At 38.4% G+C, this 243,793-nt stretch overlaps 1 protein-coding gene across 1 annotated transcript; it reads left to right on the forward strand.

Moving 5' to 3' along the window:
• The first annotated feature begins 14,728 nt into the window (after positions 1-14,728).
• Positions 14,729-242,340, forward strand: LOC134741734 (protein O-mannosyl-transferase TMTC1-like). The gene is made up of 15 exons (XM_063674626.1): positions 14,729-14,924; positions 102,617-102,794; positions 214,227-214,300; positions 233,029-233,160; positions 233,851-234,024; positions 234,629-234,818; positions 235,388-235,509; positions 236,808-236,966; positions 237,388-237,501; positions 238,367-238,510; positions 238,849-239,048; positions 239,514-239,664; positions 239,884-240,042; positions 240,535-240,664; positions 241,886-242,340. The coding sequence occupies exons 1-15, from the start codon at positions 14,869-14,871 to the stop codon at positions 242,168-242,170; spliced, it is 2,268 nt and encodes a 755-aa protein (XP_063530696.1). The 5' UTR covers positions 14,729-14,868; the 3' UTR covers positions 242,171-242,340.
• Positions 242,341-243,793: the final 1,453 nt, after the last annotated feature.

The following is a 243,793-nucleotide window of genomic DNA, read 5'->3' on the forward strand; positions in this document are numbered from 1 at the left end:
ATCAAAAGATACAACCGTTTATGCAGAAAATATCCGCAAATTTTCGACACACAAGGGAATCAAAACCTACAAGGTACTTCCCGTGAACTCAGAATCTTGAAATTTGGTACGAAGCAACGTCTTATAGCAGAGATAGAGGAAAAATTGCGAAAACCGTAAAATTTCTGTTACATCATATAATAAAAATTATTGTTATGGATTTCATTTTGCAATAAAAATACCATAACTATGACTCGATTGTCGTGATGGGTCAACTTTTACTTATAAACCTACAGGTTTGTACGGAACCCTCGGTGCGCGAGTCCGACTCGCACTTGGCCGGTTTTTTGACTGCAGTTGGCAGTGACGCTGGGTGCAGTTTGAATCCGAAGGGTACCTTTAGTCACGGTCTCACAGTATACATACATATTATATCGATTGGAGTCTTGCGGACAGCTGCTAATATAGGGCCGCAATCAATGTAAGTTCATTACCCAGGGTTGTCACAATTATCTAAATAACAATGTCGGAATATTTTATTCGGTCATCGCGATAGTGACTAGTATAACTAATTAGTAAAACAGCCTTATATTGACCGGGATATAGACCGTGATTACCTTTTGTATTATTTGTATATATCCCGGTCAATATAAGTCTAGTGAAACTAACCGTGAATCATTCAAAACTCTAATAGTAAAACAGCCACTGAGAAAACCTTCGTTTTTAACATACTTATTGAATTATCATTTAAGCTGAACTTATTTTTATTTTTTTATTTTTTATGAATGCATATTGTTGGTCACTCATACGACTGCCTACTAGGGAATGCAAACCGGTTATTTTTTGTATGAAAGTCCGATGAATAACCGGTTATTCACCGGTTTTTCCATACGATTTGCATTCCCCTTTTTCCTCCCGATTTGAAAAAACCGGTTTGCATGCCCTAATGCCTACACAATGACATGTCCTTGTGTAATTGTAATAGTTGAGTCTGTGAACACATATAAGTACCTTGGTATTAATATTCTTAATATAGATAGGTAGCCGATTTAACTGGCAAACTCATGTAGGCGAAGTTTAATAACATAAAACTACTGATAAGACGATCCTGTATTCTTTGTATCATGCATTCGCCGATTCAGTTCTTAGCTATGGGCTCGTAGTCTACGGTGGGACATTCAAAACACAAATAAGTAGAATACTCAATCTCCAACTTAATTAATTAATTAAAACCTTAGAAATATGTTTTTATTGAGTAAAAAAAACCGGCCACGGGCGAGACGGACTCGCGCACGAAGGGTTCCGTACCATTACGCAAAAAACGGCCAATAGATCACGTTTGTTGTATAGGAGCCCCACTTAAATATTTATTTTAAGTATTCTGTTTTTAGTATTGGTTGTTATAGCGGCAACAGAAATACATCATCTGTGAAAATTTCAACTGTCTAGCTATCACAGTTCATGAGATACAGCCTGGTGACAGACGGACGGATGGATGGACAAACGTACGGACGGACGGACAGCGAAGTCTTAGTAGTAGTGTCCCGTTTTTACCCTTTGAGTACGGAATCCTAAAAATCAATCGAACATTTCTGTGCTGACCTGAGAATCTGAATACATGACAAATTAAAACATACTACCATTTGACAACCCTAATATGTACACGTGGATGCCAACCCTTCATAATTGAAGGGGATAATTAACTATATGAACTATTAAGTACTATAATAGTACAGTCAGCTGAACAAGTTTTTTTATTTATTTATTAAATGCAATTTGATTTGACCTCTAGGGATGAAAGTCATGTGACGAGAAAGGTATTAAGAATGAATGTGGAGGGAAGTACGAGGAGAGGAAAACCGAGGAAAAGGTGGATGGACTGTGTGAAAGATGATATGAAACTAACGCAAGTGAATGATGAGATAACGGGTGACAGAGATGTATGGAAGAAAAAGACATGCTGCGCCGACCCCAAGTGAATGGGACAAGGGCAAGCGAATGATGATTTGACCTCTATTCTAATTATGACGAGACGACGTTTTTTATTCGAAATGAAGTGTCAAATGCAAACAATTTTGACAAATCTCGCATTTTACTTAATATCGAACGATGTGGCGGTCAGACCCCGACTCTAGTTTGTCACCTTAAGAAAAACTAAGTACGGATGCGTGACATGCGAGAACTTAGCAACTTTTAACTTAACTAACTTAGCGGTTTCACTCACGTATTTTTAGTCACTCACGCCCACCCGTCGTGACCGCTACTCACTCAGGCACTGTTAGTGCTTGAAAATGGAGACCTAGGCTCTCCGAAACATGTCGCGCGAGTGACTAAAAATACGTGAGTGGAACCGCTAAGTTAGTTAAGTTAATATGTCTCACGATAGTTTAAATTCGATTAGCACTTTTGCTACTGACAGTACTGACTGTGTAAAAGGGTGGGGGTAGTACCCTGAGAAATGATTGCTGTTGTATCAATATTTTTTCTATTATAGGTAGGAAGCGGGGAAAATTGCGGGGCCAAATTAATGGGAATAATTGGAGTAGGCAGTAAGACGGATTATTTGCAGACGAAGATAATAATAACAGTAATTTACTAGTAATAATATAGTAAAATGACGTTAGACGATAAAAAAAAGTAAGATAAGGTGGGGTAACGGGGTCCCTTTGTTTGACATAATTATTGAAGGTTATAAGTAATGTAATGATTGTCATATTATCATTAGGCATAATTCTGAAAGCGTTAACTTTTCAGGATATTCCTCAGGTTATCCTATATACAGGTTAGGTTAGGTTTGTTTTATGGCAATCCTGAAAAGTTACGCGTTTCTGAGAAAAACCAAATTATGACTAACGAAAATGTGGACAAACAATACATTATGACTTAAAACTATATGGGAAATAATAGAGACCCCGGGTTAACTCTATCACCGGGGCAATACAAACACTTGTATGGAATCCTCATACTGTTTGTCTTGCCCCGAGCAAAATAAACTATGTTCGTCTTACCCCACCGTAAGGTATACCTTACGGTCAATGAATTTGATTTGAGTGGTACTTCGTTATCTTCGTACCGCTAGGGATCTTATAGGCAATGGTTGGCTGGTGGAGAATGCCTTCTGGCATTAAGTCCGCCATTTGTAATCTTAATGTACGCAAAGAAGTTTAAATAAAATATAAATAAATAAAAGTTTCATCATCATCATGTCAGCCGATGTACGTCTACTGCTGGACATAGGCCTCCCCCAAGGCTCGCCACTCCGACTGATCCTGTGCCGCTCGCATCCACCGAATTCCCGCGACCTTCACCAGGTCGTCGCTCCATCTCGTTGGAGGCCTACTGGCAGTTCGTCTTCCGGTACGCGGACGCCACTCCAGAACCTTCCGGCCCCACCGGCCATCAGTTCTGCGAGCAATGTGCCCCGCCCGCAATAAAAGTTTAACACAAAACAAATTACAAGGGCGTTTTCAGAAATCATTGTCACTTTACAAGTTCTTCGTATTATTTAATACTAATTAATATCCCAGATAATAAAATGACAGTGCGTTTGTCTCAATTTGTTGATCCTGTAACTTTGTCGTCTTTTGTAACGGGGTTCGTACTCGTTCGGTACTATCATAAACTACATATTAAATCACATTTAGAAACGGGTCTATCGCGAATTTATTTTGTTACCTTTATTTACCGACGTTAAAACAAAAAAAAAAAAAAAAAAGGTAACAAAATAAATTCGCGATAGACCCATTTCTAAATGTGATTTAATATGTGTTCAAACCGCGAAAGTTTTAAATGTTATATCATAAACTAGTCCTTTAGGGGTTATAATCGCCCAAATCTAAAAAAAACTAAATTTTCGCAGTTTTTTTCGGTTTTTCGACAAAGTTGCGTCCGGCGCTCGAGTTTACAAACTTGGATTATTCATTGGGCCAACATCATAAACAAATCTGCAAAGAATCAGAACTACCGCATTTGACGCAAACGCTAAATGTATAAAGTTACTGTATTATTAATACTAATAAAAATATGTATTTATAACTTAATAATTAACATAATATGTATTTTTAACTTATCTCTGTCTCTGTCTTTTGTATGTTATATTATATATTAATTTTGTAGTTTTTCTTGTTACCTGTCGTAATTGTTTCACCGGATGGTCTCACCGGAAGATCAGCGCTGGAAGTCGCCAGCAACATGCTGAGGTGAGACCATTTCGTGGCACTTTTTCTTTTTATTTATGTTTCTCTGTTTTGTATAATTTTCTATTTGTGTGTGCTAACGAATAAATTATTTCTATTTCTATTCTATTTCTAAAAATGTTCGAGATAAACACGGAATTTAAGGTGAAAAAATGAAAGTAAATCGCGATAGACCCGTTCGTATAATTAAATATGCAACCCATAATTAGCGATAGTTACTCTTGAAAACTTTGTAAAGGGTTCGAAACGTCGGGATGTATTTTTTATTTTATTATACTTGATATAATCCATTTATCTACTTTTATTTCTCAATTCACTTGTAAGAACCCCCCGCACGCGCTCCTCTAAATTATTCGCTGTCCCTTTCCATCGAACCACTTACGCAAAGAACAGATTTATCGTAAGAGCGTGTAAAAATTACAATGTCAAATATTCTCATGTTGACTTGTTTTTCATTCCGTCAGTGCAAATAATATAATTGATTTTGATAGTTTACTATTGTAAAATTAAGTTAAATTAATGCATGTCACGTTTGTGGTTTTAAATTCGCATTGTTTAGTTCTTTAGCACTAGATCTAGAGATAGTTTAATTGAATTGTATAAACAAGTCTTGTCTGAGCAACCATAATTATCTAATTTCAGTAGTGGAAACTGTTTTGGCTTATGTATGTATTTAAGTGTAATTATCTATATGTGTCATCTTTCGCTGTTTGTTTCCCATTATCAATAAATAAAAAAAAAAATAAAGCTATTTTAAGTCGTGGTATTATTTTGTCTTAAAAAAATACATATATATATATATATATATAGGTATATGCATAGTTTGGGATCCACTGTATCCATGTGTCTGCAAATTGTTTTCTATTGTCAATAAAAAATATTCTTATTCTAAATAAGTAACTAGTTCACAGTCTATTCCATCCAGAATTAAGGATTATTTTTAATATATGCCAGCAAAGTGAATCGTATGCCTTCGGAATAAGGTTTAAGTCATTTAACTGTGTGCACTTTGGTGTTTTCAGTAAAAAATACACTAGACTTTCCTTATAAGCGTTCAGGTTTTACATTAATTAAAGTTCCTTTGTTCCAGGTCGGGTGACTTCGGTGTGTGAATAAAATAAAGGTACACCCTAGAACAGAGAAAACGGGACACTTGTTATGGAAATTTATTTTAAATGATCTGTTTTGAGTGTGCTGTACGTGAAAATAGCTCGGTTATCAGTCGATGTGAATACATTAGAATAGGGAAATTAATTTGACGTTAGATGTCAGCACATATACCTGCAGTTCGTAAATCTGTAGGTAGATTACTTTCAGGTTATTCCATTGATATTTGTGTAGATATTTATGACTTGATGTTCTTACATTATAAACTAGCCTTGGAAGTAATACGAGTAAGCTAATTACTCAATATAATAGTTATGTACGAGTAAAAGTAGATGATCGAAGATTCTATAGGTGTTTAAATAATAGGTTGTGTCCGGAATTTTTAACCGGCTTATATTTTTTATCCGGGTCATATTACGTGTTAATGTTGTTTAATAAAAATGTCTTGATTGGTAGATAAAGTGCTATAGTTTTTAATTGCATAACGATATCTTTTTTTTGTTAGAAAGATATCATACGTATATTTTCGTCAGGTGACAACCAAAACTCACTAATTACTACTAAAAATTCAGAGCCGTTGTGAACCGCACTGTAAAATAAGGTTGATTTTTGTGTAATATTTTTTTTAATGTATTTATTTAAGAAACAAACAGTCTTTTATAGTTATACATAACACTGGAAATTTTCTCCAAGCTAGACTTACAGTTTCCTTAATGAAAATATTTTAACATCATGTTTAATAAAGTTTCTACAGAATAAAACAGAGCTATTTGTGCAAACAAGAACAAAAACAATAATAACAATAATGAAAATAAAATGCAAGAGTATCAGTAGCAATTAATTTGTATATAAACTGAATAATAAAAAGGTATTTTATTTGCTATTAGTCAGTTTTAACTCTACCCTGACGATTTTATGTAGATTTTATTTATATATCTACAGCATATTAGCAGAAACTAAAAAGCATCCGCTTCTGAAAAGCCCGACTCCTCGTCTAATCGTTTTTGAGTCTGCGACAGGCATAATACATTATTAATCACCGCAAGGGCTCTTTAAAAAAAACATAAAAAAAAGATAAAGATAAAGATTTTTGTGTAATTTTTTTTTGCTATTAGTCAGTTTTAGTTGTACCCTGCCGATTTTATGTAGATTGTATAGGTATTTATACAGCATATTAGCAGAAACAAAAAAGCATCCGCTTCTGAAAAGCCCGACTCCTCGTCTAATCGTTTTTGAGTCTGCGACAGACAGAATACGTTATTAATCACCGCAAGGGCTCTTTACGATCCACAAAAAAGACGATAATATATCGTCCAATTGAATTGAAAAAGAAAAGGCCTTTTACTTTACAAATTGATGGCATTTTAATATTGACGTCAGTCGCAGTGACTAAGTTCAGTAAAAATTACGTATCAAAATGAAAATGTGAAACGAGTGATGTCAAAATAACCATTAAAAAAAATTAAGAAAGGCTGGAAATTAACCGCTTCGGGTAATTAATTTAGGGAGTCGAACTTGCGGCTTTGTAATCGCTCTTAACCAACTGTAATATCGAAGCTTGCCAGAAGCGTGCAAACTTAACGGCACCGAAGTCTCAAGTTACATTGAGAATTCACCAGTAACCCATATTACCATATTAATTAAACTATTTTTGGCAAGCAAAATACGTCTGCATTTAAATAATATTAATACTAAAGACATCACTCTGCATATTTGACCTGCTGGTAATTGCAGTAACTTGCTTAGTAAAGTTAAAATAGGCCTGCAGTTGATCACTATAATAACCCAGAGAAGGCTTACCAAATCACTTCACAGCGTTAACGTCAACGTATTTTGAGCGCCGGTGTAACCGAACCTTAAATCATACGGTCACCGCTGATGTTCAATTCATGAGCCGGATATCCGGCCCGGGTAAAGTGCTTAGTATTTTGTATCGGTGGGTAGAGTAGATTGTGAATACTCCTGAATACCTTAAAAAACGGTTTAGTTTTCTTTTGTCTGTTAGGTGTGCTCAGAATCGCCTTCTTGCTGCCCCTCGGTCATCTAGTAAGTTCTACAACAAATCCTTCACTTTCCAGTCTGTAAGATTGTGGAATGCTTTGCCCATTGATATAAGACGTGCTCAATCCCTACCCATTTTTAAAAAACTTCTAAAAGAACACTATTTAAAATCTCTTTCTTAGTCTTGGTCCTTTCACTTACACATATATATTTTTCTTTTTGTTCACGCTACCTGGTCGTTATTCTTCTCTTGCTTGAATTCTCATTATGTATTTATGTATTTTGTGTAGGTTTATGTAGTGTATTATTGTTGCTTAAATAATATATGTAGTTTATGTAGTTTATTTTTCATTGTTTGTTATTTATACTTAGGTATTTGATTTGTAAACTTTACACCTTTGTTATTTTGCACTGCCCATTAACTTATTTCTAGCCACTGAATCGCTATCTGAAGGTTGTCTGGAAGAGATCGCTTTTTAGCGATAAGTCCGCCTGTTGTTACCTACTCACTTATGTCCTGTCATTGTTTGTAACATGTATTTTTCTTTGTAGTGCACAATAAAGTATTTTATTATTATTATTATTATTGTGCAAAATGGACCAAATAAATGGCTGGGCTATTTTATTTGACCAAGAAGAGAGTACCAACGTAATAAACTGAAATAGATGCCATATACGCATATACCACAGAAAAAGTGGCCAAGCCCTCTGGTGGCTTATGAATCTTATGATATTGTGTGATTAAAATACATCTACTCGTATACTCCATTTCAGGTCATATGAATTAAATAGCAGGAATAATAAAAACCGGCCAAGTGCAAGTCGGACTCGCCCACCGAGGGTTACGTACTTTTTAGTATTTGTTGTAATAGCGGCAACATAAATACATCATCTGTGAAAATTTCAACTGTCTAGCTATCACGGTTCATGAGATACAGCCTGCTGATAGACGGACAGACAGACAGACAGCGGAGTCTTAGTAATAGGGTCCCGTTTTTACCCGTTGCGTACGGAACCCTAAAACAAAACACTTAAATGTAGCCAGTGTCCAAAGTTTTTGTGAGTGCACCAAACAGTAAAAATATAAGTGAAATAAATTCTGATCATTCAACTTTTAAACGTAGGGTCGGGTGTTCATCAGTGAGCCACTAGTACACAAATAGCCAAAACGTTTCCACTTGGTGCAACCAAGGGCATTAGAAACCCTAAGCACTTGCCTGCCCTACTTCTCAGTTAACAGCTCGTTCGCTCCATTTACGGACGAGTGAGAAGAATCTCAATATTTCATTAAAACTTTTTGGGAAATAAACGTAAGAATTTTTCGCTTCATGCCTTTTTGTTAAGTTTTAGAAGAATCTTAATATTTTAACTGCTTAGATATGTTCTTCAAATCTCTTTTGACGTAGGTACTATGTATCTTAAGCTGATAGTTTAAAAGTCAGATGAACAGAACCGCGTCGGGAGGGGGGTGTCAAAATCTGATGTCGAATATTTAGCCATGGCTAGTCATATTAAAACGTAATATATATGTTATTTTTAATTTATGAATGCAGATTGCCTTGTTATTAAAATCGATGACACGGTTCCTAAGAACAGATCATCGTATGTCTTATAGTTTCAGACTTTCCCATACTGACCGATCTAAATGATAATTACATAGTAATTCGACTTATCATATGTTAGAAACTTTCAATTTTTACGGTTAATCACCATGTTACAGAATGTTGTTTTTTTTTTGTATTAATGAAAACTGCGTGCTTAAATTAGTGGAGATCATTATTTTTAAATAATTAAAAACATTTAAATTAGTGATTAAATGTGTACAACTTGGTTAACTCAAGAACACCCCCTTGGTTATTATTATAGGGTGGACACTATTAGCCAATTTTTTTTCTAAAAGCACAATAATGTCAAATCAATAAGCAATTAATGTCTATCGATTAATGTTCACAATAATTTATTTTAATTGAAAATTTGGGAGATATGACCGCTCGAAAAAAGGGTGGTTAACTGACGAACAACTCACCCTACAGTTTCGTAACAATTGTAAACGCAAAGCTCAATAGCACTTAGCGCTCCAGCTATATTTCTAGACTAGCTTTTGTTTTGCTCGTTTTCCTGTTCGCGAGTTTCCGTAAAATATCGCCTTAATTGCGAGTGCAATTTTTGCTGGTTTCTATTCTTGTTTTGTGAATTAGGTCAGCGAATGTACGATGTGTGCGTAACACGGCCACATTTTATTCCCATACCAGCGAGCCGCGCTGGCTTCACACGAGTATTTAAAGCGTAATAAAACATTACACCAAGATTACACCTTAAGAAATGATTCGCCTCCTTATGCGTGTTCTACCGCTTGTACAATGGGCTGTGCTCTGAAGAATTGTTTGACATGATGCCAACGGCCGCTTTCTATCACCGCACCGCTCGCCATCGGCAGGGTGTTCATCCTCACACCCTAGCACCTAATTGGTGGCGTACTGTGCGGTTTAAGAGGAATTTCCTCCCGCGTACGCTTCGGCTGTGGAATGAGCTCCCGGCCGAGGTTTTCCCGAGGGGCTATAGTATGGGGTTCTTCAAAAAAGGAGTGTACAGGTTTTTAAAGGGTCGGCAACGCGCGTGTAATATCTCCGGTGTTGCAAGCGTCCATAGGCTACGGTAACTGCTTACCATCAGGCGAGCCGTATGCTTGATTGCCACCGACGTGGTATAAAAAAAAAGAACACAATACTCAAAAAGACAGCGTGATTTTTTGCCTATATCAATAGCAAACATCGTCATATTTCAACCAATTTATACAAAACCTTCTTCTTCTTCTTCTTCTTTTTCTAGGGGCTATGTAAGGCTCCAGAGCCTATGTATCACTGCGACCATCTCTGATCTATTGTGATCGCCACCTACTACAACTCTCGATCCAAACCTGCAACTTCAAACAGCTGCAGGATCTTTTTGGTTTCGAGAGACTTTAACTCCTCCGGGCGCAATATATGTCCACCCAGGATCAAGTCACGAGTGCGCATTAGGCAGGGGCACTCTGTGAGGATGTGTAGGGGCGTCTCCTCTGCCTCCATACAGAGTCTGCACCGCCCCATGTCACGTTTCCCCATAGTGTGCATGTGCTTATTAAGCCGCAGTGCCCGGTAAGCACCCTGACCAAGTTGCGCAGTTGGTTCCTAGGCAGCGCCAAGGCGCTCGAAAGCTTTGGAATGGTTCAACCCTGGTTTTTCCCTCCAGAGTTGAATGGTTTTGTAGTGACAGTAGGTCTTTAGGGTGAGCCGCGTTAGGCTTCTGGGAATCCCACAAAACGGCTCAGGACTGTAGTTCTTCCCCTTAGCCCCTGCTCGCGCGAGTTCGTCGGCCTTTTCGTTTCCAACGATACCCGCATGCCCCGGGACCCAACGTAGAACAACCTTGTTCCTGGCTCCAAGGTTGTTCAATAATTGCCTGCAGTTCTCAACCAGCCTCGATGTGGTGACATCAGAGGTTAGGGCTAAGAGTGCCGCCTGGCTATCCGAATGGATATAGATAGTATGGTTGCCGTAGTTGCTTTGCAGATTTGTTGACGCACATTCAATAATGGCGTATACCTCTGCCAGGAATATAGAGCAAAAACGCCCTAGGTTTAAGCTGATGCTTTTTCTGGGCGCTTCACCATATACTCCGCAGCCTACTTCAGATCCGGATTTGGAGCCATCAGTGTACCACCTCAGGCTTCCTTCTTTCCACTTAATTTGACTGTTTGACCAGTCCTCCCTTTTGGGGAGTTCCACTGAGTAGAGTTTGAGTGGACAAAATTTGGGTGCCATAGTGTCGGACGGCATCCCAAGAACAGGAATATCGTACACTGATTCCTTAAACAGTCTCAGAGTTTGCGATAACCAATTACCTCTCCTCGCGCCCGCTATTCTAAGCATACTAGATCTCGCCTCCAATTCCAGATGCAGGTGAAGGGGCGGTAGATTTAGTATGGCCTCTAGGGCTGCCGTCGGGGAGGATGACATGGCTCCAGTGACGATGACACAACCAGTTCTTTGCAGGCTGCCAAGCCTCGTCACTGTTGCCTTCTGCGTCGTTTTCCTGTACCATGCTACGGAGGCGTAAGACACTGTCGGCCTCACTATAGCTGTGTATACAAAACCTTAACAAACACCTAAATCTTCCTCAAGAATCACACTATTGATATGTAAAAACCGCATAAAAATCCGTTCAGTAGTTTTTAGGGTTCCGTACCCAAAGGGTAAAAACGGGACCCTATTACTAAGACTCCGCTGTCCGTCTGTTCGTCTGTCCGTCTATCTGTCCGTCTGTCTGTCCGTCTGTCCGTCTGTCACCAGGCTGTATCACATGAACCGTGATAGCTAGACAGTTGAAATTTTCACAGATGGTGTATTTCTGTTGCCGCTATAACAACAAATACTAAAAACAGGATAAAATGAATATTTAAGGGGGGCTCCCATACAACAAACGTGATTTTTTTGCCGTTTTTTGCGTAATGGTACGGAACTCTTCGTGCGCGAGTCCGACTCGCACTTGTCCGGTTTTTTGAGTTTATCGCGAACATAATTTGTAGTGATATAGTGATTACTTTTCAACAGACGAGTTTATAAAGGCTCCCTTTATTCTTTTAAAAACTGATGAGAAAGTTATATTATGATATTTACACAAGAGTGGCTAAGTAAGCTGATACAAATTTTGAGTTGTATTTTGAGTGGAAATGACTTAGTCAAAATTTTAAATGATAAATATTCAATAGACATGAATTTGATATTTATTGTTTTACAGTTGGTATTTGCTCGCGTTGGTGTGGTGAAAATATTGTCTCAAGCGGTAACAAAATTTATTTAACCCTGCCTTGAAACGCTCAAGATTCCACTTTTTGATAAGTAGTTTATAGATAAGTATTATTGTCAAATCAAGTTGATATGTTTAAAGCCCGACTATGACTTTCACATTATTGGAAGGGCATGCAGATCGGTCACCGCAAATGACATATTCATGAGCCGGGTAAATCGGATGAACGGGATCAAAGAGCCGGATAATTTGTGCCTGCACCTGACGGTTAAAATAGTGTGCCATTGAGCTCTCGGGTTATTTTTAAACCTTAACCTTTTAACAGTAATTGTGCCAATTTAAAATGTATTACTTACGCAGCGTACTGCGTAGGCAAACAATACGCGAACGCGAAGCGGCGCGGCGCGGCGCGGAGCGCGGTAAATCAATCCTTTGATACCTATAGAAGTGTCCTACGTGGGTGATCTTGTTGCGAACGCGAACGCCTTGGGCCCGCCGCGCCGCGCCGCTTCGCGTTTGTGCGTGTTCGCTTACGTAAGACGCAGCGTTATTGTTACAGTCATGCTAAGCTAACTCTGCAGCGTTTTTGAGAGTACATGCAGTGTTATTTTAAACGTCACCATTTCATAGAAGTTTGACGTTTAACCTAACACTTGCACACTCTATGCTATCAAAAACGCTGCAGTTATCTTAGCCTGACTATGAAATATGTATGCTTCCTTAAGTAGCTTTATTTACCTCACTCGAGATGATCTCACGTACACTTGGTTTCATCTCAACTATTTTTGGCCCAATATAAACTTAGTCTTATATTAATCAGTAAATTAAATGTACTGATTAATATTAGACTAAGTTTACATAAATGTACTACATTTATGTTGTAGTTTTGTCCCTTGTTCGTATGTTACGAGTATGTGAGCTCGTCATCTTGTCAGCACTGTAATTGTTGAGTTAAGTATCTATTAATCTATGATCACGGCTGGATGACAATCCTACTAAAATACACGCTTTCCGTATACTTTAATTAAAATAACAAAATGATCCAAATCCCTCAAAATCTCACGTACACGGAATTCACGGTTCTATATTATTCCGTTAAGGTTCTCGAATGCTCAATTACTTGCTGTTAGTACGATACGTCTATTTGATGGATGACATCACCCGGGTATACGTGACCCGGACAGGCCGGGTAAGCGTCCGGTTGAACCGGGAGTTTGGTCCCGCAATGCTGTTAAGGTGAAAGTACATTGCAATTGAGATGACATTATGCTTATGCTAACTGTTGTGCTTATGACCCGGATAAAAAATTAAAAAGTAATTAGTGTTTAACATTATGTCAGTTCTTTTTTAACATGAACTGTGTAAAAATAACAGAGATGAAATTATTTACATAATTATTTAAAATATGTACATACAATATATAATTGTATATAGAGTTAGACCAAGCTAAGTTGGCATCGATTTTGATAGCACAGACTGTGGAAGTGTTATTTTAAACGTCAAACTTTTATGAAATTATAATTATGACGTGTAAAATAACACTTGCACAGTCTGCACTATCAAAATCGCTATCAACTATAGTTTGTGAAAGGACTGTCTCATTTCAAACATAGACAGAGTCATACTATCTTTGTCTTACACATATACTAGCACCCAAAAGAAAAGTATGAATTTCGTTTTTTTCGTTCTTATTTACTGACAATTTGGTTTGACCAACTATAGCTGAGTCTAGCTCTGTATTTTGAATAATCATAATAAAGAACTTTATAACTCGAAAATAAGTAATACCTAGTTTTAAAGCATTTTTATTTTATAAACATAATCGATTTCATTATAAAAGTACAGTCGCCATCAGATATATCGGATCGGCCGAGATGTTCACAATATCTGAACACGCACTCTAACGCCTTGACAATAGAGGTGTGTTCAGATATTTGTGAGCACCTTGGCCGCTCCGATATATCTGATGGCGACTGTACATACATAGGTATAGTTTCCAGCCTCGTTGAAATCATTTTCATCAATGTTATTTTAATGTATGTGTCTGGGTATTGTATTATAATGGAATGTTTCAAAATTGAGTTTCAAGTGGTTGGTAACAAAAACGCAACTAAATTAATGTATCTATTTTTGACTAGCCTTTCATATAAATAAACAACAAATAACGTGTAAAAAATACAAGTGCAAGTGATAAACAAGAGTGAATAATCAAATAACAAATGCGTGCGAAAAAGTGACTAAAAACAAAATGCGTCGTCGGCAATTACCACCCGTTCGCGAAGAACCGAAAAAAATCATTTGTGATAACGATTGGTTAATATACACTTTAGTGGCATCCATAGCTGCTATAACATACTATAATAGTTTATACGGTGATTTCGTTCATGACGATATTCCGGCTATAGTGACGAACGGGGACGTGACGGGAACGAATACGGTAGTGACAGTGTTTAAGAATGACTTTTGGGGCACACCGATGAGTGATCCGGGGAGTCACAAGTCGTACAGGCCGCTGACTACGCTGACTTTCAGGTGAGTTTTAGTTTTACACTTTTTTTCACACACATCACTGGACAGAGATCTGTGAAGAAATTGGGGGGAGGCCTTTGCCCAGCAGTGGGACATGTAAGGCTACACATTAGTAGCTTCCATAGCTTCCATAGCTGCTATAACGTACTCTAATAGTTTAAACGGTGATTTCGTTCATGACGATATTCCGGCTATAGTGACGAACGGGGACGTGACGGGAACGAATACGGTAGTGACAGTGTTTAAGAATGACTTTTGGGGCACACCGATGAGTGATCCGGGGAGTCACAAGTCGTACAGGCCGCTGACTACGCTGACTTTCAGGTGAGTTTAGATTAGTTTTACACTTTTTTCTATTTTATTGCCTGATAGAAAACGAACAATATTAGCCTATGGACGCTTTCAGCTCGAGTGAGCACTTCGCCGATACAAAATATTTAATAATAAATACATTAAAAACCAAATCTTTATTAAACAAAAAAAATTGCATACCATCAGATCACCTTACACCTTAGGTTTCGTCAAGACAGAACGCCCATATCATAAGTCATCTGATGGTTACAAGGTGACCAAGGTGTTTACATGTATTTCGTTCATGACGATATTCCGGCTATAGTGGCGAACGGGGACGTGACGGGAACGAATACGGTAGTGACAGTGTTTAAGAATGACTTTTGGGGCACACCGATGAGTGATCCGGGGAGTCACAAGTCGTAAAGGCCGCTGACTACGCTGACTTTCAGGTGAGTTTAGATTAGTTTTACACTTTTTTCTATTTTATTGCCTGATAGAAAACGAAAAATATTAGCCTATGGACGCTTTCAGCTCGAGTGAGCACTTCGCTGATACAAAATATTTAATAATAAATACATTAAAAACCAAATCTTTATTAAACAAAAATAATTGCATAACATTAGATCACCTTACACCTTAGGTTTCGTCAAGACAGAACGCCCATTTACACATAAGTCATGATGGTTAAAAGTATCATTGACCCCATTGACTTAATATATAACATAGTAAAGACGGGCCTTACGCCTGCCTTACGGGCACTAAGTATTCCTTTATTTTATGATACTATGTTACTTAAGAAGAATTGTTATTTTTTATTCATTCTTTCGATTGGTATCATAAAAATACGAGTGATTTTATTTTTCACATTTAAATCGATTCGGTTTCCACACGAAGCAAGTAAATTTTAGAAAATCTTTGAATGCAGTATTACTAACTTTTAAAAATAACATCAAGTCTTCTTTCAGGAAAATATCCTATCTACGATATTTAAGGTACTTTCCATTCACGTCGAATAGTCTTGGGACGCCCTGTATATGGCGATATAAAGAAACAATGAAGTCACACTTCATTGGCCGTTTATTCACAACAATGGTCAAGCGGCATGCCCTCATATCAGGGGTCGGAAACCGGTATTTGCTCCATACAAAAATACAGGTATTATTACGTTCTTTTTCATTCTTTTGTTTATAATTTAATTTTTAATGGGACGTTTTAATAATGCAAAATTGTTTCCTAAATACATGATTCAGTCCTACGTAATGAGCATAAAATAATTCAAAATATTGGGCTATTTCGGGGTTTTTTAAAAATACCGGTTCCGTGCCCTGCCTCATATTAATATCTATAACTTTTTAGCTATAGCTACATACATGTAGTATTGTGATATACTGCACTCCTACGTAAAACATTATAACATTAAAACATTTAAAACCGGCCAAGTGCGAGTCGGACTCGCGCACGAAGGGTTCCGTACCATCACGGAAAAATCAGCAAAAAAATCACGTTTGTTGTATTATATTTAAATATTTATATTATTCTATTTTTAGTATTTGTTGTTATAGCGGCAACAGAAATACATCATCTGTGAAAATTTCAACTGTCTAGCTATCACGGTTCATGAGATACAGCCTGGTGACAGACGGACAGACGGACAGCGGAGTCTTAGTAATAGGGTCCCGTTTATTTCGTACCTTGTCACAGTGACAATAGTATGAGGTCTAGTGACTTTCATATTGATTAAATTATTTGACTGTACCATCAATTAATACCATATATTTAAAGTATAATTAATCTTCCTAACGGTATATAATTAATTTAATTTATCTATATCACGCTACTAATCTAAAGCAAGTAATTAATAAATAATAAAGTCTTAATTAAAGGCTATTGATAAATTAAAACAGGAACTCAGGAACTGTCTACTAATTATCTGTTCAAAGTGAAGCCTTTTTAGGGTTCCGTACCCAAAGGGTAAAAACGGGACCCTATTACTAAGACTCCGGCTGTCCGTCTGTCCGTCTGTCTGTCTGTCTGTCTGTCACCAGGCTGTATCTCATGAACCGTGATAGCTAGACAGTTGAAATTTTCACAGATGATGTATTTCTGTTGCCGCTATAACAACAAATACTAAAAAGTACGGAACCCTCGGTGGGCGAGTCCGACTCGCACTTGGCCGGTTTTTTTTTAAATGTGACGTTTTTAACTAAAAGGTACCACATTGTTGCTTGTTGATAAGGTTGATTTCTTATTGAAGCTACTGGTTAAGTGGAGTCCCTCCGGATGACACAGCCAAACAGCTCTTTATTCGCCTCAGAGTCTTAACAGTGCCTTCACTCTTTATTTTCGAGGTGGGTAAGTACGTGAGAAGGAACCCAGATGAGTTCTCCATAGCAAGGAGTAACTCCGCAAGGAGACCTGGTCTAGCCGTCCCCGCGCATAGACTACAGAAAACTGGCAAGTCACTCAAGATAATAGGCGCTAAAGTTTTTAATAAGATTCCCGAGGCAATTAGAAACGTGGACACGGAACGTCAATTTATAAACAAGCTTAAAATTTATTGCTTGATGAAGGCTTCTTACACGGTAAACGAGTTCTTTGATGAATAAAAATACCTAAAAAAAAAAGAAATACTTTGACATAATAGTATACATAGTTTTTTATTTATTATTATTGTTTTTAACTGTAATTTATTGTAATTTCTAATTGCATTGATTAATTATTCCTAACTTGATAATTGTAAATTTATATACCTATTGACTTTATTGTAATATTTGTAATTCATTTAGATCAAATGTTGACAGTGTATAATCAATACTAATAAATAAAAAATAATTAGATTATTTTAAACCGGGTCACTCACGTATTATTAAGTCGAATAGCTCGACATACAACGTAAACGTAATACGTGAGTGACCCGGTTTAAAATAATCTAATATGTTTGAGTCTCACGGGAGTTTTATAGTTAAAATAAAAAATAATTATTAATTATTATTACTGACAAGCGAAAATAAGTACCCTTTTGGTTGAAAATGGCACAAATGTGTTTCTTAACATAAGATTCGCGGTTTCGGCATTTTGTAGAAAACTCGTCAAACAAAAATGCTTTGGACTGAACTTTTAGAACTACTTTCTTTTATCTTTTAGATATATTTCCTTCTGTAGAAAGGCGAGTCGCAAAAACCCTAAATAAAAACTCTAAATTTGAGTAATTTGATTAATTTCAAGACCAAGAAATGGCACCGTCAAGTCAAGTCAAATTATTCTTTATTCAAATAGGCTAGCAAAAAGCACTTTTAAATTTTCAAGTTTTACATTACCTTAATCTAAATATCAGAGCAATTTATTGATGCAGTTATTATTGTTCTTAAAAACATTGAATTATTATAGATAATGTCAAACTTAATAAGAACACAAAAGGATCGTCAAACACCAAAATTGTATAAAAAAATATTAGTCTTGAAAATAACTAGTCTGTTCATTTTCTTACATTTTATTAAAAAATAAATTGTAACAACTATATTAAACATATTAATAACGGGTCACTCACGTATTTTAAGCCGAAAACGCTCGACATGTTAAATACGTGAGTGACCCGTTATTAATTTAATATGTTTAATATGTAAAAAAAACTGTTTATTTCAAAAAAAAAGAAATTACAAAATCTACTCTCAGACTGTCTGTATCTCACGGAAGTTTTGTTGTAAAGACGATATTATTAATTTATTATACATAAACGCAAAATTTCGCCGTCAAAATAGCAATTTAAAGCCTGACCAGTAATATAATAATATGATCATTGTCAAGAGGGCGCTGTTATTCTCATGTATAAGGTGATATTTCAGTATAGTATGAGAAAAATAGTTCCAGTGAAATTCCGCAACATGGCGCGTGATCATATTCCTGGTCAGGCTTTACTTGGTTTCTATATTTCAAGACGGCTTCGTGATCATACCGTACCTGGGTCAAAATTCTTTTAGTTCTTGTTTTCTGTCCCCAAAAAATGTGACGGAGTGGAGTTTTTTGCATGGGATGAAATTTAGTTTTTAATTTTTCTAAAATTATAATCTACAACAACGAAAATAATTTTGATCCACCTATCGTTTAGGGGCGTTTTGTGCGTTGTGTACGATTCTCGGACTTTGACTGTCGTTTTTAGGGTTCCGTACCCAAAACCTATCTACCTACCTACCTAGGTACCTAGGTACCTATTACTAAGACTCCGCTGTCCGTCTGTCCGTCTGTCTGTCTGTCACCAGGCTGTATCTCATGAACCGTGATAGCTAGAGAGTTGAAATTTTCACAGATGATGTATTTCTATTGCCGCAATAACAACAAATACTAAAAACAGAATAATATAAATATTTAAATGGGGCTCCCATACAACAAACGTGATTTTTTTGCTGTTTTTTTCCGTAATGGTACGGAACCCTTCTTGCGCGAGTCCGACTCGCACTTGGCCGGTTTTTTGAATCTTGTATTGCTTTAATGAAATGGCTTCTATCCAAACAGACATTCAATCCTCTAAACAAACCGGATCAACTGATACCATTAAAAAACGGGGTCCCTTTGTTTGACGTAATTATTGAAAGTCATAATGTAATGATTGTCATATTATCATTAGTCATAATTCTGAAACCGTTAACTTTCAGGATTTTCCTCGGGTTATTCTATAGATAGGTTAGTTTAGGTTTGTTTTATGGCAATCTTGAAAAGTTACGAGTTTCTGAGAAAAACCAAATTATGACTAATGATAATATGACAATCATTACATTATGACTTTCAATAATTATGTTCTTAAAATACCTATCGGACAGATGTACGAAAGCAGTTTCGCTCTCGCTCGGTCAATAAGACTCTAGTTTTCAAGTTTCCCAACAAGCCCCCTTTGTAAGTAGTTAGACCACAAACCATGAAACTAGTGGTAATTATCTCAAACCCATCAATTAAGGGACCCAATATCACCCGTCATCCACTTGTAGTGATGGGCGCAACGTTCCCGTTCCCGAACGTTCCCGAAATAAAGATGAAAATAATCAATATTTTCGAATATTTAAGGGTTCCTTGCTTCAAAAAGAAAAACCGGCCAAGTGCGAGTCGGACTCGCGCACCGAGGGTTCCGTACTTTTTAGTATTTGTTGTTATAGCGGCAATAGAAATACATCATCTGTGAAAATTTTAACTGTCTAGTTATCACGGATCTTGAGATACAGCCTAGTGACAGACAGACAGACGGACAGCGGAGTCGTAGTAATAGGATCTCGTTTTTACCCTTTGGGTACGGAACCCTAAAAATGGAACCCTTTTAGGATCACTCGTGCGTCTGTCTGTCGCAGCCTATTTGCTCCGAAACTACTGGACCAAACAAGTTAAAATTTGGTACATCTTATATTTTGTCTTTGCAAGTTTGCACCACCTATTGCATATTCTTATTTTATTGTCTCCGCTACCCAAAGGTTGTCTGGAAGAGATCACTCTTAAGTGATAAGACGCCTGTTGTTACCTCTATTCAATTGTCTTTATATGTATTGTAAACTGTGTGAGGTCCTGAGGTGAGCAATAAAGTGTACTGTATTGTGTTGTAGAAGTCCGTAACCTAAAATCAGGCGTAATTTTTTTAATTTTAAACTTACTTTGCCGGGGGGGGGGGGGATTAGTATAAAGAGGCCCACTGACTATCAGTCCGCCGGACGATATCGGCCGGTCAGTTGTTCGGAACTGTCAAATTTTTGTTCTAACTGACAGGCCGAAATCGTCCGGCGGACTGATAGTCAGTGGGCCCCTTAACAAAAAGATATTTATATAATTTTAAGAAACGTACATAGTTTATAAGAAAAATCTACAATAAGTCTGCGCAGTCAAGTGTGAGTCAGACCTAAGAGAGAAACATTGTTAAAAAATGTGCGAGGTGTGGATTCCTGGGATCGCGAGTTCGAGTCGCACTTGGCCGGTTTTTCTAGTTATGAAAACATGAAAAATGAAAATGAAAGTTTATTAATAACAATCGTTACAGGTCTGTTAAGTGCCAACCAATTGCTAAAGGAATATTCGAAAGAGCAAAGCTTTATATTTAGTCCTCAAGTCACATCCCTAACCCCAGTACGCTGTGTCACTACCATAATTACAAAAGGCCTCAATTGTTATCGAAGCTTCTCTCTCGCTCTTACCTAAACCCCCTTTAGAGAAAGGGGGATAGAAAGCGACAGGGGCCCATTCATCATGGCATCATTTACGCAGTTTAGTGGCATTTTGGAAATAACAAGAATGATACAAACTTGATTGATGTCAATTTGATCTCATTCTGACAACAATCACCCGTGCATCTCACTCGTTGTAAGATTTTTAGGGTTTCGTAGACAAAATGGCCAAAACGATACCCTATTATTTATTGTCATAATGTTCGTCTGTCTGTCCGTATGTCACAATCATGTATCTCAAAAACTATAGGGTCAGGCGGGGTAAATATGGGTTAAATAAGGGTGCTCCGTCTCCATAGTGTGCGGTCATAAGCCATATGGGTCACGCACTGCATGTTGCCGCCAACCACCCTCTTCACACCATCAGACCATCTCGTGGGTGCTTTTCCTCGCCCACGTTTGCCATCTATTTGACCCAAGATAATCTGCCTTTCCAGGTCATGCTTCTTAGACCGCATGATATGACCAAAAAAGCTGAGCGCGCGTTCTTGACATTATTGTAGAGAGCCGTGTGCTCATTTTCAGCTCCTCTAGGATGGACTTATTGGTTCTCATAGCCGTCCAGGGTATGCGTAAGAGTCTTCGCCAACACCACATCTCAAAAGCGTAGATTTTTGCCCTGTCGCGACTATAAATATGTCACGGGAAAAAATAAGACAATTTTTTTAACACTCCATTTAAAAATAAGTTTTCATTTTAAATGGAATAGGAATGAAACCGAATGAGTTTTTGAGTGTTAAAAACTTTCTTATTTTTACTCGTCTTATATTTACCACACCTGACCCTATGGTATATTTTTATGAAATATGAAACAAAGGTGTATTTTGTAAAGTTTCAAAGTTAAAATACGCAAAATAAGTATATGTTTTTAAGAAGGGCACTCTAAACGTTTTGCCTCCTCGTTTTTCGTACGGACGGCTAAGGAATGGAATGCGCTCCCGCCATCTATATTCCCTGATCAATATGACCTCGGTCTCTTTAAAACAAGAGTGGATAGGCTGTAACTGAACCGGTGAGCTCCATCTTAGGCCCTGTCTTCACTTTCCATCAGGTGTGACTAGGGCCAATCGCCGATCAGTTTATAATAAATAAATAAAAAACAATAAAAAAAGGTAGAAATCACCACTCGTGAATGATTTAAAGTATTGTATTGTGTATTGAGTATTGGGTACCGACCTACTATTTTGACAATAGAGTAAATACCCGGTTCTGGCGAACCTTTAATGGCGTTATTCAGAGACGTGTTAAATAATTCATAGAATCAGGCATTACTTTGCGGAAATCCATATTAATAAAACAAAAAACGTGCTAGTCAATCAGTGCTAACTCGTTATATTTAAATATATTAATAACGGGTCACTCACGTATTTTAAGGCGAAAAACGCTCGACATGTTCGTAGTAAGTGTTGTGTGCAACCCATCATGTGACAATAATGCCGTAAATGAGGGTAGTTTCTCGCCCCCCCTGCCGCCACCGGCGCCCGCGCCGAGTCATCGGGCGCGCGCGCTGCGGTGCGGTCCGTCACCGTCAACGCAAGCTCCTGATGACACTCCTCGGTACGAAGTGAAACATGTCGAGCGTTTTTCGACTTAAAATACGTGAGTGACCCGTTATTAATATATTTAATATGTCTGTGTCTCACGGAAGTTTTGTTATTAAAATCGTTATATTTACTTGCGTAGGTATTTTTACATGCAATTAATATTCCCATCCTCCCGCAAAAATAAATACGCAAATAAATATAACAAGCCACCACCAAAAGTACAAAACTCGACACGTGTTTCGCCTCTGGGACGAGGCATCCACAGATGCTGGAGATATTGACAGTCTGGTCTGGTTGGTTGATTCCATTGCCGAACATCAGACCGTCAACATCTCTAGCATCACCAACAAAAATACATAAATCGTGATCAATTTATTTTATTCCACCCCACCTGTCCTTATTTATTCTCCGTGGATCGTAGCAATAATGACATATTACATTGCTTTATTATGAGAATCCCGCCCAAAGGTTATTGTAAGAGTGTAAACACACTTACAAAAATATACGACATTCCATCATCTGTTATAATTCGGACAAGTGCGAGTCGGACACGCGTTGAGGGTTCATTGATCAAATGTTAACACTGCACGACGAACGAGACAAGTTCTTTGTCCCGTCATTAAGTCGATAATCACGTCACAAACTCTTTGTCTTATACCTCTAAACGAGCAATTTTTGTATATTTATTTATATATTTCGGGGATCTTGGGAACGGCTCTTACGATTTCGATAAAACTTGCTATATGGGGGTTTTCGGGAGCGAAAAATCGACCTTGCTAGGTCTTATCTCTGGGAAAACGCTCATTTTTGAGTTTTTATATTTTGTCCGAGCAAAGCTGGGTCTCCCGGATATTTACTCTTTATTTTTTATTTTATTTTTTTTAATTTATTTATTTACTTTAAATATTCATACAACTTTTGCCAGCATGCCACTATTGTAAACCTCTTTGGTTTTATTTACATGCATATGTTAAGATTTTATTATTTAAAAGGGGGCTACCACAAAATCTTAGTTCTCATATTTATTAATTTTATCAATTAATCAAGGATAAATTCCGTAAATAATTCACCCGAAATCTAGACTACAAGTATATTTATCAACGGCATAATTAAAACCTTAAAAGCTAGGTTATTTTGGTTTGATACAAAATATTACGAAAACATGTCTAATTATCATTCATTTTCGGTTGTATGTCCATACCTTGCATAAATACAAGTAACATAGTAATATAATTTTAGTATAAAACAGCTAGTGATAGTGACCTTGCTAAAGGAATTTAAAATGCAAAATTATTAACAGAAGTATCTTTTCTGAGTAATTAAGATAAGAGGTAAAAACACTAAAAACCCAAGCGACAAAGGCTCTATTTCTGTCGTTTTGTGCGGCGCGCCACATTTTTTGTCCCCTTCTAATTTCCTGGCTTTACGCCCCCTCTTAGCAAATAATCTATCGTCGTAAAATTTAGACAGGTTGCACCCTTGGGGAACCCCAGAGCATGATTGCCCCAGATAACGCCACCTAAAGCCACAACACAATATACATATCCGAAATACCAGTGAACCGTCACAAAATACCAGGATATGAGTTTCAATATGCCTTTTGCGGATTCAAGCTTTGAATTCATTCTGTATTCTTTTTTTACTCCGATATCAGCTGTTACATTTTCTGCCAAATTTGAAAATGTCATTCCAAAACCAACCTTATACCGCTACAGATTAAACTGCGTAGGTATTTTTCGATATGTAAATGTAATGTTGTAATAGTTTTAGCAATAAGAGGAACCGTGTGATATGTAGATGGAAGGGGGGTATGTTGTTCGTATTGTGTCTACAAATCGATTTATTGCCAGTTCGTTAGATCTCTTGAAGGGGAAATTGCTGAGTTTTTGTGATAGACTAAGGGAGAAAGAGATATGTTTGTTATAAAAATGTGTTCAAGGTGTTGAAAGTACCAATAGTCAAAGCGACTTTACTTGTTTCAGGCGAAAAAACATGAAGAATTGTTTAACCATCATCTAAATACTCGTAATATAAACAAGTCACTGAACAAGTACGGCCACTGCTGTGACGTTCATTCTGACTCATTGCCCAGGTTCTGAAAATTATTAAATATTAACATAAAAAAAATGTATTATACCAATCCTTCATTAGGTTGTTAGGTTAGGTTGTTATTTAGCCATTAACTTTTACTTTAAGTTTACTGTTTCCTTTTTTTGAATGCTGTGTTTACCTTTTTTTTTTATTATAAACTGATCGGCGATTGGCCCTAGTCACACCTGATGGAAAGTGAAGACAGGGCCTACGATGGAGCTCACCGGTATATACTCTAGAAAGTAAGAGTTTACGGCCAACAATAGCGACTATTAGCGCTAAGATGAGGTAAAATAAAAACCCACGCGACGAAGGCTCTATCTCTCTGTCGTCGCAAGTATTGTGCGGCGCTCCACATTTGTTGTCCCCTTCTAATTTCCTGGCTTTACGCCCCCTCTAATTACTTATGCATCACTGAATGTTTCTCATGGTTTAACGTAAATTAAATGTTGTAGATGTAATAACTATTGGTACACCTTAATAAATAAATAAATAAATTTCTCTAGGTAAGTAGTTATTACGGTAGCTGCTAAACGCGTCACGTTCCCAACAAACTAGACCTTTCTGAAATGTCCCTTTAGTTTACCTAGGAATGCCCGTATTGGGATCCAACTACAACTTAAGCACAATGTAAAATAAAAATCGCATTTCCACTAACCCATAGTAACCTTATTCATATCACTATCGTCATCTACCTTCCCACAAATTTCTACTATCAGTTTCATGTCACAACCGTGTACCTTCCAACAAATTCCTCCTATCACAGTTTTATGTTACAACCGTGACCGAAGGATTCCGCGGAAATAGGTCAAGCGTAGACAATGGTTGATAATGTGAGAGATAGGGTTACCAGTACGCCATTTTTTTTATACTTAAACTCAAACATATTATTTATCAAACAGGCCCGAAAGGCACTTTTACACAAGTAGATGGTTTGAGTAAAAATGAATCAGCAATTGTAAATATAATTAGAATTGTTGATGTGATTTTATTTTATCGAAGGAGATACAAATAAGCTTTGAGATGTACCTATAAAACTTTGAGTTGTATAAACTTTAGTTTTTTTTGTATAGTTTTTTAATTTATAAATCGTGATTTCGTGATAGCATTGTGTGAAATTGCGCGCAAAGTTTGATATATTGTTTATTTAATTTCTATCTGTGAGTACCTGTAATCGGCTTTGTATTGTTACCTAAATAAGCATAATGTTTTTGTACCTGTTGGTACTCCTTAAATAATAAAATAAATAAATAATAATAAAATACTGAATATTTATTTAAAGAAAGAAAGAAAGAAAACACATTTATTTTAACATCATAAACATTGGACAAAACTATGAAGAACACATAAAACACAAATTAGATTAGATTAGAATAGATGAGATTAGATTAGATAGATTAGATTAGATTTTTACTGAATGTTTATCAACTTATGTAATACTATGTTCTTGCAATAAATTATTGATTTTTGCTTAAAAAACAAAATATAGAAATGGCGAGTGGCGACCTTAATGTCACATGGCTTTCTTTAGCAATCAAACATAGGGCCAAACAGAAAAGCGTAGTAATAATGTAAAGAGAAAAGTAAAAAAGAAAAAAAAAAACTATTATTTTTATTTTAAACAATTATTGTGCTGGACAAAATAGTTTAACTTTATTTTAACCGACATGCTATGCGATGGTATGTCAGTTTTTTTTGTTTGAAACATTAAAAATTTTGTCAGCATCCTTGAAATTTGTAACTGGTAACCCTGCACGGAGATGACTGAGATGAGTGGATGAAAAATGCGGGAAATTAAAAGGCCGCGATGATAGATGACAAGGTAATGATATTAGGGGTTTAAAGTGTTTTGGGATTTGGAATAGTATTAATCATGGTGCCATGGTAATGACATTTGTGGGTTTAAAGTGTTTGGGGATTTAAAAGAGTATTTGCAGTAAGTGTTAATGCTATTTGCATTATAGGAAATCAATCATTTTTGCTAATGGATTTAGTTGTATGAGGTTTAAATCCCGTTTTCGTATTACCGTAAAATGTGCCTAATATTTACTTTGCTCCAAAATTTGCTCAAAAATTCGGATTAACATTAAATCATTTTACGGTTTAGACACTTGTTTTAGTCACTCGCGCGACATGTTTCGGAGAGCCTAGGTCTCCTTTCTCAAGCACTAATAATTAGCGATTAAATTCGAATTCGGATTAAATTTAAAATTATTATATTGTGGTAGGTATGTTAAATCAAATTTTCAAATCATTATAGTATAAGATTCTTTGTAGCCATGACAAAACATTAACATATTAACCTTAATATTAAAAAAAAAAAACCGCTTTAATACTGCTTATGTAGTAAAATTTTTTTTTTATAATTTTATAACATTTTAAATTGATTCAGGTACTTAAGTACTCGAAATTAGCTTTAGGCAGTCGATCTACTCTGTGAAGAGTCTATTACAGTCCCAAGTCGATAAGAAGGCAATTTTAATAGCTTAGCCGCGGATTTAGTCCCATATTGATTTTTTAAGCCCAGCTGCTTGGGATAAATCACGTCGGCCACAATTAATATTCTCATGGCTATGAAAAATGCCGATCAAATCGCTTGAGCGCTTGACGCTGACGTTAGTAGCGTCAATTATATTCCACTCTGTTTTATCATTAGCACAATTAGATTAAGTCTAACCTCGAAATCCTTCCAAAGTTATGAAAATTGGTATGTATGTTAATTAAAGGTCTCTTTTTCATGTCCACACTATTTGACATTTGGGGACCTCGAGGAATCGCAGCCACCTTGGAAAATGTGTACCATCCTGGAGAAATTTGCGTTTTACTCTAAATATACGTTCTCTATGAAAATATGGTGTAAGGCAACATTAAAGCTTATTAAATTCTACACAAAACAGTCCTAGATATCTTTGCGGAAAAAATACATCTTGTTATAGAAAATAATAGCTTAATCCAGATTCATCGTTCACATGAAGAATCATCGTTCAATAATATTGCTTGGAACGCGTTTTTCATGGCCCTCGAGATAGATTTCAAATTAAATTTGGGACAAAGGACAATCCTAATAGGGAGACATCAAGTCGGGCCTTAAAAGAAAATAATTTGGATCATTTTTATTTTCAACTAAAGTCAATTAATTATATTTGTTCTATCAATATAATATTTTTTGAGCTAAATTAACTCGAAATGTAATATTTTTTAACTTATTTTGTTGTAAGGGCCGTGATTAATGTGAACCTAAGAGGTGATTTATTTCAAACAACACGAACTTCTTGTGATAAGCTTTTGATTAAATCACAGAGTTTGTTGGTTGAGTTGAAGTCGCGTCTGGGAAAACTTCAGATTATATTACAGATAAATAATAATGTATAAAATCACATTCATCACTACATAGTATAAAACAAAGTTCTATAAAATGATTAAACGTTAAATATTATACATAAGCATAGTTCTATTCTATGTTATTATTATTATTAAGACTTTATTTCGGACATCAATGATCCATAAATGATTGGTTAGTTACAGTAGTACTTATCACTATGTTAGTATTGACAACACAATTTATATTGAAGTATATACATTATTTACATTAAAAAATTGCAGTCACTTATCCATCCGGTAGAATGGGACATGCATTGAGGCCCAATACTTAAGGCTGTTCCATCGGTTTGCCGCTGTCTTTGTCACATTTCGCAAGAAAGAACGGGAAAGAACATACGCGCTGTAAGTGTTAATTTTGATCGAATTTTGTCGGTTTTATTTATTTTAAAAACGTTACCTTACATTATCGAAATTCTAAAGCTATGAAATTACTATTTATGTTAAGATTGTATTTTCTTCGTTTTTTGTTTATAGTATCACATAATAAATAACCGAGTAAAGTAGGATTAAAAGTCCGAGTTAGAGGTTACTTTGGGAATTAATTGTATCGAGCGAAGTGTCATAATTCGTGTATCGGAAGCTATGTTGTTAAAGATAATATAGTCAAGAACTAAATATATTTTTCCCACGTCTACGAATATCAACGCCTCTTAGAAAAACATGATCTTTTAAGGAGATTTTTCGCCTTCTGGCTCAGGGAACCGTCTTAAAGAAGGGATTATCAAGCCTCTGAAGCCTCTCTCCAATTTCGGTTAGAAAACTATGTGTATTCTGAAAACTATGTGAAAACTGTTATACTATGTGTATTCTGCAAACGTATATATTTGTATTCTGTAGTAAAGTATAGGTAGATAAACAATATTTAGTTCGTATTTACCTATTTCTAGGCACAGGATATAATTAAAAGCATTATTTCGGATAAAGTATAAAAAAAATCATACCTATTTCTGTCAAGTTTATTTTTAATAGCTTTAAGTATTACCTATTTTTAACCGCCTTCATGAATGGTACGAAACAAAGAAAAAAAAATTTTCTACGAAAAACATACGGCACTTCGGAAGCCGCGTAAAAATACGTTTAAAAATAGCAAACCTTGAGCCCGTTTCAAATATCAACCTGTTATAGTTGTAATCTGGCTTTGATGCTACCTCGACTATCGTCACAGAATAATAGTATTATCATACAGAACGGCCACGCACCGCCCCGCCCCGATTCGAATTACCTCGCCCCGCGACACCAGATTAACGACCTTTTTGCCGACCGCTTAGTACTGTTTTTAAGCAACTTATACAATGACGCATGACGCGTGTACAGACCTGCCGTTTACACATAGAGACGCGTGATTTTTGATGTATAGCGTGTCCGCCCTATGTATCGTCTTGGTGATAGTTTCAATTGTATGCACAAATCAGCTTGCGATCTTCAAGGCCGTATCAAAATAAGATCAAAACCAGAACAAGTTGTTTAATCTGAATTTAGCTCCTTGTAAAACTTCTAATTATTGTTAGAACGTAATTTAGGTTTTAATAATGGGAACCATAAATATCTGAGCGCTTAATTGCTCCTCATTAAGGAAACTAGAGTCTAGTTATTTTCTGCTTACTGCCTTAGGGCGATAATGAACTGTGTTTTATGCGATAATTATGGGAAAGGTAATAGGAAATGGTTAGTGGTGCAAAATGTAAATATTCTCCACTAGAGATTAAATTTAAAGTAAATATTTTTTGAAAAGTATAACATCTGATTGATTATTGACACACATACATTATTTTGTGCTAATAAATATAAACATTAAAATGTTTGAACAAAAGGAAAATATAAATTCACTCACAATAAGTAGGAATTCTAGGAATGAGACATAATTTTGATGCTTCAAAAACATTCATCATCATCATCATCATGTCAGCCGATAGACGTCCACTGCTGGACATAGGCCTCCCCCAAGGCTCGCCACTCCGACCGATCCTGTGCCGCTCGCATCCACCGAATTCCCGCGACCTTCACCAGGTCGTCGCTCCACCTCGTTGGAGACCTACCGGCAGTTCGTCTTCCGGTACGCGGACGCCACTCCAGAACCTTCCGGCCCCACCGGCCATCAGTTCTGCGAGCAATGTGCCCCGCCCACTGCCACTTAAGGTTTGCAATTCTGCGAGATATGTCGGTGACCCTAGTTCTACTGCGGATATCATCATTTCTGATTCTATCACGCAGAGAAACCACGAGCATTTTATATATATATACCTATTTTGAGGTTATATTATGATTTCTTAATAAGGTTATATTATGATAAGCGCTGGTGACCTAGCGGTAAGAGCGTGCGACTTTCAATCTGGAGGTCGCGGGTTCAAACCCCGGCTCGTACCAGAGTTTTTCGGAACTTATGTACGAAATATCATTTGATATTTACCAGTCGCTTTTCGGTGAAGGAAAACATCGTGAGGAAACTGGACTAATCCCAATAAGGCCTAGTTTCCCCTCTGGGTTTGAAGGTCATATGGCAGTCACTTTCGTAAAAACTAGTGCCTACGTCAGTGTTGGGCATTCAAGAATAAAATCATTATTTGAATAAGAATTCGTAAGAATAAATCCGAGTTGATTTTATTCCCGTCAAAATTATTCAAATAATTTTGGTCGGGACCGAGACTAATTCGTTTGTGACAAAATTGAATGGGAATAACTTATTCTTATTCAAATAAATGTAATCATGATTTTATATTCCAAATAATATTCCTGGAATAAAAATGTAGTCTGGGTACCGTATAGGCGTTACGTATAGAGATAGAGGTAAATAATAGTAATTTCTTTCTTGTCTAATTTACGTAGGCCCTACGTCAATAGGGATCGTGCGCGTTGGAGGGTCTGACATCTTTCGGCTTGAATCGGAACCATAAACATGTACATTGACACTTCACGCCAAAGCAAGTGTTGCCATCTTGTGGGCTACTTTGGAAGCATAAACTACACATTTACGCCTCACGCCAAAAATCTGACGATAGATGGGTAAAGGATACAGGCATTAACCAAAATAAAATCGTAAATTGTTAATTTCTTCGTAACCGCTACACCGGTTGTTATGATACTTGGTATACTGATTCTAAATACCCTAATGCATATGTACGTTTCGGCTTTGTCCCATGGCTAAGGACAGCCTGTATATACGATGGACCCCGCTTAATCGATCACAATTCTCCGCTTCGCTCCGCCTCAGTAGTCGGGCAGCCTTATTGAGCTTACTGAGAGCTGAGCATAGTCAATTTGTGTAAAAATGTCCTATAATTATTATTTTATTCATTCATTTGCATTACTTGAAACGCAAAACAAAGCCAAAGAAAAGCCTCTAAAATTACAAGAAATAAACCAAACCCCGTAAAACACCGAAACAACAAAATAAACGAATAATTTATTTAAAGCGCGGTAATGACAGCGCGACATGGTAATAACCGTCGAGGCCACGGTAATGACCCGCCGCGTGAACACCGTAAAGTGCGTTGGGGTTAATGTGAACGGAATAAATCCGAATTGCGATTTTCCACTAAATCTGAGGACCGAGTTAGTGGCAATGTGTGTTGTATTTTGTTAATAATGTATTTGCTATGTATTTTCACTTCACTTTAAAATGCACGTAAATATTTTGCGATGAGTTCAATTAAGTAACTCAAAAATTAACTCGATCGTGTCTATCCTGTACATATGGCAAATTTAAGAGAATCTAAAGCAAATTTTATTGCTGCACAAGGGTGCAAAAGGACAGGCGGTGTAAATTTTTCCAGTACTTGAGACACAAATAAGAAAAAAAGGACGAAGGTATGAGAGTCCTTAACTTTTTTTGTATTGTCCACAGAATTGACCTTTTTCTAAAATGTGTTTGACCTGAATATTTTATGTCATCTGTACTTATTAATGATGTCATTGTAAATGTTTGAATCATTTGTCAAAGTATCCATAATGCCGAAATTGTTCGTTTAAAAAAAAAAATACCCCAATGCACCTTATCATAACTCAGCGATGGCTGTCATTTGGTACGGTTTGTTCTCATTTCTGTTGTGCACATTATGATGACAAAATACTAATTTAGCTATACTTTGCAACAGTTTTTGCTGGGACGTTGTCATGTTTATTTTTGTCATTATTTTGTCACAAGTTTATCAAATTTTATTTGTTTAAAATTTAAATCAGGCAACATATTACTATAAATATCTAACAGACTTACATTATGTATTTTATAAACTTAAAACTGAACACTGTTTAAAAAATGCCAGTAGTAACTTTTAGATATAACCCTTCAAAACATACTTGTTTCAGTTAGAAATAGGAATATTTATTATCAAGAACAAGTTTATGTACCTACATGATACATACCTATATACACCTACACGCCTAGGGTTCTGAGCTAGGATTTCCTGTTACAGAAAAAAATATCATCATCATCATATACTTAAGAGTAAGTCTCTTGTCGGTGGAGCAATTACCATGTTTCGCGGTCCTCTGCCTTCTCTTTGACAAAAAAATATATTTGTTTTTATTTTTTTATTAGTCAAACCCGTTCGTAATAGCTTCCAGTGCAAAAGTGCCCATAATGCTCACGGCATTACCCCGCTGGATGGTTATGGACAGCCTCTGCACCAGAAACGATTCGGAGCGGGGTCCTCTCCCTTTTACCTAAGTCGACGGCCTATGTCACGCACAAATTCATTTATATGTATGTATATTTATATTTATGTAAGTATGTCTACTTCTACTATCTTCTCTCTTATTTTTATTTTTTATTTTATTTATTTAAGGTTTACCAACAATTGTTGACATCGATACATTAATAATGTACTAAGCTAAAACATGTAAGGAGTGGTGTCACAATTACTTACAGGTAAACACCGCATGCATAACAAATACAGGGTGACTTTAAATTGTAAAATTGCTCGTATCTTCTTCTGTCAATCAAAAGAAAAATGTTGTATCTATGTATGAGATGCATACAGAGTTACTGCCTTTTAACTTTGAGTAGCAGTAGTAGCAGTAGGCTTGAAAGGCTTCATAACGTTATTGCAATACCTACTCTTATTATGCCCGATCCGATCCGAGTCATCTTAGGCGGTGGGGCCCGCCTCCTCATCGATTTCGATGACGACGACCTCAGCAATTACGGATTATGCCTGTTGTCTACCATAGTTTAAGTGCTTAATTTGTATGTCATGTTCCTTTTCATATTGGTGAGCAGTAAAGAATATTTGTATGACACTGATTTAAACTTTCACGTGTTTTACTCATTATTATTTACAACGACGGGACTTAATCGCGTCTAATTCGCGTCGCGATTAAGTCCCGTCGTTGTAAATAATAATATTAGTATTGTATTGTATTGTATTATTTATTTATTTATTTAATACAATTATGGTTAAACGGCATTACAGCAAAAACCAAAGCGCCGAGAAACTTAAGTTAACAGAATATTTCATTTCAAGAAAAATATAATACAAAAGTAGGTACAAGAGTAGTAGGTAGGTGCCTGTTATGGGTCCGAATGTGGCTAGCCAGGTCGAACTTGGTCTTAAAGACTTTTGCAGGCGTTACAAAAATTACAATAGAGTTGGCCAGACGGGTTGTACGTACACGTGTAAGAGGGCTTCGGTCTCTCTTTTAGTTGTTGGACTATTGTAATATCAAAGTAGAAAAAAACAATGGCTATATTTTGAAAGGTCAGTCAACTCCTATTATGTACAAATGTCGTAAGGTCAATTTTATTATTACGCGCCTAATTAAGTGAACGCTTTATTCACTAATTATTGTATTAGTTTATTGAACGCTTGAACTTTTGTCTAAATGTCAATTTGCACGACTAATGATAAACACTAATTGTGGTTGCCGATGGGCACCAGCAAAATCATCTAGAGGGGTTTTTAATGCTTTGCCGGCCTCTAAAATGAGAGTACGCTCTTTTCTTGAAGGTTTGAAGACTTTGAAGGTCGACAATTTCTATAAATAGTGTAACCTGTAAAACCTATTTTTTTATTTTAATATCTTCCGGTTCAACAAACTGTCAAATTAAAGGTAAAATGATTTATGAATCGAAGTGAATTGGAAGGTGGAAGTTTCAGTGTGTGAAAATTTGTGGATGTTCGAAAGTTCGAAACTTACCTAAATGTATGAGAATGTTTCCCCTTCTGACATACTTATAACTTTGAATACAATAACTATAAATCGGTATATCGATCTTTAATTTATGAGCATAGTTATAAAATCCTGTAAAATAAGAAAATGGTAAATTTTACAACTGCGGAATAAATACTGCAATCTGCAATCCGGATCATATTCGTATCATAACAAAATCAATTAAATTATAAAGTTAGAATAAGCTTCTTCATCTCGTTAATCTCGTTCCATCGACCTTATAATATAAGGTTATGGATGGTAATGACTCGAGGTATTTTATATATTATATAAAATACCTCGAGTCATTACCATCCATAACCTTCTCGATACTGCAAGTAATGTCACAGTCGTATCAATCAAATTATAAAGTCATGATGTCTAAACATCCACGTATGTATGGCCACGCCATGCGGCGACCACCTGACCACATGACACAGAAAGTGCTGCACATTTACTCACCGCCGTCGGCGAGGCGAGGAAGACCCCGACAAACATGGATGGCCACTATAAATAGAGACTTAAAGAAGGCAAAAATACCTGCGCAGACAACCCGGGACAGAGTCCTCGCGAAGAATTACTAGAAGAGCCGACCCCAAATGATGGGATTAAGGCTAGGAAAAGAAGAAGATGATGTCTAAACATAAGAGTAGTGAGGACATATTGTATCAAACTGTAAAGTCAGAATACGTTTTTATCTCGTTCCATTAGCCTTACATTAGACATAAGAGTCGTATATCAGAAAATACCTCGAATGTCATTACCATCAGCCATAATCTCGATACTGCAAGTCATGTCACAGTCACAGTCGTATCAATCACATTATACAGTCATGATGTGTAGACATAAGAGTTAGTATATTATAAGGACATATTGTATCAAACTGTAAAGTCGGAATACGTTTTTTTTTTCTCGTATCGCTGGCCTTACATTGGACATAAGAGTAGCGTATCAGAAAATACCCCGAAAGTCATTACCAGCCATAACCTTCTCGATACTACAAGTCATGTCACAGTCACAGTCGTATCAATTAAATTATAGTCATGATGTCTATAAGGACATATTGTATCAAACTGTAAAGTCGGAGTACATTTTTTTTTCTCGTATCGTTGGCCTCACATTGGACATAAGAGTAGCATATCAGAAAATATCTACCTCGAAAGTCATTACCATCCATAACCTTTTCGAGAGGTGGGGCTCACGTCGAGAATGATTTGTGAGGGTGGCCCTATCGCAGATCACCTATCACTGGATAGAACATGCAGTGTGACTTAAATGACGGTAGCTGAGAAATTCAGGCGTTCAATTTTCAATCCTAAGGTTTTTTTTATACTACGTCGGTGGCAAACAAGCATACGGCCCGCCTGATGTTAAGCAGTCTCCGTAGCCTATATATGCCTGCAACTCCAGAGGTGTTACATGCCCGTTGCCGACCCTAACACTCCTCTCCCTCGTTGAGCTCTGGCAACCTTACTGACCGGCAGGAACACAACACTATGAGTAGGGTTTAGTGTTATTTGGCTGCGGTTTTCTGTAAGGTGGAGGTACTTCCCCAGTTGGGTTCTGCTCTAGATCTGGAATGACATCCGCTGTCCTGTGCCCTACCACACATAGCGAGAGGTCATTCACAGTGCCCATACCTCTCTTTTGGACGTAGTTTAAGGACATACCCGGGTCCGGACGTAGTTTAAGGACATACCTGGGTATAAAGGTTCTTAAAATTCAATGATATTATATAACTATAGATAGGTTATACACTACATTAGGAGCATGTAAAATACTTCCCTATTTATTTCATTACCTACGAATGAATCTGTTTTCGTTGATTAATTTTCGCATCTTTGTCATGCTTGTTGTTAAACATAAGCTTGTCTCTTTTTTTTTCGGTGGGCGGGAGCTCGTTAGCACGTGTACATTTTTTCTCGCTTGGGCAAATTATAGGCAACTCGTACAATTTGTACGTGCTTGCTTTTATAATGTAATATCTAGTGAGCAGGAATCCATGAGCTATGTAAATCAAGGTTCGGATAAAATAAAAGTTGTTCGCGATTGAGTCGTTGATCGCTTTAGTGAGTTATTTCACTAACTTTCTGCCCTTATTGCGTTGCTATCAACATGCTTGGTGACCTTTAGGGAAAGGTGGACTTATCGCTTACTATTATTATATCAGGCACAATCGGTTGCGTGGCTCAAGGATAGGTTAAGGCGGTTCCCTGAGCCAGAAGGCGAAAAATCTCCTTAAGTATATGATCCTGTTTTTCTAAGAGGCGTTGATATTCGTAGACGTGGAAAAAATATATGTAGTTCTTGACTATATTATCTTTATTATCATAGCTTCCGATACACGAATTATGACACTTCGCTCGATACAATTAATTCCCAAAGTAACCTCTAACTCGGACTTTTAATCCAACTTTACTCGGTTATTTATTATGTGATACTATGAACAAAAAAGAAGAAAAAACAATCTTAACATAAAATAATAATTTCATAGCTTTAAAATTTCGATATTGTAGGGTAACGTTTTTAAAATAAATAAAAATCGACAAAATTCGATTAAAATTGACACTTGGCGCGCATGATCTTTCCCATTCTTTCTTGCGAAATGTGACAGAGACAGCGGTAAACCGATGGCCTTAAAGAAGAGATGGTTATGTGACTAATTCACGCACGTCTTTACGATGACGTGCCGCACACGAAGGCGTAGCGTTCAAGGGATTAAATACTTTGCTCAAAATCAAAAGGAAGTTCTAAGTATCAATTCAATTCGACTTTGAAAGTAAAAGGTCTACTGCAGAGCACTTAGATAATTAATATTTGGAAGATCTAAATTTAATTATAAGTCTCAAACTAATTGATGTCTCGTTGCTTCCTTAGCCCAGTCGTTGTACGGATACTTCTTCTTTTCGTGTCGTGGATTTTTATACTATGGTTGCCCAGTAGGCAGCGGTATTGACAGCCCTGGCTATCACGTCCCTCAGATCTAGCTCCGAGAAACAAATAGTTAAATAATAGTTTTTGGACCCGGGTATGTCCTTAAACAACGTCCAAAAGAGAGGTATGGGCACTGTGAATGACATCTCGCTTTGTGTGGTGGTAGACAGGACAGCGAATGTCATTCCAGATCTAGAGCAGAGCCCAACTGGGGAGGTACCTCCACCTTACAGAAAACCACAGCCAAATAACACTAGACCCTACTAATAGTGTTGTTTTCCTGCCGGTGAGTAAGGTTGCCAGAGCTCGAGGGAGAGGAGTGTTAGGGTCGGCAACGCGCATGTAACTCCTCTGGAGTTGCAGGCGTACATAGGCTATGGACTGCTTAACATCAGGCGGGCCGTATGCTTGTTTGCCACCGACGTAGTATAAAAAAATAAGAAAAAGGTACACAGCAAGAAGATACATAACGATTAAATTAAAATTAATTATATGAAACAAGCATCGCACTTATAACATAACACTCTGTCACTGTATCGGTCCGGTCCAACTGTACCTTGGCTGAACATAACAGCTACATATGCAACCGCCAACGGTAGCTACACGAACTAAAAAATAGACAATGATGTCTGTCAAACCAAACCGATATCGAGCGTTCATGAAATCAATTTTATATTATTTATTTATTAACAAGACAGCATCAGAGGAATACGAATACTATAGTAGTTTATGTGACTGCTACATAATGAAAGGAATTAAAACTCGAGTGTGGGTTTATGAAACGAACGGAGTGAGTTTCATAATAGAATCACACGAGTCTTTTAATGCCTAATTATGTAGAGTCACATACACTGCTTTATCTACACATATATTATAAACTTTCTATGATATATCACTAACCTCATATGTATTACAGCCGACATTGGGCCATAGTTGCTGTAAAAAGGGCCCAAAAATGAAGCACTTGTGGTTTTACAATAATGTATTTTATTCCACTGGTTTAAAAGCTTGACAATATTTAGTACCGGCCAGACGTCATGTTTCTCGGAAAAATCTTAACACCGCGAACTAGGATTTTCAACACATGGTACAACGACATCTAGCGGGAAATTTGACAAATAAATTAACTTCTTGCAAATAAAACTAAGAAATACATACAGAGGTTGGACATTCCGCCCACCAAGGACAATAATAACACAAGTGTCCTTATTTCCGCCCACCATGAGACAACTAACTGTGACAAAATACAATTCATATCATGGCACGGTGTAAGGGAAATTGTAACATGTGATATTCAAAACGTGAACAAACAAACTCAGCATACTGCAATAACATTGCATTTAAATTGAACTAATGATACCAAATTAAAAACCTCAACTTATATTTGGTAAGAAACAGAAAACAAAACAAATTTAACGATCTAAGTTTCTATTGGCAGAAAACATAGTTTGCCAACAGGTCGTTTGATAATATTTCCTTTGCAACGTAAACTAACTACTCGAGTGATTCCATCCAGACCTGGGTGTTTATTAGTGACTACACCATATAACCATCTTGCTGGAGGCAAATTATCTTCCTTTACTAACACCACACTACCTACCACTGGCTCGGGTGTTTGATGGGCCCACTTATAACGGTGGTAAAACTGTGTCAGATATTCACGCGACCATCGGCGCCAGAAATCTTGAACCATTTTCTGTGTTAGCTGCCATCTTCTTAAACTACTTACATTGGTACTTTCATAGTTAAAGTCCGGCACAAGTACTAGGGGCTCTCCAACTAAAAAATGTCCAGGAGTGAGTGGTATAGGATCATCACTGTTGCTACTATTAATTCTTGACATAGGCCTTGAGTTCAGGCAAGCTTCAATTTGAGCTAAAACCGTTGCCATTTCCTCAAATGTCAAGGTGGAATTTCCAATCACTCGTCTAAGGTGATGTTTCGTGGATTTGACTCCCGCCTCCCAGAGGCCTCCAAAGTTTGGAGAATGTGGAGGAATCCAATGCCAATTAGTGGAGTTTGTAGCAAGCTGATCGGCAATTTCCACAGCCACGCTTGATCGTTCTTCGGCGTATAACTGCTTTAGCTCACGAGCAGCTCCTACGAAGTTCGTTCCATTGTCGCTCCACAAATCAGCGCAATGACCACGACGTGCTGTAAAGCGCTTAAAGGCCGCAATAAATCCTTGAGCTGTCAAGTCACTGACTGCTTCAAGATGTATTGCTCGTGTAGCCATACAAATGAAAAGGCAGATGTAGCCTTTGTAAGAGCGGTGACCTCTTCCCTTTGAGGTGCGCATGTTTATTGGACCAGCATAGTCCACACCACTCTGGAAAAAAGGGCGATTGACAGTTCCTCGAACTGACGGCAACTGTCCCATCAGTGGATGTCGTAATGCAGCGGCATAGCGAGCACATGTCACACATTTGCGAACGAACAACTTAACGGAATTGGTTGCTCCGATGACAAAATATTTAGATCTCAAGTAATGGAGCATCAGTTGCGGATTACCATGCAGAGTCTTTTCGTGCGCATTGTCTAAGATTAAAGTTGTGAAGTGCGACTTATGTGGAAGTATCATTGGATGCTTCATCTGTTCACTAATTCCAGCGTGCTCTAATCTTCCACCAACTTTCAGGATACCATCTCCATCTACAATCGGGTTTAGTGAGGTAAGTTGACTCTTCTTATTAATCGTTTTATTTTCTTTCAGGTTCTTCAACTCCTCTTTGAAATGATTTGCCTGAACAATTTTTATACACATTTTCAAGGTCTCTTGGATTTCGCTGCTAGTTAACCACAAACTCACTTTTTCTTTTCTAGCACATTTCAAAAACCGTTTACAGAAAGCTAGAACGCGTAGCAGTTTCCACAATTTAGAAAACCTTGAAATAAGTGTTTCTTCAGCTTCTGCTGTGACATCATTATCATCGTAAGTATTCACGAAGCATGCTTTAGTGCTTCTTTCTTCTAAGTTAGTATCCTTTATGTTTGGTTTTTTATAGCTGATTTCTTTATTTTTCAGCCATGACGGACCTTCTATCCAGAGCTCTTCTTTATTCAGGTGCTGTGTGCCTCTAGACGCGCAGTCTGCAGGATTATCTTTCGACGAGACATGGGACCATTGGTGTGGCTCTACTGACGTTATTATTTCAGATACACGGTTGGCGACGAAAGTTTTCCATCGATTTGGACGACTATTTAGCCAAGAAATGACCACTGTGGAGTCAGTCCAAGCATGAATGTTCGCTCTGCTGATACTCATAACGTCGGCTACTTCAACCAGCAATTTGGTGAGTAACACAGCCCCACACAATTCCAGGCGTGGAATTGAGATTTGTTTAATTGGTGCCACTTTCGTTTTGGACGTGATCAGTGACACGTGCACATTTTCTTCTTCATCTATAGTCCGTAAGTATACAACAGCAGCAAACGCTTCATTAGAAGCGTCGCAGAATCCGTGAAGTTCAGCAGTCACATTGGAACTTGCGTGGTTCCATCTGGGCAGCTTGAATTCGGTAAGTTGATTTAGACTTTCTCTGTAGTTTAACCAATTCTTCAGTAATTGTGGCGGAACTTCATCATCCCAATCGATTCCGGAAAGCCACAATTTCTGGATGAAAATCTTGGCTACTATGATCACTGGGGCCAACCAACCGAGTGGATCAAACAGCTTTGATATGTCAGATATGACACTTCTCTTTGTTATAGGAACTTTGAGTGGAGGAAGTTGTACCGAATATTCAAATTCGTCATTTCGGCGATTCCAGACGAGTCCTAGAATTTTCATAACAGCGTCTATCTTCAGCTGGAGACTTCCTTCCTCTTTGACATCAGTTTCTTTCATGTAACTTATTAATTCTTCATTGTTACTGCTCCATTTCTGTAATTCGAATCCACCTTTTTTCAAAAGTTCATTCATCTCTTTGTATACTACTTTACCTTCTTCTACAGTTTCACAGCCTGTTAACAAATCATCCACATAAAAATGGTTGAGGACCCTATCAGCAGCGTTTGGATAATTTGCTCCTTCATCGTGGGCTACTTGCTGAAGCGCACGCACTGCAAGATGAGGTGCTGAGGCCGTACCAAAGGTGACTCGGAGCAGTCTCAAGTGCTTTATCTTCTCTCCCGAGTTTTCACGCCATAGAATGCGTTGAAAATCTACATCGTCTTGATGAACTTTCACCTGCCTGTACATTTTTACAATGTCTGCTACCAGGCATATGGGATGGCAACGCCAACGAAGAATAGTATGTCGTAAAACAGGTTGCAGAGTTGGACCTACCAACAGGTCTTGATTTAAGGAAACGCCATTAGAGCCAGGACAAGACGCGTCATACACAACCCGAAGCTTTGACGTGGATCTGTCATCTCGGATGACAGCATGATGTGGCAAGTAAACTGCATCTGGGTTGTTCTCCTGTTCTGGAGGAACTTCTTCCATGTGTTCTAGCTCAAGATATTCATTGATGACATCTGAGTAGCGTTTCTTCATTTCAGCATCTTTTGCGAACCTCTTCTCTAATTGGTTGAGACGCTTAGTCGCAATAGGCACAAAGTTGCCATGTTTGCAAGTGGGATCTTGATCACGAAATGGTAGTTTCACGATGTATCTACCGGTGCTATCACGTTCAGTGGTAGCTGCAAAAAATTCTTCACATTTCTTCTCGTCTTCAGTATAATGTTGCTTGGGATCTGTCGTATTGTGGTCAGCCTCGAGCTCCCAAAATTTCTTGAGCAGCTCATTTTCATCTAAATGAATGTGGTTAACGCTAACACTTTTACGAATTTCCGACTCACCTAAGTGAGTTGGCCCTGAAACGATCCAGCCTAAAGACGTTCGCTGAGCGATGAGTGCTCCCTGTGGAGCTTTGATCATTTCGTTTAAAAGTATTTGACCGTACACCTCTCCCCCTAGGAGCAAGTCGATTTTGCCGGGAATGTTGAATGTGGAATCTGCTAAATCTAATTCAGACAGTTCTGACCACGAATCAATGACAATACGTTTTCTCGGACGATTCGATGTTACCTTGCCCAAAACATGAGCATGCACGTTCACTTCTAAGTCAGGTTCTAGGAGTGATAAAATTGTAACATTTACCACCGACTTAGAGTTCACAGGTGAACTCTCTTCACCGCCTAGTCCCGTGACTGTGCTCTTGTAAGAAACCTTGTTCAGTCCCAGCAGTTGTGCTGCAGACTCCGTAATAAAAGAGGCTTCAGAGCATTGGTCGATTAAACATCTGAGGGTTATACCAGAACCTGTTTTCGACTGAGCTTGAACCAAAGCCGTTGGCAAGAAAACTTGTCCACGACTGGTCGAAAAACACGTTGTTACATTATTGGGCCCATCACACGATGATGATGGAGCTGTTGTTGCATGTGCAACAATATCACCTTCAACCGATTGAGTAGGTTTGACTTGTGAATCGGTTGCTTGAGTGCTAGTTTTTGGGTGTAGTAAAGAATGATGTTTGCGCTTGCAAATTCGGCATCTAGTAGATTGGCGACAGAAATATACGTTGTGACCTGAACCTAAGCAATTGAAGCAATAATTACCGGACTGGATGAAATCACGTCGAGCATCAACATCGATTTTTGCAAAACCTTTACAATTACATAATTTGTGATTTTCTGAACAATAGCCACAAGAAACCTCAGTTACATGATGCACTTTTAAGTTGCTACTACATTGTGCATTGGGTTTCTTAGGAACAAAACTTGTCTTCGATGATTTCCCATCCAAAAATTCTAATGCCCTAAATCGGGTTTCTAAAAATTCTTGAAGTTGGCTTAGTGTGGGCAAATCATCAGAAGACTCGCTAATCTTAAGTTCCCACTGTTTCCTAGACTCGTTGTCTAATTTAAGACAAATGATATGAATCACAATTATATCCCATGTATTTGTGTCGATGCCTAAGTTGTTCAATCCATTTAAACACTCATTCGTAGTGTCCAGCAATTCTTTGAGTGCATTCGCGGACTCGGTCGTAATATTCTTCTGACTCATGAAACGTTTGAGAATGCAGTTGGAAAGATACTTCTTATTATTATAGCGCTTTTCCAATTTCTCCCAACATGCGCTGTAATTATCTTGTGTGATCTGTACGTGACGCAGAAGCTGTTCAGCTTCACCGACTAAATAACCTTTCAGGTAGTGCAATTTTTGGACGTCGTCTAAATCTCTATTCTTGTGGATGAGCGACGTGAATAGATCTCTGAAGCTAGTCCATTCAGAATAATTCCCTGAAAACGTAGGAATCGTAATCTTTGGTAACTTTACCATCACCGACTTGCCTTGACCAACATCTGACCTATTCTCAATAGTGGTAGACTGAGTGCTCTTTCCAGGAACTGAAACGTTAAGTTTGTTTAAGGCAACTTTAAGATCTGACTTGTAATCCATGAATAACTCTTCCGCATTCGAATATATGTCTTCAGTTACATACTCGTTGAACTCATGTGTAGTAGAATCTTGAATGATTTGAGTATGAGTTGTCACAAACTGATTCCACAAAGATTCTAAGGTTTCTAATCTTGTGCTAAGATAATCTGCAGAGTTAAGTCGTTCCTTAGGCGATTTTTTAAAGTTAGTTTGAGCCTTATCAATTCTCAAATACAAGTCCTGTTGCACTTTTATAAGAGCCTCCATGATGAAACTTTCTAAGTGTTTGGAACTTAGCAAAATCTAGGCAAAATTGGGCGTGGATTCCCCGTCGTTCCACTTTCTTCGAAACTATTCTAAGTCCAAACTTGCTACGAATTTTCTAAGTCGAAACTTGATGAAAAGTTCAAATTTGTTGAAATTTCACTAAGTCTTTGACAGTTGCACTACGTAATAATTTTAATGTACTCACGGTTGTCTTGACACTTCACTACGGTCACACATATAATCCGCTTACTTCATACTGCTGCTTCTCACCGCTGACGTCACGATGCAATGCTTACGTTACACGTTGCTCCGGAACATAGGCTCTTCTCGCCTTAACACCGCTGGCAGCAATCCACTACCGTAGCTGGCGTCCGTTGGCCCGAAGTTTACCGAATCCACTAGCCGAACTCATCCGGCTCGAAGGACCATGTAAAAAGGGCCCAAAAATGAAGCACTTGTGGTTTTACATTAATGTATTTTATTCCACTGGTTTAAAAGCTTGACAATATTTAGTACCGGCCAGACGTCATGTTTCTCGGAAAAATCTTAACACCGCGAACTAGGATTTTCAACACATGGTACAACGACATCTAGCGGGAAATTTGACAAATAAATTAACTTCTTGCAAATAAAACTAAGAAATACATACAGAGGTTGGACAGTTGCTCTCTGGCGGATATGAGGTGGCGTCTCCGAAATATCTTTATCGCACATTTTACACAAAACTTTGAATAGTTACTTTAAAAACAACAAAATAAATTATTTTTTTACTTACAAACTAATTAAAAGATAAACTGCACGTCAAATGGCGGCCAAAAAACTTTTTTTACGCATGTCACGCATCCGTAGTTTTTTTTATATTCAGAGATAAACTAGAGTGGGGGTCGATTGCAATATCGTTCGATACCAACTAACAAGCGAGATTTGTCAAAATTTTATGCAATTGACATTTCATTTCGACTAAAACGTCATCTCGACTGATATTAGAATAGAGGTCAAATCAAATTTCTTTGTTTTTCAGATATGTTCGAAATTTGAACAAAATAATATTATCGAAATCGATGTTATTATTTAGCAATAATAACATTTTCACAGATAAAAAAATTTGCTGTAACAAAACAGTTTATCTTAATGTTGGCCATTATTTACGGCTTTTGAAGGCATCATAGAGGGTTTATGATATGTGTGTAGATAAACATAATAATACTGTAATAAGTATGGAATGTCAGCATATGTTGTTAATATATAAAAGCAATTATTATTTTCAACGGTGGCTATTATAAAAGGCGAAAACATTGCCAGTGCATGAATCACAATCTTTTTTTAAATTCTGGAACCACTCCGTTAACAGAATGTTTATTTCGCGAAATAAAATTCAAAATTTAACGTTCATTTTATGACAAACCAAAAGCTCATCACTATTTCTGCTCGATCGCTTAAACGCTCAACCGCTGAGCGATTACGCCGGATATTGGCCGCGTAATACGTCCGACGCACGCGATATCCCTATTATAGCAGCACTGACTGTAAATACGAGGGTTTAATTTTCAATTATTTCATTAATTTTAGCGTAAGCAAATTTTAATCCTGCCTCGCACAGGTAAACTATGGAATGAACTGCCCGTGGTTTCCGGGCTGATACGACCTTCAAACCTTTAAGAAAATAGCGTACTCCCATCTTAAAAGTCTGAAGATTTCGTGATGCTGGCAGCATTATGCTGACGCCCAAACCATTTGTCACAGCAAATGTTTAGTTATTAAGTTACAGATATTACTCGTAGTAAAATATTATAGATGTTTATAGGTTAAGTAACTTTTTTGATATTGTGTTTTCTGTATTCGCTGTTGTGGCAATAAATATATATTCATTCATTCATTCATTCAAAAGTTGGCAACGCATTTGCAATCCCCCTGGCGTTGCAGGTTGATGGGCGACGGTAATCGCTTACCATCAGGCGATTCGTCTGCTCGTTAGCCTCCTAAATCATAAAAAACCGGACAAGTGCGAGTCGGACTCGCCCACCGAGAGTTCTGTACTTTTTAGGTTTCCGTACCCAAAGGGTAAAAACGGGTAACCCTATTACGGTGGTAATAGGGTTATTACTCAGACCTCCGCTGTCCGTCTGTCTGTCTGTCTGTCTGTCACCAGGCTATATCTCATGAACCGTGATAGCTAGACAGTTGAAATGTTCACAGATGATGTATTTATGTTGCCGCTATAACAACAAGTACTAAAAGTACGGAACCCTCGGTGCGCGAGTCCGACTCGCACTTGGCCGGTTTTTTAGTATTTGTTGTTATAGCGGCAACAGAAATACATCATCTGTGAAAATTTAAACTGTCTAGCTATCACGGTTCATGAGATACAGCTTGGTGACAGACAGACGGACAGCGGAGTCTTGATAATAATAGGGTCCCGTTTTTCGTTCCCCTACAAAACACCAAATATAAGTAAAAAAGCCAACTTCATCCTAAAGATGAAGATTCATTCTTAACGAACTCATTGACAAACACTCAAATACTTCACCATAAGAGCTCACAATCATGTCAACGTCACTCGTCAATTGAAGTTTGACGCGCCCGTAATGACTTTGCTCACTGATAAGTGTCGGGCGTTTATGGACTTAGTTTCTGGGGTTGCTTTGTGTTGGAATAAGTGTTATTTGACGTGAATTTAACAAGCGTTGTAGGTAAAAAAGTTTTTTTTTGTAGTAAGGTATCGTGCGAAGTGGAGAGAAAGTACAATAAAAGCAGACCCCACAATCAGATGGGAAGAATTAAGTAGAGATATAGACAGGTCTAAGTATTTCGTATAGACATTCCATATTTAAAATTTGTAATAGAGACTTCGCTTCCTGACAACTGTCAGGTGTTTATGGACTAAGTTGTCTGCTTTGTTGGAATAAGTGTCATTACTACTACTACTCTGTGGACCACTAATGCCAAAAAAAAATTGCCACAAAGAAGTACCTACTTAAGGCGGCACGTGGAACCCTGTCTAAGAATCTGGAATTTCCTAGATTCAACGGGCATTAGTAGTGAACTTTAAAGGGCCGTCACAATAGATCACTGCTTGGTCGACGTGGCACTCAAAGCCCCACAACACCCCAATAATAATTAGGTAAGGACATGTCGTTAAGGAGCCCATTTTGCCCCGGATTCCACACAGAGCGTTGGACTCTCATAGCAACCGCAATGACTCCTCAAAGCACAGCATCCGTCACTGCCACCGCCGACAGCACAGATTTATTAAGACGCAAAATTGGTTTATACTTACAGAGACAAGTCTATTGCGGTGGGAAAAATATGGTGTTAAAACGATTTTACAGGATTTTTACACTTTATCTTGAGGAAAATTTAATGACGAAAGGGGACGATGTCACATGACTGCTTTTGTATACCATCGTAGTTCCTCTCTGAATATGAACATTAGATAATATGTGCCATTTTCAAACAAAAGGTTAGGTACTTATGGTCGCTTGTCAGTAAGGCGTTATTTCCATATAGCTTCAATTAGAAATCAACCTTATCAACAAGCGACAATGTGGTGCCTTTCGATTTTGTAATAATTATAAAAATAAGGGCCTTTTAAAATTTGTACCTATGGAATTTGTATTTGCTTCTAACTCTTATATAATAATAAAAAAAATCATTTTGATTTGAAGATTTTTTGTACAACTTTGGTGTTTGACGATCCTTTTGTGAAATTCTTAATATTAAGTTTGACATAATATGTCTATAATAATTCAATGTTTAAAAAACACTAATAACTGCATCAATAAATTGCTCTGATATTTAGATTAAGGTAAAAGTAGAACTTGACAATTTAAGTGCTTGTTGCTAGGCCTATTTGAATAAAGAATATTTTGACTCTTGATCAAAACCATGACACGTATTTAAATCTGAATCGGCCTCCTGGTTTCCGTAAAGGGGTTAGAGGTTCCGTAACGTTAGAACAAAAATTTGACAGTTCCGAACAACTGACAGGCCGATATTGTCCGGCGACATAGACATAGTATATACAAGTAGTTATAGACGCGCCACCGAGCGGCCGGGGGTAAGAGAAAGAATATTCATATAAATTTGGGCAGCATACATTTTTTCTCTTTCACTTATAAATTTCGGTATTTCGCCATCGCCTCCTACCTATGATGCCACCCGGTCGGTGATAAGGACAAAGCATGGCACTATTTTCTCTTTCCTATTATAGAAATCGCAATAAGACTTTCTCTATCAAAGAGTGTCAGGCCCGTGTCCGGCGGACTGGTAGTTAAGTCCCCTTAAAATGTTTTGTAAATTTATGAATAAAATCCTTGTATTCAAAGTGAGAGAAAAACTCAATGTTTTACTCTAAAAGGGTTAGTTTAAGTATGAAACATGGACCTCTTGAAAGAACGAGAATTTATAAAAAGCAGTTATTTATTATTTTAGTGAGATGAAATAAATGTAATCTACTTTCAAGATAACTGAAAGGCAGCTTAAATAAGAAGGTTGTTTTAATTTATTTGGAGAGCTTTATAAAAAGATGCTTTTAAATATTATGACTTGCGCTTCTCCCTTATAACGTTTGAAAATTCATTTTCTCAAGGCGCCGTGAGTTCAGGTTTTTCACACTCATGAGCGTGAGTGAGAGATCTTTGTTTTGAGTTATTTTCAGTTATAGATTTAACAAAAAAAAAAGTTTGAGTTTGATAAAAAATATAACATTTTTAGAAGCAATTTTCATATTGATACAAATTTTTAATGATGTTTTTTAGACCTATGTTCGTGATTTTTTAACCTATCGCAACTTCGAAAAACGTTTGTCCTATATTCATTTGAAAATTTTAAGAACTTTCGAAAAAAACATGCTATGGGTTATGGGTGGTCGAATTCGGTTTTTGAATAAAAAATGAATTATCAAACAAAAATCTTTCAAGTTTGCGATAGTCAACCCGTTTCATACAAACTTTACCATTTTCATATTTGTAGTATTAAGGGACCCACTGACTATCAGTCCCCCGGACGATATTGGCCTGTCAGTTGTTCGGAACTGTCAAATTTTTGTTCTGACAGGCCGATAATTATCGTTTGGCAGGATAATTACCTATTAGGCATACAGAGCTAAGGGGTAATGCATGCGTTCAACACCTCTTTTACGTAAAAGTGTGATGAAAAATACTTTACAAAATACCTTGTATTGTAACGAAGGTCGATCTTATTCTTTAGTTTGGTTTTACCCGAATTCGGGCGGATTGGAAATTTCTCCAAAACTCCCTACAGGTTAAATGGCTAGATAGATGGCGGGCCATTAAAAGCGATGCGAAAATATGTTATATTGGAAATATATTTCATTTCATTTCATTTATTTACAACTTCATTCATTTCATTTATTCATTTCATTTTCTTTTTTTTCATTTATTTTATTTCTTTTTTTTATATTTGTTGTCAACGGCTAAGTCTCGGTAGCTACGTTGGTAGAGCGGCGAGCTGGTATCCTTGTATCACGAGTTCGGGTCTCTTGTGATTTTTTCCACGTTTCCTTGTTCTAATTTCCTTAAGTATACGCTAAAAGTTAGAAGTGAATTTTCCGCTGATTTCGTGGCCCCGCCACTGAGGGCCCCAACGGCCTTTCCATGTTTTCTATCAGGCAACGCTCCGATTACCTGCCTAGGCCTCTAGGGGTCTCACCTAGGTTATCACACTGCGGATCTGCTCCGGTGTGTGAGCGAGATAGAGCAAGTCTGTCTCAGCTAACTTTGCATCAATTTTACGGGAACAACACACTGTCATATTTTCACTGTTATATCATATGTTCATAGAAATTTCACATATGATGACATTTCCACACTTTCTCATTGCTAATGCCATGTAGAATGAGCTTTGTCCGACTCTAAGCAAATTTTACTATGGAACCAGCCAACAAATTTCAAAAGCACGAATAGCGTCGTTCCGCTCGCACACCGTATATCCAATGTGAAGACCGCCATTTTTTTTTTTTTTTACTTTATTGCACAGTAAGAATATACAGTGACAAAAGGCGGACTTAATGCTACACGGCATTCTCTACCAGTCAACCTTTAGGCCAAACAGAGAAACATAGTTGGTGCGGGGTATGTAAAGAACACTAAAACTAAATGCTTTAATAGACACAAATATAAATGTAATATGTAGATAAAATAAATATATAGGTACAACAATAAATATATAAATATCAATAAATATCAATAAATATGTATATATATATATATATGTACCTTGCCATTTTTTGTTCGTTAACAATGACTTGCGGCCTTTAACGACCCTTTTCTTTTTTTCTTTTTTTCATGATTGCACCATGGTAATTACAAGATGTTAAAAACATGTAAAAAGTATCTCATGGACCCGGAATGGGTATGGCAGTTAAAACTTAAAACTAGGACTAGTGCTAATATAAATATTAAATTAATAAAAATTATAATTATAGGTATTTACATATTAGTAGTAGTTGGTACAAATATCGGAATCATTTAAAAAATCGTCAACTGCATAATAGTTTTTATTAATAAGGAATGCCTTCAACTTTTTTGCAAACGTTTCGTCCCTCTCCTCTGACCTAATGTAGTTTGGAAGATTGTTATAATATTTCGGAATAGTTCTAGTTTTGGTGCAGGTAATTGAAGTTTGTTTTTTAACCTTTCATTTTGCTGTTTTTGGAACAAGTGCATATTTTTCCTCACAAACATGGCTAGTTCAAAAATATAGATGCATGGTAATGTAAGTATACCATGCTCAGAAAAATAAGGCTGACAACTTTCTCTGTTATATTTTTTTAGCAATATACGTATACACCTTTTCTGCATTACAAACAAGTCGTGTGCATCAGTACTATCACCCCACATCACGATACCGTATCGCAACCAGGAATGGGCATAGGCATAATAGGCAGAGACCCACGGGAATAAAGCGTTGCTTGATGTTGCTCAATTTTATTCGCACAAAACCATTTGTATAAGATAAATAAGTGGTAAAATATGAGTTTTGATACAACCTTATAGACTATATAGACTACTTTTCTTTCAACAGGTACCTATAGTATTTTTCAAATTGGATGGGAACGCTAACAGGTGTCATTTCCATATAGATTATAACCTAAAAACGTCAAATCATACAAATTATATTGAATTGACTTTCACGTTACCCACCGAGTTTGAAAAATACTACATAGGTATTATAGAGTCTGTGTACCCCGAGGGCCTGACACTCTTTGATAGAGAAAGATAGTCTTATTGCGATTCCTATAAGAGGAAAGAGAAAATAGTGCCATGCTTTGTCTTTATCACCGACCGGGCATTTTTTCATGGTCGGGTTATGGCATCATGTGGGCATCATAGCAAGGAGGCTACGGCGAAATACCGAAATTTATAAGAGAAAAGACATTGGACATGCAAACCAGATAAATAGCGTAGCATACATTTTATATGAATAATCTTTCTCTTACCCCCGGTCGCTCGGTGGCGCGTCTATAACTACTTGTATATACTATGTCTATGGTGTACTCTAACTTTGCACCGACGTATTACCTTTTTTGTGACATTTTTGTAAGCATATTCCAGTTTGAAAACCTAAAATTTTGACTTATTTTTTTATTGCCCCAATGCATAATAGATTCCTTGCAGTATACGGTGGCAACTCTATGCCTAAATGCATTTTTAGGATGTAAATAATGAAAAACTAAATATTAGGGTTCCGTACCCGAAGGGTAAAAACGGGACCCTATTACTAAGACTCCGCTGTCCGTTCGTCTGTCTGTCACCAGGCTGTATCTCATGACCGTGATAGCTAGACAGTTGAAATTTTCAGAGATGATGCATTTCTGATGAATCCATACTAATATTATAAATGCGAAAGTCTGTCTGTCTGTCTTTCTGTCTGTGTGTTCCCTCTTCGCGATTAAACCGCTGAATCGATTTAGATGATATTTGGTATAGAGATAGGTTGAGTCCCTGAGAAGGACATAGGATAGTTTTTATCCCGAAAATCATCCCTTAAGAAATTAAAGCGGGGTGGAATTGATATAATTAATGAAGTGCCTGCTAATTTGTGTGCATAATATGCTCAAGTTGAATGATTGCTATAAAAAAAATTTCAGGCGCTATACTTACTTTAACTGCTGTTACTATACTCATCATTCGCTTGCCCTTGTCCCATTCACTTGGGGTCGGCGCAGCATGTCTTTTTCTTCCATACATCTCTGTCACCCGTCATCTCATCATTCACTTGCGTTAGTTTCATATCATCTTTCACACAGTCCGTCCACCTTTTCCTCGGTTTTCCTCTCCTCGTACTTCCCTCCACATTCATTCTTAATACCTTTCTCGTCACATGACTTTCATCCCTCCGCATCACATGCCCGTACCATGCTAGGCGATTTGCCCTTACTTTTTCTGTTATGGGTGCAACATTCAGGCTTCCTCTTATATACTCATTCCTTATCCTATCCATTCTCGTCACGCCACACATCCACCTTAACATTCTCATCTCCGCTACATGCAATATCTTTTCATCCGTCATCTTTAGGGCCCAACACTCTGATTCATACACACATGACGACAGGTCTTATGATCGTTTTATAAATTTTACCCTTCAACCGAAGGGGCATACGGGCGTCACAAATGGTTCCCGTAACCTGTCGCCATTTCATCCATCCTGTGCTAATCCGGTTTTTCACGTCACTCTGCTGTTACTATACTCTGATTTGTAATTAGATTCCATAAAACTAACCTCACTTTTTCTCTTTTCCGTATGTTTTAAGAAACTTAACAAAGCTAAAAGGATAAATCTATATTTATTTTAAATGCTAGAGTATGTAAAAGGGAAATTTGAGTTAACTTCTTTACATATTTTCCATTATTACGAAAGAAAAAGGATGTGAGTGAGGTTAGTTTTATGGAATCTAATTACAAATCAGAGTATAAGCACGCAGACGAAGTCGCGGGCAAAAGCTAGTCATTAAATATAACTGTGTAGTTGTACAGTTTACCTTATTTACTCGCCTAAACAAGGCCCTAAATATAGGTATATAAAAGCATATTTTGGGAGCACAATAAACCATTCATGTTTTATAAATATTTTTACGGGCGGCAAAGCGGGCCGTAAACCTGTTAGACTAAGAGCTGGCCCCGAAACCCAAACGCGTTCATGCTATTCGTACCGGAGCAAGATTTATAAAGAACCTCCAAATATTTGTGCCATTTTTAACCAAAATGGTACTTATTGTCGCTTGTCAGTAAGGCGCTATTTGCATATAGCTTCAATTAGAAATCAACCTTATCTACAAGCGACAATGTGCTTTTGGTTGAAAACATCACATTTATAGAAAATGCGCGCCAGCTTTCTTGAAGTGGCCTATAATTAGGGTGCGTTGGGGTAAGATTGAACGGGTTTATCATGCGGGGTTAAATGAAAAGTCGCCCGTAATGCTTAGGCATACGGTCGATTTTTTGTCTTACCCCTCATGAAAAACCCGTTCAATCTTACCCCAACGCAGTCTATAATATAGAGAATAATAATATGAAAATGAGAGCAACGTAATCATTCTAGTTAGTTTGCTTTACTATCCGTATCAAATGTCTTGTATTCGACACCCGTGGGTAAAAGGTTACATGTTACATGAGACATAACAATTCGGCAATTCGGCACTTTTCAGATACTATAGCATTTCATTTTTCCGACTGAAAGTTTTGAGGGCCTGTCACTGACCTCCGCTGATGAACAGCAGCCAGTTTGTACAGCAAACTGTCTAATTTCGATGCTCTCATAACTTATAATAATAATAATAAATATTATAGGACATTCTTACACAAATTGACTAAGTCCCACGGTAAGCCTAAGGAGGCTTGTGTTATGTGTACTTAGACAATGATATATATAATATATAAATACTTAAATACATACAAAACACCCATGACTCAGGAACAAATATCTGTGCTCTTCACACAAATAAAATGCCCTTACCGGGATTCGAACCCAGGACCATCGGCTTCACAGGCAGGGTCACTACCCACTAGGCCAGACCCGTCGTCAAACTTATGCACCATAATGTTATGCCAAATCTGTTATGCGAATTCATATTATGACAATGAATGTTAGGCGTATTAAGGGGCACCCCTTTTCGGGACTAGCTCTGCGTCTACGAACCGTGTTTTATTTTCCTTCCAACTTCTTGTTGACCTTTACGATTTTGGTATTTTTAGAGCATTTCGGAAATGGCTATGTTTTTGTAGAGACCGGAATATTTATGCAATTTGATTTGTTAAGTGTTATTGATATATGTAGGTAGGGTATAGGTATGAAATAAAACTATGAAATCGGATTATATCGCCGACCACGTACCTCGTAACCCACCCTCCCGTGCCCGTTGACTTAAATTCAATATGCGCGATATAATCCAATTTCATAGTTTTATTTCATGAGTAACTATCGCGGTAACCGAAGACAAACATTTTTGCGAATCATTATTATGTCAATATTTTCTCCACCACTCTATCAACTCGGCTAGCACTGCTCCTCCAAGTTCGTTTAAATATACCAAAGATAGATATAACTCCGTAATAGATGGATACAGTCTAAGGAAAAAACGTGCCTCGAAAAATCAAGAAAATTTGATTCTCGTTCAGATGGCGCCACTAGTTTTGGCCTACACTCGTATAGAGGGCGTTGACTGTTTCGTTTGTTATTTATAATTTTAACGCATACCAGTGAAAGAACATGGGTCAAAATCATATAAAAATAATTAATGCAAATAAAATAAAAATATCCATATTGAAATACATTTTAACGTATTTTTTTAAATCTTCATTTTTAGTTTTAAAGTATGTCGATAGATGGCAGTGAATTTGCAGTGGTTACAAAATTTACTATGACAGTCCGCTCTATCTTATTACCTATATATCCTCATTGAATATACCAAATGTTATTACAACTAAAGTTTTGAATACTTATATTGACCGGGATACTTATGGTCCGGGATTACCATTGTTAGTATTATGGAAATATCCAGCTCAAACACAATACAAAAGGTAATCACGGTCTATATCCCGGTCAATATAAGTAATAGTTATTACAACTTACGAGATTTTATATTGAATCTTAGGTACAACCGGTTCAATGATCTTTATTTCTCAAAAGGATTTTTACAATTCACTTGTATGAGAAACTTATATAACTTTTACAGTGTGCCAAAACAAAACATTAGGTACATTTACATTTTGTGCCGCTATACAATCCATACTAATATTATAAATGCGAAATCTGTCTGTCTGTCTGTGTGTTACTCCTTCACGCTTAAACCGCTGAACCGATTTAGTTGAAATTTGTTGTAGAGATAGTTTGAGTCCCGGGTAAGGACATAGGATAGTTTTTATCCCGAAAATCATCCCTCAAGAGGATGAAAAGCGGGGTGGAATCATGGCGGAATTGAGATAATAAATGAGTTGTCTAATATTTGTGTGCATATTATGCTCAAATTGAATGATTGCTATAGGACTTTCTCGAGGCGCTATTCTTACTCTAGCTGGGGTTACTAAGTCCACGCAGATGAAGTCGCGGGTAAAAGCTAGTTATACATAACGCGGGTAGATCTGCGCTCATTCCGCGAATTTGCCGTCGTCACCGCCCTTTTTATAGAATTTTCTACGCTATCATGACTGCTTTAAACGCATATTCTCGTACCTTATAAATATGTATCACGTATCGGCTCGGCAGATAGCTTTCGAGCACGCAAGTGATTTCCGATACGAAATAGATTTTCGCAAAAATCTTACACCTGTACGGCTACCATAAGTTTGGCATTGACATAAACGCCATCGAGAACGTAATTTGCTTTCTGTGCATCTCGCTCGTACTCGCATATTAGTGCGAGCGAGATGTATAGAAAGGTATCCGGTACGGAGCCCGATTTTGAAAAACTTGGTAAGGTTTAAAGTAGACCGGTTTTGATAAAACCTTAGCGATTGTCTTGGCGATTGGTGCACATCTTACGCACGATTTTCATATCATTTCGTGATCTTCAAATTAGACTGGTAGAAATCCTCTTCTTCTTTCTCTTTGCCCTATTCCCATTATTTGGGGTCGGCTCTCGTCGTTCTCATGCGCCAGGACCGTCTGTCCTGAGTTGTCCTTGGGGTAAGTTGGGCTCGTTCCAAGTCGCGGGTCACAAGCCACATGGCTTTAGGTCTTCCTTGTCTGTTTGCTTCCCTGTTCGGCAATGCCAGCAATCGTTCGTTCGGCAATGGCAACTAGTAGAAATCCTACTAATGTAATATATCTAATGAGCGAAATCGTAAACAAAAGCATATTTCTATAAAGAAAAGTACCTATTAAATATATTAATAACGGGTCACTTACGTATTTTAAGTCGAAAACGTTCCTCGGTACGGAGTGAAGCATGTCGAGCGTTTTCGACTTAAAATAAGTGACCCGTTATTAATATGTCTAATGTCTGTGTCTCACGGAAGTTTTGTTATTAAAAATACCTACTGTATGTAATTGCATGAATTCTATAGTATTTGAAATTGTATTTTTTAGGGTTCCGTACCCAAAGGGTAAAAACGGGACCCTATTACTAAGACTCCGCTGTCCGTCTGTCTGTCCGTCTGTCACCAGGCTGTATCTCATGAACCGTGATAGCTAGACAGTTGAAATTTTCACAGATGATGTATTTATGTTGCCGCTATAACAACAAATACTAAAAACAGAATAATATAAATATTTAAATGGGGCTCCCATACAACAAACGTGATTTTTCTTGCTGTTTTTTTCCGTAATGGTACGGAATCCTTCGTGCGCGAGTCCGACTCGCACTTGGCCGGTTTTTTTCTTATTTACTCGTTAATTATAAGATGTAATGTTTTGAAAAGATGTGTCCCGCCGAGTTTGTTGCCGATCCCATATTGGGATATCCTCCTCCAATTGAGGGAGGATTTAAATCTTCTCGGGGCAGAGGTGTAGGGTTAGAGCCGGCGTAGCTTTATTTGAAGTTTATAAGCGCATTGTAATATGCCTTCTTGAATAATAAACTATATTTATCATAGTTTTAGTTTTAGAGTAAGTACATAGGATTACTCTAAAACTAATTGAGATAAAACGTAAAAATCCGCGCGACACACATAATAATATTATTATATTCAGTTGTCCGCGCGGCGCGTAATATCTTTTGCTCCCTTCTAATTTCTTGGATTTTCGCCCCCTCTTAACTAGCAATTTATAAATCTTATAACAAATACATAACATTCATCACTGGTCAGTTAAGTGTTGCTGTTGGTACAGTCGCCGTCAGATACATCGGAGCGGTCAAGTTGCTCACAAATATCTGAACACGCCTCTATTGTCAGGTCGTTAGTGCATGTTCAGATATTTTTAAGTACCTCGGTCGCTCCGCTATATCTGATGGCGACTGTACATGAAAATCCAACCTTACTTAAAGAGTAACTATGTGAACTCGCTCGAGAATTCTCGTCAGAATTCGCGCGAAAATTATTTACCTGTTAGCATGGAACGGTGTGTGGTGAACACAGATAGCACGGACAGAGACATCACTTTTTCTTTGGCTATTGCATAAATTTAACGGATTTTTCTAGTGCACCAATAAATTTTCTATTTTCTCTTATATTTAATACCCGTAAAATTATATAGTCCACTTTTTACTAACCATGGGTAGATATCTTTATTGGGGGACAGATGTTACACACACGAATCGACCTACGATCAGAAATGAATGGGGTGGGCAACTGTCAAAGGTTTGCATAGATGGCGCCATCATAGCTTGAGCCTTTTTCTATGAGATTTGGCTTAAAGGGCTGGCATCCAGAGCATAAAATTCCATTGAAAAAAGCAATAACTTGACACAATTTTAGGGATTGACAGGGCAAGCTATGCTGGCGCCATCTGCTAATTACTTCGACCGGCCAGCCCCATTGATAAACTCACAAATAAACGTTACCAGGATTCGAACCTAGGACTTCCAGCTTCGTAAGCTACACTACCGACTAGACCAGGAGGCTGCTTCATATGCCAATCTTTGTATGATTAGATCACGCAAAAATGTATTGAATGGATGAACACACAAATAAAGGATATAAGAACGCTAAGCAATGGCGCATTTCGTTAATTGAAACCTTATTACTATCGCAAGTTCATAATGTGTTTGGCCGGTGGAAAGATTTTACAGATGGCGCCAGCATAGGTTTTCCTGACAATCCCTAGAATTGTCTCAAAATCATGTTTTTTTGGAGGTTTTAGGGCCTGGATGCGAGTCCTTTAAGCCAAATCGCATATGCTGGCGCCATCTAGGCAAACCTTTGACAGTTGCCAATTGATGCCGGTTGTCACTGCGAGCGGAATACTCAAGGCCTACCGCGAACCTCTTTCGGCGTGTTGCCTCCCTGTCACACTTACGTACGAATTTACAAGTGCCACAGAGAGGCAACACGCCGAACGTGGTTCGCGGTAGGCCCTTTTGGCATTGACCGCCGGCATCATCAGCGGGAAATTATGCTTCCAAGTGTTCCCAAATTAAATCCTGTTAAATCTTTTTTCCTTAATATATTCCAGTGGTTTAACTGTTTCGTGCTACGTCCCTACTATGATATTCATACGCGCTGATACAAAATAAAGGTACACTGCTGGACATAAAAATGTGACCTAAGGTCTAAAATGTCGAAACTGAGACAAAATAGTGGTTCCCTATTGTGTGGCAGAAAGTTTTTAGGGTTCTGTACCTCAAAAGGAAAAAACGGAACCCTTATAGGATCACTCGTGCGTCTGTCTGTCCGTCTGTCACAGCCTATTTTCTCCAAAACTTCTGGACCAATTAAGTTGAAATTTGGTACACATATGTAAGTTTGTGACCCAAAGATAGACATGTAACGTAAACAAATTAATTTTAAACACAAGGGCCACTTTTGGGGGGTAAATGAGAAAATTAAAAAATAAATTTTGTCAAACTATATCGTTTTACATATCAAATGAAAGAGCTCATTGTGGAAATCTCAAATATATTTTTTTGTAACTTTAAAATAAACAGTTTAGAAGTTATTAAAATAGACAAAAAATGACCATTCCCCCCTTTATCTCCGAAACTACTGGGTCAAAAATTTTGAAAAAAATACACAAAATAGATCTTTATCTATAGATCACCGGAAAACTTATTAGAAATGTGCAGTCAAGCGTGAGTCGGACTCAATTACTTAGTTTTTGATCCGACCCCTACGGGTTTTTTAAAGACATTTCCACAAAAAAATACATTGTTTAAATTGTTTAATGTACGGAACCCTTGGAACGCGAGTCCGACTCGCACTTGGCCGGTTTTTTTTTACATATTTTTGTATTGCGTAATGTTACTTGGTAGAAATATCGTTTGGCAGATATACTTTTGGCATACTGCTTTTCGCATAATATTATTTTGCAGAATTTCTTTTCGCATAATATTATTTGGCAGAAAACCCTAACGGGTTAGGTTAGGGTTTTCTTAGAAAATTATGCCAAATTAATATTATGCGAATTGACTATTATGGCAAGTATATATTTATGCGAAAGTATCATTCGACTAAAAGTTTTCTGCGATACGTGTTATGCGAAGTGTATTTCTGACAATATTCTGCCAGATGAGGGTAACCCTAAAATAGAATTAAGATATTTTTGACTATTTATTTGTATCAATATTTTTGCACTAGAAGGAGGGCTCCTTCAGATTTAACAACTTGTTACGGTTTTGATCTTATTTTGATACGACGTTGAAGATCGCTCACGCTGGTCGGTGCATGCGAAATGAAGTGCGTGCGTGAGATGCGCGCCAGTCACCAAGACGATCATTCAAGATCATAACTTCAACTACTTAATTTTTTTATTGTACCTAAGATATAATGTGAATTTTGAATTTTTGAATTTTAGAATACTTAATTTAATTTTGTTTTTATTATCTGATGTTTTTTTTTCATTTATTTTTTAAAGGCACACATATACGTGATCCAGGGGTCGGAAACCGGTATTTGCTCCATACAAAAATACCGGTATTATTACGTTCTTTGTCGTTCTTTTGTTTATAATTTCATTTTTAATGAGACGTTTTAATAATGCAAAATTGTTTCCTAAATACATGATTCAGTCCTACGTAATGAGCATAAAAAATTCAAAATATTGGGCTATTTCGGGGTTTTTAAAAAATACCGGTTCCGAGCCCTGACGTGATCAATTTTAAAGTTACTCGCCAAACTGCTTATGCAGTTTGTTGGCGAGAAAGCGCTCTTTTTTACAATTTGACTTAGTGTGTGTTGTTTTAATGAATTTGCGATTAATTTATCTATTTTTAATGATGTTTGTAATTAAGTTGTATATATAATATGGGAAAGAGGGGAGGCCTTTGCCCAGCAGTGGGTCACACGAACAGGCTAATAAAAAAAAAAATATATATATATATATATATATATAATATGGACTACTTATCTGTAATAAATGATACAATACAATACAATAACTTATTAAATCTGCATCGGGCTCCTGTGCTATGTACAAGTTTTCAATGGGTGTTGGGCAAGGATCTCTCACACCACTAATTGGAGGTTGAGGCGGACCCTCGTAAAACGTCATTAACAGACCCCTGCTGCCCTTAACCGTTTTACACCTGCCTGTCGTCAATACAGGCTGTTAATACTGTTAATGTACTGTCCGCGCGCGAATTCCGTGCACGGCTGAGGAATGTAAGGAATGTTGGGCGTCATTAGCAGGTTAGTGTCATCATACAACGTCTGAGAGGGTGACGCCGCAGGGGATGTTAGTGGGTATTTTCCTCCCTATCCTCTGGTTAGAGGATGTACGGGAGGAGCGAGTCCCACATACCACCCCCCCCCCCCCCCCCCCCGGCGTCCCCAGCCCGGGGGGTGAGATGCGTAAATGCATTTACCCCTGCGTAATAAAAAAAAAAAAAAAGGTAGTAGTGTCATTTTGTACGTACGGGCGCGGCGCACACCCTCCCACTTCCTCGACCTCCGAATGCACGGAACGCACTGGGGAAATATTTGATAGTAAGAACCACTACATTAATTTGGGAATTTTTTTTAAATGTTTTTATTGAACACATAAATACAAATAAGAATATAAAAACGGGCCAAGTGCGAGTCGCACTCGCGTTCCAAGGGTTCCGTGCATTACATAATTTTTAACAATGTATTTTTTATGTTAAATGTGAGTGAAATGTCTATAAAATCTTCGTAGGGGTCGGATCAAAAACTTAGTAATTAAGTCCGACTCACGCTTGACTGCACATTTCTAATAGGTTTTCTTGTCATCTATAGGTAAAAAACTATTTTGTGTACCTATTTTTTTCAAAACTGTAGACCCAGTACTTTCGGAGGGGGTAATCGTCTTTTTTTGCCTATTTTCTTGAATAACTGTTAACTGTCAAATAAGAACTGTTTATCCTAAAATTATAAAAAAATATATTTGAGATTCTCACAATGAGCTCTTTCATTTGATATGTAACACGATATAGTTTGAAAAACTTTATTTTTAAGTTTTCTCACCCCACAAGACTGGCCCCCATGTTTAAAATTCATTTGTTTACGTTACATGTCCGTATACCATACTTACGTATACCAAATTTTAACTTAATTCGTTCAGTAGTTTAGAAAAAAATTAGCTGTGAGAGACGGACAGACATACATACAGATAGACAGATAGATAGACAGACAGACGGACGGACAGCGAAGTCTTAGTAATAGGGTCCCGTTTTCACCCTTTGGGTACAGAACCCTAGAAACGAATAACGCTCTGTACTATTTTAATTTTAAATTGTCCGCCATTGCATACTCATAGTTGACCGTACATTTTACTTACGAAGCGAGGTGCAAACTAAATTTTTGCTGCGAGTGCTCCGACCCCATTTTTTTGCTTTTACTCTACGATGTTAATGAAACCTTTTAATTAATTACTTACTTTAAGTAACCAGGCGGAATCTTGTACTTATGATAATATTTTAATGGAGTTTATTAATGTGAATTTGCATTTAATATTGACACAAATTTAAATGAGATAACATATGTTGCAAGTGTTGCTTAAGCATAAAATATAACACCTGTCATTATTTGTGCATTCAATGATAAGTACAAACATAGAGGCATACCTAAGTAAGCTTAGGAGTGCTCACTCCATACATGAATTTAATTACTAAATAATAAGTCGTATGGCACGTCGCGTCGCGGAACTGATGGCCGGTGGGGCCGGAAGGTTCTGGAGTGGCGTCCGCGTACCGGATGACGAACTGCCGGTAGGCCTCCAACGAGATGGAGCGACGACCTGACCTGGTGAAGGTCGCGGGAATTCGGTGGATGCGAGCGGCACAGGATCGGTCGGAGTGGCGAGCCTTGGGGGAGGCCTATGTCCAGCAGTGGACGTCTATCGGCTGACATGATGATGATGATGATGATAATGAAAGTGAACAAGGTGTTTTTTAACATTGAACCGTAATAAATGTGTCATAATCGAATTTTTCACAAAACTAATCAAAATCGCTGATAAGTGAAAATGAATGAAACTAGTTTTTGCGTAATTTATGTGTATTTTTGGTCCCAATAACGTTTCACAGAACAATTTGAGCTTCTATATTAAACCAAAACACTCAATGGCGTTATAAAAATTAATAAAATTTTAAAATAGGGGTGTTTTGCATAATATGTACATACCTAAAGATAAGTTACGAAAAACTTATGAGTTCTTTAGCAAATAAAGTATGATATAAGGAACATTCACATCAAACATATGTACCTACATAAAATATGAGGCTTATCCAATATCCTTTAAGTTCGAGCCTTTAATGTACCTACATATCAATAATGTAACTATCGGATAATGGTATAGGATCACAGGATTCCATTTGCACAATGACTGATTTTAATTGATGTACTTTTTTGATTTATAAAGACGCAAAGACTTACCATTAAAGGGACCATTCCAGAATCGGGTGACTGATAAGATTTTCTATATTTATTAGATTTTTTCATAGATGTTCTTCTCAAATATATGTTCAGCTTAAAATTTCTTTTTAAGATGTCTTACTTAAATAAATGGCACACAAAATGCCTACAAACGAGTTGAATACTCTTTCAACCTACAAAAGGCAATAGCGTATAAAATAAAAGTTGAGCCCAAGCATTGAACCCTGTGGCACTCCTGAGCTTTGAGGCACTCGATGCCCAGATTCCAGACGTGGCTCGCTCGGGCACTCGCCGCAAAATAATTCGCATACCAGCGCCGGTATTCTCGTGTCACTGGACGTTGGTGTGTATGCTCGTTCCAAGCATCATTGTATATAAACGTATAACCGTATCAAACGCCTTTGATGATTTTATAACAACTTGTAAGCAGATTTTTGAAAGTTTTTGTATAATTGATTCTAAATTTAAATATTTAGAAGTGATTCCAAAATAATTAGGTTGGTAGGTCATTCAGTTATTCATTTTAAAGCAACTTTTAGCTTTTTGTACATATTCGTAGTTCCATAGCCCACATTTATTAAAGCTTGATGGGAACTAATATAATTATATAAGTAAGAAAACTTGATAATATTAAAGGAACTATTATTAAGACATTTGTAAGTGTAAATATATATAGATAGCCTAAGTTTCTAAAATAAGAAATAAATCCAATATAGGCTAGATAAGTAGAAGTGGAAGATTAAGGACAATTTAATTTAAATGCCATCTTCAAATGTATGTCACCTCATTACATAGCTTGAGCATTAACTCCGAGTGTCAGCTTCCAAAGCTTTGATCTGCAGAATCGAGTCATTTAATTATGTATTAAAAGCTAAAGTTGCAAATGAGGTGTGAGCGAAATATCACTGTGAAGCTGATTCTAATGTAACAATTTGTTAGTTTTGATCTTGTTGTATAAAATTTGGCATATATGTGGATTATAACCTTAAAATTTACATAGGATACTCTCAAAGAATTCATTCATTCATTCACCTATGTGACATCCAGGCGGCTGGATGGCGTCGGATCGCACAGGATAGGAACGAATGGCGAAACCTAGTATCGGAGGTCAAGATCCACTTCGGGTCGCTGAGCCAGCGAAGTAAGTAAGTAAAGGGGTAAAATGAAATTATGCGAACAATTGGTTGCGAAATAATTTTCGGCAATGATTTAGAGAACCCTCAAATACTATATGAACTAAATGGTTAATCAGTCGCTAAACCACATCATTACCCTATAATAACATCGCTGTATAAAGGGACCTGAAATAACAAACCCAAATCCGTTTAGACCCGTCAAATAGAGCATGAACATTCAGGAAAGGATTAATGCCGGCCTCATCATTATTTAGCCGCCAAGGATTGCTTTTTTATAGATTTAGCACTTTCAGAAAAAAATATTCGGTAGTCCGTCTAACGGCTTTGGACAGAGCAGCATGGCGGTCTTTGGTGTCGGAGGCCAAGATCCATTTCGGGTCGTCGCGCCACGGCAGTAAGTAAGTAGTCCGTCTAAGCTAACTTTGCGCCGATTTGAATAGAACAAAGTGAAAGAATCACTACGTAGTATAAAACAAAGTCACTTTCCGCTATCTGTCCGTCTGTCCCTATGTATGCTTAGATCTTTAAAACTACGCAACGGATTTTGATGCGGTTTTTTTAATAGAGTGATTCAAGAGAAAGGTTTATATGTATCATTTGTAAAGGTTTTGCGTGAATTGTTACACTAGTAACAATAAACGTCATATTTTCATATAAATTTGACACAAATGTTGACTTTGCCACACTTTGTCAATGCGAATGCCATGCAGTTGGGCTGGGCCGACTTAAACCTTTACTTTTATTCGGTTATTTAAAAAAAATCGAACCAGATGCTCAGAACGAGGGCTATAGTTTTTTTTTATTTACCAATATTTACTTACCAACAACTAGACTTTGAACCCGATTCAGATTTAAAAACTTGTTACGGTTTTGATCTTATTTTGCTACGACCTTGAATAATGCACACGCTGATTGGTGCATGCGAAATGAAGTAAACCTCGTACGTGTGGCATATTCTTTTTTAGGGTTCCGTGGCCAAAGGGTAAAAACGGGACCCTATTACTAAGACTCCGCTGTCCGTCTGTCTGTCTGTCACCAGGCTGTATCTCATGAACCGTGATACCTAGACAGTTTAAATTTATGTATTTCTGTTGCCGCTATAACAAAAAATACTAAAAAGTACGGAACCCTCGGTGCGCGAGCCCGACTCGCACTTTGCCGGTTTTTTTAATCTTTTTTTGTTAAAGTTAAATTATAGTTTTGAGCTATTCATTTTAGACTTAAAAGTGCGTCCATGACCGGTCAACGCAAGTTGTCTTATAATGCTCCATCTAGTGTGAATCACTGAAATGGACGGTCTGAATATGGGAGATATTAAAAATGAATGCCCTTTGTATATATGAGGGGTCGCAGTTATAAATAAATATATGTGTGTTTAGTACCTGTGTTGAAGCAGATATTTGTTTAACCTGGGTAATTTAACGATAATTATGCAATATTTACGTTAACCTGGTCTTTTGATAAGCCTTTTTCGTCCTTATCTATACTAAATATTTTTTTGTGAACGTATCCCAGTTTTTCGAGGGCACAAACGTATCAGGGCACAATAAATTTATTTTTGTACTACAGACAGTCGTAGTGGAAATATCTGGCACATCAAAGCATAAATACTGCGTTCGAGCGCCAAAATCCCCTCTGGTGTTGCGGGTGTCCATGGGCGGCGGTAATCGCTTACCATCAGGTGATCCGTCTGCTCGTTTGCCTCCTATATCATAAAAAAAACCTCGGCAGAAATGAGTGCCTTTCATCCCTTGGTTAACAATCTACTATTTTTGATGTTTTCCGATTTTAATAACAGTATAATTATGAATTTGCCCTGGACAAGGACAAGATCTCTCAGTGTCAAGTGTCGTTTCTGGTAGAAGATATGTCACTTTTGACAGCTGACAGATCATATCCATAACTAATCCAGATCAAATTCATAACCTGTTATTACAATCAGAATACGCCGCCGGCTGACCTACCGTTCTCCCCTACATTCTACAGTTCACATTTCTCAACTGATTTTCGTGAATTTTTTTAGCAGATTTGATAATTATGGTCGATCCAATCTTTGGAAATTTTCCAAAATAGTGTAGTCAAGTAGTCATGAGTGTACTCGTATTCCAGTAAGTAAAGGAAGTAGGTAGGTATTTGTGACATTTTCAACCAAAAGGTACCACATTGTCGCTTGTCAATAAGGTTGATTTCAAATTGAAGCTATATGGAAATAGCGCCTTATTGACAACCGACAATAAGTACCCTTTTGATTGAAAATGGCACATTTATATAAATTCATTATTTCCATTCATCATCATCTTCCTCGCGTTCTCGGAATTTTGCCACAGCTCATGGGAGCCTAGGGTCCGATTGGCAACTAATCCTAAGAATTGGCGTAACTAGCTTTTACGAAAGCGACTGCCATCTGACCTTCCAACTAAGAGGGTAAACTAGGCCTTATCAGGATTAGTCCGGTTTCCTCACGACGTTTCCTTTCACCGAAAAGCGACTGGTAAATATCAAATGATATTTCGTACAATCGCCATCAGATATATCGGTGTCAGCATGGTTGCATTTTTATCACCTGTCACTATGCCTGTCACTTTTGCACTTACATGTTAGAACGTGACAGGCAATTTGACAGGCGATAAAAATGCTACCGTGCTAAGCCCGCAGAACACGCCTCTATTGTCAAAGCGTTAGAGTTCGTGTTCAGATATTTTTGAGCACCTCGGCCGCTCCGGTATATCTGATGGCGACTGTACATAAAAAAAAACGGCCAAGTGCGAGTCGGACTCGCGCACGAAGGGTTCCGTACCATCACGGAAAAAAACAGCAAAAAAATCACGTTTGTTGTATGGGAGCCCCATTTAAATATTTATATTATTCTGTTTTTAGTATTTGTTGTTATAGCGGCAACAGAAATACATCATCTGTGAAAATTTCAACTGTCTAGCTATCACGGTTCATGAGATACAGCCTGGTGACAGACGGACAGACAGACGGGACGGACATCGGAGTCTTAGTAATAGGGTCCCGTTTTCACCCTTTGGGTACGGAACCCTAAAAACTCATTGGCACGAGTAATTATTTATTAAATTAAAAAGCGACAAAGTTTTTCTCCTCGGTACGCAAAGGTCAATGATTTTCCGAAAAGTGACCTTTTCTGTTGCGACGCTCGGAGCCCCTATCATTCAAGTTTAACGAAATGGAAGAATCACGGTCCTACCTTCTTATACACGTATTTTTGTGTAAAGGCAAAGATAGATATAACTCCGTAATAGATGGATACAGTCTAAGGAAAAAACGTGCCTCGAAAATCAAGAAAATTTGATTCTCGTTCAGAGGGCGCTACTAGTTTTGGCCTACAGTCGTATAGATGGCGTTGACGGTTTCGTTTGTTATTTAACAATTTTAACGCATATCAGTGAAAAACATGGGTCAAAATTATAAAAATAATTAATGCAAATAAAAAAAAACATTTATCTATATTTAAATACATTCTATCGTATTTTTATAAATCTTCATTTTTAGTTTTAAAGTGTGTCGACAGATGGCAGTGAATTTACTGGGGTTACAAAATTTACTATGACAGTACCGCTCTAGTATCAGTTACTCTATGGTAAAGGTAATGCGTACTTGTTGTGTCGATCGGAACCATAGAGTAACTTATACTAGAGCGGTACTGCCATAGTAAATTTTGTAACCACAGTAAATTCACTGCCATCTGTCGACACACTTTAAAACTAAACATGAAGATTTATAAAAATACGATAAAATGTATTTAAATATGGATAAATTAAAATTTTATTTGCATTAATTATTTTTATGATTTTGACCCATGTTCTTTTACTGATATGCGTTAAAATTGTTAAATAACAAACGAAACCGTCAACGCCATCTATACGACAGTAGGCCAAAGCTAGTAGCGCCCTCTGACCGAAAATCATATTTTCTTGATTTTCGAGGCACGTTTTTTCCTTAGCCTGTATCCATCTATTACGGAGTTATATCTATCTTTGATCGGAACTAAGGGCCTGACACTCTTTGATAGAGAAAGATAGTCTCATTCATTACGATTCCTATAAGAGGTAAGAGAAAATAGTGCCATGCTTTGTCTTTATCACCGGCCGGGCATTTTTCATGGTCGGGTTATGGCATCATAGCAAGGAGGCGATAGAGAAATACCGAGAAAGATAGCCTTATTGCGATTCCTATAAGAGGAAAGAGAAAATAGTGCCATGCTTTGTCTTTATCACCGACCGGGCATTTTTTCATGGTCGAGTTATGGCATCATAGCAAGGAGGCGATAGAGAAATACCGAGAAAGATAGTCTTATTGCGATTCCTATAAGAGGAAAGAGAAAATAGTGCTATGCTTTGTCTTTATCACCGACCGGGCATTTTTCATGGTCGGTTTATGGCATCATAGCAAGGAGGCGATAAAGAAATACCGAGAAAGATAGTCTTATTGCGACTCCTATAAGAGGAAAGAGAAAATAGTGCCATGCTTTGTCTTTATCACCGACCGGGCATTTTTTCATGGTCGAGTTATGGCATCATAGCAAGGAGGCGATAGAGAAATACCGAGAAAGATAGCCTTATTGCGATTCCTATAAGAGGAAAGAGAAAATAGTGCCATGCTTTGTCTTTATCACCGACCGGGCATTTTTTCATGGTCGAGTTATGGCATCATAGCAAGGAGGCGATAGAGAAATACCGAGAAAGATAGTCTTATTGCGATTCCTATAAGAGGTAAGAGAAAATAGTGCTATGCTTTGTCTTTATCACCGACCGGGCATTTTTCATGGTCGGGTTATGGCATCATAGCAAGGAGGCGATAGAGAAATACCGAGAAAGATAGTCTTATTGCGACTCCTATAAGAGGAAAGAGAAAATAGTGCCATGCTTTGTCTTTATCACCGATCGGGCATTTTTTCATGGTCGGGTTATGGCATCATAGCAAGGAGGCGATAGAGAAATACCGAGAAAGATAGTCTTATTGCGATTCCTATAAGAGGAAAGAGAAAATAGTGCCATGCTTTGTCTTTATCACCGACCGGGCATTTTTCATTGTCGGGTTATGGCATCATAGCAAGGAGGCGATGGAGAAATACCGAAATTTATGTGAAAGAGAAAAAGGATTATGCTGCCATACATGAGTTTCATGTAGTTATAGACCTGAAACCGAGCGACCAGGGTTAAGAGAAAGACATAATAATATTCATGTATTGACAGGTTAATGTATGGCAGCATAATCCTTTTTCTCTTTCACTCTTATAAATTTCGGTATTTCGCCATCGCCTCCTACCTATGCTGCTATAACCCGACCATGAAAAAAAAAATAGTATAGTCTGCATAGACATAGTATATACAACTAGTTATAGACGCGCCACCGAGCGACCGGGGGTAAGAAAGAATATTCATATAAAATTTAGGCAGCATAGGATTTTTCTCTTTCACTCTTATAAATTTCGGTATTTCTCCATCGCCTCCTACCTATGATGCCACCCGGTCGGTGATAAGGACAAAGCATGGCACTATTTTCTCTTTCCTCTTATAGGAATCGCAATAAGACTATCTTTCTCTATCAAAGAGTGTCAGGCCCTTGGAGTTAAATGAGGAGTAAAACATAGTGTGCGTTAACCCAGCGGGACTAATAAGTAGGCGGACTAACCAGACGATTTGGCTGACGCATTAATTTTAATGAGCTGTACTGGGGCAAAAAGGGACGGGACATATTTTTACCTAATGCTGACAATGGAGGTTACATTACATATTACATGTTAATATACGTGCACGGTTCTTCATTGAAGGGTTCAGGGATTTTCCTCTTTTTATGGTTAGGTTACGTTAGAAGTTTTGTATACGTAAAATTTGTACTCGCTCAAATTTATTTGTGACGGAATTAGATCCATGCATGATTTTTTTATTTTTGTAATCATAATTTAATATCGTTTGACCGGAAAAAATTAAAATAATTCTGTAAACCTTCAAATTATTTTATTAAAAAATATTTAAAATGTTGAAAATTTTTGAGCGGTTGAAACGTTCATAATTTTTGGCGCGAATTCGACAGCGTGATGACGTCACACGTTGGACGGTCCAAACTGACGTTTGCTACTAATGACACTCATGTGAACTAATCTGTCGAACGCGTGACGTCACGTGACGTTTCGCGCGTTTCGCCCACTAGCTTTTCGCGGGCAAATTTTTGTACTTTTTATTTATCATTTTAAGCAATTAAATGATAATTTAATAACGAAAATGTATTTTTCTACTCGTCGAGTATAATCTGTGTATTACGACTTCACATGCAACACTACAACCTTACTCTTTTCAACTCAAGTATAAGAATTTTATCGATACGGTTTAGTCAATTATAAAAATTTTGAAAATAGAACTTCATACATTTCAGTAAAATATTTCTTGTTTAAGGAGACTCGATTCAATGCAAATTAGTCTACTTAAACACGCTGCTGCGTCGTATCTGCTTTGTGATTGGTTGGCCAACAATTGCTTCATAAGTCATAAACGCGCATGTGACACCCTTCATATAGCAACATCCATATCCTACGAAAACCGCTTAGCGTTGCTTGTTAGTCTCCATAGGCTACGGTGGCCAAAATCGAGAAAAAAACTGTCTTAAAATTGAATTTAGCGGGGAGCAGGTACCAGGGTCTCATGAGTTACGAGGAGGTGTCGTTGACCAACCCGCCGGGGGCGCCGGGCCCGGCGGCCGGTGCGTGTACGAGTATGAAGGTATCGCGGGTCGCGGCAGCTCGCGTATTTTAACTATACTTTTGGTTTGTTTATTTAAGTATATGATTCTACTAGTTGAAAGTATTATTTTTTTGTCTCGTAGAAAAGTATTGTATACAATAGTGATATAATCAAGCTTTTCAATCTCGTACCTTAACTTAAGCAACTCAGCAAGCTTCGTTGCTTAAACACGGTACTCGACTGAAAAGCTCTCTATTATATCACGATTGTATAAAATACTATTTCAACATGATATAACGGTAACAAACATCCGAATAAAAAATATTTCGTTCAAATATAAATAAACTTCATGCATCAGGCTAAGTACTATTAGCAACGACGACCACAGTACCAGGCATAGATTGTTACTTGTTTTTTTTTTATATTAGGGGACATTTTACACAGATAAACCTAGCCTCAAACTAAGCAAAGCTTGTACTATGGATGCTAGGCGACGATATACATACTTATATATTATTTTTAGGGTTCCGTACCTCATAAGGAAAAAACGGAACCCTTATAGGATCACTCATGCGTCTGTGTCACACACACACACAGCCTATTATCTCCGTAATTACTGGACCAATTAAGTTGAAATTTGGTATACATATGTAAGTTTGTGACCCAAAGACGGACATGTAACGTAAACAAATGAATTTTAAACACGGGGGCCACTTTCGGAGGGTAAATGAGATAATAAAAAATAAAGTTTTTCAAACTATATCGTGTTACAAATCAAGAGAAGAGCTCATTGTGAGAATCTCAAATATATTTTTTTTATAATTTTAGGATAAACAGTTTAAAAGTTATTCAAGAAAATAGGCAAAAAATGAAAAATTTTTGACCCAGTAGTTTCGGAGATAAAGGGGGCTTTATCTCTGAAACTACTGGGTCAAAAATTTTGAAAAAAATACACAAAATAGATCTTTATCTATAGATTACAGGAAAACGTATTAGAAATGTCCAGTCAAGCGTGAGTCGGACTTAACTACTTAGTTTTTGATCCGACCCCTACGGGTTTTTTAAAGACATTTCACTCACGTTTCACATAAAAAATAAATTGTTTAAATTGTGTAATGTACGGAACCCTTGGAACGCGAGTCCGACTCGTACTTGGCCGGTTTTTTTATATTAATATTATAGGGACATTCTTACACAAAGAATTTATATTATGTTTATCATAAATATCATAATAAAAAATGTACAATAAAAAAATCATCTCTAACCGCCACTTGCACCATTCCACTAACCCGGGGTTAACCGGTTAAACCTGGAGTTACCATGGTTACCAGTACAATTTGACACTGGGTTAACAGTTTAACCGCTTAACCCCGGGTTAGTGGGATGGCGCAAGTGGCCCTAAGAAGCGTAGTGAACGTTAAAATAGTCTCATCTCGTAAGTGGCTGGAAAATGCTCCGTTTACGATCTCACATAAAACGTGGTCTAGAAGAATGAACGATCATTACCCGTCATTATTACCACTACCTTTTTGTTTTAATCAAAAGTTAAAAGCATTTAATATTATTTTCTACTACCGTACTTTTATTTGTCATGAACTAAATTTTGAACCAAAGCAATAAAGCATAAGTAGGTAGCAACCAACAAGATAAATGAGGCGTTGAACCGTTTGCGTGAAGTCAGCGGGGCCGGCATAATAAATACATTAACAGCTAACGAATAGTGTACCCACACTAACGCAATCAAGCCGAGTGGCGGGCGGAATAATGATGTGCTGCGTCATAACGTCACAATGTTTTGGCTGAAGAAAATATAAAATATAAAATAAGATTCATTTATTGCCAAAACTGTGTACAATTAGATGAATGAGATGTGTAATAATGGCTGTTTTCGGAGCAAAATGAATACACTAAATCGTGTTTTCAAATTTTTTTCATGATTCATGCCATTTTTATTTTAAAAAAAAAGTTTATTCCAGATTTTAAAATCCATATTGTGTTAGTCTACTTGAAAATATGAAAAATGAAAAATGAAAAATATATTTATTTTGCACACAAAAATGGGAATTTGCAGATTTAGTATACATGAGGTCCAGGTTGCGCGCATACAGCGGTACATTTAAAACAGTATGAACAGGGGTCCCCAAACTAGGCATAGCCTGTATCTTGGGCGACCAGTTAGTGAATTAAAAACTAGATTGAAAAAAAAAGAAAGTATGTCTAAAGATGAAGATAGGTGCTAGTGCTAATAACCTTAGCTACTAGGGATTTACGTTGGTCAGTCTGTCAGTCAAGTCTCTTACGGCTAAGTGTCTATACCTATAGGTTAAATGTCTAATTATGTAACATAGAGTACCACTACATATGGACAGAAATTGAGGCTTATGGCCGCGATATTTAAAGCATTATACAATTATACAATTTAGAGCATTATACAATGTTTCCTTTCTCCATACAAGTGCGCCGTAGCGTCACTGCACTATCTCCTCAGTCTTATTATAATCGATAGTTAGCAACCAGTCACAAATAACTCGCTTTGCCTGTGAAACAGGGAGGTCCTTGATGTAACAGTGTTTTAGTATTGAATTGTACACTGATGTTTTTCCATAGCTGCCAAATCTCTTTGCAAATTTAGTTTTAGTTGGGGGTTTTTTTAGTATGAAAGTGCGCTTTTTTAGCATTTCTCTGTGCAATTCCGAGCCGATCAAGTTTTTATGGGTAAGTATACATGTTCGGAGTATAAAGAGCTGTCGAATGTTCAAGACCCGGGCTTCTTTGTATAATTGAGACGTGGGGAAGAGAAAGGGTTTTCTAAGCATGACTTTTAGTACAGATCTTTGAGCCCGTTCTGCTACTATGAGCGCGGTTTTTGCTGCGTTGCCCCAGATACTAACGCAGTAGCTAGCCACAGATTGACAAATAGCTGTGTAGACCATTTTCAGGACTCTCCGGTCTGCTGCGTTTCTAACTCGTTTTATTATAGCGATTGTTTTTCTTAACCGTTTTGACAGGCCTTCAATATGTAGTTTAAAGTTTAGATTTTCATCCAGCATAATTCCAAGGTATTTTATCACGTCGCACCGCGCGATAGCATCACAGTTGCATACTCGTGATTCAGAGAGAGGGTACCCACATTTATGTATTTTAACTTGTAGATCCTCTGGGGGTTTAGATGCAGCAGTTTTATGAAAGCAGACGTGATTTGTTTTCTTATGGTTCAGAGTCAATAAGTTACTCTCCAGCCAGGTGTAAATCGACAGCATTCCCAGCTCAGCCGCACGGGACGTCTCCTTCCACGTGTCACCTGTGAACAGAACAGCAGTGTCGTCGGCGTAACATATCACCTGTGCGCCTTGGAGTCCCACATCATGTATGTCATTTATATAAATATTGAAAAGGGTCGGACCCAGCAAGCTGCCCTGAGGGACGCCGAAGCGCACCGGCAAGGGGTCACTTGTATTGGAATCAACCTTAACCAGCTGGCTACGATTTCTGAGGTAACTTCTGAACCAGTCCAAAGAAACGCCTCTTACGCCAAATTGTTCCAGCTTGCTCAGAAGTATTTTTGACGACACCGTATCGAACGCTTTGGCCAAATCCAAAAAAACTCCAATGCAATATCGATTCTTATCTAGATTGTCAGAGATCAGCTCCGTCAAAAGTGCAACTGCGTCTTCGGTGGATCGGTTGGACCTAAAGCCAAACTGTCTGGGCGATAACAAGTCATGCGCTTCGATAAATTTTGCCAGACGTACGTTAACTGTCTTCTCGAGAAGTTTCGAGAATGTGCTTAATAGCGAAATGGGCCTGTAGTTTGCAGGGACATCTTTGGGGCCATCCTTATAGATTGGCGTGACTGAGGCCACTTTCCAGAGTTTGGGAAAGCAGCCAGTGGTTAAACTAAGGTTAAAAATGTATGTTAACGGATCACATAATATGTGTTTGAAGCGCTGAATAAAGCTAGGACCCACCCCGTCCAGGCCAGGGGCACTGTCTGATTTCAGTTGCGTTATAAATTTAAGGATTTCAAGTCGGTCAGTAGGTTCCAGAAAGAGGGAGTGCGGTGGACTGTTCTTTAGTTTTACATTCAGCGCAAGACTTTCCTCTGACACATTCAGGCGATGCAGGATATTATTAGCATGATTTTGGCCTACCGTTGAGAAGTAGTTATTCGCTATGCTAAGGGAGTTTCTTGTGTTATCTGCTATAGTCAACAGTTCAGCGGCTGAGTTTCCTTTAGATTTGATATTACAAAATCTTTTAAGTGTTTTCCATAACTCTTTGGAGTTTTTACAGTGCGTCTGAATCTGATTGCTCTCATACTGAGTTTTTAATTTTCGTAAGAGGTTGTTATAGTAGTTCCGGTACCGGATGTAGATAAGTTTAGCAAGTTCATCATTCGGGTTTTGACTTGATTTAGCGTGTAGTCTGTCACGGTGGCGGGCACACCTCACCAGTCCCGGCGTCATCCACGGTTGTATCGTACGTTTTGATCTGCTTACTTTTAAGGTGCTCTCATTTGTCTTGATAGTTTTATCTATAACGCCCATAAACAGCTCTACCGCGTCATCTACGTCGGGCAGTGAAGTGACTTTATTCCAGTCATATGTGGTTAGGTCAGCCTCTATCCCTTCATAGTCGATGACTTTACGAGTTCTGCAAATAGGTCTACGTGGCTTTTCATTGATAGCAAGACCCATAATGGCAATTTTGTGGTCGGTGATGTCAGAGTCACAAACCATTGCGACAGCTGAAAGTTTTGATTTTACAAAAATATGGTCCAGGCAGACTTACATCGAAACACATAATTAAAACAAAAAACAAAAACCGGCCAAGTGCGAGTCGAACTCGCCCACCGAGGGTTCCGTACTTTTTAGTATTTGTTGTTATAGCGGCAAAAGAAATACATCATCTGTGAAAATTTCAAGTGTCTCGCTATCACGGTTCATGAGACAGCCTGGTGACAGACAGACGGACAGACGGACAGCGAAGTCTTATTAATAGGGTCCCGTTTTTACCCTTTGGGTACGGAACCCTAAATTACGTCGGAGGGGTACTGACGCAGCAAATGTGGTCACACTTACAACAAAATAAAAATCGGCCCTATAGCGAAAACAGAAATACCTTTCAACTAACAATTCAAGTTGAACCGCACTTTCAACTCCGATATTACTTTGTAAAACAGAAACTAGTATTTTCCTTGTACTCGTACTTTTGCAATGAAAACACTCAGCACTGGAAAAACTTGAGATTCCCACTTAATACTTCAGTTCAAAAAAACGAAACACCTCGCCCGACTCGGCCGGCAAATGGACTCATCTAAGTGCAACAACTTTAACTAGTTTTGAACTTTGACAAAGTTGAATTAATTCAGGTAAAGAAAAACAGAAGTTTCTGTCATTTTAATGGAACTGAGGTTACAGTTCTTTTATATACTAATTTATAGAGTTACTAAGCGTTTGCCCGCGACTTTGTCCGAGCAGAATTAGTACTGCCATAATGTTTTGTATTAAATAAATAATTCATTGCTTCGGGCAAGATTTAAACTTGCGACGTTTTGGAACACCGGCTTGGCTGTAAATAGAAACTATGTTGTAATGACACGCAATATCGACGCGAGAGACATATATGGAAAAAACGGCTATAGAATATCTTTTTATACTACACTACACGAACTCCCTGTTGAAGTTTCATTTAACATAATAACTCCACCGCACTTACAAAATTATATTTTTACATATTTTCCTATATAATTTTCCAATAATAATCCCTACTTAATATTATAAATGTGAAAGTCTGTCTGTCTGTGTGTTACCTCTTCACGCTTAAACCGCTGAACCGATTTAGTTGAAATTTGTTATACAGATAGTTCGAGTCCCGGGGAAGGACATAGGATACTTTTTATCCCAGAACTCACCCCTCAAGGGGGTGAAAAGGGGGGTGGAAATTTGTATGGGGAATCAATAACCGCTGAACCGATTTAGATGAAACTTGGTATGGGGATAGTTTGAGCTGTGGGAAAGGATATAGAATAACTTTTATCCCCGAAATAATCCCTTAAGGGTGTAAAAAATGGGGTGGAAATGTAAAGTGTGGACCAATTTGGGGGTGAAAAAAAGGGTGGATTAAAAAGCAGATTTGTTTAAAAATTAAGGTACCCAAATTACTAATTCCACGCAGACGAAGTCGCGGGCAAAAGCTAGTACATAATATTTGCCAGTACTGTTGACCCACTTCGACTGTGGCGAAGTCGAATCGTCTTCGACTAACATATAGAATAGCCGCCGCCGCCGCGAAATTAAGCCACAAACGTAGTATTTTACCTTTGACCCATAACATTCCAGTAACCAGCATGGAATACCCCCTCCGCGCTCACAAAATTTTATTACCAGAATTCGTGTACCGTAATTCCGCGTTTTCCCGCGTGAAATCCACACGATATGTTTTTATAGACTTTTTATGGCGAATAATGTATTAATAATGCCTTTTGGTGGGATTGCGTGGTTATTACTTTTGTTTAATTACTTTTCGTGAGGTTGAGTTTTTATAGTGTTGAAAATTCGATTTGACGCCTCTCGTAAAATGGTGACATTTGCTTGCATGTATTTAATGAATAGAAAATTTAATGAGTGTTCGGCGTATATACGTTCTATCGCCAAAATAGTGTTTAGTTTTTAAGTTTATGATATTTATATATATGTTAGTCTATAAAGTATATGTAATATGGGCCTTGTTGCCTGAATTAAATTTCAAAATAAATAAATTATCCCTCAAAGGGAAGTTCATCTTTGTACTTAGGGTTTCCTTTGTATAATAAAGACTTTATATTTCATATTTCATATTTATTTATTAATAATAATTCATATCTCAGCCGGTTGTATCGCGGTAGAAAGACCGTGTTACGCGTTTCGGTGGCTGCCATTCCTCAACCCACCAACGGAGCGGCAGCTGACGTTCACGAGGGATCATCATACATAGCCGTTAACCACTATACGAGTTTTCGCCCGGGAGGCGATTGGTCATGGAAATCTGTTCCTGGCCCGCGGTCTAACTAGTTTTTGGGCGTTTCGCAGTTCGTTCATGAATATCGGCGCCACTTGAGTATTCATCAAGGTGACATCGCACGTATGTAGCTACTTGGAATATTACAATGGAGGGCAGAGTAAAAAAAGTGAGACTTTTACTGCATTATTGAAAATAATGCTTGAGGTACCTGAGTACAGGTTAATGAATTAAATTTCAGTACCATTTCGTAGGTACCTTGTCACAGTGACTATTAATGTGACCCCACTGCCCCTGCCCCTGCTGCTGTGAAGTTTTACTTCGCTCCAAAGTTACGTTTTTAGGGTTCCGTACCCAAAGGGTAAAAACGGGACCCTATTACTAAGACTCCGCTGTCCGTCTGCCCGTCTGTCCGTCTGTCCGTTTGTCTGTCTGTCACCAGGCTGTATCTCATGATCCGTGATAGCTAGACAGTTGAAATTTTCACAGATGATGTATTTCTGTTGCCGCTATAACAACAAATACTAAAAAGTACGGAACTCTCGGTGCGCGAGTCCGACTCGCACTTGGCCGGTTTTTTTTTTGTTTATTTCTCAGTGCACCCACCTTGACGCTTTTCTGTTTAACCCTATGGTTGACTGGTAGAGAATGCCTATAATGGCCGCTTGTTGTACGCTTTTTATGCATTTTTTTATTCTTGTGTTTATGGGTTTAAGCCTGCTACACTGAGGAATAAAACTGAAAGTATAAGAAACAATGCTCAAGCATTTAGCGAAACAATCAATTAGTAGCGCCGCAATACTGCGACAATAATGCTTTTGCAGTATGAATCCGAACTTCACCTTTAACGTCGCTTTTACGTGTCAGCACATCGTTTATCGCGTAGTTTTACTAAAGTCCCATTACGCCCATTATAGCGTCCATTACGCGTCTATCTCGTCGTTGTAGTAATCCGGGCGTATCTTACGCCCCCAGCGTCAGATAATGTTACTACATTGGTGCCCGCACGCTTACCGTAAAAAAGATAGTAGGGTAAACCCGCATTATTTGGTGACACACCTAATTCGGTGATACAAGTTTTGAAGCATGACACCCAGGATAGCTAGAGAATTAGGGCTTTTTAAATGGGACCTCACGGCTTCACGGCTTCGGCGGCTTTGCCGAGAGGTATTCATAAGGCCTTAATTCGTTAGCTCTACTCGGTGTCATGCTTCAAAACTTGTATCACCGAATTAGGTGTGTCACGAAATAATGCGAATTTACGCTGTTAAAGATGACTCACGTTCGAATTGTCGGGGTCCGAGGGGCTCCCGGTAAAACCGAAATTAGCAAATTGTGGGGATCTTTCTCTTTTACTCCAATGAAGGCGTAATTAGAGTGACAGAGAAAAATGGCCGCAATTTGCGAACTTCGATTTTCGCGATTATAACCCAGGGCCGAGGCGTATGATACTTCGTTTTCTATGATCGGGTGATCGATAATCGCATGATGCTTTCTATATAGAAAATCAAGTGTCGAACGCCTCGGCCCGGATCCGGAACGTTTTACGTGAGTCATCCTTTACAGTAAGCACTACGTACCTACATAATTGTGACTTTTCACATTTGTCCCTCAATATATTTTTATACATACGTAGATGTATTCGCATTCTTATTTATGATGAGCTTGACGACCAGTCTGGCCTAGTGGGTAGTGACTCTGCCTGTGAAGCCGATGGTCCTGGGTTCGAATCCCGGTAAGGGCATTTTTTTGTGTGATAAACACAAATATTTGTTCCTGAGTCATGGATGTTTTCTATGTATTGAAGTATTTGTATATTATATATATCATTGTCTGAGTACCTACATCACAAGGCCTAGCGGAAAAAGCGTGCGACTTTGAATCCGGAGGTCGCGGGTTCAAACCCCGGCTCGTACCAATGAGTTTTTGGGAACTATGTACGAAATATCAATTTATATATTTACCAGTCGCTTTCGTGAAAACTAGTGCCTACGTCAATTCTTGGGATTAGTTGTCAAGCGGACCCCACGCTCCCATAAACCGTGGCAAAATGCCGGGATAACGCGAGGAAGAAGAGACGTGGTATAAAAAAAAAAGCTTGTAACACTTCTTTTCCGTCGGGTACTATGAAGTGAATGAACACACTTGAAATCCCACAGCGTCCAGAGTTGGCCAAATCTTATAAAGAGTAAGTTATAAAAGTCTGAAAGTTTTATTGAGTCACTATTGAAACTTGGCGGTTAGGATAGCCCCCTTGAGATGGGGGAATATTCTGACTTTCTTTTACTAGCTTTTATTATTATTTAACTTGCAAGTTTCGTGTGTCTGCATAAATAGTACGGATAGAAAAGTGCCTGCCCTCTAATAGTTTTACCAAATAGAAATATTACTCTAAAGTTTGCGTTTAAGTGTCTTAATATTATAGTTATATAAAATTCAGACGTATAACATATAATATGTCAATGTATGTGTAATTCCGACTACGACCGATTCGATGTTGATCGGATTCTGTTATAAAAAAAAATATTAAAAAATTATCCACAAAAAAAAACATTAAAACTAAACTAACATTAAAATAAAACTACTTAAAAATTAAAGTAATATAGAAAAATACCCACCTATGAAAGGTGCCCCAAGTCTGTCTTATGTGTCAATTAAATTAAGCAAGCAAGCAAGCTTTTTTTATAAAGCAAGGCTAAAAAACTGGCTAATCAAGCAAAGCTTTTATAGTTTTAAAGAATTTATAGATTATAAAGAATAGTTAATAGTGTAATATGTATAATGGATTTTAAAGAATAGTGTAATATTGAATTGTAAAAATGAAAAAAATAAAATGAAAGTTTATTAATAACAATCGTTACAGGTCTTAATCAGGTCAGGTCTTAGGTCAGGTTGTTTAATTTTAAAAAATATTTATTAAAGTGATATAAATCAAAAATAGGTGATGTGTAGAAATAAGTAAAAAAATTGTGATCTTATTACCAATATTAATTGTACTGCCTATTTCTGTGCCATATTTGTGTTCTATGTCTTTGTACAATAAAGAGTGTATACATACATACATACATTATGTCTATGTCTATGTCTAAATAAGTAAAGTTTAAACACAAATTAAAAACAAATTAATCAAAGGTTAATCGAGCAAGCCTTCTACGACCATAAAGAGTTCTTTAAATTAAGAACTTCGGTAGATGTAAGATATTAAATACAACCTACATTATGTAGCGAAAATTCATACTTAAATATAATCTTTATACACTGTTTAAAATGTGACGTAATTTATATTATTAATAAATATTATGATTATGATGATTAAAAAAGAGTTTGGTATATTGTTACACTTTTTATGCGCGATAGTCTTATAAAAGATGATTTATTTATATTATTAAAATTGAAATTGGAAATCTTTATTTCAGGCCTGTCGGCCCATATTTTGTTAGTTTACAGTTCTTAAAAATATATTAGTAAACACACATAAATTGTAAAATAAATAAATTAAAATTATAAATAAATAAATAAATTAGCTTCAATTCAATAAAATTTGATTAAAAATTACACATCCATTAAATTCCATTAATTTACATTTAAAATTTATAAGTCAATTAAATTAGATCTAATTACATTAAAAATATAAATACATTAAATTAATATTGTCTTCGGTTACCGCGATAGTTACTCATGAAATAAAACTATGAAAACGGATTATATCGCGTATATTGAATTTATAATACATCCCGACGTTTCGAACTCTTTACAGCGTTCGTGGTCAACGGGTGACTGACCACCCGTTGACCACGAACGCTGTAAAGAGTTCGAAACGTTGGGATGTATTATAAATTCAATATACGCGATATAATCCGTTTTCATAGTTTTATTTTACATTAAATTAAATTACATAACCCTACCTAATTACCTAATTATTTTCTTTAAAAAAATAATAAGTTACACTATGTTTCATTTCTAGTTCCATTTTATTTAATTTTTTTTGTGAATGTCACAGGTTTAAATCAACATTATACTCACTTCCCACTTCGCCTTTAAACTCGTAACATAATTCTGAACCTACTAAAGGCAGTATAAAATCCTAATTGGTATTAAACCTAATTTAACCACTAATTCCCCCACTACTTCTGGTTAACCTGACCGCAATTTATATGAGTTGGAAGTGATATTTCAAATGCTTATAGAAAATGCGCGAGGCGAGGACTCAGGCGAAATAAAATAATATTGGCTGGGTGCGCTGTGAGTTAACACTAGTGGCTGTGCTGGGGTCCAGACCTCGCGACCATAGCTTAAAACTCATTAAATGTATGACTCCGCACATTTTTTTTTAAACAATCAAAAAATAAAATAAAAAAAACATCGAACCAGCGGGCTGAACATGGAGACTGTATAAAGGAGCCAAATCTCTATGTATGAAAAGTGTCCATCAAAAAACAGTAATTAGGCGGCGCCACCATACACCGAAATACTACCAAAAACAACCTACGTAATTTGGTCGGGTTATTTGTTGCCTTATATGGTTCATGTTATACTCATGTCCCAGAGCCTAACTAGCGCCACCGGAGAGATTAGGAACTATTATTTAAAGCTTAACGCGGTCACTTTTACAACAATTCTGCCATAAGAGATTGCGATCCTTTTCTATACCATCCATAGGGCTGAGCACGGTAGCATTTTTATCGCATGTCACCATGCCTGTCACGGCTAAAAAGTGTGTAAGTACGAAAGTGACAGGCATAGTGACAGGTGATAAAAATGCAACCATGCTGACACCGCTGCTCACAAAATTTCACGACAATCAGTTGATAATGGTAACCTGTAGAGGACGAGAACATTCTGATATACGAAATCATTTTTAGGGTTCCGTACCCAAAGGGTAAAAACGGGATCCTATTACTAAGACTCCGCTGTCCGTCTGTCCGTCTGTCTGTCTGTCACCAGGCTGTATCTCACCGTGATAGCTAGACAGTTGAAATGTTCACAGACGATGTATTTCTGTAGCCGCTATAACAACAAATACTAAAAAAGTACGGAACCCTCGGTGCGCGAGTCCGACTCGCACTTGGCCGGGTTTTTTTCTTTACCCAAGCTAAAACGTAGACCTTAGCTAACGTTACATCACGTCACGCTCAGTTTGGCGGAATATAATTAGGTATGGGCTTTCGATTTCAAGCAGGCACCGAACGACTTATCCTTGTCCATTGTTAAGTAAAATGGTTGGATCGCTTTAACCGGTAAATGAATTACGGCTCTATGGTAATTGGAATAAGATTCAAAATGAACTAATGGAAAAATATAATGCGAGGCCGTGTGTGATATCTCTACGGTTATTGAGTGCCGGCGAGTCGAACGCTACAGAACCACTTTAAAATGTTTTTTTTTTATATCACGTCGGTGGCAATCAAGCATACGGCCCGCCTGATGGTAAGCAGTTACCGTAGCCTATGGACGCCCGCAACACCGGAGATATTACACGCGCGTTGCCGACCCTTTAAAAACCTGTACACTCCTTTTTTGAAGAACCCCATACTGTAGCCCCTCGGGAAAACCTCGGCAGGGAGCTCATTCCACAGCCGAAGCGTACGCGGGAGGAAATTCCTCTTAAACCGCACAGTACGCGACCATTTAGGTGCTAGGGTGTGAGGATGAACACCCTGCCGATGGCGAGCGGTGCGGTGATAGAAAGCGGCCGTTGGCATCACGTCAAACAGTTCTTCAGAGCACAACCCATTGTACAAGCGGTAGAACACCCATAAGGAGGCGAAGTCTCTCCTTACATTTAAAGGTTCAATACCGCTTGTGAGTTTGGGATCGTCGACGATTCGTACAGCGCGCCTTTGGACTGAGTCGAAGGGTCCAAGCTGGCATCCAGGTGCTCCTGCCCAAAGGTGACAGCAGTACTCCATATGGGGTCTGACTTGCGATTGATGATGTTATCGAGATGCGTAACAAAGGCGCGTTATCGGAGAGCACACCTACACTGGTTTTTTGAGCGTTGGACTAGCCCGCGCTCAGGTGCCAATTAGAATTACACGACTCTTTTTTGCAGGTAGTGGCACGTGCTTAACAATTAGACAAAGGATTAGCAGTTCGGGGCCCGCTTTAAATCGAAAGATTATAAATACCATTTAGGTTATAAAAAAATGTTTAACAGTTTGAAAGAACTTTGGAAAATTCTGTCATATTTGAATGAAAAACGAGGGAACGCTTTTCCTTAATCGAAACTTATTTTATGTCTTGTGAAATTATTAAAAATATTCAACGAATTCTTATTGTAACTATTTATATTTTTTTTTCAACTTACGCATCTAATAGTTTAATTATGTGACTGCTACATAATAACACATTAAAATACGAATGTGAATTTATGACACGAACGAAGTGAGTGGGAAGTGGGTTACACTCCGCCGTCTCAGTAGTAAGGCCTGTTAACGTGGGGAATAGTTTACTCTGACGCTATTCTTTCTCATTACGTGGTATGGAGCGGAGCGATACTTTAAATAATGGCGTCTTTTCCAGGGAATTATATTCCTCGGAGGCTTTCATAGCCTAGGTTTTGCGGAATATTATCTTATTTCAAGATATTATCGACCGAGTGTAGATCTTAGTATTACTCGGGTGGAGTTTTCATGTTTGTTAGTTCTATGATTGTTAGATATCTTCAGTTGAGTAGTTATATTTTGTTAATGTTCATGAAAGGCAACAAATATAATGCACTGATTTACCTATGAAGGTATTTCTTCGTTGGTTAATTTTCTATAAGTATCTTTAAAAACTCGTTGACATAAAATAAACAGAGACAGACATTTTAAATGTCAAATAACACATGTGGGATCGTGGTCAAACGCCTGCCTTCATTAAAAAAACATTATAGTACACCTAAAAATTAACAAAAAAATAACCTAATCTCAAATAAATATAATAGAATATTTAGATCAGTACGGTTTCACTCACTATTATTTTTATTCGCTTTTGGCGACATGATAGTTTAATTTTGAAATATAATATAATGTCGCACTTAAACTATCGTGAGACATATTTCAAAATATTTAGATCAGTACGGTTTTTACTCACTATTATTTTTAGTCGCTTTTGGCGACATGTTTCGGATTCTTTGGGAATCCTTCCTCAGGCACGAGTGTCCGCAGCAAAGAATCCGAAACATGTCGCCAAAAGCGACTAAAAATAATAGTCAGTAAAAACCGTACTGATCTAAATATTTCGATAATATAATGTTTTGCAAAAACGAAATATTTCTAGTGCAATAACCTTTTCTTCGCCCATTCAGTACTATAAATACGTTACAACTTGTATTCCTTTTGACCCAATTCCTTATTGCAAACTAGCTTTCTAAAATTTGTAAGCGCCGCAGCGATCCAATGAATTAAAGATGTTTTAAAACAAAGGACTGCTTATTTATTGTCTGCTTGTTCCTATAACTCTGTTCCACTCTGCCCACAGAGAGCATAAGCGTTTGCATAACCATAATATTGTAAGCTCGTGCTCAGTGTAAACTAGGCGTTGTCAGGGTTCAAAGGTATACTGGTTATTGAAGGCTTCGTATACAAACCACTCAAGTAGGGTCATAAATTAAGGATTGCATTTGAGCCGTGTAGGTCGGTACGGTTGTTTATGTGATTCTTACGAGGATGGTGGACGACCGGTTCCGAACACACGCAGTCTATCATATAAAAACTATATGTCCTGCACCGGAATTAAAACTATCTCTATGCCAAATTTCAACTAAATCGGTTTAGCGGTTTAAGTGTGAAGAAGGTAACACACAGACAGACAGACTTTCGCATTTATAATACTAGCTTTTGCCCTCGGCTTCGTCTGCGTGGAGTTAGTAATTTAGGTAGCTTAGTTTTTATCCAATCTGCTTTTTATCGATTTCCCATACAAACTTCCACCCTCTTTTTCACCCCCTTAAAGGTTTTATTGGGATAAAAACTACCATATGTCCTGCCCCGGGACTCAAACTATCTCTATGCCAAATTTCAACTAAATCGGCTCAGCGGTTTAAGCGTGAAGAGGTAACAGACAGATACTTTCGCATTTATAATATTAAGTATGGATTACTTAATTACTTACTCCGTTGGCTCAGCGACCCAAAATGAGACTTGGCCTCCGACACAAGACAGCGCCACTTTTCTCGATCCTGTGCGACCTCTTGCCAATATAAAAGTAATAAGTAGTAGTAAGGATTAAGTATGGATTAGTATGCATTTAATTTTGGAGCGTTGTTTCATCCACTACTACTAATGGTGACTGCATAATAATAATATACTCATATATGGTCTCGCATTTGGCAACTAAGAAGCGCCTGAAACTGCGGGCCACGCGCCGTTAGACTAAACGCTCGAATAAATTGCGACGAGCCACTGCGGCCTCCACACGATCACCTGTCACGATATCACGTAGATAGAGCATAATATGTGATATACGAGATACATACGAGATGGGATGACGTCGTCAGAACCGCTGGACCTTCGTGGCTACAGGTGGCCCAAGACAGAGAGAGATGGAACCATTTGGAGGAGGCCTATACCCAAACAGGGGTTCTTGCACAGAACAATAGTAATAAAAAATTTACTAATATATATATACACAAACAGAGTAATGAAGCATTATTTTTTATAAAGTCAAATTTTATATAGAAGTTAGAACAAAAAATAAGAAAAAAAATCTTAAATGCAAGCAAGAAAAGGCTTTTTTAGGGTTCCGTACCCAAAGAGTAAAAACGGGACCCTATTACTAAGACTCCGCTGTCCGTCTGTCTGTCTGTCACCAGGCTGTTTCTCATGAACCGTGATAGCTAGACAGTTGAAATTTTCACAGATGATGTATGTCTGTTGCCGCTATAACAACAAATACTAAAAAGTACGGAACCCTCGGTGCGCGAGTCCGACTCGCGCTTGGCCGGTTATTTTTAAATGTTATATGGGTGATGCAACTTTTTCTTGTCGCTCGTTACCTTTCGATCGCCTCGGTCACTATTTCCTGTTTTTTGGCATTTAAATAAACCATACATGAATTTTCTCCCAGTTATAAGCTTTTTCCACAGTAGGCCAACTACGAGTACCAATAACATAACGTGATATAAGATTACTTCTCACAAACTGTGTTGATTCAACCATATAGCTTTATATGGCGTTTCAAGACAACATCAGAAATCCCTTGTGCCGCACCTTGTGTAGTTAATAAGTTTTAACTTTAACTGAAGGTTGGGCTGCAGTAGGGTAAACATCAGACCAGACCTATATGTTTGGCACCGTCTTAGTAAAACATAATACCAAAGATAGATATAACTCCGTAATAGATGGATACAGTCTAAGGAAAAAACGTGCTTCGAAAATCAAGAAAATTTGATTCTCGTTCAGAGGGCGCTACTAGCTTTGGCCAACTGTCGTATAGATGGTGTTGACGGTTTCGTTTGTTATTTAACAATTTTTAAAATAATTAATGCAAATAAAAAAAAAAAATTTATCCATATCTAAATACATTTTATCGTATTTTTAAAAATATTTATTTTTAGTTTTAAAGTGTGTCGACAGATGGCAGTGAATTTACTGGGGTTACAAAATTTACTATGACAGTACCGCTCTAGTATAAGTTACTCTATGATAATACTATATGCTTATGCTTTGTGCTCTCCTACGGTCTATATAAAACGTATAATACATATAAATAATATGTTTGTATGGACTATTTTTTATGCACTATCTAGTGATATGCATTGATCTGTTTCTCCAAGCCGCTGCAGCTGCATTGTGTGCAACTCTGTGAATTACAGGTTTATTTTGGTTATTCTCCATTTTCGTTACTATTTTAGTCTTAAGTATTTTATACATTAAAGAAAAATGGAACAGTCTTCTTTCTAGTCTACCTTCGTTGAAATTCGAACTTGCGACCTTTCGAAATACCTGAGCTTTGTAATTTCGCTAGCAGACATCTTTTTTAGTACAAAAATCGTATTTATTGTATACCGTCTTATTGAGGCATTATAAGAAAATCCTTATGCCGAATAATAATTTTAGCTTACCTATTCTAGTCTTTATTCAAGTTTTTATTTTTAGATCTAGCACGTTTTCCATTTAAGCCGCAATGCCATTTGTTATCGGCATATGAATTTGCAATAACAATTTCTGTTCTCACTTGTGTACTTTATTTATTTATTTTAAAACTTTATTGCACGATATAACATTGTAGAAATGTCGGACTTAATGCCTAAAGGCATTCTCTACCAGTCAACCATAACATCATACTCACCAAACTCATAGTGTACTTTGTAACTAAATACTGCTTAAGTGTATAAACACTATAAACATATATTTGTTTTTTAACATTAAGTCTAATAGCTCGGACTTAATAATACGTGAGTGACCCGGTTTAAAATAATTTAATATATATATTTGTGTCTTCAATTTGTTGAATCATAATTATGTATATCGGCACTATCCGTTCAAAGTTGTAGTACTTAGTTTCCTGCTACCCAAAGGTTGTCTGAAAGACATCGCGTTTTAGCGATAAGACTGCCTGTTGTTACCTAGGTTTAAACTTGTACTTAGTTGCGCAAAAACAATTTGTATTTTATTTACTTTCCTAATTACTTAGTCCAGTGTTTATGTGCGGTTAAGGCGCGGTTTAACTGCGGTCACACGACGACTGCAGGCACCTTAATGAGACGCCAAGACAAATGTGTCTGAAGGCAAGGTACGAGCTACTTACGGGAGATGTATCGTGTTTACTGCTCTCCTGCTAAGTACTAATTTACTCGTATCTATTCTAGAGCCAATTTAAAGTTATTTTCTGGAACACAAAGACTGAAATATTTTCAAGTTTTTATCCCGTTATGGGTTAAGCCAATAAATTCAATACTTCGATCTAAAAAATACCCGCAAATGTAAAGAAAATCCCTTGCATATTCTGGTACTACCTTAATAGGTTTGTACTTTGATTATATTATCCTCTAAAATTATGTCAAACACTATAAGGTACATCAACAAGATAATCACCCACCGTTTAATGTATTCTATATAAACAATGCTGTGGGCAAAATCTAGTAAATTATAATCCTAATCAACGTCAACCGTCACCTGTCAGTACTGAAACCACTCATATATGTAAAGCATCTGTCATAGTGATTACGTGCGCATCAAAAACAACCCTCGTCTTAGTTGGGGTGACGTGCGGTGTGTGTGATGAGGTATAATATAAATTTAACTCGTTAGTAAAGTTCGCAGAAATAGGGCTTTAAATTTACAAATACAGTAAAAGTTGGGATTCACACTACTGCTTGCTGCCGCAAATATCAAAATCCTTGCAGCAACATCGATAATGAGATTTGCTGCAGCAATGCAGTCGGCAGGAATGTCGCGCTGAATACTGCTGCAGTAATGCTGCCGACTGGGTTGCTTCAAGAAACGATACGAAGGATTGCTTCGAGAAATAAATTAAATTTGACGTTCTATTAGTTCATTATTAATTACAACGACGGGACTTAATCGCGTAAAATAAGTATTAAACCCACCTCCGACGATGAAGATGATGATGTCAACTTTAGCCAGTCTTCTCCGAGGCCACGGGGACAACGCCGTCCTCGAAACGTCGGAGGTGGGTTTAATACTTATTTTACGCGATTAAGTCCCGTCGTTGTAAATAATAATGAGTAAAAATCGTGAAAGTTTAAATCAGTGTTCTATTAGTTCAGCGACATATCGCTCCGCCTAAAAGCCCGTCTAAATTTTTACACAGACAAGTGTCATATGTTCATACAAATTTTACTACTATCATGACACCCACACTTTGTCATTGCAAATTCCATGCTGAATTAGCTTGGCCCGACATTATGTACTTTGGAAACTTCCTTCATTCCGAAATTCGGTAAACAAAAACTTCGAGATTCCCTTTTCTGAAGTTAGTTATTTAAAACCACCCGCATTTGATTTGAAAAGCAATTAGGCTCCTCTAATCAAGTTACTAAACAAAACGTTAAACTAATTAAGTTCCATTATCATATTTCAACAACAGCGTCGTTTTGTGACTAGTAATTTGATCAATATTTAAAGTCAAAACGGGTTTTATGGTTTTCAAATAAAATCCGTTAATAAATATACCTACCGGCTAGAAATTCTTTAATGGACTTACCTTATCACTTCTTCATAGCCGTAGATATTTAATATCAAGAAAGTCGCAAAGAAGCATACGATCTGCCTAATGGTGAGTGATTACCGTAGCCTATGGACACCTCTGGAACATAAGAGGTATCACAAGTTCGTTGTAGACTAGTACAACGTATATGCTTTTATTATTTTTAAAAATTGTTTTCAAATTCGCGGCGCATTTTGCGTTCCACAAAATACTAGGGTGTATTTTCCCTAATGCAAAACAACTGTTAAGGGGCCCATTGACTATCAGTCCGCCGGACGATATAGGCCTGTCAGTTAGAACAAAAATTTGACAGTTCCGAACAACTGGCAGGCCGATATCGTCCGGCGGACGGATAGTCAGTGGGCCCCTTTAGTAACATTTGAAAACTCATTTATTTGTTTTCCGTATTGTGACTCAATAAGCTCCAAGTCCAAACTGTTATTCCAATGTTACGGTTATGCGTGTGGCTTATTGCAATTGAATTTCGATGTCAGCAGAGCGGGAATAGTCTTTTAGTCCGAGAAAATTGCAAAGGAAACAGTTGACTGCGACTTTTAAGAGTAAGTTTGGGACTTAAAACTAGCCGGGCCAGAAAGTAGTGTTTACGGCTTGGCATCGGCAATGGCTGTTAGTTCTAGACAATGAAGATACTTTTTTAAAGAATTTGGAACTTTTTACGGAAACAGAGTTTTGTATTTAGTGTCAGTGGCAAACAAATTAATTATAAAGCTCGCGTGCGCCTTAAAAGCATTTTCTACAAATAGACTGTCACTGTGAGACCTGTCAGATCAGATCATATTTCTCTTTGTATTACATACAAAAAAATAACCAACAGACAACATCTTCTTCTTCTAGCTAACTTTATCCCGGCCTTTGCCAGGTTCCGCTTTCCTACTTGCCTTTCTCCACTTTGCCCGATCCTAGGCGTCCTCTCGTATGAGCCAGTTTACTCTCATATAGGCTTTCACGACATCGAGCCATCGCTTTTTTGATCCAACAGACAACATATAATAGATAAATACTTAAATATATAAAATACAACAATACACATTACAACAATACATATCATAACAATATATATCATGTGTATATCGTATTTGTATATTTATTGCACGTGCGACATGTTCGAACATGTCCGAGCGAAATGCACGTGTTAAATGACAACAAAGTGACATCATTTTGATATCAAAATAAGTAATGTAAGTAAGCGAATGCACCCGTTCGTGGTCCACATTCCATTCGTTCGGACGAAACGTTTTGCCCCCTCCTTTTTGGTACGGGCGGCTAAGGAATGGAATGCGCTCCCGCCATCTGTATTCCCTGATCAATATGACCTCGGTCTCTTTAAAACAAGAGTGAATATGCTGTTACTGAACCGGTGAGCTCCATCTTAGGCCCTGTCTTCACTTTCCATCAGGTGTGACTAGGGCCAATCGCCGATCAGTTTATAATAAATAAATAAATAAAAAATATATAAGTTCGAATTCAGTCCCGATTCAGGTAAACAAATTATGAGTGAAAATCGTGTTAATTTAAATCAACCTGTTTGAAATTAAAACATATTTATAAACCTGAATCGGAGTGTTGGCCTCAGGAAGTCGTGAATATACAGCTTCATTGGCATCGACAATGGCCGTTAAGTCTAGCTAGACAATGAAGATACTTTTTTAAAGTTTGTATTTTAAATTCTTGTTGCGAACGAATTTTTTTTACTGCAACAAAACTTGGATTTTAAACTTTCACGATTTTTACTCATTATTATTTACAACGACGGGACCTAATCGCGTAAAAAAAAGTTTTAACTTTTACCTCCGACTAGGGTTTGCAATCCGGATCCGAAATATATGAAATTATCCGGATCTGGATCCGGATTCGCGGATCTTCCCATACATTTCAGATCCGTCGTGCAAACACTACCTCCGACGTTTCGAGGACGGCGTAAAAAAAAAAAACTAAAAAAAGGAAAAAAAAGAAAAAAAAAAGAAAGGAAAGGAGGTAAAAGTTAAAACTTTTTTTTGTACGCGATTAAGTCCCGTCGTTGTAAATAATAACTTGGAATTTATTGGACTAAAATACTTAGAGGATATAACCAAACGGAGTAGCCATTAACAGGCGTTCCCCTCTGTCGAAAATAGTCGGCCAATTGTCATACACAATGTATGGACTGACGTTTATCTGACATGGCTATTTTTACGTTACGTATACATTTGACGTTCCCCCCAAAATCGTCACTTTTTTGTACAGAAAATTACAGGCAAGGCGTCTCCGTTTGGTTATATCCTCTAAACTAAAATACATTAAACACCTGAATGAATTATAACTAAACTAGTGGTCTGTGAGCTGCGGACATCACAATTTCCTAAGGCGGAGTCTATTTTGAAACATAACCAAAAATATAAGCGTAGGAAAAAAAAATATTTTTTATTTTTATTTATTTATATTTTATAATTCACGCGACCCGGTTGTAAAATGGGACCTGTGTGGCACCAGTCCAGCTTGGCACTGACATAAACGCTAGCGTGAACGTAAATTACTTTCTATGCATCTCGCTCGTTCTGACATAATAGTGCGAGCGAGATGTATAGAAAGTAAATTACGTAAACGTTGGCATATGTCAGTGTTGACACTGTCAGTGAACTCAGGGACTCGTGGTAGAGAAGAATAGTCGGACAGCAGCCGGATGGATATACGAAAGCATTTTACTCCCAAGTTGAATCCGATACGCTTCTCTACGCTCGGTCAAAAAAGGGGTATTTACTATGTTTTGTTTTTTTAACACGACTGCCCAAAAAAGGAGTGTATTGTTTTTTACATAAGTTGTAGTTTTTTAATGGCTATAATAGTTGAATATGTTTGGGAACAAATCAAATTATTTGATTAAATATTTTGATTTGTGTTTTTTAAGTAGTCACACTACTATATATAAATTAAAAACTGTAATAGATGTCATATATTAAAGAAAAAGTGACGAAGCCCTCCAGTGGTGAAGGCCGGATTCGAACCGGCGTCTTTAGCTATCGCGGCTAACGCCACGAACCCCTAGGCCACGCCGCCACGGCGGTGCCCGTCCGAATTTCTCGACTATATGCCAACTTAGTAAGACTAGGCGTCTTTGACCAGCTCTAAGGGCAAGTAAGGGTTTTTTTTTTCTTTAATATATGACATCTATTACGGCTATAATAGTTGTTATGCGCTATGCTGTGGCTTTAATTTATTTATTTTTGCTTTTTCAAATTAAATAAAGCTGGTTCTCACCTCTTTGCAGAATTATTAAGCAACCCAACACAACACACACACACACAACACAATCATTATTGTTCAGAATAAAGAACAAAGAATTAATAAAATCTGTAAATAAGATAAATCACTAGATTTTGTGGTGAACTTTCAAAGGCAGACTGCCAAGATTAAGGATGTACTAGCACAGTTTAAACCAATGACAGTAAACTATCTCTGAATTTATAATTCAAGTTTTGCCTTCAATCTGTAACTGTAAGTAAATCTTAATGTAATATTTACCTAGCATAAATACCTACTCATAAATGTAGCACGCACTATTGTTAATATTCTCCAGATAAGGAAGGGCGGTACCTCCTGGCACAGGCTTTTAAAGCTTAAAAGGAGGTTCCACCACTAATTTTTAAGATGATGAGATTGTTAAAGAAAATAAACATTTTTGATTTTTGTTTTATTTTTTTTTGATAATCTCTACCGCATGCATCCGGAGAGGTGGGCTAGCTTAGTCACCAAGTGGACGCCGGTAGAGGGACGTGGACGGGGCAGGCCTAAACGGAGATGGCGGGATGACCTGGACAGCTTCCTAAACAACTGGTCGGAGGAAACACCAAATCGGGAGTCGTTGAAACCAAGGAGAGAGGCCTTTGCCCAGCAGTGGGACACTCAGATAGGCTAGAATTTTTTTTTGGGTAGTTGAATTTGTTGACCATGACCCAACTTAGTGGACGGACTAGGAGCCAGGACAACTTGATATGTTTTTGAACTGGTTTTGATCCGACCTGGATGATCATATTGGTTATTCGCGCACATCTCACACGTGACTTTTACTGCATTTTGCATGCTCTAATGCTCTTTCATAATTATAAAATAAACTAATAATAATATTTTGAACACTTTGCCCTCGCTACTTCCAGCCGGGCTAGCACATGATTGGCGCGAGAGTATCTCGCCGCGACATAGGCTACCCGTCTCCCTTTAATTCATACAGTTAGTAAAAGACGGGTAGTCTATCTCGCGGCGAGATACTGTTGCGTCAATCACGCCGGTGTTTACTGTCCAGAATTTTCCAAACTTGAATTCCTTGGTCGTATCATTGTAGTGTGGCTTGTTTTTTGCACTCGGCACGTCCATTGTACCCTTGTTTGAAGATAGACTACTCTATTTAAGTGTACTCTGGTAGATACCTGGCGTGATGCCATTAGGTTGACTAGAGTTTTAAATACAAGTTTACTGTTCAATTTAACTTCCCTTGAACAAGTTTGGGAACAAATCAAATTATTTTATTAAATATTTTGATTTGTGTTTTTTAAGTAGTCACACTACTATATATAAATTAAAAACTGTAATAGATGTCATATATTAAAGAAAAAGTGACGAACCTCCGGCCTTCACCACTGGAGGGCTTCGTCACTTAACTTCCCTTGTCTTATAAGATGAACTCAGTTAAAAATAACTACAGTAAAAAAATCCTCATCTAAATATATAAAACAGTCGCGTTACGCAGCGTACTACGCAGGCTAACAACACGCCAATGCGAAGCCGCGCGATGCGGCGCGGGGTGAATCAATCCTTTGAGACCTATAAGAGTGTTCTACGTGGGCGATCTCGTTGCGAACGCGAACGCCTTGGGCTCGCCGCGCCGCGCCGCGCCGCTTCGCTTCGCTTTCGCAAGTGTTCGCCTACATAAGATGCAGCGTTATATAGATGCTAACTAGGGCATAAATACCGGAATTACGGAATACCGAAATATCGGACTGTCTTTTACGATATTTCTATATACCACAATGATGTATTTTTGTTGCCGCTATAACAAATACTAAAAAAACCGGCCAAGTGCGAGTCGGACTCGCGCACCGAGGGTTCAGTAATTTTTAGTATTTGTTGTTATAGCGGCAACAGAAATACATCATCTGTGAAAATTTCAACTGTCTAGCTATCACGGTTCATGAGATACAGCCTGGTGACAGACAGACGGACAGACGTACAGCGGAGTCTTAGTAATAGGGTCCCGTTTTTACCCTTTGGGTACGGAACCCTAAAAACAGAATAAAATTAAAATTTAAGTGGGGCTCCCTTACAACAAACGTGATTTTGCCGTTTTTGCGTAATGGTACGGAACCCTTCGTGCGCGAGTCCGACTCACACTTGGCCGGTTTTTTCTTTACGTGTGTGGTTGTAAAAATGCAATTGCTGCTCGTAAATGCACTGCACGTCCCTTTCATCCGCTAACAAATTGGCAGAGACGGAAGACTGTTCTTAACGAAGCAATCTCTGGAATAAAGTCTTCGCGCGTCGTGATGTATGGTGCCAGAGTTCAAGTAAGGAAGTAGTGTATCTTCGCAAGACACGAAGCTAGCCAATGCCATACAATCGAAGTTACAGCCTTCTATTTCTATTTCTACATACAGTATATTGGCTTGCCTGTCAGTACATGTATCATATGGCAACATAGACATAGTATAGTAGTTATAAACATGAAACCGAGCGACCAGGGGTAAGAGAAAGACATATTCATGTATTGACAGGTTAATGTATGGCAGCATAATCCTTTTTCTCTTTCACTCTTACAAATTTCGGTATTTCGCCATCGCCTCCTACCTATGCTGCCATAACCCGACCTTGAAAAAAAAACCCGGTCGGTGATAAGGACAAAGCATGACACTATTTTCTCTTTTCCCTTATAGGAATCGCAATAAGACTATCTTTCTCTATCAAAGAGTGTCAGGCCCTTGTATGGCAATGATTTATGTACTGACAGTCAAACCTTGACGCAAATGGGCATATTCGTCCTAACAGACAACGCCCTCCGTTCTCGCTCAATATCAGCATCATCTTTCAACGTTACGTTTTGATTTTAAAACAACATTCCGAAATACAGTGTATTCGTTATAACGTCACTCGATATTACGATTCACTAGCTATAACGTCGATATTTGTTGGCTATGGTTGTTTTACTTTAATATTAATTTTTCACCTCAGCAGCTCGAATAAGCCTACTGTCGTCACTCCCTGGAGTGTGGAAAGTGCGACTTATGTTACTCCAGGGAGTGAAACAAAGTAGCTTTTTAATTTAGTGAAGGCCACGAACTGCCACTTCATACTTCGGGGTCTATTACAAATTCGAAATACATTTTAACCTTTAATATGTTCTCACCACTAATTTTATTTGTCACACGAGAGCAAAGTTATTTTACATCTCGTGTTTTTGAGTCCCTCGCTACGCTCAAGATTCTAACTTAGAATCTTATAGAATCTTTCGCTTACTCGGGACTCAAAATCAACACTCGCAAGAAAAACCAACTTTCTTGTTGCACAAATAACTATATCTCTATATTACGAAAACTCTATAGCGTCAAAAAACGTCCCATCCCTTGAGGGTAGCTGTATAATTTATACTGTAACATGAAATTTGACATGAAAATTCAAGTAACATAGGTATGTAATGTCGCGCCGCACTTCTGTTGCAGTAATTCTGGTGTAGTCTAAATCCAAACAGTACCTTAAATCATTACGTTCGTTCATAACTTGACGCAATTTGTTTGCGAAGACAAAAAAAACGGCCAAGTGCGAGTCGGACTCGCGCACCGAAGGTTCCGTATTAGGGTTCCGTACCCATAGGGTAAAAACGGGACCCTATTACTAAGACTCCGCTGTCCGTCTGTCCGTCTGTCTGTCTGTCTGTCACCAGGCTGTATCTCATGAACCGTGATAGTTAGACAGTTGAAATTTTCACTCTGTTGCCGCTATAACAACAAATACTAAAAACAGAATAATATAAATATTTAAATGGGGCTCCCATACAACAAACGTGATATTTTTGCTGTTTTTTTTCCGTAATGGTACGGAACCCTTCGTGCGCGAGTCCGACTCGCACTTGACCGGTGTTTTTAGTATTTGTTGTTATTGCGGCAACAGAAATACATCATCTGTGAAAATTTTCAGCTGTCTAGCTATCACGGTTCATGAGATACAGCCTACAGCCTGGTGACAGACAGACGGACAGCGGAGTCTTAGTAATAGGGTCCCGTTTTTACCCTTACGGGTACGGAACCCTAAAAATGTAATGCATAAATAATATTCGTTGCTAGAGAAGCAAGCAATCTTTAAAATAAAGCCATGGCGCGGCGCCGACATGATGTATGGCGGAACGTGAGCCAGAGTTAAAGTAAGGAAGTAATGTGTCTCCATCATTTTCTTTTCATAACGTTGTATAGGCTAGTTCACAATAGTAGATTGTTAACCAAGGGATGAAAGGCACTTATATCTGCCGAGGTTGTTTGGCGCTCGAACGCAGTGAGAGCGCCAATATTCCGAGGCTGAAATGATGCCTTTCACCCGACTTAAACACTACTTTTCATTTTGAATACGAGGAATGTAAAATGATGCATGTGTTATTTTAAAAACATGACTGAGTATACATTTTTAGAGTAGTTCTTGGGGGTACTTTTAATTAACAATTTAGGCAAAAGTATCGTTTTTTATGGAATGGGGAGTTAAATATCAGAATGGAGATTTTATAACAAATTTATTTAAACCCAAATTTCAATTGCTTATTGTAAAAAAATAGAAATAATCGTACCTGAAAATAAAATGCTCTAGTGCAGAGACGTATTATTTTCTGCACACCTTTTAGAACAACAATGACCCTCTTTCAGAGCATGAGAAATGAAAACATCTTTAAAACGTTCCAAAAACATATTTACACGCCTCTAAGGCACTGATAATAAGGTTTTGTAAATATGTTTTTTTAATGGCGTAGGCTTGTAAGGATGTTTGTAAACTCGACCATACATGAAAAACTTCGAAATTTATTACGGAAAACTTTCCTCGAAACCTCCTTTACCTGTAAACTTTTAATAAAATCTGGAAATTTACAAAAGAAGTTGATTGTAATATGGTACTGATTTAAACTTTCACGATTTTTACTCATTATTATTTACAACGACGGGACTTAAAAAGTATCGAAAGTTGAAAAATCGAATATTGTGAGTGTTGTGTGTCGCCCCGGTAACATCCCTAGTGCGCAAAACGTTCAAGTTAATAAACAAGACTAAGTGCAGGTAGTTCGAAAAACTCGCGCGCCTAGAAGATCAGTCTTCTCCGAGACCACGGGGACAACGCCGTCCTCGAAACGTCGGAGGTAAATTTAAAACTTATTTTACGCGATTAAGTCCCGTCGTTGTAAATAATAATGTGTAATATGGTACTTCGTAAGTCGTAACAGCCATTGCAAAACGAGTTTAAATTTGGAATTTAGATGCAATTTGGAATGTTTTCTTATAACTGTTACAGCGTAGTGGGCCAGAATATTAATATTAGTACTCATTTCATTTTATTTCCATGTTGCGGTTATAAACTACTCGTCGACGTGATATAATTATGAAACTCTAGGTCCATGGGGTCCCAGCGCGCACAAGTTGTTTGCAGAAATCGAGAAGCGTCTAGTTGACGTAACTGGTGACCGAAGAGCTGGCGGTTTCCTCGCACAACGTATCAGCATTGCGATACAGCGGGGAAATGCCGCCAGAATCCTTGGTACAATGCATCACGGGCCTATTTTAGATATAAGCTAGTTATTAATTTCGTTTACGTACTAAGTAGTACCACTGTATATATCTTGTATGTAAATAAAGAGTTTTAAAATACAAAAAAAAAATGTACTGTGAAGTGTTCGAGTAAACTACTCGTTTTACTGTGATATTCGTGTTATATAATGCCCTGTGAAGTGGACAGATGCCATAAATCCGTGCGTTATTAAAGTATGGCCAGGATTACACTTGTAAGTTTTTCTTACGAAAGTAGGGACAAAGCGATTTGCTAGAATGAGATAACGATATTCATATCTCATTCTGTAGTATAGCTGTGTCCCTACTTACGTATGTAAAACTTACAAGTGTAATCCTGGCCTATGAGTGTGCATGTGCATATTTTGCAGTTTAGTTGCATAGAGGCATCGATTTCAACGCCATAATGGAGTTGATATTACTATCATGGTTTATAGAGAGTGTATATTTCAGCAAAATATATTATTTTGCTTGAATTTTATTTCATTTCCAAACCATTTTATCGCTTAACGATTATTTGTCAAGCCAACCTTATTAAGCAATACAACAAACGTGATTTATTTGCCTTTTTTGCGTAATGGTACGGAACCCTTCGTGCGCGAGTCCGACTCGCGCTTGGCCAGTTTTTAGGCTTCCGTACCCAGAGTAAAAACGGGACCCTATTACTAAGACTCCACTGTCCGTCTTTCTGTCCGTCCGTCTGTCTGTCACCAGGCTGTATCTCATGAACGGTGATAGATAGACAGTTGAAATGTTCACAGATGATGTATTTATGTTGCCGCTATAAAAACAAATACTAAAAATATAATAAAACAAAATATTTAAGTGGGGCTGCCATACAACGTGATTTATTTGCCTTTTTTGCGTAATGGTACGAAACCCTTCGTGCGCGAGTCCGCCTCGCACTTGGCCGGTACGGCACGAAATTGCGAAAAAAAATTTTATACATTTTGGCTGGTCCATTTTCTATGGCAGGGCACATTTTTTGTCGCGATTTCGGGGTTGGTCCCATAGTAAAAGTTGCTCAGTATAATCCCAAAACCTCCCTGGCAACGGGAATGCACTTATTTATTTTTTTAGCCACCCTGTATATCTAATTAAATATCCTTTATTGCACCAAAATCATACATTTTACATACATGTAAAACTACAAATAAATTCTTAAAGAATAACAACATATATACCATGAAATAAAACTATGAAAACGGATTATATCGCGTATATTGAATTTATAATACATCCCGACGTTTCGAACTCTTTACAGCGTTCGTGGTCAACGGGTGACATCATATAATCCGTTTTCAGAGTTTTATTTCATGAGTAACTATCGCGGTAACCGAAGACAATATAACATATATACCTACAACACACTTTGTTAATGTAATATAAAAATATTAACCTTAGTAATCTTACTAAGGTTAAGTTAATCATTAAATTTAGATTAAGGTACTAACATTGAAAATGAGTGCACCATTTCGCCGTTAAACGCAAGTTTGGCGAAACTTGTATAAGTTTAAAATGTGTTATACTTTTTTGAAAAAAAAAAAACCAAAAAAAAAAAACAACTGTAGGCACACAAAATCACTCTCCTTAAATCTCTGAAAGCTTAAACGTAAAATACTTTGCCACGCTCCGTAACTACGAGCTACGCCGCACGCAGCGTGTGACGTATAAAGTTACGTTAGATGTGACGTTCAAGACTGGGGTGTGTAATTGTTACCGTGCAAAGTAACATCTCCCGCCCTAAATACCGCTACTGAAACGCTTATGGACGTGGCACAAAATGTGAGCGATAGCGGGAGCGGTATTTAATATTTTTGACATGATAACGTCTGCAATAACCGAAATTAAACTATAGTGAGACATATTTCAAAATATTTAGATCAGTACGGTTTCACTCACTAGTTTTTTAGACGCTTTTGGCGACATGTTTCGGATTTTAACTATAAAACTCCCGTGAGACTCAAACATATTAGATTTTTTTATTTTTTATTTATTTTAGAGCTATTCGACTTAATAATACGTGAGTGACCCGATTTTAAATAATCTAATATGTTTCGGATTCTTCGGGAATCCTTCCTCAGGCACGAGTGTCCGCGGCGGGTGTACGTCGTGCACTGCAAAATAATAGTCTTATAAATTCGATGAACACCGGTAGCATGCACTAAAGTGTCACGTTGTGGACAGATCTCCATGGTAACGTTGTGGACAGATCTCCATGGTAACGTTACGGCCTTTTCATCATTGTTTTCTTATGACGTTATCACGCAAAATTATCGTTTTAAACCGACTTTACAACCAGTTTTTTATTTGTTATAGTTTTCATCATAATATTGTTATGACGAGACTTTAATACGACTGGCAGTTCGTAATATTAAGTGTCAGCGAGATGCCTAATGACACGACTCGCAGGGCACATTACGCGCACCAATCAGAGCAAGTAATCGTATCATTTCAAAAATAATCATAATAGAATTTTATATCAGAAAACTGCTTCAAACCTCTATTTTTTTAAGTGCGAGCTACGCCTACTAGTGTAGCAAATAGCGGGTATTTTAAAGTACCTAAGTATACTTAACTCGTTCGCGTCATTTCCGTAGACATAGCCAATTTAAGATAATCTAAAACAATTTTTCACGCTAGGCCCTCGCAGGTAGGATACATCTTTTCAGTACTTTAGACTCAAATTATAAAAACTAGAGTCCAGAGAGTCAAGAGTCCAAAATATTCTTTATTCGAATAGGCCTAGCAACAAGCACTTAAATTGTCAAGTTTTACAAATATTACCTTAATCTAAATATCAGAGCAATTTATTGATGCAGTTATTATTGTTCTTAAAATATTGTCCTAAACATTATTGTCCACAGAAATAACCTTTTTCAGAAATGTTTGTGTTTGTTAGACGCTAACACTAGTTTGATAAGTAGAACTAGACGTTTAGAATCAACCGCAGGCAGTGATAATTCTTTGAGTTCTGGATTACTCGTCTTTTCTACAATAAATTCTCTGTCGTTAATGTAGTTAAATATGAACAAAAGATCAGTGCTATTGAACGGATTTGTGTTATTAAACATTGCATTACCAGTGCAATATATTTGTCCTACACCTGTCTCACTCTAAATACATGCACAAAGCGTATATAGCGTAAGGAGCGCGATGTAATCTTACCATATCTAAAAATCGACAAAATTCGATCAAAATTGACACTTGGCGCGCATGGTATTTCCCGTTCTTGCTTGCGAAATGTGACCTACTAAGTTCCAGACTTTCAATTCAGAAAACGAAACAAGCAATAATCCTATAACTTGTACCACGCCCAAAACGCTTAAAGAGAACGTTTGAAGGCTTCGAATTGTCTGCAAGATGCAAACGGCTCAGACAAGACACGCATAACGCTTATACACAAAACGTCATATCTCCATACGAATCTATACAAAGATAAGACTTTTTGTAAATAACGTTTAACAACAAAAGGTCGTATCTTCATACAAAGCTGTATAACGATATGACTTTAGGTTTAGGGTGAATAGATACCAGAATAAAGCCTGTCGTGTTTACAGTTCATTTACACGCATTCGGGCGTGAGATCGATCGTATATGGATTATGGAGGTTTTATTATCCTTAATAAAAATATAATGGAGATTAAAGGTTACATACCAATTACAACAGCATGGCAGTGCATTGGTATAAGAAATGTCATACACAACATTCATTGTACCTATTAAGATGAGACCTTTGATTTGTTTTTTAGGGTTCCGTACCTAAAGGGTAAAAACGGGACCCTATTACTAAGACTCCGCTGTCACCAGGCTGTATCTCATGAACCGTGATAGCTAGACAGTTGAAATTTTCACAGATGATGTATTTCTGTTGCCGCTGTAACAAAAAATACTAAAAACAAAATAAAATTAATATTTAAGTGGGGCTCCCATACAACAAACTTGATTTTTTTGCCGTTTTTTTGCGTAATGATACGGAACCCTTCGTGCGCGAGTCCGACTCACAGTTTTTTTAATAACCTACTTTTCTTTGTTCCAGACTAAACTACCTCTTCTCCGGCCTCTCTCCCTGGTACTGGCACCTTACCAACGCGTGCCTTCACTGCGTTAGTTGCACGCTAGTCGCGCGCGCGAGCGCGACAATCGCACGGCTGCGGCGACCATTTGCAGCGCTCGCTGGCCTATTGTTCGCTCTGCATCCTGTTCATAGTGAAGCGGTAAGTTTTGTACTAATAAATATGCTTAAAATAGTAAGTTTGATTATTCAACATGCCTAAAGGGGCCCACTGACTATCAGTCCGCCGGACGATATCGGCCTGTCAGTTGTTCGGAACTGTCAAATTTTTGTTCTAACTGACAGGCCTATATCGTCCGGCGGACTGATAGTCAGTAGGCCCCTTTAGTGTAAGGCCTGAGTGGACGCTCGAGTTGGGCGTGCAGCGGGGCGGGGCGTGCGGCGTGCATGTTAAACAAATGCAAACGTATAGGAGCGGCCTTAGTGCACGCTGCTCAAATCACTTGTGAGCCCGACGCGACGCTGCACGTCCCGCCGAACGCTCCGCTTCGAGCGTCCACTCAGGCCTTACACTAAAAGACCGCTATGTACCTACTACAATTATATGCGCGGCCCGCAGTCTGCGCCGGTCCGTCACCGTCAACGCATGCTCCTGGTGACACTCCTCGGTACGGAGTGAAACATGTCGAAGCGTTTTTCGACTTAAAATACGTGAGTGACCCGTTATTATATTTAATATATATGCGCGTAGCCTAAAAGGCCTACCTCATAACCTAAGTATGTTTTACCTACAATAGGGTTTTCCACTATTTTTTTATTAATGGTATCAGTCGATCAGGTTTGTTTTGAGGATCAAATGTCTGTATGGGACCCATTGTCTTAAAGCAATGCAAAAGTCACAAATGATGGTCAAAGTCTGGCACCCGCACTTTACTGACGTAACGCTTCTGACAAATTGACATTACCTATACATCGTGACGTAATATCGTCAGCATGTAACGTCGCTATTGCTTAGAAGCCGTGGAAAACAAGGAAATTGCGATTTTGTCGGTGAATATTGCGTTTATGTATATGATGACACTAGTCACTAGTCCTCTATTTATCGCACTTAACCATATTAATAACATTATTTTACATAATCCCACTCTTGACATATTCTCGCAATCAGAACCGAAATTCCTAGCCACATCAGCCCGCTACCTAGTATCAATATCCACGCCCACAACTATTAATATTAATTAATTTAGTGATAAGCATATTATTTTAGTTTTAAGTACATATATGTTTATAACCCATAACTTGCATGTTTGGTTTAACTGTAAATGTAAAGTTGGTTAATAAATAAAATAAAATAAAATAAATAAAATAAAATTAATGAGCACCTTGGCCGCTCCGTATGTGATGGCGGCTGTACCTATTTGAATGTGTTGAATAGCTTTTAATATAATAGGAGGCGTTTCAGCGAGCTGTATGGGTTATAATTCGGCGTTACTGACGGCATTGTGCTCGTAACAATGGACTTAAGTGGTGTTCATAATTTATTGGAATAAACGTATGTTGAATGAGATTACCGCGTCAGGTATAGAGCCAAATTCAGATTTACTTCTGGTTATGATACGACCTTGACGATCATCTTGACGGAGATAAAAAATAAAAATAAAATAAACTAATACACTAAAACTAACTCTAACACACTATTCTTCTTATTTATTTATTTTTCTTATTTTATGATTTCTTTTATATTATGTAATGTTTGTTTGTGCTTACGAATAAAATCTTATTCTATTGTATTGTATTCTATTCTAAAAGTAACTTATGCTTATAGAGCCCAATTCAGACTTACCTACCATAGTAACGGATTTGAACTGGTTTTGACACGACCTTTACAATAATCTTGACGTACACAACAAATAAACATAAAAAACTAAACTAACACACTAAAACTAACTTACTAAAACACTAAAGTAACTTTTTTACGTATCCAATGCTGCTGTAAATGTCTTAATCGATGTTGCGGCCCGGATTTTCGACAATTGTGGCAGCAATGCAGTCGGCAGCAATGTCGCACTGCAATACTGCGGCAGTAACGCTGGTGCAGCCTTAATCCGAACGGTACTTTTCGAGCTTTTGCAGTCTATATCTAAATAGGTATCCAATATCCAGCCCGGGTGTCCCAGATTGTGTCGCTCGATAACACTAGTTCGGGACAGGCCGGGATTGGAATAGTCTGCGACCTAGGTAATTGAGCCGATACTGTGTCCTAGGTACAGACTACACAGACACTGCATTTCGAAGCGTTTACGAAGAAAGCGACAACCACACATAGGTTTAAGGTTACTTGTAAACTGATTTCCAAGCAGCACTGCTCATCACAGTCCTTTGCGTCTATTGCAGACGATTTATGATTTGCTGTTCAGACAACGGGTTTGGTGACTGTGGAGGCCGTTGTGTGAGCGGCTCGACCTCCCACATTTTTGGCACCTGAGGTTCCAGTCCCGGTTTGCTTTCTGCAGCACCTTCTGCTATCTATCGCATTAAACTAGGCTTGGTTGTCTGGTTTTCTGTTTGTTAATTAGTTTAAAATTTAAATCTCTGACTAGTTTTCAGATAAGTCAAAGACGAACCCAAATATGTAGATTTCGTATATGTAAGATCCTTCTCAGCAATAGAATTACGGTTTTTTTTGACATTGTTAACAAAAAAAAAAGTATTCATTTCTTTCAAAATCCGGCAGACAAAAAATGGAGATAAAAGATTGAAGAACCGATAGCCTTTTGTATTAAAATTGTAACTGTAGTGCAAATGTAGGAGTATCGACTCAAAACTTGTCAAAAATCGATGAAAACCGCGGGTAGTCCCTTAAGGTACCATTCGGATTCAGACCACACTATCATTACTGCCGCAGTAATGCGGCGGTATATTCCTGTTGCAGTAATGCTACCGAATACAATACTGCAGGAAACGTTAAATTTTATGTAAATGTCTCTGCCACTGCCGTCACAAAACCGCACAAACGTAATACCGTTAGAATCTACGTATACACGTGCTTGCGGCGCTAGTTACTACATTGAACTACCTACGAGCCAACACCCCTAACCTCGTGGTCGCAGCCGGTGAAACCCCACACTTTGAGTACCTACAAGCAACCCTACAACACAAATATCAAGAACAAACAATTAAGACAAATACAAATCCCCATTGTACAGATAACAATGTTAGCTTTTACCGACATAGGTGTGTTGTTAAGTTTCAAAAATAAAAGCTTAGCCATTTACGAGCTAGGTATATCAAGACAAGACACTTTTTGACGACCGGTCTGGCCTAGTGGGTAGTGACCCTGCCTGTGAAGCCGATGGTCCTGGGTTCGAATCCCGGTAAGGGCATTTATTTGTGTGATGAGCACAGATATTTGTTCCTGAGTCATGGGTGTTTTCTATGTATTTAAGTATTTATATATTATATATATCGTTGTCTGAGTACCCATAACACAAGACACCTTGGGCTTACCGTGGGACTTAGTCAACTGTGTAAGAATATCCTATATATTTATTTATTTATAAAAAAAAAAAAAGATCGTAGTTGTCTATATTACTTAACACACTAAATTGTAATTAACAATCTAGTCTAGTGATAGTGATACATGTAGGTACCTACCATTTAAATAAAATCAAATATAAACATAATCATAATTATTATAACATACTCCAACATTGTAGAATAATGAATGTGTATGATAGAATGAAACTAGCGATAATATTAGAATATAGACATAAATTGGAAAGTCTGAATAGGTATGACAGACCAACTAACCTTAGAGTAAAAAATATTTCAATATATCAAGTAACAACAACTATTATGGGCAAAGAGTCTGGTCAAGTTATTTGCCACACATCTTAAATAGTCTTAATAATTAAGAAATAATAATAAGAGATAGATAATTTAGAAGAGGGTAAGCCCCATAAAATTAAAATAATGCTAAAAAAGCACTGCCTGAATATTTAAGTTAAACATCATATTATATAAAATAATAAATAAAATAAAATAAGCCTTTATTCCTGCTCTACATTGATAACAATATATTATTAGGTATTACTTTTCCGACGATTGGGTTTTGTAACAACAGCTTGTCTATCGACAAAGGTTTCCTCTAAAGATTGTCATTTCTCCCTATCTCTTGCAAGTCTAATCCATCCTGGGCCGGCCACTTTTTTGAGGTCATCTTCCCAGCGTTTCCATTGGCCGCCCTGGTTCCTTGCACAGCCTATTGGGTACCATTCTGTTATCTTCCTGGTCCATTTATCAGTTTTTTCTCTTATCATGTTATATATAGCATATTATACGTATTAAATAAATAGTAATAATATAAATGTAATAGAAATATTAGAAATAAGACCATACTTAGCGTACAATCTATTAGAGTGTAGATTAGGCTAAGTCTGAGAGTAGATTTTGTAATTTCTTTTTTTGAAATAAACAGTTTAAATAAAATAAAAACATCAAAACCTATATTGTGTGACATGTAGAATTATTTATAATTTTCTCTATCATAATCTCAATCTCAATTTTACCAACTTAGATAATTTAGCGGTTCACGTTATTTTAGTCACTCGCGCGACATGTTTCGGAGAGCCTAGATCTCCATTTTCATTTCTTAATAGTCACTTTCACCTGACAAACTATGTCTCAACACCCCAAACCCTTAACCTCGCGGTGCCAACCCCGTTAAACCCCACAATTAGGGAGTAAGTACAAACCCAAGCGACCCGACAAGAGCAGCAAGAACAAATACTTGTTAACACAAACAACACGTTGAGATGTGTTGAGGCGAGGGCGAACTTTGATTTTCGTAGTTAGAAGCAAATAGTGACGTCCAGAGTGGCCAAATATATCGTAAGACATCCTTATTGCTGTGATAAAAAACCGGCCAAGTGCGAGTCGGACTCGCGCACGAAGGGTTCCGTACCATTACGCAAAAAACGGCAAAAAAATCACGTTTGTTGTATGGGAGCCCCCCTTTAATATTCATCTTATTCTGTTTTTAGTATTTGTTGTTTTAGCGGCAACAGAAATACATCATCTGTGAAAATTTCCACTGTCTAGCTATCACGGTTCGTGAGATACAGCCTGGTGACAGACAGGCGGACAGCGGAGTCTTAGTAATAGGTTTCCGTTTTTACACTTTGGGTACGGAACCCTAAAAACCAATGTAGTAATATAGCCGGTTTTAACTCCTATTTTTAGAACATCAATAGAACCTTTGGAATAAACAAACGCTTATGTAGATATGTTTTAGGGGTCCCTTTGTTTGACATAATTATTGAAAGTCATAATGTAATGATTGTCATATTATCATTATCAAGCTTTAATGTCAAACTTAGGGTAAGCATAGTAAGATAGCAACTTAAGTAAGCATAAAATTGTAAAAAAGAGCGCTTTCTCGCCAACAAACTGCATACGCAGTTTGGCGAGTAATTTTGAAATTAGTTATGTATGTGCCTTTGAAAAATAAATGAAAAAAAAAAAATAATAATTAGTCATAATCCTGAAACCGTTAACTTTTCAGGATTTTCCTCAGGTTATGCTATAGATAGGTTAGGTTAGGTTTGTTTTATGGCAATCCTGAAAAGTTACGCGTTTCTGAGAAAAACCAAATTATGACTAACGAAAATGTGTATTAAAATTTAAATCACATTTACAAACGGGTCTATCGCGAATTTATTTTGTTACATTTAATTTAAATTTAAATTAAATTATTTAATTTTTTAATTCTAATTTTAATTTATTTTGTTTGTTAATGTGATTTAATATGTGTTCAACCCGCGAAAGTTTTAAATGTTATAACGAAAATGTGGACAAACAATACATTATGACTTAAAACTACATGGGAAACAATAGAGACCCTATTTTTAACCCTTATATTTATCGCCTAATGTTAGTTGGGAGGGTCCCGTTTTTACCCTATGGGAATGGTCTTGTCAGGTTGGTCTCTCTCTCTCTACCTTGTTCCCGCTTCGGAGAGTGGATCTACTGGATCTGGTCGCGCCCCACCGTGTATATATAGGGCGGTACATCGGGTGAATAGGCTAAATCGGTAATTATATCCCGGTTGTCATGTTTCTATATCGTTAGCGCGATCTATCTCGGAGGTGGCGCCACCTCTTGACAAGTTCGTGTACTAGATAAGTCTAAATATACCAGTCAGTACTAAGTTGATGTTTCTTATGAAAGCAAAACATGCTGTTATGAATGCACAGCTTGTACAAAATGCACTGAATTATTCAGAGCATAGTAGCTAGGTCATCTGTTAACGTCTAGCATTGGATTCAGGGCACTTTACTTGTCAAATATCTTGTTATACTTGTGTGTTGTGTCTTACAAACTAGAATTTCACTCAGCCGGTACCGTTCGAATTTCTGAATCCAGCATTTCTACAGTATTACTGCGGCATTACTGCATTTTAGTATTGCAGCATGACTGCTGACTGCATCGCTGTCGCAAATATTAAAAATTCCTCTTTGCGGCAGCAATTTGTATGAAAACATGATATATAATGGCACTGCCTTAATTTGTGCTACTCAAGTCGGTGCTAAGAGTATGGACTCTAAGTAACAAACTAACATTTTTGGTATAATAAGCGTCCATAGGCTTCGGTGCCCTCCATTGCGCAAACTGTACTCTTTTTTGCCACCCTCGTGCTAAAAATAACAGTTTCCAAGTACATCTCGGCATGTTTCCCGTAATTCCTTTGAGTGATCACAGCGTGGCTCAGCTTGGGACGTGATTCGAAGCTTTATTTTTATTGATTGATATTTGGATTTCTTTTTTGTTGTCTATTTTTTCCTTAGATTTGATCAAAATTCGGCTGGTTTGAAGAACTTCTCATTCTGGGCGGAATAAATGTGGAAACCCAATTTGAGACAAAAACTATATGTAATTTTTACAATAATACCATACGTTTTCGTAACTCAATGGAAGATTATTTAGGACATAACGTTGAAATTGCGCTTATGATGTACAGAATGGGAACTCTGTCTACCAAATTTTATCGAAATCTGACGGAAACACTCGACCACAAAATAAAAATCGACCCATTTCGGACCAATCAGACAATAAGAATAATAAAAAGAGTATTTTCGTTAAGCTGTATGTTACAAGTTTTCATAAATTCACAAAGTTCAAAGTGCTTCTATTTGTGAGTATATGTTTGTACACATAATGTTTAGTTACGTAAATGTAGGTAACACACAGTTTATAATAATAATTATAGTACGAGTATACAGAAAACCTACCTCTTTCTCAGCCTTTACAGACAAAAGCTAAACAGAAGGCCTTTAACACACCTCATTTTGACGAGGGCCAGCAGAGCCATACATTTTTAATTTAGCACTCAGTTATTTGCCCGTATTTCCCTCGTTTGTCGGCCTTTAAGTGATCCCGGGGAAGCACGTGCGCGTACGTGACGAAACAACTGTTGTTTCTATTTTTGAGGAACGTGGCTTATTATGTTATAACTAAAGAACTTGACGGAAGCCTTTGATTTGGTAGATCGTGAGGTTTTAGTAAGAAAATTAACACAATCGAATAAAAATAATGTTTTAGATCATGCATCATGTTTTATCGTTTTTTTGGATAAAATACAGAGAGTAGTTTTAAAATAGGTTAAAACATTTGGTCACGTATCTGAGTGTACCTCAAGGTACCATTCTTACCGCTACTGTTTTCATCTCGATGAATGTCCTACCAAATCATCTGTAGTCATTCATTTTTATTTTTTTAATGTTAGTGAAACCGATATTTTCCTTGTTTTCCTTGTTTTCCTCTGCCTTAGAATAATTGGTTCGTGGGCGGACATGACGAAACACTGTTGTTTCTATTTTTAAATCGCAAAGTGGCTTATTATGTTATACTTAATTATACGACCGGTCTGGCTTCAGTGACTATTCACTCAATTTCTACTGAGTCATGTTCTTTGTTTTATATTGATGAAAACCTCAATTTTCCGAGTCTTTCTCTTTTGAGTAACGAGCACGGACAAAGCACCCTGTGTTTGTTTGTACTTTTAATCCAGGACGTGGCTTATTATATCGTGACTTGGCAATGGAAGACACGTAGACCGTCTTCCCCAGCTTAATTGCGGAAGGATCTTGATGGATCGATCGACGACAAATACGACAATCAAATAAATAATAGGTACAGAGTTTTATAACTCATATTATTTTTTGGGCGCTTTTGAATTTGGAACTTTAATATTGTCTTCGGTTACCGCGATAGATACTCATGAAATGTTGCATGATGTTGTGTTGGATGATGTTGGACATTCTGAGTATAATATGTTTTGAAAAGATGTGTCCCGCCGAGTTTCTTGCCGGTCCCATATTGGGATACAATTTAGGAGGGAATTAAATCTTCTCGGGTCAGAGATGTAGGGTTAGAGCCGGCTTAGTTTTATCGCCTATATCTTTACTTAAAAAAAGTTGCATTGTAATAACGTTTCTCTAGAAACTTCCTGCCTCGCACAGCTAAACTGTGGAATGAACTGTCGCCTGCGGTATTTCCGGACCGATATGACCTTCAAACCTTCAAGAAAAGAGCGTATTCCCATCTTAAAGGCCGGCAACGCACTTACAACCCCTCTGGTGTTGCGGGTGTCCATGGGCGGCGGTAATCGCTTTCCATCAGGTGATCCGTCTGCTCGTTTGCCTCCTATTTCATAAAAAAAAAAAAAAAAAAAAACTAGCCTCATGAACCGATTTTGCATGTACAACCAGCCTTAAAGTTTATAGTTTATTATGGTTCATTATTTTTGTATGTAAGTAGTTTTGCACATTGTAGCTTTTCCTTTGCACCCGTTGACCACGAACGCTGTAAAGGGATGTATTATAAATTCAATATACGAATATAATCCGTTTGGAACTTTCTTTTATTTCTGTACGAGTTCATAACTCGAATTGAAATGTGAAGGCCAGCCACACTTATATAATAACCCGCTGCCACACACACACTTATTCTCATTGACCGTATCTTGACTCATAAATTTGCGCCACAAAACCGAGTGAAAACAAAGCAAAGTTAAAGCCACACAGAACCGATTTAAGTCCTCCTATTCCAAATCCAATACCGCAACGTCTGTTCGCGGCGTCAGTTGGCGAGCCAATAAGAACAGCTTATAGATTTGTACAGCCACGGACTTAAACCTTTTATTGGTCAAGATAAAATACACGATTCAAGCCTCATCGCCTTAAAAAGATGATGTTACAGGATGGTAATTTTTGCCACATAATAAATCTATTCATTCATATCAGCCCTTTATCGCCCACTGCTGAGCATAGGTCTTTCTTCTAGTACGCCACTTGTCCCGGTCCTGAGATAATCTCATCCAGAAGTGACCCGCAATCTTCCGGATGTCCACCCAACGAGCTAACGGCCAGGGGATTCTTTCGTCCGAAAGCGGGCACCATTCCGTTAACATTTTAGTCCACCTGCCATTACTCTGCCTGATGACTAGATATAGTAGACATTTAATAGCGTGAGTATTGAACAACCATATTAGCTTAAATATAAGATATAAGTTGACCACGTTTTTCTTTATGGTAGCTAAATTTGTTCTAACGTTATAAGCGCCTCAAAAATATTGTCAAAATAATTAAATATTTCACATTGATAAATTGTTAAATGCTATTTATATCCCGTACACTATGCCCTTGTTTAAAATACAGAACAATTTTAACTGTCCTCTAGGGCTACGATGGTCGGTTTCTTATCATCTGTCATCATGCCTGTCACGTTCTACAAGTATGTAAGTGCGAAAGTGACGTATGACATGACAAGTGATAAAGATGCGACCATGATACCGCCGCGGCACTGATAAATCAAACAGATAAGAAGTGTTAAAACATAGTAAGAATGCGTTTGTTTTGAGTTTTGACTAGACTGTGATAACCTTTTGTATTGTTTATGAGCTCCCGATATTTCGACGCAGTTACATGCATCTTGTTCATCATATCATATCGGGAGCTCATAAATAATACAAAAGGTAATCACGGTCTATATCCCGGTCAATATAAGTCTAGTGAAACTAACCGTGAATTATTCAAAACTCTTAGACTGTCACTGTCAGTAATGGTATCTGAATGAATGAATGAATGAATAAAGCTTTATTAAATTTCCATACAGATTGAATGCAGTGAATATCGATTTATAACCTTACATGCTATATATCAATTACATTAATTTAGGAATAATATTAATTAATAAAACGTACAATTGAGAAATTATGAATATAAAGTAAAATTTGAATAATTATATAATTTAAATATGTCAACAGCATGCAATACATTCATTATTAATATTAAATAATCTGTGTGGACCCCCTTCGGGTAAAAGCCTCCTCCAAAGAAATCCAGGTTGACCTGTCCTTCGCCAGGTCTTGCCACCCTTGGCCCGCCACCGTCTCTATGTCGTCGGCCCACCTGGTGCGTGGGCGGGCTCTCGCTCCGGTGCCTCTAGGTCCGGTCCACGCTACTGCTCTTTTGGTCCACCTATCGTCACTGTGGCAGGCCCATTTCCATTTTCTTTGCAGGCAAAATGGTATCTACTCGTAACTTAGCTAATACAAGCCAAAATATATGTAAAACAAGACAATTCGGATTCCAATATCGCAACAAGCTGTACGAGGCGCCGGCTGTCTGACCAATCACGACAGCTTATAGATCTTGGTACAATCAAGATCAAAAGGGGCATTCCATAAAAGTGTCGGGTATGTGACGCAATTTTTAGGGTTCCGTACCCAAAGGGTAAAAACGGGACCCTATTACTAAGACTCCGTTGTCCGTCTGTCCGTCTGTCTGTCACCAGGCTGTATCTCATGAACCGTGATAGCTAGACAGTTGAAATTTTCACAGATGATGTATTTCTGTTGCCGCTATAACAACAAATACTAAAAAGTACGGAACCCTCAGTGCACGAGTCCGACTCGCACTTGGCCGGTTTTTTAACACTTCTAATAAAGCTGGCGCAAGAAGCCGTGGCATGATAAAGTTTAATCACCTTTAAACTCATCTATATATATTTATAATACATATTTCTTCAGGTTATTATGATATCTGCCATAAAGTAGACCTTTTTTGGAATGTTAAATATATTAAACCGGGTCACTCACGTTTATAAAGTCGATGAATGCTCGACATGTTTCGCTTCATAACCGAGGGTAGTTTCTCGTCTCCCCTGCCGCCGCCGTCGCCCGCACCGAGTAATCGGTCGCGGAGGGCTGCAGCCCGCAGTCTGCGTCGGACCACCAACGCTAGCGTTCTTTGAAAATGCTCCTCGTTATGGAGCGAAACATGTTGAGCAATCATCGATTTTATAAACGTGAGTGACAGTGACCCGGTTTAATATATTTAATATGTCAGTCACGTGCTTTTCTTTTCTCGAATGCACCAAAAATATTAATCCGTATTGGGACAGAACGAACACGAACACGAACTTTATTGTTAGAACAAATTCGGTCCAACTATCTACGAATTATATAAACTAAAACGACGTACCCAACATGTAAAAGAAGATGGGGATGAAGCAGTCAGGTTTTGATAGACATTCGGAAGTTATTTTTAAAAGAGTTGAATAGGTTACGGTAGAAAACCGGAGATCTATTCTAATTTCACAATTTGTTATTGTTTTGAACTAATTTATTACTACTTTAACTTAATTTAGCATGTACCGATCAGCGTGAGCGATCTTAAAACTGTTATCGAATTAATCAAAACCGTATCGTCGCTATACTTACTCAACCTCATATCTGCAACAATCATTTGATGGAAATGTGCGCTTTTTTTTTCATTCGGAATACGGGTGCTTTTGTCATCAAATGAGTGTTGCAGATACGAGGTTGAGTAAGTATAGCGGCGATATGTTAAATCAAAATCGAACTCCCGTACTCATTTTGTTGAGAAACTTCCTAAATATGCAAGTGGCTATTTCAAAACCTAGTTGTTCCCCTGCTGCTACATTTTTCAATTTAATTCAGCACTTTCGAGCGCGTCTGTACGCCGTAAAACATCAGATGGCAGCTCGTCACGTATTAAATTAGTTCCGATTTTCCGGATCCGAACTGAACGGAATTCCGGTTCGGTTGAATGTCAGCTCTTGGATTTTTCAGTTTTTTTTTTAATTCTTTCTTTATACGTATACCTAGAATGTGTATAAATAAAAGTAATATTTACAAAAATCAAAATTATTACCAAAATATTACTTTGCTTCGCGAGAAGATAACGTGATTCAATCAGTGCTAACTCGTTATACTTACTTGCGTATCATTTACATGCAATTAATGTTCCGACCCTCCCGCCGCAAAACTCAATACGTAGGTAAATAAATATAAGAAACCAGCACCAAAAAAACAATACTCGACACGTGTTTCGCCTCTCTACGAGGCATCGTCAGTAACAGAACGGCCACGCACCGCCCCTCCCCGATTCGAATTACCTCGCCCCGCGACAGCAGATTGACGACCTTTTGCCGACCGCTCAGTACAGTACTGTTTTAAGCAACTTATACAATGATGCATGCCGCGTGTACAGACGTGCCGTTCACACATAGAAACGCAAGTGATTTTTGATGTATAGCGTGTCCGTCCTGTGGCGCCAGTTAGCGTTGCTCATATTATACATTATAGGTATTTTTCGTTAACCCGTTAACCGCGGCAACTAGCGGACGCCCTAATACCAACTAAAGTTTTCCTAGTAACTTAGCTCGTTAGCATGATAAAGCGGGCTGTATTTATTCCAGTTAATTATCGTTATCTATCGCTATCGCAGATAGCGACGGTGCAACGTAATTTACTGCTAGGCTGAGAGCTGAAGGGGAAATTGAGGTAGCCGTTAGTGTCCGACCGAAACCGGTTTTTTTTTCGAAACAGAGTCCGAATCCGAAGGATCGGTTTTGCTCTAGTTTTGGCCTACTTTTGGTTTTGGAAACTTGATCTTTGTGCCAAAACCTACCAAAACCAAAACTTCGCTCGTATATTTCGGTGCGGCCGAATGGTTTGGCCTTCGGCCGAAATCTGATTTGTATGGTGAAACCTGCTGAAACCTGCCGACACCGAAACTGAAACCGAGACTTCAGTCAGATATTAGTAACCGTCAATTAAACATAAATATGTAACGTAAGTAACCATAATATTTTGTCACTTAGGTATAGTACAACCAGAACATCTTATGTGTTCTTAAATACCTATATGTACCAGGCACGGCTGATGATAATTATTTCGGTTCGGTAACATTCTGTTTTCTAATAAAATAGCTTTATAAGTATATTTAATAATCGTCAAATCACACACGAAATAATATAACTATATAGGCACAACTTTCTTATATTTATTATTTTTTTGTCACTGCTTCTCAAAACCACGAGCTCTTATTACTTAACTCGTCTATCCTTCTTATTATCTCTTAAAAATGAAAAAAATGACCCAAAGCGTTCCATTCATACATTATTACAAACATTTTAAGTAAATAACACAGTTTTCAGTCCATCAAAAAACTCGAATACTTAATATACGACAACGTTACTAGTTTCGCTACCGGCTCTCGCACTATTCGTCGTATTTACAGCCTGCGGCTATACTGTCGGTGCCTTAATTAAGCCTTCTACTCAAATCGCTCCCTTTCTGATAGCATGTGGATCTTAAATATATTAGCTAGACGCCATGGTAATCTACAGCATCTGCGTAACCTCTAGCCGCCTACAACTCAAAATAGTTTTTTGAAGTAACTAACTTAGCGGTTTCACTCACGTATTTTAGTCACTCGCGCGACATGTTTCGAAGAGCCTAGGTCTCCACTCACTCACTGCACTCACTCAGGCACTGTTAGTGCTTGAAAATGGAGAACTAGGCTCTCCGAAACATGTCGCGCGAGTGACTAAAAATACGTGAGTGAAACCGCTAAGTTAGTTAAGTTAATATGTCTCACGATAGTTTAAATTCGATTAGTTTATTTATTTATTTCAAATACAATATGTATATTGGTAGGTTGTTCTATTAGTAATTTTCTATGATATATTGAATCGCCTGATGGTAAGTAATTACTGTCATGGATACAGCACCAGAGTGCACGGAGTACAACCGCCGCGGACACTCGTGTCTGAGGAAGGATTCCCGACGAATCCGAAACATGTCGCCAAAAGCGACTAAAAATAATAGTGAGTGAAACCATACTGATCTAAATATGTTGCTACACTGAGCAAGGCGCTGTGTGTCGCGCCTGCATTACACCGCCACGGCTGTTGAAGTGGAATATGTACACCAGAAGACCGGTTACACGCTGAGGGTGTTCCAGCTTCGATCGCGCCACTACGTGCAATTCAACTTTTTTGTGGTGCGCGGGCCGCGACCGCTGCAGGGGACCATCGACTGCGCCGACTTCTGGCCGAAAAGTGTCGTCTTTCGGAGGTTCCGGGGCAAACTGCCGAATCCGACACAAGAGCAGATTCAACGGAGCCACTCCGTTCTGTCGCCAAAATAGTGTTTAGTTATTAAGTTTATGAAATTTATATGTATGTTAGTCTATAAGGTATATGTAATATGGGCCTTGTTGCCTGAATTAAATTTTAAAATAGAATATAACAAACATGTACAGACAGACAATAAAAGTAGAGAACCAAAACATTAAGAGCGCATCACGAAATGGACCCAACTCAGCATATTACTTACTACCATATGGCTGCTCAATATGGCTCTAAACTTATGGTAGTCGATAGTGAGTTTGGGTTGTCAACTGACGATTATATTCCGACGCTGGCTCTCAGACTCCCCAAGTTTACTCCTCGGTTGTATCGGCCGCGCCTTAATTAAGTTTCTGTGACTATAGCTCCCCCTTCTACACCTTCTGAATCTTAAATGCACTAGATAAGGACTAGGGCTTTATTTGAATCACAAAGGAGGATTATTTTACAGGCAGTGAATCTAAGATCTTTAATATAAGTCTCTAAATTAAAGAGAAGCAATTGAAAATACAAAAGTAAAAATAGTATGGAGATAAAAAGTACAAATTTAAAATAACGCTGTTAATTCCATGTTTCAAACCTTCAAGAAAAGAGCGTATTATCATAGGCCGGCAACGCACTTGCAACCCTGGTATTGCAGGTGTCCATGGGCGATGGCTATTAAGTCCATTGCTGGCCTTTAGATAGGAGTATGATCTATTCTTGAAGACAAAACTTCCGTGAGACACAGACATATTAAATATCTATGTCTCTTTCGCTTCCTTCACTTTCATAACATTCCACATACCCGCTCGCCGATTTATACTCTGATTTGCAATTAAATTCCAAAAAACTAACCTCACTCAGATCCTTTTTCTTTCGTAATAATGGAAAATATGTAAAGAAGTAAACTCAAATTTCCCTTTTGCATACTCTAGCATTTAAAATAAATATAGATATATTTTTAGCTTTGTTTAGTTCCTTAAAACATACGGAAAAGAGAAAAAGTGAGGTTAGATTATTGGAATTTAATTATAAAACAGAGTTTAGGGTGCTCTTGACCTGTCCTTTCTTCAGGATTTCCCCGATCTGATCAGAGAAAGCCCGCCGAGGTCTGCCCCTTCCAACTCCCGTTTCTACCTCTCCCTTATACACTCTCTTTGTTAGCCTTCTTTCAATCATTCTTTCCGCGTGTCCAAACCATCTCAACATACTTTTCTCAATTTTTGTCACTACATCTTCGTTCAGTCCACACTTTTCCCACACTTTAGAAATGTTGTCGTTGTGTTTTGTCAAATAAACCGACAGTCGCATGATCACTCCTTCTCATCACATGCAACACAACCACAGATTTAATATATACCTATACGCTAGATGACGCAAATACCACGATTTGTATTGAAACCAAGCGTGCTTTTTCATACAAAATTTACGCATAATATAATTTTAAAATTACTTATCTGTGATAGGAAATATGTTCTTGCCTTTGGGTGCTCGCAATTTTTGGGCTGTTGCAGTTAATCATCATGCAACGAAGCATTTTTTAAGTTTTTACGGACGTCCGGCTGCAACAACTAACGCGCGTGGACTGTAAAGAGCGACGGTCAACCTCGACGCTTGGTCGGGGTTCGGACACGCGAAGTAGATGCATTTGCGTCTTCTATGGTATATTTATTTCTGTGAACACAACCCTTATTCAACTGCATCTATATTACCCGCCTTTATCTTACTTGAAATATGAAGTCGGCAGGATTTATGCGCCCGTCAAACAAAAGCCTGATAGATGGGGCCGTAGATTTCCACTCGTAGATAGAGTTGTGCTGTTCTCGAGAACGTTCTCTGTTTAAACGTCAAACTTCAAATTACTTCATTGCCAAACATGAAAGTTTTTGCCATTTCATTTTCATTTCTCGCGTCAAATGTGTTTCATTTCTCTTTTGCTTGGGTTTAATTGAAAAAAGTAACCTATCCCTTCGCGTGGCAAATTTCCGCGGCAGGAATGAAAAAATACTAGAGTCAGACCAAGACAAGTCTGAGGCGCGGTGCCGAGGGCCGATTTTGCAATTTCGAGCGCTCGATTTTGTCACTCAAGAATCTGAGGAAAACGGCGAAATTATGCTACTTTACGAGCAATTTCCTTTAAACTCTTTTATTAAAAACTTCGTCATAGTTGCTACACAAAAATAGTATCCACAACACGCTTCATCAAAAATGTAACAATTAAGCCCCGAACTGTTTCCTACCTGGCCCAAACGTTCCAAATATGCTAGCTGCATTGCCACGCTGAATAGTCAAAGATATCTGTTGGACCAGATAAGAGGCAGCCCGGGGTCGCTGCCCCTGTCCCTTAGCCGACGCCCAATCTCCCTAATCAGCTTCTTGGCCTCGGTGCACCACGGTCCAGCCGTTACTACAGCAACCGGAACAAAGTCATACACTGGTCCCAAGTTGCCGTATTTACCGTGCTTAAACTTAGGCCTACTGTCCACGACGCGTAGCTGCATAGACGCTGCATGAATATGCAGTGCAGCTGCCATGTAGCCCGGCGTACAGACGTTGTCCACGAAGCGTAGCGTAAGCGTATCGTAGCCTACATTTCCTTTCATTCGTGAGAATGTCGTCCATCGATGAAGACGTTATTTACAAAAACTCAACGTGCTATTCCTTGCGATGTAGCCCGGCGTATGACATGCAGTACGCCCAGCGGCGTGAAGCTTGCATGCAGCGTCGCTGACGCGACGTTGCCGCTCCGTCGACAGAGTTGTGCGGTTTTGTATGTAGGCTGCAAGCAAGCGTACAGCAAGCGTACAATGACGAGTACGCGTCTATGCAGCTACGCTTCCGTGGACAGTAGGCCTTAGCAGCAGCCTCAGCCGCTGGACCTGCCTTCCTGCTTGTGTGACCAACATGAGAGGGAGCGAAAGTACACACACATGTGGCACCCCACAGCAGGCTCCGGCCTTTTGCCCGAGGGACCAGTGTAAGACCGTCCGGCCGCCTCTTGCCATCTGATGTACGGCTTAGCCCTGGAGGCTCTAAAATGCAGGGTATGTTATATATTATTATATACTATTAAGTATTACTCAGTTTTAGTGTTGCAAGGTGAGCATAAGTTTTTAGTTAAGGAATTAGTGTAGGTGTTCAAAACTGCCCCTTTGTGCCTATCTGCCCTGCTTCCCCCTATAGTTTGGCCCAGGACTGTCTCACTTTAAACATAGACAGAGAGAATCATAATGTCTTTGTCTTATGCTAGTACTAGCACCCAATAGAAAGGGATGAGTATAATTTTCCTGGTCCTTACTGACTGACAAGTTGTGTTTGCTAGACTATAGTTGCAATTGACATCCGAACGTCACCTTTATGTGACATTCAAAGGGTAGTCAAGTTTGGTGTTACAACACAAATTTAAATAGCTTTAAAATTCAGTCGCAGTCACCTTTAGTTGCTTGCCAACTTGGCACTTGTCAAAAATTTAGATTACAGTAATTGCCAACATGCAAACTTCTAACTACTACATTATCCAACCTTCGTTGCGAAGTTTGCATTACGAGTTCCTATTGGCCGCGAGAATTTGGGCGAGTAAATTTTTTGGGCGAAAAAATTTTTAAGCGACTTCAAAATTTTAACGTTATTATGTTAGGATAAATTCCATCAACTCTGTCTTACTCCTTAAACCCTGGCGGGTGCTGCCTCTGCGTGCGTCCCGCGCGGTGTCCCTTTGCATCTAATTAAAGTGTTTAAAGGGTCTCTTTGTGTTGGCTTCGGCTCCGCGCACGCCTCCAAAATGTCCTGAACACTATTGTTCCATGATGGGTAAAGATGTAATTAATACGTCCTAAATATCTGTTCCAAATGGGTAACAACTGTTATGTAAAAGAACACTGGTTTGAGACTATTTCAAGCGAAGCGTCAGTATTACCGCTACATAATTTAAAAGTGGGTCTGAAATCTGGTCTGTTTAACCAGCTTGTCTAAAGTTTGTTCAGTGTATGGCTGGATTAGTAATGTGGAATTTTAGATAAGGTACGTGATGGAAAACTCTACGTATTCGACCTCTTTTATATAACTCAAAAGCTTAACCCTTTAAACGCTATGCCAACGCCTATCATATGCGGAGCGTCTTCGTGAATCCTGTAAGAATGCACGCAACTACAGCCCAAAATCAATTGCGTGCCAAAGGGTTAAAGTATAGTTAATTTAGAAATTTTTCGATATTTTGTATGAGCAATGTTTTTCTCCATCTTCCTTGCGTTATCCCGGCATTTTACGGCTCATGGGAGCCTGGGGTCCACTTGACAACTAATCCTAAGAATTGACGTAGGCACTAGTTTTTACGAAAGGGACCGCCATCTGACCTTCCAACCCAGAGGGGGAACTAGGCCTTGTTAGGATTAGTCCTGTTTCCTCACGTTTTCCTTCACTGAAAAGCGACTAGTAAATATCAAATGATATTTCGTACATAAGTTCCAAAAAACTCATTGGTATGAGCCGGGGTTTGAACCCGCGATCTCCGGATTGAAAGTCGCACGCTCTTACCACTAGGCCACCAGCAAGGCTTTTCTCCATTTCAAATTTTTTTATTTTGTTTATTTCTTATGAAAATGTTTTGTACTTTTTAAAAGATAAAAGAGATTTATTCGTGACGATCACAACACAAGTACGAACATGTACAGACAACAACAGCAAGAAAAGAAGAGATCATCAAGTGTGCATCACGAAATGGACCCAACTCAGCATAATGCTAGCTATAAAGCCAGCGCTGGTCTTCCGTAGGGCCCATTCGGTGATGCCACGACAGATAACACACAAAGATACATATTAAAACATTACAAAGATACACACAAAGAATACCTAATTATATACAAACATATTAACCAAACCAAAAAGAAATACATGAAGAGCACAAACAAAAATAAAAAACAAGTATACAGGAAAAAAAAAGAAAAACATTCAAGAAACAAACAAACAAATCCATAGACAATTAATAATTATGAATGCGACCATACCATCTGTCAAAAACCAGCTTGCAGCTGCTAGCGCCAGCGGCTACTGGCAAAACTAAAACTGCCCGCAACTGCAAGCACGGTATAACCTCAACTAAATGGTATTTTCGCAACATAAGACGTAATGCTAACATAAACTTAAAATTATAAATTAAAAGAAGTAATATGGCAAAGCAAAAAGGGACAAAAACGAACGAAACGGTAAATAAATACGAGAGACAATTTTTCAACTTCTATAACACTATAACTTGCATTATTCGAATTTTACATTATGTATATTTGTTAGAACCTTTTAAAATGATTGTAAAAATATATTAGAAAGAAATATGAAACTTTTTTCACGTACCTACAGTTTTATTTCATACACTTTAAACCTTATGTGTACCTATAGCTTTAAGTGTTTAGTAAGTAAGTTCTTTTTTGGGGTTCCGTACCCAAAGGGTAATTACTAAGACTCCGCTGTCTGTCTGTCCGTCTCTCTGTCTGTCTGTCTGTCCGTCTGTCACCAGGCTGTATCTTACGAAACGTGATAGCTAGACAGTTGAAATTCTCACAGATGATGTATTTCTGTTGCCGCTATAACAACAAATACTAAAAACAGAATAAAATAAATATTTAAGAGGGGCTTCCGTACAATAAACGTGACATTTTTAGGGTTTTTTGCGTAATGGTACGGAGCCCTTCGTGCGCGAGCCCGACTCGCGCTTAGCCGGTTTTTTGTAACTGAAGTGGCGCTGTTAGAAGGTTATTACAATAAATGTCTCTCTTTCTATTTAAGATTTAGGTATATAAGATTTGTATACATATTCGTCGGCCTAAATCGCAAACCTCGTAACTCAATTTGACCAAATTTTACAGGAGGCACAAAAAACTTCATCACCAAAAATTTTGCATGAAGACTTACTTAGTATTTTTTTTAGATAATGTTAAATTAAATTTAGCCATCAGATTGTTAAAACCTATTTTTTTTAAATCACCTGAACCTGGAAAATTTGGAGTTACTAGTTTTTCTTCAAAATTTCTAGAAAGCTAATCGGGAGTTAAGAGTTTTGCTATAAAAATCCGTAAAAATAGAGGATTATCTTTTGATCTCAACAAGGTAATTGTGGATAAAAAAAAAAATACTTGCAAATTAAAAATATTTATTAAACTTAAAAACAGAAAAGCCGTCTCTGGCTTCCCACGTTAAAGTGGGAGTACAGAATTGCAGCGAGTCGGTAGTAGGATCCCATGGTTTGGGTAGCCAGAATCATAGGGGGCAAATGCTTGTCAACTTTCTCGAGAGAGGGGCTTTTCTTGATGAATTCGTTCTTCAACCATTCTAGGGCATTTATTTGTGTGATGAGCACAGAATAGATAGTAAATTTGTTCCTGAGTCATGGGTGTTTTCTATGTATTTAAGTATTTATATATTATATATATCGTTGTCTGAGTACCCATAACACAAGCCTCCTTGGGCTTACCGTGGGACTTTGTCAATCTGTGTATGATTGTCCTATAATATTTATTTATTTATTCAAGAAATAGCCCCAAAGGAACATGGAAGTGGACGTGATGGAGCCCAGATACTATGACAAAAAATGAGATCACAAAAAGCATATATATTCAGAGACGTCTCAGTGATCAACAGGTTCAACACCGGTAGTGATCACCGACTAGTTAGAGGCTCTCTGAATACAACCATAAGCTCGAACGTGTCCGTTTGATAAGTCCAGGCTCCGACTTCCGACCTAGGCTACTCCAAACCATGGTAGGATCGAAAGCATTTCAGTCGAACCTGGAGAACCGATTCGCTGCCGTGGAAAGCACAAATGCCGTTGACATAAACCAGACCCTCAAAAATGTGGTTGGAATCCTCAGGAAAGAAGGTATGAGATCTTGCGAAGTACAGCGTAAAGCCGGGAGGTCGAAGCTTTTAGAGGAAACCCTCAGGCTCATAATGGAACGATGGGAAAGACCCACCTGCCAAGTTGCAGAAGAAGAAGGAAGGGAGGGAAGGTGGAAGAAGTCTTCACAGCGACGGGCTCTAAACAAGAAGATCGGCAACTAGTACGACGTGACTTCCGGTGCTCCAATACACGCTTCATTGAGCAAGCAATCGGGGGTCAAAAGTTTTTGTCCAGTCCCTTGGAAGAAGCCACCTGACGAAGCTGACCACAACTGATGGGGCTGTTGTATCCTCCCGGTCGGGGATTCTCTCTGAAATCAAATCCTTCTATAGCCTACGCTTCGCACGCATCTCAGTCAGATCCCGAAATGAGGATTCTAGAGCCACATTGATCCACACACATTTTATGCGGCAAAGCTTCTGGTTTATGATGAGCGGTTCTCATCACGCGCTCATCATGATGAGCCGATTTCGTGGCTTGAAAAGCGATTTTTTTGTGTCCACAAGGTGCCTCCAGAGGCAAGCTCTTGAAACTAGTTACCAGCAGAAAACCACGTAACTAATCTTCATGAGTAAAGATCCAGGCGAAGCAAACCTCGTATGTCCATGGCACGCAACCAAAGGACATTTTCAATAGTCTAATGTGTTTAAATATGATAAATATCTATCAAGAATAAACAATCAGTAAAATCGTAGAACCTTATACACATACCTGTTATTCAGCACCCGTTTTCTTCTTAAATATTTACGCAAAACTGACGAGCAGTCACAACGCCATCGCAAATTGTACTGATGGGAGTGGCGGCGGGGGGAGATACGAGGTATTTCTTTTACAAAAATGGCGGTCGGGAGTTGCGAGTTTTTCTATTTTGCTTTTTAAACGTAAACGGTTTATTTTTGGTATTTAAGAGTTTTGCCGTTAGATGCGTTTAGAATAGTACTATCTAAAAGTGTCAAAACAAGATTTTCAAAAAAAATGGAGTTACGAGGTATGCGATTTAGGCCGACATATATTACTTAACACATCTCATACAAACGGTACCCCTAGTGTACATTTGATAGCGTGACGAGCGTTCGCGTTTGCGTTATGTCTATTTTTGTATGGGATTTTGAACAGCGCGCCAAGCGGGATGTTTTGAAAACTCAGTCCCATACAAAATGACACTTAACACAAACGCGTACGACACGTCAGGCTATCGAATGAAATTTACTAAGATGTTTTAAGTAAAATATGTATACAATTATATGTATACAAATATGTACACAAGGGGTACAGTTAATAAATTAATGTAAAGTAAAGGTTCAACCCGAAACCCTATTAATCCATTAATTCACTCCGTTCATAAACTATTCATCGCTACATTACTCGTTAATAAATTATTTATCGTAAATAAACGTTAGTTGAGTGAATTGCATAAAAAGTGTAGTTTCCACAATCGGAAATGTCATCAACATTAAAATATCTGTAAAATAATATATGTCTCACATACAGTCATTTTAAATACTCTTAAATATAGTGTAACTCCTAGTGTGTCTTGGGGGAGGCCTATGTCCAGCAGTGGACGTCTATCGGCTGACATGATGATGATGATGATGATGATGATGATAGTGTAACTCAAATGCTAAAAGGAATTTTACACTTACATTAAAACATCGCTTTTAGTATTTAAAAAAAATAAAGAAAATATATTTTCCCATAAAAATCCCATACAAAATGCATAATATGTCCTCGCAACACTCCACTGTAAATAATAATTCATAACTTTGGTGTAAATTGGCTCAGCGTGTTTTTTTTAAATAACGTCTTTTATACAAACAAAAACTTACAAGATATTTGTTAGACGGTTTTAACATATATTTTATACAACACTAGCTTTTGCCCGCAACTTCGTCTGCGTGGACTTAGTAACCGCAGCTAGAGTAAGAATAGCGCCTGGAAAAATTCTCATAGCAATCTAAATTTGAGCATATTATGCACACAAAGTAGCAGGCACTTCGTTAATTATCTCAATTCCACCCCGCTTTTTACTTTCTTAAGGGATGATTATCGGGATAAAAACTATCCTATGTCCTTCTCAGGGACTCAACCTATCTCTATGCCAAATTTCATCTAAATCGGTTCAGCGGTTTAAGCGTGAAGAGGGAACACACAGGCAGACAGACAGACAGACAGACAGACTTTCGCATTTATAATATTAGTATGGATAATCTTGTGTTGAAAATCGGGGACAGATTTCGTTCCTTTGTATTACGCTTTTTCACGCGTTTGAAGGAAGAATATGAAAGCATGCGTTTATTATTACTTCTTAAAAAAAACCTACGCCGGCGCAAACGCACGTGTCGTCAGCTATATTGGTTTTTGAGAAAATTTGTGCTTTAGTAATTTATCGCAAAAAAATTGGAAAGTTGGATAGCAGTTAAAACTGATAAGCTAACCGTTTTCTACAACTTTTTTCACATTGTTCTATAGATAAATTACTTGGCTATCGGCATGGTATTTGCGGATTCCTGAATTCGACACCACTTTTATTCTACACGCGGTAAAACATAATAATTATTGCGGCGTTGATTCTGACTTCCTTTGAGTGACGTAACACAAAGATTTTCACATACATTTTCTTCATTTTTGTGTCACATTTTTGCATATTTTTGTAAATATTCCATTGTGTTATCTACACTTTTTTTGCAATTCACTGAGTTAATAACCGTTGTTTTTCTTTTGGCACAGACCACAGATTCAAATAGATGCCGCAAGTGTCCTTAATAGTTTTAAAAGCGTGTCGATTTATTCATTACCTAACATGGATTATGACTGTAAACTTAACATTGTTTTTTATCGGGCAGGTCGTCCAAATCGGCCAGCCCTCCATACAAAGGCCAAAAAATGTTCGCGTCAAAAAATTTTTTCTTCTACTTTTTCCTAATCAGAACACGATACCTAATATGAGTTTTCCGAACCGCCTTGGTAAACCTAGTTTTTCAGTCGACACTAGTTTTCTCAAAGAGCCTTTGTGTTTGTAATGTAAATTAAAACAAAACTTCTTTTTAGTTATGTGTGTGTCAACAAGCTTGGGAACAAATCAAATTATTTGATTAAATATTTTGATTGCAGCTAAAGACGCCGGTTCGAATCCGGCCTTCACCACTGGAGAGCTTCGTCACTTTTTCTTTAATATATGAAATCTATTACAGTTTTTAATTTATGTGTGTGTCATTAAGTCAAAACAAGTAGGTGGGTCTAGTCCCATATATATGTCTGTGTTAGCCGTTAATTTGCGTTACCAGTGCAAACAGAGATAACTACTTTAATGTGTTTGCTTTCGTTATTTGTGTTCTGATTATGAAATTCCGTGAATTTCGGAGCCAATGGTTATTTAGTTTGCTGGTTGTATTTGCTTTTTGTCAATAAACATGCGTGTTACATATTTTATTGACAATCACATAAATCACATAAATGTTTAAACGACATAATAGTTATTTTCGATACAAGTGCGGAAAAGAGGAAATTCGAAACCAGTGGCGATAAATGTGGTATTTTCTATAAAGGTCCCTTTTTATAGAAAACACCACAAATAATGAAATTTAATCGCGCTAGACCCGGTAATGACATTAATTAATTAAAGCGCATGTTCAGATATTTTTGAGCGCCTTGGATATTCTGGTATAATAATGAAAACAGTACCAACTTATCTTAATTTAGACGCACTCACGAGAATCGTATAACTATTCATCTGAATAATAATTAAGTACTCTTGTTTGATTTCGGGAATGAATTTTGTTTCTCTGAATACTCGAAATACCTGTGCTTGATTGTAGTTCCATGGAACTTGAGCCCAATTCAGATTTTAAAACTTGTCACGGTTTCGATATTATTTTGATACGAATTATAAAGGGGTTTTCAGAAAAAATGGAACCATTTAATTTTTTTCGAAAAACCATCAACTTTTGCGTTATTGAGATTCAGAATCACGAATTATTGAATGAGACAAATAAAAAAAATGTCCCCAGTTTTTCATATAATTTTTTTGTGTCAGTTTTGTAACGGTCCATACAAAATGTATGTGAAAATGCGTTACAAAACTGACACTTTTTTGGTAACATATTTTTTTTTCTTTTTAAATCAATAGTTCTCGTGATTCTGAGTAGAAATAACCCAAAATTAAATGAATTTTCGAAAAAAAAAATTGGTACACTTTTAAGTGAAAAATGCCCACAAACTGATATCATGTCAATACACTATAGAAAAAGTGACAAAGTCCATCGGTGGCCGAGGCGGGAATCGAACCCGGCGTCTTCAGCTTACGCGGCTAACGTCCTGACCACTAGACCATCCGGCCACGGCGATATCATTCCCAAATTTTCTAGTATATGCGTTCTTTGAGAGACGTCGCCTTTTTTTAGGGTTCCGTACCCAAAGGGTAAAAACGGGACCCTATTACTAAGACTCCACTGTCCGTCTGTTTGTCACCAGGCTGTATCTCATGAACCGTGGTAGCTAGACTGTTGAAATTTTCACAGTTGTTGTATTTCTGTTGCCGCTATAACAACACGGAACCCTCGGTGGGCGAGTCCGACTCGCACTTGTCCGGTTTTTTCTTAGTGAATGACATCTATTTCAGTCTATAATTTATGTATTTTATTTTACAGGTTTTGTGACTACTTAAAATACACAATAAAAAAATATTTAATATTATTGTATTTTGACACGACTTTTTTTAATGAAATAGGAGGCAAACGAGCAGACGGATCACCTGATGGTAAGCGATTACCGCCGCCCACGGACACCCGCAACACCAGAGGGGTTGTAAATGCGTTGCCGGCCTTTAAGATGGAAGTACGCTCTTTTTCTTTTTTTTTACTTTTTTTTTACTTTGAAGATAGCTCGCACTGATTGGTATGTATATGCGGAATGAAGTGAAAGTCGTGCGTGAGCATCGCACCGATCACCAAGAAGATCGTGAAGGTCGCATCAAAACCAGTTCAAAACTGTAACAAGTTGCTAAATTTGAATCGGGCTCCTTCGCTATTATACATTTTAGAACTCGGGCTGAAAGTCACTTAGTCTTAATAAAGATGTTATTGGATACTTGAAATCGCAAGATTGACTTCAGATTTAAATGATAATTATAACAAAGGTGACATTCAGATTGCGGTTACAACCGCAGCGTTGGTGACGTTCGGAGTGCATTGCTGGTGCGGCGTCGTTGTTGCTGCCGCTGTATCTGTCAATTTCCTTGATAAAATAGGTGAATTGAACGTTGTAATCGTGACGGTAATGCAGCGGCGAACGTCACTCATTTTATCAATTGACAGATTCAGTAGCGCAGCTGCATTTGACATACGAATGTCACTGTTAAGAGAAGCAGGAAAACGATACTAAGTACTTAATGATGAAAAAGAAGTGGGAAAGTAAAGATGATAAGTTGTTTAAATACTCGAGGTAAACATATATGCGCCGCTGCAATGCAGCTGCAATTGACATACCACCTTTATAGTGGCCTTCTTACACTTTGTTGCAAAGATGGAGCAGAGTTAGCTCAAATGGACTCTAGTTTGCTAACCTACTTTGACTTTTTTTACCGTGTGTCTAAGCGAACGCTATCTACCTACTCAAAAAAACATATTCTTTTTCTTTTTGACAGTCCAAAACCGCCTTAAAATTATAAAATATATTTAAAATTCCGCAGCTCTGAAAATCCGCTTTTTCAAAGTTAAAACATTAATTATGTATGCTTTAATCACAGTACACAGAATAAAACAGTTATTACCATCAGGGTAACGCTGTGAACACCTCTAAATATTTATACATATTTTGCCTTATTACAATGGCTTACGGTTGAGATTTGTATGCTTACATTTTAAAATTGCGCTCGTGTTTGTACTGCTGGTTAAATATTATGTTGGAACTGTGGCATTAAAACGTTGAGCAAAGACAGACTAAAATAGAGACTGTCATTTACGTATACCTAGGTTGGCCTTTGCTTGCGGTTTTGTCGAAATAGAATTACTATAGAAGTCTGACAAGAGCTCAAAAACCGGCCAAGTGCGAGTCGGACTCGAGCACGGGTCAAAAGACGTCGGAAAACGGCAAAAAAATCACGTTTGTTGTATGGTAGCCCCACCTAAATATTTATTTTATGCTGCTTTTAGTATTTGTTGTTATAGCGGCAACAGAAATACATCATCTGTAATAATTTCAACTGTCTACGGCTTGTTTTTAGGGTTCCGTACCCAAAGGGTAAAAACTGGACCCTATTACTAAGACTCCACTGTCCATCTGTCCGTCTGTCCGTTCGTCTGTCCATCTGTCCGTCTGTCTGTCTGTCACCAGGCTGTATCTCATGAACCGTGATAGCTAGACAGTTGAAATTTTCACAGATGATGTATTTCTGTTGCCGCTATAACAACAAATACTAAAAAGAGAATAATAGTTATTTGTTATACAAGGGTGCAAAGTTTTATTTTACCCGCGAGTGTGGAATTGAAACATGAGCAAGCGAAAGGACTCTATAGTTGAACCACGAGCGAAGCGAGTGGTTCTAAAATAGAATCCTGAGCGTAGCGAGTGTTTCAACACACGAGAAGTAAAATACATTTGCACCCGTGTGTAACACAAAACTTTTCCCCTCACTATAGCGAGGAAAGTGCAACATCCACAGGCGTTAGATCATCTTCATCACTGGAATCACTAATTTTTTTACGATATTATAACAGAAAACACTAGAAATTCTGATTTTTTCGTGAGTCGGTGAGAAGAACAGTAAAAATTTCGTTGACAATGTTGACATTACTGTTCTGATGTATGAAATGTCAACGATGCGTTTTGAAATTGCATCGCCTCAACTTGTGCGACACAACTTAACATCATTATAAAATAAAGAAAATAAACGTTGCTTATGGAATTTTAAGGTTTATGACTTAAAATCATTAAATAAAGCTAAATTTGGTATTTTTTATTAGATTCTCAAACCATTTATTTAATGATAACTAATATCGAACGAACCATTATCATGAGCGTTTTACGTTTTGTTATCTGTCAAGCTACTTAAACACGCTCCATCCAAGGTCAAATTACTTTCCCCACTAGTGGATAAAACGCGTTTTTCCCCGCTTGTATTGAAGGATAAACGACAACTTTCCGAGCTAGTGAGGGGAAAAATAAATATTTAAGTGGGGTTCCCATACAACAAACGTGATTTTTTTTGGCTGCTTTTTTCCGTAATGGTACGGAACCCTTCGTGCGCGAGTGCGACTAGCACTTGGCCGGTTTTTATTTGTATGTATATATTTTTAATGCTAAGTAATGTAGTAATATAATAGTGTTTAATGTGGTTTCATGATTTAATTTAATTTAATGTAATGTTTGAGTTGTAATTTCTTGTATCCTCTAGCAATACCTATACCTAATATATTTTATTGTATTTAAATAAAATATATTAGGTATAGGTATTGTTGATGCAATTGTATGTAGATCGTATTTTATTGCTTATTATTTTTTTAGATTTTAGGTATTTATTATATAATTTTTGACATTGCATTTCTGTATTTTTTTGACCTGCGTAATCATGAATAAAAAATGTATCAATCATTATGGAATAAAATGACATCTTCAATTGAAATAAATATTCTGTTTCAGTCTGACAACATTATTTCGTATGATTTGATTATGTTTGAATGAAATAAAACTCACAATATATTTAGAAAAAAAAACATCGCCATTTTGAAGTTTAACCGAAAGTCAACACTTTGTAAATCGACTAACAGTCTTTATTACATACAAGACTGTCGCTCGTGCGATTATTAATGGAGCGTAAATATTTAATTGCTAGGCCGTGCCCGCGACTTTATGCGCGTTTGTAATTACGGATTGTTCAAACGAGTGAAGTCGCGTGTTACAGTAGTTCGGCTGGTATTTGCATAATGTGGTTTAAAACTGTTATTTGAACCGATTTCATTAATCGTGTTTAAGTGCAGTAAAACTGTAATTTTCTATTTGTTTGACAGTTTAACTGCCAAGAATTATAGTACCTTTTAATAACAAAACTTCCGTGAAACACAGACATAATAAATATAATAACGGGTCACTCACGTATTTTAAGTCGAAAAACGGTTCACTCCGTACCGAGGAGTGTCATCAGGAGCAGGAGGAGGAGGAACATGTCGAGCGTTTTTCGACTTAAAATACGTGTGACCCTTTTTCTGTTTGCTTTCTGAGGTATATTGACTAGGGAATGCAAACCGGTTTATAATTGCATGAAGAAAAAAAACTGGTTAATAACCGGTTTTTAACCGATATTACATACAAATAAAAACCGGTTTGAATTCCCTAATATTGACTCCTTCTTGTCGTGTTATGTCAATGTCATTCAGTTGTGATTGGAATACAAGGGCCTGACACTCTTTGATAGAGAAAGATAGTCTTGCTATTCTTATAAAAGGAAAGAGAAAATAGTGCCATGCTTTGTCCTTATCACCGACCGGGTGGCGCCATAGATAGGCGATGGCGATGGCGAAATTTATAAGAGTGAAAGAGAAAACATCCTATGCTGCCCTAATTTTATATGAATATTCTTTTTAATACAGTTGCTCAAAAAGTGGTACTTTTTGTGGCTGCGTAGCGTGCGATAAGCTCAATTTCTCGAACTAGTGCTTTTTACTTTTTAGTTCCAAACTATACTTTCGGAACGCAGTTAAAATTGAATTTAGCGCGGAGTAGGTACCAGGGCCTCATGAGTTATGAATGAGGAGGTGTCGTTGACCAACCCGCGCCGGGCCCGCGGCGGCCGCGGCCGGGGCGCGCACGAGTATGAAGGTATCGCGGGCTGCGGCAGCTCAAGTATCAAGGGCTGTATAGGTACTTTTGGTTTTGGTTTGGTTTGGTGGTATGATTCTACTAATGATATATTAATTTATTATTTTTTCGCAATTGTATTAAAAAACGTCGTTTACAACACGTGTGAAATGTCTTTTCACACTAATTGTAAAATGTACTATTCTGTTACCCCCGGCCGCTCGGTGGCGCATCTATAACTACTTGTATATACTATGTCTATGTTGGAATAGAATAATATGTTACTAAGATTATAGTTTTTTTTTTGATTAGCGACGAGGATAGGATGGATATGACCCAAGTTAAATGTATCTCCTGTTTTAAACAGCCCATGCCGCGTAGTACAGTCGCCATCAGATATATCGGAGGGGCCAAGGTGCTCACAAATATCTGAACACGCCTCTATTGTCAAGGTGTTAGAGTGCGTGTTTAGATATTTTGAGCAGCACGGCCGCTCCGATACATCTGATGGCGACTGTACAAGGAACAAGAATCATAATATATACGGGTAGTTTGATTTTGTTTGGTAATTATTTATTGATATGTTTATTTGTTTTTAAGTTATTGTTGTTTTAATGTGGAGGACTTTCCAAATAAAATAAAATAAAACCAGCCAAGTGGGAGTCGGACTCGCGCACCGAGGGTTCCGTACTTTTTAGTATTTGTTGTTATAGCGGCAACAGAAATACATCATCTCTGAAAATTTCAACTCTCTAGCTATCACGGTTCATGAGATACAGCCTGGTGGCGGACAGACGGACAGCGGAGTCTTAGTAATAGGGTCCCGTTTTTACCCTTTAGGTACGGAACCCTAAAAACGAAAACATAGGGGAAGGTTGCTATTATTGGACCACTTAATTTCGCTGCCTTATAATTTACACAATTCATGTAATAAATTAAAACGAGTTTTATAATTTTGAACTATTGAAATATATTTTTCGTTTATTAAATCACATTTAGAAACGGGTCTATCGCGAATTTTTTTTGTTACCTTTATTTACCGACGTTTCGACACAGGTTTCACTGGTCGTAGTCGCGACTAACTGACGTCCCAGCAAAATGTCAAAACAGAGACGAGATGAGTGTTGTGTGTCGGACTATTGACAATAAATAACTTTTATGTGTAGTGGATGGTTTGAAAATGGGATGTCTACCTCGAACTTATGCACTTTTCGTGGGGTAGTCACACAAATCTCTGTTTTGACATTTTGCTGGGACGTCAGTTAGCCGCGACCACGACCAGTGAAACCTGTGTCGAAACGTCGGTAAATAAAGGTAACAAAATAAATTCGCGATAGACGCGATTCTACTTGTGATTTAATATGTGTTCAAACCGCGAAAGTTTTAAATGTTATATTTTTCGTTTAGTATAAAAATTTGTAGTAATGCTCGCAGTATCTGCTTGTAAAACTTGTTTTGAAATCTGCATACATATGCGATGAAGTTGAAATGCGTCTAATGACGTATTATAAAGCTTTTACGAAGAACGCGAGGTTTCCACTCATAAGTGTAATTTTATTTGCGGCGTTGCCTGTAAAACTAAATTGCATGCTACAGCATTTTAAAGTAGAGCATGTTTTACTCGTAATTTACATATTTTTCATCACACTCGCTCAGTAAATGTGGAATCGCACGCAGGCTTAGCGGGAACTATTGACAAAGCGTTTTCCCTAGGGAGTTAAGAAGTTTTCAGTATTATAATTAACAGTTTTTTGTCTTTATACTTCATTTTTGTATCGCAAGTGTGATGAAAACATTGTGTATAACTCGGGGCGTAATAATATTGCAAGCGGCAAGCCGTCGCAATTTAACTATACTCTCGTTTGCAATATTTAACTTACGCCCCATATTGCACAATGTACTATAGTATCTTCTAGCAAACAAACATTGCAGTTTCTAATGAAATAAAACTATGGAAACGGATTATATCGCGTATAATGAATTTATCATATATTCCGACGTTTCGAACCCTTTACAGCTATACAGTTTTTAAATCAATGGTATTTGAAAATATAATTTAATTTGTTTCGATTTAAAATTAGAAAACAATACAAAAGCAACTGTTCAATTTATTAATGATTTATTGGATGTAATTTGTTACATTAGGATTGTACTGTTGCAATCCTGTGACGCTTGATGAGGGTATTTGTGACGTTTTCAATCAAAAGGTACTACATTGTCGCTTGTCGATAAGGTTGATTTCTAAATGAAGCTGTATGGAAATAGCGCCTTACTGACAAGCGATAATAAGTACCATTTTGGTTGAAAATGGCACATTTGTACAGGTGGTAAAAGTAGACGTAATTGAAATATCCTACCCGATTTTCTTGACAGCGCTGCCAGGGGCCCGTTTCTCAAACGCTTGTAGCTTGTAATACAAGTGGAAGTCCCTTTCTAACAAAAGCTGTCAAGTGACACCCGCTTGTATTACAAGTTACAAGCTCTTGAGAAACGGGCCCCAGATTGCGGAGTATACTAATAACCCAACGCTTAAAATTTTCAAAGGGTTTGCTTTATTTTTATATTCACACCTACAAAGGGTAGATATCCCCGGCCATTAGCAGCATTAAGGCCCATTTAGATGGTGCGAGTTTCTCGCCTCGACCATACAATTATCATAGCATTCCATTCGTTCGGACGAAACGTTTTGCCTCCTCCTTTTTGGTACGGACGGCTAAGGAATGGAATGCGCTCCCGCCATCTGTATTCCCTGATCAATATGACCTCGGTCTCTTTAAAACAAGAGTGAATAGGCTCTTACTGAACCGGTGAGCTCCATCTTAGGCCCTGTCTTCACTTTCCATCAGGTGTGACTAGGGCCAATCGCCGATCAGTTTATAATAATAAAAAAAAAGCACGAGAAAAAATATAGTATCATGAAGTCATGTAAACTATATGTACGATATCGCACGAGAGGGAGCGATAATCGTCTCGCCCTTGATGATTGGATCCGGTCAATTCGAACAACGTGATAATTACTAGATACGAGAACAATACGAGATCTAATAGATACGTTATAGTTTAGTTCTCAACTTGCAGTTCGTTTCGAGAAACCAATTGTCATTTCACACTACAATTATTGACGTTTTGGGATATCCATTAGATATCCATTGGATGTCTAAGTAATATCTTAAGCAAATCTCAAAGAGATCGTTCAAGAGGACATTCGGAATCGCGGATTTGAATGCGAGAATCGTATTTCGAGTTTATAAATGCGAGTATTCAGTCGCCATCATGAATGCATTGCGTGAGGCTGTTCTGATTGTGTCGGCACTTTTGAAACAATATTTTTTATTGCATACTCGTAATAAAGAGAAAGAAAAAACGTGTTTGGCAGATATATTAAAAAGGCACTTTTACCCGTTCCTGTAAATATGTTTATAACATGACTGCGTTTATTTTTAATATTCATTGTTTCTTTTGGACCAAATTCTTCAATTACCAACTCATTCGAAAATGAATGAAAAGCAAGATCGCTTGCATCCTGTAATTGATGTCTTCCGTGTTCCATAAGCATTCATCTTCTTTCGACTTCAACGAATCTTATGTTTGATCTTACGCTGCTTCAACCCTATGCGTGCAACCTTATGCGTGCTACAACCCTATAGTTTGGGATACCTATTTCAAATATTTTATTAATCGCTAACATGCAGAACAACGTTTTTCCTGTCATATATTTAAATGCTGCTGGCAAACATTTTTTTCATAAAGGTACTGCCACGCAATCTCGACCAAGAGAAAAATATAGGGCATTTTCTATGAAAAGGGACCTTATTGTCGATGGCGCTTACGCCGCACAGCGTTGCGCGGCATTGTATTTATATCGGAGCATCGTTAATAATGGCGTAAGCGCCATCGACAAAATGTCCTTTTTTATAGAAAATACCACATTTAATATTATATCCATACCAACATTATAAATGCGAAAGTCTGTCGGTCTGTGTGTTACCTCTTCACGCTTAAACGGCTGAACCGATTTAGTTGAATTTTAGAATAGAGATAGTTTGAGCCCCCGAGAAGTACATAGGATAGTTTATATCCCGAAAATCATTCCTTAAGAGGGTGAAAAACGGGGTGAAATTGAGATAATTAATGAATTGCCGGATAATTTGTGTGCATGCTCAAATTGAATGATTGCCATGAGATTTTATCCAGGCGCTATAATGTAGCTGCTGTTACTAAGTCCACGCAGACGAAGTCGCGGGCAAAAGCTAGTATTAAAATAAATGCTACTTAAATTATAATATTAAAAATGATGTGAGAAATATTAAAGAGAATCATCAATGCCAGCAATCTGACGAATGCTGAAAGTCTGGAGCATCGTCGCAAGGTTGCCAGCCTGTCGATTTTTTATAGGATACATTTCGGAGAGTGTGCCGAGGAACTGCACAACCTTATTCCTCCGTCCCATTTTTACCATCGGACCACAAGACAAACGGCACTCCGGCATCGCTTCATGGTAGGAACTCCAAAAATACGCACGAAGCGTTTTGCTTTTACATTTCTTATGCGAACTGCCAAGGAGTGGAACGCCCTGCCCGACTCTGTTTCGGCATGAGTACAATTTGGGGCTCTTCAAGGCAAGAGTTAATATGTATCTCATAGGTAAGCGTGCTCCACCGTAGACCACATCATCACTTACCATCAGGTGGGATCGTGGTCAAAAGCCTGCCAAAAAAATGTAATGATAAATATTAACAGTATAGAAACTAACTAATCCCGATGGTTGAACAGACCCGACTGTTCCCTGTAACAAATCGCCGCTATACTTACTCAACCTCGTATCTGCAACACTCATTTGATGACAAAAACACCCGTATTCCCAATGAGAGAAAAGCGACATTTCCATCAAATGATTGTTGCAGATATGAGGTTGAGTAAGTATAGCGACGAAATGCCTCGTTATTTCGCGCAGGTACGTTAACGAGGCGGTTTCCGTCCCCGTAAATTCCCCGATAGGCCTTTGGTGAATGCGGTTTAACGGTTTATTATGGAGAATTATGCTTCTTTACTGAATAAGGGGGGTAATGTTTTACAGTATCTGTGTTATTATCAGGTATTAAACGTGTTACCGCCGGGCACCGTCGATTAATGAAGTCAGTTCTTTTTTAGGGTTCCGTACCTCAAAAGGAAAAACCGGAACCTTTATAGGATCACTCGTGCGTCTGTCTGTCTGTCCGTCTGTCACAGCCCATTTTCTCCATAACTACTGGACCAATTAAGTTGAAATTTGGTACACATATGTAAGTTTGTAACCCATAGACGGACATGTAACGTAAACAAATAAATTTAAACATAGGGGCCAGTTTTGGGGGGTAAATGGGAAAATTAAAAAATAAAGTTTTTAAAATTATGTCGTGTTACATATCAAATAAAAGAACTCATTTTTATAATCTTAAATATATATTTTTTGTAATTTTAAAATAAATAGTTTAGAAGTTAATTAAGATAATAGCTAAAAAATTACCATTTCCCCTTTATCTCCGAAACTACTGGATCTAAAATTTTGAAAAAAATACACAAAATGGTTCTTTACCTATAGATAACAGAAAACCTATTAGAAATGTGCAGTCAAGCGTGAGTCGGACTTAATTACTTAGTTTCTGATCCGACCCTACGGGTTTTTAAAAACTCACGTTTCACATATATTTTTTTACTAGCCTATTATGTGGTGTACCACTGCTGGGCAAAGGCCTCTCCCCTTGTCTTCCACGACTCCCGATATCAGGTATTGTTAAAAATTGTGTAATGTACGGAACCCTTGGAACGCGAGTCCGTTTCGCACTTGGCCGGTTTTTTTGTTTAATATTTTAAAGTCGAATCGCACCGATTTGGCAAGCAACAGATTAAGGCGGTGCAACTATAAACACTAATTTTAAATTTAACGATTCTTAAACATTATTAAATTATAAACCGTGTCGTCGTTATTGTTGAGTGTGGACTGAGTAACATCCCTAGTGCGCAATGTTGAAGTTGATAAAAAATACCAAGCCAAAAATACCAATTATTGCTAAAGATAACATGTTTTTGTTCACAGGTAAGTTTGACAAAGAACTTTAGTCAAAGCTCCATTTTGAGAAGATAAGTATAACTAATTAAGTATAACTTCTTGAATAAACGTCTTTTATTTATTTATTTATTAATTTTTAATAAGCAGAAACGTCTGCGAACGACACTATTAAGCTTAGAATAAATTTAAAAGTGAAAAGAACACTGCCTAGGGTGAGACTTGAACTCACGGCCTCTGGATCGATACTCCAGCGCTCTGCCAACTGAGCCACCGAGACCTTATCTTCAGCAAATCTTCCCACTATATGGGACTTACTAAGACTCCGCTATCCGTCTGTCCATCTGTACGTCTGTCCGTCTGTCAGTCTGTCACTAGGATGTATCTCATAAACCCTGATAGCTAGACAATTGAAATTTTCACAGATGATGTATTTCTATTGCCGCTATAACAACAAATACTAAAAAGTACGGAAGCCTCGGTGGGCGAGTCCGACTCGCACTTGGCCGGTTTTTTATTTATTTATACATTACTTCCACCGTGACACTGCGGACTGTACAAAACGATACCATTTATTACCGCAATCATGTGCCTAATTTACGAGGTACTAAAGTATCAGATAAATTGCCGAGATAGAACCCTCTCGCAGTGAACACTAGCTATTAGAGAGTGCGGGCGCTAATGTCATTTTTAGAGCGATAGGGTTAGGCCGAGGGTTTAGGGAAATCTCGGGAAATTAAGATTTCAGTAGGTATCTGATGGAGGGAAAACATTTTTTAGTAATGAAGGACTTTATTTCCACTACTTTTATTTGAAAGGAAAAGTTACGAAAACACTTCAGTTAGGGCCACTTACACCATCCTACTAACCTGGGGTTAATCGGTTAAACCTGGAGTTACCATGGATACCAGTACAATTTGACACGGGCACAGGGCGGACACGCTATACATCAAAATTCACTTGCGTTTCTATGTGTGAACGGCACGTCTGTACACGCGACATGCGTCATAGTGTGAGTAAGTTGCTTAGAAATAGTACTGAGCGGCCGGCAAACGGCCGTCAATCTGCTGTCGCGGGACGAGGTAATCGAATAGGGGCGGGGCGGTGAGTGGCCGTTCTGTATTATAATACTATTACTTATTCTGTGGTCATAAGTATGTAATAGTACTACCGTACAGAAAAGAAACTTCTCACAAAACCGAAGTTTGACAGAGAATCATGGACTAATTATGCTGTATTTTTTTGTAATTAGAAAAAAAGATATCGATGAGTCCTATAAAAAAAGTTGCGCATTTTTAGAAGAAATATCCATATTTGGTTCTCAAGATACAGGCTCGGCCTAGTTTGGGGACCACTGTCAAGTTTTTTTTGATGTAATGTTTTTTGATAACAATATTTCCGTGAGACACAGACATATTATACATGATCAAACGAACTTCAAAGTGAAGTTCGATCAGTATTATATGAGTAAGCTTCATTCGAAGATATAAAAACCAGGTAGTCCTTTAACCTACTAGGCAACTCATCGCATGTTTAAAGTAGGTAGCAAAAACTTTAACTCAAACAGGTCTATCCCTACTTTCCCTTGATGGGGCGCGCGGCTTGCCGCCATTGCTCATTATTTTTAGAGACTTTACTTTCTAAAGCAAAACTTTCTTTCCGGGTATAGGGGAGGGAGGGTAGTTATATCTTCGAATGAAGCTTACTCATATAATACTGATCGAACTTCACTTTGAAGTTCGTTTGATCATGTATTATATTTCTCAAGCTTCATTCTTCAGATATAAAAACCAGGTAGATGTTAAGAGTTGAAAGTTTTGCTGCATTCTTTCCCATTATCAATATTATCATAGCATATTTATTTCTGAAAACATATTTGTAGGAATAATTATCTACCATGTACATATGTGTATGTTATACACAAGTTTACTGTTCCAATTGAGTTATAAGGTATTGTTAAGAAGCACGGGAAAGTTTAGCAATGCAGGTTCAAAAAGGTATACATATATTAGGTATAGCCAGGTTGCTTTTACGTATTAGGATATTTAAACAAAATCTAGTTTGTTCTTCATAAAACCTAATTGACTAAGATTCCATACAATTTGTGGTCAACTTTGCATTAAGTTTAATTCGATTTGAAAAAGTTTAATACGAGTAAACTCATAAGACATATGTCCTTTTGTGAAATGTATTAAAATTCACTAGCAGTTCTTGTCCGCGATACGGAATTTTTGAAGGCTCAGAACAGTACACTATTGATGACAAGATTCAGGCTCGTCTAAGTGTAATTATCTACGAAGATAAGACGTAATTTAGGCTAACGATACAACCCAGCGTTACCTCCATACAGGGTGGGATACGCTGTGGCTGTGATGTCTTTTCCCGCGTCTTGACGCTTATGACGCGTAGGCCGTGTGATGTCTGTCTCACGACGACTCATCCTGTTTACGATGATCTCTGAGCAGACGACGACAATGAGAAAATTCAGTTATTAGGCGCGTGCACGCGCAAATCGGCTTACAGCAGCTCCTGATCAACGAATAGTGACACGACGTGCAATGGACAAAGACTCACGCGGCCTAGCGCGTTTTCGAGCTTTAACTTAACAAAAACCATGTATTTGCTCGAAACATGTCTAACGTCGTTTTTAAGTCCTTTGATTTACCCAAGAAGAATTATATTTTGATTTTTATCAAATTAAAAAATCCACCACGTTCCTGAAATCTAAAAAATATATGAACGTGCATAAATTATGCTTTCTGTTCAGTTATTAAGCATAAAGCATGTCATATGTGTGGCATCACCAAAGGTATTCTAAACAATAATAATTTATAAGACTAGCAGTCTACTCAGCTTTCGAAGTAATCTTTCAAATAAGATTGTAATTTACTCACACTCAAATGTTTATTATTGCGCTCATATTACATATAATGAATGGGCCAAGGTCCATTAATGGTAACAGAATATTTATTTATCATTTAATTATATATACGTACCTAATGTACATATATTCGAGCTATTAAAATGCATAATAATATCCAGTTAAACCTGAGTAGGTAAAATCAGCGTTTAACAAACATCATTAGGAATTAATTTAGTATACATTTATAAATGGCTGCATGTGACGAGTACCTTTAAATAGAATATATAAATGATATGAACCTTTTTTATTTTATTTAAATTACTATTATTGACCGCAAGGCGCGATTGACCATATTTTCACAAATATTGGTGTAGCGGCTTCTATTCTCGCAGCGCGAACGGGACAGCACAGCAATCAACCACGCAATCAATGAAATGAAATGAATATCAATCAACAGAAATTCAGATATTAAGCATCAAATTTAAAAACGTATGCCCTCCATTCAAGTATTCGCTCTGCAAGGAACGAAAGACTGTGCGACGTAATGTTGTATATTTATAAAATGTAAACATTAAAGCCGGAATAATAATAAAAAATTGCCTTTGCTGTATTGCTACTATGGTTGTATTGAGAGTTCAGAAAACAAATATTATATTAAGTGGATTCATCTTAATATTTTAATCCATGACTTATGTCATGAATGTGCTATATTAATGACATAACGGTATTGCAAGTGGTGGGTCCCCACCAACTACAGTTACTAAACTTATAATATCAAGGTACATATATTTTAAACTTGGCAAAAACGTATTGCATGGTATCATCGTATTGATGATGGCTGAAAGAGTATCGCGACCGACACATGAGAGTTGAACCATAGGTGCATTCGTCATTTATTAATTTTTTACGGTTTCTATTAGCTTCTTAATTATGTATTTATATTTTTATGTGCATAATCTGAGGGTGATCCTTTAAAAGATAATCGGAAGGTAATCGTTTTGTAGTTTTGATACAGGTTAATAGGTATTTACCTAGTTACCCATTATTTACGACCATAAAAATAAATATTAAATATCTGTGAGAGATGCGAACAAATATATTCGTGTGTGTATTTAGCCAAATTGTACCGAAACCGCTTTATCATTAACTCAGTTAGATGATACTCTAATGGTCACTTTGTCAGGCTTCGGCATGAACTTGTATTTATGAAGAAATAAGCGTAAAACGTGTTTGCGTTTGTTTCTTAGCTTCAGTGGTAAGTTTAGTTTTTTGCATGCCAGATGCTGGTGAAATATGTGTTACTTATGTATAATATTGTCTGACCACCTTTTGTACCATATTTCATGCAAAATAAAGTTATTTTCTTTCTTTCTTTCTTTCTTTCATATTCAGTACTCACAAATTGTTTCATTGGGTTTATTAGATAGATAATGATGAATAAACCCATTTTCCTGTAATTCAATTCAGTTAGGTGTCTTTGTTACAATTGGATGATTCAAATTATTTAATTATTCAATATCACTTAAAAAAGTAAAATCATATTTTTAAACAGACACAAGGTACTTAGATACTGACATCGCCTATGCCCTTAAGCGATCACGGTATTATAAATATATTTATATTTTCATGTATCCCATAACAATATTGGCGTACGTATCCCGATAATTTGTATGGTTATATGCATATATAAACATTCAAAAATGGTCACCAAAATATATACATTGTGCAGGGTATTACCACTTAGTTTATTACATTTCATTTGTGGTAAAAGAGATTTTATCCAGCTTAAGTTTAGGAATTTCGATCAGATTCACATCACGTGACGTGATGTAGGTACACCTATTTAGCAATTCCCACTTTTAGAGACAAGTTATACTTATGTGGGTAATATAAAAACAATATAGGTACTATTGTATTGTTTCAATTATAAATTTACGAGGTAGTCTCGTGTTTATTCAAATTCAACCTCTGGGCGGATAAAAGTACCGTACTATGGGTTAGGTGTGAGTAAAATTTATTCTGTCACATATAATTGGATATTAAAAATCCAAATATATTTTATATGTAAGGATTTATTTTAAAAGGCAATGTAGTCTTGTACCGAACATTTCGGCAGCTAGACCGACGTGTCTCTGACACGCACAAATCAAAACTGAACCGCGGAGCGCTGGTGAAAAAATTTAAACGAAATATTTTTAATTCGAGGGTAGACTTCGAATGTTCTTCAAAATAAAACCCGTAAGGTTTTAGATTACATAAATAGGCCTACATGAATAAAGTATATTTGAACTTGAACTTAAAAGATAATTCTTTATTGCACATAGAAAAACTTGAACTTGGTGTTTTAAAATGTGCGTGGTTTTGATCGAGAACCGCTATAGATTTATTAAATTGTGTTATGCATTGCTATCGTGTTGACTCACGGCCAACCCAAGCAAGTTCTATCTTCGTGACGACTCTAGGCCGCCCCCCAGGTTTATAGTTACCAGTCGTGGACTCACGGCACGCGCGGTACAAAGTAAATGCAAGGTATTTGATCACAAAGTGTAAGTTTTTTACAAAAATAGTTAAAATAGTTACACTTAAGTAAGTATCTGATTTTTCTTCGGGATCTGAAGAATCTATTATCACTCGGCAATTTTGCTTGAGTTTCTTCTGTTGGGCCATCTAAAACCAAATAAAAAGAAAGCCTCCCTCGTCTCTTTAACACAACACAATATGATTATTTAGGGCCCTTTGTTTCGTTGCGCGCTGTCAAATCTTAATTAAACCTTTGGTTGGTTCACGACCAACCCCCGGGCGCAATCGGTGTTCGAAGTACGAACAAACTTTCCATCGTGTTGGTTCACGACCAACCCCCAAGATAATTTTTTCCTTCGTGTTGATTCACGACCAACCCCCAGGATGATTTATTCCTTCGTGTTGATTCACGACCAACCCCCAGGATGATTTATTCCTTCGTGTTAGTTCTCGACTAACCTCCAGGATGATGAACAATTTTAATAACAAATATATTTTATATTGCACAACGAATACGAAACGAATAATCCCACAGCTTACATCTCGTATTCTCGTATAAATCGTATAATGTCTGCACTAAGTGCACTACGTATAGGCATTTTAAACGACTTTGAAACAAAATTATGATTTTACGTGCGTTCGTTGCCTCGCAAGAATAAAGAATGAGCAATGGCGGCAAGCCGCGCGCCCCATCAAGGGAAAGTAGGGATAGACCTGTTTGAGTTAAAGTTTTTGCTACCTACTTTAAACATGCGATGAGTTGCCTAGTAGGTTAAAGGACTACCTGGTTTTTATATCTGAAGAATGAAGCTTGAGAAATATAAAATATATTATTGAGTTATTAATGTTTTTTTGCCCCCTACCTTACCTTACCCTTACCTCCTTTACCTTTTACTTTTTAATTTTTAGCTTTTGTGTAAAAATTGTTAGGAATTCTTCAGATTCAGAAAAAAAAAAAAAATTAGGTTCGTTTTTAGGGTTCTGTACCCAAAGGGTAAAAACGGGACCCTATTACTAAGACTCCGCTCTCCGTCTCTCCGTCTGTCTGTCACCAGGCTGTATCGCATGAACCGCTAGAGAGTTGAAATTTTCACAGATGATGTATTTCTATTGCCGCTATAACAACAAATACTAATTAGTACGGAACCCTCGGTGGGCGAGCCCGAATCGCACTTGTCCGGTTTTTTTTTCTAGTGAGCGAAAGGCAAGAAATCAGATTTCTAACCGATGAAGTTAGTGGAGAAAGGCTTACAAGGATTATTGACGAGATCTTTGCAAATTAAACAGATTTTTACAAAATTATCATATGTTAATTTACACTTTTAATGATGACATTTTTATTACTTCATCTGTACTTTTTTGTTGGTTTAAGTGTATTTTTGAAATTTTATTTAAATGTAATTAAATGTAATGAAATGAATAGAATCTAAAAAACCAGCTAAGTGCAAGTCGGACTCGCCCACCGAGGGTTCCGTATTTTTTAGTATTTGTTGTCAGGGCATTTCATAATCCGGATAAGAATTGTTAATGGGGTCGCCATTGCCGGATGCAGCAAAGAAGAAGATGATGATGATGAGTATTTGTTGTTATAGCGGCAACAGAAATACATCATCTGTGAAAATTTCAACTGTCTAGCTATCACGGTTCATGAGATACAGCCTGCTAACAGACAGATGGACAAACAGACGGACAGACGGACAGACGGACAGACGGACAGACGGACAGACGGACAGACAGACAGAGGAGTCTTAGTAACAGGGTCCCGTTTGTACCCTTTGGGTACGGAACCCTAAAAAATGAAATGAAATTATTGCTAATTAAATTTTTGGCAACCGTATTGCGATCTCAAAAAGGCGCTTCGATTTTTCAAAAACTGCTGGGTGACCTAGCACCTTAAAGACTTTTGAATAAAAATGTATACGGAACCCTATCAAAATCAATCAATGCAATAAATTCCATAATTCAACACGCGCAAATATTATGCCAAGGTTAATCTGATTTCGGCGTGATTTTTCAGTCTATATATGCATATCCTTTGATGCTCAGGGCAAAAGTAAATATCGCCGCTATACTTACTCGACCTCGTATCTGCAACACTCATTTGATGACAAAAACACCCGTATTCCGAATGAAAGAAAAGCGACATTTCCATCAAATGATTGTTGCAGATATGAGGTTGAGTAAGTATAGCGACTATATTTGATTCGTCCGGATTGGATATGGCATTCGAAAAACTCCGAATCGAAATATTTAATTTTGTTAATTTTGTATCAAGAAGAAACGCGTATGATGCTATTAAGCTTAGGAATAAATTAATAGTGGAAAAATTCGCTGTCTTGGGTGGGACTTGAACCCACGACCACTACACCATTCATCACCGAGATCAATACGAGATCTAGTTCTGTCAGTCTGTACAGGTTAGACTAGATGGACGTTACGTATTTAAAGTAGAGGTCCTACATTTATAGTTAAAGGACATCTAATTCGCGGACAAAAGTGACGTTTTTGGTTGAATAAATGTCACTTTTGACACTGACATATCAGTATCGTATCGGAATCAGTTCGCATAACTAAAACTCGAATTGGCCCGAGTCGTTGTCAGAGGCTATACTAATCGCTATCCCCAAAACAATTCTCCAACTGTTTTAGGCCAGGAAATGAATGCCCAAAAAAGCTATAGAGGGAAATGCTTGGAACACAATTTTTGACTTCGTAGCTTTGTTTGGGCTAGTTACTCTAGTTAGGAGGTTAACATATCAAAAGTCCCCGGCCGTAACCCGGGTGCTGGAGGGGAGAATGGGGTTTGAAGTTTCCATTTTTCGTTTTTTCGATTATATCTCGGAAATTATGCGTCTGAGCGACATGGCCACTTAAACAATATGAAAAGTCATTTAATTTGTTACAAGTTTTATTAAGTGAAGTTTTTCGATATCTTGTATAGTTATTGAGATATCCGCTCTTGAAGGTTTATTTTGGGCTCACATTTTTATCTTAATTTTCTACATCAGTGAAGCTGTTAGGCTGGGTTTGGTATCGTTTTCGTATAAATCGGGGGTGCTGAATTCATTTATGGTATCAACATTGACACCATTCCTAAGTAAAAAAAAATTAAAAAAAAAAAACGATTTTTTTAAACTTATCTTCACGCTTAAACTGAACTGAACTGATTTCGTTGAAATTTAGTGTAGAGATGGTTTGAGTCCCGGGACAGTACATAGGATAGATTTTTATAACCAAAATCATCTTTTGAGGGTGTGAGAAGTGGGGTGGAAATTTGTATGGGGAATCAATAACCGCTGAACCTATTTAAATAATATTTGGGATGGTCTACACGTTTGATTTAGTTGAAAATGATACCAAACATGACTTCAAACCTAAATCTAAACAGTACCTCAGGAATTCAACTTCGGCGGAGAAGCTGAATTCCCCTCACACCAAATTTCACCCGTATTTTTGGGACGAAGCATGTTGCTGATTTGTATTTGTAGCCACCTGACGAAGCCTGCGTTGCAGATTTTTACATGTAACTATATTATTTTTTAAGATTTTCTCAAATTCTGTATAATTATATTAAAACTTCAATATAACTTTTTGAGATAAAAACTATCTTATATCCTGTCTCGGGACTTAAAACATCTATTTGCCAGATTTCAACCAAATCTGTTCAACGGTTTAAGCGTGAAGAGGAGTTTAAAAAAGTTATTTGGTTAAAATTAATATGTTTTTACTTCGGAAAGGTATCAGTTGATACCATAAATGAATTCAGCACCCCCGATTTATACGAAAACGTTACCAAACCCGGCCTAGCAGCTTCTCTGATGTAGATAATCAAGATAAAAATGAGAGCCCTAAATAAACCTTCAAGAGCTGATATCTTAAAAACTATACAAGATATAGAAAATCTTGCTTTATAATAAACCTTATAACAAATTAAATCACTTTTCATTTTGTATAAGTGGCCATGTCGTTCAGACGCATAGTTTCCGAGATATAAACGAAAAACCGAAAAGTGAAACCTTCAAAAATGAAACCTTCAAAAATGAAACCTTCAAAACCACTCTCCCCCACAGCACCAGGGTTACGGCCGGGGACTTTTGATATGTTCACCACCTAACTAGTCCAAACAAAGCTACAAAGTCAAAAATTGTGTTCCTAGCATTTCCCTCTATACCTTCTTATTGCTTGGCCTATTTGTCTTTTTGTTTGTTTGTGTTGACTAGCCGAACCGTGTTTGTACAACTGTAGGTATTATAGGTATTCTTAAATTGTATGTACACTACTTACTTTTAAAGCATTTGGTTTGGGAACATTTATTATTCAGTTTCCAATTTTAAATCTTCTAGTAAGTATTCTTTGTAAATTAAACTATTGGAATTTAAAATATTAATACAAGTATCTACATGCCTAAGAATACCCACCTATTACATGCAAATACTGCGCAAAGCTGTAGTAGTAGTACTAGTAGTAGAGCCATTTATTTCAATAAATATTACACTAGTTTACAAAACATGCAGTGGTTTTTGTAAATAGATTTAGTATTAATAATATATTCATAATTTATGCAGTTTAAATTTATACAATTATAAAGATAAGTACTAAATTTCGTTTTAAAATTATTGTTCCATGCATTTTTATGATTTAATTCTATAAGTAATTTAATAATTATTGTATTTATTTATTTTATAAATATTTATTGAGATGTCCATTTGTGGACATAGGCCTCCTCCATCGTGTGCCATGTATTTCTGTCTGCGGCAATTCTTGTCCAGGCTACGCCAGCCACGGCCTCGATGTCGTCCCGCCAGCGGCGCCACGGGCGACCCCGTGATCTCTTACCGTCGCGCGGGTACCAATGTAGCATTTGTTCGCTCCAGCGGCCGTCTTTTGTTCATGCTATGTGCCCGGCCCATCTCCATTTTAGTCGGCAAATTAGTTCGGCGGCATCAGCAATTTTGGTCTTCTTACGGATGTCGACGCTCTTTATTTTATCCAATAATTTGATGCCAAGCATGCTGCGTTCTGCGGTTCTTTGGAATACCCGTACTTTACTTATTAGTTCATTAGTTATGGCCCAGGTCTGACATCCGTAAATAAGAGTTGGAGTGACGACTGAATCCATCGCTTTCTTTTTTAGTTTAATGTCAAAATTTGACTTGAATATGTGTTTTAATGACCACAGTAAGCGCTCCATGCTTTCTTTATGCGTTTCTCAATTTCGTCCAATTTACGTTTTCTTAACGATATATTTTGGCCAAGGTATAAATAGTCTTCGGCGTAGGCAATATTTTTCGACTGTATAGATACCGATATTAGTTCACTGTTTGTCATTACGCGGGTTTTATCGGGATTCATTTCTAATCCACATTCTCTACTTTGTTGATCTAAAGTTTGAAGCATGAATTGAAGCTCTAGATGACTCTCTGTCATGAGAACAATGTCATCGGCAAAGCGTAAATGACTTAACCGCTTACCGTTTATTCTAATACCGCACTGGTCCCAGTTAAGCCTTCTAAAGATATATTCCATCAGAGCCGTGAACAGGTTTGGTGAGATAGGGTCTCCTTGTTTTACTCCTCGTTTGATATCGAAGCAAAGCTGTAGTTACATTTAAATCTCTCTTGCAAATTGAAAAAAATATCATATCAGTGCATTACGACTATTACGAGGCTTGAATGATTATTGCAAAACAAAAATTATTGTATGTTAGTATTTAACAACGACAAGTTATGTGCTGTAACATGCTGATTGTAAGTTCAAAGGCAGATTTACAAAATTAGAATTACACGTTCTTGAGAAACTTTGACGTCATCATGCAATTCGCCATAAACGAAAAGGGAATTATTGCGACAACGTGAAAATTATTTTCAAAATTATAATTATAAATCACTATTACTAATTGCATTTAAACTGATAAATACAACAGTTTAATCAAAATGTTTAATGTTTAGAACAAACACTCAAAAATCACTATCTTTAGACGCCATTTTCTCAAAATGGTGCTTGTGGGTTAACACATTGTTGCATTGCAGCATCCACCTATCAATAGAGTGATTCTTGAGGAAGGTTGAGGTTAACCCGTGCAAAGCGGGGTGGCTAGTGTAGTAGTGTCTGAAAAAAAAACCGGCCAAGTGCGAGTCGGACTCGCCCACCGAGGGTTCCGTACTTTTTAGTATTTGTTGTTATAGCGGCAACATAAATACATCATCTGTGTAAATTTCAACTCTCTAGCTATCACGGTTAATAAGATACAGCCTGGTGACAGACAGACCGACGGACAGACGGACGGACAGACGGACAGCGGAGTCTTAGTAATAGGGTCCCGTTTTTACCCTTTGGGTACGGAACCCTTAAAAGATGGTTACAATTTCGTGACCAATAACATCTTGGTGGAACAAGAACAAGAAACAAATGCGTGCATTTAGTGTGGAAACGGTGGGTATTTGTAGTAACTCCGGGTTGCCTGGCAGAGACGAATGAAGCCGATTACGAGGTGTGTAAGTAACATAAATAAATTATAAGATAAATTGAGAACGGCGTTTACTGCTAGCTGCTGTTATCTTCTGGTTCTCAATTAAGATAGTGGAGGATCGCTTTTCCATACAAACGTGGACCATTTTCCTCTCCTCTAAATATTATGGAAAAACATGTCTTTGTTTCAACTCATGAAAATTATAAAACTATGCAAAGAACGCTGTAAAGGATTCAAAATTATAGACTGCGAGCCAGGCGCAAATTTTGTCAGTCATCGCCTCCCGGGCGAAAACTCGTATAGCGGTTAAAGGCTATGTATGATGAACCCTCGTAAAGGTCAGCTGCCGCTCCGTTGGTGGGATGAGGAATGACCGATTACAGATCTAGTGCATAATTATTTTCTATTGTATTTTCACGGAAACGTACGAACGTGTCTTGCTATTTCAGCCAGCCTCGGTACACAAAAAGTACTGAGACTTGCCCTTTTAAAACGTGTAACCCCTCCCCCCCCCCCCCTCTTAACATTGAATATTGATGAGACAAATAGAATTATACTAGTTACATCCAGGGAGTAGGTACTAATTTGAATCACCAATCTAATATAAAACTGAATGGCAAACTATGCTCAATGCTCGCTTCAGCTCAATACTGAAGTGTCCAGGGCACAGATCAAGTGCATTAGATAGTGCATTTATGACGACTCGATGTCTCCACAGACTTTCACGATTTAAGACGACAGTGGAGGACCCACGCGAAATCGCCTTTTCATACAAACATTGTCCTCATTTTCCTCGGATATTAGCATTATTGAAAGTATTTTGACACAATTAGTTGTATATCAACCATAACGTTTGGGACGTTTGATTTTTGAGATATTAAAAAAGTTAGGAGCATTTAAAAATTTGTATGAAACCAAATCAATGCCATTTATATTCATACCTTGCGCTCGACCACGTGTATGAATGTTTCCAGCTGATGAAAACGCTCTTATTCTTTTTAGTCGCGAAAATTAAAATTTTAACAAAAATTAAGGCTTAGGTGTAACCAAGGATAAGGATTCCTCCTCCGTATTTCCCTCATTACTGAGGATCGTTTAGAAGTTTCGAAATGCACTGTGGTCTTCCATGACCACAGCTAGTGGACACAGTAGACATTAGTTTTTGTGACAATGCAGAGTCTAGTAAGTAATCTGCGTCAAGTGCCTAAAGTCTCAATGCACAATGGCTCTCGAATTGGCTGAAGCAGACGGACTGAAAGCTATTGTTTGGGCGATTTCAAGATATTGTAAATAAGGAGACTGAAGCGGTATTCAGATATCCAGTTGTTAAGGTTTTGAACTTGTTACGACATTGACGATCGCTCGCAATGATTGGTGCGCGCGAAATGCAAAAGGTCTGTTAGTGGTCTCATTACGCATTTCGCTTGCGCTTATTGGTTACGTGTAAAATGCACTGTCAGTCATGTCAAGTGTCAAGGTCGTATCATCGGATTTAAACTGTTGATAGACATACTTAACATTATATATATATTTTTTTCTTTTTTTTTTTCAAAGGCCTTATCATTATATTAGTATCATTACATGATTAATTTTAAAGTTACTTGCCAAACTGCTTATGCAGTTTGTTGGCGAGAAAGCGCTCTTTTTTACAATTTTATGCACCTACTTAAGTTGCTATCTTACTATGCTTACCCTAAGTTTAATATTAAAGTTACTCTCAGAAAAAATATACATACAATATAATAACACAGTTTAGACTCACTATTAGTGCTTGAGAAAGGAGACCTAGGCTCTCCGAAACATGTCGCGCGAGTGACTAAAACAAGTGAGTCTAAACCGTGTAATTATTTAATTTAAGGTCGTATCATAAAAATGTTTAAATGTTTAAAAACTGTAATAGATGTCATATATTAAAGAAAAAGTGACGAAGCCCTCCAGTGGTGAAGGCCGGATTCGAACCGGCGTCTTTAGCTATCGCGGCTAACGCCATGAACCCCTAGGCCACCCCGCGTGGCGGGGTGGCCTAGGGCCTGTTCCCCATCTTACCTAACCGAGAGATTTAACTATCTGGCTGAAGGAAGTGATCACCGCTTACGTTCTAGTGCTAATCTTACGCTTGCTATCCCTTCGAATAAGTCTCGAACGTACGCAAATTCATTCACAGTGCGCGCGGTGAAGTTGTGGAACGAGTTGCCCCTGTCGCTCAAACGGTCCCGGTCTGTAGCATCACTCAAAGTTAATCTGAAAAAGCTTTGGCTTTCCCACGAACTGTGATTTGGTTGAGTGCTAATATATATATTTTATTTATATATTATATATTTATTTATTTAATATATGTATTTATTTAATATTTATTTAGTACTATATATTTATGTATGCTAGTACATATTTGTTTTATTGCATAATGCTATTGATGTATTTTAGTTATTCGTAGACGTTAATATTGTAGTTTTCCTTTTTAAATATTATTGTACGTTCTGTAAGTTTGTCTATCTATCTAATTCGAATTTTCCACTCATTTACTCTAAGGTTAGCTGGAAGAAATCCCTTATAGGGATAAGCTCGCCTTTGTACCTAAATTTATATGAATTTCATGTTAACAATTTTTGTTTTGTACAATAAAGTGATTTACTACTACTACTACTTAATTTATATATAGTAGTGTGACTACTTTAAAAACACAAATCAAAATATTTAATAAAATAATTTGATTTGTTCTCAAACTTGTTGTTTAAATGTTTATTTGGGCACAAACGGTACGTGTTTCTTATAACTAGTGTCTTATATATAGTTCATAAACCAGGACAGTTGCCACCACTTAATAGCTCATTCAAGAAAAACAAAATACGGGATAACTAAACTTAAAGATTAACAACAAGATATACAAATATTTTACAAATCGTAACAGCAGGATACTACTTCTACGCTCGTTTAATATGTAACCGGGAAAGTGCTAAGATTAAAATGCGGAATTTATATGCATTCTAATCATTTCATCAATTTGTGACACACTTCTCCATAAATTAATATTTATGTGAATACAGTACTGTCTATAGGTTCCTTTAAGATGCAGTCGGGAAAGCACTTAGACGACAATGCGGAGTGTAGTACAATGGCTCTCGAAGCACTGATTGTTTTAGGCCAAGATATCACGATCACTATATAGTATAAAAACAAAGTCACTTTCCGCTCTGTCCGTCCGTCTGTCCCTATGTATGCTTAGATCTTTAAAACTACGCAACGGATTTTGATGCGGTTTTTTTTTAATAGATAGGTAGAGAACAGGCGGTCTATCGAAATCGATAGACGTATCGAGAACGCCTGGAAGAGCTTCTGGTCCATGAAAGCGCTAATGAAGGGCGACCTTCCCTTGTGTCTTAAGCGCAAACTCCTTGACATGTGCATCCTGCTCATCCTAACTTACGGTGCACAAACTTGGTCATTAACTGAGGCCCTAAAATCGAAACTCAAGGTTTGCCAGCGAGCTATGGAGCGTAGTATATTAGGTGTTCGTAGAACTGATCGAATCAGAAACACGGAACTACGCTCCAGAACTAGAGTTGCAGATGTAGGCGTCAAGACCGCTAAGCTTAAGTGGGACTGGGCGGGACATGTCTGTCGCATGCACCCGGAAAGATGGGCCAAAATGGTTACTGAGTGGGACCCACGGAGCACCATAGACGGTGCAGGCCGGGGTTCAGGCAGACCAAAAAGGAGATGGCGGGACGACTTGGACGCATTCTACCCCAAATGGTGGGAAAATGGCGATGACAGGGTCGAGTGGAGAAAACGAGGGGAGGCCTTTGCCCAGCAGTGGGACACCGAAATAGGCTAATAAAAAAAAAGGTAGAGTGATTAATGAGGAAGGTTTATGTGTATAATTTGTAAAGGTTTTGTGTAAATTAGTTGAACTATCCGTGCGAAGTCGGGGCGGATCGGGGAGAAGTGGGTGAGGTTTATAGGTTGAATCTGAATTACATAACTACTCGAATAAATGCATTGACTTATCGGGTGTCCCTAATACCAACGCCAAGACAGAGATTTCTAGGTTAGTCCTATAGGTAAAGTTGCTCAGTATAGTCCCAAAACCTCCCTGGAAACGGGAATGCACTTATTTTTTAGCCACTGTATTTTAAATTAGTTTTAGTCCCAAAACCCATATACCTTCTACTAGAAAATCACCAAGCAACTTTACTTCTTTAATCATTCATTCATTCATTCATTTATTCCTTTATAAAACATAGTTTTACATGTCAAATACAGTATTTCATATTTACAACTATTTACATCCAAGATACATAGCAAAACACCTCAGTATGAATATAATATTAGGTATAAGATAATTATGTCGTGTAGGTACAATTATTATTTAAAATTTATTATTTATAGGTTTAAATGATTACAGTTAGAATCGAATTTAAACTATCGCGAGACATAATATTTATCAGTACGGTTTTTACTCACTATTATTTTTAGTCGCTTTTGGCGACATGTTTCGGATTCTTTGGGAATCCATCCTCAGGCACGAGTGTCCGCGGCGGTTGTACGTCGTTCACACACACAACAGCAAACAGCGTACAACCGCCACGCAACGCAAATATTTTGAAATATGTCTTACGATAGTTTAAGTGCGATTATCGTGAGACATAATTAACTTAACTAACATAGCGGTTTCACTTACGTATTTTTAGTCACTCGCACGACATGTTTCGGAGAGCGTAAGTCTCCATTTTCAAGCACTAACAGTGCCTGAGTGACTTTTTACTTCTTTACCCGAGGAAGTAGACCTATAAAACCTTCAAACTGAATATTTAGCGTCTGACACTTTTAGAATCCTAGGCGAACTTGAACGAACAATGCTTCGACCATTTCCAGCAGGGGGCGAAAACGACACCCAATAAGTGGGGGCGAAACGACCCCGGGGAGACGCTAATTGTGTCTCGAATATTCTTAGAAATATTCCTAAGACTGAAGTATCATCACTACATAGTATAAAACAAAGTCGCTTCCTGCTGTCTGTCTGTCCCTATGTATCCTTAAAACTGCGCAACGGATTACGATGCGTTTTTTTTTAATATAAGTGATTCGAGAGGAAGGTTTATTTGTCATCATCAGCGTTGCACCCGTGCGAAGCCGGGGCGGGTCGGTCCTTGATAAAGTACTACGTGTGGTTTCTACAGGAACGGTTAGAATTTTAGTAGTCAATATTTTAGTGTAAACCTTCTACAGTGTGACGTGGCGTACTACCGCGTTTCATTTTGTATGGAATGTTGAGTTTCCAAAACGTCCCTGTACAAAGTCCCATAAAAAATGTCCAAAATAAGACTTATTTGCAAATAAGACCGTGAGTTTGTCTTGTTGTGATCGTCACTGCTAAACCTTGAGACCTAAATTACCTATCACAAATAACCCGTAGACAGCCGCACGACAGCAATGAAATACCGATCTGTCTCCTGCCTGTCATTCCCATCTCTTTACCAAGCTGTGGCAGCGACCATTATAATATTACCTCTTATGTTTTACCTAACTTATTCACTACCCATGAAATAAAACTATGAAAACGGATTATATCGCGCATATTGAATTTATAATACATCTCGACGTAGTTTTATGTCATGAACACATATCACAGTAACCGAAGACAATATAATTTATTCACTACTCATTATAATACTGTTAAATCAATTATACGTGGGTTTTATAACGAATAAATTTACTGTTATTTGATTCTGTAGTCTTGTTGATAAATAAATAACATCTAATCACAAGGTTGAATAAGTTCTTGATCTTAAAATATGGGGCAATTACCTACACATAACATCCGCACGGGTCCAAAAAGTCCCCTAGCAGCAAAGATAGTTATATCTATATATCTTTGCTGGAACAGAGCGCTCGCTTACGGGTCGGAATAAACCCTGTAACTAATATGGTAGCCGTCAATGTCAACAGACGGAGTGACGGGATGCTTTATGAGACGTATTTCTTGTGAATCCGTATGAGAAGTTGTAACTAAAGGCGAATCTTTTGAAGTTTTCCTTCTCCAAAGTGCACATTTCAAGAAAACATCGGATAAAATATAATGACTAATGACTTCGAAAGACCGAGTGGTCAAGTACTTGAAAGGTCGTTACATTTTTAGTTTCTGTTAAGCTTTTTACATCTCTATTGTAATTTATTTATTGTTATTTATCTTAATGCATGTAGTTCTGTTTTAAGTTTTGGCTGAGGTTAAAAATTTTAACATAAGTACGAAATCTAAGCGCGTAATTTTAGCAAGTTGTGTTTGCCTATAATTGGGTGAATACTCTTAATGCAGTCCGCGACGCACTATAGCCTCCGGAGCTCAGTTGTAGAGTCTGGTCGCTGGCACGCCCTGCCGCCGCCACTCGTACTGCCGAGACGTGTCCGTTCCCACGCCGACTCACCCTCGAAGGACCAGGATAACTATCCACGAATTCGAATTAAACTAATTACGACACTTGTAAAAACTGACTTTTATTAATCGCGGTACAAGGTATAAAAATACTCCTAACACGGTAACTGAGAGTAGAACGACTGGGCACTTTAAACTTCTTCAGGTTTTCTTGAGGACTTTTTGATAGTAGAAGCTGCTTTTCCGATACTGTGCCTACCCAGTCGTCCTTCCCTGTATTTATACGAAAATTTAAGAAAAGGAAAGCTCCTACGATAAGGAGATAAGATCGATTTCCATTCGTTCGATTCGAAGGGCTCTGATTGGCTAATGACGCTATCCGGCCGCCATCGCCTCGATTTTAGTTATCTCGTTATCGCTTACATTATGTTTACTTAATTAATCACGTAATTATCGAATTAAAACTTATGTATCCTAACATCTAAACCATTAGGCTACTCGATTAGCGAATCTCTTCTGTTCTGCTCGGTAATACTCACACAATACGGGCTATTGTCCGCTCGCGTCGAGGACAATAGCGCGGGTTTTTTGCCCTTTCGCTGGCCGAATACAATACTTTGGCTAGGCCTATGACAATAGTACCTGCACTGATCGATAAATGATATTATTCTCTATGATTTCTACATACATTATTATGGTCGGATATTTATAATTTACGTGATATTTGATCGAACGTACTAACTCCATAGTAAAATCTGAGCGATATCGAAATGCTCGGCGGATTTTGTGTGACCAATGAGAAGTTGATCGTGCGTCCTGCTCATTCTTACCTATCCTTGTCTACATTTTCTTATGATTGGCTATAATTCGTGAGCCAATTAACGAATCTACATTTTAATCTCTTTCTAATGCTTTATCTCACTCTTTTTACTATGGGATTAGGAATTCAAGGGAAATAATTTGACCTTTTCTTATGAAATCGAATGAAACCTAGATACATAACTAATCCTAGGCTATAAAATAACGCGTATATACATGTTACTTACGAACTAATAACAATCTAGAGCGAATTTGCCTACCTAAACGATAAAATCTTTATTAAGAATACAATCTTAAACTATTCGATTTAAATTAACTTAGAATCATCTACTGTCGTGTTAGAGCGTCGCTAACATTTTGTCCCCGCAGTCGAAGACTCCTGGTGTCTGGGTTGCGACGCGATGACCGCAAGCCTACAGGTTGGCCTGCGTAGCGTCCCGTGCCTCGTCCTGATGTCTGCGGAGCGAACCCGTCCGTCGGGTCCATGGTAGACGATCTCGACGACTCCTTTGGGCCACACGCTACGTGGTCCGTTCGGCTCGGATATGATGACCACATCTCCCGGCTGGATCTGTCGCCCTCCGTCATCGGACGACTTGCGTGGTGCCAGAAGTGGGAAGTATTCCTTCGTCCAGCGCCGCCAGAAGTGGTCAGCTAGCGCCTGGGCAGCTTTCCATTGTCTCGTCTCGTTCTCGTCGTAGGCTCCAATCATCGGTAGGTTAGCGTTTTGGAGCAAAAGAAAGTGTGCCGGTGTGAGACTTTCTTCGCTGTCCGGGTCTACGTTGACGTGTGTAAGCGGTCTTCGGTTGACGATATTTTCGATTTCGGTCAATATAGTTTCGAAAACTTCGGGTTTCGGGGCTCTAGTATTGAATGTATAGAGCATTGCTGTCTTCACGGTGCGCACCATGCGCTCCCAAGCTCCGCCTGCCGAGGGGTTGCCGGGGGGAATGAATTTCCAATTCATTCGCTGTTGCACGCCGTAGGTTTGTAGTTGCGGAAGCCATTGTCGGTAGGCCTCACGCAGCTCGTTCGATGCGGCCTTAAAGCACGTTGCGTTGTCGCTATACATGGTGCTCGGCCATCCTCGCCTCGCTGCGAAGCGACGTAGCGCGAGGAGTGCGCTGTCCGTTGACAGGCTGTATACACTTTCCAAGTGTATGGCTCGTGTTGCTAGGCATGTGTACAGACACACCCAGCGCTTCTCTCGTCGTCGGCCTATGGTCACGTACATAGGACCTAGGTAATCTTGCGCGGTGTAGGTGAATGGCCTCTGGTAAGCCTGTAGTCGCTCGGGTGGTAGGTCGCCAAGAGGTTGCGCGCGCGGCAAGGCTCGGCGTAGCCTGCACAGCGCGCAATCTCGCGCCACAGCTTTCACGGTCGGTCGTAACTGCAAAATCCAATAATTTTGACGCAATTGATTTATAACGGCCTCGTTATGTATATGCGCTGATCGTCTGTGAGCTCGTAGGACCATTAATCTGGTAAATGGATCCCTTCCGTCTAATATAACAGGATGCAGTGATGAGTACAAGACTGGAGCGCTACCTAAGCGGGTTTTCATACGTAGCACGCCGTCATCGCTCAGCTCGGGTGCTAGAGTGTATAATCTCGATTTCTTCTCCAGTTCTCGTCCCGCGTTCAGTGTTCGTATCTCGTCCGGGAAGCTCCTCCGCTGACTATTTTGTAGCCACATATGCTCGGCTCGCTTAATGTGACTTACTTGAAGCTGTAGTCTTCTATTTCTCGTTTTCAATTTTTCTACGAATAGCAACACGTAGGCTGTAGAGTTGATTAGTCGATCGTAGTTACTGAAACGTCGTATGTCCGGTAACACGCTCGATGGGTCCGGTCTCGATATAGTCGTAGTCAGCGTGGTCTCCGCCTTCACGTTAGACTTCTTTTCAGGGAGGTCTTCACTCGGTTTTTCAGTGATATTTTGACTCGGCCACTCCGCCTCGGGTCGGCGTAGAAATGGCGGGCCTTTATACCAATCGTCGTCGATGTCGATTTTCCTCGTCGGCTTGCCTCGTGTAGCGTGGTCTGCCGGGTTCACGTCGGTCGGCACGTACCTCCACGCTTGTCGGTCCGATTTTTCAGCTATTTCAGCTAAGCGGTGTGACACGAACGGCTTGTAGTTTCGTGCGTCGTCTCTGATCCATCCTAGCAGCACTTGCGAGTCCGTCCAATAACTTACTTTTTCAATATCGTATCTCTGTTCGTTTTTTATTGTGTCTGCCAGTCGGACTCCGATAATTGCAGCTGTCAGCTCCAGCCTCGGCACGGAAAGTACTTTCAGGGGACAAACCCTACTCTTACCCGCCGCCAGGCTGACCTGCACTTCGTGTTCCGCGTTCTCTATGCGCCAATACGCTACAGCGCAATATGCCTCGGTCGATGCGTCTGTAAAAATGTGTAGAGTGTACCTTGTTACTCTACTCGGCGACTCGTATTGCCTCGGAATGCGTAGAGTCGCTACAAATTTCAGTGCTTTCAGCCACTGAAAAAAGTCTTCGGCTTCTTCGTTCGGTAACGGTGCGTCCCATGTCGTCCCTTTCGCCCATACTCGTTGAAAAATAATCTTCGCGCTTATTACGTATTGTGCGATAAGTCCCATCGGGTCGTAAATGGACATTATCGCGCTAAGTAGCTCCCTTTTTGTCGGCAGTCGCTCGCGAGTCTTCACGGCCTCCGGTACACGCAGCATCTTCGTGTTGTAGCCTAGCGTATCGGTGCTAGGGTCCCAGGTCATACCTAGAACGGTCTGCTGTCTCTCGCCTAGATGCGTCGGCTCCTGTGCGTGCAATTCCGGCTCTATACTCGCTAGCAATCGTTCGCTGTTACTCGCGTAGCCTCGCAAGTGAAAGTTCCCTTCGGCGTGAGAGTCTCGTACCTGCGATGATGTTCTTAACAGCTCGTTTTCGGTTTTGTATGACGCCACGTAGTCATCCATGTAGTGGTTGTTCTGGATATCGTAGACCGCCTCGGGATACTTATCTGCGTTATCGATCGCATTCCGGTTGCGCACGGAATGCGCGAGAAAAGGTGACGACACGTTCCCAAAACAAACTCGATTAAGTTTGTAAACCTGCGGCTCCATGTCTCTTCTTGTACCTCGCCACAAGAAGAGCTGGCTCTGTTGGTCCTCGGCTCGTATCTGGATCTGAAGAAACATCTCCTGTATGTCCGCTACTACTGCGAAGCTCCATTCGCGAAACCTCAGTAGTATGCCTAACAGGCTCTGTAGCAAGTCCGGTCCCGCTAAGATGTAATCATTCAGACTGTTTCCTTGGCTTTTTGCTGCGCAGTCGAATACGGCTCTCCCTTTTCCTTTGTTGAGGTTAAACACGCTGAAATGCGGCAAAAACCAAGTTCGATCGGTTTGTGGTGGTTCCATTATGCGTTCAGCATATCCTTTTTGTAGTAACTTCCGTATCTGGGCTGCGTAGTCCGCGGCAAAGTCCTTATCGCGTCGCATTCGCGATTCCAGATTATGCAATCTCGATCGTGCCATTGCATAACTCGGTGGTAGCTTCACTTCGTCGGACGCCCACAGTTGTCCTACCTCGTACCGGCCTCTCGTAGTTTTGCGTACCGTAGCGTTGAATATGTCGATGGCTCGCTGATCGCTCGGACTTACATTTTCTTTCTGTGTTACTCCAAGCGCCTCGATCGACCAATGTTTCTTCACTTGCTCGTTCAAGTCTTCGTCGTCGGTACGACAATGCATGACTGTTTGCTCGACGGTACGAATTATACGCGGCATTCTTCCGAAAAATGCCCATCCCAATGGAGTCTTCATCGCGCACGGCTCGTCCTCGCCGCCCTGCCTTATCTCCATGGGAGTTATTAAATGACTAAAGTCACCTCCAATCAGCATCTGTGGTACTCCCGTACCTGTGTAGCACTCGTCTCTTAGGTCTGCGAGATGCTCGTACTTCATTAACTCGGCTTTATTGAGCGACTGCGATCTGATTCCCAAACCTTCTACTGTTTTTACGACGATCCCGTGTGCGGTGCCTCCTCGTGCAGATCTCACTGTTGCCTTTACCGTTTGCGTGATTGATGTATGCTTCAGATTGCGTATTCCGCGGATACAGAGGGGCTCGTCCTCGCCCACTGCTCCTATCTCGTCCGCGACATCTTGATCTATCATTGATAGCGTCGATCCGTCGTCTAAAAAGGCAAAAATTTGAACTGTACCTTTCGGGCCTGTTACCGTAACAGGTAGCACCTTGAGCAGCACGTTATAGTTCGGGGTCGATGACACGTACACGCGTGGGTCGTTGTCCTCTCGTTCTGAGGGCCGCGGCTCCGCTCTCGCCGCTGGCTCGACCGATGACGTAACTCTCGGAGGGGCAACCGCTCGTTGCGCAGACAGAGTTACCGCCATTGTAGTGTCTTCGTTTGGCTCCTGCATCGGGTCAGCATGGAGTAATCGATGATGCACGTGCGGGCAGCCTGCCACGCCACACGCTTTCGCCTTACATTGAATCTTGAGATGTTTCGCGTCCATACATCTGTAGCAGATCCTGTTCAGCTTCGCCCATTCCCATCTCGCTCCTATGCTCTGTGTGGCGAGCTTACGACAGTCCGGTGTCGAATGATTGCCCCCACAATACAGGCACGTTGACTTCGCGACGTTTACATGACGAGCGGCGTACGTGACTTTCGGGCCAATCGCGTAGCGGCTCGCGTTCGCGGTAGCCGGAGTGGGGTAGCGCGGCGCGGATGCAGTCAGTCGAGCGCCGGTCGCGCGCGCGTGCGGCGGTGCATACGGGGTCTGCGCGCGCCTCGGGGCCGCGCGAGCGTGACAGAACGACATCTCTTGCTCGCTCTCCTCCATCAGGAAATCCGCGAGTTGTAGAATCTCCGGATCGTCGATGTCCCGATGCCTGGCTGCATAGTCGCACCATCTGCTGCGTAAATGAGGCGATAATCGGTCCGTGACTTCTCGTATGAGCATCGGATTATCGGCATAGTGTCTTCGGTCGACGTCTATGATTGTTGACACTATGTTCATAATCTTGATTGCGAAAGTGTTGAGATCGTTCGCGCTCGGTCCCAACTGCGGCAGTCTTCGCAAATCTTCGATCGCCTTGTCCAAAAGCACTTCGCTTCGGCCAAACTGCTTCTTCAATATCCGCATTATCATGTCTGGTTTCGTAGCGGTCGATAGGACGTGTGACACGCACGTCTTCGCGTCCCCGCGTAACGCCATACGCAGTCTCGCGACGTTTTCGTAGTCCGTAAACTTGTATCTCTTCGACGTCTCGGTGTACGTATTGTAGAAACTTCGCCACTCACTTACATCGCCGTAGAAGTGGGGCAACTCGAATATATCTTTCGGTGCCGGACGAGCCGCCATTTGCATTCTCTCGAATAACTGCAGCATAGACTCCGCAACCGTACCTTCGTTCGTGAGCTGCGTACGTGCCGTGTGCGGCGTACGGGGCTCGTCCGGTGGCGATAACGATCGCCGACGATCCTCGCGGCTCGGTGAGCGACGTCGAATATGCCGCTCCGCCTGCGTAGGTCGCCTGGGAGTGTCGTAGTCTGGCGGTGGCTCGTTGGCTAACCTTTTGTTGGACTTGACGGGCTCGGTTCGCGTCTTGTCCTGCGATTCGTCCATCCACTTAAGGATTCTTCTTTGTTTTTGCGGCTCGACGTCGTCTGGATCGGAAACCGCGTCGGTCGTACTACCTTCTGCACGTATTTGCAGCTTCTGGGTTTCTAGCCGCTTACGAATTAAGTCGGCTTCGAGTTGTAACTCCTTTTTCTTGATCGCCGCTAGCCGCTCGTCCGCTTCCAACTCGATCTGGGAGACTCTGGCTTCGACGATAGTACTCGCGCACGAACGCACGGAATGAGAGCGGGTAGGGGCATACGGGGTGCTTGCCTCCCTAGGAGTTACCTGCGGTTGTGACGTCGTATAGTCTCTGGTGACTGTCTTCGGATGACGTGACGGTATCGGTGTCGGTCTCGATAGACGCCGTAAGCGCTTCTTGAGATCCTTGCTCCACAGCATCATTGTATCTTGCGATGGAGACCTCGGTGGCCTCGGTAAGTCCCCAAACCTGGGTTCGATCGGTGGTAGCGCGGCCGCTGCGCCGAGCGGCTCGGCACTCGCAGCGCGCTGATTGGTCCTTTCTGCGCCGGTCGACTCGGCAGGTGGAGGGGAGAGACGCTCCGCGTCGGCGCCTCCGGCCCTCTCTGCAGCTACGCGGGCGAGCTCACGCGCTTGAGCCGCCGCCGCGCCCTCGTCTAGGAAGCGCTGCCTGTCTTCGTCGATCCGCGACGCTGACTTCGACCTCGTTTTTACCATATTGAGAGACATGGGCTTGAACACGACGTCTCGATGGGCTGACAGGAAATCCGGCTCCTCGAAGGACCAGAAAATAATGCAGTCCGCGACGCACTATAGCCTCCGGAGCTCAGTTGTAGAGTCTGGTCGCTGGCACGCCCTGCGGCGGCCACTCGTACTGCCGAGACGTGTCCGTTCCCACGCCGACTCACCCTCGAAGGACCAGGATAACTATCCACGAATTCGAATTAAACTAATTACGACACTTGTAAAAACTGACTTTTATTAATCGCGGTACAAGGTATAAAAATACTCCTAACACGGTAACTGAGAGTAGAACGACTGGGCACTTTAAACTTCTTCAGGTTTTCTTGAGGACTTTTTGATAGTAGAAGCTGCTTTTCCGATACTGTGCCTACCCAGTCGTCCTTCCCTGTATTTATACGAAAATTTAAGAAAAGGAAAGCTCCTACGATAAGGAGATAAGATCGATTTCCATTCGTTCGATTCGAAGGGCTCTGATTGGCTAATGACGCTATCCGGCCGCCATCGCCTCGATTTTAGTTATCTCGTTATCGCTTACATTATGTTTACTTAATTAATCACGTAATTATCGAATTAAAACTTATGTATCCTAACATCTAAACCATTAGGCTACTCGATTAGCGAATCTCTTCTGTTCTGCTCGGTAATACTCACACAATACGGGCTATTGTCCGCTCGCGTCGAGGACAATAGCGCGGGTTTTTTGCCCTTTCGCTGGCCGAATACAATACTTTGGCTAGGCCTATGACAATAGTACCTGCACTGATCGATAAATGATATTATTCTCTATGATTTCTACATACATTATTATGGTCGGATATTTATAATTTACGTGATATTTGATCGAACGTACTAACTCCATAGTAAAATCTGAGCGATATCGAAATGCGCGGCGGATTTTGTGTGACCAATGAGAAGTTGATCGTGCGTCCTGCTCATTCTTACCTATCCTTGTCTACATTTTCTTATGATTGGCTATAATTCGTGAGCCAATTAACGAATCTACATTTTAATCTCTTTCTAATGCTTTATCTCACTCTTTTTACTATGGGATTAGGAATTCAAGGGAAATAATTTGACCTTTTCTTATGAAATCGAATGAAACCTAGATACATAACTAATCCTAGGCTATAAAATAACGCGTATATACATGTTACTTACGAACTAATAACAATCTAGAGCGAATTTGCCTACCTAAACGATAAAATCTTTATTAAGAATACAATCTTAAACTATTCGATTTAAATTAACTTAGAATCATCTACTGTCGTGTTAGAGCGTCGCTAACAACTCTGGTATGATTTTTGTGTTCATTACTTAAGTCCATTTGTATCTGTATTACATCTGTTGGCAAACCTTAATAAATAATAAATAAATTTAGAAATGAAAAAATAGTCCACTCCTCACATCTCGGATCCCCGAGAGACCTCCCCGAGGTCCTACTCAACATCAAAGGTTTGATAGGTTTCCTCGAGGAGCTGGGCTGGCAGGACTAGCCCACCCCCATGTCACGCAAAATAGGCGCCAGTCGTCGAGTTGCGGAAAATCGCCCGAACTACAATACAATACAATAGTCCAGTCCTCATTATTTCGATATTGACACAGTTCCATGTTATGTCACAGCTTACGATAGAAAAGAAGGTCCACTCCTCATTATTTCGATATTGACAGCAGAGGAGCTGGCGCTCGTTACCCCGCGTCCACTGCAGACGATAGTTAGGGTTGGCACTAGATATTTTTTTATTGTATTATTGTCAACAAACAGTTTTTTTAAATATTTAGATCAGTACGGTTTTTACTCACTATTATTTTTAGTCGCTTTTGGCGTCATGTTTCGGAATCTTTGGTAATCCTTCCTCAGGCACGAGTGTCCGCGGTGGTTGTACGTCGTACACACACAACAGCAAACAGCGTCGTGCAAACAGTTTTTTGTAGGGATTGAACAACATTGATTAATAAAAATGCAAACTTAAAATATTTGTCTTAACACTTAAAATTCTTTTTGTAATGAATAGCCTAGTGAAAATCGATAACAGAGAAATGAGTAAATTTTTATTATAATTATTTTTAACTTTGTGCCCTTAATGAGTTGAAGGGCATAAAGTAATCTATTTTAGAATTAAAAAAAATAAAACAATAAAGTCAGCAATAGGGTTGCTGGGACGTCAGTTAGCCGCGACCACGACCAGTGAAACCTGTGTCGAAACGTCGGTAAATAAAGGTAACAAAATAAATTCGCAATAGACCCGTTTCTAAATGTGATTTAATAAAGGCAGGTTATGAAATATATTGCTGAGTCAATAGGGGTCGTTATAGATGATTATACCTACTTTATGCACGTGAGAATAAAAAGCAACTGCATGCCGCTTAAACGCGACATAAAAGCCCCTTTACGAGCATGAGAAGTAAAAATAAAAATTAAGATACTTTAATAATAAAAATTACTATGGTAAAATATAAACTATTTCTCATGTTTGACAACCCTACACTTTGTAAAGCGTCAGATGGTACCGTAATCGCTGGCGAAGGTTTTTTGTAATAATGCCCTATTAATGTCTCGTATACGACACAAGGTTTATTTTTGAACGAACCACTATCGATTTAGCACAATTTCTGTCTTGTACATCAATATATCGAAATCCGATATCCGGAATTAATACCCGTATTGAAGATAGATTCTGGCGTGATATCGCTATGGAGCGGGCAAAGTGGTGTGCTCTTGTGTTGGAGGCCAAGACTAATTTAATTTATTCTAATAGTACAGAGTTCATAAATATGTATACATTTTTTCACCTTAATCCATTGCGATAAGGGGAAAAAATGTATACATATTTATGAACTCGACTGTACTTGAATATTCGAAATGATAAAACAACCTACAGAACGGCTACACAACTAAAGTTTTCACAAATCCTATTCTAGAATTATTATTGTTATTCTGGCATTTAGAACTTTGTCCATCTAAGTTCAATCGATAATATCGATACAGTCTGGCTTCGAGTTCTAAAACGTGATTGAAAGTTAAAACTTGTCAACATGCCAAAAACTTTATCCTAACTGACTTGAGGGTTTATTGACCGAAGCGTTAGCGAAGGTCTCCATTTTGACTCCGGCAAACTACTTACTTATGTCCGGATGTTCTCCCATACAGGTCGCAATTCTAAACCGATTCAAGTGAAATTTTGTAAGCATATTCAGTAGTTAGATACAAAATTTCTATCGTTTCGTGTTTTTTAAATTTTACAAAATGGTGGAAATTGTCATAAAGTGTGTCATCATCTTCCTCGCGTTGTCCCGGCATTTTGCCACGGCTCCATGGGAGCCTGGGGTCCGCTTGGCAACTAATCCCAAGAATTGGCGTAGGCACTAGTTTTTAAGAAAGCGACTGCCATCTGACCGTCCAACCCAGGGGGGAAACTAGGCCTTGTCGGGATTAGTCCGGTTTCCTCACGATGTTTTCCTTCACCGAAAAGCGACTGGTAAATATCAAATGATATTTCGTACATAAGTTCCGAAAAACTCATTGGTACGAGCCGGGGTTTGAACCCACGACCTCCGGATTGCAAGTCGCACGCTCTTACCACTAGGCCACTAGCGCTCATAAAGTGTGTATTGTGTGTAAAGTGTGTGTGTGTATAGTGTGTATTGTCATGTTCGTACTTGTGTAATGTGATCGTCACGAATAAATATCTTTTATCTTTATCTAAAGGACTTAAGTGCCAATAAGACGATTAGTAAGACGATTGGCGAGTCCACTGTATTCAATTCAATTCGGAAATCATTTGTTTCAAATAACAGAGATTCATAAAACCATGGTTAGTAACACAGTAGTATTAGTTCCCATATCAATTTTTTTTCGACTTTTTCTCGTATTACTATCGAAAAAGCTAGTGATTCTGAGCGGAAATAATATGAAAATTCCAAAAAATAGATTTTAGATTTATTTATTTCATAATATTAAATTACATTATAAATTATTTTAACTTAATCTATACGAATTTATATTATGATCGTCACTTATTATATACAAATGTCAATACAGATAAAAATTCATCACAAAGTCAAATAAATGTTGGGAAATAAATATACGATGTCAATATTAGCATGTTCACGAAAAAGATGTCAATATGGCTAGTTATACCTAGGTATCTCGTAATGGTCGTCAAATTATAGAACAATGCATTACAATATAAGAATAGGTAAGCAATATCATATCATATAATTAATTAAATCTATTGATAATATTAGACATATAAAATGACGATAATATAAAATGCCCTTTTACCACTGAATATATAACCAATCTCTATTCACGCTTTTTCAATCAGCCAGAGACAATAGACCGACACTAGTTTTCGATCAAAACCGGATCCGCCTTGCAAAATGGCGGGCTAAATCGAATTCTTTTATTCGAATTTTAAACGTTTTTTGCGAACCAATCTCTGGCGAGATTCGAAGTTCAAAATAAATATTGACGAAGCTCGGTTCACTGAGATTTTTTCTATTAAAAATAATTATTTCAGCATCAAATAAAAATAAACTACTTTCGAAACTTCCTAACCTTTCCCAGTAAATTGCCAGTTTTCTAGACTGTTTGGATTAGCTACCCAAAATTTTTATTCCCCAATTCATCTGCGTTTTTCCCCATTCTGCTTTTTAACCAGGCGTTTATTTTTTCAGTAGTTAATTTAATCACACGCGTATGTTTCAGTCGCTTTTTTCCCCAAAGAGTAATGTTTTCACGATAGTCACACTAAGTCGATAGATAGGTAGGTTAGGTCCGTTAGGTAGCTTCAGGTGCCCGAAGGGCAAACCGCCCAGAAATAGGAGCCCCGCGTAGCGGGGCTCCGTCGGCTCAGGGTAAGAAGGGCTTGTTCTCGGAAATATTACTCTTTGGGGAAAAAAATTAATCTATACAGTCGTTTTCTATGCTCTGTTTAGTATTCTCTGTCACCCATCGACTTTTATAATCTAATGTGGCTTCAAAATTCATATAAGCTCAAACAAACGTGACAAACTAAAAGTCAAACATTTGAACTCACCGGGCAAAGTTTCGCTGAAAGCCAAAATTCGTAACTTTGCTCAAGCACTTACGCAATTAAAGCTGCCAGTTTTGAGTTATGACTGTGGTTATAAATATGGCACTTTTTTCCTTATTCGAATGGTTTAAGGCTGAATATTGGGTAAAAGTTAAAACTTAAAAACAAACAAAGTAGTATTCTGTTTTATTCTGTATTGTTTTTTTTAATGAGTGTGCATTAAAGAGTATTAGTATTGTATTTCTTAGATCCCATAAAATTCTTGAAAAAAATAAATTCAACCCAGTTAAAAATACATCTAGATACAAACTTCCCTAGCAATAATTTGTAATTACTTATAGGAAATTTCGGAAACCTTAGAAGAATACGAAAAACAACGAAAAACATGATTAGTTACCTAAAGGTTGGCAGGGCTGGATTAGGTACCGCCTAGGCCCAAAACGCTCCCCCTAAATTAGGCCCTAGGGGCCCTAAGTTTCTAAATCCGGGCCTGAAGGTTGATTGAGGTCAGTTTGTTGTTAATATATCAACATAATATAGCATATGAAGAGTGCTCATATAGATATAGCAAATGAAGAGTGCTCATATAGAGCCAACGACATGGGAGAGCCTAGCCAGTGACCGTCCACGTTGGAGGCATATTGTGCAGACGCAGGTGCGTCAGTTTGAAGCTAGGCGGCGCACAGAACTCGACGCTAAGCGCGACGAGCTAAAGGCCAGACCACCTGTGGCCATACGTTACAATTATATCGGAGGGGTGCTGACCTGCGTGTGTGGTCGCACATTCGCTGCAAAAATTGCCTATGTCAGTCACCTGAGAGCGCACCAGCGACGCTCTCAGTGGTAAAACGCAGTCGCTGTTGCCGAAATCGGCTAGGAGATGATGATGATGAATATATCAACATATTAAATATATTAATAACGGGTCACTCACGTGTTTTAAGTCGAAAACGCTCGACATGTTTCACTCCGTACCGAGGAGCGTCATCAGGAGCTTGCGTCGACGGTGACGGACCGGCGCAGACTGCGGGCCGCAGCCCTCCGCGCCCGATGACTCGGCGCGGGCGCCGGTGGCGGCAGGGGGGGCGAGAAACTACCCTCGTTTACGGCATTATTGTCAAATGATGGGTTGCACACAACACTCACTACGTCATTCGCTTATGGTTCGTCCACACTGTCCACCGACGTAGTACCCAAAACAGTTTTCCAGCTCGGAGGCACTGACCAACCACAATCACGGTTAAAATTCGGATGACGACCAATTTCGATAGCCTCCCGTACTTTCCGCTGAATCACAAACTTTTCTTTCGCCAGCACAGTTACCTTATCGAAACGTATATAGTGAGTCGAATCCGAATCCAATACGTGTTCCGTCACCGCAGAACCCCGGCTATCCCTGTTCTTCACGCAAGCTCCTGATGACGCTCCTCGGTACGGAGTGAAACATGTCGAGCGTTTTCGACTTAAAACACGTGAGTGACCCGTTATTAATATATTTAATATGTCTATGTCTCACGGAAGTTTTGTTATTAAATATATCAACAGTTTCCTAGGTTACCTTTAACCCACTTTCTGTAGTAGCATTTATCTTTATTAGAAACTAGAGTAAACTCGATTCAACTGGAAGACTAACTCCAAGTTCAAGCCAAGTTTTAAAAGTTTTAAACTTTGGAGAGAATGTTTAGTTAAGATATTTCAGTGGGAAGTTTTAGGTCGAGTTGCACCAAACCGTCTGTCACCGTTTTAACGTTCGCTAAATTTTATTGTATGGGAAGTTTCATAGTTCTCTGCTGCTTGACGTTGATCAGTCTGTTAATTTTGGTTGGTGCAACTGGCCCTTACTTACTTAACTATCTAATGTATCTTTCTTAGGCTTAGAACGTACTGCAATTAATTTCTTGCGATTTCAGTAGTCCCCGTTCTCATTTTAAAACTACGTGTTGGATAGTAATGAAACTTTGCACATACAATGACATGAGGTACATATAGGTCTGAAATTAGTTTATATAGCTCCAGTTTGTCCAGCCGCCGCGGACAAGCCTGAGGAAGGACTCCCGAAGAGTCCGAAACATGTCGCCAAAAGCGACTAAAAATAATAGTGAGTGAAACCGTAGTGATCTAAATAGTTTTTGCATACAAAAATTCTGCTGGCAATAAATAAAAATCGAACTACAACTTGGCTACGACTTTTGTTCAGCACACCATTCACAAACGGTCAACATTATCCATACTAATATTATAAATGCGAAAGTCTGTCTGTCTGTCTGTCTGTCTGTCTGTGTGTTACCTCTTCACGCTTAAACCGCTGAACCGATTTAGTTGAAATTTGGTATACAGATAGTTTGAGTCCCGGGGAAGGACATAGGATACTTTTTATCCCAGAACTCACCCCTCAAGGGGGTGAAAAGGGGGGTGGAAATTTGTATGGGGAATCAATAACCGCTGAACCGATTTAGATGAAACTTGGTATGGGGATAGTTTGAGCTGTGGGAAAGGATATAGAATAATTTTATCCCCGAAATCATCCCTTAAGGGTGTAAATGTATAGTGTGGACCAATTTGGGGGTGAAAAAAGGATGTATTAAAAAGCAGTTTTTTTTTAAGAATTAAGGTACCCAAATTACTAATTCCACGCAGACGAAGTCGCGGGCAAAAGCTAGTAACCAATATATCTAATCCAGGCGGTCTAGCATAAGTTGCGTTCTCGCGCGCGACTCCATACATCTAGCGCGACTTCAAGTATGGACTCGCGCGCGAGAACGTTACTCATGCTAGACCGCCAGGTCTAATCCTGGCCAGAAGAAGGCCAGAGCACAGTTTAAGCTAGTAAATATAGGCCTTAATAATCGTAAGTGAGTGTGATTGTATGATGATTATATGGAGCGACATAATCGCTAAGCGATAAAGCTCTTTAATAAAAATTGGAAAAAAAAGGTCTAATCCTTAACATATCTTTAAAATCATAATACGTTTGTATGAGTCTGATTCTTTGCCTTATCCATACTAATATCATAAATGCGAAAGTCTATCTGTCTGTCTGTGTGTTCCCTCTTCACGCTTAAACCGCTGAATCGATTTAGATGAAATTTGGCATAGAGATAGGTTGAGTCCCTGAGAAGGACATAGGGTAGTTTTTATCCCGAAAATCATCCCTTAACAAAGTAAAAATCGGGGTGGAATTGAGATAATTAATGAAGTGTCTGCTAATTTGTGTGCATAATATGCTCAAATTGAATAATTGCTATAAGATTTTCTCCAGGCGCTATTCTTACTCTAGCTGGGGTTACTTAGTCCACGCAGACGAAGTCGCGGGCAAAAGCTAGTTTACTTTAAAAGTCAATTACAAAAAAGGTATACCTTGATATGTAATCAAACTGAAAGTGAAACTTTAGAAACTTAGGTTTTGAAACTTTCAATTTAGCTATGTTTCTGAGTAGTCTAACTTAAAACTATCTTACCTAGACATTAGATAACTTTCTGAACAACTTTGTTAGCTATAGATTGGGAGCTAAAGGCGTGGCCACGATACGCGGTAGCGACAAGCGGAAAGCGGTTCCATGGATGGAAACAAGAAATCGTATTGTGACGTCTAATAATAGACCTGTACCGCTGGCTATATTTTGACCCCTAGGTTATAAAAATATTAAAGTCAATTCTGTTTTCGCTTATGAATACTTTGTTAAGATGTAAATCTTACATTTTGTTTTGTGTCATATATATAATTTGCTTTTCTAGTAATTTGTTATTTTGTGGTAATTATTTTTTATTTTGAATTATTTTAGAGAAAAAAATATTCGAGAGAAAACATGTAACTGTGTTGCATTTAGGATAGTGTTTTTAGTGTGAAAACATAGTTTGTGTCAATTACGTCCACTGCAATCTGATACTATGTCATAATATTCTAAATAACACAAAAAAAAATTAGAGTTAAAAAAAATTACTTAGGTCGAATTTAATCGTTTAAATAGGTCCATTAAATGATTTTGTGTCTTATTAAGGCATAGCTTCATAAGATATTTGATGATTTTTATGTAACAGGCTGTCACCGTTACAAAAGAATATTAAAGATATTAGAGTTTACATCTTATTAATTTGAAATGCGGGATAAATAAGATGTATGAATTTGTGTCACTTGCATCCACTGCTTAAACAAATATTACAAAAATATTATTTGCGTTCGAACGAAGCTAGCGGGCGGTCTGAATGGGCAACGGAGGCCGTGCAGGGTGGGGCCGCGGGTGACCTTGCCGTACGCAACGCATGTTTACTTCGCCTGTGCGCCAAATTAACGCAACTTATTCAAAGAAGTTACGCAAACAACACAACAACAAGCAACAAGCAAGCAAAGAATGCGTCGAATTATCTTTTACCTATTTAAAACTTATAGATATTGTACAATGTCACCATTATGCAAAAGAACTGTAAGTACATGTTTGATTTGCGAGCGAGCTGGCAACATTGCGCAGGGAAATCTTAAAAATATCGCGTTTACGTGAACGCCACATACATTTGTGACAGTGATAGGGAAAAGGTACCACTAAAGTAAAATTTGGTTATTAATACCGTGACTTTCTTTCATTCTTTGATAAAAAAAATTGCTATTTATGCAACAAGTGCGGAAATCATCTTTACGCACGTGTATCATACAATGTTTTACTATGCATTGTGCGAGTAAATAAAAAAACATATCATGGCAAATAAGTTTAATTATTATAAGGAGTGTTTTAAATCGACACGAGTTGCGAATTACCTATTCGCACGTGTATCGTACGTTTTACAGTACATATGGCCCTTTAAACTTTCGACATATGCACGGTAAGTGCTCTTTTCCGCACTAGTGCGAGAAAGTAGCACCATATGTACTGTAAAAAAAAATTGAAAACAAAAAGCACTAGTGCGGAAAAGCAGTACTTTCCGCACGATATGGCTCCGTAGGAAACGCACTTTTCGAGCACATGCATTGTAAAAAAATATATAGGACTGTATCTCCTAAACCATGCGTCGTAGCGCAAAAATAATAAAATTTTCGCTCCCCTTTAAGAAGCCCCTAATTAAGATTTAAAAACGCAAAAAAGAAAAAAAGAGGAAAAAATCTTTATAGGGCTGTATCTCCTAAACCGTGCGTCGTAGCGCAAAAATAAACGTTTCGGTCCCGTTTATGTAACCATTAATTTATATTTAAAAACAACGCAACAAAAAAAAAAAAAAAAAAAACTTTATAGAGCTATATCTCCTAAACCGTGCGTGGTAGCGCAAAAATAACAAAACTTTCGTTCCCCTATACGGAACCCCAAAGTAATATACAAAAAACACAATGAAAAAAAAAAACAACAAAAAAATCTTTATAGGGCTGCATCTCCTAAACCGTGCATCGTAGCACAAAAATAATCAAATTTTCGTTCCCCTTAAGAAACCCTTAATTGAAACTTAAAAAAAAACCAGGAAAAAAACTTTATAGAGCTATTATAGCTATATATATAGATATAATATCTCCTAAACCGTGCGTGGTGGTGCAAAAATAATACAAGTTTCGTTCCCCTTTATGCAACCCATAATTTATATTTAAAAAAAACGCAAAAAAAAATCATTAAACCATGCGTCGTAGCGCAAAAATAATAAAAATTTCGTTCCCCTTTATGAAGCCCCAAAGTAATATACTAAAAACACAATGAAAAAAAAGAAAAAAAATAAAAAAACTTTATAGGGCTGTATCTCCTACACCGTGCATCGTAGCGCAAAAAAAAATAAAAAAAAACCCCTTTAAGAAACCCCTAATTAAGATTGAAAAACGCAAAAAAGAAAAAGAGGGAAAAAATCATTTTAGGGCTGTATCTCCTAAACCGTGCGTCGTAGCGCAAAAATAATAAAATTTTCGTTCCCCTTTACGGAACCCCAAAGTAATATACAAAAAACACAATGAAAAAAAAAAAAAAAAAACAAAAAAAAACTTTATAGGGCTGTATCTCCTAAAAGTCGTAGCGCAAAAATAATCACATTTTCGTTCCTCTTTGTGGAACCCCAAACTAATATACAAAAAACACAATGAAAAAAAAAAAAATATTTATAGGGCTGCATCTCCTAAATCGTGCATCGTAGCGCAAAAATAATAAATTTTTCGTTCCCCTTTAAGAAACCCTTAATTAATACTTAAAAAAAAAAAACAAAAAAAAACAGGAAAAAATCTTTATAGAGCTATATCTCCTAAACCGTGCGTGGTAGCACAAAAATAACAAAATTTTCGTTCCCCTTTACGGAACTCCAAAATAATATACAAAAAACACAATGAAAAAAAACAACAAAAAAAATCTTTATAGGGTTGCATCTCCTAAACCGTGCATCGTAGCGCAAAAATAATTAAAAAAAAAACCCTTTAAGAAACCCGTAATTAATACTTAAAAAAAAAAAAACAAAAAAAAACTAGGAAAAAAAACTTTATAGAGCTGTATCTCCTAAACCGTGCGTGGTATCGCAACAACAATAAAATTTTCGTTCTCCTTTATGCAACCCATAATTTATATTTAAAAAAAAACGCAATTTAAAAAAAAAATCTTTATAGGGCTGTATCTCCTAAACCATGCGTCGTAGCGCAAAAATAATAAAAATTTTGTTCCCCTTTATGCAACCCATAATTTATATAAAAAAAAACGCAAAATTAAAAAAAAAAACATTATAGGGCTGTATCTCTTAAACCATGCGTCGTAGCGCAAAAATAATTTAAAAAACCCCTTTAAGAAACCCCTAATTAAGATTGAAAAACGCAAAAAAGAAAAAGAGGGAAAAAATCATTCTAGGGCTGTATCTCCTAAACCGTGCGTCGTAGCGCAAAAATAATAAAATTTTCGTTCCCCTTTACGGAACCCCAAAGTAATATACAAAAAACACAATGAAAAAAAAAAAAAAACAAAAAAAACTTTATAGGGCTGTATCTCCTAAAAGTCGTAGCGCAAAAATAATCACATTTTCGTTCCCCTTTGTGGAACCCCAAACTAATATACAAAAAACACAATGAAAAAAAAAAAAAAAAAAACAAAAAAAAAATATAGGGCTGCATCTCCTAAATCGTGCATCGTAGCGCAAAAATAATCAATTTTTCGTTCCCCTTTAAGAAACCCTTAATTAATACTTAAAAAAAAAAAAAACAAAAAAAAAACAGGAAAAAATCTTTATAGAGCTATATCTCCTAAACCGTGCGTGGTAGCGCAAAAATAACAAAATTTTCGTTCCCCTTTACGGAACCCCAAAATAATATACAAAAAACACAATGAAAAAAAAAAACAAAAAAAATCGTTATAGGGTTGCATCTCCTACACCCTGCATCGTAGCGCAATAATAATAAAAAAAACCCTTTAAGAAACCCGTAATTAATACTTAAAAAAAAAAAAACAAAAAAAACCAGGAAAAAAACTTTATAGAGCTGTATCTCCTAAACCGTGCGTGGTACCGCAAAAACAAATTAACGTTCTCCTTTATGCAACCCATAATTTATATTTAAAAAAAAAACGCAAAATTTAAAAAAAAAATCTTTATAGGGCTGTATCTCCTAAACCATGCGTCGTAGCGCAAAAATAATAAAATTTTTGTTCCCCTTTATGCAACCCATAATTTATATTTAAAAAAAACGCAAAATTTAAAAAAAAAAACATTATAGGGCTGTATCTCTTAAACCATGCGTCGTAGCGCAAAAATAATTAAAAAAAACCCTTTAAGAAACCCGTAATTAATACTTAAAAAAAAAAACAAAAAAAAACAGGAAAAAAAACTTTATAGAGCTGTATCTCCTAAACCGTGCGTGGTACCGCAAAAACAATAAAATTTTCGTTCCCCTTTATGCAACCCATAATTTATATTTAAAAAAACGCAAAATTTAAAAAAAAATCTATAGGGCTGTATCTCCTAAACCATGCCTTGTAGCGCAAAAAAAATAAAATTTTCGTTCCCCTTTATGCAACCCATAATTTATATTTTAAAAAAACGCAAAATTTAAAAAAAAAAACATTATAGGGCTGTATCTCTTAAACCATGCGTCGTAGCGCAAAAATAATTAAAAAAACCCTTTTAAGAAACCCGTAATTAATACTTAAAAAAAAACAAAAAAAAACAGGAAAAAAAACTTTATAGAGCTGTATCTCCTAAACCGTGCGTGGTACCGCAAAAACAATAAAATTTTCGTTCCCCTTTATGCAACCCATAATTTATATTTAAAAAAACGCAAAATTAAAAAAAAAAACTTTATAGGGCTGTATCTCCTAAACCATGCGTCGTAGCGCAAAAATAATAAAATTTTCGTTCCCCTTTATGAAGCCCCAAAATAATATACAAAAACACAAGAAAAAAAAAGAAAAAAATAACAAAAAAACTTTATAGGGCTGTATCTCCTTAACCGTGCATCGTAGCGCAAAAATAATCAAATTTTCGTTGCCCTTAAGAAGCCCTTAATTAATAAATAAATAAATAAATAAAAAGCCTTTTTATTTTCTTATCAACTACTTACAAACTTGGTAACACTTGATATTGTTAATTTATTTTAATTAATATATATATGTTTACTTTTTAAAACTTATTTTACTCGGTTAGTATAATTATTTTACTTATTTTTATGTTTATGTATTTAAAACTAAAAGTTGATAGAAACCCCACTTTATTGGGTAAAGGCCTCCTCCAATTTGTTCCACTCGTCTCTGTTTTTTGCCTTATTTAGCCATCTTAGACCGGCCGTGCCTACTATGTCGTCGCTCCATCGCTTTCGTGGTCGTCCTGCCTTTCTTTTTACGTCGGGACCTTTCCATAGAGTCGCTTCTTTTGTCCACCGTTCATCTGTGTATCTTGCTACATGGCCGGCCCATCGCCATTTTATTTTAAGTGCATATTTTAGTGCATCTGTGATTTTCGTTTTGTTTCTTATGCGTTCACTTCTGACTTTATGTATTTTCCTTAGCTTTAGCATGCTCCTTTCCATCGCTCGTTGGGTAGTGGTTATTCTGGCTTTCGTCTTTACCGTGTGACTCCAGGTTTGGCAGCCATATGTTAACGCCGGCAAAATATTGGTATCCATCACTATTTTTTTCATGTGTAATGGGTAGTCTCCTTTAAGAATCTCTTTTAAAGACCAGTACTTTTTCCAGCTTAAGGCTATACGTCGTTCTATTTCGTCTTGTGTATTGTCATTGCTAAAAGAAACTTCTTTTCCGAGGTATATGTAGCGCTCCACGTATTCTAGAGTCGTATGTCCCAGATTAATTGGTTGTTGGAAGCTATTTGTCATAATCTTTGTTTTGCTCTCATTCATTTTCAATCCTATTTTCTCGCTTTCTTCTCTGAGGGAGTTAATCATTATTTCTAATTTTTTGCTGGTGGAGGCGAGTAGAACGATATCATCCGAAGCCCTTAATTAAGATTTAAAAACCTAAAAAAGAAAAAGAAAAAAATCTATATAGGGCTGTATCTCCTAAACCGTGCGTCGTAGCGCAAAAATAATCAACTTTTCGGTCCCCTTTATATAACCATTAATTTATACACAAAAAAACGCAAAAAAAAAGAGATTTTTTTTATAGGGCTTGATCTCCTAAACCATGCGTCGTAGGGCAAAAATAATTAAATTTTCGTTCCCCTTTATAAAACCCCAAAGTAATATACAAAAAACACAATGTAAAAAAGAAAAAAAAACAATAAAAAAAACTTTATAGGGCTGTATCTACTAAACCGTACGTCGTAGCGCAAAAATAATCAAATTTTCTTTCCTCTTTATTCAACCCTTAATTTATATTAAAAAAAAAACGCTTTCACTAAACTGCTGTAACTCGGAAACTTAGAATCCACAAAGGGGACTACTAAATTATGACACATATTAAAGCCTGACCAGTAATATATGATCATTGTCAAGAGGGCGCTGTTCATTCTCATGTATAGGGTGACAGTTCAGTATAGTATGAAAAAATATTGTATTTAATGAACATCATCATCATTGTAATTAATGTTGCTTGCCACGCTTAAACATAACAAAAATCGCAATAAATTGCGTCTTAAAATAAACTTAAAAAGTCTACTAAAAATCGAAACAAAAGTATTTTTTAAGTCGCTGATTTGACATTCTCAATCAAAAGGTAGGTACCACTTTGTCGTTTACCATAAAGACGAAATTTGATTATATCTTTATACAAATAACCTGTCAGAGAAATTGGTACCTTTTGATTAGGAACGTCACAAATGTTGGTCAGTATGAGGAGTGCAGCCTACAGTTTATTTTTAATTATATTTATATACCTACTACGGTAAGATTGATAAGACAATGTAATTATGCCTCCGAATGAAATAAATACATTGTATCGCAAAACTAAGTGGCGAGACAGCTCATAATGCCATCTCTTTCACTCTTGGTTGGTCTTAACAAGGGTAAAGGAGATAGTATTAAGATCTCAGTCGCCAGCTGATATTGCGGCAAGTATAATGAGCACCCCACCCGCGTAGGTACCCTTCCCCGCGCACGCCCTTCTTGCTCAATTGAGTTTTATTTTGCCAGATAGGAAAAAAACCGTGGATCAAAATGACCCAAATTATGAATGATGTCTCAATGTGGTATTATAATATTGTAGACGTAAACTTAATAATATGAATTTTTTTTTGTGGCAGATACAGGGTGTTAATTAGAAAAATTTTTTTTTTAAATAAAAGCGGTGGATGAATTTGACACAGATTTGTTTGAATAACATATAACAATGTTCTGTAAAGTACAACACTTCACTTATCGACTCTAATATTTTTTTAGGCGTTTTAGGATCAATATTAGGTATTTATTAAATGCCATTATAGCCGTGGATGAAAATGACACAAAATGCGTGTGTACGTCGGAAGCCACTTTGCCTTTACAGGGAAACAAAGAATTTCGTCTCGAATATTTTTTTTACAGAATGCTGATTGAAAAAAGAAATACCTAAATTTCTATCTAAGCAAATACCTAGGATGACACAAAATATTATTTTTAGGTTTAGTATATGGTCTGGAAACTATATATAAAAAATAAGCAACATTAATATTCTTATAACCTCAGAAGTTATTGGTACAGGTCTATAAGGCGGGACAGGATATCACTGGACTTGATGCGATTCGCACGTCGCTCCGATATTTGAGGGAGATAACGCTATGCGCGTATTATAGCGACAGCCCGCTCGCACATCGGAGCGACGTGCGAATCGCATCCAGTGTGATAACCGTTTATAGATGATAACTAAGGCGGTGTTCACATTAAATGCGAATTCGCACGTCACTCTGGTGTGCGATCGGAACATCGCTATATAAGGCCCAATGCCACTCTTGCGTTGCGTTGCATTGCGTTTTTACATAGATTTTTATGACATGCCTATTTAAATGCGTTGCGACAACGCGACGCAACGCACCAGTGAGGTCACTCTCACACGCACTTACCTGTGACAATGTGCAGTTCCCGACTACCCTCCCCTTTCCAAAATCATATCTCACGCCGATCGTTCGGGAACGCTCGGCAGAATGCGATCTGCCTCCGAGCTTGACACGTATCGCGCGTGTGCGTCCCGGACTTTTCAAAAAAGAACTCGAAAGGGTGGATTTCTACACCCTCCAGCGTGTCGCGTTGTCTCCCCAAACCAAAGGCCCTCCGAAACGCGAGTGAAAGGAGTGCACTGTAATTTTGACAATTGAAAGGACGAGCTGTGAGTACAACCCCTTTACCTTTCTCTCACCCCCTACACATTGTCACACACCAAATTTGTGATGATGATCTGTCATTTACAAATAGAGGGCTTACCGCGAAAAACGAAAATCGAAATTTCGTTATCAGCCTGTCGCTCGAATATGCAATAGCGATAGAGAGGTAGATAACGAAATTTCGACTTTCGTTTTCGCGGTAGGCGCCTTTTTGTGGCTAGTTGTGGCTCACCGCTATCGCTACCGCTACCGCCCGACGTCGTGGCCGAACCGTACCAAAGTTCCACAGAGTGCAATGTAAACCAATTGAAGTCAAACTGGGAGTTCGTCAAGGGTCCGAGTTTCAAGGGTTTCGATAGTAACTTCTACATTTTGGCTGCGAGTTAGGGCCGGTACGGTCAGCAGCAGAAGTTGCTAAGCGGTGTTCAAAATGGTGCATCTAGATTGCCTAGATTTTATTCTAGCTGTTATTGTATTTAATTTTATAATTTGTGTGTGTGTTTTCTGAATTGTAATTGCATGTCACTAACCTTATTTCGTTCTAAGTTTTGTTGTACTTACTAACACTATATGGATCAAAATGATTCGAATTAAATAAATAATTGAAATTAATTGATATTGAAATCTTGACGCGACTTTATTGTTAAGAATAATCGTGTCGAGGTAATTTTGAACACCTCGCCCGCTTAGCAACTTCTGCTGCTGTGTACAGATGGACTGCAACCCGACTGCGATTTATATTGGAACCGCGCGCTAACTGCATGCCGACTGCACAGTTTCCATACTAATTGCAGTCGGGTTACATTCCCTACCGGCCCTTAAGTTAAAATACATACACATACATCGTATGGGCACTGTGAATGACATCTCGCTTTGTGTGGTAGGGCACAGGACAGCGGATGTCATTCCAGATCTAGAGCAGAGCCCAACTGGGGAGGTACCTCCACCTTACAGAAAACCGCAGCCAAATAACACTAGACCCTACTAATAGTGTTGTGTTCCTGCTGTTGTGTTGCCAGAGCTCGAGGGAGAGGAGTGTTAGGGTCGGCAACGCGCATGTAACTCCTCTGGAGTTGCAGGCGTACATAGGCTATGGAGACTGCTTAACATCAGGCGGGCCGTATGCTTGTTTGCCACCGACGTAGTATAAAAAAAATACATATTTTAGTATAACTGTCAAAATACATATTTTAGTAATACTATAAATAGATTGCAATATTTTTGGGATTGATATTAAAGAGTAAATATGACAGCGAGTGACACAAATGGATTATACTGTAGAGGGGCCCACTGACTATCAGTCCGCCGGACGATATCGGCCTGTCAGTTAGAACAAAAATTTGACAGTTCCGAACAACTGACAGGCCGATATCGTTCGGCGGACTGATAGTCAATGGGCCCCTTTAATCGCGTACAAACTTACGTTTACGTCTGACTGAGTCAGGCCATAAATAAATTGTTAGTTTTAAAATTACAAATGGATTAATTAACCCAGCAATAAAATAATACATAATCACGATCCCAAAAGATCTAACTAATTATGAAAATTAACAAAATGAGCACATTTCTCAACAAAATACTAAAGTGCTTGAAATCTCTAAAATCCTCATTAAATAACATTTCGAATAACAAGTCCATCAGCCTAGAAACTTCAAACATGAATAATAATATAATTTGGCTCTTTACACAAAAATTTTACCCAAAACTTATTGGTGGAGTTTCAGAGGGGCGGTCTACTGTGAATTGTAGACTAAGAGCGAACCCCGGAAAATTGTATATAATACAATGATGTCGGCCGGTGGGGCCGGAAGGTTCTGGAGTGGCGTCCGCGTACCGGAAGACGAACTGCCGGTAGGCCTCCAACGAGATGGAGCGACGACCTGGTGAAGGTCGCGGGAATTCGGTGCGCGAGCGGCACAGGATCGGTCGGAGTGACACACACACACACACACACACACACACACACACACGTACACGTTGGCTAAAAAATTAATGCATTCCCGTTGCCAGGGAGGTTTTGGGACTATACTGAGCAACTTTTACTATGGGACCAACCACGAAATCGCAAAAAAAATTGTCCATTTTCTATGGGAGGGTAAATTTTTTTCCGCGATTTCGTGGTTTGTCCCGTAAAAAGTTGCTCAGTATAATCCCAAAACCTGTGTGTGTGTGTGTGTGTGTGTGTAATATACGTCCCACTGCTGCACAGGCCTTTTCTCATGCGAGGGAGGAAGAATCGGGTAATAGTCCCCACGTTGGCCCAAAGGCTAAAGCATTTTATTTTATTTTTGTCATTTCCCGTGGCTAGCTCTCGGCCTATGAGCGGCCTGTGTGAGTTAGATAATTGGTGCCTTGTCATGTGTGTGTGTGTGTGTGTGTGTGTGTGTGTGTGTGTAATATACGTCCCACTGCTGCACAGGCCTTTTCTCATGCGAGGGAGGAAGAATCGGGTAATAGTCCCCACGTTGGCCCAAAGGCTAAAGCATTTTATTTTATTTTTGTCATTTCCCGTGGCTAGCTCTCGGCCTATGAGCGGCCTGTGTGAGTTAGATAATTGGTGCCTTGTCACGAATAATCTGGGTTTGTTCTTTTACTTATTTTGAATATTTTAATATTCTTTGAGTCGTTAATTAATTGGATCTTGTTAATGAGGTCTGCTTTCAATTGAAATCGTTTATTTTAGTGTTAAAAGAAACAAGCTATGAAAATTAAGCATAATGCTCGTATAAATATATATATATATATATATCGGCCTTACTGAGTAGCCTGATGGGCCAGTCATTTTAAGCCTAAAAAGGGGGTCAACCTCGGAATGAGAGATAATAAGCTGAAAACTCGTATACACCCTCGTTATGACGTATTAAAGGTTCTTTTAAAAATCTACGCATAGATCGTGTGCGCGTCAGAAGTTATTCAACGTCAATTGTCATACAAATCGGTTTTTCGCGGATATCAAATTTTTTATAGCTCCGATGTTATTTACATGTAGGAAAGAGTTGTAGAGTATCAACGACAAGTTAGGTATCAAATATTTTTTCATGAGATGAGACGTTTTCAAGAGAACCTTTAATACGTCATAACGAAGGTGTATACGAGTTTCCAGCTTATTATCTCTCATTCCGACTTCCGGTTCGAGCGCCATCTTGTTAGTTAGCATCGTGATTAATTACTTTGTTTTTTGCTCATTAATATTGTTTAAAGTGTAATATCGATAGCTTATTATACAGTAAACTAATGTGATAGTGTGGTAAATGGATAATTAATTTTGAAGCGCGTTTAACCACCATCTTGGAGTCAACGGCCGGTAGTCCACGTGCTTCTTGTAAAGTCTAGCTATCGATTTACAAGAGCTAACAAATCACCGTACACTGTCTTGTACAACCGTACAATTTTTGTCTTTTTTAAACCTCTTAATACCTTGATACTGGCGAAATAGTCCCACTGGGCTGAAGCCATAATTTTAAAAGAAGAAGAAGATCTCTCATTCCGAGGTGAGACCCTTAATTTAACTGGTAAGGCACTGATATAAAAAAATATTTATAGTTTGGTTTAGTTTAGTTTATTTATTTCATAATGATAAATTACAATATAAATTATTCTTACACTAATCTATATGAATCTGTAGACTATTATTCTTTTCCGTTACATTTGGATAAAATTTGGTAGGATTGAAGAGTTTCTCATCTCAATTTATCTAAATATTTATCAGTACGGTTTTTACTCACTATTATTTTTAGTCGCTTTTGGCGACATGTTTCGTATTCTTTGGGAATCCATCCTCAGGCACGAGTGTCCGCGGCGGTTGTACGTCGTGCACTGCCCGCGCCGCCCGCCTCGTCGCTCGTTACGCACGCGCTGATGGGGCGGGGGCGGGGGGCGCGGGGCAGTCCGCAGATGGAGTCGTCAATTTATCTAAGTAAATAAAAATGTATAAAATTTTGCACTTAGTTACGAAAATACCATACGTTGTCGTAACGCATGGGAGTAGGGAACTCTATCGACCAAATATTATCGAAATATGACGAAAGAAACAAATTCGATAACAAAATAAAAATAAAAAATCATGGCGATAGCATAAATGTAACAACTATGCAAGACAGTAAATATGGTAATTGTACCATATTTACTATAAGCATGGGTTATGTAGGCATATTACCCAGGTAGCAAAATGACGTCAGTGACGTCATAATGACGGCATTATTACATCATAATGACGTCGCTGACGTCATAATGACGTCGCTGACGTCATAATGACGTATAAATGCTACTCGGGTAGGCAGAAAATCATGTCAAGAAATTCGACGACCGGTCTGACCTAGTGAGTGACCCTGCCTGTGAAGCCGATGGTCCTGGGCTCGAATCCCGGTAAGGGAATTTATTTGTGTGATGAACACAAATATTTGTTCCGTTCCGAGTCATGAGTGTTTTCTGAAAAAAATGAAAAAATTAAAAAAGTTTATTGTGCAAATTTGAGTATACAATAAATCACGGCCGTGTCCTGAGCTAGGAAACCCTTTGTTACAGGACCCAGTTTCGTTATACTAGTTTCTGAATCTAGGTATATATTGGTACAAATTGTACAGAGAGTTACTTTGAAACTTACAGATAGCTGTATATAAGTATCTTCTTCTAAGTTCTATGTATATAAGTATGTTTTTATATATATATAAGAATCTGTATATCGTCACCTAGCACCCATAGTACAAGCTTTGCTAGGTTGCTTTGTGTTCGATGTCCCCTAATATTTATTTATTTATTAAAAAAAAAGTGCGGAATAGCTATAATAGGCAGAAAATCATATGTCAAGAACATTGAACAATCCTAACCGAATTCTGATGCTGATATTTTGTGCTTTCAATTCATCTGCCTATAACCTCTATTGTGTCGAACAATCATAACACATTAACAAATAAAACCGCATGTTTCTCATACACTTGTGCTTTATTATATTAATAAAAGTTGGGAAAAGTTAGTGGCGCGTCCTGCGACAACTAGCGTGGCTCGTTCCCATTGCTCCGCGAGAAGCGAGCCATAAACTCATCATCGGTTTACTGATGTTTCGGCAAAAATTACTTGACAAACTTTCAGTTCCCAAACTATTTATCCCATATTTTTAGTTGGGCGAAATTTCATTTCGTAAATTTACATAATCCAACCTAACCTAACGCAACCTAGTATGTCATTTTCATTTCGCAAGTATGGGGTTGGGAAATGAAATGATTGCTAAGTAAGGTTGGTTTGCCGAATGAAACTTTGGCGAAAAGTTGGTTGCCAAGTGAAATTTGGCGAAATAAATTTCGCCAAAAAGGAAGTACACCCTCATCATCACCTTCAATATCTTCATCCCCGTAAGCTATCCCGGCTTTTTGCCACGGCTCATGGGAGCCTGGGGTTCGCTTAACAACTAATCCCTAGAATTGGCGTAGGCACGTTTTTACGAAAGCGACTTCCATCTGACCTTCCAACAGAGGGGAAACTAGGCCTTATTGGGATTAGTCCGGTTTCCTCACGATGTTTTCCTAGTTGAAGTAATGTCACTAAATATAAAAAAAACCGGCCAAGTGCGAGTTGGACTCGCGCATTGAGGGTTCCGTACTTTTTAGTATTTGTTGTTATAGCGGCAACAAAAATACATCATCTGTGAAAATTTCAACTGTCTAGCTATCACGCTTCGTGAGATACAGCCTGGTGACAGACAGACGGACAGACGGACAGCGGAGTCTTAGTAATAGGGTCCCGTTTTTACCCTTTGGGTACGGAACCCTAAAAATAAACATTGTATTTCTTGAGAATGTGTCGTATCAAAAATACATGCTGTATTGAAAGATATTGTTTACAATAATTTGATTTGTCTGTCATATTTCATCTCGATATCTACAATCCTGCACTAACTACCCCAATGGTTAGTTTTGAATGATTCACGGTTAGTTTCACTACACTTATATTGACCGGGATATAGACCGTGATTACCTTTTGTATTATTTGTGAGCTCCCGATATTTCGACACAATTGTCTACACAACTTTGACACCCACCCGCTATCTTCAGTCACCCGTGAACATGATGCATGTAACTGCGTCGAAATATCGGGAGGTCACAAATAATACAAAAGGTAATCACGGTCTATATCCCGGTCAATATAAGTCTAGTACCCCAATGGTTGACTGGTGGAGAATGCCCTTAAGGCATAGTCCATTAAATTAAATTGCCGCCGCTTGGTAGGCAACAATAATAACACCGCTAAGTGCCATAACTTCGCCTGGCGCTTCCAATAGATGTTGTGGCGTGTTGTGGGTTGACGGGTTAAGTGAGAATATACACTAGAGTGCAATGAAAGCTGGTCACTTTTTCAAATAGAATAAATTTCTGACAGAGTTGATTTTTAAGGTATAGGTAGTATACGGGGTGATCAATCCAAATGTCAGAAACTATGAGAGATAGCGAAATCTGTTCTTAGGAACGAATAACGATATATGGCGTCAATTTTAGATTTAATAATACTGACATTCAAACTTTTTTTTTAACTCTTACACATAACCGGGAATCGAACCTGGTCAATATTCTTTATGTAATCGCGTGTAGTATTTGTTTGTATAATTGATCCTTAATATATAAGGTTATGTATGAAAGATTAAAAAAAAATTATTATTATTATTAAATCTAAATTCGAAGCCATAGTTCCTAAGAACAGATGTCGCTATCTCTGATAGTTTCTGACTTCTCCCTACTGACCCATTTGGATTGATCACCCTGTATATCCCTGCTAGTATTATAATGCGAAAGTAACTGTCGTACCTTTTCACGCTTAAACCGCTAAGGGCCACTTGCACCATTCACTAACCCGGGGTTTACCGGATAAACTCCCCTATTTCACCACGGTGACAGGTGCGACAATTGTCGAAATCACTATTACTGACGTAACAGGCCTCCATAGACTAGGGTAACCGCTTACTATCGGACGGGTGGTGTGCTTATTTGCCACCAACATACTTATTTTGCGAAGCTAATGACAAGAAACACGACAATTATCACGAAATTCCGACACAGAACTCATTTCCTGTCAAGAATTACCGAATCATAAACATCTGCGTACTTAGTCTGCATGTACCGGATATCCCTAGGATTAATCTGAGACCGCGGGTGCGCGCACTGTTGGCGGTGCCGGCGGCGCGCACTGTGTCACGCAGAAATTCGCCGCTCCCTCGAGCACTGACATTACTCAATGCGCTCCTGACGTCAGCACCTGATTGTGATTTGTTTGCATGGAGATGGACGACTGTGTACCGTGAATGTCTGAAGTATTGTGAGACGATCGATGATAGGCCTTCCACAGTCGGTGTATAATACTATGTTATGTGAGGTGTTATTTCTGTTTCTTCCTGTGTATTTTGTATCTTGTACCTACTTTTGTACTATATTTTTCTGGAAATGAAATTTTCTGTTACATCTATTACAGTTTTTAATTTATATATAGTAGTGTGACTACTTTAAAAAACACAAATCAAAATATTTAATAAAATAATTTGATTTGTTCTCAAACTTGTTTTCTGTTAGGTTAAGTTTCTCGGCGCATTGGTGTTTGCTGTAATGCCGTTTAACCAGAATTGTATTAAATAAATTAAATAAATAAATAAATCTGTTTTTTGCCGATATAATATATTTTTTTAATAATTGTATGGTGGCAAACAGGAATACGACCCGCCCGATGGTAAGCGGTAACCGTAGCCCATGGAGGCCTGTGACGTCAGCAACAGTGATGTCGACAATTTTCGCACCTGTCACCGTGGTGAAATAGGGGCGAGTTACCATGGTTACCAGTACAATTTGACACTGGGTTAACGGTTTAACCGGTTGACCCTAGGTTAGTAGGATGGTGCAAGTGGCGCTAAACCATTTAAAATGAAATTTCGTATGGAATTAGTGAGGCCTGGAGGAAGGGCATAATAATATGTGACGTTTTCAACCAAAAGGTACCACATTGCCTGTTGATAAGGTTGATTTCTAATTGAAGCTATATAGAAATAGCGCCTTACTGACAAGCGACAATAAGTACCCTTTTGGTTGAAAATGGCACATATTTTTTAGCAATCATAATAATCATCCCACGCAGGCGAAGTCGCGGACAGAAGCTAGTTTGCGCGCTAGCTAGAAAACAGTAACAAACAGATTTACTGTCGCATTTAGGTGTAATATTAATAGTATTTCAACTACAATAATTTAAAATCCCTTCCTGCTCCTCGTGTCTCATATCAAACGTCCCAACTTCTAAATTAGTTTTCAGAACATATAGTTTAACGACATAGACATATATCTGACCAGCGGGGCTAAGATAGACGGCTCTCTATCATTTGTCACCATACCTGTCACACTCTAACAAGTACGTAAGTGCGAAAGTGACGCAATTATATGACAAGTGACAAAAACGCGACCATGATACGGGTGCAGATCAGGCGTCGACACCAACTTTATTTATTTACTAGCTTCAGCTTGTAACTTCGTCTGCGTGAAATGATAATGATGATGTCGTGTCCTTCTCCGGGTCTCGAACTATTTTCATACCAAATCTCATCAAATCGGTTCAGCGGTTTAAGCGTGAAGAGGTTTCTCTAATTTGGGTCCGAAATGTACAACGAAAAGTATAATGGCCCAAATATATTGTCTTAAAACTAAAAAAAACCGGCCAAGTGCGAGTCGGACTCGCCCACCAAGGGTTCCGTACTTTTTAGTATTTGTTGTTATAGCGGCAACAGAAATACATCATCTGTGAAAATTTCAACTGTCTAGCTATCACGGTTCATGAGATACAGCCTGCTGACAGACAGACGGACAGACAGACGGACAACGGAATCTTAGTAATAGGGTCCCGTTTTTACCCTATGGATAAGGAACCCTAAAAACGACACATGGATGCGATATATTACGCAACCCCGCAGAGTCAGGGAGCCGGCCGGTGAACCGCCGGAACTTGACACACTTCGGCCAAAACTCCTTGGTCATTTGAGAAGTCTATTCAGATATATGTCTACGTTAAGCGAACTAACGAGCGATGGCGTTGCTTTCAACATTAATTACAGTTAATCTGCAAGCGATCAACACTTTTAATTACTGGAGCTTATATGCTTAAAACTTTGCATGTATTTTGTTGACATATCGAAGTTGCTTAAGAGGAAAGAGGATGACCGCTTCTACCGCAAACGTAGTCCCCATTTTCCTCCCTGGGTATTGACATTATGAAAAATACATACATACATATAATCACGCCTATTTCCCGGAGGGGTAGGCAGAGATCACGGATTTCCACTTGCTACGATCCTGGCATACCTCTTTCGCTTCCTCGTTCTGGCCTTTCTTCAGGATTTCCCCGATCTGATCAGAGAAAGTCCGCCGAGGTCTGCCCCTTCCAATTCCCATTTCTACCTCTCCCTTATACACTCTCTTTGTTAGCCTTCTTCCACTCATTCTTTCCACGTGTCCAAACCATCTCAACATACCTAATTTTTAATTTTTGTCACTACATCTTCGTTCAGTCCACACTTTTCCCTTATCTTATGAAAAATATTTGTAATATATTGACACCTACTGTACAATCGCCCTCGAGTAGGACAATTAATTGTATTTCGAGAGAAATTTAACAATCTATTGCCAGTGAAAGCGAATCAATCGAAAGCCAACTCACCCCGTGTCTGCATGTCGAACAGCTGGTCGGTACCGACCTTCCGACACTCTCCAACGGCGAACGGATGCTGTAGTGGCTGCGGCGAGGGTTTTGAGCACACAAATCGACAGTTTTAACACATTTTGGGTTTATCACGACGAACGAGCTTGCGCATACGAGAAACGAGCGGCCATCAAATCGATCTTCCTTCAATTGGCTTTTATAAACGTCAAAAATATTCGAAAACTACCCTACCTACTGTCGCTAATCAATGTGTTCCATTTTACGATATATAGAATGACATTTCTCAAAAAAAAAAACCAAATAAAACTAAACTAGATATGGTGTCCGGAACCATCACCTACCGTATACAGAACAATATTATTTTAAACTTCATAGCAAAAAAATGACTACATTTATATGCCGAATAGAAAAAATCATCAACTCTCTATAATGTCACATAAAACTCGCTGTAAACCGTTTTACGCGATGTATCGACGGTTTACGGCCATCCAAAGATGCCAGTAAAGTTTTGATGGCCCATTATGAAATATTGGTGACCCAAAAGCAATCAAGATAATGCAGAGAACAACATTACGGAGTTTGATATTCGATTAAACAAGTTAGAGACCGTAGTGTTGGTAATGAATCATGTCTGGCGGCCATCTTTAAGGATCTCCCTACATATATCGACGCGGATTCGGCAAAATCCGATAGAAAAAACCTTTATGTCTGCGCAATAATAGCGAAAAATCGTCATTCGGCTCAGCTCTTTTCACTTTTTTCGCTCTTATAAAGGTGTTTTCTATACTTTTGTATAGCTCGCTGTACAATTGATGATGGATATGATAGATTTCAGTCCTATTAAGTTTCGCTCCAAAAAAACCTTACTCATGACAAGCGCAAAGTTTAAAACCCACGTACGTAAAACAAGTACAAAAGCCAGATTGCGCTCCTCAATGCGATGGACCGAAGTGAAGGTTCTCACCAGATCACCCTTAAATCTGTATGCGGAAAGCAATAAAGAGAAACATCGCGGGAATCAATAAAAAAGGCCGTACAACGATCTCAATGACCACGACTACTCTAACAAGTAACAAGAGTATCCCTTCGTATGACAAACTCCATTTTGGACAAGTGTGCATATCTGCCGGTCTCCCGCTCCGGGACAAACTGTAGGTACTCGGTTTTCGTGTGAATTTGAGTACCTTAAACTGCTTTTGCACTGCTCTAATTCTAATTCATGACAATGCAAGACTATTGAACAAAGACAGGCTACAGTTGGTCATTATCGTCAACAAAGTTTAAGTTTCATAGAAACTTCAGTCTTCCGTGATCACTTACGTCTGTGTTTTTTAATCGATTTAAGTAAGTTAAAGTTAGTTCTCACGGTCGCACGGGTGCACATCTATATAAAATACTAGGTGTATGGTCTAGGTACTTCAGTGTATGGTGGCGCCGCCTATTTATTGTTTTTACGGTCACTTTTTGATACATGAAGATTCATTTCCTTACCTCTACCTTCCATAATTTAACCCTTATAATGTGTCAATGAATACTTTCGGGTTTTGAACACATATAAAAACATAATTATGACATCCCTAGCCATTCTGATAAGTGTTGATTCCAACTTGTAATGGGTTTAGTTGGGGTGTAGGTAAATATGCTACGTATTATTGCGAACAGAGATAAATGATGACTCGCTGAAAAGCTATTAAATAATTTTGTTAGTTAAAATGTTTTGGTGTTTGGAAGATTGCTTGTAACACTGCTTTTCTTTAGATTTATATTGACCGGGATACATACCGTGATTACCTTTTGTATTGTTTATAAGCTCCCGATATTTCGACGCAGTTACATGCGTCATTATATGTATTAAAAATGTAAGATATCTAATATCGATACGGTTTTAACTCCCCCTGGCACTGACTAAAATAACCGACTTGGTTTCACATTACATCTCAAAACTTTTTTGTATTAGAAGAATTTCATTGCGAGACTTGCATCTTTTTAAGTACTTTTTACATAAGTAATGTTTTTGATGGGATCTCATCTCTTTTTGTAGGTAGTCCTTCTTTTCGGGTACTACTGATTGTACGTCAGCTACCACTATTCTCAAAGCTCATACCAAAGATAGATATAACTCCGTAATAGATGGATACAGTCTAAGGAAAAAACGTGCCTCGAAAATCACGAAAATTTGATTCTCAATCAGATGGCGCCACTAGTTTTGGCCTACACTCGTATAGAGGGCGTTGACTGTTTCGTTTGTTATTTATAATTTTAACGCATACCAGTGAAAGAACATGGGTCAAAATCATATAAAAATAATTAATGCAAATAAAAAAATCATTTATCCATATTTAAATACATTTTATCGTATTTTTATAAATATTTATTTTTAGTTTCAAAGTGTGTCGACAGATGGCAGTGAATTTACTGGGGTTACAAAATTTACTATGACAGTACCGCTCTAGTATAAGTTACTCTATGCTCATACTCATACTCATCCCAAACTATGCTCGTACTCATACCTACACAATACTCATGGCAATTACCAAACTATACTTGTATTCATACAATACTCATACCCAAGTATCTACCCATCGCACACCATACCCACACTCCTACCTATACCATATTCATATCCTTACCATACTCATAACCATACCATCGCATACTCATATTATACACATACCTACTATTTGTAGGAACTGCAAAAGCAACTTTGTAATAGCATATATTTATATGGGACTACAAACCTACTTATGCAGTTCTTAAATCTTTAAAACGCGACTGATATTGCAAAATTTTTAGGTTTTTTATGGCTTGGTAAGCTAAAAACTACTTATGTTTAAAATTTGAAACTCGTGGGTCTGCTAAAAGTACCTTAAAATTATGATGATCGTGAGTGAGTAAGTGTGTCAGTGACAAAACTAAGGAACTTTGACATGCAATAATTCTTAAACTACAAGTTCAAATAGAATGTTCTTGGGCATATATTTAAGCCATATTATGCCCTATAAGTCACTGAAAATTCAGGGTTCTAGCTTTAGCCAGCACAAAATTACAGGACGTCGAAAATGGCCTGAATAACTTCGAGAAAAGGATGGTACGGCCGTGCCTCTTTGTTTTGCTCGACTTGGCGACATTTTGAATGTTTATTATAGATTTCATCTAGGTACGTCTAAAATATTATCTTACAATTTTCATGTTTGACCTCAGATGTTTACTGAAATCTGATGCGATTGACGATTACGTACAAATATTAATCAAAGATACATAATATCAATAAGATGTTATCAGAACAGAATAATATTGATAAATTCTAAGAAAACCATTTGCCATTGGTTAGACCGCAGCAAAAAAACAAATCATTTTAATGGAAACGTTTCCAATATTTTCAACAATATTATTTTCTAAATTGGTTTAGATATTGTTTATTTTATTAGAATAGAGACAAGAACTAATTTGAGTAGAAGCTTATTTCAGAATCGAAAAGAAAACTGAAAATATTGAATAACGTACGCTATTCAAGGTATTGTCCTGGTTCGTATTTTCAATCCATCCATATCCATACTAATATTATAAATACTAATATTATAAATGCTGTCTGTCTCTCTGTCTGTCTTTCTGTCTGTGTGTTCCCTCTTCACGCTTAAACCGCTGACCCGATTGGGATGAAAGTTGGCATAGAGATAGGTTGAGTCCCTGAGAAGGACATAGGATAGTTTTTATCCCAAAAATCATCCCTTAAGAAAGTAAAAAGCGGGGTGGAATTGAGATTAACGAAGTGCCTGCTAATTTGTGTGCATAATATGTTCAAATTTAGATTGCTATGAGAATTTTTCCAGGCGCTAAACTTACTTTAGCTGCTGTTACGAAGTCGCGGGCAAAAGCTAGTATTGTATATTTTAAAATAATTAAAGTCCACCCAGACTTTGTAATATCTATAATACCATGACTGCAAATAAATAAATATGAAATATGAAACGTTTCTTACTACGAGTACATTCAACTGGTATAATTCTCGCTATCGAGATAAAAGTACAAATAATGTATGTAGCTCCACAAGTTCTTTAATCATTTTGCTTTTGAGTTTTACAATAGAAATTACAGTACACACGTTTGATATAGAAAAGTACGATTGCGAACGAATGCAGTAGATTTTTACGTCATTTTTCCTTTGAGGTTTTGAGCAGAAATGTGGAGCACAATAGAACTTGTTGCATCCTTTCAAATGCATCTCCACAATCTTTATTGTTGCAGACTCGCTTCGGTTTCTTTGTTGTTGCTTTGTCATCTTTGTTGGGATCTTAATTTGGAATGGTATGATATCGAGATCTGTGTTTCATATGAAATTTCTTGTCATTATAAATTTAGTCAATGAGAGTTTTGATAGATTCACGGTTAGCATTTCGTTCCGTTCCGTTTCGTTCTGTTCCGTGAACATGATGCATGTAACTTAACTGCGTCGAAATATCGGGAGGTCATAAATAATACAAAAGGTCAATATAAGTAATTTAGTCAATGTTCTTTAATATTAGAAAGGGTTTGAGGCTGTGTTACCACCAGAGCGTGCGAGGATGCATAGCGAGGGATGTTTGTTTTTAAACTCGTCCTAAATTCTATTTCAATCTCGACACATGTTAACCGCAAGTTCAATCCGAAGTCCCCGCGACGTACTCAGCTTCATTTGTCTAATTAGCGAATCCGTAACTCCGCGAGTTCGCAAATTGTAGAAAACAGGATTGCTCCTGCGGCTGTTTTACATTAAAACGTAACACGTGACTTTTTTCAAACATTATTGACCAGGCGGCCTAGCCAAGGTGACAATCGCTGTCGCTTCGCCATCGAATCGCTTTGTGCCTCTATCACTCTTCCATATTAGTGTGACAGTGACAATTGCGTTTCGTTCGCTACGGAGCGTTAGCGATTGGCATGTTGTCTACGGGGCCTGAACTCCCAGTGTTAATTCCATTCGATAGCGTGACGTGCGTTCGCGTTTGCGTTATGTCTATTTTTGTATGGGATTTTAAACAGCGCGCCAAGCGGGACATTTTGGAAACTCAAAATCCTATACAAAATGGCACTTAACGTAAACGCGTAACGTCACATCACGCTATCGAACGAAATTTACGGGGTCCCTTTGTTCGACATAATTATTGAAAGTCATAATGTAATGATTGTCATATTATCATTAGTCATAATTCTGAAACCGTTGATTTTCCTAAGGTTATCCTATAGACGAGTCTCCTTGCCAGTAAAATATATTAAGTACCACAGGATATCCACAACGGTGAAGCCTGACACAGTCTTGTCAGGGTATACCTATTTACACAAAGTACCGTCAACCGTGGTGAATAGGGATAAAATGAGAATGAGATATACCATCAACCGGGGTGAATAGGGATGGCTGGGGTGAATAGAGACAAAACTTAAAATGTAATTTACCCCACAATTTTTTGAAAAATACCGACAAGATTTGTATCATATTAAATATACTATTATTTTCAATCGAATCATAAAATTTGTGTGCGTCTTTTTTAATAAATTGTCAGGTAAATCACATTATAAGCTTTGTCCCTATTCACCCCAGCCGTTCTTATTCACCCCGGTTGAAGGTACCTGATTTTTTTTAAACTAACACAAATTGTGCCATAAAATTAAAAATAATAGTAGATTTTGTATGATATAATTTGTGTTGACAGTAGCACCTTGTGAAATTATGCATTATAAAACGGAGTTTTGCTCCAACTACTGTTTTTTAGGGTTCCTTACCCAAAGGGTAAAAACGGGACCCTATTGCTAAGACTCCGATGTCTGTCTGTCTGTCCGTCTGTCACCAGGCTGTATCTCATAAACCGTGATAGCTAGACAGTTGAAATTTTTACAGATGATGTATTTCTGTTGCCGCTATAACAACAAATACTAAAAACAGAATAAAATAAATATTTAAGGGGGCTCCCATACAACAAACATGATTTTTTTTGCTGTTTTTTGCGTAATGGTACGGAACCCTTTGTGCGCGAGTCCGACTCGCACTTGGCCGGTTTTATTGACATTTTCAAAGTCACTTGCTAGGTTCTAGTTGTCGACAGCCGAATAGACTAATTCTAGTTAACAAATGCTAGGAGCTAATTTCATGCCGACGCTCCGATTGAATAAATTCACTAGAAGCGTTTACAGATTTTCGAAACATGATCTTGATTTGATATTGAACGCTGTGCATCTCGCTCCAAAGAATCTGGAAATTCCTAGATTCAACGGGCATTAATCATGTACAGTCACCATCAGATATATCGGAGCGGCCGAGGTGCTCAAAAGTATCTGAACACGCGCCTTGACAATAGAGGCGTGTTTTCATACGTCCATGGGCGATGATTATTGCTTACCATCAGGCGGTTCGTCTGCTCGTTTGCCGCCTGTATCATAAAAAAACCGGCCAAGTGCGAGTCGGACTGGCCCACCGAGGGTTCTGTACTTTTTAGTATTTGTTGTTATAGCGGCAACAAAAATACATCATCTGTGAAAATTTCAACTGTCTAGCTATCACGGATCATGAGGTACAGCCTGGTGACAGACAGACGGGCAGTCGGACAGACGGACAGCGGAGTCTTAGTAATAGGGTCCCGTATTTACCCTTTGGGTACGGAACCCTAAAAAAAGGTGGGAACGACTTTTACAATTGGACTGTACGCATAGATATTATCATAGCGTTCCCTTTGTTTGAAATAATTATTGAAAGTCATAATGTAATGATTGTCATATTTTCATTAGACATAATTCTGAAACCGTTAACTTTTCAAGATTTTCCTAATGTTATCCTATAGATAGGTTAGGTTACGTTTGTGTTATGGCAATACTGAAAAGTTACGCGTTTCTGAGAAAAACCAAATTATGACTAACGAAAATGTGGACAAACAATACATTATGACTTAAAACTTTATGGGAAACAATAGAGACCCATTATCATATCAATATCATATTTAAAAATCGGAATGAGCGATATCTGCAACTTTGCTCGTTAGAAACTTTCAGGATAGATAATATAGATAGTGCCTTCAGAGGATTTTGGATTAAAAGAGATTTTGGTAATTTTCAAAGGTTTGAAAGATAAGTTTATAACATTTTGCTCGAGCTAAGGCCGTTCCCTGAGCCAGAAGGCGAAAAATCTCCTTATATGATCCTGTTTTTCTAAGAGGCGTTGATATTCGTAGACGTGAAAAAAATATATGTAGTTCTTGACTTTATTATCTTTAGTATCATAGCTTCCGATACACCAATTATGACACTTCGCTCGATACAATTAATTCCCAAAGTAACCTCTACCTCGGACTTTTAATCCAACTTTACTCGGTTATTTATTATGTGATACTATAAACAAAAAAGAAGAAACAACAATCTTAACTTAAATAGTAATTTCATAGCTTTCGAATTTCGATATTGTAGGGTAACGTTTTTAAAATAAATAAAAATCGACAAAATTCGATCAAAATTGACACTTGGCGCGCATGATCTTTCCCGTTCTTTCTTGCGAAATGTGACAGAGACAGCGGCAAACCGATGGAACGAACGCTTTTATTATAACTGTTAAATGATCCTTTTATAATATGTTTTCTGTGTATTTAAATGCGTTTGTTAGTCGCATATGAACTCGAGAACTGCTGGACCGATTTAGCTAATTTTGGCATTGAAATGTTTGTATTAGACCACAGAAGGTTTAGGCAAGTGTAAAAACACGGAAAGATTGTAAGGAATATTATAAAAGAAAGATTATTTTTTTCCCATACAAAGTATTTAATGGATATGATTTTATATTATCTATCGTTGTCTTGTTCCCACAACTCAAGATTTGTTGAGCTTACTATGGAATGGAACGAAGTCAAATTTGTGTAAGATTGTACAACATACTAAAAAAAATGGGGTTTTATTTTATTTTGTATTTAATTATATCCCTAGGCATTTTCTTCAACGTCGTATTTCGACAATTTAACAATTTCCTTTGCAATTTTTAGGGTTCGTAAAAACGGGACCCTATTACTAAGATTCCGCTGTCCGTCTGTCTGTCCATCTGCCCGTCAGTCTGTCACCAGGCTGTATCTCATGAACCGTGATAGCTAGACAGTTGAATTTTTTACAGATGCTGTATTTCTGTTGCCGCTGTAACGACAAGTACTAAAAACAGAATAAAATAAATATTTTAGTAGGGCTCCCATACAACAAACGTGATTTTTTTGTCGTTATTTGCGTAATGGTACGGAGCCCTTCGTGCGCGAGTCGGACTTGCAATTGACCGGTTTTATTTATCCACATTAATTAAGATTTTTGTACTTCCTAAAGGCTACTCGAAAACAAAGCACTTATCCAACAATGCCTTTTTTCCTCCAATGAACAAACTAGAAGCAATTTCCCTGCTCTTTTGTAAGGTACTTTATAAAGGACACTTTGCTATATAAAATACGTTTGTTTATTATTGCGTTAGATTTGTTTTGGGACACAACTTTGCTTTCACCTCCGGGAAGTTTAGGATTCCCATCGCTTCCGACAGCACAAAAAAAAACAATTATATCTACTACTGGCTCTGTGAGCTGTAGACCTAGCTTAAAAAAGTGTAAAAAACCGGCCAAGTGCGAGTCGGATGCGCGCACGAAGGGTTCCGTACCATTACGCAAGAAACGGCAAAAAAAATTGCTGTATGGGAGCCCCACTTAAATATTTATTTTATTCTATTTTTAGTATTTGTTGTTATAGCTGCAACAGAAATACATCATCTTTGAAAATTTCAACTGTCTAGCTATCACGGTTCATGAGATACAGCAGCCTGGTGACAGACGGACAGACAGACAGACAGACGGACAGAGGAGTCTTAGTCTTAGTAATAAGTTCCTCAGTCACCAGTAGGTATCTCATGAACCGTGATAGCTAACAGTTGAAAATTTCACAGATGATGTATTTCTGTTGCCGCTATAACAACAAATACTAAAAACAGAATAAAATAAATATTTAAGTGGGGCTCACATTTTTTTGTGTAATGGTACGGAATCCTTCGTGCGCGAGTCTGACTCGCACTTGGCCAGTTTTTTACGTATTCATTGGACTCTATAATTCATCTCGCTCGCACTCACGTAACTTTGGCAATACGGAAGCAGGATGGAATAACGATGAGGGACCATTACGTGTAACGATTTTAGGAAACAGGGCGGTACATTGATAAAATGAGAGCTATCTTCGCTTTGGCTTGATAAATAAACCACAATAAACCTAATATGGGGCATTTTCTATGAAAATGGACCTTATTGTCGATGGTACTTACGCCGCACAGCGTCGCGCGGCATTGTTTTTATATCGGAGCATGGTTAACAATGGCGTAAGCGCCATCGACAATAAGGTCCCTTTTTATAGAAAAAACCACATATATTTAACTAGCGACCCGCCCCGGCTTCGCACGGGTGCAATGCTGATGTATACATATAAACCTTCCTCTTGAATCATCTTCTTCTTCTTTTAAAATTATGGCTTCAGCCCAGTGGGACTATTTCGCCAGTATCAAGGTATTGAGAGGTTTACAAACGACAAAAATTGTACGGTTGTACAAGACAGTGTACGGTGATTTGTTAGCTCTTGTAAATCGATAGCTAGTCTTTACAAGAAGCACGTGGACTACCGGCCGTTGACTCCAAGATGGTGGTTAAACGCGCTTCAAAATTAATTCTCCATTCACTGCACACTACCACATTAGTTTACTGTATAATAAGCTATCGATATTACACTTTAAACAATATTAATAAGCAAAAAACAAAGTAATTAATCACGATGCTAACTATCAAGATGGCGCTCGAACCGGAAGTCCTTGAATCATCTATCTATTAAAAAAAGCTGTCACTCGGACGCCACGTCACCGAAGTGTCAAAACTGGAATTGAACTTTATGATGCACGTAGGTTTATGTTGCTCTGTGGTCTTTGACCGATCCGTCTTTGGCGTTGGACCTACGGTGCCGATATATCCGTCATTAACGTCCAAAAGGTTAAAGTTCGAATCAGGCCGGAAGAGGTTACTAATGCTACTAGAGTTTCCACACATTTCCCACGACACGTCCCTCAATATGCCTAAAGCTTTCCCTGACATTCAGTGAACCCTTTTACTAGGTAGGTGGTTATTACACTGGATGCGATACGCACGTCGCTCCGATGAGCGAGCGGAATGTCGCTATAATACGCGCATAGCGTTGTCTCGCTCAAACGGCCCGGCCACGACATCGCGCGGCGGCGGCAGCGGCCATAGGTGGGAACGAAAGGTCCGATCGCTCTGTCTCGCTCCAACCTATGGCCGCCGCTCACCGCTGCCGCCGCCGTGGCCGGGCCGGAACATCGGAGCGACGTGCGAATCGCGTCTAGATCTAGTGTGATAACCGCCTAAAGGCGACCCTAAAGGTCACCTTTGATGTGACCTCAGGAAAACACATCAAACTTTTAAAGTGAACTCTATCCCTTAGGTAATAAGGCGTTAGCAACGCATCAAACTTTTACTACGCCCCACGGACGCAGTCGACCATAAAACGAATAATACATGGCGGCCTAGATAAATATACTGAAGAGCAATGGAATAATTCACCGTGCATAGAAATGCCCAAACTCATGACTCAGGAACAAAATATCTGTGCTCATCACACAAATAAATGCCCTTACCGGGATTCCAACCCAGGACCATCGGCTTCACAGGCAGGGTTACTACCCACTAGGCCAGACCGGTCGTCAAATGATGTAATTGTGTTGTTTATTACGTCATAAAAACTTGGGATTGATAGTTTACAAACATAATATATTTTGAGTAGGATATTATAACACAGGCCTTGGTACCTAAATAGGAATATATACAGGCTAGCTAAAAAATAAGTGCATTCCCGTTGCCAGGAAAGTTTTGGGATTATACTGAGCAACTTTTACTATGGGACCAACCACGAAATCGCGAAAAAAATGTACCCTCCCATAGAAAATGTACCAGCCGAAATGTATGAAACAGACAAATTTTTTTTCGCGATTTCGAGGTTGGTCCCATAGTAAAAGTTGCTCAGTATAATCTCAAACATCCCTGGCAACGGGAATGCACGGATTAAAAATATTATACATTTTGTAGTCTATTTTATTATTGTCAAATATAATTTTGTTTGGTTCATCTAACTTGAACAGTTTACAAAATATGACACTTTCAATGATACGCTGATTATTTTACATTATCCTGAATAACTCGAAAACAAAAGAAGATCGAGGACTGATATTAAGCGTAGAGTGTTCTTAGGTCCTGCCAGTACACCACCTGAAAGAATGACCAAATCCGTCGTTGGGGGCACTTCTTGTTCGCTTAGCCTTGTAGACCCTTTTAAGAGTTTTCGGTTCATTTCTTATTTCACACCGCAAACTGTTGTCTCGATGAACTTGCTTATAAATTAAATCCAAAATCAGACTGAAATCATTAATCATGAAAGCGAAACTCGGCCGGCACGGTCCGACATTCAGTAAGTTACAACCAGTAACCACCAAAGACCTTTTGCTGGATGTTCCATCTATGGGTGTCTCATCTATACGTACTGATATTAATATTGTCTTCGGTTACCGCGATAGTTACTCATGAAATAAAACGGCTTATTATTTTCGCGGCGACAGAAAAATTAAAGAGCAGCAAACTATTTGCAACTAAAATAATAACTTGTCAGCGATTAAATATTTTGGCAATCATTTATATTAAATGAGCTTTAAACTAAGGATATTTTAAAATTCAAATAATGGCAGCTACTGTAAGGTAGCAGAAATAATAAACAAGATTACTGAAATCATAGGCGAGGTACTATAAATAAAGGATTGGCGACTAATATTAGCAGTAGTTGATCCCGTTGATGGGATGAAATGGGAATACACAATTACACTAAATCAGTAGGTAGGTTAGGTTCGTTAGGTAGCTTTAAATGCCGGAAGGGCAAACCGCCCAGAAATAGGAGCCCCGCGAAGCGGGGCTCCGTCTAGTTAGCTGGAGTTCGTCGGTCTGTTTCTTTAAAAAAAATTACTTCACAACGTAACTAGACGGATCCCATCCCATTTTGAGTAGTAGTTTGGCAGTTGCCAAAACAATAACTCGATGCTAGTTTATATTGAAACAAATCCGAAAATTGATTACTTAGCTGCTACTTTTTACTTTATACTAGTCTCCGCAATTAGTCGCCAACTTATTATTTTTGCTACCCCCTTTAATTTTTTATAAAACTATGTAAACGGATTATATCGCGTATAATGAATTTTTAGTCAATTTGCGTAATAAATGTGGTATAATAATTATTTATTTATTTAATGGCCAGTCCCAGCGAAGGGATGCCGATGCCGCCAGTATTCTTGGTACATTTTGTCCGGGTGAATACTGAACCCCGGGTGGGGGCAAATTTTGTACTTGTTTTTAAGCAATTGAATTATTGAATAATCCTGTTGTGTATATTTTGTAAGTACCGTCAACTGGGGTGAATAGGGACAATACTTAAAATGTGATACCCTGAAAATTTCCCAAAATATATCCACAAAAATTTTATCATACAAAATCTACTATTATTTTCAATCCAATGATACAGTTTGTGTGGGCATTGTATAAGAAATTGTCAGGTAAATCACATTTTAAGTTTTGTCCCTATTCACCCCAGCCATCCCTATTCACCCCGGTTGACGACTGTGCATATTTTGACGAAGCGTGTTGCTGTTAAATGTTATGTGACTCAAATAAATTAGACGGAGCATCCAGTTTGAGTTAAAGATCCTTGATAACCAGTTTGTTCGTGATTTATGTTCTATGTAGTTAAAATTATGTTGTGAATTGAGCTTTTTGCGCTATCTTATTTAACCGGGTCGGTCTGGGCCCTGTTGTATAGACCTACAAGTTTTACAAGTTTAGTTTATGTCAGTAACAACAGTTGAAAGGCCGATCGTCATCAATTTTAATGTTGTCAGGAAAAAAAATTGTTTCGCCTTTGTTAAATACAATGAGAAGCGGAGGAGTCCGGGAGACTTGTCCAGGTGGAAGACTTGCAACCTTTTATAAAAAAAAAATCGTCTCAATCCCTTAGCCAAAGCACATTATAAAAAAACCGGCCAAGTGAGAGTCGGACTCGCGCACCAAGGGTTCCGTACTTTTTAGTATTTGTTGTTATAGCGGCAACAGAAATACATCATCTGTGAAAATTTCAACTGTCTAGCTATCGTGGTTCATGAAATACAGCCTGGTAACGGACAGACGGACAGACGGACAGACGGACAGCGGAGTCTTAGTAATAGGGTCCCTTTTTTATCCTTTGGGTACGGAACCCTAAAAACCCAAAAGACTAACTTCACGCGAATTACATTTAGCACTATTCTTCCGGAATGAAGTGTTCCCGCGGGAAATTACCTTGATTTTCCCATTATTGTTATTAAACGGCGGTGGTAAAACCTGGTTTATGACAACACTGGGAGGTTGATTGTAACTGACCGAACGTAACTGATGAAGCACTGCTCGCCCTTAGAGTTGGTCAAAGACGCCTGTGTTAAGGGGCCCACTGACTATCAGTCCGCCGGACGATATCAGCCTGTCAGTTATTCAGAACTGTCAAATTTTTGTTCTAACTGACAGGCCGATAGCGGACTGATAGTCAGTGGGCCCGTTTAGTAAGATGGCATATAGTCGAGAAATTGGGACCGGTGTTCCGCCGTGGTGAGGTGGCCTAAGGGTTCATGCCTTTAGCCGCGATAGCTAAAGACGCAGGTTCGAATCCAGCCTTACCACTGGAGGGCTTCGTCACTTTTTCTTTAATAAATGCCATCTATTACAGTTTATAATTTATATAAAGTAGTGTGACTACTTAAATAAAACACAGAAATCTAAATATTTAATAAGAATAATTTGATTTGTTCTCAAAGTTGTTTCATTTAACATTTACGTCAATCATTGGCGTCTATTTTATGTCATATAAATTCGGCCCTAGCCGAACTTTAAGATACCGTAAAATGGGGTGAGTAGGGTTCGCGGGGAGAGTTGGGTTATGAATGGGGAGAGAAGGGATGAAAGGGGGGTGAGATGGGATTTTAAGGCTACTTAACTGCTACAAAAATAATGTATTCCAATTAAAAATGGAACTATAGTAATACTCATAATAAAAAAAATCGATCCAACAATATTCCGAAATCACCCTCTGTATGAAAACCCATCTTACCCCAATTACGAGGGACTACGGGGTGAGGTGGGATTTCTTGTTTATCGTCAAAGTTATGAAATGGAACTACCGAAAATAAAATAAAAACTAAAATACAAACGTCCGGAATGCATGCGTTGCATATGTAAAAATAAAATGTTATCGAGGTTTGAATGTCAGTTTTGCTCCTACTCACCCCATTTTACGGTACGTCAAATATTAGGTCTAGAACCGATATGGATTAGGATGTCAGTGTCATAAGTGAAGTTTTGGTTTGAAGAATCGTCACTTTTGACACTGACATAATCTAATCCATATCGTTTCTAGTCCTAATTTGACGTATCCTTGTAATTCGAATCGGGCCGTTTGAAAGTAACAACTTTAAAAAGGTTTGGCAATAAGCGTGCGGAAAAAAATATCGAGAACATTTCATGCGAACTGCAATTTTAGAAAATATTTTTGTCACATACCCATCTTTATACCTTGATTTACCTGAAATGACTTTTAAACCGCAGTTACAAGGCGAGGTGCCATCCAAAGGCAATAATCCGCCAACTTTTGCCATTAAGACCTGCTTTTGTTCGTGAATCGTTTTGTATGCGATTGTGTTTGTTTCTAGTATAAGTTGACCTCTAGGTAATCGTAGTGTGCGCTACGTACGTTACACACACCTTCATACTGTATCTCTATATATTCCGTAGGTTAAGGCTCATATTTCATTATTAAACTATACTTCCAACCAACAAGTTGTATCAATTGACGCCACACCTCACATGGCGATCCTGCCAGTGCGGCCTCGTGCTGCGCTGGTAGCGCGCTGCGCTTGCCAGTCAAGGACGTGGAAAAATCAAAATTTAAAGGATATATATAAAGTAAAATTACATCGGACATTGGTGATTTATAGTGCGTAAGGTGCCATTGTGTAAAGCGAACGGACTTAAATTGTGCGTCCCACACAGATAAAAACATTTTAAACAAGAACAAGATAATGTCTCATTCAGATAATCTCATTAACGGTTCAAGAATTGTTAAATTCTCAAAATTCAATATTGAAAGCCGTGTGATAATAATTTTACTTACATATTTTTTAGGGTTCCGTACCCAAGGTACCCCTTGGGACGGGACGAGACCCTATTACTTAGACTCCACTGTCCGTCTGCCTGTCCGTCTGTCTGTCACCAGGTTGTATCTCATGAACCGTGATAGACAGTTGAAATTTTCACAGATGTATTTCTGTTGCCGCTATAACAACAAATACTAAAAACAGAATATTTTTTATATAAGTGGGGCTCCCATACAATAATATTTATTTACGATACAAGTGCGGAAAAGAGGAAATTCGAAACGAGTGGCGATAAATTAAAACACGACCGCAGGGAGTGTTTTAAATCGACACGAGTTGCGAATTACCTATTCGCACGTGTATCGTACAACGTTTTACAGTACATATGGCCCTTTAAACTTTCGACATATGCACGAAAAGTGCTCTTTACGCACTAGTGCGAGAAAGTAGCACCATATGTACTGTAATAATACAAAAAACAGCTTATACAATTATGTTGAACTAACGTTCGCTAGTTTGATGGAGGTAACACCGCCATCTACCGGGACATTGGGTAAACCGTTTAAAGCTTTGAACTAGGCGTTTTATCCAGATATTGTCATGTTTAGTATGGCCGTAGCGAAATTGGCACGCTTTGTAAATGGCAACCAGACTCCGTTGAAGCCGTTAACTTCAAAACTTTCCCGTCGGGATTTATTTCAGTTTCCAATCCAATATTATCTCACCGATACAAGCTTTTATTACTTACTTGGAACATACCAAACTTTAATGTCATGGAGGTTTTACGAGTATGACACTCGGATCGGCTTTGTGTCTGTTTTAATATAGGAGAAAGAAAATGAAAAGAAGGAAATATACGTACTGAATTATGGCAAGAGAGCTATCGCTGCGTCTTACGTAGCGAACAACTCGCGAACGCGATGCGGCGCGGCGCGGCGCGGCGGGCCCACGGCGTTCGCGTTCGCAACGAGATCGCCCACGTACACATCGTAGGAGACCAAATTACGGCTACCATCATTATTAAGTTTGGCTTTACTTACTATGCATCTCGCTCGCACTAATATGCGAGTACGAGTGAGATGCATAGAAAGTAAATTACGTTCTTGATGGCGTTTATGTCAGTGACAAACTGATGGTAGCCGTACAGGTCAAAAGCCTTAGAAAGGTCTAAGACAGCATACACTGGCGTTTTCCTATTTACGTAATATTTGACGACACAGTATCATGTGTAATGCTTAATTGTAGTAGTGACTTGTAAATGTAAATATTTACCAATAAATATCATATCATATCGTAGCATATCATATCATAGCATATCATATCATAATATGTCATATCATATCATATCATATCATATCATATCATATCATATCACACATATCGCACATATCGCACTCTCAGTACTTTGAACCCAACCCTTCAAGCTTCGTAAAAAGTAGAAAATTTTCGAAATTGAGGAGCCATAAGGGTTCTCGAGGTGTGCAGCTCAGACACACTCGTTTCTAGATTTAGTTTCTAGAAACTGCATCGAAATATCGGGAGCTCGAAAACAATACAATAAACCTCCACCTTACAGAAAACCGCAGCCAAATAACACTCCCTACTCATAGTGTTGTTCCTGCCGGTAAGTAAGGTTGCCAGCACCCAGAGTTCAACGAGGGTGCGGAGTGTTAGGATCGGCAACGCGCATGTAACTCATCTGGAATTGCAGACGTCCATAGGCTACGGAGACTGCTTAACATCAGGCGGGCCTTATGCTTGCGACGTAGTATTAATACAAAAGGTAATCACGGACCATATCCCGGTCAATATAATGTCTAATGAAACTAACCGTGAATCATTCAAAACTGTTATTTAGTTATTATGTTATTTTATTGTACCATTAATTTACTAGTACATCGTAAGCAGTCAAAGTTTATCAGGTTCTTTCGAACGATAATTATGAGCTATTATACAACTATAAATTAAAGTTTTATCATACACTGTTATCACTTAATATAATTGGTTCACTGTGGACAGAAATAAAAAATGCGTGGGAAAAAGCAAGTGTGCTTTTAAAGGGCAGTGAATGTTATTAGCACAGAATAAGTAATAGTATTATGATATAAGGGCCAAATGGCCAATATGTAATCAAAGTGCGTAGGCATAATGCCAATAGGGAATATTACTGCAATGTTCTGCCACCAGAGTGCAGCACTAGTCTTTTTAGTAAACCATAGAGTAACTTATACATACTGTACACAAGTTTTTGACAAGTTTTCAGAGATAATAAAATATGACATTGATGCATCAAGGCGGTTTGTTTACAGAGGACCTACCGGGAAACGCGAAACCGAAATTTCGCTATCTGCCTCTTTATCGCTCGAATATACAAGAGTGACAGAGATGTTAGATAACATAATTAATGTCAATGGCACTCTCCTGCAGCTGTTTTTGTCATAGGCGCCTTCCAACATCCGATATCGGAAAGGCGCTTCGGATAAATTCAGCCATGTCGGAGCCCCCCGTCAGCTTTCGGACCGAAGTTCGAGTCTTGCCCGAAGCGGTGAATTTTCCATTTTTAGGGTTCCGTACCCAAAGCGTAAAAACGGGACCCTATTACTAAGACTCCGCTGTCCGTCCGTCTGTCTTTCTGTCTGTCCGTTTCTCACCAGGCTGTATCTCATGAACCGTGATAGCTATAATAAGTGGGGCTCGTCCTATACAACAAACGTATTTTTTCCGTTTTTTTCGAAATGGTACGGAACCCTTCGTGCGCGAGTCCGACTCGCACTTGGCCGATTTTTCCTTAAATTTAAAAATCTGTAGTACCTCCATTTCATTTTTCAACGCCACACAAAAACAATATGAAACTCGGCCCTTTTATTTTTGATTGAAGAGATTCAAGTGCAATTAATGCATCCACCCGATTGCGTAAATTAATTGCGAACATGCTCTGTACGCTGTACGTGAACGTCAATTTATTTCGTGCCAATATCAAAACGGTGGTTTTAAAATGCAATATTGCATGCAGTGATGCAGTTAAAAAAATATTGCTCCAATTTATTAGTGATAGCGTTGCCCCGGTTTTTACCAAAGCTTGTTTTTTTTTAGAAGAAGAAGAAAAGAAGAAAATAACTTTATTTTGCATAAAATATGGTACAAAAGGTGGTCAGACAATATTATACATAAGTATCACATATTTCACCAGCATCTGGCATGCAGAAAACTAAACTTACAACTAAAGCTAAGTTTAAACAATCATAGTCAAGGCCTATATTATAATTATCATGCACCTACCTTACTCAAAATATGTCATGTATTCCTCAACGGAATAGAAGGCTTTTTGTACGAGCCATGCTTTTAGTTTTACTTTAAACATTTTCAAAGGCAACTGCTTGATGTCATTATCCAGTCTATTTTAATTTTTTATGCTCATACAAAAAGTGTTTCTGCTATACAAAGCTGTTCGTTTGCAAGGTATTGCTAGCCTATCAGGGTACCTTGTATTAAAATTACATACATTTTGAAACGTCTTGAAAAGTTCTGGGTTCATTTTAACAAACATACATATTTCGTATATGTACATACAAGGTACTGTCATTAGCTCAAGATCTTTATAAATAAATATTAAGGGACATCTATACAATATAGCCCCGCCACATCTGCGTAGGAAGCATGCGCTGTCGAGAGAAGCTGAGAAAATAAGGTCAAATAGCTCTTTACCAATCCATCGAGAGTTCTGCTTCCCACCACATCCGCGCTTGAAGTCCCGACGCCCTTCATATGCTCGGAATGTGCAAGGTTTTTATGTGTCTGAAGCCTGGAAAAATGAATGGGGCGCTGCAAATGTGGACTCGAGAGTTAGTAACCCAGCGCGTAGACTTGCCGGTTTTGACCTTCCTAGACAGCAATGGTGCCGTTTGAACAGACTGAGAACGGGACACGGCCGATGCAACTACCTCTTGCACAGGTGGGGATGGAAGGACTCGGCCTTGTGTGAATGTGGTGAGGAGGACCAAACGATGGAACACATTATCCAGCGCTGTCCTCTGCATTCATACTCTGGACCACCGGAAGACCTGCTACATCTCACAACCCATGCAGCTGCATGGCTGAAGACACTGAATGTTGACATCTGATTTTATTATTATTTTATTGTTGTTTTAATTGTTTGCCTATATATTATGTACCTGCGCCATACGACTAAATAAATAGGGGACATCTTACACAGATCAACCTAGCCCCAAACTAAACAAAGCTTGTATGGGTTAGGGGCGTAGCTGGAGGATATGGCGCCCGGGGCAATCACCAAATTTGCGCCCCCTGACGACTGACAAAAGTTTCCCTGCTGCTGCCTTTTGCCCATTTTGGCGCCCCCCCCCCCCCTTGGATGGCGCCCGGGGCACTTGCCCCCCCCCCCCCCCCCCCCCCCTCCCTAGTTACGCCACAGCTATGGGTGCCAGGTGATAAATACATATATACATAGGAAACACCCATGACTCAGGAACAATTTATGTTCATCACACATAAATACCCTTCCATGCATTCGAACCCATCGGCTTCGCAGGCAGGGTCACCTAGGCCAGACCGGTCGTCAAACTCGGTTCGCTCGGCAACTAATCCCAAGAAGCGTAGGCACTTTTACAAAAGTGACTAGCATTTGACCTTCCAAATCAGAGGGGAAACTAAGCCTTATTCTATGTCAAACATTTTGCACGGAATTACAATACATCGCCATGTGACGCTGTCAACATGCGCGCTATCCAGTTGAGGCGCTCGCAACACGTGGGGTCATTTTTGAGCTCGTCAAACATCCATAGTTTATAACACTTTAAACTCTCGCGTTTTGTACACATTACCGGGTCTAACGCGATTAAAATTTCATTATTTTACCTTTTTGACACCCGAAAAATTTCAACAGGGAAGAAGGGTACAAATTATCGTCAACTTGGGGACCAGTGATTCAAATGTTGAAACAAAGGGATCTATCTTCGGACCAGTGCGCGGATAGTGTTGCGTGTCGTGCCGTGGACAATAATCATTAAGCAGAAACGGGTAGATAAAATTTATTTGTCTACCCCGAACATTTACATAAACTAATGTCGGGTAGTTTAGTGTTATTTACCAATATCTCAAGTGACATTTGCTGGGACGTCAGTCTTCCGTGACCACAGCTAGTGCAACCTAGTTAAAACGTCGGAAAAAGGTAAAATAATGAAATTTAATCGCGTTGGACCCGGTAATGACATTAATAATCCATAGTTTTTCTAGTACGTTGGTCTCCCCACATTGATCTTAGTTGGTATCATTACTTAAAAGCAAGGCAGTATACATGTTTTGATTTTCGTTGTCGCAATTACAATTTTATTATTCCGAACAAAATATTGTCTATACTAGTTTTAATGGTAAAACTATTCCAAAATTAAAACAATTAAAATCAATTTTTTTTAACATGCAGATACGTCTGCGAGCGATACTCCAAATTTTATATTAAAGGATTGCGGAGGTTGCGGGTTCAAATCCTGCCGGAAGTGTATCTTTTTCCATTTTTTTCCTTTAATATTAAATTAAAACAATTAAAAAAAAAAAAAACTTAAAATACATCGTTACTTCTAAATAATTAGACTATTGCCCGTACAACGGTTTTAGGCAGTTCTCAATTCGAAATTAAATAAAAACGCGGCAATCTCGGCTCGTTTAATCTACAAACATTAGTAGCGAGCAATTACGGCTGAAACGGCCTTAGGATTCCGTTTACGGCCGTTATGGCGATCGCTTACCCAATGGTGGTGAGTCGGAAACTCATGTAAACCAATATACGAGTAAAAGGTTACCCAAAAAACGGAACCCTTCGTGCGCGAGTCCGACTCGCAACTGGCCGGTTATTGAGCTCTTGTCAGTCTTCTAATAGTAGAATAGAATAGAATAAGAAATAATTTTATTCGTTAGCACACACAAATAGAAAATTATACAAAACGGAGAAACATAAAAAAGAAAAAGTGCCACGAAATGGTCTCACCTCAGCACGTTGCTGGCGACTTCCAGCGCTGATCTTCCGGTGAGACCATTCGGTGATCCGGTCATTATAGTTCGTTGTCTAGCACCCATTTTTGACGTTAATCATCACTAGATGGCGTTAGATATCGTCATCGTATGTCTAGGTCACGTAACACTGGTTGACTCGAGAACTTAACCAAAGCAATGGGAATAAATAAAAAGGCGGGAGGGGGAGCTTAACTGCTCGTTACGGTTGTATCCGCAACTGAGATGTGGTGCAAGTCATAGGATTTAAGACTAATCCCAAAAGCAGCACAATAACTATTTTTTTACAAGCTTTTATTTAACTTACAATGTACCTATGTAAGTATGTATGTAATATGTATGTATCATGTTTGTAAGGGTCAAATCTTGCAGGTTAAATTTGACCCACTTCCCGGTTTCCGATGAAGCTGAAAATTTGCATACTGTAAGTCGTGTAACAATGCAATATTATGGTACCATCGAGCAGATCTGATGATGGAGACAGGAGGTGGCCATAGGAACTCTGTGATAAAACAACGCAACCTAATTGTGTTTGGGGTTTTTAGAATTGTTTCAATAAGTATTATTAGTTGCCTGTGGAAAAAAGTACAGTCAGCGATAAAAGCTTGTACCTACTTACCAAAAATGAAAATTTTGCCAAAAACTTATTATGATATAGGAGAAAAGACACAAGCGGACGAAATGTCCTGATGGTAATCACTTACCGTCGCTCATGGACACCCGCAACAACAGGTTGCAAGTGCGTTGAAAGCATGTAAGATGGAAGTACGCTTTTTGAAGTAAAACTTCTTTAGGCGCGACTAAGAGCATTTTTATAGCTTGTCACCATGCCTCTCACGTTCTAACAATCATGTAAGTGCGAAAGTGACGGCCATAGTGACAGGCGATAAAAATGGAACCATGCTGTGCCCGCAGGTCTGATTTTTTTACTGACGGAAATAACGCTCAGTAGTGACACGCACAATAAGACACGTCAAATTGCCAACATAGCGATAAACGTCATCGTCAAAGAATTTTTACTTCAATCGCGCGTAAAGATTACACGCATACACTTTTTTTTTCTTGGAGGTTTGAAGGTCGTACCGGTCTGAAAATACCGTTCAGACTGTTCAGTGTTCAGTCTACAGTTTAGCCGTGCGAGGCAGGAAGTTTCTGGAGAAAAGCAAAGTTGAGGACCTACAGTAAGGATTGTAAAAAGTTCCAGTACAGATATTGAACGTACGTACGTTAATAGGTATGTGATAATGGTTAGTTATTTGTTGACCAAGCCTATTCAAAGTCAAAGTCAAAATATTCTTTATTCAAATAGGCACTTTTAAATTGTTATTTGACCTCTCTTGTCTTAAGCCACACCCCAGCAGTTTTAAGGCGTCGATGACTGGCAGAAGGCGTTTAATATTTAATTAATACACAGTTACACCCGTATAACTGCTGCACCCTGTATAACTGTTATTGAGAACCCCTTATTTTATACTGTTATGTTCGCTATTACAGCTTAGGAGGCAGTTTGTTCTGTTTAATGTGTTTGTCTTGTTTTTAATGAGCATTATGCATTTGAGACTTAGTTTTGGGATGGATAAAGTTAACGTATGAAAATGTTTGTTTTTATGCAGACTTCGTAAGGCGTCCTTTGTTTTTAATGAGTAATAACAAAACTTCAGTGATGACTGTGTCTTAAAATATAATATTATAATAATAACTCCGCGGGGGCAGCTTGTGGCGAGCTGACGGCTGACGGTGAGTGGCGACACCGCGGACTCCTATTCCAGAGGGCCCTTTCATCTGGCCCTCGCCTCTGTGCTTATCTTCACCGACCGGGCAGAGTGAAGTCGCAAGAGCGGGACCTATGCTCCAGGTTGGAAGTGTTTTTACACTTATGACATTTTTGTCATAATGCCGGCGGCCGGCGGCCTGCTGAACGGATTACCGAAATCTGGCTACCGCAGACTCACCTCTCGACAACTTCACAGCTGCTCAGAAGTGTTGCCCTATAGATGCGTGCGTGCGGCCGTTGTGGGGCCCACTAAAGGAGTAGGCGAGTCACCTATCTTTTACAATTTTGAGACTAATTGTCACGGCAGGTGTCCGTAATAATAGCCCATTATCCAGTCTATACAACTTGCATATCAATAGCCTATGACCTTAGATCCCATCGCAACACAAAAGTGCTGCACTGCAATAGCAATAGTGTTTAAACCTGGCGGGGACGACCTCCGGATGTGTCATATTGTGCACTCAGTTTTCTATGTATTTATTATATTCCTAAGAATGTAACTTACACTGACAAAAGGAATTTTGTCTCGTAAAAATCACGTACGTTCCTAATACAGTGATTTTTAATGATAAACTCAAAATATATTTTTTATTGTTGCAGGTAGCAGGAGTGGTGGGCCGAGCTGATGTGCTAGCTTCAATATTCTTCTTATCATCAATACTAATGTACCACGGGTGAGGATTAAATACATAACAATAATTTCATTCTTCTTCTTCTTCTTTTCGTGTCGAGGTTCCTTTTCATACGATGGATGCCCAGTAGGCAGCGGTATTGACAGCCCTGGCTGTCGCGTCCCTCAGATCCAGCTCCGAGCAGTGATGTGGGCATGCGGGGCACACCAGTAGATGTGCCATTGTTTGCGTTGCTGTGCCGCAGGTACATTGAGTTGAGGGGCTATGGAGCAGTCCCCATCTGGCCATGTTTTGCTTACATCGACCAACTTGGGACCTGAGCCTATTTAAGGACTTCCAAATTGGCCAAGGCTCTTTATAGCCAGGCGGCAGCTGCTCTAAAGCCTGCACGTACCCGTCCGGTGGGGGCCACCGGGTCTGCCACAGCAAGCGGCGCACATCGGGCGGCTCACCCTGCAGGGGGCTGGTGCTCCGCATGAAACTCCTGCGACTTTTGAGACGAGCAGGTGGCGGGATGTGTCCATGCAAGGGGTGCCGCTGGTCGTTCTCCTGTTTGTGCTTTTCGATAGCGCAGGCTACCTCCCGGCGGATATCAGGGGGGGCCACACCAACTAATGGGTATAGTTTGTTGAGCGGGGTCGGCTTAAGGCAGCCTGAGATGGTACGGCAGGTGTCGTTGAGCGCGGCGGTTACGAGGCTGGCGTGTGGGGACCGATGCCAGACTGGACAGGCAAACTCTCCTGCAGAAAAACACAGAGCTAGTCCGGTGGTACGCAAGGTGTGCGAGGTTGCGCCCCAACTTGTTGATGTTAGCCTACGCAGCAAGTTGTTGCGCGCACTAACTTTCATACGCGTGTTAGTACAATGCGCCCTATAGGTTAGCGCTCTATCCAGCGTTATTCCCAGATATCGCGGATGGGGGCAATGGTCAAGCGTCGCTCCATCCCACTCTACGCGAAGGGGTCTGTTTGCTTGATGGTTGCGCAGGTGAAACGCACAGGTCTGAGTTTTGCTTGGGTTCGGCCGGAGGCAGTTGGCCTTATAGTATCTTCCGAGTTGCTCCAGTGCCCCGGACAGAATACCTTCCACATCTTCAAAGGAGCGGCACTGAGCTGCGAGGGCTAGATCGTCTGCGTAGAGGAAACGTTGAGTCCCTGGTGGACTTGGCTGATCATTCGTGTATAGGTTGAACAGGGTTGGCGCCAACACGCTGCCCTGGGGGAGGCCATTCTTTTGGCGTCGCCATCGGCTTTTCCCCGTGTTGAGGTGGACTTGAAAACAGCGGTTCCGTAGGAGCTCACCAAGTACACGAACGAAGCCCCCATCTCGAGTGACTTTGGCAACTTTTGACAGTAAGATCTTGATGTTCACAGTGTCGTAGGCTGCAGATAGATCGACGAACGCCACTCCAGTGACCATGCCGAGCTCGAAACCGTCCTCAATGTGTTGCGTCAGTTTTAGTGTCTGGCTCGTACACGACTTCCCGGGGCGGAACCCTGCTTGTTCGTTGATAAGAAGAGGATCCACTGCCTGTGTCAGCCGGTTGAGAAAAAGACGTTCAAACAGCTTGTAAGTGTGGCACAGCAAGGAGATAGGGCGGTAGCTTTTTGCATCATCGGGAGGCTTCCCAGGTTTTAGCAGTGCGACTATTTTTGATTTGCGCCACACTTTTGGTATGCTGAGTGACACCAGACAATCGTTAAAGAGAGCTAGAAGCCAAGACGTCGCCACAGGTCCGAAGTGTTTAATTTGTTCCACTGTGAGGTCGTCCATGCCAGACGCCTTCCCGCTTTTCAGGCTTTTTATAGCAGTTTCAAGTTCACATACAGTAAATGGTCTGCTCAGGTTGCGGTTGGTGTCACCCTGAAGAACCGGGATGGATGGGGGATGGGGGAATAATTTCATTAACAACAAATAAATAAAAACATACATACATATAACCACGCCTATTTCCCGGAGGGGTAGGCAGAGACCACGGATTTCCACTTGCTACGATCCTGACATGCCTCTTTCGCTTCCTTTACTTTCATAACATTTTTCATACACGCTCACGGGTTTAGGGCGGGTGTGGGCTTGGGGTGCTTAAATAAAAAGGTGCAAGTCTCGTAACGCAGTTCTTCTACGACAAAAAAGTTATAAGATGTAATGTGAAACCAAGTCGGGGTTTTTTAATCAGTACCAGGAGGTGTTAAAACCGTAACAATATTAGATACCTTTATTTTTTTAATACTTATAATGACTAGGCAATCTCACACAATGCTTTACTCGTTTGTGTATTGCTCAAACTGCATGTTCAAATTACTTGTTATTAAATAAATAAATAAATAAATAAATAAATATTATAGGACATTCTTACACAGATTGACTAAGTCCCACGGTAAGCCCAAGGAGGCTTGTGTTATGGGTACTCAGACAACGATATATATAACCTATAAATACTTAAATACGTAGAAAACACCCAGGACTCAGGAACAAAATGTGCTCATCACACAAATAAATGCCCTTACCGGGATTCGAACCCAGGACCATCGGCTTCACAGGCAGGGTCACTACCCACTAGGCCAGACCGCTCGTCGCTCGTTATTGAGAATATAAATATCTAAATCATGTTATGCTCTATACGATACGTCACTGAAAATTGAGGGCTCTAGCTTTAGCTAACAAAATTACACCTACACTAACCAAAACCTTAAAATAGGAACTTGTCTCATTAATATTTATTTTCCCTTGTGTATCATTACTGCATACCTTAGTAGAATACTATTTTAGAATAAAATAGTGGTAAAGGGACTGTGACTAATCTAAGTAGTCTGATTTAAACCAGAGGTTTATCCATCTAATATTAACCTTTTGGACGCCATGACCGATATATCGGCACCGCAGGCCCAACGCCAAAGACGGATTAATCGGTCACAGACCACAGAGCAACATAGACATACGTGCATGTACATTAAGTTAAATTTCAGTTTTGACACTTCGGTGACATCATGGAGACTATATAAAGGAGCCAAATCTCTATGTATGAAAAGTGTCCATCAAAAAACAGTAATTAGGCGGCGCCACCATACACCGAAATACTACCAAAAACAACCTACGTAATTTGGTCGGGTTATTTGTTGCCTTATATGGTTCATGTTATACTCATGTCCCAGAGCCTAACTAGCGCCACCGGAGAGATTAGGAACTATTATTTAAAGCTGAAAGCGGTCACTTTTGCAACAATTCTGCCATAAGAGATTTGCATCCTTTCTATACCATCCATAGGTGACATGGCGTCCGAGTGACAGCTTTTGTGTTTGACAGGCGTCAAAAAGGTTATAATAATACTCAGAACTTTATACGAAACTAATTTTATAATCATTGATCAAAGAACAATTCATTTTGTAAGATCAAAATACGCCTGCAAGCCTTCAGCGATCAATTTGATGAGTAGTTAAACATTGCTAATCGATTCGCTGTAGGCGCTTTGCGAAATGAAACGCTTCTGGCGTGACTGTTAAATTCCTGATATAAATTTTTGTTATAACCCTAAATTAGGATCTTAACTGTTATTTGAGAGGCTATAATATCAAAAAAATATGTAATGATATAAATTCTAGTATATTTGTTTGTGTAATGGTAAATTCCGGTCCTTACCATATGGCAGTAACAGTATATAACAACATCCCTTTAGAACTAAAATACGTAGAGAAACAATCAATATTCTTTAACAAACTAAAAAAAACTTCTTGGTTGAAAACTCATTTTACAATATAAAGGAGTATCTTAATTTATAAGTCTTAAGTCTTAATATTGTTTCTCGCTAGTGTGTGCTAGTTTTTGAGTCCTATGCCCCAACGGGGCAAAAATTTATTGCTGTTGTGCCCCGTCTAGTACAGGAAGACATTGACTCGGTCGTTAAGTGGTCTCACGACAATGGGATAGTTCTCAACTCCAATAAAACCAAGTTCTTACTAATTCATTCACCGTATTTACCAATCAAGAATATCCCTTCCAAATTATATGCCCATATTTTTCACTGCTTTCATCTAAACAAATATAACTGTAACTGTGAACCTATACAACAAGTAGAATGTATTACTTACCTTGGAATCAAAGTAGACGAGCACCTCTCCTGGTCATATCATGTTAATTTTATTTATGAAAAACTTAGTTTTATTAGGTAAATTCTTCCACTTAAAATTTAAAGTTCCTATTAGCACACTTAGATGTTTATACATGTCACTTGTAGATTCAATACTGAGCTATGCTCTTGACAGCTATGGACTCACAACTAAGACCAATATCGATAAATTAGAAAATATGCAGATCAGATTTTTAAAATTACTTGTTAACCATAAAACTAAACTCTAATGTAAAGGTAACTACAGACTTCTATTCAAAATTTGCAACATCTTACCTGTCAGTTTAAAACATAAATACCTACTTGCGATCAATAACCATGGCCGGCGGGAGCTTAGCTCAGAGGATGCATTAACACCAATTAATCACACTTACATCACAAAGGCTGTGACTTCAGGCAAACTATGCGTTCCTAGAATTAATAACTACTATTACTATATAACTACTATTTATACCTCATACATATACAAAAAATCTCTCTAACCAATTATTAATAATAGCATGCATGGCCTGTAAATGAAATTTAAATGTAATTTAGTAATAAGCTAGATATAAGACAATTTGTGTGCCCTGACAGGGTGTCATGGAAGCTTCCTGTATAACTTCAATAACATCTCATGTACATGACTTTTACAAATAAACATCTTATCTTATCTACTACGGGGATAGAACCCTTAGGAAAAGAATACCATATTTGCTTAATAGTTTGCCCGAAGCCATAAGATGTGAAAATAAGAAGTCTAAATTTAAATCTATGTTAAAAATACACTACCTCAATATTTTGTAGTAATTGCACTACTATAAAATTAAGTTAAGTACAAATGTAACTAGAGACTGATGACCCCACAGTCAAACTCATTATTGAGTTTTGCGGGGCTATGATTATTGTATGAATACTCTGTATTTTATTAAATAAATAAATAATAAATAAAATAAATAAACGGGGTTTATGCTGGAACATGTAAATACTTTAAAATCTTGTAAAACCCATAAAAGCAATAAATGAATTATGAATTATTTTATATGTTATCAAGTTTTCATATCATATCATATCATTTATTCAATGCAACCATGGTATTTTACAAAGATGTTAAAAGATGTTTTTTATTGTTTCTATGAAAATGCTTTGTACAACAATGTATACATACTGCTGACTGTACTTGTTTAATTATTCGGCGATTACATGGCAAAATTGTGGACGTTGTTTTGGGCAGCTTGTCCGAGTTTGCAAGGGGACAAGGGGAGTTGTGAGGGGACAGTTTTATGTCTCGTTTAGACTGATTAGTACTTACCATAAGGGCGCGGGCGCGGGCGATTGCACGGAGCGCGAAAAATGAGGGCTACTGTTTTTGTGCTCACCAGTTGGCGTCACTGTAAATATAGGTCCAGAAAAACAGATCTCACAATTCTTCTATGCTTATTTTTATACAATCAATACGTTCTAATATACACAAAGGTATTTTAACGTCTAAATGTGGCATTTTTTCAACCTGTTAATTTTTAGTATATTTTAATTGGCACTTTTTTAAACCACTTACTTTTATTGAGCTATATCTTTCGTTTACCATGATCAATCAAAGATGGACAAATATTTGAGAGATTTTTCATCCGAACATCAAAGGTAGTGGTTCAGCGATGGTGTGTACGCAATAATACGCATTTACACGTGGCCCATTTCATAGTGCGTGAACACACTTACTTTTTATTTTATTTATTTGGGGCATCAACAGCAATACAAAAATTAATACAAATCATAGTGAACAGAAAACATAGCCAATAACAGATGTCCACAAAAGTACAATTAACATGCAATAACTAAGTGGAAACACAAAAAAAAGAAGGGAGTAAAAAAGCATTTTATACTATACTATTCTATGTTATGAATAAGGAGTGAAAATTCCCGATAAAAAAGCTTGAAACCCCCAAAACTTCTAATATGCATTTAATTACGGGTACGATACGATCAAGTTATCAGTGCTACTATCCAATTATGGTTAAATTTATTCCGACGAAAATAATCTCCAAATAGCCTCGGTTCCAATCCAAATATCGCTGCTTATCTAAAATAACGTAGTATTTCAAAAATCGTATTTTTTCAGGAGAGCGGTTTGAAAAATAAACAAAATGTATCAAGCCATAACTTTTATTGTAATAAACTAACATCAATAATTATTTCTGTTTCCTTCTTGTTTTTTAATAAAGTACAAGGTAAATCAATAATAATGTTATGAATAACAAAAACTATAGTTCAAAATCAAAAATATTTGAGCATACTTAGCATTGTGACGTGCAATTTTTAAGATATGGTCGAGTTTTTTTGAGCAATATGGACCCAACACAAAATAGTTCACCAAAATGGTTTATTTTTATGTCGAATATCGGCACATTCGTCTTTACCAATAAAAGTAACTATAAGTTTATCAGTAATACCGTAGTATTACGCTTTATATAAAAAAAATGTTTTCTACTTATCAACTATGTATAATGACTTTTCAATGCTTGCGTCGTAAGAATGAATCTCCTTTATAACGAATCTAAATAGTATTTAAAGCAATATTTTGTTTTCTAAACATTATTACAAACATAACTGTAATATTGTTTGTGTTAACTTTCTCGATCTCTCTTCATAGCTATCTATCCCACATGGTGGTGGGGTCAGCTTTCCTGCTGAACCTTCTCCACTTCGCCCTGTCCACGACATCGTCCTCGGATAACCTGCACTCACTCATGTCCTTTAGCACTACATCCTTCCATCTTGTTCTGGTTGTATGTTGGTGTTATATATCTATAAATTAATGCAAAAAAAAATATTCTCAAACAGTAAACAAAATTGAAAAACAATCTTTATTAAACTTGTGAAATAAAAAAAAACAGTATTATTTACTTAAACATAATTCTATTGTATTTATGTTGTCTTAATCGTATTGTATAGTAATTCGGGCAATTTCCCGCAATAGCGACTGGCGCCTATTTTGCGTGACAGAGGTGGTGGGCTAGTCCTGCCAGCCCAGCTCGTCTAGGAATCTTATTAAACCCTTGATGTAGAGTAGGACCTCGGGGTGGTTTCTCGGGGATACGAGATGTTTTGCCCTGTATGGGCCACTACGCTGCATTCAAACACCACGTGAGAGGCTGTCTCTTCTGGCTCCATGCATTCTCGGCACAGGGGACTGTCTGTAACACCTGTTATAAAAAAAATGTTTGTTAAATAGTCCATGACCTGTTATGACACTGGTTAGTGGTTACCATATACTCAGTCGGACCTTACCTAGTTGAAGGAGCGCCCTTGTGAGTTTTTCGTTGATGCTAGGCATGGCTTATTGTTTGGCCTGTCTGCATCCAGTCTGGTTTAGCCAGTGCTCCGTGTGTAGTTTTCCTGTACGTGCTAGCAGCATTGAGCGTACCTTGCTAAACGGTATCGGGAGAATCGGTGCCGGGCCAGTCGCCCCCGCACTCGTGACTCGACCCTTGCCTGGCAAGCTCGTGCGCAGCATCGTTACCCTGAGATCTACTGTGTTCCTTGATACATTGTAGGGTGATCTTGTTATTATGACATACCTCCGTTAGTCGTTCGGGGCATTCGTGTATAAGTTTGGATGTAACTATATGGCTTTTTAGAGCCTTTAAGACTGCTCTGCTGTCGGAGAGTATGCGGATCGAGGATCCTACTACCTTACTTACAGTGATGGCAGCCGCCGCATTTATGGTGCCCATTGCACTCAGCTTGGAATACCGAGTTATGGGCTCCTAGCGGAGTACTAACATGTTCAGGTCTATCGAGAAGATGAGCATAATTATTATAGTCCCACTGTGTTCTTATGAGCCCTACTAATCAGTTACTTCTACTAAGTGCCCATATAAAACGAGACACAGTGTAAACTCGCATTATTTGGTGACAAGCCTAATTCGGTGATACAAGTTTTGAAGCATGACACCGAGGAAAGCTAGTACATGGCGGGCATCTACGACGTTTGTTGTAGACGTTTCTTTACAGCGTCTTTTATAACAAATATTCAGGTTGATGTGAAGATTCTGAAACATCTTGCCTGTTTGCGTGTTCATGTCTGAAAAACAAACGACTTTAATGTTTTGTACACTGAAATAACGTATTGTACCTACACGTAATGCTCCAAACGTGTACCTGCAATACGTTCAGGGCTGATCCCGCCCGCTATACATTTAGGCCGCGGACGGACGCAAGCGGCGCGCGGTCTTACACATTTTATAGCCAATAGGTAGGTAAGTATGTGGCGATCGGCGTCAGCGTTTTTAAGCGCGCATGCTCAGAATACATCGTGTGGTCGAGTGACATCATTGGAACACAAACACTCCCGGTTACAGTGGTTACACCCACAAATAGGCACAAACAAGAAAAAAATAGAAGTTACAAACGTGCGAGACTAGATAAAAATACTGACATGCAACGTACAAAGAAGAATATACAGGCATGAATACAAAATTATGTTATCAAAGCTTCCATTTAATGCAAAAATACATAAACTATAGAAATATTTATGTTTCCGTCAACCTTCAGCTATGTGTAGATAATAAACAAGCCCCACAGCTAAGTTAAAAGTAGTATTATTATTGCAAATGCTAGTTATTACTTTCTTGAATATGTCTTACATCAGGTAACTGAATGTGATTTTGTGAATAACAGTGAACTATTTCATATTAAATAACAATACTTAATTATTTTTATCAAGTAAAGGGGATTATTTTGCTATAGCGACCGTGTCTATATCTATGATTTTAGTAAATACAAGTACATTTGTTTTTACTACAAAATATTTGTACTTACTTTTTCTTGAATAGTGTCCTATCCACTAATGATACACTGTTTCACAAATTTTCTTTACTATTCCGCCAAACGATTTGTGAATACTACACTGTTGCACAAAAAACTCATTAACCACTCGTGTATTATTTCGTGTTGAGCCGTTGTTCACCAAACAAATGCAGTAACGATGCGGACAGTCGTGGCACAACTGGTCAGAGGCCGGTCTCGCTCATAAGATGGCGTCACAATCAGACCAATGTCATAACGGCACAAAGCTGCCATCTGGTCATTTTTTAACGTAACTCCACGGGAGTTTTATTCACGATAAACTTTGGCGTATTGCGCGTCCAGCTGTATGCTTAGTTGCAAAATGAACTATTTCACGATAGAGCGTTCTTTTAGATAAGCAGCGATATAACCACGCGACAGCACTTATTGAATTTAGGTCGCTGTTACCCCAGTAGCATTTATACGTCATTATGACGTCAGTGACGTCATTATGACGTAATAATGACGTCATTTTGCTACCTGGGTACTCGCCCGAAAATCTATCAGTCCTGTGCCCCGCATCAAATATACACGGTATCTAAATATAAACCATATCCAGATCCAGCTATACTTAATCTTGATGTGGATTCTGATTCAACATTGCTAAGGCTTTGATCTTGTTTTGATACGACCTTGCCAATCGCTCTTGCTAGCGCGTGCGTCTTATAGTCGTGTGTCCTTGGGCATTTCGCTCGCCCTTATGAATACGCATGAGAGTAGTGTTAGGTAAACTTAGTTTTTCAAATTTATAATTAAGTCTAAAACTTTACTTGTTAAATGCTCGAGTCATTAATTGTAGAGACAGTCTTTTTCAAATAACCTCTCAATTTATTTACAACATGCAATTGACTTCGGGTCTCTATTGTTTGACATAATTATTGAAAGTCATAATGTAATGATTGTCATATTATCATTAGTCATAATATGGATGGTTAGTCTCAGAAACGCGTAACTTTTCAGGATTGCCATAAAACAAACCTAACCTAACCTAACCTATCTATAGGACAACCCGAGCAAAATCCTGAAAGTTAACGGTTTCAGAATTATGACAATCATGACATCATGGCTTTCAATAATTATGTCAAACAAAGGGACCCCATTGAGTCCATTTAAAATTGATATGTAATGGCTCCTCTAAACGATGGCCCAGCGCTGGACCAGCGAGATGGCCATGCGATGGTTGAGAGCACGCACTATGAAATGGGCCACGTATAGATGCGTATTATTGCGTACACACCATCGCTGAACCACTACCTTTGATGTTCGGATGAAAACCGACACCGTGGTCATCCCATGGCCATCCCATCAAGCCATCCGACACCACTACCCTCTCTACTCGCTGGCCCAGCTTAGTGAGCCAGTATGATGACATTGATGGCCCATAGAGGAGCCATAAGATAAAATACACTAATCATACAATTACGCCTATTTTGTATGCTGTTATTGAAATAAAACATACAAAAAATACTGTGGCAGTCTTTATTCCGAGGTTGGAGTCTTTTTAGATACTCAATAAAAGACTCGACTCGGGATTTAAAAGACTCGAAAGTTTCTTAAGCGCGGAGCTTTGTTCCAAATTTAAATTCAAGAGACTCGAGTTCCTTTCACCGCTATGTGAGTGACATGGACTGCGAATCGTGTCAAAGTCGTGTCATAACAGAATATATAAGTTTAATAAGTGTAATCAGAATCGGCCCCTCAATGTCAACTATTCCTGAATAATATAGTTCACACGACTAAGCTTTCGAGTCTAATCGTTTATCCATGTTAGTTCATTGATCATCAGCAAATTAGTATTAAGTGTAAACTCGGGTTTACTTACATTGCGGCTTAGTTACTCATTATATGTGCCATTCTCAACCAAAAGGGTACTTATTGTCGGTTGTCAATAATACGCTATTTCCATATAGCTTCAATTTGAAATCAACCTTATCGACAAGCGACAATGTGGTACCTTTTGGTTGAAAACGTCACATATGTTGCAGTAGGTTCATGAATTTTAGTGTTTCTAATTATTCGCATTAATAAAGTATGTCAAGCCATTTCCGTCAATAGAAAAATGCGGTAAATTTAAAAAATGTAGGCGCGGAGGGTACTCGTCGTATGGACAATTTGAATTTCGCGCCTTTTCTACTGACAATGTTGTTTGACCGGCTATAATGTTTTAAAGGTTCTAAAGTCAGAAAGTAATCTTAAGACAGAATACTAAACGATATTCCAAATTGATAATGACATTTAGTATTGTCTGTAATATATTGTTATTGTAACTTATCCTAAATTCATAAGGAAAACTGGCGTCTTTTCAGTGCACATTATAAAAGTTCACGATTCAGATACATTTTTCTAAGACTTTTATCATAATAACATGTGGTACATAAGTAAGTACTTAAGCATGGAGACTATATAAAGGAGCCAAATCTCTATGTATGAAAAGTGTCCATCAAAAAACAGTAATTAGGCGGCGCCACCATACACCGAAATACTACCAAAAGCAACCTACGTAATTTGGTCGGGTTATTTGTTGGTTCATGTTATACTCATGTCCCAGAGCCTAACTAGCGCCACCGGAGAGATTAGGAACTATTATTTAAAGCTGAAAGCGGTCACTTTTGCAACAATTCTGCCATAAGAGATTGGCATCCTTTCTATACCATCCATATACTTAAGTCTCAATAACGCTAGCACATTCTTAAATTCTTGCAAACCTGTACCTTTTTGAAAGTTTATGTCGAGATCCTGACCTGCATGAAGGCTACAGTTAAGTTACTTAAGCACAGCGAATAATCAAGTTACTCGCACATAGTAAACACGTCACACGTAGAAAACTTGGCCACATTTCCCTCGTGCCTTGGCAGTTTGGGAGCGGCTTTGGTCGGCTTAGACATAACTCGCGGTTTGACCGAGAAAATTCCAGAGTTCTAAAAAGAAGTAAGAACCGACCATTTCTAACAGGAACGGATTTTTTGTAGGACTTTGTCTTAGTAAGTTACTGAGATGTGAAAAGGTGTTACCTAACTACCAAACATTTTCAATATGAATCGGTCGTTTTGTGGAACTTTATCGTAATAAGTAAGGTTTAGGAACGTTCGTTCCTTGCAGTTTGTTTTGGGTTCCGAAGTTTGCTGAAAGAAATATCGCTAGGTGTATTTGGCATCCAATTTAGTAGGTAGATGAAGTAGGTATAAGTTTTTTTAATAATACGATGCTTATATTTGGAGCTAATAAATTTTTGGCCTTTGAATGAATGAATGAATGAATGAATATGTATTTATTGCCACAACAGCGAATACAGAAAACACAATATCAAAAAGTTACTTAACCTATAAACATTATATCTATAATCTTAACCTAATATCTGTAACTTAATAACTAAACATTTGCTGTGACAAATGGTTTGGGCGTCAGCATAATGCTGCCAGCATCAACTCAACGTGAGTGACACTGCAGCGCTGTTTTTCAGCCCAGACCAAGATACCAATTAAAATAAATTAAATTAGCTCCGTATTTAACTACACAACACAAATACAATTCTCACTTAGCCAAATCTTAAACTTCAATTTATATAAATAACAAAGTGCTGTGCCTTTAATATATTAATGCACGGCCAAATTATATTATTATATATTATGCCGTGATTATGCCCAATGAAAGTTCCTGTTTAATATTTTAGGTGCCCAGTTAATAATAAGCCTTAAATAAATACATACTTGTCATGAATCCATCAAAATGTTTTAATCGCAATCCGTCCCTGTCCCTTACCTGGTTCGTGCATAATTTTAAATGGCACCTGAGCGCGGGCTAGTCCAACGCTAAAAAAACCAGTGTAAGTGCGCTCTCCGATAACGCGCCTTTGTTAACGATGACACATTTTAGACTGGTTTTGTAGCGTTCGACTTGCCGGCACTCGGTAACCGCAAAGACCACACAGCTATGGAATATGTTTTCCCATTAGTTCATTTTAAACCTTATTGCAATCTCCATACAGTGGTAATTCAATAACCAGTTAAAACGGCCCTACCATTTTTTTATGCTAGTAAGTAGCACGTGCGGTTTCATTTAACAATAGACAAAGGATAAGCCGTAAGGCATGGAGACTGTATAAAGGAGCCAAATCTCTATGTATGAAAAGTGTCCATCAAAAAACAGTAATTAGGCGGCGCCACCATACACCGAAATACTACCAAAAACAACCTACGTAATTTGGTCGGGTTATTTGTTGCCTTATATGGTTCATGTTATACTCATGTCCCAGAGCCTAACTAGCGCCACCGGAGAGATTAGGAACTATTATTTAAAGCTTAACGCGGTCACTTTTACAACAATTCTGCCATAAGAGATTGCGATCCTTTCTATACCATCCATACCGTAAGGGGACTGTTTGAAATCTAAACACTATACTTAATGCTATATGTTGCCGCTATAACAACAAATACTAAAAACAGATAAAATAAATATTTAAGTAGGGCTCCCATACAACAAACGTGATTTTTTTGCCGTTTTTTGAGTAATGGTACGGAACCCTTTGTGCGCGAGTCCGACCCGCACTTGGCCGGTTTTCTTATTATTTTAATTAAAATGTGTGAAAATCATGAACCATTATTAACATACGGTAACCACCGGGTAGTTGTCTGATAAAATGAATTCTGAAAATATTGTAAAATATTGAATATTAATGTGTTAAATGATAATGCATGCGCGTTAATTAATAACTGATATTTACAACCATAATTGCATATTCACGATGCTAATGAATAATATCATTTATTCATAAAATTATAAAGAGCGAATTTGTAAATGTTGATATTAATCAGAAACATTTCCACGGTTGCAATGATTACTTAAACAGTTATTTTAATAAAATATAAGTTACCTATGTATGGATGTATGGAGGCGTGTTCTGATTGTAATAATAGGTTACGAATTTGATCTGGATTATGGATATTATCTGTCAGTGTCAAAAGTAACGTTTGTGGTTGAATATGAATATGTTTGTGTTTTAGACAGGGAGCCTGTAGCATGAGCAAATAATTAAATCATAGATTGTAGATTGTACTCCCCAAACGGTGATCCTTTTTTTTTTCAATAACTTTAAAAAATTATGAAATCTTTAGACTTTCTATTTTTCATACAAATTAAATATTATCTTCAATGTACGCCATTATCATTTTAATTGACGTTGGTTAATTGTCACGCGTCACGCCTTAAACATGACAAAATTCGCAATACATTGCGTCTTAGAATATTTTTAGGGTTCCTGAAGTGTAGGTATAGAATATTAAGTATTTATAGGATTCGAATAACATGTAATTAGATCATAAGGATCATATAGCTTAGCGGTACTATATACGGAGTCATGTAAGATGACTTTCCCCCATATTAGGTTAGGAATGTAATCCATATACGGAAAGTCATGTAAGATGACTCTCCTCTATATAAGGAATGGAATTTAGGTAAACAACCATTTGACACCTTTCACGTGTAGACCTCCCAAGTAGTGTGATTCATAGTTAACCTAGATAATTTAGTATATAAAGTTTTGTATCTTTTAAATTGAGGCATTATATCTACAGTTTATACTCGACAGTCTTGTGTCTTACTTCTGTCTTGGGTCCCATCCTTACATGGCGATCCTGCCAGTGGCCTGCAGTAACCCCAAAGGGTAAAAATGTGACTATTACTATATTAAGACTCCGCTGTCCGTCCGTCTGTCACCAGGCTGTATCTCATGAACCGTTATAGTACAGTTGAAATTTTCACAGATGATGTATTTCTGTTGTCATAACAACAAATACTAAAAACAGAATAAAATAAATATCTAAGTGGGGCTCTCATACAACGTGATTTTTTTGCCGTGTTTTGCGTAATAGTACGGAACCCTAAATAACAGAACCCTTTAACACAAGCATATTTCACACAAGCATTATTTCAACTACAAGATTAAACAATAATAAACGTATAAAACTAACAAACGTACCTATAGGTATCTTTTTTATTCCATATTCTTATGCCATTTAAAACACACCCTTAAATCTCAAGCAATAAAGTTAAAACTCGCATTGAAATTTAAATTTAAACAAATCGTAAAACAGAAACACTGCAATACAGAGTGGAATCGGGAAATTTAAGAGGTAAAAATAGAAAAGCGAATAGAGAATGATTGATAGAGCTATTGGGAAACAAAGGACGTTCGCTGATAAAAATAGCACAATTCTAAGTTCAATGGGGGTGGGAGAATGAAACGAATGGGCAGAGACAACCAAATGATGAAAACTGTTTCAATCTCCACTGGGTCGAAGGAAATTCGGCTTAAATGCTGTCACAGACCGGCGTACAGGACCGAGACCTGTACGAACTGTCTAGCTATCACGGTTCATGAGATACAGCCTGGTGACAGACAGACGGACAAATGAGACATTACTTAGTCCGGTACGAGGCCTTACCGATCGTATAGGTACGTCCTTTACGTACTAAGCAGGAGCAAAAAAGAGATATGCTCAGCTGACAGTCCAGATCGCGGTCCGATACGCCCGTCTGTTACAGTTTTACGACAAACCACGTCGAGCGATCTAAAAAGTGCGAGTCGGACTCGCCCACCGAGGGTTCCGTACTTTTTAGTATTTGTTGTTATAGCGGCAACAGAAATACATCATCTGTGAAAATTTCAACTGTTCACTACCACGGTTCATGAGATACAGCCTGGTGACAGACAGACAGACGGACAGCGGAGGCTTAGTAATAGGGTCCCGTTTTTACCCTTTGGGTACGGAACCCTAATAAGACCGTGAGAAATCTGCTTACAAAATATACCCTGACAAGATTAATTTGGCCTTTGCCATGTTGCGGATTTTTAATTGCGGATTATTAATTTTGTACGCAATATGGGTAAATGCCTGAAATAAAAGCTTTTTATTTATTATTTTTATTTATTTATTTTCAGTGGCACAATTTTTACTGGCATAAGGAGACACTTTGATAACAGACGTTGAAAGTCATCATATGTCACATCATCATCATCACCATAATTTAAGAGCATGGCTCTTGTCGGTGGAGTATGCGCCAGTTTTCTCGGTCCTCGGCCAGGCTCTTTAGGTCCCTGTAAAGCGCACTCCAGACTACGCGGCGCCAGTATTATATAATCTGTGGCGGCGCGAAGCCGCGAATGCGAGTGTGGAGTCGATTCCGCTGATTAGCGAACTAGACTCCAGACTCGCATTCGCGGCTTCGCGCTGTGATTCGCACATAAGTGTGGAGGGCCCTTAAGACACGACATTTGCTTTCGTTTTCAGTTGTTGTGTGTAGCTTGCTCGTGGTTTTCCGCGGCCTCTTCTCGCTTCTATCTTGCCTTCTAATATAGTGTTAAAGAAAGTGTCGTGTCTTATCAAGTGACCTATCATTCTGCCTCGTCTATTTTGTATGGTTCTCAGCAGGTTTATATGTCACAGACAATTTTTTTTTCTAAGACAGCAGCAACACCGCGCCGCGTTTCTTATGAAGTTAATTTCGATATCACTGGCAGTCATTTAACAAATAGAAGTGTGGTGTGTGGGAAAATACCAGGTAGCAGTAGCAGTAATAATGACGTCATTATGAAGTCATTATGACGTCGCTGACATGATTATGAAGTCATTATGACGTCGCTGACGTCATAATGTCGTATAAATGCTACCTGGGATGCTTTAAGATTCGACTGTGCCCCAACACTAGTGAAACGCCTGCGAAAATTGCACTAACTGGAATTAGTTCGACATTTATGAAATTTCTTGCTCCAACTTTTTAGTCAGGAGATTTAAAGTCACGTAGTTTTCAACTGGCATTTTAACTTCATAGCAAAGGGGATGTTATAAGTTTAACACGTGTTAGTTTATCTGTCGGATTGTTTCTCCCAAACGGACTAACCGATATGAGGAAAGTTCTAAAGTTATGTCTTTCGAGATAATCCTACGTTATGTTTGATCAATTTGATGAAAATGTGTCAGGGATTTCTTTTCTATTTTTTTTTCTTTTTTGCAAACATCGATTTTGATATTTGCGGCAGTAATGTCGTAGCAACAGTGATGTTGTCTGAATCCGATCGGTACCTTAAATCCATCTAGATACTATACAGTTCTTTTTTTTTTTTTTTTTTTATTGAAAATTTAACAAAAATTATAACATTATAAGTAACTGATACTTAAAACTTCTCATTAAAACTGTACCATTTTGTCCCGTAAATATAGTTTAAGTTAAGGGCACCTGCCTTCAGGATACCTATTATACATTTTTTTATACTACGTCGGTGGCAAACAAGCATACGGCCCGCCTGATGTTAAGCAGCCTCCGTGGCCTCTGGATAAACGAAAACGATCTGTAATATTGTTAGCTGTAATAGATATAGAACTAACTAAATTAGACTAATATATTGTAACTTTATAAAATTGTTTAACACAAAACTGCAATAGATATAAAACTAACTAAATTAGACTAAAATACCGTAACTTTATAAAATTGTGTAACACATAACTGTAATAGATATAAAACTAGCTAGATTAGACTAAATATCATTGGAATATAATTGAAACTAAAGTTGAACCTAGAAACAAATTTAATAGCAATAATGTAATAACTAATAACAGAAATTGTATTTATCTTATTCTAGGTATATAAACCTGAATCTCATTTTTGTCCTCAATTGTAAAAATTCTTAATCCAGGTATATAAACCTGAATCTCATTTTTGTCCTCAATTGTAAAAATATTATTCTACTTAACTCGCATGACATAAAAATGTACATCGGTCTCCCGCGATACAGGCCTAGCCTAGTGCGGGGACTCCTGGAACCTCCGAATGTCAAGTCAGTTATGCACCAACTCTTTTCTGTAACTTGTGATATGTACTTACTATGTACTACAATTGTATTCGTTCTGTGCAATAAAAACATTTTTTATCTTTATCTTTATATAGTTTTAAGTCATCATGTAATATATGTTTGTCCACATTTTAGTTAGTCATAATTTGGTTTTTCTCAGAAACGCGTAACTTTTCAGGATTGCCATAATACAAACCTAACCTAACCTAACCTATCTATAGGATAACTGATCAAAATCCTGAAAAGTTAACGGTTTCAGAATTATGACTAATGATAATATGACAATCATTACATTATGACTTTCAATAATTATGTCAAACAAAGGGACCCCAAACGAAATGTAACCTGAAACCTGTTCCGCCGCCCAACAGTAGAAAAACAAGCAATAAACATTTGACATAACGGCTCGAAACGCTGCCCAAACAGCCATTGAAAAAACAATTCGAATTTGAAATTTATTACTCGTCAGTAAACCAAAACGAAACAAAAACCAAAAATTGTCAATCGGGGGAAATAAACAAGGTAAACAATTGAATGAGTGGTGTAATGGCATAACGGAAGCGATGTGCGGTGTTTAATGCTTGATACATGGACCTATAAAGTCCCTACTACACGGACGGCAACGAGGCTTCCGACCACTGCGACTTTAGCAGTTACCGACCGTGTAGACCGCGGGCCAGGAACAGATTGCCATGACCAATAGCCTCCCGGGCGATAACTCGTAAAGCGGTTAACGGCTATGTATGATGAACCCTCGTGAACGTCAGCTGCCGCTCCGTTGGTGGGTTGAGGAATGGCAGCAAATAAATTCTATAAAAAATTTAGTCATCGCCACCTTGACACTTGATACTTTGTCAGATGATAGTTTAGATGCTGATGTGAATAAACAAAATCGTCAGCCGATTGTATCTCTGTGGAAAGACCGTCAGCTGGTCACATGAAAATGTAAAAAAAAATGTTTCCGTTCTATTGCAGATGCTCCAACCGATACCGCGCTTGCTGGAGTGTGGTCCTGGCTGCCCTCAGCATGTTGGCGAAGGAGACTGGCCTCACTGCGTTGCTGGTCAACATAGTCTTGGACTTGTACAAGAACTGGCCTGGAGCAAGGTAATTCATCGCCATATTCATAGCCATCGCCTCCTAGCGAATGGAACCATTCACACGATAGCACACCAGTACTCTCCAATCGTCCGCTCCTGGAGACTCGTTAACATTTTTAGGGTTCCATACCCAAAGGGTAAAAACGGGACCCTATTACTAAGACTCCGCTGTCCGTCTGTCCGTCTGTCTGTCTGTCACCAGGCTGTATTTCATGAACCGTGATAGCTAGACAGTTGAAATTTTCACAGATGATGTATTTCTGTTTCCGCTATAACAACAAATCTATAAAGTACGGAACTCTCGGTGCGCGAGTCCGACTCGCACTTGGCCGGTTTTTTTTAATTTTGTTGCACTGGATAGAATGTCAAGTCGCAGACTTGTTTACTGACAACAATTATAAACTTTTAAAAAAAAAATAACGTTTTTGTGAATCATCATAGGTAGCTTATTAATTATTGTCTTATTTATCATATAATTTTATTACCTATAGCTTTATTGTTACTTAATTTTACTGCACATTGGCGCCCCTTAGCTGTAATGCTGTAAAATTGTATCTCAATAAATATCAAATCAGTAAAAAATTTATTACTAGAATTAGTTTCTTGCAAACTTTCTTCATAAATACAAACACAAATTGCAGAAATACGGATAGGGACAAACAAATATTATTAATAACGCTATCCTCTCTAATTCCAGGTGTTCTCTCATGGTGAAATGGCGTTGGAAAGGTGACGCGTGCGCACGCATCACAATTGCATTAGCAGGGCTGGTATTATTGGCGACGGCGAGAGTAGCCCTTCTGCAGGGTTCGCTGCCTGCGTTCTCACCGCAAGACAACCCACCAGCGTTCCATCCTTCATTCCTGGTCAGGTTAGTATGTTTTGTCGTGTTTCGTCATGACTAAAATTAGTATAGCGTTGGAGGATGTGCTTCTGGCGACTACCAGAGTTGCTCTTCTTCAGAATTCTCTACCTGCCTTCTCTCCTCAGGACATAATCACACTTCATAACATTAACCCTTAAAATATTTCATCATCATAATGAAAAAAAAAACGGAGAACGTCGGACTCGCCCACCGAGGGTTCCGTACAAATTTAAGTTATTTCTTATTTTATTTTAATTTTTTACAAATTTATAGTTTTGAGATTTTTGCCTTTACTTGTAATGTAAGACGATATTACTTGCCAAATTTCATAATTCTAAGTCAACGGGAAGTACCCTATATAAATTTTGATTCCCTTGAGTGTCGAAATTCAACTCAACTTCAACTCGATACCTCCACGCGTTCCCGAGATAAAGGATCTTAACAGACTGACGGACGGCCGGACAACAAAGTGATCTTATAAGGGTTCCGTTTATTCCTTTTAAGGTACGGAACCCTAAAAAACTGAAGATACAAATCGTAGTTCTGATCTGTTTGCATCAGCAAAAAGAAACCTTTGTGCTGTTATCATTGTTAATCTCTTAATTTACAGACTAATGACGTTCTGCTACCTGGCGGCATTCAACTGGTGGCTACTTCTCTGCCCGTGGACCCTAAGCCATGATTGGCAGATGGGTTCCGTTCCATTAGTAACCAGCGGATGGGACCCTAGGAACCTTCTTACTGTTGCTGCCTTGATTGTACTGATAGCACTATCGTATAGATGCTGGATAGATTTGGAGGTATGATTGATGGAATAAAACATTGCAGTCACTAGTCAGCTAACTACTAAGCAAGCTAATACAACAACAATTTAATACTTGAAATAAGACAAATAAAAGATCGTCAATGGCCTTATGGCCCATGAATCTTGATCTCCGTCCACGGAACCGATCAATATTGTCCTCGGGTATAAGACGTAGTAAAAAATCTTCAGCAGCAAAATTCAGTCAAACAAACAGCCGCAGTCGTGTGTCTTGAGATTAAAAGTACAAGAAAGAACTGCATTAGAGGCAGCCTACCCAACCAACAAACACCAATAAAGTGATTTGCATTTAAATTTCCAAGGAACAGTCACCAGAAAAAATAAAAGACGAGCGAAAAAGGATTCTTTTCATTATGGACCTATGAGTTGTCTGATAATAAACGCATTTTATTTATTTATTTATTTATTATTATTGTTGATCAGCGAGCGCGTGATGCAATGCAGCAGATCGATGGACGATGATGATGATCAGATGGATAGATGGATGGTCGATGGTGCGATGCAGGTTTGACATACAATAACGTTCATTCCATTTTTTCTTTCCAGTTCCAAAGGCACACCCCTGCTGCAGTGGGTCTGATGCTGTTGGTGATACCTTACCTGCCGGCATCGAACTTGCTGGTCACTGTTGGCTTCGTGGTTGCCGAGAGGGTGCTGTATTTGCCAAGGTATTTCATTGACAAACAAACTTCTACACACAGCTAAACTGTGGAATGAACGCGGTATTTCAGGATAGATACGAGCTTCAAGATTCAAGCTTTTATTCATAAAACATAATATTTTATAAACACGTATTTTACATGTCAAACCATCAATAAAAAAGCGTATTCCAGTCTTAAAGGCCGGCAAAGTACTTTTCCCCTCACTAGCTCGGAAAGCCGTCTTTTATCCTTTAAAACAAGCGGGGAAAAACGCATTTTATCCACTAGTGGGGAAAGTTATTTGACCTTGGATGGAGCGTATTTAAGTAGCTTGACAGATAACAAAACGTAAAACGCTCATAATAATGGTTCGTTCGATATTAATTATCATTAGATAAATGATTTGAAAATCTAATAAAAATACCAGATTTAGCTTTATTTAATGATCTTAAGTCATAAACCTTAAAATTCCATAAAAAACTTTTGTTTTTTAATAATTATGTTAAATATAATTCTGAACGCACAAGTTAAGTCGATGCAATTTCAAAACGCATCATTGACATTTCATACGTCAGAAATGTCAACATTGACAACAAAAATTTTGCTTTAAAACTTCTCGCGTAATAGTACAGAATTTCGAGAGTTTTTTGTTATAATATATAATATCGTAAAAAAATGAGTGATTCCAGTTGATGAAGATGATCTAACGCCTGTGGATGTTGCACTTTCCTCGCTATAGTGAGGGGAAAAGTTTTGTGTTACACACGGGTGCAAATGTATTTTACTTCTCGTGTGTTAAAACACTCGCTACGCTCAGGATTCTCTTTAATTCTCTCTTCTCTTCAACTATAGAATCCTTTCGCTTGCTCGTGTTTCAATTCCACACTCGCGGGTAAAATACAACTTTGCACCCTTGTATAACAAATAACTATTCAACGCCTCTGGTGATGCGGGTGTCCATGGGCTGGTAATTGCTTACTATCAGGTGATTCGTCTGCTCGTTTGTCTGCTGTCGTAAAAAAAACTTTGCAGTCTTTGAAACAGCTTAAATTTATAATTTATTGTATTCTTCTTCTTCTTCTCGTGTCGATGATTTCAGACTTTCAGACTGTGCGGGACCAAAATTTATTGCATTAGAGAACAGTAATGAACTTAATCGAATTTAAACTGTTGTGAGACATACTAACATTAAATAATTACATTTAAGGAGAACTAGGCTCTCCGAAACATGTCGCGTGAGTGACTAAATCAAGTGAGTAAACTTCGTAGGTGGGTAGATTTTTTTGTTTTTTCTTTAGGAGCTAATTAAAACCTTCTGCTTTTAGCGTGGGGTCAGTGATCCTCACAGCCTACGGGATCCAACTCCTCTGGCATCGCTCCAACCGTCGTCTGCTAGTAGTTGGAATTGCAATATTAGCTGCCAGCTTCGCAGCAAGAACTATCCTGAGGAACGAAGATTGGAGGACCAGAGAGACACTTTTGAGGTACACTTTCTTATAAAATTATTTCTTATTTTGCCTTTATTTCTACAGTCACTGACTCGTAAATTTTGAGTAGGACCACCACGTTAGATTAAAGTGAGCTTTTGAGTTTCTTTCGAAAGCTTTTTCTTATATTAATTTTTTTATTAAGATCTGAGAGAGAAAAATGCCACTGGACTTTAAATCGCTTTAGTAAAACGTGTAACACAGCGGCGTCTTACATAAGCGAACAACTTGCGAACGCGAAGCGACGCGGCGCGGCGGTCCCACGGCGTTCGCGTTTGCCACGAGATCGCCCACGATCGGACACTTCTATAAGTATCAAAGGATTGATTCACCCGTGCATCGTTTCGCTTCGCGTTCGCGTGTTGTTCACCCACGTAGTACGCTGCGTAACGATTTAATGTTTCTTTATATTTTCCAGAGCGGACTTGACAGTGCTGCCGCACAATGCCAAACTGCACTACAACTTCGCAAACTTCTTGAAAGACATGGAGCAACAAGAAAATGCTATCAAGCACTATAAGGAAGCTTTGAAGTAAGTCCCTTTCTGCACCTGAGATTTGATTAATTAATTATTTATTTATTTATTTATTAAATATGAATTAATTACTGACTTAGTAGACCTTACGGTAGATGTCGCTAGGGTCCCCTAGACCCATATAGTGGGAAGATTTGCTGACTATGGATGAGGTCTTGGTGGCTCAGTTGGCAGAGCGCTGGAGTATCTATCCAGAGGCCGTGAGTTCAAGTCTCACCCAAGGCAGTAATTATTCCACTTTTAAATTTATACTAAACTTAATAGCATCGTTGGCAGACGTTTCTGATTGTTAAAAATTAATTTATGTATTAAAATGTGTCCTTAGCCATTGGACAAAGCCGAAATATACATATGTATTAGGGTATTTAGAATCAGTAGGTATACCAAGTATCATAACAACCGGTGTAGCGGTTACGAAGGAATGAACAAACTACGATTTTTTTAACTTTGAAGCAGCCTGTATGTGTAGTAGCTCGAGGTCATAAATAGTATGAAACCTTTTTCGACCTTTTTGATTATCTTTTTTATTTATGACACTGATAAGATTCTGACTTTTAACAAATGTCATCATTGCCGCATGTTTTCGAACAAATTGTCAAAAGCACTGCCAATGATTCATACAGTGTGTTTCTTTTTGTTGTCGATTATTGGAAATAACTTGTTTGAAAAAATATTTTTTATTTTATGTTCTTATATATTAAAAAAATATTAACGTAGAGCACTACGTGGGATTTCAGGGTTAGTCTAATGGCTAAGGTCATCCTGTATATATCAGTCATTGGCGTCCAAAAGATTAAAAGCACTAATTTTATATTTGACATGAGACTAATATATCTGCTACGACTGCTACCCGTATTTTCAGATTGTGGCCGAGTTACGCCAGCGCGCACAACAACCTAGGCACCTTGGTGATAGCATCAGGTCGGGCCGAGCACCATTTTCTGCAGGCGCTCAAATACAACAGGGATCATGTCAACGCGCACTATAATCTCGCTAAACTATACAGGTATGTATTGTAGTCACAATAACCGCTTTAGAAGCCATAATGTGCATGATACTAAATCCGTTTGGGCCTGCCCCGGCCACGTGTTCGGCCCGAAGACCTTATGTACAAAATCATTATACTGTACACTAATAATGATTTTGTAAGGTCTTCGGGCCGAACACGTGGCCGGGGCAGGCCCAAACGGAGATGGCGGGATAACCTGGACAGCTTTCTGAACAACTGGCGACAGGAAACACCAAATCTGGAGTCGTAGAAATCATGGGGAGAGGCCTTTGCGCAGCATTAGGACACTCAGATAGGCTAGTAAAAAAATTACATTAACATTTCTGTGATTCCAGGAAGAAAAATCGCCTCGCTGACTCCCTCAAAATGATAGAACGTTGCCTAACACTGGAGCCTCGCTTCGTCCAAGCCTACGTGGAACTGCTCTACCTTAAGAGTGAAGACCAGAAGAGGGGGATCCTGGACAAACTGCTGGAGCTCGAACCAAGGAACTGGGAGCATTATGTGTTGTATGGGAACTGGTTTAAAGGCAGAGGTGGGTGCAATTATTCCTACAATTATAATATTATAAATGCAACTTCTCCCTCTGGACCGCATCTAACGGAGAGCGACTCAAATTTCTCCCAGCATATTTCAGATCAGCTCGACTCCTTGGCGCTACGAAGAGACGTAGCCTCGCTCTATAGTTTCTATCGCATGTATAACAGGGAGTGCTCCGAGGAATTGTTCAGATTAATCCATGCCGCCTCTTTCCGCCATCGCCTTACGCGACAACATTTCCGTCTTCACCACTTAGTTGGTTGGCAGTCCTCAACTGTGCGTTTCTCCAGAAACTGCCTGCCTCGCACAGCTAAACTGGGGAATAAACCGTCGCCTGCAGCATTTCCGGACCGATACGACCTTCAAGGACAGAGCGTACTCCCAAGCATCTCAAAGTATAATATAAATAATATTTTCTTTTGTTATATATTTTTAAAACCAAATTCATATATCTTTCCAGGTCTTCTACCCATCTCTCTAAATTACTACATGACCGCCTTGAAATTCTCTCTCGCAAGTGGAGAGCGCCACGGCGTCGCAGCACTCCGCGCAGCGTGCCTCGTGCTTCGACAGAAGGGGCAATGGGCGAGGGCGTTACATCTTATTATCAGGTAGAATTGTAGCTACAAGTTCCTATAATTTCAGGTCTCCTACATGTCTCTCTAAATTACTATACGACCACCTTGAAACTCTCTCTCGCAAGTGGAGAGCGCCGCGGCGTCGCAGCACTCCGCGCAGCGTGCCTCGTGCTTCGACGGAAGGGGCAATGGGCGAGGGCGTTACATCTTATTATCAGGTAGAATTGTAGCTACAAGTTCCTATAATTTCAGGTCTCCTACATGTCTCTCTAAATTACTATACGACCACCTTGAAACTCTCTCTCGCAAGTGGAGAGCGCCGCGGCGTCGCAGCACTCCGCGCAGCGTGCCTCGTGCTTCGACGGAAGGGGCAATGGGCGAGGGCGTTACATCTTATTATCAGGTAGAATTGTAGCTACAAGTTCCTATAATTTCAGGTCTCCTACATGTCTCTCTAAATTACTATACGACCACCTTGAAACTCTCTCTCGCAAGTGGAGAGCGTCGCGGCGTCGCAATCGCAACCCTCCGCGCAGCAAAATCTCATTTTGCTCACTATTTTAAAGAAGCAAACTTGACGACCGGTCTGGCCTAGTGCCTGTGAAGCCGATGGTCCCGGATTCGAATCCCGATTAGGGCATTTATTTGTGTGATGAGCACAGATATTTGTTTCTGAGTCTTGGGTGTTTTCTATGTATTTGTATATTATGTATATCTATCGTTGTCCGAGTACCCACAACACAAGCCTTCTTGAGCTTAGGTACTATCGGACTTAGTCAATCTGTGTAAGAATGTCCTATAATATTTATTTATTAAAAAACCCTTGTTCGAGCTACTGAGGTGAAGAAAAAATAGGCTACAAGGGTACCGCGTATAAAAAAGAAGTACCTTTTTTACTTACAGATGGCAGACCGCCCGCGGAGACGCACGTGCAGCGAACGCTCGGGCGCTATGGACGCGCGCGTGGCGTCTACGCAACGAGCTGGAGGGACGTGCTGCATTATACGCTCGCCCTAGGACAAACCCTGATCAGGTAGATATGTCTGTATGTCTAATGTCTATCTGTCTCTCTACACGGTGAAGTAGCATTTAGACAAGGCGCTCGGGCGTGTGCGTTATATACTCGCCCCAGGACAAACCCTGATCAGGTAGTTCTGTCTGTGTGTCTGTCTGTCTCTCTACACGGTGAAGTAGCATTTAGACAAGGCGCTCGGGCGTGTGCGTTATATACTCGCCCCAGGACAAACCCTGATCAGGTAGTTCTGTCTGTGTGTCTGTCTCTCTACACGGTGAAGTAGCATTTAGACAAGGGGCTCGGGCGTGTGCGTTATATACTCGCCCCAGGACAAACCTTGATCAGGTAGTTCTGTCTGTGTGTCTGTCTATCTCTCTACACGGTGAAGTAGCATTTAGACAAGGGGCTCGGGCGTGTGCGTTATATACTCGCCCTAGGACAAACCCTGATCAGGTAGATATGTCTGTATGTCTAATGTCTATCTGTCTCTCTACACGGTGAAGTAGCATTTAGACAAGGCGCTCGGGCGTGTGCGTTATACGCCTTAGGACAAACCCTGATCAGGTAGATATGCCTGTGTGTCTGTCTCTCTACACGGTGAAGTAGCATTTAGACAAGGGGCTCGGGCGTGTGCGTTATATACTCGCCCCATGACAAACTCTGATCAGGTAGTTCTGTCTGTGTGTCTGTCTGTCTCTCTACACGGTGAAGTAGCATTTAGACAAGGCGCTCGGGCGTGTGCGTTATACGCCTTAGGACAAACCCTGATCAGGTAAATATGCCTGTGTGTCTGTCTCTCTACACGGTGAAGTAGCATTTAGACAAGGCGCTCGGGCGTGTGCGTTATACGCCTTAGGACAAACCCTGATCAGGTAGATATGCCTGTGTGTCTGTCTCTCTACACGGTGAAGTAGCATTTAGACAAGGCGCTCGGGCGTGTGCGTTATACGCCTTAGGACAAACCCTGATCAGGTAGATATGCCTGTGTGTCTGTCTCTCTACACGGTGAAGTAGCATTTAGACAAGGCGCTCGGGCGTGTGCGTTATACGCTTTAGGACAAACCCTGGTCAGGTAGATATGTCTGTGTGTCTGTCTCTCTACACGGTGAAGTAGCACTTAGACAAGGCGCTCGGGCGTGTGCGTTATACGCCCTAGGACAAACCCTGATCAGGTAGACATCATGTACCATTGCTTTTATTTATTAGGCATTGCCATTATTAGGTATTCTTTTTTTTCAGACAAAATCAACATGCCTCGACTACAGTCAACTGGAACTGCGGAATCCTGTAGAAAAACACAAGAAAAATACAGATATGAATTCACTTCTCAGCGAAGCTAAAAATAATGCCAAAGATATAAGTTGCCAAAACGAATGTGCCAAAAAAGTATCAATACCGACTCAGTATAAACCCATACATAATAAGAGCGAGACGGGGAGAAAGAGCTGCTCCTTGAGGAAGAAAGAGATAAAAGATGCGGATTTCACGCCTTTTGTGTCTGACCATTTGATAAAGACTTATTAATATAAGTTTAGTTAAATATAAGATGTGTAATAAGTCAATTTTAGCGGGAATATTACCAAGATCAAATTTGATTTTGAATAAAAGCAGTATTTTATGGACAGTTAATTAACAAGACTTTTAGTTACATAACAAAAGTCTACGACAACAAAACACCTTAAGTATTTTTATATAAAAAAATACGAGCATTTAAATTGTAATTGTAAAAATATAAACTGAAAAGTAAACAGTGTTATAATGCTCTTATAACACCGTGAACAGTATTCTTATACAACATTACAATACTGTCTGTGGTTAGCAAAAAGGTTATTATTTATTTACACTGCTATACTTAGAGGATATAAATATAACCAAACGGAGACGCCTTGTCTGTAATTTTCTGTACAAAAAAGTACCGATTTTTGCGGGGGAGGGGAACGTCATACATTTGACGTAACGTAAAAATAGCCATGTCAGATAAACGTCAGTCCATACATTGTGTATGACCATTGGCCGACTATTTTCGACAGAGGGGAACGCCTGTTAATGGCTAATCCGTTTGGTTATAACTAAGTTGCTGTCAGTCATTTAATGATATGCGGTTTTAGATAATTAATTGCCGGCTAAGTAGGAGCAGCGAATTCAATCGATCGATCAAACGCAATGGGGTGCAAATTGTATATGTGATTATCGGTGACACTTGTAAAGGCCATAATTTGACAGATTGAAGTGCTGCAGTCAAGGGCCTGACACTTCTTTGATAGAGAAAGATAGTCTTATTGCGATTCCTATAAGAGAAAGTAGTGCCATGCTTTGTCTTTATCACCGACCGGGCATTTTTTCATGGTCGGGTTATGGCATCATAGTAAGGAGGCGATGGCGAAATACCGAAATTTATAAAATTTAAAGAGAAAAAGGATTATGCTGCCCCATACATGAAACTGTCAATACATGAATATGTCTTTCTCTTACCCCTGGTCGCTCGGTTTCATGTCTATAACTACTTGTATATTATGTACTATGTCTATGGCTGCAGTGGATTTTTTTTTGAAGTAAAACTTCTTTAGGCGCGACCACGGCGCGACTATAGGGAACTCAGATTTTTTTTCTGACGGAAGTAACGCTCAGTAGTAACACACGCACAATAAGACACGTAAACGTGCATAGCGATAAACGTCGAAGAAGTTTTACTTCATTCGCGAGTAAAGATTACAAGCACACACTTTTTTTATTATTATTTAAATGCATAATGAATTCACATACCTCGAGTTACTGAATAAACTAAAGTTATTGTAATGTAAATACAGCTCAATTTTAATTGCTTTGTTAATATTGGAATTGATATGTGATTATAAATAAGTTAATTGGGGACAAGTGCGTCCATAGGGGCAAATGCGCCTACCCTAGGTACACCCGTATATTATAAAAGAGAGATTCTTTATTGTGTTGCAGTCATGTTCATAATACATTAGGTGTTACAGTTTGAGGATTGTAGGTACATGACACCCTTCCAACGTAACCGCACTTTCCTCGCTTAGGCAAGAGAAAGCAGTGGCAAACAAGCATGTAGCGGGTAGCCTATGTACACGTAACTACAATGACACGTGAGCGTTGCCGATTTGAAAATGTATCTACTGCGTTTTTGAA

The sequence above is a fragment of the Cydia strobilella genome, chromosome 5, assembly GCF_947568885.1.
Source record: "Cydia strobilella chromosome 5, ilCydStro3.1, whole genome shotgun sequence".
NCBI lineage: Eukaryota > Metazoa > Arthropoda > Insecta > Lepidoptera > Tortricidae > Cydia > Cydia strobilella.

Bases quoted from the DNA above. Each gene is read 5' to 3' on its own strand.
- LOC134741734 (XM_063674626.1), top strand. From the start codon at position 14,869: ATGAGTGATCCGGGGAGTCACAAGTCGTACAGGCCGCTGACTACGCTG. The intron at 237,502-238,366 runs GTAAGTCCCTTT...CCGTATTTTCAG, and splicing joins CACTATAAGGAAGCTTTGAA to ATTGTGGCCGAGTTACGCCA. The intron at 239,049-239,513 runs GTGGGTGCAATT...ATATCTTTCCAG, and splicing joins GAACTGGTTTAAAGGCAGAG to GTCTTCTACCCATCTCTCTA.